We start from the raw sequence: 288,358 nt of genomic DNA, 5'->3' as shown, positions 1-288,358 counted from the left end.
TCAGGGGTGAGGTTTCTCGGCACCCATCTTGCCGACACGTTTCGATATCACAACAACTCGTAAATCATGTGGTGGGCTTCAGTACGTCCAACAGCCAATGTGGATACGACTTCAGACACAGTTACGCGCCTGTTGGCTAACACCATTTTCTGTACTCTGTCGACGTTTGTTGCAGTCATTCACACTCTGCCTTCCTTCATTGAACATTGAACACCAGCGCCCAACCATTTGACGTGACATGGCGTTGTCTCCATAGACGCTCTGTAGGCGTCGATGAATATCTGAAACACTGGTCCCACGCGCCCATTCATAGCGCATGACAGCACGCACTTCCATTTGTGACCACGTTTCCACCACGCGTCTTTCTGCCATACTGGTTTGCACTCGAATGATCTCGGGCACGTCGGTTTGCTGCTTATCTCTATTCTTCGGCACTCTGCGCATGCGCCACCGCTCCTCTGCTCTCACTCATCCCGTAGTGAATTCAGGAAAGATTGTATTTTGTTATGGTACTGTGTTTTCTCACTTTGTAATACAGCTTCCCTGTGGAAAAGAAATGACGAAACTTACTTTCGGAATGTCCCTCGTATATATATGGTGGCGCGCGGGAGTGGGAGATTCTGATAATGCCGTAATGCACAGTAATAATATATAGTTCTGGACATAGAAAGGTACATGTATGCCATTTGCAAAAAGCAAAACATAACTCACGGTTTGAAAAATAACGTATTCTAGATGGCGTACCTCCCTGAGGTAACATTCCTGCATTCGGGAATGAACGTTTCTCATAACTTTCTACAGTACGTCCGCAGTGATAGACCAAATCTCTTCACATCGCAGCCTTTAGTTCCTGCAGTGAATGAAGATGAGTAGTAAACACACGACCCTTTAAATATCCCGATAAAAAGAAATCACACACTGACAAATATGGCGATCTTGCAGGCCAGTTCATATCGTCGTTCCTGGACATGCTACGCCATTTAGAGGACGTTATTTTGAAACCGTGAGTTATGTTTTGTTCCTTGCAAATGGCATACATGTACCTTTTTATGTCCTGAATTAAGTAACAATATATATATTATTACTGTGCATTACGTCATTACCAAATCTCCCACTCCCGCGCGTCACCCTGTATATACAGTTGTGGTGTGGCCAATGTGAAGTGCTACGTAGCCGAAGGTGTCAGGTTTGAACTCTGGTCAAGCACAGTCATCTATATCATTATATCATCATTGACCCTCATTGTGGCATTTAATCCAAGAGGTAGAAGAACGAGTGATGTAATAACCATATCAGAAAAATGTGTGTTGTGTTACACCAATTGCGATTAATGCTGTGTTATCACGATTTTTGGTGATAACTGAGTAACATAATAGAGTGCATTGACAATGAATACTTTTGAGGAAACGCACAGGAAAACGAGGAAACCTCTTGCAATGTTATAAGCAAATAAACATGATTGTACACAATGTTTTTTTCTCACAATATCGTACAATCACGGAAATTATTTCATGCGATTGTCAGAGGCTTGTACAATTTCGTAAGATTAGAACACGTGCATTCGTGTTAAGAAAGAGAATCAACTACAAAGGGATTGATGATCTGGAGAAGAATATGTTTTCTTCTTTAGAAGTAAGTATTATATGTGGACCATAATATCATACATAACACTTTTTATTAAAAAAAGAAAAAGGAAAGCTGAGCAAATAAGTAGAGGAGGAAGGGGGCATATAGCCACATGAATCTCTTCCGGCCTATCACTGACTGAAATATGTTTTAACCCTTTACCAGTTGAGTTGCGAAATTAGAACGTGAACTTCCGGCGAAGATATCCTGGCAACGTCTGAATTACTGTGTAGTTGATTCTCTTTCTTAACACGAATGCACGTGTTCTAATCAACGAAGAGGTGCAACAGGCTGTGAAGAAATTCCTTAAATCGCTGGGCACCGATTTTTACCAGGAGGGTTTTTTGAAATAGATTTAACGGTACGACAATTGAAGACTAAAAATGGTAAACGCTGTAAGTGCCACAATAATTCAAACACCGTTTTCTACGTTAAACTGTGAAATATGGCATGCTTTATAATGTAGTAAACGTGAAATGTGGCTTGTAGCACTCTAAGTAGTTCAATTGTATCAATGTCGGTGGCGACTATGTGTAAAAATAGCCAAAAAATTGTATTTTGTTATCACATTGTATTCTCCTGTTTGTTGTAAAGCTTTCCTGTAAAAAAAATTACGAAACTTACTTTCAGAACGTCCCTCGTACATGAGAACGTCCTACAAAAAATGTCATGCCATACGCAACGCCTTGGAAAAAAATGATTTTTTAATTCTAAATTCTGCCAAAAAATAAATCGGTTTAGAATTCCTGCTACAACATTCGCTGTTGTCTAAAATAGAAATATATAGAAATACAGTGTAAGGAAAGTATCTCGAATATCAAGACAACGGTGAAGTTCCTCCTGAATTCTCTAGCAGAAATTCTTAATAGATTTAATTATTGTTGAATGTAGAATACCTCCGTGCTTGGGCCAAAATAAGAACTTACCAACCGATCCTTAACATAATAAATGCTACCAAATAACTAAGAAATATTCATGCATATTCTAAAGCGACAAAATATGTATTTTTTAAATTTTCCATTAAATGTACCCTGTCAGTTGTCTATACAGAACTATTAACTATATAATCTAAATTGTTTCCTTTTAGCTTAAAACCATTCACTCCATTTAAAGACCTCTCTACAAATTGGTTAATAAGAAATTGAAGAATCACTTTAACCACTAATCAGGTACTCAGTTCTATTTATCAGTTAAATTTTTCAATTAAAAAGTGAAAATAAACTACATGTTCTGAAAGAATACGAGTGATAATTTTAAATTTAATCTTACTGGTTTACAACGGACTCTGGCGTTTATTTTTCGAACTACAACTTTTTCCAGCAACACAGACTCGTTTCATGGAGCAGCCTCGTTTTGGGATCAAAAAGAAAGAACAACCTTTCACTCGCGTGATTTGTTTCATTCCTGATAAATTATTTTTATTTTGGCCACGGCAATGGTGCAGTGACTTTGAAGTAAAACAGTCTGGGGATTGGTTTTTCAGTGTTGGAACATTGCACAGTGTTTAGGATTCCACGATTTGCTTACCTGGCCTCTAAGCAAATGTTGCCATTGTTTGTCAATCCTGTTTTCTATCTTCGCTTCATAGTAACATAATTTTAATAGGGGATGGTATTAACAAAATTGGGATTACCGGTATCCATTTAAAACACTCTAAATGAGACCTAAAATATGCTTTCAAAACCATGCCTTAACCAAAATAAGACCTAAAGGAAAATTATAGTAAACACATGTAGTGTTACATCACCAATAAAAGCAGAATAATCGTATTCGCAAAAGTTACAAACTTGTCTAAATGAACTAAAGCATCGAGAAACAGGCGATAATGAAATATGACGTCACAATAAATGTCAGGAGCAATTTGTACTGATTGCTTGCAACAATATTTTATCTCAATAATGCTTATATGTTCCCATAGAACTTATCTTAGAAAAAAAGTCAATGTAAATGTGACATGTAAAACTAATAAGAGACAAGAATAGAATGAAAGAAGCGAAAAGGTAAGGAGTACATTTGTATAAGAACCAAAACATACATTTTTCGGTCACTCAGAACTTAAGAACTCGCAGTATCATTATAAATTTGTGTATGAGATCATGAAATGAATAACAATCACCAGGCATGTTAGGTTTTTGGAAGCTTATGACTTGCTACATAATCAGAAAGATTTACTGAACACGTTTTTATTTCAGATTTGCAAAAACGATTACTTGATGGGAAAATATTGTCCAGAATTTGAGATTTTCAGTTTTGGAAAATTTAGAACATTTGCCACACGAAATTTAAAAAAATTCCCGTACCGTCCAGTCCCTGCCAAAAACATTCGGTCCTGCACATCCTTAATAATCACACAAGAGAAGCAAATATTCCCGATTCAAGATTGCACATAAAATTGCTCATCATTAGTAGATATGAGAATGTCCTGCGTTGTTCGTGTATCAATGCTTTGACTTTATTGTGAAAATATGTATTCGTACAGTAACAGAAATGCCACACATTGTCATAAAAGTAATAATAGCATTTCTAGTAGGCTAACTTTACTTCTTCTGAATCACAATGTCGCTTATTGTTTTAACTGTTTTAACTTTGCTGTGTAGCTTGATTAGTGCTGTACAAAATCACAAAAGTTATTTTCTACGGATCTTGAAAAATAATTGGAAAGGTTTGATGGTCAAATCCTCTTCTTTAATGTAACATTCAAAGCTCACACAAGATAAATTCCTTACAAACAGCTGTGCTTATTGTTCCAATTGCATGAAACATTTACCTGAAACATACACTTTATTAGAATGGAAAGAATTTTAAACCATACGATATCGTCTAAATCATCATGCACAATTCCGTAGGTAAGATTAAACTGAGTTAATATTATTATTATTATAAGCCAGCAAATGTTGAAAGAGAATATCGAATCAAACGCAACGTTCACATTTTACAAAATTTAGAAACCGCGTAAATAACATTTAAGCTCGTTTCCCACGGAGGTAGAATTCTTATTAGAAGACCTTCTAGCCTCAGCGATTAGAAAGGCGATCCAGTAGGAAGTCTATCTATGTAGATTACAGGCTTCAAATGACAAATGTCGCAGAACATTACAATTATACTTTTCACACAATTTGTTCAGCGTTAGTTTTTATACGGAAAGTTGTAGTAATATTTTAATAGTACAAAAGAACGCATTTGTATTTCTCAGAAAAGTGTCTCAAGATCCTTTGGGAAGTGGAAAGACGCCACCAAACCCACATTGCCTGATGACAGCCAAGTTCAAGACAAACTGAACACCAAGGCCTTCGCGTCTTCCGAGAAGCATGGGCAGAGGGCGGTGATCACGATGATCCAGGCAACAGCATCTACCAAGAGGAGGACTGTAAAAGCAGCAGGTGAGAATTTTACATCCTGTATATAATTAATTTCGCTTATTATTCCAAACAAAAAAAAAAGTCTCTATGTGCCTCTGATCAATAGTTTGGGGTGCAAAGGGACTCTGTCCACAAAGCAAATGTGGCTCAAGCAAGAATTAAAAGTTCATATCATATGGGTTCAGAAGTAGCTACAGATTGTACCATGAAAACCTTTCAAATATCAAATTACTTAGCGGGCCTCTATTTGTAGGGGTTCCTTACTGTATGGTTATCAGTTTTGGAATGAAACAAATTTAAGTCAACAAAACCTTTCAAACTTGAAGAAAGCTTTAGACAAGATTGTTCCATTTTTCTGTCGTTCGAAATCTGTAAAATCTCACAAGTGTGTTGAGAAGCAAATGAAAAGATTCTTTAGGAGGGCACTTTTGACCGGTTCCATATTTTTATTATTACACAACTTGTAAAGTTCATACTGATTGCTTCATTCTTGGCAATCTTAATAACAAGGTTGGAACTTGTCTTTAGTTGATAAATGAATTGTGTTTATTCGTGTTTACCTTGTACCTTTCAGAGGCAACTCGCTTATCCAGGGACGACAAAATCAAACTGCTGCAAAGTAGAAGCGGAACAATCACAACTAATTGGTAAGTACCGTTGACTCCATACTCTGTACTTGCTGTTGACATAAATATATTTACAAATTTCTCAAAATGTTATTCTTGAAACTAGAGACATTCTGTTCACTTTAAATCGAAGATTACAACTCGTACATTTTCGCATTAGCTTTCAGCCAGTCCTAAAACACTATCGTCAATGTCAAAGTTAATTTTTGGCTGATTTTGCAGTAAAAACTAACGAAATTTCAACTCCCAAGTACCAAGCTTTCAATTGCTTCGAGAACATCAACGCAAATAATGTCATGTGATGAAAGTCGGCGGAAGACTTATTTCTCTTTTGCAATTTTTTTAAAGTTGTATTTAATGTTATTTTGTTCACGGAGGTAATAGTTTAATTGTATGATAATTTAAAATGGACAGTTTTTATATTAACGAAAGCAACATCATACGCCTCATGAATTATTTCACACTATTTCTACATTATGTAATCAACTTTATTATTTATGCGTGCAGTGGCGTGCCCATGGGGATAGAAGTTATAATCCCCCTATTGATAAAACTTTCCAAAAATAAATTAAATGAACACATGTCTTCCTTAAGAAGTCTGCGTATGCCACTGATTGATTTTGTGGAATGCTTTCTTTACTTGATATGTGAGCATATGTTCATCCCATATGATTGCAAAAGAACAGGACTTTTCATTCATACTGGTATTCGATTTAATTTGCTTCGCTTTTTTGAAGCTTTTGGCTAATCGCGAAGATGACGATGAATGATGATGAGGTAATTGATGAAGAGAGACTCACGAAGAACAACCATGGCCAGGCCGGGATTAGAACCCAGGTCGCCTGTCATCGTAACGCACTATGCTAACCACTCGACCACGGAGGTCGGAAGGAGTTCTCGCGTAAATGTTACAACATGAATGCGACAATATGATTCAACTTCTTTCTGCTTAAAAATTGAGTGAAATGGTTCAAATACAGTTTATATAGAAAAGAAAAATCATCACAACGAATCCTGTGAACAAAAAATGAAATAATTGGTTTCAGGCTAAATGTGGAATAAGCAACAATGAAGCAAACTGGTTGAACAGGTACACATAGAAATGCATAACACTTATGAAATATAACCCAAAACCACACACTACACCAGTCTGGGGTTGGGGGTTAGGCGGTCAGCCTGTGCGCCAAGAACTCAAATGCATTTGCCATTGAGGTGTCTATTCCTGCAAATAGTAGCAAATATTTTACAAAAGTTGTTCTACATGTGTAAGGTGTGGGTGGATGTTTCCTACACTGAGTTTGGAATAAGCTGTCACCATTTCTGAGCTCGCCGAACGTCTCCATAGCAAGAACCGCGCGATGTTGTCGCTACGTACTGTCAACTGCCTTCTGGTGGGAGAAGCCAGGCCGCCAATAAGCTAAAAGAGAATGCACAAATGTTTGTGCAGCACACTAAACACCACCACGCTAACTGTCCAAAATGAACTTCTTGAATGACATAAAAAAGCTAGTAATACAGTAGGAAGTGGCAACACCGTGTGCTCCCCATTCGCCCTTCGCAGAAACTGTCGACCAATCGCTAGCGCGGGAAAGGTGACGAGTTGGAACAAGCGCGGTATAGCTTCCGCCTAGTGGCGTGCAGAAGGGGTTTGGTTAGGGTCATATCACCCTTTTCTTTGGCCCAGTATTTCTAAGAAAAAAAAAAAGAACGTTTAAGAGAGGAAAATATGGGAAAATGAAGGCAGACTACTAAAAGAAAGTATACGACCCCGCCCCCCTTCCTTTTGAAAATCCACGCCACTTGCTTTCGCCATTTCTCTCTAGCCCCTTTTAACTCTCTTCGCACTCACGCCTATAGTTGGTTGCAAAATTCAACACTGAGAAGTCCACTTCGCTGATTTAGTGTCTTCATCGCTTGCACTGCATTCTGGAGCAGTCTACAGTGTGATTTATGGTCACGTGATGCGTGCGAACCATTCAAATGAACGCTTGAGCATAATGCAGGAGGCATTTGTTAAATTTTCTGAACTTCGACACCTCTGTTCTTGTGTACAACGTCTGCTTTGTTGAACACAATATCCTTGCAGCAGACTGAGACCGGGATGCAACTGAACTGCATTTGGTGTCAAAAAGTTCAGCAAATTAGAGAGGGGCTCTGAATCACAATGTGCTCTACTGATCATTGGAGTGCTCATTGTTTGTATTGTAATGTACCACTTTTATATTTCGTTTATACCAATAAGTTTCTCAAGTAAACTGATTAAAGGGGGGGGGGGCGGAAATTTTACGCAGCCTTTCCCACCACAGTTCTGTGACGTCAGAAAAAAATGACGTTGGAGACATCATCACATCCTTTTTTGCAAAAAAATGCATCGATATGATTTTGAAATTAAAATTCCAATTTGGAAGGTGTCCCCTATTTGAAAACTTTAGCAAACCGGTGCAAACGAAATTTCCGTTACACGGATTTTTTCTCCGCTTTCAAATAGGGAGCCAGATCCCTAACTTTGAATTTTATTTTCTTCATAACCGTAACGATAAAAAAAACATGAAATATTTCGATGATCGTTTCTGTGAGGAAAATGTCTCTCCTATACTGACATGTTGTTCTTGTGAATAAATTGTTAGTTAAGTGTTATTGTTTGTCATTATTTTCTAGATCACCGGTAAGTAGCACTAAAACAAATACTTTCTTTTACAGGTTCCAGTAAATTAATAATTTGATAAAAAAAAAGCAGATCTTTGCCTTAACCCTCCCCTCGAAAAAGAAGGCCAGTGGGCCAGTGGAAAAACTGGGGGTCCATTTTTGAGTGTTCCTTCAACTTTAGGGGGAAAGGGGTGGGGCAAGGGAGGGTACAGAGGGGGGAGAACCAGCGCTGCGGAGGGGTGAATGGTCCGTGGGGGATGTAACCCAGGCCAGGAGGGACGTAGGCACCAGCGGGTTGCTGAAAAGCAGTCGTTGGTGAAAACTCCATACTTCCACCCTTTGCCGAGCCCTGTCTGAATGGGCTCCTTGGGGCTCCTGGTCTCGGTATCGGGGTGGTGTGATGGCGTACAGGAGGCGTGGGTGACTACTCGCCTCTGTCGGTGTTCGTGAGAGGCGGGGGAGGCCGTCCCTTTTCCCTCCCTAGTTGTGTAGGGGAAGGGTTGCAGGGGATGTAGTGGTTGCATGGAAACTCGCACGACTCGCTCCTCTACACTCCACACCGCTCGGTCCTCTGTCGCCTGGAAGCAGTTCCATCTCCTTTACATTTTTATCCTGATTGTTTTCCAGTATTCCTCCAGTGACTCATGGTGCCACAATCAGAAGCTATCGAGAAATATGGAACATTCTCAGATTACATTCTCTATAGACTATTTTACGTCGTTTTGTACGTCTCTAGGTGCATCGCGACAATGGGGATGAATAATAAAACGTACCCCAGGCTACACAGATAGTTTCGCTAAGCATTTCAAACTGTGAGCTGTAAGGTCAGTTAGGGCTTTTAACTAGGGCATCGGTATCGGTATCGGAAAGTATCGGTTGGACTTTATTTACTGATACCAGCCGACAAAGTTAGGTCGTTCCGATCGTTCGGGGGTTAAAATTCGAAGTTTTCATTGATATTGTACCAATATTATGTGGAAAATACTGTATTTTGTGCTTACATAACAGAATATTGTATTCAAAAACTCTGGTAAATTATTGCTTATAATTCAAGTGGATTATTCACCCAGCAATATTAGTCAACATATTGAACAATTTTCAATTTTTACAATTTTCAAGCAACAGTATAGGTATCGGTATGGGGTAAGGGTATCCGTTTCAAAGCGGTATAGGTTCAAAGCTGTATGTTGCTTTAATGACACACAGAATTTTTCTCAGTTCTAGTATTCACTATTGTTTATTTCGGGTCAGCAACACCAATAACATCACTTTTCTAATATTCTCAGATGAGTTCAGAAAACATTAATTGTCACAAAAAAACATGAATTCTATGAACACGTATTCATGTTGCAGAAAAAAAAGACTTCTAACAGTTTGAATATTCCGTTGAAATACTTCTGTTAGCTACAAACATTATAATTGCAGCCACCAATCTTACACATTGAAAACAAACTAACATTTTCTGTCATTTTTATGTACATTTCTTGAACAGTATGATAGTTCAATACTCCTAATGTTCATCTCTAAGTTTTGATTTTGCGAACTTCACAAAAAATGTGTTAATATTCTAAACATTCCTTACCCATAAGTGTGTTTAACAAAGCTTCTGCAATCATTTTAAGCTATCGCTAAGTTCCATCTATGTAAATCCACACACAATGTGTTCAAATACACCTATGAAGAACTTTTCCAATACCACAGATATTTTGTGCCAGATAACACTGTTCGCTTGTCGCATTTACCTTTACACCTGTGGCGTACACTGCGTTCAAAACCTGAGATAATGTTTAAATGGACAGTAATTTGCTAATGGGGGGTCCTTCTCGTTCATTATTTTGAATTTGAAGTGATGTGACATTGTGATTACATATACCAAGTAATTACGAAAGAGTATAATTAAGAGAACAACAATAAGGAAAGGATTTCAAGTACTTCATGATTATTTATAACAACTAGTTCTCATAAAATATAACATAGGAATAAACTTCTTACCTTGAATACTTCATTTCAACAGGAACTTCAATTTCAGGGTCACGTATGCACAACAAGTTCTTTTTCACCACTATTTTTATCAAAGAACAATCCTTATCCTGGTAACAACGAAATTACTCAACCGGAATTGCCCAGATGCGGTTCTGAAATGATTTAATCTTCTTAAGAGCAGAGAAACTTGCCTCAATCGTCGAAATTGTAGATGGAAATGTTAATACTAATTCTTCAATAAACTTACGAGTAAATAGTGTCATTGTCAATAATAGTTCGTTAATCATGTAAACCATTTTTAGTTCACTGCTCACAAGACAGAACATAGTGTAATTCACAGAAATATAGTTATTTCACTCACAACACTACACTCAAGACCTTGCTACATGTATATAAATATTCCAGACACTGAACGCCGCCCGAGACCGATGAGATTTCGGCCTCTGGTTTTTCTGCTTTTTGTTATTTTTGAACTGCAGTCATAAACAATTGCCGGTCAGCCACCTTCTCGTCCTAGCTACGGATCCAAAAATTTCTCATCACCGGTATCACGCACCTATCCTGGTTGTTTGAAAAGGACAATACCCTCTTTTTCTAGTGTTCTACGAGTGTTCCTTGGAACAGTGATGTTCTTGTCCCAGAGGGAAATTTTTACGTCATATGCCATCCTTCCCCACTTTGCTGTAAATTTTTGTCTCCAAAATTGCCGTTTCTGGGAAAATTCTATGCTGGGTTGGCAACACCGTACAATGGGTGCGAGACGACTGACTGCGTTCAACGCACGTCCCTCTTGCAAACTCCTAAGAAATATGCTTGCCAACTCCTAGAAAATCAGGTTGGGAACTCCCAAAGCTGAATCATCTGAAGGATTTTATTCAGATTTTCTCTTCTCTTCTGGGTTTTAGTCCCTGGGGCTCGGACTTCCCAGCAAATCGCTACGATGAGGATGAATGGTGAATATATTATGATTAAACAATGATACAAACGCAACATCTATGCCTTTACCAGGATTCGAACCTAGAACGTAAGCATCTAGCAGTTCCTGCCTATTGAACGTGTCCCACCATGAGTCACTGGACCCCACACGTGTGTGTCCATTACCCCCCCCCCCCCCCCCGTATCCAGTAATGTAATTTTATTTGTTATCTACCAGTAGGACTTTAGGAATTCTCGAACTTTTTGTATTGGCTGTTTTACCCAGCTCGGCTATATGAACATCTTACATTAATAGTCTTTTGTTCATTCTTCATCTTATTTGGGTTCTTATATCTGCTTCTGCCCTCTTCCATTCTGGTGCTTACTATCATTTCTTCCCTACTTTCATCTTTGTGTTTGCCTTTGGCTAATTTCCGTCACTTTTTACTCCATGGGATTAGTTGCGACGACGAGGATAAAAGAGAATTGATGAAATTCCGTAAGCTCTGGTGATTTTGTGACACTTTTATTATTATTTTTTGTTTATCACAAGAAAGTATCAAACTGCAGCGTCTCGGTAAGAAACTACAATAGGAATTTCAAACTTGAACTTTTGAATGCTGATAATTATTTTGTAAGACATTTAGTGAGAATTGAAATAATGCAACAATAGTTGTCAGAATATCAACCCTTGGATTCGGGTGACTTTGTGGCAGTGCAATTTGCAATGTATAGCTACATAAGATGCGGCCACAGATACGATCTTTTCTTGTGGTTAGCTACTCATGATATGTTGCTGTACTTCACAAGCTGTAACATATTGGAACATTTTGACAAGGAAGAAGAGAACAATACCCACTGGGCCGCTGCAAGTGCTGGTATATGCCCATGTTATGCTCACGCTAAAACCTTTATTCAGTCCAACAAATAATTGATTGATTGTCGCCTTTCTGCCAATCTTGTCTAATCGCGACGGTAAGGATGAGTGATGATATGATGAAATTTATGAAGAGACACTTACAAACACCAAAGCTCAGGCCGGGAATCGAACTCGGGACCCTTGCCGTCGTATCGCGCTGTGCTAACCACTCGACCACGGAGGTCGGTAAATCCTACCATTAATTTGAGATTTCGGAAACCTTAAATATATTTCGACGTCCAATTTTCATAGGGTGATCTATTTTAGACAATATTTCATACCTTGAATAAAGATGTTAGCTTCTGTGGCAACTTCCAGTGTTGCCAGTTCTTTCTATTGCAATTACAACAAAGCCGCACCTTTGCACTTCCTTGATACGCTGAGGGTAAAGTTGTCCCTCGAAGTACTTTTCTTCCACAGCGCGAGGACTTATTGGTTTAGATCTCATTTCAGTTAGGGCATCATTTAATCTTCACAATAGTTTATGTATACGTATACGAGGTTCTATGCGCCTTTTGTACGTGTGTGACATTCTTCAGCCTCTGCAAGAACAGAAACTGACTTTAGAAACTGAAGTAGATTTATCGGAGCGCCCTTCGTGTTGGGCAGAACGTTCATCAAAGTACGAAATTTGTCAACATGACCTGTACTATCCACACACCACGTCCCACAAACTTCACATCAGCAGCGTATGATTCACTACTGTTCCGGTATCTACAAAACTCACAGTACCTTCCCCCTTCTTGCTTCAGAGGGCGTACACGAACAAAGATTTCCAGAGAATCTTCGCACGGTCACAGTGCAGACAACGAAATGCAACTGTCTGCTGTTTTCGGCAAATCATCTGGAAGAACAGATTGCTGCACAAGTCAGGCACGCAAACGACTTACTCATTGGGCAACAGAACAGAAGCCATTAGCGTGGGATACCAGAATCCGAATAACGCATCCTCTGTCACAAAGTCACCCCAGTTTACGGTAGAAGAAACGTCCATGCCTTACCGTTTATACCTCTCTAGAATGATCACGAAGACGATAATGGTGAATTGATGAAATGTCAGTGTTTTATCCAGAATTGGAACCTAGGACTACAGGCTAGGTGGCATACTACGCTAACCACTCGGCCACGGAGGATAGGGTCATCTTCTTTTTAAAACCCCTGAAAAGGAGATCGGACAGCCTCTATTTTCCTTCCTTGCCTCTTTCTCTGAACTTAGGGTCTTCATCTAGATGACACTCTCTGTGCATTGTTCCATACCCTACATTCATTGTTCTACTGAAGCCATGTTTAATTGTGGCGTGATCTTCTCCATCATCATTTCAATTTTTCAATATTTTGACTCTTTGTTATATATTTGTCAGACACCTTAACTTTCTTCTTCTAAAATACCTTATGGTATTTTAAGGTTCTAGTCAAATACTATTAGTACTTAGTCCTAAGAAACATGACGAATTAGTAGGTTTAGGCACCTTACAGGGAACCTCTCCTGATGTAACAAGAATTACCTACTATTTCTTTCATTATAGCTAATGTGTAAATAATAAAAACATGAATTATGGAATCTAGCACAGAAAAAGAAGATAGAAATGGTGTGTGAACCACATGGTAAAATGTACAAGCGTTGTAGACTTAGGGATATGCTTCATGGATCAACATGACATTTAAAAATAATAAAAGATAGAATGTAAGCCTCACATAAGTTAGGAAGATAGGAGTAAAGACAATGGTGTGTATGCCATACCATAAAATACATAGATGTCTTGGAGGATATGATTCAGCACGACAACGTTATAGAAAATTAGGATAGGGTGTATATATATAATTATTACTATATCATAAAATCAAACAAAGGAGACATCAAGATTATGCACGAATGACAACCTCAAATAAAATTAGAATAGGATTTATATATAATTATTACTATAAAATGAAATCAAACAAAGGAGACATCAAGATTAAGCACGACAACCTGAAAGACTATTAGAATAGAATTTATATATATAATTATTACTATATCGTAAAATCAAACAAAGGAGACATCAAGATTATGCACGAATGACAACCTTAAAGGAAATTAGAATAGGATTTATATATAATTATTACTATATAATGAAATCAAACAAAGGAGACATCAAGATTAAGCACGACAACCTGAATGAAAATTAGGATAGGGTTTATACATAATTATTACTATATAATGAAATCAAACAAAGGAGACATCAAGATTAAACACGACAACCTGAAAGAATATTAGAATAGAATTTATATATAATTATTACTATATCATAAAATCAAACAAAGGAGACATCAAGATTATGCACGAATGACAACCTGAAAGAAAATTAGAATAGGATTTATATATAATTATTACTATATCATAAAATCAAACAAAGGGACATCAAGATTATGCACGAATGACAACCTGAAAGAAAATTAGAATAGGATTTATATATAATTATTACTATATAATGAAATCAAACAAAGGAGACATCAAGATTAAGCACGACAACCTGAAAGAAAATTAGAGTAAGATTTATATATAATTATTACTATATAATGAAATAAAACAAAGGAGACATCAAGATTAAGCACGACAACCTGAAAGACTATTAGAATAGAATTTATATATATAATTATTACTATATCGTAAAATCAAACAAAGGAGACATCAAGATTAAACACGACAACCTGAAAGAATATTAGAATAGAATTTATATATAATTATTACTATATAATGAAATCAAACAAAGGAGACATCAAGATTAAACACGACAACCTGAAAGAATATTAGAATAGAATTTATATATAATTATTACTATATCATAAAATCAAACAAAGGAGACATCAAGATTATGCACGAATGACAACCTGAATGAAAATTAGGGTAGGGTTTATACATAATTATTACTATATCATGAAATCAAACGTAGGAGATATCAAGATTAAGCACGACAACCTGAAAGAAAATTATGATAGGATTTATACATAATTATTATTAAGATTTAGCAGGAAAAACACACAGCTAATGTTAGGTTTAGAATATACTTTTACAACTAATAAAGGAAAAAGTTTCAGATTGGAGTAGAAAGAGTTTTCTTGTCGCACATGTACAAGAATATATAGATGAAGTTTATATTAATTTACATAGGTTAAAAATTATGTTAGGACTAAAATCAATCAAGAAGTTTGTGATGTATCGTCCATTCTATCGGCATTTACGTCATCATCATTATTACCAGTTTATCAATTTCTCTTTTCTCGATTTGCTACTTTTCGATGTCATCGTGGGGCTCTGGGATGGACGCCTACAGGGTCTCCGCTTTTTGTTAACCGCGACAAGTGAAACAGAAGTGGAGCGATAAGATATAAATATAATGTTATGAAAATACACCGTGTTACAGCACAGAGCATTAGCATATCCTTGTCAGAATAAATAAGGTTACCAGATCACTCAAAGGGAAACGTAGGGCATGCTGTCCCAAATTCAAGGACTTTGTCATAATGTAGGACACATATCATTCGCATTAAATAATACAAATTACTAAAGCATGTTAGCAAATAATATAAACTTGACACATTTTAAACTTTAAGAAATATGATTTTCTAGCTATTTATTAAATACAAAATTCCCAACTTGTAATTAACACCAAACAATACACTTCTTACTACATGTGTTTTAAGTCGTACTCCTCAGAAGAGTCATTCTTTTTTCAACATTTCAAGTTTAGTCAAAATATGCGAACTTTGAACAGTCAACTTTTATCATTGGTCAAAATGTTTTTGCAATTATACTGAATCATTATCAGATCTTTTACAAACATTAGAGAAATGTAATTCTCGCATCAGTCCATTGTACTGACATTAGTGAAAATAATCTATCAACATTTGCACTATAACCTGGATTGTTAAACGAATATTCAGCAATTAGCATAACTTGAAATAATATGAAACATACGCTATTGATATAAATTGAAATGATTCAAGAAGTTTCATTTGGGGTGATTTTTAATTCCATAACTTTGTTCTGTATGTTTCCTGCTTTACAATGAAAACGTTGGAACGGAATGAGAAATACCTTCAAAGCTCTGTGATTGATTCCATCGGTACAAACCCCAAAATTGGGACATTTAAGTTTTTTATTCAAAATCTTGTTGGATGCCGGTCATAAAGATAAAAAATAGGACATGAACGGGAAAAATAAGTAACTCTAAGAATATGTAAAGAATAATAATTGTGTTATTTAACTAAATTGGAATGTCTTATATATCTTCCATTTCATGTTACAACAAAGTACAAAATAATTCTATATTCTGTGCAAATATTAACTTTATGTAAAAAGGGCAATCATGATTTAAAACATTGAGTATAATCAGAACTATTAAATTATAGTTTCTCACTAGTAAAAGAACCAGAAATGTGTTAAATAAGCTGATATGCTTGATACCGTGCTCTGCCATTAACTTAGTCAGCATAATGCTAACGTCAATCCAAAGTCTGCTTAGGGATTCCCAATCCTGAAGGCGTCCATGCCCTCAGCTTTGATCCTCTTCAGAACCTCATCTTGGTTAAAGATAAGCACCCGCAACAAGAGGCAAGTGGGAATGGCAAAGAGGCTGAGCCTAAACAGTATCTTACAATAAAACAATCGCCACACACCAGAGAGTTTCTGTGCTACCGCTATTTCTGAGGTAGCATGTGGGTATTTATTCATGTTTAGTGAGTAGGGGTGGTCTCCGGCCGTTCGAGCGGCTGGAGACCCAATAGTTAGTAAGGGTGACATCCGGCTGCTGTATGGCGGCTAGTGTCACCGTAGTGGTTAAGGGTGGTTTCCGGCCGTTCGAGCGGCTAGAGACCACAATAGATATTAAGGGTGACATCCGGCTGCTGTATGGCGGCTGGTGTCACCATAGTTACTAAGTGGTGGTCTCCGGCCGTTTGAGCGGCTGGAGACCCAATAGTTAGTAAGAGTGACATCCGGCTGCTGTATGGCGGCTGGTGTCACGGTAGTGACTTAGTGGTGGTCCCCGGCCGTTCGAGCAGCTGGAGACCCAATAGTTAGTAACGGTGACATCCGGCTGCTGTATGGCGGCTGGACTCACCATAAGGTAGTTCACCCTCCAATTCCCTCTTAGTTCTTAGTTACTACCTTATAGCTTTCTTTTTTCTTTGTGTGTGTGTGTGTTTGTATGTGTGTGAGTGTGTGTGTGTGCATGTGTGTGTGCGTGGGCCTCTCTCGTCCCTTTCGGCACTTACTACGGAGGGTTGATCCCTAGACCTTCTTCTGCTGCACCATCACTACGGCGTCCGGGAACGCTGGGGGGCTCATTCCCACGGGGAGGGGGGATTCGGTGGGAAGGAGGGCGGAAGGCATGGAGGTACCTCACGTCCCCCTCCGGCCTGGGCTCCCCCATTGTCCAGGATCTCCTCCGCAGTGTTGGTTTTCCCCCTAGAGGGAAAATGGGGTCTGAAGGGGGTTCCAGGGGGTCCTCAAAGGGACCCTAAGGAGCCCTGAAAGGGTTAAAGAGGGCCCAAAGAGCCAAGTTGGGCCTTAAAGGGTGCATGAAGCTCTCAGGGCCCAGGGAGGGAGGTGGGCCACTGGTGAGTGAAAAACTCACCGAAGCATCTAAAGTTGAGAACCTATCACAGAGTGGAACTCCAGTTCGAGGCAGCGTGAAAGGAAGAAAAGGGAAAGGCAAGAATCTGCAACAAATTATTTTGAAGTCCAGTTCAAGGATGCAGCATGTACAAGTAAGTGTTGATATTTTGTGTAGTAGAGTATGAAGTGCGTATAACTTGAAAAGGGTACAACATTTAGAAGGTAGAAAGATAAGACATTTCATTAAAATTACAAACGTACCAGCACACACAGAAACAAACACGCACACACACGCGCGCGTGAGAGAGAGGGAGAGAGAGAGAGAGAGAGAGAGAGAGAGAGAGAGAGAGAGAGAGAGAGAGAGAGAGAAATGCTACTATATGTATAGCATAAAACAATAAGTGCTTAAATGTTAATTTTCTAAATTTTCCTTTAAAAAATGTGAAGCCTCACGAAGATTCTTATAACTTTTGCGCCTTGTAGATCATAGGCCCTACACCGATTTCTCAAAATGTGGTGATATTTTCTCTCTTGACAAAGTTTAGTTAGTGGAAGATATTTCTTTGCGCAATAGTTCTTATCATAATTTTTGCCATCGACCACTAGAAGAGCGTTACTAATGTTCAGATTTTTAGGACATCACATTTCTAGCTTGTCCTGCTTCCCCATGTCTAAGTGATTATTTTGGTCCTTTGTATTAAATGCAATAGTTTTTGAAACCATATTTTAGCTTCAGTTCATATTTTGTCCAAAATGTGGCATAAGAAGCATAAGCATAAAAATAAATAAATAAATAAAATAAAGCTTGTACAGGCTTTAAATTGAAAATAAATGTAATCTTCGAGCACAACCTATAAAATGAAGTCTAAAGTTAAGGTATGACTTTTTGACATGTAATTATTTTTTTTTATAAATTAAATAACATATTTGCAGTTTCTCTTTTTCCACCCTTAAAATATTACAATTCTGATAATATTGATGTAAAGTCAACAAAGTATTTGTTGGACATTCTACTGCAAAAGAAAATAACGACTTTGGGAAATGCTTAATAAAATTAATATCTACCTTGTTATTATTTCTTAGCAGTATTGTTAGTTTATATTTTGAGATATTGGATCATGTTTCGTACGTTTTAGGGAATACATCATAAAGGTTTTAGGTCATAATTATTCGAAGTCGAACCATAGTGAACGTACTTCTTTTTGCTTGCATTCCTTACTAAGTTTTATATTTATTTATTTCAGGGTCAAGATAGAACCTCTGCAGGTGTAGAAAACAGCAGTGTACTACAGTCCAAGTGAACAATTGAAGCCTCGATAGATGCTGATGTATGCAGTCACAATAAACATTCTAAATCTAAAAACTTACAGCGTGTATCATTAATACTCGTGTTTAACTTCTAGGATAAGGAGTATGTACATATATAGATAGCATTTGTTTCGGTTGAGGTGTGTTGATTCTGACGCAAGTATGTCGTATTTTATCATATAAAATAAGCAATTTAATGTCTTATGATCATTATTACTTCGAATAAGATACAATAATAAAGAATAACAGAAACTTTCTACTTGCACAATTGATAAAATATCATAAAAGTTCTATAATAGAACATCACTTAGAAAGGTGGCACAACTCAAACTGTAGCTATTTTCAGTTAATGCTATGGTGAGATCACACCTTTTGGTGTGTTTGTACTTCGTTTAGTCCGCTTTTGTATAATTAAGATCAAGAGGATAATCATGATCAGATGAAACCAATAAAGGGATATTTTCGAAGAACGCCCATGCCTAGGCAGGACTCGAACCCAGGAACTTCAGTGGTGAGATCGATAGTTGTCCACTTCAACGCACCTGGCCACCGAATCGGCTAAAACTTTTGATTCAATCATGTGGAAAAGTGACATATATCTGTGCAGTTTGAATCGTTACCAAGGAGAAGTATGTCAGTTAAATGTATCAGTTCGCCCCTTTATATAGTACTTTTAAGCATCTTCCTTACTACTATCATCCTCTTCATTTTTGTGTGAATATGTGCGAACGAGCATTTTATTTTCCTTGTACACCATATGCCACTATGCATCCTAATAACTTATTTCCTGTGTAGAATTATTGAAGTGAATCAATACGTTATTATGTCCTGAGGGTATCGAAGCATCATCTGTATCCAAAATAACCGCCAGCGTAACATTAGTTCTAATTCATTAGATCATTCATTAGATTCAAAACTTCTAAACGTGATACAAGATACAATATCCTATTTTACAGTCTGTAAATGTTACTAAATAGAAGCCAAGGTGACCCTAACATTGTCTCCGAGATAGCTATTCTGTAAATTTTTCTCTAGTTTTTTCTTAATAATATTTGATGCTTTTCTACGGAATGAGCATCACCGCTATGCCAGGGGCGTGATCAAATGGGGCTTACGAGGGACAGAGCCTCTTCTTTTTGAGATACTATTGCCGAACAAAATGAGACTACAGAGTAAATTTGATCATTTAATTGTGCTCCTTTAAAAAAAAATCGCCCCCCCCCCCATATGGAAGGTGCTAAACTTTAACATTGAATTCTTTTCTTTCCAGATTGACAGATTGGGTACGTAAAAGTACCATGTAATCAATCGCTATTCTAATTCGCATTTCTCTCATTCCCTTCAAACAAATAAAAATATATTGATGTTGGTGTTGAAACCGAGGCGAGACGAGACGAGACCGATACATCCTCGTAAAAAAGTCGAGGCGAGAACAAAATTTTAGTTTCCTGGACTCTCGGTCTCGTTTCAGAATTGAAAAATTTACCTAAATCCAATTTACTTTACTATGTGAGTTAGTCAAACATACGAAGCCGATCTCTATTGTTCATTTAGAGATAATTCATATTTTGTTTATAGCAGTTACAAAGTCAATCCATTCGTGGCAATTGTCAGCCTGTAATACGTGGATCCTAATATTCAGCATAAAGTTTCGTTTTTCGAGGGTTCGTATCGTCAAAATGAAGGGTCAAACAGAACAAGGCTGGAGATGACAACGAGACAGTTGTTTATATTTCAAGACATAATCGAGAATGAGAGGCATACAACTGGAGACGAAACTTATAAAAGCAAGGCAGAGGCTTATCCACATATTTCCACCTGGACGAATATAAGTTTGTATTTTGGGGTGTAAGGGTAAACTTAGAGCCAAAATTCTTATGTGGTTCTACTGGTTAACTGTTAATTGGAGTCCAAACTTGAGTATCCGTAATTTTTAATCCGATAGTAGTTCTGTATAATTTGTTTACAACATTTAATACAATGCATTACAAAAGCGTAATATTTAGTTTTCTGACTGAATCGTTCCTTCTTATTCATTCAGAACGTTGCCATCACTTCCACGAACATTTCAAATTTTACATAACATCAGAAAGTACTTAAATAATACTGATAAACTTAAAATCCAATCTTTTGTCACAGTTGTAAAAAGTATTTGTTTCGTATTAAGAACTTTGCATACACACGCGTGCAGAAGACGAGCCAAAGTTAACAAGTACTAATTTAACTAACTTAACCTACTCGAAATACTTGATGGGTGCTATCAAACTTAAATGTCTTAACCTACTAATTCAAGCCTATAGAAATAGATTTACGATAACACGGAAAATGAAACGGTTTGAGAATATCGATAAAAATAGTTCTTAGTATAATTAAACAATAAAGGAGAAAAGTTACATGAACTTACAATGATTGACCGTGCAAGTGTACGAATCATTCATTATTCGTTAAAGGACTTGGTCCGCAGATTTCCATGTGCGTTTGAGTTGTATAACCAGAAAACCAAGGCTGATGTGCGACACACATTTGTACTTTTAGTAACTTGCATTGCACTAATCTTGCTCTTTTTGACAGAAACATACTGCAAAGAAATAATGTAGCATCCATTGGTTTATATTGAGTACAAGGGTACAAAATTATCCACAATGTATTTGTGAAATACCAAAATTGAACAGCAAAAATTTCATTGATGAGTGTAATATTCACTCATATAATGCTTACCTTCGTGTATACAACACTATGTAACAGAAATGTGTAGGATAAGCTTTCTACAGGAAATGGTAAGAACACTGGCCTTTGGCAAGAGGTGACGAGAGGCCAAGCGAGGGTTTAAATAGGTGCGCATGAGAGCGACACGAGGTCTTTTAATCTGGAATCATCGGAGAAGCAAGGAGCTGACAAGGTCTGCCAGGGTCAATATTTCTTAATCGAACAGGGTATGGTACGTAATAAGTGAGTTTCATTTCCAACAGCGTGAAAGTCAATACGCGATCTTTACACTTCGAAATGCACAGTTTCGACAAAGTTTTTCACAATAATGTGAACATACAAATCACAATTAACATCAGTTTGTGCTAAATAAATGAATTTGTTAATAATTACAAATCCGACATACATGAAATCTACATAACAAATCAGTTAGGTTCACTACGTACTTCGCCCTAGTTGAACACATTTTCAAGATATTGGTGACTTGTAGTACTGTCGGTAAGGTTACGTTCTAGATTTTGAACTTTCTTATTTGGTTAAAGCAGGTTGAAAGAGGTTGTTTGTAATTTTAAATGTATTTGCTTAATTATGCAGACGTGTGTTTCTCCTTTGTAAACGATCGAATATGTTTTCCAACAACAAAACATTGCTTGCAGTTTGTGTGTATACCTACGTCTATATATTTTTCTCTTTTTTGGCAGCATAGTCTTTAGCTTGTTTAGGGCACGATTCCATATTGCATGTCTTTCGTAGCGTATATCTCTGCAAACCTTATCACCACGTCCTACAAGCGAATCACATTGTGAAGATAAGTGTTTAGGAGAACTACACTATTTCCTCGATTATTTGGTACTAAAGTAATTGGGTTTAATTTTAGCGATGGCACTGCAGTTAACTTCAGCACGTTCTTTGGTGGAAAATACAGAAGTTCTGCTTTTGGATCTCGCACATAGTCTGCTTCACAATAATTGGCACTGCACACTTGCATCTTTTACATTTCGTCTACAAGCATGAATCCATTGTTTACTTACGCAATTATCGGCTGGAAATCTATGATATTTTATGTAAGTTCCTTTAGTTTTCTGGTTATAGTTTTCATAGCTTGCTATTGCACAATTAGACATGATTGCAGACTACAAGTACAAAAATACAATAAAAATAAATCGAACGCTACAAAATCAACAACTTGCTTGTTTCGATTTTCGTGACGCGTTAGCAGCTGAATGTGCCCCGCACAAACCCGATCCTCCCACATGACGTAATGCATCCACGGACGACTGCGCATACGTACTGCACATAGCAACGAGCACCGCCTGAAATAGAGCAAATTGCATTGCTGGCTGCAACAATATTTTAGCTCAATAATACTTATATGTTCCCATAGATTTATTTTAGAATGAAAGCCAATGCAAATGTGACATAAGAAACTAATAAGAGACCAAAATTCAATTAAAAGAACAAAAAGGTAAGGAAGATATATTTTTAATAATATAAATATACATTTTTCGGCCATTTAAATCTTAAGAACTCCTAGTATTCATCATAAATTTGTGTACAGGAACACAAAATGAATCTTATCTAGTAAGTGTATTCTGAATCCGGACAAATAAGTTCTGAAATACGGAAAGAATCGAGTTTCGAGCCCGACTTACAGAAATCACTTTCCCACTTTTCGGGATCCCGAGCATTCGGGAAATTCCAAATGATCGTGTTTATGTGTGGTTAATTGTGCTGCTCAACGAAAGCTAATTCTAGGTGGCGACACGATCGTTTTGTCCTTTCACTTCAGACGGACAACTGTTCTCCCATTTAAGTACACGGGGATAAATTGCAAGTTTAATTTGATCTTATCCTCAGAAATTATGCCAAAATACGATAGATGATTTTTCAGTGCTGTAATACTATGATTATAAAAACGATTGATCGTTAACAATAGAAAAAGATATCTGAACTAAAAAGAAACTTCAAATGTGCACAGTATTTGGTTATGTTACTTGTAGCTTTCACAATATTTTTTTTTTTTGCTAAAGAATAATACTGTACATAATAATTCCGCACGACTGCACATTTGTTTTCTTATTTGTTGTTATAATTGACACTTCTAGTAGTAAATATGATGCTCTACTTTATATGTAGCACATTTATCGAAAAGAGTAGTTATTACAAAACAATATTATCTTCTGTTTCACGTCTACCAGCCCCTAGGGCTTTTATATTTACAGGAATTATAATTTTGAAAGTATTGTAACAACAAAAAATAGAGAAAGGAAGTGCAAGGGGAAAATGTCTACTGTATGAAAGGAAAGCATACGTTAACATTAAAATATCGGATGGTGTAATTATATAATAATAAATATCATGCGCATACTCACATAATTTCTTTTCTGGATTTTTTGGTGAGTTTCTCCGATTCCTACACCCGCCGTTGAATTACACATACTCGCGACCAGAGAAAACATAAAGCCAAGTGTAAAATATAAATTTGTGTAATGTCGAACCCATGGCAGCTAGGAACGACCCAAAATTAGCCAAGTTTAGTGCTCTTTGTGCACAAACATACCATATTTGGTCTGTTCGGGCCACCCTGTCGTTGCACTTTAATATATTATTTCTTAGGTTCACGAAAATGTAATTTTCAGAAGCTTGTGACTTGCTACATGATCAGGAAGGTTTAGTAAACACATTTTTATTATCGATTTTTGCATTTTACTTTTACATTCGGTAAAAGTAATATTTGCATAGCCACTCCATCGTGCTCCAATGTAAAGTTTAGGACAAGAAAATGAACAAAATTCTCTAGGGTCACAACGATGATGGTGCCCCCACCAGTTTCCTTCGACGATATTTCTTAGTTTTTATTATGAACTGTTTTTCTTCTCTTGGGTTCTGTTGATTTTGAGTAGCTTCCAGTAGAAGTTGATGAAGACGCACTTCCAATCCCTTCTTCCTTTTTAGGAAGATATCAGTCGTTAGAATTGTGCCAAAACTATCGATAGCTTCCATCACCTTTTCGGACATGCAGTATGTAAATTTTATTTTTGTATATCACTGATATCTAAAATAACAAAACAACGCTGATCGCAGGTTCCTGATTTCATAAACAGAGCGTGGCGCTATTCCACCGGCTCACTTATTACACGTTCTATGTCCATTACGAGCTCGTTCTTGAACACATTCCCGATCACTTAGTACATAACGATAATACATTAAATATACTAGTAATACATGTGCAGTGTAATTGACAGAAATTTAAAATACAGTCTCGCATGCAACAGACTTACCTTGTTTGTTTTACAACAGGCAGGAAATCAACCGCCTTTTGCACAACATAGAGAAATACTGGTGCCACAGAGAATATTCCAGAACGGTTACTTGCTTTCTTGACTTCAGAACCTTTAATCAAGGTACTGCATATGTCATCTCTCTGATTTCTTCAAAAATACGCTCTTTACGAGAACTTGGCGTTATTACCCCAAGGGACCTTACATTTTGCACATTTGGTTCACCGTTAGTTATTGTACGGAAAGTTTCTGTTAGAATTGAATAGTACAAAGAATAGATTTTTCTTTCTCAGAAAAGTGTCTCAACATACAACTTTGGGAAGTGAAAGGACGCCACCAAGCCCAGATTGCCTGATGATAGTCAAGTTAAACCGACAGACTGAACACCAAGGCCTTCGCGTCTTCCGAAGAGCCAATGGGACAGAGGACGACTATTCAGGCAACAGCATCTGCCAAGAGGAAGACTGTAAAAGCAGTAGGTGAGAATCCCTTTTCATTATTTTACATACCTGTACAAAATTTCGCTTATTATTCCAAATGTGACACCAACGAAAAATGTTATGCCTCTGGTCAATATCTGTGAGTGCAAAGAAACACTGTTGACAAAACAAATGAAGAATTTAAAAGCTCATTTCAATATTGGTTCAGATAAATCTACAGATTGTATCAAGACGATCTTTAAAGTATCGAATTACTTAGCGGGCCTCTAGTTGTAGGCTTTAATTACTGCATGGTTATCAGTTTTGTAACGAAACAAAATTAAAGCAAGAAATAAAAGCCTTTCAAACTTGAAGAAATGTTTAGACAAGATTGTTCCATTTTGCTCTCGTTCAAAGTCAGTAAAATCTCACAAGTGTATTGAAAGGTATATTTATTTATTTATGCTGATATTATCCTACTGAAAAACAACTGACGAGCCTTAGTGAAGCAGCACACATATACATTTAAAAATATATAAGAGACAAATTTATTATACAAGATTTGATGACAAAAATGTAAATATAAAAGATAAATACTAAACACATTTAAAAGTACATTAAAATATACATTAAAATGTACCTGATGAAAACATTAAAATACAATTGATCTTTAGGATCGGTGAAAATCATTATATTTGCTGACTGTAGAATTTAGAAAATGATTGTTTTTATAATCTTTACATGTTGTTAATAACGACCCGTTTGTTCTTATACGAAGTTATGTACGTAGCTCGAATAGATATTCTGGATATGAAAAGACTTTCGGAGAGCACTTTTAATCGATTCTATATATTTTTTTATGCAACGTGTAGATTGACCCATGCCAGAAAAGTTCACAATGCTTGCTTGCTTCTTGACAGTCTGAGGTTTTTACTTCTATCACACTGTTAATGATTCCAGTTGCATTGCTTTTAAATTATTAATTAATAATATCTCAGCATTGGGTTTATTTGTGTTTACCTTGTAACTTTCAGAGGCAACTCAGTCATCCAGGGACGACAAAATCAAAATGCTGCAAAGTAGAAGCGGAACAATCACAACTAATTGGTAAGTACTATTGATTCCATACTCTGTACTTGCTGTTGACATAAATATCTTAACACATTTCTCACAATGTTATTCTTCAAAGAACATCCATTCTTTAAATGGAGGATTATATCTCGTACATTTTCGCAGTAGTTTTCAGTCATAAAACCCTATCGTCAGTTTCAAGGTTAATTTATTGCTGTTTTTCTGCTAAAGCAGACAAAGGTTCAACATCCGAATACCAAGCTTTCACTAGCTTGAAGAAAAACAAAATATCCAATGTCGTGTGGTGAAAGTCAGCTGAAAAAATATTTCTGTTTTACTTGTTTTTTTAAAGATGTATTTAATGTTATTTTATTCATCGAGGAAATAGTATAATTTTATGATAATTTCAAATGGGGTGTAATTTGGATAGTTTTGTCATTAACGAAAACAAAATTAATTACGCCTCATGAATCCTCTCACACTATTTCTACATTATGTAATCGACTCTATTATTTATGCGTGCAGTGACGTGCCAACGAGGATAGAAGTATAATCCCTATTTTGGTTTAACTTTCCCAAAATAAATTAAATAAACACATGAAGTCCTGTTCCAAAATATCACGTTCCCCTTACGAAGTCTGCGTGTACCACTGATTGATTTTGTGCATTGTTTTAGATAATTTCAAATTCCATCAATCAATGTTCTAGCTGATTTGTGAACATATGTTGAGCCCGTATGATTGCAAAGGAACAGGAGTTTTCATTGATATATTAATTAATTTGATACATTTTGCTTAGCTTTTCTGTCACTTGTGGCTAATCGCGAAGATGACGATGAATGATGATATGTTGAAATTGATGAAGAGATTGTCACGACGAACACCCACGCTCTGGCCGGAATTCAAAACCTGGAGTCGTAGCGCGCTATATGCTAACCACTCCATCACGGAGGCAAGCAGGAGTGCAGATGTTTTAAGCGGAATGCAAGAATATAGTTGGGGAACTTCTTTTTGCTTAAAAATTACGTGAAATGGTTACATCTCGTAATTGGTTTCAGCTTAAGGGTGGAATGAGCAACAATGAAGCAGATCACACTAGAAATTCATAACGCTTTTGAAATTTAACCCAAAACCACTAACCCAGTATGAAAAGGGGGGGGGGGGGTACGTGGTCGAACTTAGAAGCGAGGTATTTATTCCCGCAAATAGTATCAAATATTTTATATACGTATGGAAAATTAAGGGGTGGGTGGATGTCTCCTACACCGCATTGAATAAGCTGTCACCATTTCTGCGCTCGCCGAACGTTGAACTTTTGGCAGAAACTGCGCGGTGTTGTCGCTCTCGACTGTCAACTGCCCTCTGTTTGGAGAAGCCAGGCCGCATATAAGTTACACGAAAATGCATAGTTCAAGTCCTGATTCGAATGCCACTTTACTTTAGAAAGTTCAGTTTCTCCCTGACAACCATATGTCAAGTCCACGTGGAACCCAGTATATCCTCCCCTAAAACCTTTCCCCCCAATAGCGTTCATTTTAGAAGCTGGCAGTAATTGTAAAGTCCACGTGGAGTAAATGAGATGTTTCAAATTCAGTTTCTGTAGAGATTTCAAAAACGTAAAATTTCGGTTATCTTTGCTAGCTTGTGTTGTAGAGTTGTGCTATTCTTTTTTATATACGCAATGTAGAGACCTTGGGAGTTTAACGTCGTGTTGGATGTCTAACCACTGCAGGTAAACGTGACAACAGCACTTCTCAGAAAAATAGGTGCTGCTCGAATCCAGATACGCGTCCGATCGGCTTTCTCTCGAGCTGTCAAAGATACCGAACTGGCATTCGAATCAGGACTTCAACTTTACAAATGTTCATACAGTACACTTGCCAATACCACGATTATTGGGCAAAATGAACTTCTTGAATGACATAGTGAGGGAAAAAGTAGGAAGTGGCAACACCGCTTGCGTAAGCGCTGCTTCTCTGTTTCCCATTCGCCCTTTGCTCTCTAGCAGATGGCATTTACCTCGTCTGTGATTGGCAGAAACTGTCTAGTAATCCCTAGCGCGGAAAAGGTGACGAGTTGGAACAAGCGCGGTATAGCTTCCGCCTTGTGGCGTGCCCAAGGGGTTTGGTGGGGGACATAACACCCTTTTCTTTGGCCCAGTATTTCCAAGAAAAAAGAACGTGAAAGGAAAATGAAAGCAGACTACTAAAAAAAGTATACGAATCCCCCCCTCTTCCTTTCGAAAATCCACGCCACTGCTTTCCACTTTTCTCTCTAGCCTCTTTTAACTCGCTGTCTCTTTTGACTCTCTTCGCACTCACGCCTCCAGTTGGTTACGAGGTGCAACACCGAGCCTTCTTTGTCGTCGATTTAGTATCTACGCCGTTTGCACTACGTTCTGGTGCGGTGTACAGTATGATCAGTGATGCGTGCTAACCAATCAAATGAACGCACGAAGCAGCATGCAGGAGGCATTTGTTCAAATTTCTGAACTTCAACACGGCTGTTCTTGTGTACAGCGTCTGCTTGGTTGAACACAATATCCTTGCAGCAGCCTGAGACGGGGATGCGACTGAACTGCACCTGGTGTCGAAAAGTTCAGCAAACTAGACGAGGCCTCTGAATCACAATCCACTGATCATTGAATTGCTCATTGTTTGTATTTGAATGTACCACTTTTACATTTAGTTTATACCAATAAGTTTCTCAAGTAAACTAGTTAAAAAAAGGAGGGACAATTTCACACAGACTTTTCCACCAAAGTTCTGTGACGTCAGAAACACAATGACATTGGAGTGTCTGAAGTTTGCATCACATTCTTTTTCGTAAAAATAGTATCGATATGGTTTTGTTAACGAAATTTCCGTTACAAGTTTTATTTCCCTCCGCTTTCAAGTAGGGAGGGAACTTTAAATTTTATTTTCTTCATAACCGTAACGATAGAAAACATCAAATATTCCAATGGTCGTTTTTGTGAGGAAAATCTCTCTCCTATACTGACATGTTCTTGTGAATAAATTGTTAGTTAAGTGTTATTGTTTGTCATTATTTTCTAGATCACCGGTAAGTAACACTAAAACAAATACTTTCTTTTACAGGTTCCAGTAAATTAATAATTTGATAAAAGAAAAGCAGATCTTTGCCTTAACCCTCCCCTCGAAAAAGAAGGCCTATCTTCTTGGGCCAGTGAAAAAACTGGGGGTCCATTTTTCAGAGTTCCTTCAACTTCAGGGGGAAAGGGGGTGGGGCAAGGGAGGGTACAGAGGGGGGAGAACCAGCGCTGCGGAGGGGTGAATGGTCCGTGGGGGATGTAACCCAGGCCAGGAGGGACGTAGGCACCAGCGGGTTGCTGAAAAGCAGTCGTTGGTGAAAACTCCATACTTCCACCCTTTCACGCGCCCTGTCTGAATGGGCTCCTTGGGGCTCCTGGTCTCGGTATCGGGGTGGTGTGATGGCGTACAGGAGGCGTGGGTGAATACTCGCCTCTGTCGGTGTTCGTGAGAGGCGGGGGAGGCCGTCCCTTTTCCCTCCTTAGTTGTGTAGGGGAAGGGTTGCAGGGGATGTAGTGGTTGCATGGAAACTCGCACGACTCGCTCCTCTACACTCCACACCGCTCGGTCCTCTGTCGCCTGGAAGCAGTTCGATCTCCTTTACATTTTTTCCAGATTGTTTTCCCGTATTCCTCCAGTGACTCATGGTGCCACAGTCAGAACAGCTATCGAAAAGTATGGAGCATTCTCAGATTACATTCTCTTTGGACTATTTTACGTCGTTGTTTGTACGTCTCTAGGTGTAACGCGACAATGGGGATGAATAATAAAACGTACCCCAGGCTTCACAGTGCGTTCCACTAAGCATTTCAAACTGTGAGCTCCAAGGATAGTTTAGGGCTTTTAACTAGGGCATTGTTATATATTAGTTTAAGTTATGAAGCCATGGGCTGAAACAGCTATATATATTATTGTTGTTATAGTTACTGGTTGTTGATTTTTTTTATATACATGTGATATGGAGTTAATATAAAGATGTTCGAACCCAAGTGTTTCATTAAATAAGTTCTTTAAAACAATACACGATAAGTGGCGACGATGGATTGGATACATTTGTGAGTTGAACAATTATTTAATAAGATTATTGTAGTTGAATAGAAGATTCAAATCTACTGTAAGAAGTTTGAAAAATGAATACGTTGCCATTTTTCGAATCCTATGAGGTAGGAAGTAATATTAAAGCTTATGTGCGAAGATTTGATTCATTTTTAAAAGCACAAGAAGTTAAAGAAGATAAAAAGGTTCATTTATTGTTATCAGTGATTGGAAATAATGCGTATGAGGCATTGTATATTAAATTAGCTCCAAATGATCCTAGTAGTTTTCCTGTCGAGGTTTTGCTGACAGAACTTGTTGATATTTATGAACCTAAAACAAACAAGTTGCTTGAGATATATAAATTTAAAAATGCTAAAAAAGAGCATGGTGAATCAATGGATGACTATATATCACGAATTAAAAAGTTGTCATTAACATGTGGGTTTAAGCCAGAAGATTTTGATGAAGAATTAAAGCAGCAAACCATTTTTGGACTTGAGGAAGGTACATTAAAAAGGAAGTTAATTATGGAGACTCCAAAGACGTACAAAGATGTTTGTGACTACATTAGGAATCATGAAGTACTAGACAGATTTGGTAGCCGCATTCATCAAGACTCAAACATCCACAAAGTTAACACGTACACTCCAAGAAATATGTACAAGGGCAAATTAGAGGTAAAGAAATGTTATAAAGGACAATTGCAACAGGACAGTCCAAGGAATGTTAACTGGATTTGCTATAGATGTGGTTCGAAAACAAAACACGGAGCTGAAGGTTGTCCAGCTATGGGGAAAGCTTGTAGATTTTGTGGCAAGATAAATCATTTTTCTAATGTTTGTAGATACAAGAATGAAATAAAAGATGTAGATAAAATATCATCTGGGAAGAAGGCAGATTTCATGCATCAAAAACAACCTAACTACACCTCAAGGGCTGTACAATATTTAAATAAGACTACATCTAATGTAAGATCTTCTACACCCTCAGAGCAGGAAGATGCGATAAACAAAACCCGAGGTAATAATTTTGACTACAGTGGAAGCCAGCACAATATATTCAGTATAAATGTAATAAATACTGTACAGCATAAAAGTGAAGAAAGTAGCAAGGATGTTGAGGAGTTATTATGCAATGAGATTCAAACCCGAGGTAATAATTTTGACTACAGTGGAAGCCAGCACAATATATTCAGTATAAATGTAATAAATACTGTACAGCATAAAAGTGAAGAAAGTAGCAAGGATGTTGAGGAGTTATTATGCAATGAGATTCAACCCTTACATGTTCAGCTATATATCTGCAATGAACCAGTTAAATTCATAGTGGATACAGGAAGTTATGCTAATATTCTACCTAAGAGTAGTGTATGGAAAAGCAGCAACGTTTTACGATTGAATCCACTCAAAAATTGCTATGGTACTATCACAGGAGAAAAGTTGAAGTTTGAGGGTCAAATTTCCTTACCTGTAAAGTATAACTCACTGAGTTATGAAATGCCGTTTATAGTAGGAGATTTAAATGATTTAAAACCTATACTTGGTCGAGCAGGATTGCGTATTCTCTTTGGCGATTGGAGAAGAAGTTTGGTAATTGATACTGTACAAGGGCAAATGGACAAAATATTTTGGAATAGTATTACAAGGAGCTTGTACACAGACACATCGAATGGGGAATCAGCGAAGTTGAAATCTGATATTTTAGTAAAATTTAAAATTTTGTTCAATAATGACATTTCGGAACCTATAAGAAATATTAATGTTAGGATTCCATTGAAGCCTGGATTTGTACCTGTGAAAAGGAAAGGTTACAATCTACCTTACTTTATGCGTGATGAAGTAGGCAAGGCAATAAAAGATTTGTGCCAGCAAGGAATCTTAGAAGAAATAGAAAGTTCTGATTGGAGTAGTCCTGTAGTTCCTGTGCGAAAAGCAGATGGAAGTATTCGTGTATGTGCTGACTATAGCAAAACTGTAAATCCAAATGTAGATACTTTACAATATCCACTTCCAACTTTTGACGAACTTTATCATAAGTTAGGTTCACATAAGTGGTATACGAAGATTGATCTACGTTCAGCTTTTCATCAATTATTAGTCGAAGAAAAGTCTCAACGTGTTCTTACCATTGTAAATGAAGGTCATTTATATGTACATAAACGTTTACCATTTGGAACTAAAATAAGTTCTCAAGTATTTCAAAGAGCCATGGACACAATACTTGGTGGTATTGATGGAGTGGTATCATTTATTGATGACATTCTTTTAGGAGCAGATACATTGTATGACTGTTACAAACTAACTGTATTAGTTTTGGAAAGATTGATGCAGTACAATGTGAAGGTAAATTTGCAGAAGTCTGAATTTTTTGTTCATGAAGTAAATTTTCTAGGAAGGAAATTCACGGAACATGGAATTTTACCTACAAATGAACATGTTCAGGCAGTGTTAAAATGTAAGGTGCCTGAGAATAAAAAGGAATTGGCGACATTCATGGGTTTAGTGGCGTATCATGCACGATTTTTGCCTAATTTGAGTTCTAGGATACCTAATCTTTATTTATTGCAAAGGAAGAGCGTACAATGGTTTTGGAACGAAGAATGTGAGAGGGAGTTTCAGCTAGTTAAGCAGCTATTAGTTTCTGCACCTGTTTTAGTATCGTTTGACACTCGATTGCCATTAGTTTTAGTCACGGATGCAAGTGGATATGGGATAGGTTGTCAGTTGACACATGAAATAGAAGGAGTGCTGAAACCTATTGCTTGTTTTTCAGCCACTTTAACAGATAGTCAAAAAAGTTACTCTCAAGCTGACAAGGAAAGTTTGGCAGTAGTGGAAGGTATAAAACATTTTCATATATATTTGGCAGGAAACAAATTTAAAATTCTAACAGATTCTTCAACAGGTAAATCGATATTAGATCCGGACAAAGCAATTTCTCCTACAGTATCTATGAGATGGCAAAGATGGAGGTTACTTCTAGCAAATTATGATTATTCCATTCATTACACGAAGAATGTAGGGATAGCTGATGTCTTGTCCAGATTACCTGTGTCATGTTTAGTGAATGAAGAAGAGGATTTACCTATTTATTTTTTGGATAATGAGACATTGATGAGTGAAGATCCTTTAAGAGTTGAGGAAGTAATTGAAGCAATGAGACAGGATGAAACATTGTTACTAGCATATGAATACACAGAGAAGAATTGGAGGAATATAGCACGTATCGAAGCTGATGGAGAATTGAAAAAATATTCTCAGAATAAAAATGTCTTAAATTGCAATAATGGAATGTTATGCCATGGTGAGCGAATTGTAGTGCCAAAATTATTGAGAAATAAGGTTCTAAAAGACTTGCACAAATTTCATTCTGGAGTTGTGAAATCCAAACATGTTGCAAGAAAGTACTTTTGGTGGCCGAGCATGAACCAGGATATAGAGAATTATGTTCTGTCGTGCGATGTGTGCAGAAGACATTCAAGAGCACCAAACAAACAAGAGTATGTTTCATGGAAGCCTGAAGAAGAACCATTTCACAGAGTACACATAGATCATTTTTTCTTCCATGGATATAAATTTCTTATTTTAGTGGATGCATTTAGTAAATACGTAAATGTTTGGCAAGTTGTTCATTTAACGGCTGAAGAAACTGTTGAGAAGTTGACAAATCATTTTTCCATATTTGGAATACCAAATACCATATGTTCTGATGGTGGTCCACCATTTGCCAGCAGGGATTTCCAGAGATTTTGTATCAATCATGGAATAAAATTAATTCACAGTCCACCGTATAGACCATGTGCAAATGGAGAAGTTGAAAGGCACGTACAAATCATCAAAAGGTACATGACTTTAACAGGAGAGATAACAAAAGGCAACGTCAACAGACGCAATGCTTCTGTGGATAAATTCTTAAAGAGAATGTTGTTCTATCACAACAATACTGTAAATGTGATTATGGGGAAATCACCAAATGAAATTTTATTTTCATACAAAGTAAACGCCAATAAATTAATTCATAATGATAGAACAAGGGTTATTTATGAGGCAGAGCATTATAAGAAAGGATCTGGAGTATATTATTATTGTCCAGAAAAAAAGCAGTATGAAAAAGGCAAGATAGTGGGACAATTATCACACTCAATTTTCAAAGTTAAGAGGGACAATTACACAAGAAATGTTCATTTTTCATTTTTGAAGCCAGAGATTTCCAGAAGGAACGAGAGTGGAAGATATGGTAATGGTGAACGCTCGACACGATGTACTGAAGAGTTTGGTGGTGAGCAAAATCAATTTGCTAACTTAGACTATATGGAATTACCTTCTGTGGCTCACAATGAAGAAATGGAGCAGCAGAGACAAGGAGGTATGCAGGGTCTGGAGAAGGCAGGATGTTCGAAACAAGAGTCCACTACAGCAGCATCATTTCCACGAAGGTCTGCAAGGATACATAAACCACCTTGCAGATATGAACCAGATTAGAAATGTTATGATTGTTGTTATTATTATGTTTCATTTTGCAACCAAGGGGAATATTGTTATATATTAGTTTAAGTTATGAAGCCATGGGCTGAAACAGCTATATATATTATTGTTGTTATAGTTACTGGTTGTTGATTTTTTTTATATACATGTGATATGGAGTTAATATAAAGATGTTCGAACCCAAGTGTTTCATTAAATAAGTTCTTTAAAACAATACACGATAGGCATGTGTATCGGAAAGTATCGGTTGATTCACCGATACTGGTCGTTACTTTCCCGGTGCTTTGATTGGTCGCGGGGTCCTCAAGAATACCCCGCAACATTGTCGCAGAGTCTAATTATCCTCTACAGTATGCAAGATTCGAAATCTCCATTGATTTTATACCAATATTATGTGATAAGACTGTACATAACAGTTATAATCTGATACAAATTTTAAAACTATTGTAAAGCAAAACACTGGTAAATTAGTGGTTTTAATTGGAGTAGAATACTTACCCACTAATATTAGTCAAATATTTGAACAAGTTTTAATTGTTACAGTTTTCAAGCAGCAGAATCGTTAACGTTCAACCGTAGTTATAACACTATTTGATGGATATTGCTATAATGACCCACAGTACATATATCGCATTATACTATGCAGTTATGTTTATTTCGGAACAGCAACACATGCAACCTTGCATTTGCAATGTTCAGAAAGTATATTGTAAATGTCACAGTGAAACATGAAGTCTATAAAGACATATTCATGTAAAGCAGAACTTCTAACAGTTTGATCCTTTAAAACACATTGTAGGTATACTTGCAGCTACTAATCTTACACACCAAAGATGTATACATTTCTTGAACACTTCGATATTTTAATACTTTCAAAATCTATCTCTCAGTTTTCATTATGCAAACTTTCCAATAAGCTGTTTTTAATATTCTAAACGCTTCTTTTACCATAAAATGTGTTTAAAATATTCTGAATCCATCTGAGGTTGCCTCTAAGTTTCATCTAGATAAATTCTCATATGTTCAAGTGCACCTCGTAATAACTTTTTCAATAACACACATATTTTTGGCCACATTACACTGTTACGTTAGGACATACACCACTGGCGTATACTGGGTTGAAAACCTGGGCCATCTCACCATACAAAAATGTTAAAATGAACAATAATTTGCTAATGGAGTATTCCTTCTCGTGCTGTGGTGTGACATTACTTAAAAATAATCACGGAAGTGTATCATTGAAAGACTAACAGTGTTCAAGTAGAAATATTTCATGCTCGTACATAACTACTGGCGAACTATACTGCTGGACAAAAATAACCGGACACCTTAATATTTGACATCTGAATTGCAATTACTTATGAATTACGCTCTCAGTTAAGTATTGAACAATTGAACATTCATTATTGAACATTTTCCACAGTTTTCCGTTTATTATTTATCTATTTATTTATTTATTTACTCGTATTTACTTATTTGGAACACTTAGTAGGCTCAAAATTAATTTCATGCAATTTTGTTTTAATTTATTGATTTTCAATTCCTGTTGATATTATTTTGTTTAATGTCTAGAGAGGCATGAATTTTGGTTCATAGTAACCATAGTAACATATATTATTGACATTGTCATTGCTGGTATTTTTCTTGCAAGTGTATTGTAAGTTTGCTGCTCTTCGCGATGATGGTCGTAGTGTACACTATATTGCTAGGGTGCTAAATATAGCACGAAGTACTATCCATGAAGGTCTCAGACGGTATGACGCAACCGGTTCCTATGGTAGAAGACCGGGTTCTGGTCAGAAACGATGCACAACAGCACGGGAAGATCGTTTAATGCGTATCATAGTCTTAAGAGACCGTCGTACGACTTCAAATATTGTGGCACAGCATTTGAGAAATGTTCATAGAACTGTGGTTTCTTCACGAACAGTTCGTAGAAGACTGAATGAAAGTGGTTTATCATCTCGGAGACCGGCTGCAGGTCCCAGGTTGTTAAAACGTCACCGGAAGCGAAGACTGGAATTTTCTACAAAACACTTACGTTGGAATGTGGAGCAGTGGGAAAAGGTTTTATTCTCTGATGAGTCAGAATTCAACCTACGTTCATCAGACGGGCTTGAACATGTGTATAGAAGACCTAATGAGCGTTATGCACAATGTTGTTTCGTTGAAATAACACCCTTTGGAGGTGGTGGTGTCATGGTCTGGGGAGGTATCTCTTTACAAGGACGTACAGAGTTGGTTCTTGTAGATAATGAGGCAATGGCAGCTTGCAGGTATATTACAGAATGTGTGGCAGATCATGTAGTACCATATGCACCATTCATAGGCCCGGACTTTGTTTTTATGCATTACAATGTGCGTCCTCACGTTGCGAATATTGTCACGGAGTACTTGGACGAAGTTGCGATTACGCGATTAGAATGGCCACCACAAAGTCCGGACCTAAATCCGATAGAGCACGTCTGGGATCAACTGAAACGACATATCAGAAACCGCGCAATAGTTCCAGAAACAATTGAAGAGCTAAGACGTGCTATTCAAGAAGAATGGGAGCAATTGGACCAAGAAGTGATTGCCAACCTTATTCGAAGTATGCCACGGCGGTTACAAGCTGTAATTGATGGCAGGGGAGGTAACACCCGCTATTAGACCCCACCAGTACCAGTTAACAATATTAAAAAAAAAATATTGCTAAGATTTTTTTTGGTAGTTTTCTGTAACTTTCGTTTATGTTCTAATTTAACTTATTAACAATACATTTTAATTTGCTTTCTGTTGAATATATTCAGGATTTCTTATTTCCAATAATTTCTGCAACATTTACTTAGCCTTCGAATCAGAATTTATGCGTTCTCACAAAAAATGCAAGTGTCCGGGTTTTTTTGTCCAGCAGTATATATTGTGAAATATTTGTAGGCCTACATACGAACATAAAGTGGAACATATTTTTGTTAACTTTTAATCTTGAATACTTCATTTGAACAGGAACTTATTTCTTCTCTTGTTTTGGGCAAATTTTAGGTCAAGTATTGAAAAAATGTTCCTTGTCAGCTCTCTTTCATTTTCAGAACAATCCTTTACCCGATAGGTATAACAACCAACCGGACTTATTGTTATGCGACTCTCAGAAATTTCTTTCAGCCGTCTCAGTTGTAAACAATAATACTAATTCTTCGGTAAATGGCGTCTTTGCTAATAGCTCACAACACAGCACATAATATCATCCACATAAGTACAAACATCAAATTCAACACTACAAACACGAATCTGCTATAAATAAATTTTTAAAAAATCAGTGCACTCTGAATGTTGCCCGAGGCCCAACGAGATTTCGGAACATGGCCTTTGTTCCTTTTCTTATTTTCATCTGCAGTCATTAACCTTTGCAGGTCAATCAACATCATGCTAGAAAATACTGGTTGATTGAAGAGGTCAACGCTCTCTTTTTCTACTGATCTACAAGTGTTCCTTTGAACAGTGATGTTCATGGCCCAGAGGGTATTTTACCTGACGTGTGCCACCCTTTCTCCCTTTCCTGTACATTTTGGCTCCAAAATTCCCCGTTCCTGGGGAAATTCTATACGGGGAACAATGGATTTGCAACACTGCACAATAGGTGAGCGAAGACTGGCTGCATTCAATGCTCGGATTCTCTTCCATGTATTACCTCGCCATGTGAATTCATCGAAGCAAACGTACTTGGTTGCCAACTCCTAAAAAGTCAGGTTGCCAACTCCCGAAGCACAGTCATCTGAAGAATTTGATGCAGATTTTATAATCTTCGCATATGAATTCTAGTCCCTGGGCCTCTGACTTCCCAGATAACGTAGAATATACGCCCCTGATTTACACACAGATATAGAGATATAGTTAAGGGTTCTGTACTAAATACCTATGCTGGGGTAAATGACGTACTTGCTTGTTTTTACGTTGCTTTTTTAATCTGTCTACGTTAATCGCTACGTTGCAGATGAATGGTGAATGAATGATGATTAAACGATGAAACAAACTCAGCACCTGTGCCTTAACCAGGATTCGAACCTAGAACGTAGGCATCTAGCAGTTACTGACTAATGAATGTGCCCCACCATGAGTCACTGGATATCAAACACACTTTTTTCAATTCCGTTTCTTGTTTCGTTATTTGCTCAGATTATTTCATTTTAGCTCAGTTCCTATTTGGTCAGATTTTGTGTGCATGAATATTTGTGTGTGTGTTCATTACTACAGTGCATATACAGTGGGGTAATTTTATTTGTTGTCTACCAGTAGGTCTCTAGGAATTCTCGAACCTTTTGTATTTGTCTGTTTTACGCAGCTCGTCTAAATGAACATCTTACATTTGTTTGCTCATTCTTCATCTTATTTGGGTTCTTATTTCTGTTCCTGTCCTCTTCCATTCTCGTGCTTACCTGTCAGTTCCCTACTGCCAATTTCCGTCACTTTTTACCTCATTAGTTAGTCGCGACGTTGAGGATAGATGAGAATTGATGCAATACCGTATACTATGGTGACTTTGTGACATTTTTCATGATTTTGTTTACCACAAGAAAGTATCAAACTGCAGCATATCAGTAAGAAACTACAATAGGAATTTCAAACATGAAGTTTTGAATGCTGGTAATTATTTTGCAAGACATTTAGCGAGAATTGAAATAATGAATCAAACAGTTCTCAGAATATCATCCAATGCATTCGGGTGCAGTTTGCAATGTATAGCTAAATATGAGTGAAAGTACAGAACGGCCACAGATACGATATTTTGCAGTGATCAGCTACTCATGATATACTGTTGTCATTCACAAACTGAAAAATATTGGAATATTTTGACAAAGAAGAAGAAAACTGGGTCGCTGCTCCTACTCACTGGGTGTTGAAGAAATTGAACAGACGCTCATAAACACCAAAGCACAGGCCGTGATTCGAACTCGGGATCCCTGCCATCGCAGCACGCTGTGCTAATCACCCCGCCACGGAGGTTGACTAATCCTATCATCAATTTGAGATTTCAGAAACTATGAATATCTTTCTACGTCTAATTTTCCTAGGCTTAGACTATATTAGACAATATTTCATCTCTTAAGTAAAGAAGTTAGCCTTTTGTGGACACTTAAAATGTTTGCCAGTTCTTTTCTTCGACTTAGAATAAAACCGATCTCTTGCACTTCCTTGATACGCTAGGGCAAACTTGGTCCTCATTGTACTTTTCCTCCGCAGCGCGAAGAGTTTTTCGTTTAGGTCTCATTTCAGTTGGGGCATCTTCACAATCATTTCTAAATGAACGTTATCGTATTCGCTTTTTGTAGGCGCGTTACATTCTTGCGCGTCTGCAAGAACAGAAACTGAAGTAGATACATCGGAGTGCCATTCGTGTTGGACAGAACCACATAAGGTAGCGTAATTTGTCAACATCACCCGTACAATCCACACACACCACGTCCCATAAACTTCACATCAGCAGCGTATGATTCACTACTGTTCCGGTATCTACAAAACTTACCCTGTTTTCCTCCTCTTTGCTTCAGAGGGCGTACACGAACAAAGATTTGCAGACAATGTTCGCACGGTCACAGTGCAGACAACGAAAAGCAGCTGTCTGCTGTTTTCGGCAAAGCAGCTGAAAGAGCAGATTGCTGCACAAGTCAGGCACGCAAATGACTCACTCGTTCAACAGAATGAACACTATAAGCGTGGGACACCAGAAACCGCAAAACGTAACGTCTGTCACAAAGTCACCCCACAGTCACAAAGTCACCCCAGTTTACGGTAGAAGAAACGTCCATGGCTCACTCTTTATACCTCTCTTGAATAATCGCGAAGACGATAATGAATGGTGAATTGATGAAATGCCAGTACTTTATCCAGAATTGGAACCTAGGACCACAGACTAGGTGGCATGCTACGCTAACTACTCTGTCGCGGAGGGAAGGGTCACCTTCTATTTACAAACCCCTGAAAAGGAGATCGGACAGCCTCTACTTTCCTTCCTTGCCTCTTTCAGGGTCTTCGTCTAGATTACACTCTCTGTGCATTGTTCCATATCCTACCTTTATTGTTCTACTGAAGCCATGTTTAATTGTGGCGTGATCTTCTCCATCATCAGTTCAAATTATTTTGCAATATTTGGACTCTTTGTTATATATTTGTCAAATACCTTAAGTTTCTTCTCCTAAAATGCCATAAGGTTCTAGGCAAATACTATTAGTACTTAGCCCTAAGAAACATGACAAATTAGTATATAAGGTTTAGGGAGAATCGTCTACTATTTGTTTCATTATAGCTAATTTGGAAATAATGAAAACATGAATGATATAACCTAGCAAAGAATATGTGGGAAAACAATGGTATTCAAGTCACACCGTAAAATGTATAAGCGTCGTGGAGTTAGAGATAATTTTGATGGAACAACACGACACTAAAAAAAAATACAACATAGAATGTAAGCCTCAAGTAGGTTTAGCAAGACAGGAGAAAAACAATGTTGTGCATGCCACACCAATGTATTGGAAGATAGGTCACAGTGGATAGATAAATATTACTACATTGGTCTATGCAACAAAAGAGATATCAAAATTTAGCAGTATAATTTCATAGAGAAACTGCGATAGATAAGTAATACTATGTTAGACTATGCAACAAAAGAGAAATCAAAGTTAAGCAGGAAACTTTCATAGAGAAACTACGACAGATAAGTAATACTACGTTAGTCTATGCAACAAAAGAGAAATCAAAATTCAGCAGCACAGTTTAATAGAGAAACTTCGATAGATAAGTAATGCTATGTTAGTCTATGCAAGAAAAGAGATATCAGAATTCACCAGGACAGTTTCATAGAGAAACTGGAATAGATAAGTAATACTATGTTAGTCTATGCAGCAATAAAGAAATCAAAGTTATGCAGGACAATTTCATAGAGAAACTACGATAGATAAGTAATACTACTTTAGTCTATGCAACAAATGAGTTATCAAAATTAAGCAGAACAGTTTCATAGAGAAACTACGATAGATAAGTAATACTACATTAGTCTATTCAACAAATGAGATATCAAAATTTAGCAGAACAGTTTCATAGAGAAACTACGATAGATAAGTAATACTACATTATTCTATTCAACAAATGAGATATCAAAATTTAGCAGAACAGTTTCATAAAGAAAGTGCGATAGATAAGTAATACTATATTAGTCTATGGAACAAAAGAGAAATCAAAGTTAAGCAGAACAGTTTCATAGAGAAACTACGATAGATAAGTAATACTACTTTAGTCTATGCAACAAATAAGATATCAATATTAAGCATAACAGTTTCATAGAGAAACTGCGATATATAAATAATACTACATTAGTCTATGCGACAAATGAGATATCGAAATTTAGTGGGACAGTTTCATAGAGAAACTGCGATAGATAAGTAATACTATGTTAGTCTATGCAACAAAATATATATATATCAAAATTTAGCAGCACAGTTTCATAGAGAAACTGCGATAGATAAGTAATACTACTTTAGTCTATGCAACAAATGAGTTATCAAAATTAAGCAGAACAGTTTCATAGAGAAACTACGATAGATAATTAATACTACATTAGTCTATTCAACAAATGAGATATCAAAATTTAGCAGAACAGTTTCATAAAGAAAGTGCGATAGATAAGTAATGCTATGTTAGTCTATGCAAGAAAAGAGATATCAGAATTCACCAGGACAGTTTCATAGAGAAACTGGAATAGATAAGTAATACTATGTTAGTCTATGCAGCAATAGAGAAATCAAAGTTATGCAGGACAATTTCATAGAGAAACTACGATAGATAAGTAATACTACTTTAGTCTATGCAACAAATGAGTTATCAAAATTAAGCAGAACAGTTTCATAGAGAAACTACGATAGATAAGTAATACTACATTATTCTATTCAACAAATGAGATATCAAAATTTAGCAAGAAAAAGAACAAAAGAAATAGCAAGATTTGGCAGGGCAGGACAGCTTTGTAAGAAACCTGCAATAGGGAGGATAGATGTAGAATACGCAATGCAACACAGGATACTTAGAGATATGAGGTTTAGCAGAAACAATACATGGCCAGTGTTATGTTTAGAATACACTTTTACAACTACGAATGAAGAGAATTCCAAATCGGAGTAGAAAGATAGTTTTCCTATCATACAACAATAAGAATATTTAGATTAAGTTCAGATTAATGTACATAAGTTATAGATTACGTTAGGATTATGTTAATCAATCAAGAAGGTTGTGACGTGTCAGCTCTGCTATCGGTACATAGTACTTACCTCACGATCATGATTACCAGGCTACCAATTTCTCTTGTTTCAATTTGTCATTTTTCGATGCCATCGTGAGGCTCTGGCATGGGCGCCTGCAGGGTCTCCGATTTTTGGTTAAGTGCGACAAGTGAAACAAAAGTGGAAGGAAAAGATATCTATAAAATGTTGTGAAAATACACAGTGTTACAGCACAGAGAATTAGAATACACGTCCTTGCCCGAATAAGTAAGGTTACCAGATCACTATAACGAAAAAGTACGACATGCTGTCCCAAAATTTAGGACTGTAAGTCAAAATGTACAAATCGTTCGCATTAAATAATACACTTTAACACAATACATTAACAAGTAATGTAAAATTGACACAATTTTTGCTTTAAAAAAATATGTGATTTTGTAGTGATTTCTTAAATATAAAATTTCCAAATTTATAATCAATACCAAACATTACACTTCTCAGTACACATGCTTTCGGTCGCACTTCTTAGAGGAGACCCCGGTTGTCAAAATTTCCGTTTTTGTCAAAATATATATTCGTACTTATGCAACTCCGAACAGTCAAACTCTTTGAAGTTATATTGAACCAATATCAAACCATTTACAAACTCTACAATAAATGTAAATAAGCTCTCATTAGTCCATTGTGCTGATATTAATTAAAATAATCTATCAACATTTGCATTATGACCTGAATTGTCAAACAAATATTCGGTATTTGTCATAACTTGAAATAACATGAAACATGATGTCCTTCACAGAAATGTAAATGTTTCAAGAAGTATCATTTGGTGTAATTTTTTGTTCAATAACTTTCTTCTGTATATCCCCCGCTTTACAATTAACACATTGAATAAAAATGTTAAACACCTTGAAAGACCCATGATTGATTTCATCCCAAAACATCGAAAAGCGACATCAACAGAATGTGGCTCCATTGATTAAATATTCAGTCTTCGATCCAGAAGAAAATATTTGGATCAAAATAAATTTCGGTATTGAGTATGGGGGTGCAGTCCATAGACTTGCAACTTGCATGATGTTTCTTGTGATTTCTCCTTGTTTGAGTGGAACATGTATTCTTCTTAATTCGAATTATGTCACGCTAAAAATGTAGGACATTTATGTTCTTTTTTTAAAGGATCATCTCCGACACTGGGAATAAGGCTAATGTGTAGGACATGTCCACGTAAAAGAGGAAAGCAGAGTACGCAGTAGATATACATTCTGTGCAAAATATTAACTTTATGTACAAATGCTAATCATGATTTAAAACATTGCGTATATTCCGGACTATTAAATCCTAGCTTCTCACTCGTAAAACAACCAGAAATGTGTTAAATAAGCTGATATGCTTGACTGCCGTGCTGTGCTATTAACTTAGTCAAAATCACGCTAATGTCAATCCAAAGTCTGCTTAGGGATTCCCCTCCTGCAGGCGTCCATGGCCTCAGCTTTGATCCTCTTCAGAACCTCATCTTGGTTCAAGATAAGTACCGACAACAAGAGGCAAGTGGGAATGTCGAAGAGGCTGGGCCTAAACATTATCTTACACTAAAACTATCTCCACATACCATAGAGTTTCTGTGCTACCGCTATTTCTAAGATAGTATATGGGTGTTTATGCTTATTTAGTGACTAAGGGTGGTCTCCGGCCGTTCGAGCGGCTGGAGACCCAATAGTTAGTAAGAGTGACATCCGGCTGCTGTATGGCGGCTGGACTCACCATAAGGTAGTTCACCCTCCAATTCCCTCTTAGTTCTTAGTTACTAGCTTATAGCTTTCTTTTTTCTTTGTGTGTGTGTGTTTGTATGTGTGTGAGTGTGTGTGTGTGCATGTGTGTGTGCGTGGGCCTCTCTCGTCCCTTTCGGCACTCACTACGGAGGGTTGATCCCTAGACCTTCTTCTGCTGCACCATCACTACGGCGTCCGGGAACGCTGGGGGGCTCATTCCCACGGGGAGGGGGGATTCGGTGGGAAGGAGGGCGGAAGGCATGGAGGTACCTCACGTCCCCCTCCGGCCTGGGCTCCCCCATTGTCCAGGATCTCCTCCGCAGTGTTGGTTTTCCCCCTAGAGGGAAAATGGGGTCTGAAGGGGGTTCCAGGGGGTCCTCAAAGGGACCCTAAGGAGCCCTGAAAGGGTTAAAGAGGGCCCAAAGAGCCAAGTTGGGCCTTAAAGGTTGCATGAAGCTCTCAGGGCCCAGGGAGGGAGGTGGGCCACTTGTGAGTGAAAACTCACCAAAGTATCTAAACTTGAGGAACGTATCACAGAGTGGAACTCCAGTTCGATGCAGCGTGGAAAGGAAAGCAAAGGGAAAGGCAAGGATCTGCGCCAAATTATTTTGAAGTCAAGTTCAAGGATGCAGCATGTACAAGTAAGTGTTAATATTTTGTGTAGCAGAGTATAAAGTGGGTATAACTTGAAAAAGGGTACAACATTTAGAAGGTAGAAACATAAGTAAATCTCATTGAAGTTACAAGTGTTGCATCACTCACAGCCTCCCCAAAGAATAACCCGTAAAGCTCTTATAATTGGGCAAATAAGTTTAATGCTTGTCAACAAGTAACAATTATGAATCAGTAACGATGAATGAGCAGTGCGAAAGTTGCATTAAAAAAAAAAAAAAACTTTATATACCATATAGCGAGAAAACGGTTCGGAATACATTCTAAATACACGTTCCCGTGGTTCAGAAATTTTTGATATCACCTTAAAAAATACTAAGTGTTAATGAAAGAATAAGAATTTTCTTATCATCTGCAGGAGACTACCGCATACCAGAGTCTATAGACACGCACACACACATGCACATGCTAGGAATACAATTGTTACTGACTGTACAAGGTTAGACTGGTAGACAACTTTAGCCACCGTACACTAGAACAGATTTAATAATGTTCGGAATTTTATGACTTCACATTTATAGCTTTTCCTGTTTCCCCATGTCTAAGTGAATTTTTTGGTCCTGTGTAGTAAATGCATAACTTTTCAAAAGCATATTTTAGTTTCAGGTCATATTTTGAACAAAAAATGGTATATATTTTAAAAATTCAACAGATAATGATCATAATATAACGCATGTATCGGCTTGAAATTGAAAATACATGTTGTCATCCATCATAACGAAGAAAATAAAATTTAAGTTAAGATATACATTTTTCATATGTAATTTATTTTTATTAAAAACATATCTGCAGTTTGTTTTCACCCCCAAAATTGTATAATTCTGATAATGTTTTGTGGGACATTTCACTGCAAAAGAAAATAATGATTTTGTGAAATGCTTAATAAAATCAATATCTATTTTGTATATTTTTGCAGTATTTTTAGTATATGTTTATATATATATATATATATGCCGGACCCCATGGCCGAGTGGTTAGCACATCGCGCTGCGACGCTAGGGGTCCCGGGTTCGAATCCCGGTCGTGCATGGTTGTTTGTAAATGTCCATTTCATCCTCATCCCATGGAAGGCAATGGCAAACCACCATGGGTTCAACTTGCCCAGCGACCTTCCGGTCAAAAGACCTGCCTTCAGGCAGACAACTCATCATCATCATCATCATATATATTTGTGTGTGTGTGTGTACGTTTCAGATATCATAAATATTTTAGGTTATAATTATTCGAACCATAGTGAATGTACTTCTTTCTGCTTGCATTTCTTACTAAAGCATGTCTTGAAAATAATTAATTAAGATTTTTATTTTGTTCAGGGTCAAGATAGAACCTCTGTAGGTGCAGAAAACAGCAGTGAATGTTACAGTCTAATGGGACAATGGAATCCTCGTTGGATGCTGATGTATGAAGTCACATTAAACATTCTAAATCTAAAAACTTAAAGCGTCTATCATTTATCACCAATTTTCAACTTATACTACTTATAAGGAGTATGTATATAATATAATGTAAATTAAGAAATTTAATGCGTTACACTATTTCAGTTATATGAACACTTTTACTTGAAATAAGATGCAATAATCAAGAATAAAAGTCACCTGCTACTTGGAACAATTAATAAAATACGGGGTTATTCAGAAAGAAAGAGCAGATTTCAAATGTTTATTTCTCACGAACTATAAAAGATAGAAACACGTGTCATACATCAATAAATGAAGGAAGGTTCAAAGTTTTATAATCCTGCCTATTAGTTCCGTTCAATATCTGCAACGGCGTTTGTTTTCTTTACATTTAAAATGGCGACTCCAAAGGGGAAGTCGTTTTGTGTGCTGCAGTTTGCGAAGTGTGAATCCATTGTTAAAGTGCAACGTGAACTATCTGTGGGGATACATTAAACACAGTGTATGTACCACCTCTGGCTGCTACTCTTCAAGATCTGACACATCAAATTGTTGTAGCTATCAATTCAACAACTAGGGACCAGTTAATTCGTGGGTGGCAAGAAATAATGTTTGTAATGTGTAATATATACTAAAGTGCGCGTCAAATCTCCTGCATATGGCCTTGAACGGCTGAACAGCACCAGCGAATCACAGACGTGCGGCGTTGCCTAGTTCCGTGACAAAGCGTTTCGCTCAACCACGCTGTCTCTTTTCCGTGTGAGATTTCCACATGGCACCGCTGCAGTGCGCTGCTATTGGCTATCGCCATATGCAGGAGATTTGACGCGCACTCTAGAACCAGCTGCAGTGTCGGATCTGTAAACCGCAAAACCCCGCAGGGCCTTTAGGAGGCCCTTGCCATATCCTTATCATACTCAAATGGGTGTATGGAAAACAATAAACGCAGTCAGTAGCGTACGCAGGATTTCATCAAGGGGGGAGGGGGTTATATCTAAAACTTTCTCCAAATTCACATTACCATTGTTTTATTATACTTTAATTAAATAATAATACTCATAATTAATTAATTAGTTGAATTACTACTAAAAATACTACTAATACCACTACTACTATTAAGTAGTAGAGATCTACATAAATATAGTATTTATGAAAGCAATAAAACGAAATTAATTTCTAGTAATTCAATTTTTAACAAATTCTAGAGCATTTTTTCTTTCTTACGAAATAATTGTCTACTTAACGAGATGAGACATTTTAAGTGTGAAGAAAATCCATAAAAACAAGAAAATATATTAAAATAAATTGAAATAATCAAAGTACGGAACTCATCCAAGAAGCTGCGGGGGTCTGGTCAGTAGGGCATCTGACAACCATGCGGGAGATCCAGATTCGATTCCTGGAATTGGTTGGAATTTTTCCGGCTTTGTCGCCGCATAAATATCCCCGATAATTCACATCTGGATTGCCTCACTGTTATTACCAACAAAACATTTTACAATAATTAAGCTTATTGTCGTTTGAAGTCAGAAATTCAAACGTGCCGCGGGAAGGCGGACTGGTGACTGAGTTATTCTTGTCGGCCTATCCTTTGTCTATACATTAGCCGCTTTCAACGAACCAAGAACTTTCTTTAGTTAATGCTCATTGTTCACACAAAAAAATAAATGATTATTGAACATTGTTGCAGCAAAGATACAAAATAACTTTTTTGCTCTTTAAAATCATAGTTGCCCTTATATATTATTTTCAAGAATTCGTGTTTATTTTCAAGGCATTCACTCTTAAAGACGCGTGTTTTGGAATGCTGTGCTTTTCTCCGTGCTGCATGGGAATATTAATTCAAATTATATTATTATTATTATTATTAGTAGTAGTAGTAGTAGTAGTACTGTCGCAGGTCCTTGACAGTGATAAATTGGTCATTTTTATTTTTCCACAGCATTTTTCATAATATTTCAAAAGCTCAAGGGGGGGGGGGTTAAACCCCGTAACCCCCCCTTGCGTACGCCACTGAACGCAGTGATTGTTCCAGCACTGTAGAGCAAAGAAGAAATGACCACCTAAATATTATAAGGTGAAAGACTTTGTTATTCATACTGACATACATTAGTTCTTGGATAATGACTTCTATTTAACGATCAGTAAGAAAAACTAAACATCAATTTCTTTCTAACCGCGAGTATTTCTTCCCTAACTCTGTGATGTAAGAATGTTGTCTACGTACATGGACGAAGAGGTGAAACGGGTCTTACTACGAGAGTAGATGTCCAACATAGCGGAGCAAGGGACGAAAAACTCGTAGATTGAACGACATTACTACTCGTATTTACTTTGGGGACCAACAAATCTGATTTGCTTATCTAACCATCACTTTAGTATACCCAACCCAAAGCACGACGAACTGATAGCAAAAGCAGAACAATTACAGAAATGCTATTAGGAAACAGGTATTGGTCCATCATTCCCAGCTGCTCGATTGTTGCCTCAGTTTAAGATCAAAACTTTCATCTGTATTTGATATGGCAAAACATATGTTTGAGAAGTACAATACAATTCTACCTAGCTTTCCAGATGTATGCCTACCTTCATGACGGACTGGTTAGCACAATGCGCTGCTACGCCAGTGGTATCGGATTCGAATCCCGGCCTGTGCATGCGTGTTCTTACTGAGTGTTCCTTCATCAATTTCATACTATTATCACTCATCTTCATCGTCGCGATTAGCTAAACGTAGCAGAAAAGCAATGTTAAATAACAAAAATCAAATCAAATCTTTCCAGAAGTGTGTGTATATGTACTGAAGAGAAACTGAATAACAGCAAAAGTTTTGACATTTCCTTCCACAAGTACGTTTTATTTTATATAGAGGAAGCCGTTAGTAATATTTTGCGGGAGGGCCCAAAATTTGTAGATCCGGCACTGACCAGCTGTGAAGAGCTGGGACACGACTTGACATTATTGACTAGCCTTTAATCCATTTTGGTGTTAAGTTGTATAGATTGCAACTATTGAAGTATAATCCATGCATTTCTAGTTTCTGAAAATGCTTTCTGCTATGAATAATGTATGTTTGAATATTTTAATTTGATATTTGACCTAAATCACCCTTTTTAAATGCTAAAAATCTATTCTCTAATGATTTTCAAGCACTTCAGTGCATAGGACGAAAAAAAAAACTTGAGGTCTCACTTATCTCACAATTCTCAAACAACTTTTCTGGTCACGTCCCTCCCTTCGTGTTCTGACGTAAGCGCGGATAGCTTCACAAACGTGCATTGTTCCACCTGGTTTCAGGCTCAGACCCGAAATGTCTTCGCGCGGTTCATTGCGTCAGCCGCGTGGCATGTGAAGCAGTCATTGTGAAGCATCAGGTGCGTTTTATTATTTCAAGCACTGTTGGGGAGGGGGAGCTGATGGGGCAACATCCTATCTCGAAATTTTGACAAAGTCAAAACTTTAAAATGAAAGCAGAAAAAACTCTGGAAAAAAGTGGTAAAATCACACTCCGTTTAAAATGACCCCCGATTATTATTTTATCCTCGAACAGCTTAGCTTTTAATACCAAGAAGCTTATAAGAGGAGATTGCAAAAAAAATTATAGTTTATCCCACCGCTACGTAGAAAGCAGCTATGTGATACCCACTTTTACTGGTTCAAATTATTAGATTTTGATTATTACCTAACACTTGTTGGCCTCTAAGCATATATTTAGTTTTCTCTTTGTTAACTTCCAAACCTATCTCTTTAGCAGTTTTGAAAAATATTTTAGCATTATTCTTAATTGTATTTGTATCATCCCCTAATAAGTCTACATCATCTGCATATGCTAACAACTGAGTCACACCATTTAATTTTAGTCCTTCGTTAGTTTCTTTTACCTTCCTAACAGCATATTCTAAGACAAAATTAAAGAGCAATGGAGATAATGCATCTCCTTGTTTTAACCCTTCATGAATTGTAAATCTATCAGACACATTAATACCCACACGAATTTTACTTTCTGTTTCACTGGTGCATACTTTTGTCATACTAACAAGCTTCTTAGGTATTCCAAACTCGACTAATATATTATATAATTTATCTCTTTTGACCGAATCATATGCTTTTTTGAAATCAATGAATAGCTGATGGACATTTTGATTATATTCCCACTTTTTTCAAGTGTCTGTCTAATGTGAAAAATTTGATCTGTAGTTGAACTGTTACGTTCAAATCCACATTGATAATCACCTATAATTTCATTAGCATATGGGGTTAGTCTTGTTAAAAGAATGTTAGATAATATTGTATATGTTGTTGAGAGTAGAGAAATTCCATTGTAATCATTGCAGTTCATTTTATCGCCTTTTTTAAACACAGGAACAATTATGGATTCTTTCCACTGTTGAGGGATTTCTTCTTTATTCCATATTAAACAAATTAATTTATGAATTTGACATATTAACGAATTTCCACCATATTTAATTAACTCAGCTGGTATTAAATCAATGCCAGGTGCTTTGTTATTCTTTAGCCTTTTAATAGCATCTTTAACTTCAGTCAAGTTAGGTTCTGGAACTAAAGGTTCTGCTGTGTGGACTTCATTTACTTCTGATTTATCTCCTACATGGACATTTAAAAGGTCATTAAAGTAGTTCTTCCATCTATTTAGAATATCGCTTGGGTCAGCTAGAAAATCACCGTCCTTATCTTTTATCAAGTTTACTTTAGGTTGCCACCCCTTTCTAAACTCATTTACACCTTTATATAAATCTCTGATATTTTTATTTTTGCTGTTTGTTTCAATTTCGTTAATTTTGCTTTTCAAGTAATCTCTTTTTTTACTTCTAAATGTGCGGTTAACTTCTCGCTTTATTCTATTATAATTGTTTAGATTTGTATCATCAGAATTATTTAACCACCTAAGTCTAGCCTGATTTCTTATTTCTATTAGATTATGACATTCATTATCAAACCATGGCTTACTTTTTCTCGGTTTATGGTATCCTATACTTTCTTTAGCTGCTGATTCTATTGCATTACGTATGTGCTCCCAATTCTTATTTACGTCTGTTTCATTTATATTTTCATCATCATTTAAATCCTGCAAAACATCAAATCTATTTGACAGTTTTATTTGGTAATCTTTCTTAATTCTTTCATCAGTAAACTTTCCTGTATCAAATTTTATAACTTTTAGATTTTGTTGCTTATGATTTATCACTGAGAGTCTTTCTCTTAATTTAGCAATTACTAAATAATGGTCACTGGCACAGTCAGCACCTCTATGTGTACGAACGTCAATTATACTAGTATGCCTTCTCTTATCAATGAGAATATGATCTATCTGATTATGGATATCTTTATGTTTAAAAGTGGTACTTTTCACAATTAAATTCTTTGAGGTTGCAAAAGTAATCAATCTTATACCATTATCATTACTTAATTCATGAAGACTTTCTTTACCAATCGTGGGTTTAAATGTCTCTTCTTTGCCAATCTGTGCATTACAGTCACCTAACAGAATTTTCATATCATACTGAGAAAATTTATCAAAGACCTGTTCTAACTCTGTATAAAAATCATCTTTAGTATTATCATCTTTATCTTCCGTTGGAGCATGTATGTTTATTAAAATAATTTTACACCACCTACCCTGTAAAACTGCATATGATATCCTATCATTAATAAATTGTACTGTTTTAAGAGCCGAGATAATTCTATTATTTATGTAAAAGCCTGTTCCAAAATTATGATTTTCAGTACCACCATAGGAAAAAGTATAATTTTTAGTTTTACAATTCCCTTCTCCTGGCCACCTAACTTCCTGGACAGCTACTACATCTAATTTATACTTAACTATCTCATTAACTGTACACTGAAATGCCCCAGGCCGGTAAAGGCTCAGAACATTCCAGGTGCCTAATTTAATATTCTTATTCCTAATGTAGATCTTATCCTTAGTCCAGGGACCTCCCAAAGTAGTACCCACCCGGAGATCCGAATGGGGGACTATTTTACCTCCGGAATATTTTACCTTGGGAACATCCATGGCCTTATATTGCTGTTTTTTGACATTTTTTTTACAGTGCAGAGTTGTCAGCTCTACGCCTAACCCCCAATATGAATGGAGGACCGCACCTATAAGTATGATATATTCAATAATGTGGTTTCTATATCCAGTGGGTGGGAGATGATTATTCCTGGTTGGGGTGACTCAAGATCTTCCTCATGCCCTTTAAGCTCAATCTGCATTAAAATGAATAGATGTATCTTTGTTCGCAATTTTCACATTTCGAATTCCTGATTTTCGGTTCCGTTAAATCCAAATAAGCCGAGAACGAGGTCCAGAGCTTTATATGTTTCAGAATTGTTATCTGGTTTTAAAATCTGTTTCTTAAAAATAAAAAAAATAAAAATAAAAAACTAAGGAAAACAAAGCATAAAATATTTATGCAAATTTTGCATTAAATAACAGGACATTCGTGTGTGCTGTTCTAAAATAGAACATTTCTTATGGCTTCAGAATATACCTAGGTGTCAAGGACGTATTTAGGGGGAGTCCGGCCCCAACCGATGGTTATTTCCGCTTAACTTATTGGAAGGCAAGGAATTTGGCTCATACGGCTTTGAAGGGTTCCAAAGATTTATGCACACTATTAATGATAATATCCATAAAATATTAATCAGGAACTTTACTTCTTATTACGCGTAATTGGATCTAACTCTTTTTTTTATACAATAAATATTCAGTTATATTTCTATTTGACATTAAATTCCTTGTTAGGGCAGTTGTTTTTAAGCAAATCGTGGCGATCTTAACTATACACGTAAACTAAATAATGAATACGTTCTGTCATATCTCTATTATTTTACTATCTCTTACCTATTCATGTAATATAATAACAATAAAATATTAATTAATTTACATATTTAATTAATATTTTAATTTAATTAAATATAATTCTTCTTATTATTATTGTTATTATTGCGACACTTCGTTGGACCCCCCAGAAATGTATTTCTGGATACGTGCCTGCCAGGTATAGGTACTTGTGAAGTACTATGTGTGTGTGTGTATATATATATATATATATATATATATATATATATATATATATATATATATGGGAGGCTGAATTTTGTACTCCCCCCAAATGAAAAACGTTCCTGCGCCACTGTGTATATATATAACCAAGGTTTCGTGCTTGCCCCCCCCCCCTGAAAAAAATCCTGGGTACGAGCCTGATTTCAAGTGACTTTTCATTTAGCCCTGGAGATGAATGTCTGGGTTTTGACAAAGGAGATTGTGTATTCTTTTCTAGTTAGATTAACTAAGTTATTTATGAAAGTAGACCTGCTTTATATTTGAAATATTTTAAATTAATTATAATATTCAGTGATAAAGCATGTTACTAACAAAGGTGTACAAAAAAGGGTATTTTGCGCCGGCAAATGCGGTATGTTTTCCGTATTCTAACATACTCGTGACGTCATTTGTTCTCATGTAATAATCATATTACCGATTTTAATGAACCCACCATACAGATTCTGACAATGGAATTTATTGGATTCTCAATAGATGGTAGCACTTACATAACTATTATAATTCTACCAAATAAAGTTATATTTAAATTTTTATACATAATAAACTATATACCCTTTTAATTACATATATACATTATTTAAAACATATTTGCTAGAACGTAAAATTTCATTTTTTTTAGGTTTGTTAGCAAATTATTGTGCAACACCTGCAAACAGTTTTTCTACAATTCTTAATTAGTGTGTCTGAGGTTTTTGCCCAAACCTTTATTCATGGACCATTTATGGCCAAAATTTTTTGGAAAGGTAAGGGTTGCCGGCGGCCCTTGCCTAAAATTGACAAATTAACTACTAGTGCTAATCGATCACCCCGAAAAATAAATCTTGGAATTTATTTTCGAATTGTTGATAGCCTTTTCGCTAATGAGTCATTCCATGCCAAATCAACACAGATATGTGCAATTTCCAACCTGATCATCTCCGATTTTCATGAAATTTGGGGAGTTGAAACTATGAATGGAACTTAGTAACTATGAAATTTTTTAGTTTCGTGCGTCTTGTAATTGTTAAATTATTCAAGGTCAAAGTTAGCAGAAATTGCCCTTTTTGAGCCCGCTTAGTTATACTAAATCTGCTGTAACTCCGCCCCTATTTCGCCTAAAAAGCTCTAATAAAGCTTATTGTACAGAGAATTGAACAAGCTTTCCAGTGATATATAACAAGCCTACCTTTGGATAAAAATATAATTTTGTCACGTGACCTTGCCCTTTGACCTTGAATATCTCAAAACATGTCATCACCAAAAATGTTGAAAAAAATATATTTGGTCCCTCATACCATACTCTAAAACATATCAAGAAATCATTCTGGGACTGCAATGGGATCCGAAGATACAAAATAATATGTGTAACTGTGTGACTGATAAAAGCCCCATTATATGAACTATGACGAGTCAAATGTCCCTTAACACCCCCTACAAAATGTAAAGGAGTTATCCTGGGTATAATTGGTCATGAAAGAAATAGGTTAGGCACAGGGAGATCCCTAGCCGTGTGTGTCAAGCGTAGATCCGGCATATTGTTGACCGCCATATTGAATTTAACGCAAAAATTTCAAAGGAAAGAGGATGGTGTGATATATCAAATCAGGCTAGAATTTCACGAGACATGAAGTGACGAAAGGTTTATCCAACATATATTTAAATGTGTTGTCCGCATGGACGGCGACAGATTGCCCACCCAATCAAATTCAATAAGTACATATACTTGGGGATATGTGAATGACTCAATAATTAAATGTATTCTGGTGTTCATAAAATGTATATTTTACTTGTGAACATTAGAGGAAAAGGTCTAAATATAGCCCCCCTTTTTATTTTGTCATTTTCGGAGGGAAAAATTAATATATAAAGCACCTGCCTTTAAAATGCATATCTATGAAATATATACTTAAATGTAATAGCATGCTAAAGTATAGAAGGTCTCCATTTTTAAAAAAAACAAGCAATTTCCAAAAAAATGGGAAAATGATGTATTTCAAAATTGTGGTCTAAATATGGGTTACTAGTGGCAATATCACAAAAAGCAATTAAAATTTAAAAAAACAGTCATTTATCGCTAAAACATTATAAAATTCATATTTATGAATAATCTGTTGTTTTGAAAATCACGTGGAATGGGAAAAATCGAAATTAAGAAAAACATCCAAATATTTGTTGGAAATGTGATCTCAGCATTAGACCTCATGTCATAGCCCATATTTAGACCATCACGCTATTTTTCTTCTTCAATTTATTTTTACTCTCTGTGGTACATATTTCACAAACAAATCATGGCATTATAAAAAAGCCCACATTTGTTTTATGTACTGCTAATATCAAAACCTATACAAAGCAGATAAGAATTCAGAAAACGCTGAGTTAAAACATACTTGCAAAAAGTTTTTGGAGGTCGAAGTTCTATAACAGAGTCCAAGGCCGAACTAACCACCACTTTCTCTTGCGAATTGGCGCCGCAACCTTTGTCCTTGACAGATAACCAGTTCCCATAGCCTCTGCCAAGCTGCAGCACCCGGGAGCGCTGATAACTCCAAAACCCATAATTAAACCTTCGCCCATATTTAGACCTTCTCCTCTATCTATGCTAGAAATGTTCACATATTATCCACCCATAAAAAGCCAATTTTGTAATTAGAAAGTAATTACTACGGCTATTGAAACAAAAAAACGGTGATCAAATTAATACTTCTATGATTAAAAGCAGCTAGTAGGCTTAGGAGGCTCAAAATTATGCAGGGTATGATCAAGATTACATCAGAATTGAGGGTGAACTTGAGGACTGCAGCTCCAGGCCTTCACGGGGAAAGACTGCTTTGAAAAGTACTACTTAATTAAAAACTTAGGTAATTCGGATGTGGTAAAAATACGAGTATAATAACAAACCACACCATGTAACTTGGCGAGAAGTTTTAACTGAAACTGTGTAGAGGGGATTGGAGTGAGGTCTTGGTGCTGTAAGCTCCGGGCCTCCACATACGTATATAAATCGTGGCCTGAGTATGGTTAAAATAATCTCCAAATAAACAAATAAAAACATCATCTTAGCGTTACTTCCACCACCACACAATAAATTATTTCGACTTTTTAATTATTATTAGAATAATTTAATCAAGAAGACTTAGATGGGAAGGCCATGTGATACAAATGGCAGAGGAAAGAATAGTTTACAGGATTCTTGTTGGGAAACCTGATGGTAAGTGACCAGATGGAAGGCCAAGACGAAAATGAAGGAATAACGTTGAGATAAACCTAAAGGAAATCGGTAAGGATGGGAAAGATTTGATTGATCTTACCCGAGATAGGGACAGATGGAAGGTTTGTGTTGCTGCAGCGATAAACCTTCAGGTTTAAGTATGCTAGAGAGTGTAGTATAGTTTTAATTAGGTCTGCATTGAAATTCCCGAAGTGTCCCTTTCTATATTTCATTACAATTTTTATATACCTGTCATCTTCAAATACCAATATGGTATGTGAAATATCAACGTTATATTCGTTCTACTAATAAGAAGGAAACGCAATAATCACTACAATACCGAACTGAAAAAAAAATTGATAAACCACTTATGTATGGAAAAAGCTACAGAATTATTCAATTGCTAATGAGTGGCTTATCATAGGGGAAGTTGCATAAATCGCACCCCCTAACAGAAAAATCAATCTCTACATGATGTGGCAAGAGTTAATTTGAGTTTCACACGAATTCTAATAACTGTGAAGTATTTGCAACATATTGGGTAGTTTTCACAAATCCTAAGTGTAACACGCTGGCGATAAATGCGAGTAAAGCAAATGTCTGCAAAAGGTGCGATCTAAGCAACTGGTGCCCTATATTGCACCACATGGGTTCCTTAATCGCACCACTAAAACTAAGCTTATTGCCTACTATGATGGGAAAAGAAGAATGTCTTCTATAAAGGTTTAATATTGAAATTTATTCACCGCTACTAAGCATCAACTATTAAAATAAATACAGGATATAGGCTATACAGTCACCTTTCTCACTTTCAACTACTTGAATTTGACTTTGTAACTGAAAATACGGACATGTCCAAAGAAACTGTAGCTAGCTAATGGCTATGGTAAATTGTAGGCACAGCTTTAGACACAGTACTGAACTTCTGCATCATGCCAAGTGCAGAAATCACAAACATAGACACCTTTCATTGAAGGCTCGTAACCTGCACAGGACTCATGAGCCCATTGGTCACAAATCTGACACTGCACCATATTATCCACATGGGATTCTTTACATAGCACACAAAACCACTCATGTTCTCTTAATTCAATAATTGGTGTCGATGAACTTGTACCTGGAAGTGCCTCACGTTGTGCTGGAAGTTGGTGTCGCTTCCTCTTCACTCTTAGGCCTACTTTTGCGACAGTAAGCGCAGCTTTGTGAGGACTGCTTGTCAGAATCATGGCTTTCTGAGCAGCAGCTTTTCGTCGCTTTCCAACACGTTGAGTTATGCCTGGAGATGGAAGAGGGAATATTGACTGAATAGAAACACGAGATGTCGATGGAGTGTCAGGTTTTCTTGCAGGCCTATCAGTATCGCCTTCCTCATTTTCTTCATGCTCCATATATTGGAGCCCATTCTGTGTTGTAAGCCTAGTGTCATTCTTCGTTCCTGCATTTTCTTCCAGATCTAGGTCGACTTGGATGTCCAGGTTTACGCCAGCAGCAAAATCAGATTCAGTAAACACCCCTCTATCAACTCGCCATATTCCAGTTGCACGAAAACCCTGCTCTGCATTAGCAATAGTTGCAACCTTACTGTAAGCTTCTGACAGAAGTGCACACACCTGTAATTGGGCAATACACAAACCTGGATTCGTCCGCATCCATTTCTTAATTACTTGGTCGAAGTACACCTGCAATGGTTTGAAGATGGCCACGTCCAGGGGATGTAGGCGGTGCGTAGTATGGCCTGGTAGCGGAACCATGATTACTCCATTTTCTCTAGCAAGTTCCACTGCTTCCAAGTTTTTTGAATGCGTAGTATGTCCATCTAGTAACAGCGATACCTTATCTTCTTGTGATGGTTTTACATGCTTTATAAAGTGATGTAGCCACGTAACAAACAGCTGTGAATTAATGTAGCCACTGTCAGAGATTTCCACAATGCTTCCTGGAGAGGTTCAAACTGCAAGGGAAGGATGATGTCTCTGGCGTTTGAAAATTATCGTTGGTGACACGAACCTTCCAGAAGCGCCGGTACAACATACAAACGTTGTATTGACTCCTCTTTCTCCGCTCGACAACACACTAATCTGATGCTTTCCTTTTTTGCCGAGTACCTTTCGTGGTTGCTTCTGAACTGTCGAGAAGCCTGATTCATCCACATTAAACATATGTAAGGAATCAATTTTATTGTCATCCACTACGTTCTGCAACAAATTGAAGAAATCATCGACGTTTTCTTTATTGAACCCTCGTGCCCTTGCAATAGACGTACGCTCGGGTTGACGCAAACCTAAAGTAGGGTGTCTCTTCATAAAGCTGTAGTACCACTTCTTTCCAGCTATTTGTTTGTCCTTATTGAATCTGTGTGGCAAGCTGTTCTTCTCTGCTATTTGATAAGCTAGTTTCCTCACATCTGATATACTGAGGCCGAATAAATGTTCCTCAAACATCAAGATATGGTGAACAAGTTCATTCTTTCACTTTACCCTCCAAGTGTCTCTTGAATGTTTTCTTGTGGATTTTAAACTGCCTGCAGCACTCATTCACACCTATTTTACCTTCTTTAAAAATTTGCAACGCCTTTTTCATGTCGTCTGGTTGCCACACGCCGTATTTCCTTTTACTCATGATGAAATAATCTGCAAGAAACAAGGAGAAAAGAACTTTGGATGTAGCAGTAGCTTAAATCGCATCGGTGCGATTTCAGCAACTACTTTGTGGTGCGATATAGGATACTTGTCCACGATGGTGAAATGGAACTATCAGCGTTTCCACACAAGATGAACTGCAAACATTGAATCCGCAAATCATTTACCCTTGACAATTACGCAAGAAAGAATTCAGAACTCTTACCTTCCTGTTCACAATCCTTACATCAACAGCAGCTGAAAAATTGTTTACGTTGTACGAGTCTTCTTTAGTCTCCGACAACCACGAGGCAACTGAGGAATGATGGGTACCTTGTCTACTTGAGCCTACTCTTGTTAGGTGGCAGCAGCAACCGTACATTGCCAGATAGTACTGGGGGTGCGATTTATGCAACTTTCCCCTATTTAGAAATTCTCGTTCGACACATATTTTTTGCCACATGAATCAGCCGAAAATGTTGACAGAATCTGTAGATGCAGCTGAAGTGAAGAAAAAAGTTATGTCACGAAGTATCCACAAGACGTTTTTGGTTTTAAGCCCAATTTATATTCAGATAGGCTAATCGGGACTAACCCTACAGTTTAACGTGTAGTCCGAAGCAGTGTGCATTGTGCTTCCACCAGAGGAGGGGGAGTCGAACAAATGACTTCTTCATTAAAACGCGATAGCGTTATCCACCGGAGAAAAAATATACAGAAAGAATTCGCAACAAACGTGTCATTTCACCACCACAGAAGATGCTTCAATTTTAAGAGGGTGTATTGCCCGAGACAAATATTTGAGACTTTTGGGAAACAACGTCATTGTTCACGGAATTAGCTGCCTTGATCTACTAATGAACACTGTGCAATATGTTATGTTTCATTAGTAGAAACTACCACCTCAACTTTCGAAGTGGTTATGTACTAACGAAACTTCAATTTTTGGAAGAGTAAGTTGGATGATTTGTTTTTAAAGCCATTTTTCTGCTAATTTTGATAATGACGACGATAATGGTGATTAGATGAAAGTGACGAAGGGGCGAAAACAAACACACGCTGACACTCAAAATACAAACCCCCAATAAATTATTACTTCGACTGTGGCTCCAGGCGCCAGGGACTCGTTACCCTGCAAGGATAAAGTTTGAAGGGTATGCTGTACAGGACAGAGGTTGACATTCTAGTGTGTTCGAAATGGTCACGCCATACAACCCAAGTCATCTATGAAAAATAGATGAATTATTACTGGCACGGTGATCAACTTCCATGAATTCCTTGTGTCCTAAATAAGTTTGTTACCTCAAAAAATATGTTCATGTAACCATACGTGTATTGCTTCTCCCGCATGAGTAACATGACTTAGTTCAGAAAACGAATAGCAACTTAAGCCCCTATCACACGGAACTGAATTTCTAGTTGGAATGCCCTAGTTGGCGATGAACTGACTTTCTGGGTAGTAATCATGGTCGCCTGGCTGACTGCTTGACTGGTTTTGAGGAATAGGACATGTTCTAATTGCTACTAACTTCTTCGACTAGATTCTCTGGAACAGCCAATCAGAGCAAAGTTTGGCCATGTGAAGATATTCTGTGAGTTTGTGAAGTAGCTTTTTTTTGTCTGTGGCTTCCGAGTGCATACAACACGAAAGGCATGTTTACAATTGAAAAAGCTAAAATATTCTTCCATACGTGTATAGTAAACGTTGTAAAGTACGTATTTTATCAGCGCCGTTCTTCTCTACCTAAAATCATTTAATGCGATGCGATATTCCTCTCGGTTGGATAGTTATCGTATTTTAAAAGTGTGAAGTGATACGTTGTTTACATCTCGCGCGGCCGCCATTATGGGAACGAAAGACTATCGACAAGTACAGTATAACAAGTACCGTGTGAGGCGAAAACTAGCAAATGGGTAGCCAGTCCAGCGTCAACTAGAGCATTCCAAATAGAAATCCAGTTCCGTGTGATAGGGGCTTTAGCTAATAATCTCTTAAATTCTGAACAGATTTCTCAATCTTACTTGTTTATTACTTATGAGTGATATTTTGTCAAAATAGCCTTTCATTAGCCTAGGAATACTTCATGGACAATGAACAAAGAATTTATTTTCTGTGTGTGTTTTAAATCATTCCTAATAAGACGTTCATTTTAATTAGGGGGAGCGGGAGGGGGGGATGCAGTTCCCCCTGGTACATCTTGTCACTTTTTGCCCCCGCACTATGACCTCTTTATGCTAAGCCTTTTCTACCAAAATAAAGTATAGCTATTGCCCTTGCCCCTCCAATGTTGGCACCCAATCGCCCCTACTGCAAACATTCAGATAGATTTGTCAGTTGTACAAAAATTGTAAGCTAAGAAAAGCGACCCCCCAAGGAGTAAGATAACTCATACGATGAAAATACTATGCTCAGGAACATGCATTTAAATTACGAGAAACATCACGATTGTCTACCATCGCACTTTCTATCACTGTCGCCGAATACATAAAATCAAGTATGTGCCTTTTATTTTTTTTTTCTCGAATGGCAAAATGTGATGCAACACAAGCTTAAACCTAATTCACATTTACGGTATTTCATAATATTAACATGCATGAAAGAATGTGACAGTGAATGTATGGCTGCGCATCGCATGGATAAACACTTCGTTGAAATAATTCTGTCCATCACAGACAACGCGAAAGGAAATGGAACAAGTTGCGAGAATAGATTAGAAAGGAATAAAGAGGAAAACAAGAAAAGGAAAGGGAAAAGAAGCAAGAAGAAAATCGGAAGTGTAAGAGAAATGGGGATACATATACGTCTTACATGCACATATATATGGTCTTAAATTTATACTGCCCACCCTAATCTATCAATATGGAGCTTCTGCCCACCCAGCCGAAAATTTCTGGCGCCGCCCCTGGTTGTTCCTCAGCTTGAAGAGTAGACAAATAATCATTCTAAGGTGTTTGTCCTCTGTCGAGTAATAATATACGACAGCAAATCGAGGAAAGTTGTATTCACAAGTACTTCGCTGTTCCTTGTCGACAAATTCTGACAGATGGCTTGACAAGAAAGCCATTCAACTTTCAACGAGAAATTCAACTTTGTTATGGTGGATTTTTTCGTTTCACAGGAATTATGTTTCTCTTCCCTCTATTCGAATGCAATCTCGCTTGCACGCACAAGAAATACATGAATTACTGATTTATAAGCGCGAGACCCTGTGCGGTGGCACGCGTCGCACACCCCTAACGGTGGCCTGGGTGTGGAAATCTTGAACCGGTATTGGAGTGACGTGGGGTCAGCACATCGAACCCCAAGCCGTTGTAGGAGATTTCAGAGACCGGGTTGCGCTACTCAAGCCCCAATTTCCTCACGTTGGTGTGTTGCCACCGGTCCTATAGACAGGTCGAGAACCCAGGCGGACTCGAACCTATGCCATCCCGCAGCCAGAGTCCAAAGCACAGCGCCACGGAGGAGGACAAATTCAATATATTAGCCTACATTAATTTTTAAGGGCAAATTATGTGGCAGGTTCTGTTTATTTCAGAATGAATTGCCATTGCAATAACCTACTTCAACATTATTCGTATATTGTTTCAATTAGCCATTAACTTATATACAGGCTGCCAAAAACGGAGGATGAATGATGAATTTTTTTTCTTTTCTACCTCTAGGTTAATCGCATTAAAACTATTTTTTTTTTTAATAACCTGTTGAGAGGGTTATGCTTTCACTTCGGTAAGTGATTTCATTGTAAGTTATGTATCTTTCATCATTTTGGATGGTCTAAGTGCTTTTTTATATTGCGCAATATTTTTCTTATTAAGATTGGTGATTCGTATGTGTTAACTTACTTTTGGGCATGGTTGAGTAGATTGTAAATATGGATTTCGATATTTGGAGTCGGAGTATTGTTGGTACTGCTTAGGCTGTAGTGGTGGGATAAATATGGCGTGATAACTGCGATGGATGATATATATCGTACTCGTGTTTCTGTGGGTCTAGATCATCTAGATAACTAGAATACATGGTGAGCAGGTGTTGTAATGGCGTATAAATATGTGTAGGTGCTGCATCGTGTCGGATATCAAGATGAATGGTATTCCAGAATACCGGGTTTTCGGATATCATGGCTTTGTTTATGTACCCTTGGCGAAGGCTCTCTATGTGATACAAAATAGTCGGGAAGGAAATTCTGTCATACAGTAGTGCTGTGGGATAAGGTAATTTAATCCGGAAAGCCAATCTAAATACGTGCCGTTCAAAGATTTCCAGTTGGTCGTAGAAGGAGGCAGAAGCGTCAATCCAAGCAATATGCCCTTGAATGATGGCTGGGCGCAAGAACATTTTGTAGGTGGTTAGGACTGTTGTCGGGTGTAATCCCCAAGATGTACCCACCAGTTTCCATAATAGGTTTAGGCGGTTCTTTACCTTCTTCTTTATCCTTTCTAAGTGTGGACGCCAGGTCAGTTTTTCATCTATGGTAACCCCAAGGTATGTTACGTGATTTGAAGGTGAGATGCGTCTCCCCTCTATTTTAATCTCCAAGAGTTTGGGGTTTCGGTGTACTTTGGAGCGACAGTGGGGAGGTAGGAAAACTACTGCCTGAGTTTTTGAAGAGTTTATTGATAGTTTCCATTGGTTGCACCAGCGAATAAAGGAGTCTACAGCCTTTTGGAGTGTTTTATTAATGGATTGAATGGATTTCCCAAGAGTTAGGAAAGCAGTGTCATCTGCAAATTGGAATACGTGTGTGCTGTTATCCATGGTCGACATATCTGTTACATACATTAAATATAACAGCGGTGACAAAACAGACCCCTGCGGAACTCCTGTGTGCAAGAAGATTGGATAGGATGTTGCCGAGTTCAGAGAGATGTATGCCATGCTGCCTGCCAGGAACGAATGGATAAGGCGAATGTAGCATTGAGGAAGTTGGAATTTGTGGAGTTTATATATTAATCCCGAATGCCATACTTTGTCAAACGCCTTTTCGAGATCGAATAAAAGAAGACACGATGGCAAGGACTTGTTATAGTGGTTTGTTATAGTTGTTATCAATCTCAGAAGTTGGTCGTTGAGGCTGATGGATGGTCGGAAGCCTGCTTGATGTGCAGGTAGGAGCTTCTTGGATGAAAGGTGTTGGTGCAATCTGCGTACAAGTACTTTTTCAAAGATTTTGCTGAGGGTCGATGTGAGCTGTATTGGTCTGTATCCTCTTACATACTTCGCGAACAGGTTTCCAGGGTTTGGCGAAGAGCAGCATTTTGGAAACTTTCCATTCTGTCGGGAAGTAGCCTGTTCGTAGTATATAGGTATATGTGGTGGCTAGGATTAGCAGAAAGGTTCTTGGAGCCTCTTTGACGAGTCGGTAGGTTACCGAGTCGAAGCCTGGAGCAGTGTTTCTTTTCCGAGATATGGCGCATGCGATGTCTTCTGGTGTTATAGGGGAGGTTAGAGGTTCGTTTTCATCCATAATATGGTCATTGTTAGGTTTGAGAGCTCGGTTATATGGGTTTGAGACACGTTATACTGTACGTGATTGGGTTGTTTTGTGTAATGGTTCAGTTTGTGGTGTGAAGATTTCTTGAAAGTGGTGTGCAAAGGCGTTGGCTTTCTCTTGGTCGTCGTCTACGGATTTCCCATCGACTATAATGGGATATGTAGTTCTTGACCTTTTCCCTGTGAGTTTGTTAAATTGCTGCCAGTATTTGGATGTATGGGATGTTTCAGCCAATGTATTGCACGTTTTTATCCAATTCCTTCTTTTATATGCAATGATATAGTTTTGTACCGTGTGGAGGAGTTGTCTATGATGCCGTAACGCTTCAGGATTTCTTGCTACAACATACTCTCGGAAGGCACGCCTAGAGGCTGAAATCAGTTTTAGATAGTTCGACGGTAATTTTGGTTTATATAGATTGATGGTTTGAAGTGGGATGGTACTTTTCGCAGCTTCAGTTAAGGCAGAAGTGAGTAATGGGACTACATCATCCAGATCCCTATCGTTTGTTGGCGTATCTGCGTTTTCGATTGTATTACGATATTTTCCCAGTCTGCTTGATCGTAGGAGTACCTTGTTATGAGAAAAGGTTTGTGAGGAGTTGGTGCAGGTGCGTCAACTGTAAAGATAATAGGTGCGTGATCGCTACCAATGGGTTCAAGTACATCCACGTTGCTATTTGTAAGGAGGGAAGTCGATGTAAGTACAACATCTGGAGAAGTACTGCTGATTGGTCTAGTTGGTTTCGGAAGTTGGTGGAAATGGCAATTTTGGCAGCTGACTATAGTTTGGTGAAATTGTCGCTTTTCATTAAAACTACAGACCCATGTACCCTAGTCATATAACCTCCAGTATCTACATGTGGAAAGCTCAATTTCAATATCAATATCTATAGTTTCTGCAACGTATTTACCTTCTACTTTCATTAATATTAGAAAGTATAATAATATACAATAATGTACGTTTACATCTGTTAATTTATCTTTTACATTATAAATATTTTAGAGTTAAGAATAAATTTTTGTGCTCCTGCTATCTGTTGACAATTTTGTAATCACCGTCTCTTTTCGCCTTTAATATAATTTCCAGTATTCCTCATGAATTACATCGAATACTATACATTATTTATGAACCGCGATACGTAAGGCGAATGGGTTTAAAACAAATCCCATATTCAATAAAGCCTGTTGGCACAGACTAGAAATGAATACCTGGTGGTAAGTTCATTAGCCATGATAGTTCGAAATCAGCACAAATCTAAGGTTACAGTTCTCAATGAATTATACACTTAAAGTTGATTGTAATACATATATTAGATAATTCAAAATTAATATTTGCATAGACAATATACAGGTAATGGACAAAATAATATGAACACCTTGGTTTGCAAAGACCTATATACGCCGTCGTGGAAAAGGAACAACACTCAGCAGAGATTTCAACCATCTAGTGGCGATGAAAGCAAACATATCAGTCTATCAGAAGCTGGTGTGAGAGTTGCATGCGAGCAGTCAGCTATCCGTCAAATGCAGGTATGTCCGACCTTTCAGACTTCAAAAGAGGCATGATCATAGGAGCCCGCCTGGCTGGAGCATCTGTGACAAAAACAGCTACACTTGTTGGTGTAGCACGGAGCACAGTGTCAACTGTTCTGACAGCCTACAGATAACATGGAAAGACAACGTCTGCAAAAAGGAGAATAGTGGGCGAAAAACAAAGTTATCCAACAGGGATCGACGTGTGTTGAAGCGAATAGTGACTCGAAAGCACAAGACAACACTGTCTCAGATAACAGCAGAGATGAACAATCACCTCCAGGACCAGAGGCGAAGATATAGTACAAGCAATGCAAGCACTGCTTGCATAATTCGAATATCATTTAATGTACTTACTGTTCTAACCGTATTTAGTTTCCATCGCACTCGATTTCGCGAAAAAATGCGGCCGCAAACTCCCCCAGCAGCTCTGTAGCAAGCACCAGCCTCAATGCTTGCAGCCGTTCTGCGGGAAAATAAGGCCTCCGAAGGAGTCACATGGCGAAGCGTGAAATTCTGGTGGAACCCGTCCACAAAGCTTCTACAAAAAGCTGTGCTTTCCGAGCTTGCGTGATTCCCGAAAATAGCCGAGTTCAACCGAAAGCAGAAGGATTCATCTATGGGTACGTTGCCAGCAAAAACTAGTAACGAATATTTGTCTTCATGAACACGTAAACAAGATCGCAAATATAATAATAATTGTTAGTCATAAAATAACTAAAAGAAGTTATTATCACTGTTCTAAATTCCATATATATAATATTATATTACAAATTATTTTAGATTTCGCGAAATGTAAAACGCGTAAAAAAAGTTGACATTGGGAGTTGGGGCAGTGGAATTTCTGCACCCCCTTGAAGGGTTTTCTCAGGGAGAAGGAATACGATCTTCCACTTCGGACCACTGCTGCCTCGCTACTGGCGCCGGGTGGGATCTGTCCGCCTGGCATATGATTGATACGTCTTAGCTCTGCTGGGCATGCGCAATTTACAAGGCTCATTATGTTTACTTTCACGGGAAAAATATAGGGAAACTTACTTTCTGGATGCGCCTCGTATTTTCGCCGATTCGTTCTACCTTCGTTTTCTTTGTTACAAACAAGTATTCTTTGCACATTACATGAAGGAGGAGAGTTGCATCTACATTTCACGTTGGTCAGCTCCTTCTACCTGCTTTCAGGAGCGACAGCTTGTAGGGTAATGGTTAAAGTTCCTGAATGCACAAAGCATTGCGCCAATTGACATTCATCGTCAGCTCTGTGAGGTCTATGGGCCGAACATTATGAGTAAGCAGATGGTGCGTCGCTGGTGTCGGCAGTTTTCGGAAGGTCGTCAAAGTGTCCATGATGAAGAGCGCAGTGGGCGTCCGTCCCTCATCACTGATGATCTGGTTGAGCTGGTGCGGCAGCGCATCGTAGAGAACCGTCGCTTCACGATTACGGAGTTGAGTAGCCTTTTTCCGCAGATACCGCGATCCGCGTTGCATGAGATTGTCACGCAGCGCCTGCTGTTCAAAAAATTGTGTTCCATGTGGGTGCCGAAAAACCTGACAGCCGAACACAAAATGAAACGTTCAGGAGCAGCACTGACATTCCTGCAACGGTACCATGATGACGGCGATGATTTCCTCGACAGGATCGTCACGGGCGATGAGACGTGGATTTCGCACTTTACCCCGGAAACCAAGCAGCAGTCAATGCATTGGCGGCATAGCGGATCTCCGGTCAAGAAGAAATTCAAACAGACGCTGTCGGTACAGAAATTGATGTGCACCGTGTTTTGGGACAGGAAGGGCATTTTGCTCATTGACTTCCTCCCCAGAGGTGAAACGGTGAACGCTGACCATTACTGTGCAACACTAAGGAAATTACGACGTGCCATTCAAAACAAGAGGTGTTGTGCTCCTCCATGACAATGCTCGTCCACATACGGCTCGGCGCACAGCAGCTGTTTTGACGGAATTTAGCTGGGAGTTGTTTGATCATCCACCTTACAGTCCTGATCTGGCTCCCAGCGATTTTCACGTCTTCTTGTACCTCAACATCAAGAAATTCCTGTCCTCCGGTGAGCGTTTTAGCATCGACGAAGAGCTGAAGACGTGTGTCACACGCTGGTTCCATTCACATGCGGCAGAGTTCTACGACAGTGGGATCCAAAAGTTGATACCACGATACGACAAGTGTCTCAATTCTGGTGGTTGCTATGTTGAAAAATAGCTGAACCTTTGCTGTACCTGTTGCCAATAAATGGTTTCTTGAAACTGTGTTGGTTTTTTTTTTTTAAAAAAATAGGGAAACTTACTTTCTGGATGCGCCTCGCATTTAACGGAGAAAACTCTTCATTCGATATTTGCGGAGGTATCCTTGCATTGATCTCGAGTGGGAAAAGGGGTAAAATTAGTATATCCTGAATTGCCACAAATATAAAGAGTTATTTCATTAATCTTTGTCAATGTCTTTAAACGAGTACAGAATTATCGTTAGAGCATCATAATTGATGATCTTATACATAAAAATATCCCTTTGAAAGTGTGTCAATTCATTTATTTGTTTTTTTATATATACATTCCAGATGCAGAACAATGTAGTCACTATACACTGCTATTTCAAATAATGCCACCATGCCTAATAAAATGAGAATTGAAAAAAGAGAACACTTCGTAAGGAGGATCGATCCTAGTACCGCTAGTAGCCCAATAGAGAACACTAGCCACTACACCACGCTTTTACCTTCCGTTGAAGGATCAATTTTTAAGTATTCTCTCCTTCCAATATTGAAATATCGTTGGGTATACATGTAGTTAAACTTTTACTTTAATTTTGACTTGCTTTCTTGTAGTATAGCAGCTGTCAGCCTCCCCAAAGGCGCAGAATTTACAATACCGGACCCCTCCCCGATTTTTGTAATATTTCGCATACTCACTAATAGAGGCCTCCTAATCACGAATTTGAAGTTAAAATTTGGGGTCACGTGTAGAAATTGCCAAATAAGCTAAATTCGGAAAATTTTGTGTTTCCAATACTTAAAAAAAAGAAATATACATTCCTGATTTTAATTATGCTTGCGTTGCTTAACCTAACCTAATGTAACCACCGTGAATGGTTCGTGGGGCTATCCGTCAATGGTGTGTGGGTCTACCCGTGCATGGTTTTACGACCCCAAATTTTAACTATGTTTGCCTAACCTAACCTTACCGAGAATGGTCAGTGGGGCTATTCGTGAATGGTTTTGAGCTAATTGTGAAAACGAACCGATAAAAAATTTTATTTTCATAGCACTTTAACGGCAAACGTTCATCATCGAAGACGCCATTTTCGTATCCTGCAATTTTACGATCGATGCACTGTTGCCAAACTTACCTGTAATCAAATCAGTCCACATTCCACATGTTCTTCTACATGGTGGTTGTCACTGTCACTGTCGTCTTCTTCGTCATCCTCGACGCATTTCCATGCTCTCCAAGTATGAAATCAACAGTGTGGCAATGCTGTAGACAGCGTAACTAATTGCGAGCGTCAATTGTTCATACCAACAAATATGGCTCCCATACTTGAATACGGAGTATCATTGCGAGAATTGAAAAGCGTATTTTACAACTTCTTCACGTTAATTAACAATTTCTTTACCTCACCCAAACATGTTGACCTGAGATAAATCATCGCGACTAATTATTTCGTGAGTATAAGACGTAGCATAGAAATTACAGAAGGGCCCGGTATTGTAAATACTTTCCGCGTTGCCTTGTAATCAAGGGGTCTCGGGTTCGATTCCCGGTGGAGTCACATAGTGGTTCGGACCCCACTTTAAACTGTAGGTCCAGTCCCGATTAGCCTTACTGTGCATAAAGTGGACTTAAAACACTAAATCAATCAATCAATAGCAGCTATCTTCGAGAAATAATTTGATGTGATGATGAAAAACTAGAATATTAGTAGTTGTGAAAATACGAGTTAGTTCTTCTAACTTATTATTGTGATTAGATATTATGAATGGGAATGCAAAATATCTAGAGGCTTGAACATTGCAGAACGATGCTTTCTTCCTGTGATACTATAACAGACGAAATCCTTTTTTACTGACGCAAGTCTCTTGTCCAGAACAGTCTTATGAAATGTATATGCTGTTGCGCAAGGTAACACGAAATAATTACACCGTTTGCAAAAATGTTTGCGAACTGCCAAATGTGAGAACCGTTATACGTAGACAGGGGAAAAGTTTTATTCATGAAATCACATCACATTTGACAGTGTTTGTCAAGAGATACTCGTGGGACACTGTGTTAAGGTGCTGGACTAAATGCTTCTTATTTTTCTTCATCGAAGAACAACAATTTTTAAGGTAGAGCAACAGAGTTCCACTCTTTCTAATTTATTTTAAATTCTTACACATTCCTTTAATTGGGTTAAAAATAAATAAAAATATTGCTTGCATTTCTGTCATTGACGTATACCAGGCACGTATCGAGGATTTCTTTGAGGAAGGGGCCAGACCCAAAATTTTATATAGATATATATATATATATATATATATATATATATGAGAGAGAGATGGGGGAGGGAGGGAGTGAGAGATTACAAAACAGTTCAAATTGTCCGAGCGCCATTGAAAATTCATTTAATTCTATGTTTAGAAAACGACGGGAGAACATTGGTCGAATTTTCTTTCTTGCTCTTTTGAGAGAATATATACTTCTACAATAGCAATCGCGTTCGGAAAGGGTGAAAAAAAATGACTTTGTTTTCAAAGGCAGGCAAGCTTGGTAACGTAGCTTGCTCGCGTTCAAAGTGACTCACGCTATATTCAAGGCCACTTCTTATCGCAAAACACTGTGCGGCGTCGATGCACAACCTCTGCACACAGCAAGTTACAAGTGACCAGAGTCGAATTTTAAAAAGAATCTGAAGAATGATAGCTTTCATCAGAGGCGGCTAGGTGGGCACTAGCTCAACATGCATAAGTTTAAGTCATAATTCCTGACAAACAAAAAGCTTATTAAATAAGTATTCGAATAGTAACACGTGCTTTATCCTGTAACATGTAATATACTTATCGGGATTACAGCGTAGTAGTGGTGATAGATCCATGAAAAACAAATTAAAACTGAATGGTTTCTTTATTATAGATAAATATTTAAAAAATCTATTTTTCTTCATTCCCTTGTATTTTCTTATTTTTATAATAATAATAATAATAATAACACATGGCTCGATAATCCTCCCAGTCCTACCTAGAGGTGTGGAGATCTTCAACCGCCAATGGGGTGACGTGGGATCGGCCCGTCGAAGCCCAGCCATTATAGATTTCCCAGACCCGATTACGCTACTCACTCGTAGCTCCCCAATTTCCTCACGATGGTGGGTTGCTACCAGTCCTATACCCAGGCCGAGAACCCTAAGACTGAACACAGGCGGACTCGAACCCATGACCCCATGACGTCCCGCAGTCGGAGTCCAAAGCACAGCGCCTTAGACAGCACAGTCAAGGAGGAGGACTTTTCTTATTTTACTTTTGGCTAATCGCCACGATGAGATGAATAATGAATAGAGAAAGAAATAAAAAAGGTCACGCACAAAGAAGAGGACGTATCTTCGAACCTCTTAGTTTAAGAGTTCAATCCCTAAATATGAGGATTCTAACCTTAGACCTCAATTTCAAAATTATAAACAAAATGCCTATTTATATTAAACTTCTCATCGAGGACAAAAGAGTTTGTAACTGTGAAACTAGCCCTGAATGCAAATTGACATTTTTTCATGTGAGTAAGAATGAAATGTGAGGCACACAGAGATACTTTTTGCGAAAACAATTAATTGTGTCCTGTCCCAGCATCTCTGGAGCAAAGCCGAGCATAGCAAAAAAGAAGGGGAGAGGGAAGAAGGGGGGGATCGACTGGACAGAGCGAAACAGTGCACGCTGCTGGGAAGGCTGGTAACTGCAGTGGCTTTCCTCCCTCCACGCAATCCCGTTCCTCTCACGTGTTCATCGCTGCTCACATACTTGTTTTTCTTCACCTGCTCCAGAGATAAGTGGGACAGAGTGTAGTTCGCATACATGTAGCAAGTAAAGAAACTTATCTCAGAATGAAAATTCCACAGAGTTTTAAAACGTTTGCTTCAGCAATGAATGACTGGAAACGGATCACATATACAATTCCCTTGCAAAAATCTAGTAGTCTAAAATTAATTTGAAGACTTGAAAGTATCTATTTACTAGATTCCAAGTTGTAAGGAACTATTTCGTAAATGTTCATGTAATCGTTATGAAATTAAAAATAAATTATTCACAAGCTTAGATATACTAATACGCAGAAATAAATTCAGAGTTAAATGCATGTGTATAAAGTAATTCTAGAAGTACAGAGCTATATCAGGGTATTGAACTTTTCTTTTGTAGGATAACGTTTACAATATTGAGGCGAGGGAATGATTAAGAATTGTTGCTCCAAGGGAAACGAAGGGCGTAGTGTATTGGTTAGAGTTCTTGAAAGCATTGATTGCGGTCCCAGGTTCGATCCTCCATACTAGAAAACATTTTTCCCTTTCATTAAACAAGAACATGATAACATTATTTTTAATAGCAGTGTATAGTGACTACATTGTTCTGCATCTGGAATGTATATATAAAAAAACAAATAAATGAATTGACACACTTTCAAAGGGATATTTTCATATATAAGATCATCAATTATGATACTCTAACGATAATTCTGTACTCGTTTAAAGACATTGACAAATATTAATGAAATAACTCTTTATATTTGTGGCAATTCAGGATATACTAATTTTACCCCTTTTCCCACTCGAGATCAATGCAAGGATACCTCCGCAAATATCGAATGAAGAGTTTTCTCCGTTAAATATTTTCGCCGATTCGTTCTACTTTCGTTTTCTTTGTTACAAACAAGTATTCTTTGCACATTACATGAAGGAGGAGAGTTGCATCTACATTTCACGTTGGTCAGCTCCTTCTACCTGCTTTCAGGAGCGACAGCTTGTAGGGTAATGGTTACCGTTAAGGATTGTCAACCTGGTGGTCGTAGGTTCAAACCCCTCCGGTGGCAGAAACTTTTCGTAGGTTTTAGACATATCCCTTTGTGTTCATTGTCCACGCTGTGTGATTCAGTTTGGAATTAACGATGGGGGAGGGGAAATATTAAATTACAACATCTTCATTTCAACGAGTCGAGAAAAATTGGATAATTCTTATAAATGTTAAAATTACATTCATGTTTTTAGTGGTATAATCGCAGGTAAAATCAATGATCTTACGTGAAAGATTTCATCTTGCTCTAAACTCAGCCAAAAGGCATATGGCACCGATCTAATACATTTTGCAATATGTTTCAAAACATTATTGAGTGTTTTGTTTCATGTCGAATTCAATTCTTGACGCCGAGACGATATTTTCTCCAACTACCTCTTCTCTCCTTTCGTTTCCATTGTCTTCTATTTTCTCTTCCCCTTCTTATTCTTCTCTCCCCTCCTTCTCCTCTGCTTTTATCTCATATCACCATCTCTATTTTTCTCGCATCTTGTCTCCATCCCACTCTTCTCCACTCCTCTTATCTCCTCTCCTGTCTTAGATTTCCGACTCCAATGCACTCTTCTCCTCTTCTTTTCATTCTTTCCTTTTACTTTCTTTTACCCTACTCTCCACTCCCCTCTTCTCGTCTCCTCCTCTCCTCTCCTCTCGTCTCGGTTTCCTCCTCCCTTCTTTGCCAAGGGTCCCGGGTTCGAATCCCGGTCGGGCTTGGTTGTTTGTGAATGTCCATTCATCAATTTCATCATTTTCATCACTCATCCCCATCTTCGCAAATTAGCCAAGAGGCACAAAACGCGAAGTAAAATAAACTAAATCAAATCAAATCAAATCAAATCTCTTCTTTGCTCCATTTTCCTCATCCCTCCTCGATTTTTCCTTTCTTCTCAGTACTTATCCTCTACTCGTTTATCCTCTCTTTCTTTTCTCCTCTACTTTTCCTCTTCTCCTTTCGCTTTCTCTTTATCCTTTCCTTTGTCGTCTTTCGTTTCCTCTAACCTCTTATCCTTTCCTTAGGCTCATGAGCGATGAAATACAAGAAAACCTAACTTCTTGCTTTTAGATAGAAATTCGTCATTTGCGATATAATATTGATATTTTTAATAATTGTATACAAAAATACTTCTTTTCATTTCTTTCGCGTATTTCACAAATATCTATTATGCATGTGGCAACCCTGAAATTGAGCCTAACTCTACACGCAACCCACCAACGCCTTGTGTAAATTGAGTTGCCTAGTTTAAAATGTCGTTGTCCTAAAACTTTTGAGAGGCACTGTACCTACTCAGCCATTATACATTATAGAAGTTGAATTCAAATAACGTATACTCGTATAATTACAATAGATAACTGCGATCGACCAAAAAACGTCCCGCGATCGACCGGTCGATCGCGATCGACGCGTTGGGCATGCCTGCTCTATAGCATACTTAAACCCGAAGGTTTATGTCTGCAGCAACACAAGCCTTCCATCTGTCCCTATCCTGGGCAAGATCAATCCAATCTTTCCCATCCTTACCGATTTATTTTAGGTCCATCTCAACGTTATCCCTCCATCCTCGTCTTAGCCTTCCTACTGGTCCCTTACCATCAGGTTTCCCAACAAGAATCCTGTAAACTATTATTTCCTCTGCCATTCGTGTCACATGGCCTTCCCATCTAACTAAGTCTTCTTAATTAAATTATTCTAATATTCATTAAAAAGTCGAAATAATTTATTGTGTTGCTGGTGGAAGTAACGCTAAGATGATGTTTAGATTTGTTTATTTGGAGATTATTTTAACCATAGCCAGGTCGGAATATATATACGTAGTGGAGGCCCAGAGCTGCAGTCCTCAAGTTCACCCTAAATTCTGATGTAATCTTGATCATACCCTGCATAATTTTGAACCTCCTAAGCCTACTAGCTGCTTTTAAACATGGAAGTATTAATTTGATCACAGTTTTGTTTCCACAATGACAAAAGTGGCATTTTATGGGTTGATAATGTGTGAACATTTCCAGCATAGATAATATTCACAAGTAAAATATACATGTTATGAACACCAGGTTACACTTAAATATTTAATCATTCATATATCCCCGAGTATATATACTTATTGAATTTGATTGGGTGGGCAATCGGGTGGGCACAGAAATTTTTGGGTGGGCGCTTGCCCACCCGTGCCCACCCCTGTCGCCGTCCCTGGTGGGAGAATCAACGCAGAGAAGTACTGCACCATCCTGGGTGACCACCTCCATCCCATGGTTCAGACTTTGTTTCCCGATGCATGCCCCATCTTCCAAGATGATAACGCCCCTATTCACACTGCTAGGTGCGTTGATGCATGGTTTGATGAGCACAGTGATGAGGTAGAACATCTCATCTGGTGTCCACAGTCCCCCGATCTTAACATCATTGAGCCTTTGTGGGGTATTTTGGAGGCCAAAGTGCGTAATCGGTTTCCACCTCCAATGACACTTTCGGAACTTGAGACTGTTTTGTGCGAGGAGTGGCTACGTATTCCAGTTCACACTGTACAGGACCTTTATTTGTCTATCCACGTAGGATACAAGCTGTCATTCAGGCAAGGGGGGCCCAACCCCCTACTAATACAAGTTTTCTGCAATTGCATTGGTGTTCATATTATTTTGTCCATTACCTGTATTTACTCAAGGTAACTTAATATACTATAAGGTAGCGCCATCCGAAAATTGCCGATCATGCACGAACGCGTGACGTCATGTGGGAGGATCGGTTATGTTCGGTGCCCCTTCGGTTATGTTCGTTCGGGGCTTGGCAGAAGCAAACGGCCGCTATCATTTCTATGCGAGTTTCAGAGAGGGAAAGTGTTTCATTACTTTGAGGGGTAAATATTAATTATCATACTTCGGGATGGTATTGAGGTATTCCTTTAATGATTAGTAACATAATTAAAACATGCTACTTTTAAAAGAGGGGAAAATTGCACATGCAAAAGTATTGTAAAAATTCATTTTTCTGAAACATGATCGATATATTACAAAGAAGGTTGTCCGTGTTCTAATTAGAATTTCAGATTTCATCATTTCATAAATCGTATTATGATTTTAATAAGAAACGTTGCATGCTAAAGAAGAATTGCATAGTGAAAGAGTTACAAAGAAAGAATTGATTGACAGATTTGGTTTATTTTTGCTTTTCTGTATTTTTTAAATATGAAAGGAAAACCCATAAGAGGTAGTCCCCCCCCCCCCTTCGATCTCTTTCTTTGTTTCCACAAACCGGCCTCCTTGGCGTAGTGGTTAGCACATCGCACTTCAACGCCAGAGGTTTGGGTTCGAATCCTGGCTTGGGCATGGATGTTTGTGAGTGTTCATTCATAATTTCATCACTCATCCCTATCTTCGCAAATTAGCCAAAAGTGGCACAAGAAGCGAAGTAAAATGAAGCAAATCAATCAATCAATATTTGTTTTCACATATACTATCACATTTACTAAATTCTCAATTTTCCCATTAAGGACAAATCAATATCTTGCCCGATTGGATTCGAATCCGGGACCCCTGGCGTCGAAGCGCGATGTGCTAAGCACTACGCCAAGGAGATCGACAGAGGCCTCCGAGGTACTACGGGCTCACAGAAAATCACAGGAGTACTATCGGATTATAAATTATGGATATTAGAGTTTGGATAATAAATAAATAAATTATATAATATATAATCTATAAATAAAAAAACACCCGTTCTTTATTTATAGAATCTCAAAGAGAGCGATAGTTTGCCAAACTAAAAAATAATCCTATCTTGTTCTCACGATAATAAAAATAGAAGGCATAATAAAAAATAAATTGGTAACTATAGATTGACACAGAATTGAATAAGCTGAATTTTGATGTAACTCGTTTTTATGTGGTTCTACTGATTAACTTTTAGTTGGAGTCCAAACTTGAATAACCGTAATTTCTAATTCGATAGTAGTCCGGTATAATCTATTTACAACATTTAACACAACGCAGTACAAATGCCTAATATTTAGTTTTCTGACTAAATAGTTCCTTCTTATTCATTCAGAACGTTGCAATCATTTCCAGGAACATTTCAAATTTTACATAACATCAGAAAGTATTAAAATTATACTGATATACTTAAAATCCAATCTTTACCATTCACCATAATGTAACTTTATTTTTGAAGTTATCAAGTGAAAGAAGCAATATACAATCTAGATAAATTTTTACTCTGCATTTGATACTTACTCTAAATTCGAAAGAATTCCCAACCTTCTTCATATATTTATTTACTGTATAATAATTTACGTACGGATCAAAGTTCCACATGCAAAATTTTTTTGAAAAGTTTTATGTGGAGGAAGAATGATGAAATAGTTTGTAAGATAGTAGTTTCAGACTTTGAAAACGCAATTCCAGTTTGTAATTTGCAGATATTTTATTATTTCTCTGGTTCAAATTTGGCCGCAAGTTATCGTTGTCATAGTTCTAAAAAGTATTTTTTCGTATTAAGAACTTTACATACAAACGCGTGCAGAAGATGAGTCAAAGTGTACAAGTACTAATTTAACTAAGTTAACCTACTCGAAATACTTGATGAGTACTAGGAACATCAAACTTAAATGTCTTAACCTACTCATTCAAGCCTATAGAAATAGATTTTTGATCACACGGTAAATGAAACGCTTTGAGAATATCGATGAAAATATCTTAGTTTAATTAAACAATAAAGGAGAAAAGTTACATGAACTCACAATGATTGACCGTGCAAGTGTACGAATTAGTATTCGTTAAGGGACTTTGTCCGCAGATTTTCCATTTCCATTCCCATGTGTGTCTGAGTTGTATAACCCGAAAATATACTCCAAGGCTGATATGCGACACACATTTGTACATTAACGAAGTAACTTGCATTACACTAATCTTAGATCTTGCTCTTTTTGACAGAAATGTACTACAAAGAAATAATGTAACATCCATTGGTTTATATTGAGTGCAAGGGTACAAAATTAATCACAATATATTTGTGATATACCAAAATTTAACAAAGTTGCAAACATTTTAATGATGGGTGCAATATTCACTTATGCAATATTTACCATCGTGCATACAACGCTATGTAACTCGAATTGAAGATGTACTAAGTGAATTTCATTTCGAATAGCGTGAAAGTTAGTACACGATCTTCGAAATGCCCATTTCCGACAACGTTTTTCACAATAATGTGAACATACAAATCACAATCAACATCGGTCTGTGTTAAATGAAATTGTTAATAATTATAAATCCGACTTACATAAAATGTACTTAACAAATCAGTTAGGCTCACTACGTACTTCGCACTAGTTGAACACATTTTCAAGATATTGATGACTTCTCTTGTAGTACTGTCGGTTAGGTTACGTTCTAGATTTTGAACTTTTTTATTTGGTTAAAGCGGTTGAAAGAGGTTGTTTGTAATCTTTAATTTATTTGCTTCATTATGCAGATGTGTATTTCTCCTTTGTAATAGATCGAATATGTTTTCCAACAACGAAACATTGCTTGCAGTTTGTGTATATACCTACGTCTATATATTTTTCACTTTTTTGGCAGCATAGTCTTTAGCCTGTTTAGGGCACGTTTCCTTATTGCGTGTCTTTCGTAGCGTACAGCTCTGCAAACCTTATCAGCACGTCCTACAAGCGAATCATATTGTGAAGATAAGTGTTTAGGAGAACTACACAATTTCCTCGATTATTTGCTACTAAAGTAATTAGGTGTAATTTTAGCGATGGCACTGCAGTTGGCTTCAGCACGTTCTTTGGTGGAAAATACAGAAATTCTGCTTTTAGATCTCGCACATAGTCTTCTTCACAATAATTGGCACTGCACACTTGCATTTTTTACATTTCGTCTACAAGCATGAATCCACTATTTACTTACGCAATTATCGACTGGAAATTATGATATTTTATGTCAGTTCCTTTAGTTTTCTGGTTATAGTTTTCATAGCTTGCTACAGCACAATTAGACATGATTGCAGTCTAGAAGTACAAAAATACAATAAAAATAAATCGAACGCTACAAAATCAACAACCTGCTTGTTCCGATTTTTGCGACGTGTTAGTAGCTAAATGTACCCCGCACAAAACTTACTGCACATAGCAATGAGCACCGTCAAACCCGATCCTCCCAGATGACGTAATGCATACGTACTTCACATAGCAACGAGCACCCCCTGGTATTTACTATTATTGAAATATTGATTCTACATTCACGCCGTATGAAGTATACAGTCCTGATGACAGGGCTAGCCTAGGTTTCACAGTTAGTCCAATACTGGATCAACATATAAAATTACATACATATAATTTTCTGCAAGTTTGGTTATACTGTGTTATTTAGTATGTTTAGATTATATTATTTTAAATGTTATGCAACTATGTAAAAATTCAGTCTATTAAGCGTAATGAATATTTTATGTATATTACTTTGATACAGGACAATTGGCATGCCGATAATCAATCCAGAACTAGACAAACGTGTTCCGTACTGTACCTGAAAAAGCTTCTGCATTGTATTGTGTATATCCTGACAAGATAGCCTTATCTTTATATGTTGGACCTCTTTTTTCGTGCTGGATTATACTTTTTGAAGGTACTAAAATTAACTGCTTTCTAAAGGGTATAACCTAATGATATGACAAGGGATTTTTTGTGTCTTTATAGAAGCTTGAAACCAGGAAGAAGTAAAAGTTCAAAAGGAAATCTCTACGTAAGGATTGCAGAAAATGTGCATGTTTCTAATTTTGTGTAGGGATAAAAAAAAAAGTTGTGAAGTCTACGTGGGCCCCTTGGATTAGAACTAGATGATTTTTTATTTTTTTAAAACTTTTTTAGTTTCTCCATATTCTTAAAGTGTTTGTACTTTATGGTATGTGATAAAGTGTGTTTAAAAAACCAGAAATGCTATGATATTTATTTTAAAAATAAGGAAACAGTTCATTCAACAAGAATTGAAGCTTACCCTTTAGACACTTTCCAGACTTTAACTCATACACTGTATACCCTGCACGACAGAAGGGAGGGTACTGGCTCTTAGGACAAAGGGATAATTGCCCCCATCCCCCCTTGGCCGACCTCTTACCGAATTTTTTGGCCCCTCCGCAAGTGTTTAACGGCTTGGGGCCCATTTGAAAATATTTGGTGGGAAGTTACATTTTGAATATCACACGGAAAACTAATATTCGTTGTAAAAGTTGGCTAGGCTCTACTTTACGTCTTTATTGCCTTTTGGTGGTAACTGATGGGAGTTAACAACACTGAAGGCTCGTCTTTGTGTCCGCGTTGTGAATGCTTGTGCTTTCCTCGTTTGCGTTCTACGTGGTGATTGCTTCTTTGCGTTCGCGGTGCATTGTGCGTGTGTATGATGCATGAAAAAGAACAGGTTCCAAAAACTTGTAGATAGTGTAAAATACGTTTATCCCCAGTAATAATTTAGTGCATCTTTCAAAACCGTTCTTGCAGACAGCCGGCATCTCTTCGGGTAAGTTCCTTTTCGTTTTTTACACTTTCTGTTCACGATAGTCCCACTAACCATTCACGGGTAGCCCCACAAACCATTCACGATAGCCACACAAACCATTCACGTTAGCTCCAAAAACCATGCATGGGTAGCCCCACAAACCATTCACGTTAGCTCCAAAAACCATGCACGGATAGCCCCACAAGCCATTCACGGGGACGAGGTATGCCTACGAGGTTAGGTTAGGCCTGTTAGATTAGGTTCCATTAGCACTCATTTCACCCCTAAATATGTGCTTCATCATCGAAAAATTTCCTCAGTACGTTCAATTATGCATATCCGTACAACATCGGTTAATATCGATTTCCTCCTCCAGGTAATTTTTCCTCACTTTGGGATTTATGTTGTTGAATTCCTTATACAATAACCTTTCCAACGATATATGACACGTATTCCTTAGGAAAAGGACGTAAAGTAAAGTCTTACCTAAAAGTTCATAAACTACCAATAAGTTTGATTGTTTATTGTGTAGCAATAAGAGATCGACTATTTGAGCAACTGAATCCTCCTACTGAATTCATAACTTTAGACAAATAACACTCTAAGAGTTTAAGACAAACAGTATAGCTATAAAGAAAGTTATGAGATGAGGATTTTTTTCCTATTCATGGCCATTTGAGCCCAAGTTCCTTTTGTTTTATTGCGATGTTATCATGCTACAAATACAATTGGTAGGCCTATGACTGGAGATGACCGGACCCCTCTCAGATTTTCTTCATATTTGGCAAACTTACTAATTGAGGCCTGCTAATGACGAATCTGAAGTTAAAATTTGTCGGAAACGTCTAGAAATTGCAAAATAATTGCGAACCATTGACGTGTGGTTAGGTTAGTTTCGGTTAGGTTAGGCAAACACAGTTAAAATTTCATGTCGTGTTAGTATCAGGATCTAGAATTTGCAAAATAATTGTGATCCATTGCACTAGCCCCACGAACCATTGGTGCTAGCCCCACGAACCATTGACGTGTGGTTAGGTTAGTTTTGTTTAGGTTAGGCAAACATAGTTAAAATTTGGTGTCGTGGTAGTATCAGGAATATATATATATTTGCTTGTGAAACAAAAATAATCGTAAAAATCGACGGTTTCCATTCCGAAAACTAACACCTTATTTTTGCTTATTTTGCAATTTCTAGATGTTTGCGACAACTTTTAACTTCAGATTCCTGATTAGGAGGCCTCAATTAGTTAGTATGCCAAATATGAAGAAAATCAGAGAGGGGTCCAGTCATCTTCAGTCGTTCCATACAATTTTAACATGGTTTGATTTCGATTTACTTCTGTTAACGCATGCATTTGTTTGAAATTCGGCATACTCACTAATTTTTGCCTCCTAATCACAAATCTGCAGTTAAAATTTGGCGCTCACGTGTAGAAATTTCAAAATAAGCGAAATTGAGTGGTCCGCGATCAGCACAATTGCTCATTATTTACCTGAAAATTTCCTTTCTAAATACAGTAGAGCGTCGATTATCCGAACGACCGCTTAACCGAACTGTGTACTCGCTCACTTTCAGATATCTGTAATGAAAAAAGTACTGACTTAGCTGCTCGTAAGCGTGTAGGCTTGCTTAGACAGACCAAAATAAAGGATTTTTTTAAACGTTAATTTTGTGTACTGTGTGTATTGTTCATCCAAAATGCGTATGTAATATGTACATATTTTTGTTTAATAAACTGTACCACATACTATATATTCCTACTAAAGTTGCCTTTGTACGTTACTTTGTAATACATACTTAAAGAGATGCCTGTTTTTATGAATAAATTTACTGTACAGTACTTCTTTTTGGCAAATAAACATGTACAGTTCGATTATCCGAACAAACCAGTTTTCCGAACACCCATGTCCCCCAATTACTTCGGATAATCGACGCTCTACTGTACTTAAAAAATTATATATACACCCCTGATATTGCTACGACCCCAAATTTTAACTATGCTTGCCTAACCTAACCTAACTTAACCTTACCGTGAATGATTCTTGGGCTATCCGTCAATGGTATGTGCACCCGTGCATGGTCTCAAATTTTAACTATGTTTGCCTAACCTAACTTTACCGGAATGGTCAGTGGGGCTATCCGTCAATGGTTTTCTGGTAATTACGACAAGGAACCAATAAGAAATCTTATTTTCTTAGCACTTTCAGGGCCAATGTTGCTCATCGAAGATGCCATTTTCGTATCCTGCAATTTTACGATCCATGCACTGTTGCTAAACTTACCTCTAATGAAATCAGTTCACATTCCACATCCTCTTCTACATTGTGATTGTCACTTTCACTTCCGTCGTTTCTGTCCTCGACGTATTTCTCTGTGGGATCGTTTTGGGCAAAACACCGAAATCCATAAGTTTCTTAATTAGCCCACAGCCATCCTCCTCCACACTGCACCTAACGATCTGTCCAACATTCACAACTTTTTTACTGCTCCCTTCCGCCATTCTAACATGATCTGTGCTCTCCAAGTATGAAATCAACACTGTGGCAATGCTGTAGACACGGTAACTGATTGCGAACGTCAATTGTCCATATCAACAAATATGGTTTCCATACTTCTATACAGAGAATGATTGCGAGATTTGAAGCTGTTTTCTTGCAATTTCTACACATGAGCGCCAAATTTTAACTGCACATTTGTGATTAGGAGGCCAAAATTAGTAAGTATACTGAATTTCAAACAAATCGGAGATACTTCCGGTATTGTAAATATATATACCCAAAAAACATTGACGGATAGTCCCAAAAACCATTTACGGATAGCCCCACAAACCATTTCCGGCAAGGTTAGGTTAGGCAAGCATAGTTAAAATTTTGTTCGTAAAACAATGCGATACAGTTTTGAAAGAAAAAAAAAATCACCTTCACTTCTTGCAAAACAACGCCGTGGTTGGAAACACTCGCAGGGGGTTACGTCATGAAACGTACGGAACGTCCAGCTCACGTAGAGGAAGCAACGGTCATTGTGCATCGGAGACATATTTTTCTTCAAAAATACATGAATTCCCAGTCGAATAGATTCCACGATGGAAGAAAATACCTCCACGAACTTTCAGAATGCTACAGAAACTCATTTACGTAAGTAGTTTCTTCTGTAAAAATGAAGAAATCTGTTCGGCGGAGGTCGCACTGTTACCAAAATAAAATAATAAAACACTACGTCGTAAACTTATTTGTGGTGCTTGTTGACTCGTACAATACAACTGAAATGTGTTAATACGTATGGTACACTAAGTTCACCGTCAAGGAAGAAAAACACTATCTTTCAGTTCATTGATCACATAAAATAATTTCGAGTTCGGATTGTGTTCTTGTTGACCAACATCTTTCGTAAATGGGATTTTTTCCATAAGCGAAACCATCTGTTGAATTTCTTGGATCATATAACATTTCAGGAGAAAAGAGAGAACATTGCGGGCCCTCCCTGCACTGTGGGGGTTGCAGATGCGGCCGCTACACCACTGAGTCACAGTGGGGATATCTGACCGTGCAAACTTGTATTTAATAAATTGGCACTGGCATCTGGAGTGCTTCACTCTCATTCTATATTATGTAAACAATGCTAAGTGGTTGTTCTGCCTTTTTCTTATGTCCAGCAGCCATGTACTTACATGCTTTCAGTCATCATAAATGATTGTGTGGTGTAACTTAGGCTAGTGTGTTTGCAACGACGACTGTTAAGAATGGTGCAGCATGGTCTTTGAGAGAAGGCAAGCATTATGTCAGTGCAGTGTACATGGGTATAACTTCTCTCCCCCTTCAACACATACATTTAGTTGGCAAGAAAAGCTGGCAATACGAAATATTTATTTAAATTTTGAAATAACTCCTGCTTCCATGGCAGCCAAGGATGAAGAGAATCACTAAGTAGTAAAGACCAGTTTTGGCATGTACTTACTTTGTTCTCAAGCTTTCACCACATCATATGGCTTCCTCAGGAGGTAGGACAAGAATAGTCAAGATTTAAGACATGGGAAGGTAAGTTAAACGTAGGCCACTCCCATCTTCGGAGATTGAAGTACAGGGATGTGTCTGAAACCAGTTTTATGTATTTGGTGTGGGAGGAGTCTGGTATAGGTGACAGGCCAATTGGGTTGTTGTCCCTCTTATGTTGACTATTGCCAGCCAGGCTGAGTCAAGTTTTAGTCTGTGTCCCTGTTGAGGTTTTGCTGTTACTATGCCAGTAATAAAATTACTTTTTGAATGATCTTAGTTGATGTTTGGTCAATTTTATGGCATTCTGCTAACCCTGAATTTTCTGGATGAAAATTCGTGATGTGGTTGGCATGATCTTTACAATGTTGTTTGCATGCCCTCCCTCAATAAGTCATCCAATTACTGGGACCCCTGGCTGGGGAGAACCGGAATATTTTCCACCTGTTCAAGCTGCTCCGGCACCCACACAACTTCATATAAAGTGGGTACCTGGAGGAAACTGGGGGGTAAACGTAGCCAGTGGCATGGTGCCTCGGCCTTGATCAAGAAAGTGTGGGGCTAACTCCACACCCCCTGTATGCCTTCATGGAATGCTGAAAAGCACATGGGAGCACTTTACTTTTATTACTTTACATCATCAAAGAAGCAATAGTCACTCATAAAAATACTTAGGCCTACATGAGTACGTTGGGTGAGTTTGGGTTGATGACTTTAGTATTTCTGCACGTGTTTTCTCTTATATAACATTATTTTAACCCCCAAAAATATTTAGCAGTCATAATGTTTGAGAATAACTAGCACAACCTTCATCAGAATGAATTGATGCACATTTCTTTCCATGATGCCGGGCCCCATGGCAGAGTGGTTAGCACATCGTGCTATGATACCAGGGTTCCCGGCTGGTTCAAATCTCAGTCTGGGCATGGATGTTTGTGAGTGTCCATTCATCAATTTCATCATATCATCACTCATCCCCATCTTCAGAGCCAAAAGTGGCTACACATATTCTAGAACTCTCAGTCGTTTGGAAACTTTGAAGCGTTTTCCTCATCCTTGTACAAACCTTACAATAATCATCCAGCATACAGAAGTCATGCCATGATTTCAATGTACAGAGCGATCCATTGAAGTGTACACCGCCACATTGGTGTTTGTGTTATCGGCAAGCTAGGTGCTCGTGGCCGTATGTCGGCACTGCAGACTGTCCGTGAATCAAGCATGCAAGTTTCCGTAACTAATTTAGAAAGTTATTTATTTACTTATCAATTTATGAAAGAAGGTGCTGAAACTGGGTACTTTCATTGTCCACACATTTTTGACATCTCTTGGAGAAGTTACCCATAACTCAGTGCAGTTCCCGTTAATTAATGTTAGTAATTTCTTGGCAGTTGTTACGTTTCAGTTCTTCCAGTGTGTGTGTGTGTGTTTGACTTGCATCAACATTTTTTAATCTACCCCAGATATAAAAAAATGCATGGAAATTTTACCTGTGAATATTTGTTTCAAGTCGCCTTTGAACTTCAAATGCTGATTGAGTTAACACATATGAATCATAAATAAATATGCTGTGCATGTAGAAAACATTTACTGAGCCATAACACACTTTGCGGTTGAATGCACTAGAATAAATAGTACATAACAATCACCCTATCACTTAACAGTTGTCAGACTAATAAACAGGTACACAATACAAAACAAGGACCCTTATCACTTCACAATCTCCTGTCTAAAAACCAGTTTCTAGCCCCCTCGTGGGTGTCTTAGATTGTCGAAGGTGACTAGTTTGAACACCACCTTTTATAAATCTGGTAAGTAAATCACTTTCTAAAATAATTACGGAAACTGTTGTGTGCTTGCTTCATCGACACACTACGATGTTGACAAATGGCCACGAGCACCTCGTTTTCCACAATTCGGCAATCTACACTTCAATGGATCGCTTTGTACAAACTATGATTCAAATAGCATTTCCAATACCACAGCAGTATGTGCATTGTGTGTAATCTAGTTTCGCTGCCATAATTTGTTTTAATGTTTTACAAATTATTTTTAATTCAGTGAATTTGTTTTCAGATTAACAATGTGTAATGTAGTAAGAAGTAATTTTGCTGAGAAGTTCCCAGAGATAGAAGCTAATCTCCGACGGGCAGTGTTCATAGCTATAGACACGGAACTCACAGGATTGCTGTCAAGCCCAGAGTACAAATACAGGTAAAAGAATGGTTGACTGTCCCAGTGCCTGAAGTGGGAATTCTTAGATGGTGGGATGTTTGGTGGAGTTTGGGATGGGAGGGAGATGTTTGCGTGGATCAATATGGAAACAATGCAGTAGGTTTGAACCCCGGGTAAGGATGTCTCATTGTGTTTGTCCCATTTCATCAAATTATCATTCTTCCTTGTCACGATCAGGGTTGACCCAAGGTGGGTACAGGGTGTGGGGCGTACAATATGCCCAGTATCGACAACAAAAAAATTTCAGTGATCTGACAAAATCAGGTTTGCTATGTGTGTGGAAAACTGGGAAATGTCAGGGAATTTAGCTTGTCAGGGAAATGGCAGAAAATTTTGCAGATCATCTAGAATTTACGCTCATTTGGAGTCTGCAAGAGAAAACGTTGCAAAATGAACAAGTGGGTCTTTTGAACTTCTGGATTTGGTTCTTGTGATTTCACTCCCAAAAAAGATCCAGTTCAGAAACTTGTTCCTCACATGCTTATAATTCTCAGTCTGGTACAAATTATAGTTCCTTCAAATTCGGTTCTACATAGACTTATAGAAATTGAATACAGTGTCATAGAAAATGCTGCTTTTTTGTCTACATTAAAAAACACACAGCATCTGGAGAAATTTTCGCTGCATATAGGAATTGTGTGGCAATCTGCTAGGAAGTGAAAAATTGTGCATGGTTTATGAAGATTGTGCTGTTTGTGAACTTTTCCTGTTGTTTTTATATCTTGGAGATGTATTATGGTCTAAGAATATACCTTAGTTACCTTAGCCTGAAGGTTAGATGCAAGTGATTATAGTACCTGACACATTTGATGCTGATAATAATTTTACATTATTCTTCTAATTTTCACATGTTTGTGTGTGTGTAAAGTGAAATTTGCTATAAAAAAAAGTGGTGAAAATGAATGTTCATAATAATTAACGGACCTATATATTTAATTGAAAACACGAGGTTCAAAAGCAAAAATCATGATGGTAATCATGCCTGGAAAAATTCATTTTTGGACTGGAGAACCTGGAAAAAATTGTAGCACCCCTGAAATTCAGATTGTTACCTGATTGTTACCTGAAGTACAGGTATCATAAACATTTTTACAATTGAATTATATTTCATATTATTATCTAATAGCAATAAGCAGAACATGTTGATGGTTAAAACCAAGAATTATGGCAGGCTAATAAAAGTTCCTAAACTATTGTTTCCTTTCATTTCCGATGTGTCACTGGTGTGACATTCATAATATTGAATTACAAAACAAGGTGCATTTAATATGAAACTAATATTGTACATATCAAAGTGGCAATTTATAATCTATGCAATAACATTTACTATCATGATTAGGGCTGAGCCGATACTGATGCTGATGTATCGTTATCGGAAAGTATCGGTTGGAATTCATCTAAAGGATACCAGCCGATACGTTTCCTGCATTTTGGTCTTTCACGGAGTCTAATTTTCCTGGAAATTATGCAAAATTCAAACATTCATTTTATTTTGCACAAATTTTGTACAAAAACTATATTATTTTTATTACATAACATATTCTGATGTAATTCTTGAATATTCTAAAGCAAATATTGTGGTAAACTGATTCATATAATTAGAGAAAAATATTTTTTCACACCAATATTGATCAATATTTTGAACAAATTTTGATTATTGCAATTCTCAAAGTATCGGTATCAGTGGTAATCGGTAAGAGTATCGGCATTGGCTCAGCCCTAATCATGATTCATCTCTTTTCTATACCTTTCATTGAATTTTGATGCTGTAGTGAATTAACATTTGTTTCACATAATATTTTTACATAATTTCATTCCACAGGGTGGCTCAAAAAGTCACTTAACACCCGCGGTACAAGGCCACTGCAGCGTGCAACGTGGAAATGGTGATGACAAATTGTTATTAGGCCAAGGGGGAACCACATTGACGCCACCCGCATCTGAATTCAACTTCAGAATTTTAAATGGGAACGGGATGATATGATATATAAAATCAAGCTAGAAGTTCACGAGAAATGCAATGTTGAAGGTTTTTTCGACGTGTCTTTAACCAGTAAAAAGTTATGACTGAATTCTTGTACCAATTTGCTCCTTTTCGAGGTGTTACAAAAATGCCTTAAAATTTGTTGTAATGCATCGAGATCAAAGTGATGTCTAGGGAGAGAAGTTCGCATGCCATTGCACACGACTTTAATCGGATACATCCACGAAGAGCTGCGCATTATGAATGGTTGTCGCGAACAATTTACAGTGTGACGCTTCCATTAAATGAAAAGTCCTTAACAGTGAGAAGGCTAATGTTTATGCTCATAAGGAAGTTCATAAACAGAATATGCAACCCTTGTCATCTGATAACTAACTTTGGACAGAAACTGCTTCACAACGTTCCCATAGTGTTCTGGTGTTCCTCCCTATTGAAAAAAGTCTGTAAAAAGTACCTTCTTCCATAAGCAAGGATGACAAAACCTGTTTATTTAACAAATCCAAGTGGCCCTGAGCATTTAAGGTTCCGTTGATGGAAAATTGACTAACCAATCGTGTTCCACACAGCACGCCACACCATTAACTTACCAGCACTAACCATTCAGCTTTGATCTGTCGAAAATGGGTTATCAGATAAAAAGCATCGAATATTCTGTTTATGAACTTCCTTATGAACATAAACATTAGCCTTGTCACTGTGAAGGACTTTTCATTTAATGGAAGCGTCACACTGTAATTGTTCGCGACAACCATTCATAATGCACATCTCTTCATGGATGTATCCGATTAAAGTCTTGTGCAATGGCATGCTTTACCAATGCGCTAAACAAATTTTAAGGCATTTTTCTAACACCTCGAAAAGGAGCAAATTGGTACAAGAATTCAGTCATAACTTTTTACTGGTTAAAGACACGTCGAAAAAACCTTCACCATTGCATTTCTCGTGAAATTCTAGCCTGATTTGATATATCATATCACCCCCTTCCCATTTAAAATTCTGAAGTTGAATTCAAGATGGCGGACATCAAGATGGCCGCCGACCGTGCGGGTGGTGTCAATGTGGTTCCCCCTTGGCCTGGCAACGATTGGTCATCACAATTTCCATGTTGCGCGCTGCAGTGGCCTTGTGAGCCACCCTGTATAATGACACAAATAGTGTATATTAACCAAGACGGTTAGAGCTGTGGTAATTTTTTTTTCAATCACGAATTAAGTCACTTTGAAGAAATAATTTATAGAATAATGTACATAATGAATTTGTAGTTATCAGAATCACTTTTGGTGAAAGTGCATTATTCTCATAATCATCTAATAGTGTTTTTAGGCTCTAAGAAAGGAAACTCATACAAAAGGAAATGTAATATGCAAACTGTAAACACACTTAAATTTCTCTTGATTTAAAATTCACTAATTTTATAGGCAAAAATAGGAAAAAAAGGTGTTAAATAATATACAAAATACTATTCATGTTAAACTGTAAGTATTGTCCTTATCATTAAGGTGTAAATAAACATGGCAGCTGATATTTTGCAGACTGTCATTAAAAAATCACCAAAATTCAGCTACAAAGACTGTAAAAAATATTTTAAGTTACAATTATATAGTACATCCAGAATGTTTTATTTTCACTGGAGGAAAATTTACTGAAATTATTATAGTTTAATTAACACACTCACCAAACATCTACATAATAGGTTCATATATACAGTATCAGAAAAAGAAAAGTGTATGTAAACATATATTTTTTTATTTCCTTTAATCGAACTGTTCAAATACTTTACAGGGCCATTCACTAGAAAAGCATTTCTATAAGAAAGATATATCTGTCTATTCTATGTGATCAAAAGTATCCGGACACACCGCAAAATGTGTGTTTATCATAGAGGGCGACTCAGTACTGCCATCTACTGCATCAAACACATGGTCAGCGATCTCAGTAGTCAGCAGACAGTGCGAGACAGCAGTTTGGGATGGTCTGATGAACTGATAACTTTCAACGTGGTAAGGTGGTTGGGGGAAACTGTGTATGAAGTCTGTGCACGAGATTTTCACCCTCCTAAACATCCCTAGGTCGTCTGTTTCCGTTGTTATAGTGAAGTGGAAACGTGAAGGGACGTGTACAACCTAAAAGCATGCAGGCTTACCTCCCATCTTAACCTACAGAGACCATCGAGTCTTGAAGAGGGTCGTACAGCATAATTGTCAATCACCCATCCCCATCATCACACAGGAATTCTGAACTGTCTGGATCTACTCCAAGCACCATAACTGTTTGGCACAAGGGGCGGCAACTTGGCTTCCATGGCCGAGCAGTTGCTCATAAGCCAAACATGACACAGGCAAATGCCAAACGCCACCTCGCGTGGTGCAAGGAGTGTTGAAACTGGACAATTGAACAGTGTTAAACTGTTGTGTGGAGTGAAAAATCACCATACAATGTGGTGCTCCGATGCTAGGGTGTGGGTGTGGCGAATGCCTGGTGATCAACATCTACCAGCCTGTATAGTGCCGCCAGTGAAATTCGGGGGTTACGGGGTTACAGTATGGTCATGTTTCTCCTGGAAGGGGCTTATCCCCCTTGTTGCTTTACATGGCAATGTCACGACACAAGCTTACATTGACATTTTTAACTGTTTTCATGCTGCCTAATGTCGAAGACCAGTTCGGGGATGAACATTTGTGTCTTTCAACATGACCAAGCACCCATCCATACTGCAGGGCTTGTGGGGGAGTGGTTTGACGACAACATCCTACTAATGGACTGGCCTTTGCAGAGTCCTGATTTGAATCCCATAGAATCTCGGGGATGTTTTGGAATGCCGATTTCATGCTAGACCACACCGACCCACATCGATACCTCTTCTCACTTTGGCGCTCTGAAAGGAATGGGCTGCAATTCCCCAGAAAACCTTCCGCCACCTAATTGAAAATATGTCTTTGTGAGAGTGGGCCAACACTGTATTGACTGCCAGTGTTCGCGATGGAGGGTGACCCAAACTTATACTTCATTTTCAGGTGGGTGTCCGGATACTTGTGATCACATGGAGTATACATATATATCTCATTCACTCACTCACTCACTCACACTCATGTTTGGCTCTTCATGTTTTGTGATGGAAACTACCCCTTCATGTAATACTCGATTCTTTTTTTCCCCAGTTTGTTCGACAGTGGCAAGCAGAGGTATGCGAAGCTTAGGCAAGGGATTAGTCCATTCATCATTATCCAGTTTGGATTATCGGCTTTTCATTTCCAGCGGGACAAGAACACATACAGGGCCTACACTTACAATTTTTACTTGTTTCCGAAGTCATTTTCATCCATAGATTTGAAATTTTTATGGCAGACTTCTTCAGTTGAGTTCCTCTGCCAGTACAACTTTGATTTTAACAAGGTAAGTGCTTTGTGAAATACATAAATTGTTCTGTAACTTACTGAATAGTTCTGTGAAAATTGCCAACGTTTGCATGACTACTGGGCAATTACCGCAACTGAAATCTAGTTTATAATTCTCATTGCCATGAGATATGTAAACATTAACACCATCTGTCTGCAACAAGTTCCATTTTTTACTTTGAACTATCTTGTATTATGCTTTTTTATTTCTTATTTTGTTCATTTATTTTGTACAATGTTGAATAAACTTTATTCACTTGAGCAGCAAGTATAGTTTAGTACATAAATCTTGCATGTTAAAGCATTACGGAATGTTCAAAAATTGGGGATTTATTTTGCTAAAATTAGTGGATACAATGTTATGGAACACATAGGATATACATTCTGTCAAATAAATACTGGGAAGTGTTAATTTAAATAGCCCATGTAAAAGGTTTGAAAATATTTTGTTTGCTGTAATTTGGTACCAATGTACTTAATTTGTAATGCTATAGTGGGGTCAAGTTGCGGTTGCATGCGGTATTTAATTTGGAAGCGGCTGCGTGGCAACTGCAACTAAAAAATTAAGACCCGTACCATGCATTGCAAATTCCAAATTTGTGTCGCACTTCTCGCACGATAATGCGGGAGTTTACAGGCAGAATCTACGAGAAGTGCGATACAAAGGCCCTGTAAGAGAATACACGTATTATATATATATAAACGCCAAAAGGGTCCGGCAATGAATGGCACGCTATTCCTTCTCCATTGCAATAGTTTGTTTTCGTAATTAAACAAGGTTATTCCCTCTCTCGTTTTATAATTGCTATTCCCCAATGATCTCTTGGATTTCAAATTGCTATTTGACTCGTAACGTATGCTTCGTACATTAGCTTACAGACTAGAGTTCAAGGTAACGGAAATATACTGTTTAAATTTCTCAATTATCAACAACATAAATACATTGTGCACATTATTGTATATTTCTTGAACAAAAACAAGATGACTCGTGAAAGAGTGCCAACATTAACAACAACACTACATGCAAAGCTACAATTCTCAAAAGCATGCGGCCACGCTGTAAATTCCTGGCACGTCCTGCGTGCTCTAATTCAATCATGAACATTTAATCAAGCACCAATTATTAATACGTAGTACGTACACGTGTATGCATTTAACAACAGATACAATTAGACAATAGACAACCCAAAAATTAGGCAATACATTTCCTCTCTCTCACACATGCGTGAAATACACTACAAGTTTTCCTTTTATTAGACTAATGTACTTTTAATATAGCCATATCCCACTTATCATTATTATTATAATTCTTCCAGCATTTTAATGCTACTGTTAAAAGGGAGTGGATAAATAGGAACGAATAGTCCCGAGTAAACTAGTGGTGCAATGAAGGATCGTAGTTTTTCTACGCAATTCAAGTTCAATTAGATGCACTTTGTGTCATTGGACCAAAACGTTAAATTAAGGGGCAAAAGATTGCACTACAAGATCAACGAAACGCGACTTGTCTGTTCATCAAATTGGGGTGCGCCAGTTCATAGATTATTTATATGTGCACTATGCATTTATAGTCAGAATAAGCATTTTTGAGCACAAGGACCAGTAAACATAACTTAATCCAGTTCGCACTAGTTTGCGCACAGTTTTCCTTCTTTTTCCCTTTTAGCGTAAAACAGTATAGGCACACTTAGTCTGTTCAATACGCCCAAAAAGGGGGAAAGGGGGGGAATGAAAAACAACAGTTTTTTTTTTGTCGTCTTAATGTCTGATAAAAAGGGAACGTGAAATTACGATAAACGCACGGCACAGTGTTATTGCGTTCCTAAAGCACAGCGAAGAGTTTTTACGTACCTAACCAATAATGTTCAGCCTCTATAACCATACGACACCGCACTCCATTTGTAGTCCTTATACTCTTTGCCGTGGCCCATCTCACGAGTGGCACAAATGGTAGGCTTCTATTCAGCAGGCAGCATGGTAGGTACGTCTCTCGCCGACGAGGAAAAGATGTAAGACAGGCAACTGGTTGATGCCGTTTCGTTCCAGGCGATCGAGCGTAACTGGGGACTGAGCGCCGAGATTTACGGCAAGCCCGCATGTACCGAGTTTGCCACTAGAGGCAGCACCGGTAGAGCTATCAAGGGCGACGCCCTCTGATAGCCGAAAATTGAACCATGAGCGTATTTACGTCAATTTTCAGTTTATGTAAGGTTTACAAATATCAAAGTATTGAAAACGTTACAAATTGTCACATAGAGTTTTGATGCTATCTGTCAACCAGTTTGTTTACAGCTGTTGGTTAAGCTAGTCAGCCTCAAGTGTTCTCTGTTATTTTGTAGGATAAAAATATAGAACAAAGAGTTTGCCTCAAATTTTGTGTTGCCAACGAAATTTCTTGTGCTGAATCAGTGAAAATGTTGGGGAAAGCCTTCGGTGAGTCAACTTTATTGAAAACATGAGCATACAAGTGATACAAAGCATTTAAAGAAAGACTAGAAGTGGTTGAAGACTTGCCTTGTTTCGCTCGATCTTCAACATCTTTGACTGACGAAAAAATTGACAAAGTGAAGGAAATGGTGTTGGAAAATCGTCATTCAAGCTTAAGGGAGATGGCTCAGGATTTGGACATGTCTCACAAATCCGTCCGCACCATTTTAGTTGATGTTTTGGCCATGAGACGCATTGCGGCATGGCTTGTTTGGAAGGAGCTCAATTTTCTTCAAAAAGAGCAATGCAAAAAAGGTTGCTGAAGACATGCTTGAATGAGTCAATTTGGACCCTACATTCATGAAACGCATCATAACGGGTGACGAGATGTGGGTGTGTGAGTTTGACATGCAAAACAACCAACAAGCTTCAGAATGGCGCTTCAATAATGAGCCGGAAAAAAAAAGCATCAAAGTCATGTTGACTGTTTTCTTTGAATATCGTAGTTGTTATCCACTCGGAATTCCTTCCAGAGGGGCAAACACTCAAGAAACACTATTATCTAGGCATTATGAGGTGTTTGAGAGAGAATGTTCGCCGGAAAAGGTCAAATGTGTGGAAGAATAATTCTTGGATTGTGCACCACGATAATGTGCCTTCCCATACATTAATCCTTGTATGCGAATTTTTGCCCAAAAAGTCAACAAATATCATTGATCAAGCACCATGTTCGCCAGATATGGCCCCGTATGACTTTTTTTTGTTCCCCAAACTCAAATTATCCGTTCGTGGAAGATGTTTTGAGTCCATAGAAGCCAAAAAACAAAATTCGTAGAAGGAGCTGAAGACCATACTGGAAAGTGCCTAGAAGTGTTTCGACGACTGGATTATTCGTTGGCATAAGTGTTTCGCATCAAATGGGGCCTAATTTGAAGGCGACAAAATAAATTTGGATGATTAATACAATATTTTGAGTTTTATTGAACAATTCCCGGTATTTATTTGACAGAATGTATATAATATGTACATAACAATAACCAGGAATTGAACCTTTATATTCTTTACCAGTGTTCTACCACCAAGGCAGCCTAATAATTAAATTAGAACATTGAAATATTTGAGCCATTTTGTCACATGATACATTTGCAAAATAAACGAAAATTTCAAATTTATCACAATTCCCAGGATAATTAGACTCCATTCAAGTGTTTCATTGTATTTTTGCATATCCCATAAAATACTCAATTTCCGACTGGCACCAATACCATTTGTATCCACTGATACCGATACAGTGGCATAGCTGTTAGCTCAGCCATTTTTTTTTTTTTTTAAATGGGATTCATTCACAATTGTAAGACCAAAATGTGCTCAGTTTTTGTTCAAACAATATAATTTTTATTTATTCACCAAAAAATATATTTTATTGGGCATAGTTTCAGCCGTAGTTATTTTGTGAATGATTCCTTCCAACAGGTTGCGTACGAAGGGATCTCCTACTTGAACTCAGTGCAGGAGGAGATGCTAAGACAGGAACTGAAGGAGAGGTCTCTGTTCAAGAGCCTCGAGAGGCCCATTTCCCAAGATGCGGAGAGTGTCCTGCAGGCATTGTGCTGCCGCGTGTCCGACTGGACCACAACAGCAGCGGATGGTCAAAGTTTGGTGTTGGAATTGCCAGAGGAAGTTGAGTCGTACATTGTGCATCATGAGTTGAGGAAGCGGATCCCCATAATATGGACATTCCAGAATGATGGGCATGTAAGTAACAAGAAAAAAAATCCTTGTATTCGTTGAACCCAGTCTGTACAACCTGATTGCATGGGGCATCTATGTGAAAACACTCATACCTGGTCAAAACAATTAGGGGAGCAAGCAAGAAATCCCAAAACCAAAGTTGGAAAGTCAAAAGTAGCAATGTATGTTGATGAAGTGAGTGTGTCCTCAACCAGTACAATTCATCTGTGATGAATCATCAGCATGAAGAGCTCTCTAGTGACACCATAAGACACGTGGCAGAATTTGTGATATGAGGAGCAATCACGAGGTCACTTGGGAACACCGGTTGTTTGGTGCTGGCAGACCGTAAGTGCAGGTGGGATTCAGTTGAGTAGTGTTGAATAGGAACTATGGCAGAACAACACGATCTAGGGGAATCTAGCGCATGGACAACATGAGGTGGCTGCAGCCCTTGGTGTGTCACACAGTGTCATTTCCAGGTTGTGGACATGATTTCAACAGACAGGTACAGTACGAAGGAGGCCTGGGCAAGGTCGCCCACGGTCAACAACAGTTAGGGAAGACCGGTACTTAGCATTGTCGGCTCACAGGAATAGGCAGCAAACTGCAACTGACTTGCAATGCGGCCTTGTTTTGGCAACAGGACGAAGAGTCTCGGGCCAAACTGTACGAAATAGCCTGCGGGAAAGGGGTCTTTATGCAAGAAGACCAATGGTGTGTGTCCCTCTGAATGCCCAACACCGTAGGGCCCGCAGACAGTGGGCTGTGGAACATCGTGAGTGGGGACATGGAGAGTGGAGTTCAGTTCTCTTCTCGGATGAGTCGCGTTTCAGTCTCCAGTCAGATAATCGACGCATTCTCATCTGGAGGGAACGTGGGACTCGAAATTATCCCGCACATGTGCGCGAAGTGTCTCAGTATGGTGGCGGTGGCTTAATGGTATGGGCAGGGATCAGTGTTGGTCGACGTACCCCCCTGCACATTATCCGGAACGGTACTTTGACAGCCTTACGGTACCGGGATGAGATCCTCAGGCCTCATGTTGTCCCAATGGCTGCAGATATCGGTGATAGTTTCATTTTTGTGGACGATAATGCCCGACCTCACCGAGCACGTCTGGTTGACGCCATGCTACGGGATGAGGGTATCGAACGAATGGTATGGCCAGCATCCTCCCCAGACTTGAATCCCATTGAACATGTGTGGGACACACTCGGAAGACGCATTGCTGCTCGGCCAGCGCTGCCTACAACTTTGCAACAGTTGGAAATGGCCCTTCTGGAGGAATGAGTGAATATCCCGCAGGCTGTCGTTGATAACCTTATTGGTTCCATGCAAAACAGATGTGCAGCTGTCATATCAGTTCATGGCGACCACATGCCTTATTAGAGGTATGGATCTGTTGTCTTATCACCGTGCTGTTCTCCTGATTTTGTGCAGTACCTTGCAGAAATCACCCCTAGAATTCTGTTGTGCTAATGACTCAATAGACATGTATTGTACAGGTTGAGGACACACTCGCCTAATCAAAGTACATTGCTGCTTTTGACTTACCAACTTTGGTTTTGGGATTTCTTGCTTGCTCCCCTAATTTGTTTGACCAGTGTATTTTAATTTATTACTACTGGAAAACTGGAAATTAGGAATTGATGAGTAAGAAAATTTTATAAGATGTAAGCAAGTTACTAAAGATATATCCGCGAAACTTACTTGTAAATGTTTTATTAATTTTGGTGGCCTCGAGTTCCCAAGTGGATGGTGGCAGAGGCCACTGATATTAATAGAACATTTACAAGTAAGTTTCGCGGATATACCATATTTACTCATGTATAATGCACACTTTTTTTCCAAAGTTTTTGCCCTGAAAATGTGTGGTGCGTATTATGCACGGAATAATTTTTTAATATTTATGGAACCCTATCATGTTATATCATTGTAAAGCTTGAATTCTGCAGTTTCTGAATTTGGCAACAGTATTCCATTCAAGATGGCAATACTTATTTGCAATGCGGTTGAAATAAGCTCATTACAAAAGGAAGGAACGTTCTGATTTTTATGGTACTTTGTATAAAAAAAAGATAAGGAGAAATAAAATAATTAAATAGTATTACTGGCAAAATAATATGACAAATATGGAGTGCGTAAATGCCTGAATGGAAGAAATCTTGTGCTGCTAACTCCTAGTTTGAGGGTCCTGAATATGCCTCTTATAAATGTTTCGTTAGTCATAGAAAAAGTACATATTTTGAAGTTTTAAAGAGGAAATTAGCAAAACCACTTATAAATGTTTCAAGGCCATGTGCTACAATTTTTCACTTTGTAATGTAATGTTCTCCTCTTGGTCCACAGCAACAGGTGACTCATTGAATAGGAATGATGTCATTCACTATTGATCGGCATAGCAACAGCTTTACGACCTACAACTAAGAAAGCCATTTATGGAACCTGGATTGTACTGTGCATTATATACGAGATATAATTGTTTGTCACTTTTCCCTATCAAAAACCAGGGTGCGCATTATACACGAATGCGCATTATACACGAATGCGCATTATACACGCGTAAATACGGTATCTTCAGAAACTTGCTTACGTCTTATCAGCCGCGTTGTTTATTCCCCTTAACATGGAAGAAAATTTTGGGTGTGTGCCAATAAAGTACCGTTAAAAATATTATAACCTGTGACGCAACAGTACGTGAGGGCCTACATACTGACTGCCAGCCTCACTCTCGCATGCCTCAGACGAGGGGTGGCGATCATCCAATAAGTTACAAGGTGGCTTCTAGTCAGCACGATGAATCCCCAGTTGTTGTAGCTTTGCATGACCAGGTTGCTCTAGTCATTCGTAGCTCCGTAATTTCCTCACGATGGTGGGTGGCCCCTGGTCCTGAAATCTCAGCAGAAAATTTGTTGTCCTTTCCCTCAGGAGTCTTGAACCAGTGCTCATCCTGTAGCCCAAGCCGAAAGCCTGATGCCGTAGACTGCACAGCCACAGTGCAGAACAAAGTACCATTATAGAATTTACCAATACCAATAACTGATATTCTGCTAATACCAAAAAATTACAAGTGTCCCTTGAAGAATCAGTATCAGTATTCCTAAGGGAGGGTTGCTGGGGGTCATAACCCCCATTTGGCCTAGTATTCTTAAAGAAAGAACATCAAATGCAGGAAAAGATGGCAAGATGAGGACTGACTACTAAGAAAATAATACATTACCTTCCTCCTCCGTTTTGAAAATTCTGGTCACACTATTGTCCCTAATTAACGTTTGTATCCAAGTGGCTGTAATGAGTTTTACTTGTGGGAAAAAAACCCTGTGTATTTAGACTTCCACTTTACAAATTGCATGTTTGTATTATCAAAATAAAGTTCCAGTACTCATTGCATCATATCATGCAAGCACATAGCAGAAAGTGGAGACTATCTTAAACAGAAGATTAAAAATCTTAGAGTAGCTGCTTTTTTTGTGCTATCAGGAACAGATATCAAAGTATACTTTACTAATGAATATATGTGGTGAGTTGCTTTTACTCCAGAAACATTAGTTTTCCAGGAGTGGGCCATTCCACATCAAATGAACACAAATTTGAAACACATTGTACTTCACTCATTGTAGGTTAGTGACAATTGATTTTGAAGTTACACACCCTTTAAATTGCCAAAAATAGCCCAAAATTCAGCAAATTACTTTTTTTTTTTAAATGATGCGAGTGTGAATATATTTTTTCTTACTTTATTTGTAATTTAGCATGATGCTCAAATGCTTTTTTTGTGTTAACTTTTTTTTTGTTTTTTTGTATTTCGCAGTTACTTGTAAAGAAAATGAGTGTAACGTTACGAGAGCAGTATGATATGCAGGTTGACGACCAGCTGGAAGAAGAACTCATCCAGTCTCTTCTTGGCTTTACCAGAGTCTTTCGGCTTCTCGTGGAGCTGAGGAAACCCATCGTGGGCCACAACTGCCTCCTGGACTTCATGCACATGTACCAGCAGTTCCACGCTCCCTTGCCTAGTAAGTAGGTGAGGACAAGATTTCTTACATTGTTTCTTCGCTTCAAGTTGCATGACTACATAAACCAACTCTTTTGCATGGGAAACTTCCCCTGGATATTTTTGTGAGAACCACAATGGAAATTCTTAAAGCAACAAATTTCCGCAATGCATCTAGCTGTTTGAGTGAAGTAAATTTTAATTTATTTTAATTAATCCTCTTGTGGCACCATCACTGATTGTTGGCGACATTTTGAATAAGAGATAGAAACGTCAGCACAAAATGTGAACACATTTGAGGATCAAAAGTGATATATGAATATAGCCTTTCAGTATGATGATGCATAAATTCTCAAATTTGATTTAAAAAAAATATATACCATATTTCATTGTATAATTGTTGCCACTGTATAATCGTTGTACACTGTTTTTTTTTCAGTCCAAAATTTGGTTTCATCATGTAAAAGTTGTGTCACGCTTCAGATAACATAACCAATGATAGTGGTGCAGAATCTTCGGACACAGAAGATTAATTTTTTTTAAGTCCATACTTTGCAACACTGTAGTAAATTTTCTCAAGTGTGATATTTTAACTATAATGCAAAAATCAATAACAATTATAATGTGTTAACTTTTTCCAGACCAGAAAAATGTTTACTGAACTGTCATAATGTGTGTCAATTTCGACTATTCAGTTTTCACATACGTTCACGAGTATTCTGTGCATCTTCAGCTTGCACGAAATACAGTTTCCTAGAAATACATGATTTTAGTACCAGTAATAATGGCCAATTTTTTTGTCTTAACATAATGGTTACACCCCACTTTTTTGCAAAGCAAAATTGGCAAAAATCTGCAAGGATTATGTGGTGAAATATGGTATTACACAAAATAAAATTAATTTTGTGTAAATAAAATAGTTTTCACTATTTTTGTAACAACATAGCAGGGAAAAATTTATTTTCTATTTAAACGATTCTCTCATTTGAAAGTATGAATATTTTAAATCAAAACTCTGTAGATTGCTATGATATACAGAGTGATGCAAAATTCCGTTACAACGCGGAGGAGGGGAATCGCCAAGTGAAATGAAGATGAAAATGTAAATGGAATTTTGTCGAATGACGCACCGTGTCAGATCTAGAGGATGCCGAAATCGTGTGAAAATGGACTTCACACCTGCATATGCTGACAAATAGTACTCATAAAGAAGATGCGGCACGATATCCCCAAAGAAAACACACCTGTTCTAGCAAATGATACACAAATCGCATGTCGAAAATGATTGCGGCAGGAATTCCCCACGAGAAGTGAGGGATTCCCGGGAATATGTTCGACATGGAACGCAGGTATTGAATGGGGGTACAAAGGGAAATGATGGAGGTCACAGCACATGAAGAACATTTCGCCAGGAAGTGTCCGAAAAGCAGAGGGGACACAGACAACATAGGTGTACTATGATGACACACACCTACACAAGTAGTATTCTTTATTAGTTTTTCTTGTATGTACGCATTGCTTGCATTATAGAATTATTTTCTTGTAGTTTACGGTTATTACAAGCATAAGAAAATGAAAATAAATGTCTGATGAAAGGAGCGTGTGTTCTCCTGAAACGTCACAAAGAAAAACTGTTTTCTTATGCTTGTAATAACCGTAAACTACAAGAAAATAAGTATTCTTTATTGCCTGTGGAAATAACATACGATACATATCACAGACGTTGTTGAAAATGTCCGCCAGCCACATCTACACACTGATGGCATCGGCGTAGCAGGGACACTCTGGTATGCTCAAATATGTTGGGTATGTCAGTGATCATCCCAGCAGCGACGGTAACTCGAGCAACGAGGTCCTCCACACTTTCCACCAGGGTTTCGTAGACCAGCTTCTTCATTTCGCCGCACAAGAAGAAATCTAGCATTGTGAGGTCGGCTGACCGAGGTGGCCACATAACAGGTCCACGCCTACCAATCCATCTATCACCGTATGTATTGTTGAGTACAGCTCTGGCTCGGCGGTCAAAATGTGCAGGGTCACCGTCATGTTGATACCATACATCTTGCCTAATTGCAAGGTGTACATTTTCCAACAGTTCAGGTAGAACTTCCCGTAGGAACACACAATAGTTCCCACCGGACAAAGTATTGGTCAACACTTATGGACCTATCAGGTTGTCCCCGACAATGCCACACCACACATTCACTGCGAACCGTCGCTGAAAATGACGCTCAATGATTGCATGCGGGTTTTGCACATCCCACACGTGACTATTATGGGTATTGAAGATGCCTTCTCTAGTGAATAGTGCCTTGTCAGTCCACAACACTGCATTTGGAAAATTGGGGTTTGCAAGGGTTTGTTGCAAATACCACTGAAAAAAATCAAGGCGTAGGGGAAAGTCCGTCGGCTGTAGGTGTTGCACCCTCTGCACTTTGTATGGGTGCATACCTTCATCGTGCAGCACGCGTAACACATTGGTATGGTGCGTGTGTCGCCCATGGGCAATGGCACGGGTGCTGGTTCCTGGCATCTCCCGTATCCTGTCCAACACTTCCTCCTCAAATTGGACACTGCGCACACTGCGCGGTCTGCCACGATCCCACACCCTAGGTCGTACAGATCCAGTTTCTCGTAAAGGAGCATCCACCTGTTGAAACAGGACATGTGATGGTAGGCGCCGATTTGGAAATCGTTTGCGATACACACGCCTTGCCTGATGGCTGTTTTGGTGTGTCTTACCGTAAACAAGATGCATATCGGCTAGCTAGTTGGTGGTGTATGTCGCCATTGTCAGGCTCACAAAGGAGCACACGAATACGTACGATACTAACTTGTGAGGTACCGTTCACGACTACAGCACTGAACACTCCACACAGGTGTCCACCCCGTACAGACAACACAGATGGTACACACTACGTACTTCCTAACGGTCACTTTAGCAATGTGCTCAATTTCACCACATGCCTCAGGATGAACACCTTGCGACAACACGCGTATTTGACAGACAGATCGCTAGTTGCATACACTGACGCGTTGTTTGTACGTACGTATACCAGCGATAGCAGGGCGCGACAGGTAGCATCCTGCTGAGCGCCTCTAGCGGAGCTTTATGTACTACTACATCTTCCGTCGTAGTATTTGGAGCCGATATCAGTACGTGCTGGTTGTTCTCTCACATGTACGCACGTATTTCATTTCTATGTACAGCCTTGGATACTACTTGTGTACGTGTGTATCATAGTACACCTCTTGCACATGTTGTCTGTGTCCCCTCTTCTCTGGGGAATCCCCTTCTGCAGCCTGCTTTTCGGACACTTCCTGGCAAAATGTTCTTCATGTGCTGTGACCTCTGTCATTTCCCTTTGTACCCCCATTCAATACCTGCATTCCATGTCGGACATATTCCCGGGAATCCCTCACTTCTTGTGGGGAATCCCTGCCTCATTCATTTTCGACACGCGATTTGTGCATCATTCGCTAGCACAGGTGTGTTTTCTTTGAGGATATCGTGCCGCATCATCTTTATGAGTACTATTTGTCAGCATATGGAGGTGTGAAGTCCATTTTCACACGATTTCAGCATCCTCTACCTCTGACATGGTGCGTCATTCGACAAAATTCCATTTACATTTTCGTCTTCATTTCACTTGGCGATTCACCTCCTCCGCGTTGTAAACTGAATTTTACACCATCCTGTAGTTGCAATAGAAAATTTAATACTACTTTGAATTGTTATAATTTTCAAGTATCCACATCTCAGTGATATTGCAGGTGGCTATTCACTGGAAATTCCTTGAATTCTGGGAATTGAGCATGACTTATTGATTCCTGGACTTATGCATGCATTCTGTTTGAATTTTTCCCCGTAAATGTGAAAAATTGAAAATTTAAAAAAAAAATCCAAATCCCATTGAATTTATACCTATTTATAAATGGCTTGAGGCAAGTTTTTACAGTTTACCTTTTATTTGTATCAGGTTAGGAATAGAAAGCTGCATGGAAAATAAAACAGAATTCACTCTGTTTACTTTGTTATTATCCTTTGCAGTACAATCTATTAAGCAGACAGAAGATTTCTTGAAGTTGATTTGGTAACTTTGAGTTTGATATCGTTGTACAATTAACAATTTTTTTCCTAGAATCGCATAACATTTGTGACTTGTGTTTGAAGTTGTGTATTTCGAGCCTGAATATGTGAAATGACAAACCTAAACTCCACACATTAAAATAAATATTTTAAATATGTCCTGTACATACCGTTCAGTTGAATTGAATTAGAATTTTTGGATAGGATTGGAATCTTACAGATCCTTTATATTGTTAATATATTTATGGGTGGGGAGGTGGTAATATGTAAGTTTAAAAGAGAGAGAACATCTGCTTGTACCCTTGAAGTTTTGGAAAGTTCTCCGTGGAAACTGGGAATTATACAGAGTGTCCGAAAAGTCACGCAACCCGGTGTTTACGACCGTATAACGGAATAGCGAAACGGAATGAGAAGAAACGCTTTCTGCCAAGAGAATGCCCTGTATATTGGGAAAATTTAGGGAGACAAACATATGTAAGAACATGCACGTTTTAATAACAAATAAGCAAAGTGTTGCCAAAGGCGGAAAAAAAATATTTGCAAATCGTGTATATTGATGCACAGAACTCACTCAGGTAAATTATTGCAACATTTCACAATTCCAACGAACAATTTGGATGGCCATCTAATGAATTTGTCACAAAAAGAACTTTGACGAAGTTTCAAAAACATTGCAGCAGGGAATAAATGGGCTATTCCAAAAATCGATGTTTTCACAATATTACGAGGGACACTGGCAACACTGTTGGTGTCACGTGTCACTAACAGACGTGTTTCACCTCAGGCTATCACACTAAGGCACTTTTAACGACAAAGGAGAAAGTTGGTTATTCTCGAACATATGCAATAAATTACATACACCTTGCAACCCTGAAATGTGGTTTCAATTGGATAGGTATGTCAACAGCCAAAATTCCAGGCATTGGTCGACAGAAAACCCATATCAGTTGCATGAACTACCCTTGCACTCTCCGAAAATCGGTGTATGGTGTGGAATATCGTGACGTCATATTGTGGGACCGTTATTCTTTGAGACAACAGTGGATTCTGCTGTGTACGGGGATCTCATAATGCAATTTGTTGCTCTCCTGGAAGAAGACGAACGTGATGCTTGTCTACAACAAGATGGAGCAACTTGCCATACATCTGATGAATCTCTTCGTATGCTGAGAGAATTTTTGGTGATCGTCTAATATCCAAGGATTTATGCCCCATTCGCTCGCCCGATTTTTTTTCTGTGGGGTTACTTAAAGGGGAAAGTATACCAAACGGGACCCAGAACATTGGAGCTGAAACGAAACATTACACAGGAAATTAATAATATCGGTGCTGCAACCCTCAGGAAGGTATCTGAGAACATGATCAAGCGAACCAAATTATGTATCCAAGAAAATGGTGGACACTTCGAACATTTGCTTTAATTTGTAGTGATACCCACATTTCAGGGTTGCAAGGTGTATGTAATTTATTGCATATGTTCGAAAATAACCAACTTTCTCCATTGTCGTTAAAAGTGCCTTAGTGTGATAGCCTGAGGTGAAACACGTCTGTTAGTGACTCGTGACACCAACAGTGTTGCCAGTGTCCCTCGTAATATTGTGAAAACATCGATTTTTGGAACAGCCCATTTATTCCCTTCTGCAATGTTTTTGAAACTTCGTCAAAGTTCTTTTTGTGTCAAATTCATTAGATGGCCATCCAAATTGTTCGTTGGTATTGTGAAATGTTGCAATAATTTACCTGAGTGAGTTCTGTGCATCAATATACACGATTTGCAAATATTTTTTTTCCGCCTTTGGCAACACTTTGCTTATTTGTTATTAAAACGTGCATGTTCTTACATATGTTTGTCTCTCTAAATTTTCCCAATATACAGGGCATTCTCTTGGCAGAAAGCGTTTCTTCTCATTCCGTTTCGCTATTCCGTTATACGGTCGTAAACACCGGGTTGCGTGACTTTTCGGACACTCTGTACTTTAATTTTATCATGTTCCTAGAGTGGCCACCCTGTATCGACATTACTTCAAAGTGGTATCAGCTCAGTCACAGTAACAACAGGGTGTTCAACATTGTAGTACTGTATGTACAGAAAATCAAGGATAGAATACTCCAAAAAAAGGTCCTGTAACACCTTTTGCATCCCGATCGTCTCAATCGAGATCCTACATGTAACCCCTTGTATCCCGAGCATCTCGATCGAGATCCTCTATCATGCTCATAGTTTTTACGTTATAATGTTGCTATTTTAGGCTGGATTTGCGATTTTCTTCTTTTACATTTTTGTTAATTAAACAGTTAATTAGACAATTATAACTCTTGCACTTCTTGGTGTCGAACAAAAAAGGCAGGAAAATGGCAGCTTTTTTTGTGCGGCTTCCTCACAAAAGGAAAAATAATTCCGACAAACAAAGGCCGGATTTGTTAGCAATTCTTTTCTTCCACCACTGGAAACTAGACGGGTAAAAAGTTTGTTTCTCGGTACCCAAGGTCACAAGGAATTTTCCCCGTGTCGCCACAAGGGGGGAGGGGGGGAAGAGGGTTTGAGGAAAACTGTGCTATTACAAAGAAAAGTTCGAAAGCAAGACGAAAACAGTTCTTTGTTGCCAAGCACATGTTTTTCAAATTGCTGCAATGTGACCGCATTGTCAAAAAATAGAAAGGTGCCGCAGATGCAAGAAAGGGGAAGATTTAGCACGCTTTCGTCGCCCCTTTCCTGGCGATCGTTCTAGCAACATGGTAACTATGCCGTTTGTTGAAATTTGAGACTTGAGTCAGAGCCGCACAGACATGTCGTTTTGGGGGTACAAGTCTTGTTATATTGATCATATGATAATAGTGCAATTATTTTCTTGTTCGTAACACTCCAGCGATTATTTCCATGTATATTGTTACAATGTCTTGTACTTTTTGTCAGGTGGGGGGGGGGGGGGGGGGGCGAAACCCCCATTATTTCTTCAAACATTTTGGAATTTTCAGTTTCCTCCCCTCGCCCCCCTACCTCCATATATACGCCAAATGTGCATAAATTTTATATAGTCCGAATCTATGGTTCATTCCGAGTAAAACAATATTTCATTTGTCTGTCTACGGCAATTAGCATCCGATCTACAATCATTTTTATAAAACTCTGCATTTTGCTGAAAATTGGCTCAGGCAGCAAGACGGTTACATGCGAAAGAGGCTAGGGTGGCTAAAGGTTATAGAACACCTCTAGGCAATCCTCTTGTTACAGGAGAAGAAAATCTTGCCTTTTTAATGAGAAAATGAATCAGGATGCTGCTAAACTGATACCAATGCCTACCTTCTTACATTGATTCTTTCAACCATGTTTAGTTTGGTATTTCTTTAGTTGTACAGGGTGATTCAGCGAAACTATGCAAAAATTGAACAGGAAATTGGTGCTGAACCGCTGAATTTTTTGAGATAGGGGACCTAGGGTCGGAGAAGCCAGCATACCAAGATACAAAACACCACTTCACTTCAGTGTGATTGTCTGCAAGCATCTGGATGTAATCTTTCCTGTTCACTCGATTGGATGCAGAAACTCTATTCCCTGCCTGTAAGGTCACCTGACCTGAACCTAGTTCATTTCTTGTCTTGGGATATCACAAATTGCTTGTTTATAAGACTCCAGTGAAATGGAATTAGTTGTTAGGATTATTCCTGCTTGTGATGTGATTCGTAACAACCCAGGAATATGTAATGGATGTGGCAGAGTCTTGTACACTGCTGGGGTGTAAGGGGTGCTCCTTCCACGTAGTGCACCCAATTGTCAACCTCACTTCCACGTGGTACACCCTGCACTGCAGACTAACGAGGCTCTGGCGACTGACCCCATAGCCAGTATAATTTTGTTTGTGTTGTCCTGTGTTTTGTCCTTATTTGTGCTGAGTGCTCCTTTACAGCCTCAGCTTTTAGCGAAAGTCAGAAGATTTTAATATTTTATGATTTTAGTTATGCAATGTTAGTTGTTATGTGTAACGATAAGGGGCTGGACCCCGTATAATGTGACAAGTGCAAAATAGCGTTAGTGCTGACGCACCCAAAATTTTAAATTCAAATCAAATCAAATCTTGTACACTGCTCTCATGCTTGCATTCTGGTTTTCTGTTGTAATTTTGAACAACTCTTGGGAGGTATAAAATAGTACATTGTTGTTATCACCTGTTTGTCAAAGCTATGAAACTAGTTTTCAAATGACAAGCATCTAACTCATATGCATAAATCAATGTCAATAAAGTCACTATACATTGTACATCAGCAATGTCCATACATATGACCGATTTGTCATTCCTATGGACCATAATACATGTTAGAGTTCTACATGTTTCAGCCCATATTTCATTACAGTGGCTTGTCTGACCGTAGGTTCCCCATTTCAAATTGATCAGTGGTGCATCACCTATTTTGTGCTTCATATTTGCATGCTTTTACTGAATCACCCTGTATATGTTGGAACTGCATGGTAACCTACTTATTGCACCAATGTAGAATAATTTTGTTACATGTTTTGTTTGCAAGATTTGGCCACAAATAGCAAAGCAACATAATTAAAGTATTGGCAATATGACAGATAAACCGATACACTGGTGTATAGAACATCAACCAATTTGTCCCATCTATTTATATTTATGCTAAGATCATAAATTTAGAAGCACTGAATTTCTAACAAACGTGTATTTTCAGTATCCTGGAAGAACTCCAAAAGCGTGACATTACTCCATATTGTGCATTCAAATTGTACTGAAGCACATATGCAGGATAAATGCTTAGGCATCGGAATTTGTCTAATTTTGTTAAACCTTTTTTGTTTTGTTTTGTTTTTGTAAAGCTTGACAATACAGTGCAATTCAGTGAATACTGTACATATTTCTGTTTGTTGTGGTGATAATAATCTATTATATTTTCAGAGGACTACAAGACCTTCAAGAAAAATCTGATGGAATTGTTCCCGCACATTTATGACACAAAGTTCATCAGTTTTGAAGTTAAGAAGCAGCTAACTGTGGAAGGTAGGAGAGTATTTTTGTTTTGTATTATGTACTTGTTTGAATTTATGTATGGTACTGGTTGATTGTTTGCTATTGATTACAAACTGAAATATTGGTTTGGAAATTCACGGGTCATTTTACAACTTCCTTTTTATTTATAAGTAGAAAGGCAAACTTCTAATCAGAAATGTTATTTTCCTAACACTAGAATCATGAGTAACATCTTGTTACACACATTTACTCAAATACCATGGAACCTAGATTATATACAGTAGAACCACAATTTTATGTTCTTAGATTTTACACTTTCCTGTATTTTAATTTTTTTTTCATCATGGTCCCCTGAAAATCAAAATTACACTTTACTTCTTTTCAGTATTTTTTATGAAGACTTTATAATGTAGGAAACGTAAAATCAAAAAAAAAAATATATATATATACAATATATTGGTAAACTCAGTGCATTCACTACAAAAAATCCAGGTAAAGTTGAAAAAGTCAGGAAAATCAACCGGTGAGTGAAAATGGCAGATAATTTGGAGAATGCATACATCACAAAACTTGCGAAGTGATTAAAAATCAACTGATCTGTATTTGCCAAAGTTTTGGAAAATTAATTTCCACTTCTTTTCTTGAACCAGCTACTCAATAAGATATAATCTATGTAAAAGGGTTTTATTGGTTATTTTTCTTCATTTATTTTAATAGTTGAATAAAATTAATTTTCTTCAACATAAAGTGCAGTTTAATGCTCATAATTGGGCTGCTAGCATGTTAACCACAGAATAATCTGAAAATTCATTAAAAAATTTCCTGGAAAAGTTAAGGAATTTTTGTTGCCAAAATGGGCAGAAATCATGTTAGGTAGTGTATATATATTGACCAATGTAGGTATATCAGTCTATCATTATATTGGTGAAATTACAGATAATTAAATTTTACTGATCTGATATGTATAGAAGCCTATAACTTTTATGAAATTATCTATAGCCTTGTTTTGTACAGTAAGTACTAAATGCACAGCTCCTTTCTCTAAGGCAAAGTCGTGACCTCTGTGGCAGAGTGGTTAGCACAGCATGCTACAATGCCAGGAATTCTGGATTAAAATCCCAACTTGGGCATGGGTGTTCTTTGTAAGTGTTCCTTCCTCAGTTCCATCATATTATCACTCATCATCATGGTTATATGAAGGCAACACTAAATAACCTAAAATGAAAATTCATAAAAAAAACCTAAAACAAAGCACATTCCGTGGGTTCTCAGTCCCTTTTCCCCTGATTTGAGTCCCTGTGACTTTTTCTTGTTCCTGATAAAGCTGTAACCACTCAACTAAAGGTGATTCCAATTACCTACTTCCAGCACAGCTATGATGAGTGGAGCAACGTTTCCGGTGGTGTGTGGCCTCCCAAGGGAACTATTTTGAAGGAGATAAAGTTGATTTATAGTTTGAACATACAAACAGAGGTTAAAGTAATTAAAATATAAAAATAGATAGTGCATACATTCAGAGGTATACACTATCGTCCTTGTGCCTTAAATTATGCCGGAACACCAGTTACGCAAAATATCTTTGTTCTTTATCCTTTATTTGTTATCTCCATTTTTTTTACATGATGGTGTGATTTAATATCATACCAGAAAAAGAACCAATGATTATTTGGAGACCAGAATAATCATTGGTTATAAAAGTGTTAGTAGGTTTAAAATGTTAGTGTGTTAGATCTACAATTATTAATTTTCAGATCTTGACGTTAGTGAGAACATTTTAGCATGTTAGCAATCAGAAGGTAAATACTAGTGTAAAGTGTATGAAATGGGATAAAAGAGTTAATAGTTTAGGGATTTAAGGTTGACAAATTTATTAATTGGGAGTGGTAGGAAGTTTAAAAGCATCTATTTGTTGTTAATTTTTATTTGTTAAAAGTACGTCATCACCATGAATTAGTAAGGTCTAGTAAGAAGTGTCAAGATTAATAAATTTGAGACAATTAAGGGGGTGGGGGAGAGGGTGTCTTTGCAGTAGGATAATTGGGAACTGGGGAACATCAGTACAAGAAGGACCTCATGGATGCCAGAGGAGTGAGAAATCCTGGATACGTTAGGAGGGTGTCTCGTAAGAAGTATTACATGGTATTACGGTGTGTTATCTGTTAGTGGTAGTGATATTATCCTATGCTCTGGGTCAAATCCTTGCTGTGATAACTTGATGGCTTGTACCAGAGAGCCTGGCTAGTCTCATTGCCATCTATTTCCTCTTCTTTCCCACCGAATGTAGTGAATAATCTTCTGCGGGCTGCTCCCTCTGGTGCTTCTAGGTCTTCCTCGATTGGATCTCACTGGAGTTATGGAGGGTTTGGTTCTGCTTCTCTCTGTGTTGTTAATTGTTTGGATCTTCTCAAATGTTGGTTGGGTATGATGGATAGGTGGTGGGGGGTTAGGGATTTGGATTCTGAAACGTAAGAGTTCCTCTTTTGAGATTAATTCCACTAGTTGGTTAAGTTGGTAGAAATTCTCGTATCTTATGAGCTGATAGGTGTCAAAGGTATGTCTCATTACTTTATTGACAGATCTTGTATTTGCATTGGTAATGTTGTTATTAAATCAAAGCAATGTTGTTTCAGCCATAGTACTAGATTCTTATCTAATGCGCAGATTTGTTGGGAAACAGCAGTTTAGTGACCATTGTTGTAGCATTATACAGTGGAAGCTAGTTTTACATTTTTTCATGGAACCCAGAGGAAAAAAATAAAATGTGGGCAAATGTAATATCCAAGAAAAAAATTTTATGTAATTTTGCTCAGTTTGGATCATGTACAATGCAGACGTAAAATCAGCATTCCACTGTACGTACCTGTCAAGATATCTGGACTTCTTGGCTAATATTCATTGTTAAAATATCCATTTTTAGGTATTAATTGTAAAAATGAACAATAGCAATAAACTATGCATACTCATTCCATTATTAGATCTGTGAAAAATAGTTAATTACTGTATTTTATATTCTGTTGTTTCAGAATTGTGGGAGTCCAACTCGTTGAGCAAACTGTACCATTTTATGAAAGAAGGAAAAGGCTCGCAGATAATATTATACTCTCCAATCATAAAGCATACAGAAGGATTTGACAGATACTGTAAGTGTGTAGTATTTTACATATATTGTAATGTGCGAACTAGAGGGATGTAACTCCAGTTTATGAAATTTACAGGAGAAAGGAAATACGTCTGGCCTAAAGAGAGTCGGTAAATTGGAGATACATGACTCCACCTCACTGCTAAGGATTAGAAATGTAGATATGTCAATCTAACTCCAAATAGAGCTCTCGCAGAGGTAATATGTTACACGAAATCGAAAACCGCATTTTTGGGATTATGCACCTCTGGTTCTCATACAACAATATGTAAGAAGACTTAATTTTTCTTTTGGAAAAGGTAGTAAATTATCCAGTGGTGATGCAAATATGGTTATTAGGGCGTACAGGTAACAATGTGTTTATTCTGATGAAACAAAACCAGGTTTCAGCATTTTTTTATTTTTTACATTTATTTAGCTGAAAATTTCAATTTAGCCTTTTTAGGATCTTAACTTCTTTTAGCCATTTTTAGGACCTATAGGATTCATGTATTTCATTAAGAAATGGCTAAAACGAAAATACAACCTCTGACAATAAAGTTCGGTGAATGATCCTGAATATCGAATTATTAATGAAACCTACCTTACTGTCCTTTGAAGTAATCCCCTCTCATGGCTATGCACCGTTGAGAACAGCTGTACATGTCCTGGAAACTTTTAGAAAAGTCTTCTTTCGGGATGGTGTTCAAGACACTCGTCACGTTCCGTTGGATGTCCGGAATATCCTCAAATCTCTGACCTTTCAAAGCGATTTTGAGGCGTGGGAAGAGAAAGAAATCTGGAGGATTCAGATCCAAATTTCTTGCAATGCATTGCTACAGAGAATGAGAGCTGGTGTGTGAGGTACGACCCTGAAACGAAACGCCAAAGCATGGAATGGCGTTCTCCTGCATCACCCCGTCGGAAGAAGGCCAAGGTGGAAAAATTGTTGTTCCCTCCGGCAGGAATTCCTTGTGGATCATGCCATCACTGGAAAAGCAAGTGATAAGCATCGTCTTGATGCGTGATTTTTACGCCTTGACCTTCTTCCGACGGGGTGATGCAGGTTTCATTAAGAATTCGTCTACTTTCGATATTCAGGATCATTCACCGAACTTTATTGTCAAAGGTTGTATATGTTAGAATAGTGACGTTACAAAGTAAGGAATAAAATAGGTTAAAACCTGAGAATCCGGGTCCTAGTTATTACGAACAAAATGCATGTACACAGGTGAATATCTTTCTTCTTCTTAACCCCTTAAGTGCGGAGTACTGAATTTGACGAAAATACCTACATTTTCCAGTAGCGACTTGTTCAACAAATTCAACACTTAAGGGGTTAAAGAATGTTATTTTGACTTTCAGCAGATTGCTGCTTCTGGTGGTAGCTAGATTCGAAAACTAAGCTCCCCCCCCCCCCCCCCGAATGACTGAACTCTTAGCGGTACTAAAATTTAAGCATTTTATCGCCCAATAATGAAAATTAACCTGGAGAGGAATAAAAAGCCATACAATTTTACAAGAAAATCTTATTTGGAAGACTGCTATGGTCATAGTAATATACCAAAGTGACTCGTAAAATCTCAGATGTTGCTGTTATGTTCCAAGTCTCATTGAAAATAGTTAAATACTTTTGGAGAAGGAGGAGGAGAGGATTTTAAAAATTAATAATGCACCTATGGAAAAGCGTTGTATCAAATTTTCTGGGAAATTTGGTTCTTGCATCGGCCCTATGGATGCTAATCGCTTGAGATTTGCAGAGGCTCATCACGAAAAGCATCCCTTCGAGGTCATAACGGAGTAAACATGTACGTGGAACGTAGCAACATCACAAGCATTGACTCGCAGCGCCAGCCTGCAGTTTCCACAGTTCAACGAACATTGCTGTGTGCAGTGTTGCCACATTCCACATACAGCAATGTGAATTGACAATGATATAATGCATTTTAAAAACGGATTCAAAGAGCTTGAAAACAGACCAATGTTGGATTTGTAGGACTACCCAATACTAATAAAAAAGTTGTTCCGGAAAATTGAAAAGAACAGTTTTCTGACAAATTTTGAAAACCTGAAAATTAATAACTGTGTTTAAAACATTTCTGCCTGCACCCTACTAAAATTTCATACGGATCAGACAATCCATTTTTGATTTGCAGAATTTCAAAGAGTGCGATCGTTTGAAAAAAAAAAAAACATTTTTTGTTCTCGCGGCGATAAAAAATAGAAAACATACTCGAAAAATAACGTGGTTGAATAAGCTAAATTTTGATGGAACTTTTTTTTATTTAGGTATGATGGTTACTTTTTAATATTGGAGTCCAAACTCGAGTATCTATAATTTTTAATCTGATAGTAGGGTTAACAGATTTATTAAAAAAAAAAAAAAAAGTGCTCCCCTGGGCTTAGCACCACGCCATGAAGGCGTATAGGGGATGTGGGGGTAACGCCACACACTTTCTTGATCCGGTCATGAGTGGGGTGATGTGATCAGCATCATGCCCCTGACTGCCTTTACCCCCCGGGGTTTCCCCCAGGTACCCATGTCATTCGACGCTGGGTGGGCACCGGGGCCGCTTCCAACATTAGAAAAGTTCCCGGATTTGAATTTATTTATTTTATTTATTTATTTTTACCTATAACAGAGCTTTCACTCCAATTACAATAGGCTTACATATATTGTAAACAATTAAAAATTACCATTTCAATAATACAAAACAAAAGAAGAAGAAATAGAGCAAAAATCATTGATTAAGGAATACTAGCACAAATTTTATAGAAAACATAAATCTAAAAATGACATTTACAGAAGTGGAACACAATACATATCTATATGCAGACATTGATATATACATATATAAACAAATGTACACACACACACATGGGGATAATTATATTTACAAACATACCTACGTATACAGAAAACATCTATAATTATTTGATTTGTTCATTACATTCTTTGAAGGACAGACAGGAATTGCTTGAATGACATAGCGAAATCCAAGTCTCAACCGTATCTGACTAATTCATTGTGTTTAATATATAATCTTAGAATGGGCGAATTCTGGTGCACTGTTGAGGGATTTGCTGTAATAAAAAGGCTTCTGAACCGTAACATGTCCTTCTTAGCATTAACGTTTAATGTTTGGAGGAGACTTGGACTGTCGACTAGCCCATTGACTAACTTATATAAGAATAATTGATCTGACACCACTCTCCTATTGTACAAAGGTGTAACATTGAATTCACTGAGTAGTTGTTTATACGATACCTGATCCTGAAAAGATGATCTTTTGTATTTTTTGTAATACAAGTAACGAACAAATTTCTTCTGAATTCTTTCTATTCTTTCTCTTCATTCTTTTTACTATTACATTGTGTGTAAGGTGACCAGACTACACTTGCATATTCTAATTTGGTTCAAACAAGGTAATTAACCTTTTGGGACCCAAGCATCTCGATCGAGATACCCAAATGTAACCCTCCCGGTACCAAGCATCTCGATCGAGACGCTGTACTAAGGTCGTAGTTTTTACGTTATATCTTTTCTATTTTTGGCTAGAATTTCGATTTTTTTTATATTGTTCCTAACACATGTATTTCACAGAAATATTTTTTTGCATTTCTTTTTGTCTTCATGAAAATGGAGGGGAAAAGGGACTTCTCTTTTGTTGTTCTAAAGCAATGCTTTTCACTCCCTCATGTTAACTGCATTCGAAGGAAGCTTGTTTATCAGTATCCGATGTCAAAATGAAAGTTTTCCGTGGGGGCGCAAGCAGGTGGTGGGGGAAGACTGGTTGTTGAATCTGCGTTGTGAATATGGAATTTCGAAGCACGCTGAAGGAAACCTTTGTATTGTCTAAAAATAGAATTTCAAGCAGCTGCAAGAATCAGCGCACATTTTTCACTGTGTTCTAATTTTTCGTCCGTGAATGTTGTGTGTAGGTGTCGTTTTGTGCCCAAGTGCAAGGACATTTTTTGGGTGAAGTGACAATTTTTTAAAATAATTTTTGGATGTTTTCTCCCTTCCCCCTCCATATATACGCCAAATTTGCATAAATTTTGCATTTTGTGCATTTTGACATTTTTTTTCGGGGGGCAGGGGGAAACACCATTTTTTTTTAAGAAAAGTATTTTTGAGGGGATTTTCCCCTTTCCCCCTCCATATGTACGCCGAATGTGCATAAATTATATATCGTCTGAATCTGTGATTCATTCTGCGTTCAATGGTATATCTTTCATATCTCTAGGGCATTTAGTTTCTGAGCTGTAGTCAATTCAATGTTACTCTGCATTTCGCTCAATTCCGAAGCTTGAGACAGTGGCGTACAAGCGTTTCGTTTCAGGGGTACAACTCGTGTTACATTGGTCATACGGCAATAATGCAAATATTTTTCTGTTTCTTACATGCCAGCCATAATTTCTATGTGCATTTTGAACTTCATATCCTTTTTTTCAGGGGGAGGGGGGGAGAGACAAATTTTACTGATTTTCCGAAGATCAGGAAAAAATTGCATTTTTAGAAAAATATTGTAAATATACCACAAAGGGGTACATAATAATTTGGCACAACCTTTGAATATGTATGCTGGCAATTGGTCGGGACCACTAAATTTTGATGATGTCAGTCTCTTTATGGCTTCTTTGCATTCTGCGTTGGTGATAGAGTCTACCACCAACGTCTGAGATACTATCATGTCAGAGGATTGAAAGATGTTATATGTTGAAGGATTCGAAGCATACACAGCAAAACCTTATTACCCTTATACATTATATGAGCTAGTTCCCTGTTTGTTTTTTTCTTGTTTCTTATAAAATTTCAAAAAGTTTTGGTGTTGCTTATTAAATTGTTCTCGATTTCTGATACATATGTTTTATATGCTATATTTATCATGCTTTTTAGTAGGACTGAACAGATACCACAATTTGCCTATACCGATTCCAACCGATACCGATACTTGTATAATTCCAGTAAAATAACAAAGGCTAGTTACTGAGTCACAAAACTCATCACATCACATCACATTAGCATTAATGATATCAAATACTCCAAATTATTATAATATAACATTATATCACATAAAATGTCCTGTGACATTTTATGTGAACTTCTTTCTACCCCCAGTGGATGCAAAAAAAGAAGAAGAAGTTTTTGAAATGTTGCAAGCATTGTTAAAATGTTGCAGATACACCGAAAAAATCGGTGTCCCTGCCAGAGAAAATTATAGTGTGTAATAAAATGTATGTAGTGCGTATAGCGTACAACTTGCACAAGGAATGCAAGATAAATACAAATGTAAACAACATTCTTATCGTTTGGATTAAACTGGGGAGGGAGGAAAAAGGCATAAAAATATACACAAATACAGATATATATTTAATGCTTATTTGGCAGCTCTGTATATGACCTGCTGTCCATTATTCTCTGGCATTTGCAACGTCGGCAATGCAGTGTCGGCATTGGGCAGTAGTCACACAGAAGGGTAGAGCAGAAGAAGAAAATACACAACCCTCCCTCCCACAGCGACATTCACCCCTTTCCCAGGAACTCCGGAATGACCCTAGCATTATAACAATGCTGGTTTTGAAAATGTCACGTTTTTAACCCACGAGTTTACGAGCAAGAATTAGCAATGAATTGTTTCTTTTATTTCACATAGTGTTGACCACCAGGCAGTTACATGCCTTTGATGTCACTTTTGGGCTCAGTGCTTTCGCTTTAGTCCTGCCTTTGATCTTGTCATCTGCTTCCCAGGAGGGTGCATCATTTTCGGAAATGTACCTGGAATTCTTGTGCGGGATCCCAACCTGTCACAAGGAAGGGTGAACGAACTTTTGAAAAGGACAAATCTTGACAAATGAGTTGTTTCTCTTGGCCTCAATAGCCACTCAAAATCTTTGGTATCATCGCCAGCCCTACTTTTTAGTTTTTTACGTAATTCAACAAATTTAGTTTGATAATAATCTGAGTATTTCATCTCCTTCTGTATGTTTCTTTTTAAGTCCTTATTATGTTTGATGTGAACCAACATAGATAAGAATGTTTTTACATATTGATCTTTTCGCTACATATATTTCTACAATACCATTAATTACCTCGTAAAAACAGTCTAAAGCTTCATTGGGATTCTTGTAAGTAGCTAAGTTGTCCCATTTTTCATTTTCCAAGTGTTTGTACATATTATAGAAATCTGCCCTTGCATAATTGTATACAGTAACTGGATTTGATTTACCACAAGTAACCTTTTTGTTTACAAAGACCTGGATAAATAGTGATGGAAGGTGATGATGGTCTGCCTCAAGCAATGGGTGTAAATTTCTAATAAGGGTCATGCTATCCCTTATAATTGTCAACAATAAATCAAGGGTTTTTCCATTTTTATTTTTTACGTGAATAACTGATTTAAGATTGCCCACTGATAAAAAGTTGGCAAGGGAGGTACTTAAAGGTCCACCTCCATTAAATCAAATTGATCATCTATTATTTTGGTAATATTAAAATCATCAACAATAATTATTTTGAAGCTACGCCGGTTAGCAATCTCCTCGACAAATTCAAAAAATTCCTGATACTTCTTAATTGGTGATTTTGGTGGGAAATATACTGATAAAAAATTAACTTGTATATTCAAATATAAATTTGATACATGCTATTTCTACATGTTCTATACTGATTTTAAATTCCTCATCAGAATATTTCTTTACTACAGCAACCAAGACACCTCCCCCTCCCTATGGACCCGATCTTGACGATAAACATTGCACCGTTTATCTATGAACTCTCCATCATATACACCTACATTTAGCCAAGTTTCCGTTAGTATAACAACATCATAATTTTCGAGGCATATACTAGAGTATAATTTATGTAGTTTTGTATTTAACCCTCTAACATTCTGAACCATTAATTGATTCTATGCATATTAGAAAACTTATATTTACTGTTTAAGCTTTGCAAGAGCAGTGATATATATTTTAATGCCTTTTGCTCTCTTTTTTTCAGTGTCTGAGGAAATGTTTCATGAAGCAGGCTGTGATGCTTATTCGACTGGATTTGTATTTATACGGTTAGCACACATACTAGCTGGACAAAATTACAGGTACAGTTTTGCATTTGTTTAAAAAATAATCTAAAATTTGTTACAGTGATAATGCAAATACTAGAGCTAGAGGTATACAAAAATACATTAAATTTTAGCATCTGTAAAGTTTATTAACTTTCTTGTCCCGGTTTTGTACAAAGTAACTCAGAAAGTTTTTATGTACGCTGGTACACCTCGATGTGGCACCATTTGTAGCTCAACAAATATCCAAACGATACACTGTCTCGGATCTCCCATATTGTGAACTTTTGTACACATCTTTAATAAAGCCCCATGCAAAGGAGACTAATGGAACCAAATCTGGGTATCTTGGTGGCCAGGCAGTTGGGCCCCCTCTTCCGATCCAATGTTCAGGAAACATTTCATTCAGAAATGTGATAATATCTCTATGAAAGTGTGCTGGGGCACCAGCCTGCTGAAATGTGAAACGGGTGGGAATTTGGGGAATGGCAAAGTTCTCCAACATATCAAGGTCGTTTGGTGTGTCCGTTTCATGTTCGAATACTTGGTAAGGATTTTCACTACCCCAAATTGTGCCTGTTAACCTTCCCAGAAATTTGAAAATTTGATTCATCAGTAAATAACACCGTATCAAGATAATTGTGATTTGCATCAATACGCAGAGAATCTCAGCAGCGAAACTAGCTCTTAAGCGGCAATCATCTGGTTTAAGGTACTGAAGGAGTTGCAGTTAGTAAGCATGCAAATGTACGACGTTTGTGAACAATGTCATGAACCTTTGAATGAGGAACGTGAAGTTCATTACTAGCCTGTCTAATGCGTGGACTCCTAGAGAATGCCTCACACACCTGCTCCACAGTCTCTTCGATCACATGCTTTTTATGATGTTTTCAGCCAAACTTCCGGACTCCTTTAGTGTCTTATCCCTCTGATAAGTGGATTTGCATGATGGAGAATTCACGGTCCATTCCATTCGTGAATGCTGCTGAACAAAATAAAGGAGGGAACCCCTGAAAAAATGCCCTCCTCCACCTGCATACATTCGGACGTATACGCTATCGTCCCGGTGCCTTAAATTATACTGGAATGTCAGCTACGCAAAATATTTACCAGATTCCCATATTTATCTTTGTTCTTTATCCTTTATTGGTTGTTTCCATTTTTTTGTTACAAGATGTTACCAGGAAAAGGACCAATGATTATACGGAGACCAGAATAATCATTGGTTTACATATAATAGCGTTAGTAGGGTTAAAATGTTATTGTGTTAGATCTACAATTATTTATTTTTAGATCTTAAAGTTAGAGAAAACAGGTTAGTAATACTAGTGGAAAGTGTATGAAATGGGATAAAAGAGTTAATAGGTTAGGGATTTGAAGTTAACAAAGTTACTAATTGGGGGTGGTAGGAAGTTTAAAAGCCTCTATATTTGTTGTTAATTTTTATTTGTTAAAAGTACTTCATCACCATGAATTAGTAAAAGTCTAGTGTGAATAATAATTCGAGACGATTCAGGGTTGGGAGAGAGGGTGTCTTACTGGAATCGCAGTAGGAAAAGTGGGTGCTGGGGAACATCAGTACGAGAAGGACCTCCTGGAGGCCAGAGGAATGATAAATCCTGAATACGTCAGGAGGGTGTCTCATAAAAAGTATTACATTGTGTTATGGGGTGTTATCTGTTAGACTTGACTTACTTTGACTTAATTCCTTTAGTTCCTATTGGAACATACGGCATCCACGAAGTGTCTCCTTCTCACTCTGTTGCATGCGATCTTCTTCATTTCTTTCCAACTTTTTCCCTGTTGTTTTCCTTCTTCTTCAACAGTACGTCTCCATGAACTTTTGGGTCTTCCCCTTTTTCTAGCACCTTGAGGGTTCCAGTAAAGTGCTTGTTTTTCAATTGTGTTGTCTGCTTTCCTGAGTGTGTGTCCTATCCAGTTCCATTTTCTTCTTTTAATTTGGTTTTTAATCTGGTCTTCTGATGCTCGTATCCAAAGTTCTTGATTTGTGATTACTTCTGGCCAATGTACATTTAATATTCTCCTGAGACATCTGTTAATAAAAATTTGTAGTCTATTTGTGATTTCAGTTGTGACTTTCCAGGATTCTGCTCCATACAGCAATACTGATTTAACATTACTTCTAAAAATCTTTAACTTTGTTTCTGTAGTTATAATCCTACTTTTCCATATTGGGTAAAGTTGTACAAAGGCTTTCTTGATGCGTTGTTTTACATCATGTTCTGCTCCTCCATTTGTTGCAACTACACTTCCTAAGTGAGTAAAATCTGTTAGAGGTACACATCATTTGCCATTTGTGTGTTACACCAAAACATTCCTTTTTTTTTTCTGGATGACCCATGTAATATGTATTCTTTTGTAATTGCGAAGGACTATATTATTACTCCTCCTCCATGGCCATGCGGTCTAAGGCACTGTGCTTTGGACTCCAACTGCGGGACGGCATGTGTTTGAGTCCTTCTGGGTTCAGTCTGGGTTTTCAGCCTGTGTATAGAACCAGTAGCAACCCACCACCGTGAGGAAATTGGGGAGCTATGAGTGAGTAGCGTAACTCAGTCTGGGAATCACCTATAACGACTGTGGTCTTCGGCATGCTGACCCCACGTCACCCCATTACCGGTTGAAGATCTCCACACCTCTAGGTAGGATTGTGGGAGGGAGACTGGCAGTCGGAAGATAGGCCAAGGCCCTTCAAGGGCTGTCAGGCCATGGGCTATGTTATGTTATTATTATTATTATGTTATTACATTTTATATGTAAATTGCGGAACTGAGAACCTGAGGAAAGCACTCCTTAGCAATGCAGAAATGAAGTCTCACAGAAAACAGGAAACCACTGTTTAACGACATTGTTATTCCCGCCATATACATCAAATGTGTTTGAATAATCAGTAAGAACATTGAGTATGTCATAATGCATTGCACTGTACCTATAATGGTGCAATTTTGTCAAGTATCAACATCTCGCAAACTAATAAAGTTGGTAAGAAATTTCCGGCTGTACTTGATAGCCGTATAACTTCCAGTTTTGTGAATTGAATATTCTCATTTAGGACATTCATACATAAATTGTTTTTCATTTATACCTATGTATTTACTGGCTAATACAAGAACCTAAAACAACCTTTCTTCTTGTTTTTCAGTAAAGACAGACCTCTTACTTCAACAGAGCACATAACTGCTGTTACCCCCATGCGGAATTGTCTTAATGTTATCAGAGGCAGCATATCTCATATGGTAAGCTACTAGTTGCTTTGTTTATCTTTTAGCTTAGTTTAGTGTAGGAAAATTGTATTTGAATTAGAGTACGGTGCCATGTTCATGTTAAAACCAGGATAAAAACATACCGCAATAAAATACCAAAAAGGGGCATAGAAAATTTTTGATGTGCAAAAATACAAAATGTGCAAAACTAATGTAATTTTAATGATCGTACACCTACGGGCTTGTTAAGGTGAGTTTGCTACACTGAAAATATGACATATCAGGCCAGCATGGAATATGTGCAATGCAGGGGTGAGGTGGGTGCGGTATGCGATGATGTATCTCTCAGATTTTCACCTGGTGCGGCAATGTACAAAAATGTCACATACTTTTGTGGAGTGTAAATATCATGGAAATTATGCATAAATGAATAATATTCATTATTTTGCTAACGATATTGTAAGGAGAAACAGTAGGGATGTGCCGAAGCCGATTACAGATGTATAAAAATCGGCATCGGCAAAAATCCGATATTTAAACCGGTACAGATTATACTAGAGTTTTACCTTCTAATAAGTTTTATATTTTAGTTTTGTAAGATTTATTGAAAATTGGGTTATGATCCATCATTATTGTAGAGTTTTTGTAATAAAATTATTGCAAACTCTCATTGAGAGGATCAACCTAACTCAAAATCGGAAATAAAACAGTACATTGCTGAACCAGGATCTGCTGTTGTATTGGAAATTCAAAAATGAATATTCAAACCTGAAGCAAGTGCTGAGAAAATACTTGGGCATACCTGCTGCATCAGTATTCAGTGATTGAGTGTTCAGTGTTGCTGAACAGATTTGCGATAAGAGAAAAAGTAGGTTACTTCCTGAAGTGCTTCCAAAACTCGTGTTTCTGAAGTTGAATCTGGCAGCAGTAAATTGCCAACATTAAGAACAGGAATTCATTTTGCATTTCAAATAACTGCTTGTGTACTAATGTTTAATCTCTTGAGAATCCATGTTCTTCTTAAAGGTTCACATAACCACCTTTTGTAGATGCAAATGTACATTCGCATCTCTTGAGAATATATATGTATGCATATGATATGCAATACAAATGTACATAGCAAATTTATTTTTGTCATGCTGAAAATAACATCCCATTTCTGTTTCATAATCTTATGTATCGGAATCGGTTAAATATCGGCATCAGTTCCAAAAATTATCGGTGAGTACATCAGCATCGGTAAATTTTCAGCTTCGTCACATCCCTAAGAAATAGTATTCTGATTGATGAATATTTTAAGGCAAAACTGATAAATTGATATACTATAGCTCTAATTAAAAACTGTATATTAAAATTTATATATTTTGAAATACTTTAAATTGTTTGAGCCACGGTAGCTCAGTCTTACGGGCATCTGACTACCATGCAATAGACCTGGGTTCGATCCCCGGGGAAAACCAAGATTTTTTTTCACCTATTCAAGTGGCCAGCGTCAAAAAAGTGGGTACCTGGAGGAAACTCCGTGGGGCAGTGGCGGCTGGTAGCTAGTATGATGGGTAGTGCAAACATGATCCAGAAATCAAAAAATTTTCGCTAGCATATGTCATAGAAATCAAATGAAAGAGTTAATTTTAATGAAACTTTGTTTACTAAAATTGCAGACAAAAATTCAGAGTTCCTAGGATTGGTTTATTTTACTTCATATTTCTACTACTTTTGGCTAATCGCGAAAGTCCCAAAGAACACCAATGCCCAGGCCGAGATTCGAACCTTCAATCCGTGGCATCGTAGCATGCTGTGCGGAGGTCGGCCAGAGTTTCTAGGAAATAAATGGGGCTATTAAAATTTCGACGCCTGTTACTTTACCACTTTTTTGTTAATAGAATTGATGTTTAAATCTGGCGTGGGATGGCCAAGTTGTTTAACTTTTGATTTAGTATTGTATAGTAGCCTGGAAAACATTCATCTTCACTAACTACCCTTCCTTTCACACACCATTGGACACTTTCACTTCACTAAAAAGAAAACTGAACAATTAGAGACACTGAGTCGATCACGGTATTCTCCCCTTGCTTTGTTTATAATTTGCAACCCCATCATGGCAGATGGTACATCAGCAATCAGTGTTACTAACAACTAAAATATGATTCTCTGCTAAATGAACTGTGGATCTACAAGTTTTAAGATTCAACACAAGTAATTGAATTATGTTTCCAAGTGAAATTCTTATACTGATAGATTTTCCATGTGATGTTTTACAAATATTAAAGTAAAAAATCTCCTGGCGATTCAAATTCCCTTTGATATTTAGACAATTCTTTTTTACAGAAAATTTCTTTAATATTGTCAACGTCACTTGCAACACGTGAGTGTCTGTGTGCTTGAGAGCAAGGGATATGTTTTTCCTTAAGGAAGAAATCAATAACAAAAAAGTGTGGATGTCTCTTTAGATGCATCTATCTAATTGGTTATATAAATTTTGGAAGATATTAACTTTGTTGTTCCCAAGTAGGCAGGAAAATTTCTTTCTTGCGAATTACTTCTCCAACGAGTATTTAAATCGGTCAGGATTAGTCACTTCTCTATGAAGTTTGCAACTATGTCAACACAATGCGAAAGCTCTCGCGTCGTGCCAGCCGAAAATGAGCACAGTTGGTTGTCTTATGGCTACCACCTCCTTGCTAATTCCCTGCGGAGACTTCTTCATGCCTCCGCACATGCCTCTGCGCACAGGCCACACTATGCTGGCCCAGATCAAGTGAGAGAACAGAGCTGTATCCCCAGCTCTGGGGATGCGGCGCAGGAATTGAGGTGGCCGTGTCAAATCGAACGCTTACGAGATTCGAATCTCCTTGTTCGTAAATGTATTAATTTAACTATATTTCGTCAAAGCAAGTGCTTTTTCTGAGGGCAGAGCCATAGCACGGCGGCTCCCCCCTTAGAGCCACCGCTGCCGTGGGGTAAAGGGCCAGGGGTGTGGTTCTGATCACATTACCCCCATCTTCGGCCTAGATCAAGAAAGTTTGGGGCACGAGGGGGTGCTTGCATGCCCCTTAATTTTCTTCTTCACCCTCTTCAGCACTCCCTAAATTCAACTGAAAACACTAACATTAATATGTAATATTATGTCACCTCATATTGAGCGCCGAATGATAGGTACTGAAGTAAGACCATTATTATTGTATGCAACAGGCAAGCGTTGAAAGAGGTGCCGATCATTTTCTGTACTGGTGGCAGCCTCTGTAAAGATCAGCAGCCATTTTTTTTCGTCAGCATTGTTGTTATGAAATTTTTCTTCTTTTGTTTCTTAAAGTGGTCTGTTCGTGGTTTTTTTGATAATTGCCTATAGCTTAATGTGAGTTATGTTTTTTCTTTTTTGCATTGTTGATAAACGGTTTGTTTTCCGCCTACTTGTTCTTCCTTACACTGGAGCAAATATTTCAGCTGCTTTTAAGGTATCACCAGTACGTGCTCTGGAAATTATTTAATGAAGGGTAGTTTCCTTCTTAATATGTTCTATGTATTTGTTTCACGTAACATGTTTAGTAAACGTACCATTTCAAGCTTTTTCAAAAACTGTTAGGAGGAGGCCCAATGTTCACGAAGATGTTTTACAGTTCGTTGTTGAGGATAGTGTGGCAGGAGGGATTTTAATTTGACACAGTTGCTGTGGTCTTTGCATTTTGTCTTGTGGCAGATGGAAGGTATAATGTACTATGTATTTCATGCCTTCATTGGTTACATTGAAAAGGTTCAAAAATTGTTTTTAAGGGCACGATGATTTTACTTTGTATTTCACTACATAGTTCAATAAGACTGCAACGTGTATCTGAATGTTTACACTGTATGGCCACTTTCATGGAGTAGAAGACTTGATACATATCACCATAGATGTCCAGGGAGAGGGCAAAGAGGTGGGGGGGAATCCCTGGAAAATGAATGTCAATTGTCAATCTAAAGTTATATATTTCACACATATATTTTAATTTCACAGTTAGTAATTTATGTTAATCAGTGGCGGTGATTAGGGATGCAGTTGCCCCCCCCGCTTTTTGCTATTTTTGCCCCCGCACTATGCTAAACCTTATCTACCAAGGGAAAGTAAACTGTCCTTGCCCCCTCCCCCCCATTTTGCAAGGTTGCATGTGTGTTTCATATTTTCCTTATTTGCAGAATCACACCCCCTAAATTTCTTTCTGCATCCCCTCAGCACCCCTAGATGAATAATCCTGGCGGCGCCACTGTTTGGGGCTTTAACTCCACACCCCCTATACACCTTCACGGTGTGGTGCAAAGCACAGGGGAGCATGCTTTAAATTGTTTAAATTTCAAATTATTGTCATCTTTTATTGGTGGGAATCGATAGAAGTATTGGGACTGGTATTGAGTCAGCTCAGTCCTAAATAGCACTAAAATAACTATCCTTTTTCTTTGTAGTGACTAAACTTTTTATTACTCAATATTTTCACAGTTTTACACAATTTTGAAATTATGAGGGCTGGGGCGATGGCAACTCTTTATTTCCTCGAGGTTATAATGGTGGTACCCAGGGGCGATTCCTCCATGTAGGAAGTGAGGAACTTCCTACAGTTCATTTGTACTTATTTCGAGTTCTCTACTTCTTGGGAGTTTAATGCGTTATAAAATTATGAGCACAATGTACATACAATTGACTAGATTAGCAACTGTCAAGAGTTGACTGCTTTCGCACGCACAGCAGCAGCCGAAAGACAATGGCCACAGGCTTTCTGCCGCTCGCTGAGGAACCACGGCGGTCATCCTAAAACCAGATGGGTGAGGGGTGGAAGGGGCAGTGAAGGGAGCGGCGTCGAGGTTGCGAAGATCGGCGAGGACTGAGAAACCCGCAAGTTAATCCTCAATCAGCGTTGCCAATCCCAGCTAAATGGTACTAAACCAAGCACAGTTTGATATTAGTTGGTACTTAGCACCCTGCTTTTGACATAATGGTAAAATCTGCAAATGCCAGTCCCTGGGAGACGAAAAATCGAATTCAATGGAATATGTTTTCAGGAAATAGAAATAATATTATGTCCAAATCTTATTTCTACTTCACCAGCGGACATGTTTCAAACAAAAGGGAGTATGCCGATCCAGCGGCAAGCTTTTTTACAAATATGCCACGATCCATCTTCTATATTTTCTTCATCTTGCCCGATTTAGTTTGTCACGAGATTTTGTGGTAGGAAATCTGTGGAAATTTGGAGGTAAACAATTTTCCCAAACCTTTGTAAGTTCTATGTTGAACCCATGTTCTTTGTTGCACAATTTTAAACAATTTTGGGGGGAAATTTATACTATTACATAACGGTTAAGAATAAGTAACGCAAGTTCAAAATTCTAGAAAAGTAGAGGCAGAATTACAATTATCCTAAAGAAAGTAATTAATAATAAATCCTAGCACAATTTAGAGACATTTTGTAGCATAATTTCGAAGTTTAAGCAGCACTTTTTGTTATCGTGAATCCACTCCACGACAGGGAGGGAGAAGAAAATCGAAATTCTTGAAAAATCTGAAATATCGTTAATGTTATTTTTGTCTGTTTTTATAGGTTCTCATTTAAATATTTCATTGGCCTGCAGCTAAGATTCTAAATGCAAAAGATAGTACAAGCGATACGTGTGAATGTAATTGAACACATTTTTCAAATCTTCCTCGGTTTACCATAAATTCTTCCTACACTCCGAAAAAGTCACGAGTTGCTACTGGTGGTACCACAATGTGATCATATGTCCCAGGGAACATGATACCTGTAGTAGATGGACACATCACTAGATGGCAGTGTGATGAATGGTTATTGTACAAAGGGTAGTGGAAATTTATTGTTGAGTCAACTGTTGTGCCACAGCGTGAACAGCATTTGCTTACTAAAATAGCTTTCTTCGAGGGAGAAATAACTGAGAATTCCACAGGAAGTTGGTGGAATCTGTGGGTAACAAAATGCCAAACAATTAAATACTAACAGTTACATTTAGTCACTACAGGGAGAAGTATAGCTTCTGCATGCAATTATGTTAATCTAATGTTGTGCATTATCACATTTTTCTTTTTCTTACAGAGACTTGATGGAGCAGACCCTGCATCACAAAGACCACAATGGCTTCACATTCAGTCAAGAGGAAGGAAATCAATAGATGTTTCGCAGGTAAGGAAGAAACTTTTGTATTCATTCTTTTGTAAAATAATAATAAGCTCTGTGTTGCTAGTCTGAAATTATGAGGGCAAGTCATTAAGTAGGTCACAAAGAAAATACTAGTGAGTAGTTTCCAAAGGTGTCATTAGTTGGCAGCAGCACCCAGCACTCGAGAAGTGTACATTAGAAGAGCAGTGTGCTGTTGTGTATTTTTTTATGGTCAAAAGGACTTATCCTGTAAAGGATATTTATGAGGAAATGTTTCCTCTTTACGGTGAGAAATGTTCGTCACGTAAAGCTGTTCACAACTGGGCTGATAAATTCTCGCAAGGATGGTCAGATGTTATTGATGAAGACCAACCTGGTCATCCTGTTCATATTCCGACGGGATCAACAGTGTGGCGGGTGGAGGAGATGTTTTGAGCTGACAAAAGAGAATTGATGAATTATGGTGTCTACTTCTTGAATATCCCTCTCCCAGCCCTGACTAACCTCCAAGAGAATTTCACCTGTTTGGGTGACTAAGAGCTCACCTTGGCAATAAACGTTTTGCAGATGGTGAAGATGTTAAACGTAAGGTGGGACTGTGGCTGAGACAGCTGCCCAAAGACTTTTATGCAACAGGTTTTGGGTAGGGTGACCAGACGTCCTCTTTTTAGGTGTCTGTCCGGCATCCGGGTGGATTTTTCAGAAATTGGTAAATGTCCTTTTTGGAAAGAGTACCTATAGCAAAGCCTATAGTCAATATGCTGCCTAGAGAATGCTTCTACATATAACAATCATCGTTTAAGGCATTTCACTTGGGGTGCATTAAGTATTCGAGCAATGCTCACCTAGCATCTGGGAGCTCAACACAATCACTTTCCCGACTGAGTCATTAATAGGGTGCAGATTTATTGGCACTAAAACAGGGGTGTAGTGGTGCCAGGGTGCCACCCCGGTACTTTTTTTAACCCCTGGGACTGCCCTGGTTCTTTATTTTTGTAACAACTATTTTTTCCTTTAAAAGTCTTCCTTAAAATATATGTAGGCCTATATCGAAAACATATTAACTGATATACCAGGTGTATAAGCTTAAATCTGCTGTTTGCTCATAGATTGTGTTAGTGAGTGTATGAAGCTACCATGGGCACGCCATACCTGGTGTTTGTATGAGTTGGACATCTGCCAACACAAATCAGTGCACATCGCCACCATGTGCAGACAACAACAGACAGTGTTCCTGTGGTAAGCATGTCTAGTTTTGTGCCAGAAAAAGAGCATATGCGGGAAGCTCTGCTTTTCTGCTTCCATTTGAAGAAATTGGCTGCCGAATCGCATCAAATGCTTGTGGAGGCCTATGGTGACAGTGCTGTATCGGAAACAACGTGCAGGGATTGGTTTCGTGGGTTCAAAGATGGCAATTTTGACCTGAGGGACAAGAAGTGTGAAAATCGGCCCAGGAAGTTTGAGGACCATCAATTGCAGCCTCTTTTGGACGAGGACGATACCCAAACACAAAAGATGCTTGCCGAGCAATTGGGTCTTACTCAAGCAGCCATTTCCATGCGTCTACGTGCCATGGGAAAGGTTCAAAAGATCGGAAAATGGGTGCTGCATGAATTGACCGATCGGCAGCTGGAGAGACGCCAAAACACATGCGAAATCTTGCTTGCCAGACAAAAAAGAAAGTCTTTCCTGCATCGGATTGTGACTGGCGATGAAAAGTGGATATATTTTGAGAATCCTAAACACAAGAAATCGTGGGTTGATCCCGGCCAACCATCAACATCTTCCTCGAGACCAAATCGCTTCAGCCGGAAGACGATGCTGTGTGTTTGGTGGGATCAACAGGGTATCGTCTACTTTGAGCTGCTGAAATCTGGTGAAACTGTCCCTGCCCACGGCTACCACCAACAACTGATGAAATTGCACTGTGCTCTGTGTGACAAAAGGCCGGATTATCAACAAAGACATGGCAAGCTGATTTTCCTCCACGACAACGCCCCACAGCACACGTCAAGACTGGTCCAAAACTACTTGGAGACACGCAACTGGGAGGTGCTACCCCATCCCGCCTATTCACAAGACCTGGGCCCTTCCGACTACCATCTGTTTTCGTCGATGGGCCACGTCGTCGCTGAGCAGCACTTCGATTCATATGCAGATGTCCGAAAATGGCTTGATGAGTGGTTTGCCTCGAAAGAGAATTACTTTTTTCGGCGTGGTATCCATAAATTGCCCGAGAGGTGAGCAAAATGTGTAGCTCGCGAGGGCAAGTACTTTGAATAAATTTCTTGCTGCTTTCTATGAACAAACCATGTGTTTTTCTGACTACAAAACAGCAGATTTAAGCTTATACACCTGGTAATAAAATACATCTACTCTGTTATAAATAGCCAGTAAAGCAACCGTTATTTAGGCGAAAGAATCAATCAGCTGGCTGCATTGTGTCGACAACATTCGCTCGCAACAATGGATTTTAGTTGCGATAAGACAGTGAAGCATAAAAAAGGGAGAATTTGTGGCTGACTCTCACTTGCGTCTGTTCTTTTGTTTTTAGCTGTGAGTTTCGAGGTGATTAGAACAAAACATCTTTTTGGTTGCTCTCTGATTTTCTATTTGAAATGAAAAGAAGGTGTGAGAACAAGGTTACAAATTACTTAATTATTATTTCCAAATGATTTACAATTATTACTTTAACATTTGACTTATCCTCTGTTTCGTAGTTTTTAATTATTAGTATGCAAGTTGCATATCAAAATGTTCTTGTATTTTTATAAACCAAATTGGAATCCGGCATTTGCTGCATTATGGGAGAAATTGGAAGGTTACGATAATATTTATTCAATTTATGAAATACTGTGCAGTGAATATGTCTCGAAACGGGCATGTTAGTGACACGAAGATGTCTATTATGAGAAAACACCGAAGGGAAGGGATCGCACTGGTACTACCGGGTGGCCAAACTAAAAGAGGCCCCATGTCTTATAAACATCATACAGACAATTCGCTCATTTATTGTATATACAGAATACAGAGTAGAAAAGTATTTATGAAAAACAACGTACTGAACATTCAATAGGTCAATAGTTCACAGGAGGTGCTGAAAATGTTCACCATGAACCTCGATACACAACTCAGCATGTCTCAACATGTTTCTGGAAACTTTTGCCAATTCATTTGGTGTGATTTCTGCAATCGCATTGCAAATGTTTGTTTTCAACTCTTCAATTGTATGCGGGTTGTTACTATAGACCTTACCCTTTAAATTACCCCACAAATAAAAATCACAGGTCGACAGATCGGCCGATCTGGGAGGCCATAAACCTGCGGAAACTGTACGTTCTTCTCCAAAAGCTTCATGGACGTATGACATTGAAAACCGTGAAGTATGCACCGTAGTGCCATCTTGCTGGAAAAATGCATACTCTCGTTCTTCATTCGTTAGCTGCGCTATGAATGGTTGCAACAATTCCGTTACATACACTTGCGAGTTCACAGTGTTGTGAAAGAAAATGGGGCCTACAATCCGTTGGCCTGAAACAGCACACCAAACGCCTACTTTCAAATCATGCAGAGGCACCTCAAAGCGTTCCCTGGGATTGTCTGTTGACCTATAGCGTGTGTTTTGAGAGTTCACGTACCCACTAAGGTGAAACCATGCTTCGTCTGAGTGGAAGTAAAGATGAGGATCCAGATAACCATCAGCAACATTCGTGAGTAACCATTCGCAATAGTGTTGTCGTTGTCCGTAATCCGTAGGTTTTAATGCTTGCATCACTCTTACTTTGTATGGTCGCATATGTAACTGCTGCAACATGTTCTGGCATGACGTTCGTTTGATGTTTAGTTTGGGAGGAGAGATGTCTAGTTGATTTCCGTGGACTCCTTACCATAGCCTCGTGAACACGTTCAGTATTGTCTGGCGAACAAACTGTCTTTACACGGTTACGTTTGGCATTAGCAACTGAACCTGTTGCTCTAAATTTCATGATCAATTTCTGCACAACACTTTTTGCAGGACCAGCTGTCTCTGGATATTTTATCGTGAACCTTTCATTTACAGTTTTAAACGATTTACATCCAAATTACGTTTCAACAATGAACACTCTTTGTTCGATTGACAAAGGCATTCTGCAGCACTTCACAACATGCTTCAAACAGACTGTTGACAACGCAGCACTGATCACTCAATTGCTGCTCGACATCACGTGACCCCACTCAAGCTCCACCCTAGCGGTAAGAAACAACAACACGTCATCACACAACGTGCGAAAAAAATTCTTGTAACAAATGCAGCTCTTACTTGCTTAATGTTCTTTTTATATCACGTATAACACGGGGCCTCTTTTATCTTGGCCACTCTGTATTTATTTTACCACTACACCGCTGACTAAAAACCTCTGAAATAGGCACTTAAAAATACACTATAAACTAAGAAAAGACATTAAAATAGGCAATCAATGTGAACTTATTTCAATTTTCTTCTTACAATGCACAGACTGTATTAACTAGGGGTGTGCTGGATCCCGAGCAGCCCTGGAAATAAAATACTGAATGTTCACTTTAAAAAGGTGTTAATTTTCGACGTTTCCTGCATTATAAGTGTCTGGAACTTATCGGAAATTGTTAGTTTTTATTCCAGAAATGCAAAAATAACAACTTAAAGTGAAAATGGCATGTAGAATTCGAGATTTCCAGTCCTTCGGGAAATGAAAAAATTTTTCCTGTCCTTAATGTTGGGATTTAAAAAAATTCCCGTCCCGACCAAAAAAAATTCTGTCTCGCACACCCCTAGTATTAACACTTCAGTTTATCCATAAAAGTACGATAACAAACTATTAATATTAATTAACACTTTTTTGATCGAAATTCACATTTGTGGGGAAAAGTAATTCTCACAAAAAACAGCTTGTGCTAACTATTGTGCGAATTGAACAAATGCTGAAAAAACAATTTGCACCACTGTAACAAAAATAATATTTTGAAATAATGTTCCAATCAATGGAGAGCCTCAAATCTGGTAAATACCAGATTTCAGTCAGTACAACATCAAGAAAGCTTTACATTCTTCAATCTAGGAAAAGCCAAAGGCACATAAAAAATGCTGAAGTATGCAAAAATTTCAGAACAGCGATTTTTGGGCATGATTAATCAAAATAGGCATTTATAGGCACTATAAAAATGCATTTTAGGACTAGAAACACAATGAAACGAACTTTCAACATTGAAGCCTATATTTTACTACAAAGGAATGTAAATGGCAATTAGGCAAAATTCGGCACCCCAGTCATTACTATTATTCTAAGTTCTAACTCGTTGTTTCGCCCTCTGAGACTGCTGGAACGCATGTAGTCTGTTAAGTTCCCTTTTGATTTATTGATTTTACTTCGCTTTTCTGTCACTTTTGGCTAATTGCGAAGATTGATATGAGCGATGGTATGATGATTTTGATGAAGGGGAATTCACAAAGAAAACTCGTGCCTGGGCTGGGATTCGTATCGGTGACCGCTGGCATTGTGAAGCGGTGTGCCAAACACTCTGCCACGGGGATCGGCCAGTTCCTTTTCGAGTTATACATACACGATAAAGAAACGCGTAGTGAGAATTTTGATTAAGTAATACTTACTTTCATGAAATAACGAAGCGAAAGTGTAAATTCAACAATTATCTTGCAAGAAAATATCCAGCTCTTAAAGGATGGAAGAAACGAATATGAGGTAAACTGTAAAGTGGCTGTCACTTTCCCCTGGTGTTGAAAGAGTGATAGAAATGTTCATGGCATTAAAATCATATTTCTCTACCCAATGTAAACAACTTAAAAATTGTAATTCTGTGTTTGGAAATAAGTTAAAGCTAATCTTACTTGTTACATTTGTATTCACTTGTGGGGATATTTCATTCTAATATCCAAGAATTAGAATAGGAATAAAAATATGTGCTTCAAATTCTAGATATTATTTGTCATTTGTTAAATGACAGATTTGGAGATTGCTTTCTTTGCTTAAAGATAAGAGGAAGTTATTGAAAGAGATCACCTGAAAAGTCTCTGTAAGAGTTATTAAGATTTTTATATACTGATTAAATTATGAGTAATGTCAAATGTGTTGCCATTTTTGCGGCATCTTCTTTTTTATGACTTTGTCCTTTTTTGCCTGCTCTGTCCTCTTTTTTGAATGTTTGTGTCTGGTCACCCTAGTTTTGGGGGACTGGTAAAGTGATGGGCTAAGTATGTCAATGTTAGTGGGGATTAAGTTGAAAAATAAAATTGATTTTCAAGTCACTATCTCACTTAGTAGTTTTTTAATGAGCGTTTCTGACCTGTTTACTGACTTACCCTCATAAATCAACTATTTGCACATAAAACAGTGTAGATAAATTGTGTATCCTATGCTCAAGTTAAAGAGTTGAACTTCCATATCTGATGATCAGCAGAAATATGAATCTTTTAAAGTATTTGAAATCAGCTTTACTCCGTCTCTTTAATATTTGAACTCTTCAGTATGCCATCATGTATCCGCTGACTGATATCTGTCCTGCCATCAGACCAAAGAAGAAAAATACTTTCCCGTCATTGTTCCAGATGTAAAAATCTGTTCTCTAGTCTCTATATTTGAGAATATTACCAGTCACAAGAAATATGAGTTACATTGGATAAAATGATCCACTGAACCAATACAAATACATGTGTGCATTTTGCAAACAGCTTCGGGAAGAGCGGTCATGCAGATTGCAAAAGTGGCTAAAATCATATATGTTAATATCAAAATGGACAATCCCCGTTGCATGTCCTCAGTTGTTTTCTTCCACTTAGCAATCATTCACATTTGATGATGGCAGGATGCAATGGAAACATGCAAGGGGGAAATTAGTAACAAACCAAATATAGAGTGATTTTACAGAACCATTACTTATGCACTTTAGCCACATGACTTTCCTGCAGTTAAACAGCTGGAACTAACATCAGAACTTATGCTATATTTCTCTTACACTCTGCTTCGAGTGTCCAAGTCACCCACAGTATAATGTTTTCTGATATATGTAGCTATTTTTCATAAATAATGGAATATAGTTACCAGCTGATACCAATTTGAATCTACACCCATACACTTACCAATTTTCACTGATGCTTGTAAATTGTAACAATTAAAAATTGTTCACAGTATTGAATAATATATAAATATTTCACTGCAATTACATGCATCAATTTATCAAGAGTTTTACTATAAATTATTCATGAATTACATTGGAATATTAAATTAATTTGTCAATGATTGTCATTTTTTTTCCACATAGCACTGATGCAAAATAAATGAAAAATTAGGATTTTCAGGATACTTACCATGCTTTCCAGAATTCACCAGCATGCATCAGACTGGAGAACCAAAAGTGATGTCAAATTTGGTGAAATCTGGAAAGCTTCATACTGAAACAAATGGAAACTAGATTTGGATAGTGCAAGTATATTCACGTTTATTAGGATAAAATCATGACTAAATCACAGAAGATATTTTGTGAATATCATTTATTTTCACATAACGATATCTCATTATGCATGTGCACTACGAATTTAACCTTTTCGGCATGGAGAATGTATATATACACGTTTTCCTCTTTTGCGCTCAAATCGCGGATAACGTATATATACGTTCTTAGTTTTTGAGTGCTTATGAAAATTCTTGCTTGTTTCTATGTGGTTTGGCGATTGTTTCGCTGCAAAGGCTGGATATTTTACTACATAACTTGACCGGTAGGTGCAGCACAAGTGTGGTTTCTTTGTTTTTCTTACATGTTTACGAGTGACACCTGTTCTGTGCTTTTGTTGAGTTCGCACAATGGCCGACAATGCTGTCCCAGGTTGTCTCCGGCGGATATATGTGTAAAAAATGTGATTTGAACGTTAGAAAGCAAATGTGTTTTTTCCTCTAATTTATCCCTCACCGAGGAAAACCGTGAATATCCAAATGTATTCTGCAAAAGAGACATCTAGCATGATTTTCATTTAAAAAGAAAGTGGCTAGAACTGTATGGCACCCAACAAGGGCTGAACCCATTCACATGTACACCACCTTTCACAAAATACATCAAACATCTAGACACTTACATTAGACATCACAAACTTTATGCACTATGGTACCACTATTTACAAACATAATATTTTGACAATTTACATTATTTTCATCTCTCCTCATGAAATTTCACAAAACATTTACCTAGGTATTACTTCCTTTGTGACTCATAGGATGATTTGAAGACTATCACACGAAAGTGAACTTCTGTTGATTTTACGTTATCAAGAATCCAAAAACTATAATGTAGCATATGTTTGGATGGCATAGTAAACTGACCTTCTAATTTTTTCATACCACGTATTTGTTTTTATGATGAGCTGATTTTTACATTTCTTACTCATATTGTAATTGTTTTTGTTTTGCAACACTGACGAAATTATAAAATTGTACCACATAAAAATATTAAAAAAATACCTTATTTGGATGAATATGTATCATTCGTTGAATATTTTTTAAAAAATAAATGATAATAATTTTTTTAGAAATTTTTAATATTTTGAGATGGCAACACTGATGCTTGAAGAAAATTTCATAAATTTTTGTAAATTATTTTGTAAACTTTAGTATTTTGTATTCAAACAATATGTTTGTATGGCAATCTCAACTTTATTTCTTGTATGCTTTATGTCATCATTCTTTTCCCAGATGAATGATAAATTTACTATTTCTCGTCATGTTGAAACCTCTTAAAGTGTCTGATGTCAATGTAATCCTACTTAATAATAAATAGTAATTGATAAATAATAAATAAAAATGTTACCTTACTGTAATTAATATCCATAATCCACTGAATACTTGGAAAAGTAAATATATATATAAGAACAGAATTTTTTATTTTTTGAGATTTTGAAATATATTTTGGGATGGCAACACTGACGTTTGAGGAAATGTACATAACGTTTCTGTACAATAACTTCTATCCCTTAGTATTTTGAATCAGTGTGCAAAATTTCATGTCTATATAGCAAATAGTAACACAAATTAATTTTCACAAAAGGGTCAAAAATCATACGTTTGCTGTGAACTTTCCAATTATATCCATACACGCCGAAAGGGTTAAGTGGCATTCTTTCTAAAAATATTGAATATTGAGAATGGAGGCTTTCCTGCATGTTGCAGAAGAACACGAATGCATGTTTTGATGAATCAGCATACTTTATTTCACTTTGCAAGCAAGTGAAAGAGCGGTATTATGTGAAATGTCGACAGTATATGCCTGCATGCACTTTATTTGCCATCAGTGCAACAAAATCGGTGTGACATTTCGTACTATAGCTTACAAAATGGATATTGTGAATCGAAAGAAGACAATGCCATTTTTATTCACCAGCTCTGCATGCTAGTTCAAAACGTCTTGATTTAACCTAGTGAAAGCTTTGGTGGAAACCAGTGAAATGCCAAAGCATGCATCAATGGTACACCAGCCCATTCACTGGTGGAACATGGAAAGCACCCTTAAACTCCGTGGAAGTGTTGCACAGCACTTTTGCAAACCTTGCAAAATATTCAAACTCCCAAAAAGTATTGGCCAGTATCAGTGAATAAATTCTAATGGATACTTTCCAATACTCATACCACTGAGTAGTAGTAAATACAATATTATAAACTCAGGAAAGGAAGAGCCCCTCTCATGCAGATTTGCTACACTTAAAACTTGCTCAACATGCCCATATGAGTTTTTTGCTCTAGTGTGGAACCCCGTCTAATCCAAGATTTTTGTAAAAATGCCCTCAAGAATTTTTTGGAAAGGAAGAGCTTTTTCGGAAAGGAAGAGCCCCCTCTCAGATTGATTTGTCTATACTTACAAAAGGCACTTCTGTGAGACTTAAAACTAGGCCACCCACACCCATACATACCCACCTATACACACCTACACCCACCCACACCCACCCACACATATTTACTTCCGGTCCACTTCCGGTCCACTTCCGGTTTGCCTACTTCCGGTCCACTTGTGGCCAAGTTGTGGTCTATTTCTGATATTTTTATCCAGTATAGAGTTTTGATTTGAATCCCAAGAAATTGTATATAAATACCAAAGCCAAAAATATCAACATACATACACATACACATACACACATACACACACACACACATATACATATACATACACACATACACACACACACACACACACAAAGCACAGTGTTGAACCCAACTGATATTTTTATCCAGCATAGAGTTTTGATTTGAATCCCAAGAAATTGTATATAAATACCAAAGCCAAAAATATTAAGTGTATACACACATACACACATACACACACACACAAAGCACAGTGTTGAACTCAACTGATATTTTTATCCAGCATAGAGTTTTGATTTGAATCCCAAGAAATTGTATATAAATACCAAAGCCAAAAATATTAAGTGTATACACACATACACACATACACACACACACAAAGCACAGTGTTGAACCCAGTTGATATTTTTATCCAGCATAGAATTTTGAATTGAAACCCAAGAAATTGTATATAATAAACAACAACAAAAATGCCGAATCAAAAACATTGTAATCAATGCAATAAAAATATATTTAGCTCTAATTGGGCCAGACACCAAAAGATTTGTAACCCAGACAAATACAGAACTCCCACAAAAATTTGCCCCAAATGCAATAGAAAATACAGCATGCAATACTTCACATATACACATAAAGATACTTGCTCTGCACAGTCATCAACACAACCATCTACATCTGGTCTGAAAAGAAGGCATGAAGCACCTGTTAATGCTTCACCAGCAAAGCAGCCACGCTATGCACCACCTATCCATAGCAGTTTTAATGGCCAATTAAGAGATTATCGGTTTGTATCAGAGCCAAGATGTGGCATTAAGAATTTTTTGAACAGTGTAAATCCTGATCTGCAGGCAATTCTTAATGCACAAAATGGCTCTTATAAGCTCTCCCTCAAATTGTTTACACAATATAAGAAGCCAAATGGCACAAAATTTACACAGCCCCACATAACAGAAACTGTACCGGTATATTCAAATGCAAATTCGGACAAAATAATAGGCAATTTGATAGATCAATTAAATATCAAACACTCTGAATTTGCGGCAAAAGAGTCCGGATGGAGCCTATGCGGCTCTCCGCACAAGTTATATGTTAATATTTCTGAATTCAGTCCATTACAAGGATCTACATATTTGCCATTACCTGACAATATTAAAAACAGAAGAGCCGTGGTCAATATTGAAAATACCGACCAGAAATGTTTTCTGTGGTGTATTTTAGCTGCTTTGTATCCAGTTTCAAGAAATCCTGAGAGAATAACTTATTATAAACAACATGAACATGATTTTGATGATGCAATGGAGGGTTTAGAATATCCAATGTCTGTTCAGAATATTGATAAATTTGAAAAAAGGGCCAAGCATATCAATGGCAAACAATTATCTATTAATGTATTTACTTGTTCCACTGGCAATTGCCCGATAGCACCTCTCAGAATCAGTACAATTGATGATGATTCTGCTGTTCCGATTGATCTGCTCTTAATTGAAGGGGATGATACATACCATTATACTCTGATACACAATCTTGAAGCTTTAGTCAGAAAACAACTAGACAAATCCAATACAATATTCAAGTTGTGCAGAAGATGTTTAACTGTATTTGATGGTCAAAAAATAATAAAAGGGGTTCGGGAAGTGAATGCAGAAATTGCTAAAAACAAGTTAATTGAGCATCTGAAATACTGTGGGAATCATAAACCTGTTCATATGGTGATGCCCAATCCAAGTGAAAATTGCAAATTCAAAAAGTTTGAAGCCTTGTTGGAACACCCAGCATATATTGTCTGTGATTTCGAATCGAATCTCAAACCTCTTGCATTCTGCAATCCAGATCCTGAAGAATCTTCAACTACACCATACCAGCTACATGAACCTTCCAGCTTTTGTTATATAGTTATACGGGATGGTGTAGCTAGTGAGCCACACTTATACTTGGGACCAAATGCCATCAAAGAATTTGCACATAGAATAGAAAATGTGTGCCGTGACATAGCATCTAACATCTTATTAAAATCAAAGCCTATGTTGCCTTTAACAGAGGAACAGATTGAGGATTTCAACAATGCAGAAAAATGCCCGGTATGTGATTCTGAATTTTCAGATACAAATATCAAGGTGAAACACCATTCTCATACAGATGGTAAATTCTTAATGGCCCTGTGTAATAGCTGTAATATTAAGATCAAGAGACCAAGATTTGTCCCCATATTTTGCCATGGAGCATCCAATTATGATTTCCATCATCTGATCAGGTACGAGGGGTTTGACAAGCAGAATTTAAATATTTTAGCTGAAAATAATGAGAAATATATATCTATTAGCAAGATAATTAAAGTTGATGGTGTTCCTATTCACATAAGATTTCTTGATTCTTACAGATTTTTATCTGCTAGCCTGGCTACACTGGCCTCTCAATTATCTGATGATCACTTGAAAATCACACGTGCTTCGTTTCCAAATCAGGACCTGAAATTAATTAGGCGGAAGGGTGTATATCCATATGATTATGTTACAGATTTTTCTAAATTTGATGAGTGTTCCCTGCCACCACAAGAAGAGTTTTACAGCAAAATCAGAGGATCTGGAATCACTGATGAAGATTATCACCATGCCCAGTTGATGTGGAACAATTTAAAATGCAAGACATTTCGTGATTATCACATGGCATATTTGAAACTTGATACGACCCTCTTAGCTGATGTAATGCAGGTATTCAGAAAATCTTCTATGCAAAATTATAGACTGGATCCAATATATTTTTTCAGTGCCCCGAGCCTAGCATGGGCCGCAACGTTTTTGAACACTAACATGCAATTGGATCTGATCCACGATCAAGATAAGTATCTGTTTATGGAGAAAGGTATAAGAGGAGGGATGGTGCAATGTTCCCAGAGATATGCCAGAGCAAATAACAAATATATGCCTGATTATGATCCAGCACGGCCATCAAATTATATAACGTATTTAGATGCAAACAGCCTCTATGGTCATGCCATGATGAAAAAACTGCCATATGCAGGGCTTGAGTGGGTTGAAAATTTCAATATTAAAGATCTTAAGAATTTTGATGACAGTGACTATGGCCTCTTCTTAGAGGTTGATCTGACAATTCCAGATGATTTACACAATAAATTTTCTGATCTGCCCCCAATTCCCGAGGTTCAGTGCTCACCTGGCTCTAAACAGAAGAAGCTCATGATGACTCTGGAGCCGAAACAAGGATATGTCATATATTACAAAAACCTCCAGTTCCTGATGAAACATGGTGTTCAAGTGACCAAAGTTGGCAAAGTTTTGAGGTTCAGGCACTCAAGATGGTTGAAACCATATATTGATACAAATACAGAGCTTCGAACATCTGCAAAGAGCCAATTTGATAAGGGCTTGTTTAAATTGATGGTGAATTCAGTGTATGGCAAAACTATTGAAAATGTCAGGAAACATACCGATGTTAAAATAATTACTGACCCCAGCCTGAGCAAAAAATTGGTTGCAAAGCCCAACTTCAAATATAGAAGAATTTATGATGAGCACATGGCACTTTTCAACATGAAGAAAACAAAGATTAAGTTTGATAAACCTATTTATGAAGGGGCTGCAATATTGGAATTGTCCAAATTACATATGTTAACATTGTATTATGATGTGCTGAAACCTTTTTATGGTGATCGTGTAAAATTATTGTACATGGACACGGATAGTTTTATTCTTGATATTCAAACAGAAGATGTTTATCAAGATATGTCACAGCCTGAATTGTTTCAATACTTTGATACCAGTGAACATACAATAATTCAACCCCACAACAAAAAGGTGCCTGGCAAGTTAAAAGATGAGACACTTGGTGATGTTATTGTGAAATTTGCTGGGTTAAGTGCCAAGGTGTATACTTTTAAAACATGTAGTGGTGTTGCTGCCAAAAAGGCCAAGGGCATTGGCAAAGTGACTGTGGACAAAGATCTTGAATTTGAAGATTATAAAGATTGTCTCAAATCACAGAGTTCAATCAGAACATCAGAATCCAGAATCCAGAGTGTGGATCACTTATTGACTTCAAATATTGTAAGAAAAGTGGCCCTGGACCCACATGATGATAAGAGATGCATTTTATCATGTGGCATACATACTCTACCATGGGGTCATTGTGATTTGAAAAATGGAAATCAATGCCCAATTACAGAGCATGATTTGAAATAAATAAACATGCCTATGAACTTATTTGGGTTCAAAAAACAGGCTATTATGGACCTGCCAACACCACAACCCTCTTCTGATATGCTGTCTAAACTGAGTGGCTTGTTAATTATTCATCTGAACAGCATACTTACAGATAATGATGATGAAACAGGCAAAATATTGTACATATTTAACAATAATTTAAATCATTACCAATTACCTGTAGGTGGGCAATTGCAATTTATTACAACCCCTGAGGGTGATGTCAAGATTTCAGTAGGGAGAAATATTTATAGAATTAAGCACTCAAACATGATTTCTGGCACTGTTTATACTGTTTCTGCTGGTGACTGCTTATATATTGAGGTCCCTGGATCATATGACAAGCTTATACCCTTTTTTATAGAATTAAGAATCAGATACTCTATAATAAATAACCATTAAAACAAAAATGCCTAATGATATATTTGGCCACACAAGACATGAAGATCACAGTGATGAGATTCTGATGCTTGATGTCAGAGTCAAGAAATTAAGAAGTGATTTACAAGCTTTACAAACCACACTCAATGCCAGTCTTCAATTAGAAATTACAAATTTGCAATCACAATGCATGGACCCTCTTCTTAAAATTGATTCTGAACTCAAAGTGCTGCTTCAGAAATATACTGACCTGGCCACATTAGATAATTTTCAAAGCTTAGAAGAAGCTGTAGCAGCTCTTCAAGCCAAATTTAAGACCCAGGCTAACAACTCTGTGCAATTGAAACAACAATTGGAAGAGCAAATAAATAATGTCCAGGCACAGCTCCAAACAATTGTCAAAAGCATAAAATCACAAGAAGATTTTGATCTAGTGATTTCCACTCTAAAGGAACAGATTCAATCACTCCAAATACCTAATTTGGATCCCTTGCACAATGCCATAGCCGAGGTTAAAGAAAAAATTGAGACACTTGAAAATTTTATGAATAATTTGCCATCTTCTGATGCTTTGAATGCAATAACTCGGAGTGTTGCCAACATTAAGCTGCAACTTGAAACATATGAAGATTTTGGAAAAATTCAAAGTACCATAACCCATCTTGAAGGTACAATAGCAGCAGTGCAAAGTGATTTGGCAAATGTACAAGAATCTCGCCTGCCCGGTATTGTAGACACTCTTGTCAGTGTCCAGCAACAAATCACAAAGCTTGAAAACCTCAACACTGAATCTGAACTATCTCATTTTCATCACTTGATAGATGATATCCAAACAAAACTTGAAATTTTACAACAATCCACACCCTCTCAGGCAGATATAGCCCTGCTCCAAAATGCCATGCAAAATGTGGCTGATGCTTCTGAATTAAACAATGTAAAATTGGCACTTGAATCTTTGCAAAATACAGTCTCAAATCTTCCTACATCACAGGAACTTAAAAATATTAAGAGGGCAGTGAATCGCATATTGAAATCAGAAGATATCAAGAATATCCAGACAGAGATCAAACAACTCACTCAGACAGTGGCCACTCTACCAACCAATCAACATATTAATGAACTGCATGCCCTGTTTGAGGATATCAGAAGACAAGTTCATGATCTTACTGCTCAAAATTCAAAATTGGCAGTTGTTGAAAATTTGCAACAAATTGTAGCTAATATCAAGCAACAGCTAGGAACCATGGAATCCAATCAAGCAAATGCTCTGTCTGTTTTTGCCACCCAGCTACAAGAAATTGTGCAACAATACAAGAAACTTGTTGTGGACATAAAAATCAAACCAGGTCATGATGATGTTGTTAGGACTATCAATGAGCACCTTGAATCTGTAACAAGTAGATTGCTTACACCAGAAAAAGAAATAACTGGCATAATCGAGAATCCTAAACATACAGTAATTCTTGAATTGTACAGTATCCCCAACAAAGAATATGAATCACCATTTACACCAGGTGGCAAAATATATATGCTGTCCCCTGCACAATTTTATTATCAATTTTTTGTTGGGGGCACATTGAGACCAATCAAGATCAAATATTGGCATCAGCCACAGGCACACCACTACCCCACCTTATCAATAACAAATGCTGAGAACAAAGTGAAAATCACCAGTGTAGAGTTAGAGGATTTTACAGACCCCAATACATTAGAAACAGCCTATACTGAAGATGATGGCACTTTGGAATTTAAAATACATATTGGAGACAAATTATATTTAGAAAATCCTGCAGTATCAGCTGCTGAACACCCCATAGTTGCAATATTCTTGTTTACATATTATGTCTAGACAAATTATTGTTGATGAATTACACAGACAAGCCCGACATCATTTTAAGAGACTCCCAGTAGTCACAAAGGGCATAGATGATTTATGGCAGAGCGACTTGATTGAATTGGCAAGTGGGCAGTTGAAAAACTTAGACAAAATCAACAAGGGCTACAAGTATCTACTCACTGTAATAGATACATTTTCAAAATTTGCCTGGGCTGTGCCACTTAAATCCAAGACTGGAAAATGTGTTACAGAAGCCATCAGGACAATCATCAATCAGAGTGGAAGATCACCGCGCTATTTGCAAACAGATAATGGCAAAGAATTTTATAATTCTGTGTTCCAACAATTTATTAAAAGCCAGTCAATAAAACATTACTCGAGTTACAGTGATCTCAAGGCCTCAATTGTAGAGAGATTCAACAGAACCTTAAAAAATCTTATGTATAAACAATTTACACTTCAAGGTAATTATAGATGGATTAATATTCTTCCAGAACTTCTACATAAATATAACAACTCGGTCCATTCCACAATCAACATGAAACCCTCTGAAGTAACTTCATCTGATGAGCAAAAATTGATCAGCACTGTTTATTATCCTAGATACCAGGCAACAACAAGAAAGGCCAAATACAGGGTGGGTGATCAAGTAAGAATCAGCAAATATAAGCACTTATTCAAAAGAGGCTTTACAAGAAACTGGAGCACTGAATTATTTACAGTGGTTCAAGTTAAACCCGGGACCCTTAACACATATATAATAAAAGATCACCGAGGAGAAATTCTCAAAGGCAGGTTCTATGAACAAGAGCTCAGCAAAACTAAACAGCCTGACACATATCTCATAGAAAAAATCATCCGCAGAAAAGGCAACAAGTTATTTGTCAAATGGCTGGGTCATCTGGAAAACAGCTGGATCGATGCAGACAAAGTGATAATATGAGCACCTGGGATGTTATAAAAAGGCTGCCAGAACCTGAACAACAAAATAAGAGAAATGGCAACTTGCTGCCTGATAATATTAGGTGTCTTATTGTCGGGCCATCAGCTTGTGGTAAAACTACACTAATGGTTGATAATTTTTTATTGGCACCCAACTGGTTAGACTGGAAAAACAGGCACTTGTATGTCTTCTCTAAGAGCTTGGAACAATTAAAATATCAGCAGCTGATGAAGCTATATGATGGATTGGATATAGCCACTTTTGAATCAGATGTTAAGCCACTTCATGAATGTCTCGATAATTCTGTTGTTGTGTTTGATGACGTTATACTGGATAATCAAAACAAGGTTAGAAATTTCTTTACACAGGGCCGACACAAAAACATTGATTGCTTCTACCTAGCACAGACTTTTTCTAAAATTCCGAAGCAACTGATCCGAGACAACAGCAATTTTATATGTGTGTTTCATCAAGATCATACCAACCTCAAACACATACATGATGAATATGTAGGTGGGGACTTGAGCTACAATGATTTTTCTAAATTTTGCAGCAGGTGCTGGAACCAGGACAGTTATGGGTTTGTCACAATTGATATGACAAGAACACCCAATAGTGGCAAATACAGAAATAAAATCAACGATTTTCTAGACGTTGAAACATATAAATAACCATGAAAAGGCCAATCATTGACGATCTTAAGTTAAGAGATTATCTTGTAAAAAGATTTAAGGGATGGAAATCAGAGAACCGGGGAATTTATGAAAAACACAAACAAACAGAACAGCCTGTAATTGATGCTATTAGTGAATTAGGTAAGAATATCAAAACTGTTACAGAGCAAAATCAAAATTTGATCACAGAGCTTGTACCTGTAGCTGCTAGGAACATATTAGATTATCCATTCACCCCACTTTCCAGTATTCATACACCTAGTCCTATTGCTCCTAGAAGAATTGAAGCTACTCAGGATCCTATTGAATTGGGTCTTCTTGCTCAAAAATATTTAACCACACCTAAAGACAATAAAGATGAGGTGTTTGGCTTATATGCTGACACAGAGCTTGATGGTAGCATCATACATAGAATTGGCAATTTCAGAGTAACATTTATGGGAGATGATCTGATTGTTTATTCAGAATCTCGTCTCGGAGAAAAAGGTGCTTTTGTTAAGTACCCCGGAACACCTGGGTTGTGGGAACTGATGACTAGGAAAAGGCCTGGCAGCTATACAGATCAAGATTATGATTATTACAAAGAAATATTAATAAAATCAGATGCTCTATACCAGAACAATGATCCCACACAAAAAAGAGTCAAGTCGAGCAGTGGGGCAAAATACAAGAATTTAATCAAGCCCATATGGTCACAGATCAAGACTGGCAGTGGAATCAAACAATACAACACCCTGCCCAAAGAATTTGTCTGGGTTGATGATGTCAGGAAACTTGTAGATAGGTTATTGGTGATAGCTGGGGAGGAAAATGCTGGCAACCACAATTTTTACAATGAAAAGGTTGGAATTATGGACATGATAAGCACAAAATTGTCTAATTTTATAGTGAATGACACTAAGGGGATTGGATATCTCATAAAAATTATTAATACTCTACCCCCCAAATTTTGGAATATTTCTGAGGGTCGGGGGTTGGTTAATGACATTATAAACAAGCTGCCATTTGAACTACATATTCCAGGCTATCAGTATTGTGGTCCAGGCACAAAATTGGATCATAGATTAAACAGGGGGGATCCTGGTGTTAATCCCCTAGATGCTGCTTGCAGAGACCATGACATAGCATACAACACACATTCTGATCTTGACAAGAGACATGTTGCAGACAAGAAATTAGAAGAGGCTGCATTTGGTAGATTTGTAAGCAAAGATGCTTCTTTGAGTGAAAAAATAGCAGCATTGGGAACCACCATAGCTATGAGCACCAAACAAAAACTGGGGTGGGGGTTGTGAATATGTATATAATAAACCTACAATGAAGCGCAAGCGTGTTATGTATCAGATACCTTATGCAGGTCTCAAATCTCTTAAAACTATTGATAGTCTCTTGACCAAAAAGCAGCGGAAGAAAAAAAGCTCTTGTCTTGCAAAGGGACATGGTATGAAATTGTTGCTTAGTACCCCCCAATTAAAAAAAATTACAGCAATCAAGAAAAAAATCACATGTGGGGGGTTTACATTTACTATCCCTGCCATCTTAGCTGCTCTCGGGGCTGTGGGGAGCTTGGCCGGGGGATCAGCTGCCATAGCAAAAACAGTAATAGATGCCAAGAAAAATAGGGCAGAATTAGATGAGCAGAGGCGCCATAACCTGGCCATGGAGAAAAAAGGCAAAGGTGTTAAGAGAGCCATGAATAAGTTTAAAAAAAACAAGAACCGCTTACAAACCAAGATATTGAAGCTTTAATCAAGCCTCTGGGCATCAAACATTTTAGAGGTGTGTACATGTCTGATTCTTTACCAGAACAACCACTCAACAAAGAGTGTGGCATTGTTAATTTGGATAAGTACAAAAATCAGGGCACTCACTGGATCTGTTATCTTAAATATTTAAACAATGAGGCATTTGTGTTTGATTCATTTGGAGGTGTTCCACCTGAAAATTTAGTAAAATATCTAAAATCAGCTAATCTTTATTACAATAATGCCCGTGTTCAAAACTTCAAAGATGTTAATTGTGGACATTTGTGTTTATCTGTTCTCAGATATATGTCTCAAATAAATAAACCATCAATTGAAAATTTTCAAAAAGCCTTGTGGTATTTAAAACATCATGGGGGTATTCCATCTCACCAGCCAAAATTCAATATTGAAACTCAAATTACATGATGACATAGTGTATCCCAAAACAATAGCTCTCAGAGCATTTTACGGCATGTACCTAATCCCCAATATTACACACCACAACAACAAAATTGCAGTTGGTGATCAAAAAATTGTCATCACTCCAGGGCAATATAATCTGTCCACTCTAAATGCTCAATTACCCAGAGGTGTAGTGTTAAGTCAAAATTCTGTCACTCACAGAGTAGAGATTGTATCTGCTACAGAAACAGTGGATCTGGGTACTATAGGAGAGCTGTTAGGCTTTGAGAACAACACAAAACTTGAAGCAGGCATCAAACACACTGCTATGAATATACCCAAATTCTTAGCCATAGAGACTCTGAATATTCACTGTAATGTGGCCGAGGGTATGATCACCAAATCAAATGGCATAGGCACTCACAAACAAACTGGCATCATTGCAACATTCAAACCTAATTCCGAATTTATGGAGCCAATCATCTACAATCCATCCCCAACATTATATTTTCCTGTGTGCCATAATAGAATAGATTATATTGAATTGATGGTCACTAATGAAAAAGAAGAATTAGTTGATTTTGCTGGAGCCACAACAACTGCTATCATAGAGATTAACATTTAAATAAAAATACATACAATGGAAAATATTGAGAGTTATGAGCTACAATCATTCCCTCCAAACAGGAGGACATTTGCAAATTTAAATCAACCCAACACAGAGATTGAGGTTGATCTTGATGTAGGGGATGGCTTTATACACCCCCACAGAGCAGATCTATACATCAAATTTGATGTTGTAAAGCTCGATGGAACAGATTATCCGGCAAATTCAAATATAAGATTGGTGGACAATTTTGTGCCGCATATGTTCTCTGAAATTGAGATCAGAAAGCATGGTGTTGTTATAAACAGAATAGATTATCCCGGCATTACCTCCACAGCTTTGGCAACACTAAAATTATCCAAAACCGAAGCTTCTTACTACAAAATCGGTGGATTTGAGGCTGGTGATAAGATATTATCTAAAAATCATACAGTGCTGTTCCCCATGCGCCTGTTGCCAGGATTCTTCTCAGATTACAATGATATTATGTGGAAGGGTGGTTTAAGAATTACATTTAGAAGAGCTGCCAATGATAATAATGCTTTGATGAGGTACAGCACATTAAACTCTACAGGGGAAGCTCTGCCTAATACCTTACCAGATGCAGGCAAATGCATTATTCAGACTATGGAGCTAAGAATCCCAGTTGTTGAATATGAAGCCAGTTATGCTCTTAAATACAAAGCTGATATAATAAAAAATCCACAGATTCCTCTGCAATTTTATACATATCAATGCGTACAGAAGCCTGCCGCTGGTACTTATTATGAGTTTGATGCTACAAATTCATTCTCCAGTATTCAATATGACATGCCGGATTTTGTGGTGGTACTGTTTCAGACTGGAAGACACAATAATCAGGAAAAAAATTCAAGTAGATTTGATAACTGCAACATCAAGAACATATATCTTAAAAATGGCAGAAATGAGGTCTTTCCCAGAGAAAATTACAATTTAGACATTTCCAAGGATGATTTCCTCAAATTATATGAGGCATTTTCATCATACAAAAGAGTCACTACTGGCAGTACTGACATGTATTACACACCAGATGAATTCAAAACACAGAGACCCATGTTTGTAATCAACACTTCAAAAAGAAAACAAGTTGTGGTGAATGACAGGACAAACATTAAAATTATCTGTGAATTCCATGAGGCATTACCTGATGACACCATATGTAGTGTTATTCTCATAGGGGAAAAATCATATGTTTATGACGTAAGAAATGAGAGAGTCACGGAGCAATTCTAGAGGGTCTCTGCATATTGCATTGTCTTAGTACTAGATATGCAAGATGGGCCTGGTGTCCAATTGAACTTAAACCGGAAGTGGACCGGAAGTGGACCGGAAGTGGACTGGAAGTAGACCGGAAGTGGACCGGAAGTAAATATGTGTGGGTGGGTGTGGGTGTGTATAGGTGTGGGTGGCCTAGTTTTAAGTCTCACAGAAGTGCCTTTTGTAAGTGTAGACAAATCAATCTGAGAGGGGAGCTCTTCCTTTCCGAAAAAGCTCTTCCTTTCCGAAAAATTCTTGAGGGCATTTTTACAAAAATCTTGGATTAGACAGGGTTCCACACTAGAGCAAAAAACTCATATGGGCATGTTGAGCAAGTTTTAAGTGTAGCAAATCTGCATGAGAGGGGCTCTTCCTTTCCTGAGTTTATAATATTGTATTTACTACTACTCCACTGTTATCAACTCATACTAATAAATTGGAATCAGTGTCATCTCAGTTAGCACCAGTTTCCTGCTGCCCTGACCCACAAAGACTCCAAGTTCAAATCTGCCCGGGTATCATTATCCCTTCATGAGCCCTTGATCAGTTTTGTTTTATTATTCATCATCATGTGACATTGAAACATTGCCAGCAACATTCTTGTTAAAAACCATACAAAGCACATAAACAACATGACATGAAACACGTTAAAAGTTTGTCCAAGCTTTCGACTCAATCTCGGTCATCATCAGGGCTGGTCGAGAGATGGAGAAGATGATACAGTCAAGGTTCCGATGACGCTACTTGCTGTGTCTGCCAGAAGGTGATGTTGAGGTCTTGCAGTTTTGGTAAGTTCTTGGTTGTTACAATTGATTGCTGAGTAGGATAGGTCTTTCAACTTGACTGTGTTATACCATGATAAATAAAGATTCCTTCATAAATTGAAAAATACAAATAATCTCAACGACAAGGCTTGCCAGGAAGAATGCTAGGATCTCTACAGCACATGCGAAAGGCTGCCTTGTATGCCACTGTATGGAGCAATCTGATTGGCTCTATACAACTTTTCCGGAATGTCTGGAGTAGCGATGCGCAGAGGGTAAAGCTTGTGGGCGGGGACAGACTAGGTGGGGAAGGATGTGGGATGAAAGCAACTTAAGGCTGCACGGTATAGTGGCTGTAAAGCAAAACGCTTTCTGCTGCCAATTTCTTCTTTTATTCTCAACAATGGCCAGTGTATTGTTTTTTACACAAATAACAAATAATATTGTGTGTTTATTGTCTTTTAAGAAAACAATGCAATGCAATGCAAGAACGCCAGTAGTTGGCCTGTAAATGGTACATAACTTATTTGTTTACACGTGTATTTTCTTTGCACAACTGCCACTCTAAATACCCCAAATTTCCTGTGAATGAGCCTTCGTAATGTCTGTAGCGCAAACTCATCGAAGACTGCAAATCGTTGTGCTCTTTTTGGATGCTTCTTGCCCGGTGTTTCCAACAGGGATGTTCCATCCTTTTCTCGCGATTTTTCGCTTCCTTCCGGATATTATAAACGGTGGATTTCCCAATTCCCATTAGGGCAGCTGTCTCCAAAACACATTCATTTACCGTTTTACCTCATGCAAATAGGTTCTCAAACACAGTCAACACTATGCGGCGCTCTCCTGATGCGAGCTGACATGTTTACTACAGAACTACTGGACCGCGAATGAGCAGTCGAGTCGCCCCCTCCTGCGAATGCCCCTCCCCTCTTCAACGTGCGCCATGAACACGTTTGCGTTCTCTTACTCCAGACATTATAGAAAAGGAATATAGGGTTCATGTTACCCTTCCTGCCTTCTGATGCAGATGATCTACCAGTTTCTTCATTCTCATGCTGTGTGATGCTACAATATGCAATATTGGCTGACATAAGTTTACCAAACGCAAATATACCACTTCTTAATGACAACTGCTTTGTGTAATGTATCTCAAGAACATTTATGTGCATTAAAAACTAAAAGAACAACACAGTATTTGTCAAACACCCTGTGTCGGAGTGTTTTACACAGCTTGCTAAGATGCCAGAGGTCCCTGATTTGAATCCCAGCCTGGCCATGGATGTTCTTTGTGAGTGTCCCTTCATTAACTTCATCAATATCATCACTCATATCCATATTCACGATTAGCCAATAGTGGTAGAAAAACGATGTAAAATAAACCAAATGAATCAGTATTTGGATCATCCACAACAATGACGTCTACTGTTGTGCTAGAAGTGATTCAGGTAGGTTTTTCAGTGACTTGCATCATGCCGAAAGGTTTCCTTGATTAGCTGGTCGTGCTGAAAGAAACAAAATATTGTTTTGCTATACATGTGTTATGTGGGGAGCAAAAGACTACAAACAGTGTACGGTATTTCTTGACTTGAGCAACCTAATTAAAAAGAAGTGTGAAACACCAGTTTTCCAAACATTCATTGCATACTCATGAGGTGCCATAAAATATATCAGGACATCAGTTACATCTATTGGATTCCCCTGTTTTTCTTTGTTCTTTTCTCTTCATGATTTTAATTTTACTACGTAATGATATGACATTGTGAATATAGCAAACTTCCAGAATAACAATTGGTAAGTGTGCAGACAAGAATCCAGTTGAGAATTTGTGAGAATACTTGAATAATAATAAAAAAAATGCTGACATTGATAGCCAACAGATCTCACCGAATTTCAGAAGCAGCTGTAGCCAAGTGGCTTTACATTAATAACAACTTACATCTGTACCCTTGTAGAGTCCGTACTAAAGAGTGGATTTGAACAACTCGCTTGCATTTGGAGAGGGCAGTGAGCATTTCTGTGCAGTGTACGTTTTATGCCAGCTCGCTCTCTCCCTTTCATTCCTCTTACAATGCTACAGTATCTCTGCTCACTCTGCAGTTGACTCATGTATACAAGAGCACTTTCAGATCTGCTAAGCGGACATAGGGACCTGTATGCAAGGTGTGAATTAATGAACAGATACCAGTATTGGTATGTATTTGCTATTATTGACTAAAGCAAGAAGTTTATAAGTTAAGAAAATCTAGACCATTGCAAAGATTCTCAGTATGTCATTATCATTTAAATTCATGTCGAGGATGGAGTTTGTGAACTCAGTTTTAAGTTTGGTAACTCAAATATGAAGGTACAATAACTGTTAATCTGAACATGGGTTCTTTGAGAACAGTTAAATTTTTCTAGAAAAAAAAAACAATGGCTAAAAAGTAACAATTTGTGTAAAATAATAGATTCCACATAGACCATGAATGCCCTTGATATAACAGAAATGGTTTATACATCAATGAATACAGCATATCTTCAATTTTATTACCATTTTATAGGTTTGTCGCGTGTTACTTACAAATCCAGAATATAAAAAAGGAAAGTTAAAAATTGTACTTACGTATGTGAGTATAGTGCTCTTATTGTAGAACGACGTTTCAGAGATTGACTATCTCTTTCCTCAGGTTCGTATAAAAACTGAGTACTTGGCATAGTACTGCGTCAAAAATGTAATATGAGGATTGTGGTTAAGGGTTGGTTAGGGTACATTTAAAATATTAAGTTTTTGCTATTAGAAGTACGTAAAAACCAAGCCGTTCCCTAAAAAAAACTTGTACAGTAGACCTATTCACAGGTAAAAAAGTTAAAAATCTAAAAAACCTGCATAAATCACAATGCAACCTGCAGGTTTGGCCTTTCCTACCCAACTGTGCTTATCTATCCACATGAAGGTCAATTCTCAACGAATATTTCCCCTCCCCTTAATTTTCTCGTTTCCCCTTATTACGTCACAAATCCAACGTGAATTCACGTTCCTCTCTTGCAGCTTGCATAACTTCCGGAGTGACGTGGAAACCGATATTGGGTTCAATCTTCCAGGTTTTATCCCATTTTTTGAGGAAATTGATCCACCCTTCTTCCAAATTTCCTTCGTCCCTATTAAGATTATTCTTCCCCCCCCTACAAATACTCGCTGTTTCATACACGTTTCTTCCTAATTTCCTCCCCTCTTTTCAGATTATCTTTTTTTTGCGATTCTATGCCCACTTTCCAAAATGTGTTCTGAGAGACCCGTTTTGGGAACTTTTTCCCTTATGTCCTTTTCATGCTCGCTCCATCTTTTACCCATAATTCGGCCCGTCTGTCCTATGTACTCCTTCCCGCATTGGCATTCTATTCGATAAACCCCCTTCTGTTTTTCCGGTATTTCCCTAGTTGTCTTTCCTTTCTTATAATCGGTGAAGTATTTTTCTACATTCTTTGGTGCTTTCATCCCGCAAACGATTCCAAAATCTCTCGTTATTTTTCCGATTTTTTCCGATACGGATTGATGGTAAGGGATGCCAACGTACTTTACCCTCCTATTTTCGATTTTTTTCCCCTTCTTTTTGATCCCCTTCTTTCCTAATAATTTTCCGTGCTCTCTCCGCTATCTTATCCATTTCTCTATTTGTGTATCTGTTTTTTAATCCTGTTTTTCTTATCCACCGAATTTCGTTGTCTTTTTCTTTTCCATTATTGCATAGTCTACCGGCCCTAATAAAAAAGTTAAGGAATACGTTTTTCTTTGTTATTTCGGGGTGCGCCGATTCCTTGTTAATATATAAGTTCCCCGATAGGGGTTTATGATGTACTCCTGTTCTAATCCTATTCCCTTCTTTCAAGATACTAAGATCCAGGAAATTGATTTTTCCATCGCTTAAGTTTTCCCTAGTGAAGTTTATTCTTTCATCTTGTTTTTCTAATTCTTCAAAAACCTTGTTCAGTGCTACCCCCTTTCCTATAATCAAGATATCATCAACGTATCTCCCATAATATTTAATACCCATTCCTGTTTTTTCCAAAGCTGCCTTCTCAATGAAGTGCATAAAAATGCTCGCTACTATACCCGAAATGGGGTATATCTCTCTTCTAATCTTATTAATAGGGTCTTTCTCTATTTTCTCAAAATCGTTACCTTTAAAGCTATCTTCTAATTTTTGGTGATATTCCTCTCTGTCCATGATAACCATCTTGTTTTCTTTATCAGACCTAATTAGAAATACGTTATTCGCCTTCACCCATTTTCTTATATTTTTTAAATCGCGTCTTAGGTTTTCGTTTACTTTCTCTTTCCGTGTTCTATCTCCCCCTTTCATGTTCGTTTCCTTTTTAATTTCTTTTTACAAGTGTTGTTCTACAATATTACGTATCCTTTGTCTAACCTCAGTTTTATCCTCCCTTTCGTCAAGACAAAGGTTAGACAAGACCCCAAGACCTGTTGCCATGACATAGGCGATAATCCTATACCATATCGCTCAGCCAATTGTCAACATGTCTCACGAGGATGGAGACAGCATGCAGAGTGGCCAGTTTCTACCCCCACTTGATTCCTATTGAGAATGCCAGTGATGTAGTTGTAACATTCAGTGAAGTTAGGTTAACTTGCCGTGAACTGCAGACTACCCTCATTGAGAGGATCCATATACTCCAAAGATTTCCTGGCTAATCCCATCAATTCCATGTCAGACAGGTGTGCAGAAGTCTTAGGTGTTTGAAGGAACCACACACTTTACATGTAAAACAGTTGATACATTCAACTGAGCTATTTTGGTTTGTGTATTGCCAGAAAAAAAATCATCATTGATATGGACTTCCTGCAAATCTCACTGAATTCCTACACTTTATACATCCCACCTTCGAATCAACTTTGTATCGGTGTATTGGCTTTGGTTCTTTTTAATGATATCATAACTAGGGTAATGTTATTCCGACTCTACTCATACTGGTATGTATGTTTTTGTTTATCATGTCACGTCCTGTCCATTAAGTGTGTTGAATATTGTAGAATATCCTTTCATGTTCTTACCCACCCACCCTCCATTTCCTATTGTAACTCCTACAAGAAACATATTCTGTGTTGAGTTGGGAGAAGTCCCGACCTGGGTACGGGTATTCTTTGTAAGTGTCCCTTGATGAAGCTCATCTGATCACCAGACCTCGGAATTTTAGGTTAAAAAAATGAAAAGATAGGTCGTAAACTCAAGCTACAATAAAGTTTTATTCTTACACGAGTGACCAGTAAAAACACCTTAACTCTTTCGCTGCGGTCGTCGCATTTATGCACAGCACACCAGGTGCCTTGCTGCGTGGAAGTCGCATTATTGCGACTTCATACTTCCACTCGCTTCGGGTGTCGCATTTCCGCAGTACGTTGCTTTTAGTGGCCTTCTGACATCTGTTGATAGTATTTGGAACTATTTGAACTTGTAGTTTTGTTTTTATCCGTATGATGTCGCTAATTACGCCTCCGTTTAGAATTATTTGACATACGAGCGTTGAGTGCTCTGACATGTCAGTTTCAAATGCATGTTCGAATGTAAACGACATGCCTTCGTCAAGTCATCAACACTTGTCTGATAATGATGTTACTCAACTGTTATTTGCTGACTCAGAATCAGAAGGTGAATTAAGTTGTGACAATAATAGCGACAGTTTCTATCAGACTTCAAGTGGTGACTGTGATTGTGTACTGTCTGATGAAGAATTTGTACCGCCGGCCGTAACATCATGGAGCAGATTTTTTTTTTTTTCAAAATTTCAATTTTTTTTAAAATATCATACCACCAGGGACTACAGAATGGTTTTCCAGTGCAAGGAATGACTTTTATAAGTTCTCTATAACATATTTGGCAATGTAATTGTGTAAAATTATTTTTTCTAAAAAAAATGTTTGTAAAATTGTTGTTTCTAAAAAAAATTGTTTTTTTTTTTTTCAAAATTTCAAAATTTTTCAAAATATCATACCACCAGGGACTACAGAATGGTTTTCAAGTGCAAGGAATGACTTTTGGAAGTTCTCTCTCATATATAATGCAATGTAATTGTGAAAACTATTTGTTTATAAAAAAAATATAATTTCAAATTTAATTACGCAGCCAAGGGATATTGAGTGACAGAGAATTCCGCAGTGAAAGAGTTAATAAAAAAAATGTTACAGCATTTTGGCTACACTTAATTTTATTTATACTACTTGGTGTTCGTAATTATCAGCACAGTAAATTATTACATTGTTTTTTAATTTTCCATAGTGAAACTGGGCCTCCCCGATGGCACAGTGGTAGCGTCGTCGTCTTGTAATCGGGTGGTTTGTATCCCACTTTAAGCTTTAGGTCCAGTCCCGATTAGCCTTACTGTGCATAAAGCGGGCTTAAAACACCAAATCAATCAATCAAACCATAGTGAAACTGCACCGTTTACCCATTAGTATCCGTTAGTCATTAATGTCTTTACAAAGACATGTTAATTTAATGTTGCCCAAAGAATAAATGAATTGCTTAATTTTACTTCCCTCCCACTTTTGATTAATCACAATGATGAGGATGAATAGTGATAAGCAGAGATGGATGAAGAGACGACACAACACGAGCCACACAGAGGATTATACTTGCCATGAGTCCAGACGACAGAGCCTCGCTAGCCTACAAAATTCAGTGCAAGGTGTACTACATGGAATGGAGGTTGGCATTTCATTTTGATGTCTTCATAAAGGGTCACCCCTTGCACCCCAAAATTACCTAACTAACAAACTCTCTAACCTTCTTAAACCCGAAGGTTTATAGCTGCAGCAATACAAGCCTTGCCCTATCCTGGGCAAGATCAATCCAATCTCAACATTATCCCTCCATCTTCGCTTGGCCTTCCTACACGTCTCTTACCATCAGGTTTCCCAAGGGTTCCCAAACTTGTTTGTTTCACGGCACCCTTTGTGTTTCAAGATATTTCCGCGGCACTCAAGTTAGAATGTAGGCCTATCTAACACTTGCAATGCTCATTTAGTGTGGTTAGGTTGCTTGCCTGAAGTTAAAAAATTACCCCTTATTTCAATTTCAGAAACATTTTATATGTAAAAAAGTACTAAATGAGCACATATTTGGAACAATCATATCATTGATTGAATATATTGGAACATTTCACGGCGCCCCTGTAAGCCAGCGCCGCACACTTTGGGAACCACTGCTGTAAACTCTTCCTTCCTCCCCCATTCGTGCCACATGCCCTGCCCACCAAACTCTTCTTGATTTTAATTAACTAAAGAAACTAAAGGCTAAGACGAAGCGTCCACAAACCTTTTGTGCAGATCGTAAATCATAGGAGGTTTCAGAGATTGAATTTATGATAACTACATTGTTTATGGAAGACGAGGGGATGAACCTCTATAGATTATTGTAGCGTCTACACGGAAAATAAGAGACCATTAAAAATGTTAAAGTAAGTCGTTAGAGGCTATTTTTGCCGTTTGGAGTAAAATTAATCATTTTAGCCCAAAATGGTACAAATTGGCGCTATCGACTATTTTAAGGTACTTTAGGTGACTATAACCCTCCGAATAGGGCTGATTTTGTATGAATCATGAACATCTAAAACCATTTTCACTTTCTCCTCCAGCAGAGCATGCTACGAAGCCAGGGATCCCGGATTCGAATCCCAGCCTGGGCAGGAGTGTTCTTTGTGAGTGTCCCTTCATCAGTTTCATGATATCAAAACTCTTCTTCGTCTTCGCGATTAGACAATGTGGTAGAAAAGCGAAGTAAAATAAACCAAATCAATCAATCCATCATTCTAAAGGAACAAAATGTGCATTTGCCCAAAATTGCGAGGCCTACTGAGCACTCATCCTCATCGTCGCGATTAGTCAAAAGTAGAAGGAAACTATGGTAAATTATTATAATACAATACATTCTACGTTTACCATTGCCAGTCTTATACTCTTCTACCTCTACCACCACTAATTATTTTGAGCAGTGTAATAATTAGAGCCCGGTTCTTTAAGTATACGCGTATCAACACTTCTTCGTCTTCGCGATTAGACAATGTTGTAGAAAAGCGAAGTAAAATAAACCAAATCAATCAATCCATCATTGTAAAGGAACAAAATTTGCATTTGCCCAAATTTGGGAGACCTACTGAGCACTCATCCTCATCGTCGCGATTAGTCAAAAGTAGAAGAAAACGACGCTAAATTATTAAAATACAATACAATCTACGTTTACCATTGCCAGTCTTATACTCTTCTCCCCCTACCACCACTAATTATTTTGAGCAGTGTAATAATTAAAGGCCGGGTCTTTAAGTATATGCACTCACCAGTAGAGATACTGGTCACGCAACAACAGCGCACAATGTATCGTATGGGATGTGAAATTTTCGAGTGTTAAATGCACATTATTACAACCACATTGCTGAAGTCTGTAAATCTGCACTCACTCAAAACTTACATCCTTTCTGCATATATTACGTACAACAAACTGCTCAGAGATACGTACATTAACCTATTGTACACAAAGGTTTACTTTTCTGACATCTCAAACGGATCACCCGGTATAATTATTACAAGGGTGTTGAAGGAACATGGTAATTTCAGATTGAAGCAGTGGTTTTTTGAGGGATCATCAATATTATGGGGAAAATATGCCTCCTTTGCCCCCCTGGAAAAAATTACCTTGCCCCTCCCTGGAAAAAAAATCTATGGACGTCCATGCTTACAACTCGTAATATGTCTGGATTTTTGGCCAAACACTGTTCCAGTTTGTGAAGAGCAAATCCTTGAAGACTCTCCTTGGTTTCTGTGAAGATCCGCCACTGTCTCTCCTTCCTCCAGTTGCTTTATGGATGCACAAATTAGTTTGAAGGAGTGAACACAAAATTCCATCGATTTACAGAATGTCACATATAATAGTACATTTTTACTTGAATTCGCTCCTGCGATCATGTTTTAAGGGCAGAATAGGTGCAAAATGCATGTTTAGGTGTAAATTAGGGGGAATAATATATCACGAAATGGGTTTATATGGCGACAAGATGCGAGACTCCATATGTGGAAGCGCCCACCATTATTTTTTTTTTGTAGGTGCAGCGCCTTAAGGTCCGGGATCTAGTAATAATACATAGCCGTGGCTGTCATTCAAGCAACCTACATGGTCTTGTCACTGACCTTACGTAATATCGGTCGACTGCTATTCGAGGTACGTACGCAAATGTCATTTCCTTCGGAAAGCCGCAATTTATCATTCGTCATCCGAACATGGACCAATTTATCATGGCTGTGCATCTCGGGAATAAAGGCCTGCACAAGACCTGGAGCAGACTCGTTCGCGAGACATCGCTCCTGAAATGCCATGCAACCTGCGCAACACCCTCGCTTGAGCAGCTTGTATGCCCACCTGCACAGATCGTTCCTGGCAGGCATTGTAGACCCGCCGGGTACCCGCAGTCTTACGATACCTAGTAGGTCTCTGTTCGTTCTTTCCATCAACTGCAGACCCCTCCCTCTGCATGACGTAGTTGCTTCGAGTAGAAACTGCACCTGGCCCACACCGTTCTGCAGTGTTGCCAACTGCAATAGATTTTCACTACTTAAAAAAGGGAACTCGAAGCTTCGTAAGCCACATCACCAATGAAATGAGATTTACGAATGTTGCTACCCCCCCCCCCCCACACACACACATTGAAATAGGTTTTCCGTGGCACAGGATCCATAAGTATATGTCGTAAACAACCAATATACGTATATATAGTGATATAGGACAGGACTGAAACATGTCACTTTCGACGCTGAGGTCGCGAGTCGAACAACACACTGTTCTACTGCGAACACCAGGGCCGTAGCCAGCCAGGGCCATTGCCGTTACCCTCGTTTGGGGGGGTAGGGCCAAGTACTTGGATAAACGTGCCAACAAGAACAATCACAATAATAGTAATAAAGTAGCATGAAAGGCATTATAATCCTCATAAATCACGCAAAAAGGGGGTAGAAGTCGGTTCTCACGCGCATTTGTTTTGAAACAGAGGATTAGAATTTTTTTTTCAACACGTCAATTTCACATTAGCTAATAATGGAAAACAAGCACACAAACTGTTTTTGAAAGAAAGAAAGTGCATGATAAATGCATTCCGAATGTACAGACATATGGCATGTAAAATTTCCATCTACAATATTTTCTTTTCACATGGAGCGACGTATTACATAATCAATTCATCCAACTCGTAACAAACCAACATTAATAGCAAATAATATCACGGGCCGCCATAGCATTCTCTGTTTTAAAACTTTTCTCACTTAGATCGTTCGGCGCTCAGGGCCGACTCCCGCTACCCCTTTGCTACGGCATTGAACTTGATGAGACTGGATAATATTTTATAATATATTTCTACTTTCATAAAATTTGAAATCAAGGGGTTGCAATTACCCCTCCATTCCCCCTCTGCAGGTGCCCTTGGCCGTCTGGAAGGAAAATGCAAGAAAAATATGAAAATTAATTCCATCTTGAGTACCCTTTAGCCCTGCTACTCTTAAATTCTGCTAGTCTGTTTTTTCTTGTACTTTAATGTTTGACCCCCACCCTGACCCTTCCGCTAGACTTAATTTCCGTCCAAGCTTGTGAGCAATGCACCCTACCCCCTCTGGTTGCGCCACTGCGTGCCTGGTTAAGGCACCATGCAATGAAAAGCAATTAGTTTTTAGTGAGGAGATTTTTGTTTGCTCGATCATTCATTTAAATAAATGAAGCTGTAATACTGCGTGCATTTCCGGGCAATAAGATAGAAACTGCTTACGCTGAACTGAAATCGCTAAGTATATAAATTCTCCTTGGAGGAGAGAGCTCCTCCTAGGACCTCGTAGGATTTACGAGCTACGTAAGTAGGCAACACTGGCTGAAGCTGTCCACGTGGTGATGAAACACCTGGAGCGACACGCTGCCGGAGGGCTGTTTCCTTCCAGCAGGTTTTGCAGGCGCCCGGGTCTTGTTGAATGCCCAGTTACCTTGTAAGCGCAGAGCGCCTGGAAGACGAAGAACCCGGGTAAAGACGCAAGTCGACTCGTTGCCGTGGGCAGGCTAGCAGGTATACCTGTCCTCACGGGCAAGCGGGCAGTGGGTAGGTAAAATGCAGACTATGCTGGCCTCTACTCGGGAACGAGAAATATGAAAATAGAAGACGTGACGTTTTAAAATAGACCGGATTGTGTTCCATGCGTTGGTTGCGTGGCTTCGAGAAACTTGATGTTGCAAGTAGGCGATGAGAAATGATTGTCACTCTAGAGTATTTATAATTCGAGTTCGTTACGTCACAAGGACGCTTATTTGGGTGTTTTTTTTCATCCGCCGCTTTTAACTTCATACTCGTTTTTTTTCAGTTCCTGTACGATTCGTTTCATCAACTACCTTCTACGTGCCTTTTCATATGTCTCCTTTCGCGAATAAAGGCGGCTTTTCACCAAGGCAATTCGAAGCAACCAGTCAAGCATATCTACTGTGACGTCGACACAAAATTATATTCGCGTAGACTTGGCAACATGTGGACTTTGGATTTTGCTTTTGTCTCCCTCTTTTCTTTTTCTTCTTCTTTCTCCCTTTCGTCAAGTGTTTCTCTAGATCTCTATCTATTTTTACCACTCTCGATCTCTTTTGCTGTATCTTTTCTCGCCTTTCTTCCTCTGTTCCTTTATTACCTTTACCTTCTCTCTCTTTTTCTATTCACTTTTTTATCTCTCCAACTGTTCTCTACCTTTCTTTCTGTTTAATGTATCTCTTTCTACCTTCCTCTGTTTCTCAATCGCTTACTTGATTTTTCTCTCCTTTTTCGCCCCTTTTTTCTTTCTTCTTCCACTGTTTCTCTACTTTATTCTCTCTCTCCTTTTGTCCACTGTTTTCCTACTTCATTCTCTTTCCCCTTTTTCCCCACTGTTTCTCTACTATCTCTTTCTTTCCATATTATCTCTCTTTTGCTCTATCTCTCTTGCTGTCTCTCTCCTTCTCCTGCTTCTCAGAACTGAGTTTCTTCACTCTTATGTGTATTATCACGGTATTTGATTTTTCACGTAAAAAATGTAACGAGAATTTAAGGAACAAACCGTGACCGTTAATATGCAAGAGCAATAGAATAAATTGAATATTAATAATAACAATATTGCTGCATATCTGTTTTTTTCTATTTCGGTCGTTTTATATCGATTTTCTACTTCTTGGGTTCATCATGACGATGAGTTGAACTGTCCATCCATTTTTTACGGTTCGGATCTCTGGCGTCTTAGCATGTTACGCTAACCACACTGCCACAGGGTGCGGCTTTGCTCATCTCATATTCTGTGATGATTACTACAGAAATGGTGAATTAGAAATGTTTGACACTCGGGATACAAATTGGAAACGCTTGATTAATAAAAGCTCTTTTCGAATAGAGTTCCAGTGATGTTTCACATTAATTTTTAATTCCATCATTTGAAAAATTCGTTGCGTCTTAAATATGCAGAATTATCCAATTGGTTCATTAAAATGATTGTAGAGGGGGAGGGGTTCATGTCGCCGCCAGTGGATAAAGAAAGCATGCTTGTTATTCAAGGATTATATGGCATGTTTTCCCCTGAAATTCGGATGAGCTATCTAGCGAGTTGCATGAAAGAGCAAATGAACGTGGAAGATGGGATTATTCCGACTGGTCGCCAAGGACACGCCCTCCGTAGCTCCGCCCAATATCGCTTCTAAAACCGTGCGTCGTATAGTAATATGTAATAAAAATCCCTTTTCATTGAAAGTCAACAATGGGCATGCGTAGAACGGCAGGGCTGGTGTAATGCCATATTCTATTGTTGTAACGAATTTCAACTTCAACAGTTTCCTTATGTAATCTTATCGAATTTTACGCTTCATTTCAGAGGAAAGAAAATTTAAAAAAATATTATGCTTTTATTAGTATTATAATTCGATGCCTTTGACGTCCGTCCCCACGAAAAGTTTGATACTCCCTCCGGAGGAAAGTGGCTGGATACAACAATGTCCTTAGTTGTATTTTCGGCATACATTATTAAAATACATCTTTTATGCCCACTTGTGCTTTGGGCTCGGCCCCGATTCCACTTGTTTTAGTTACCTTTAGTGCATAAGCAGGACAAAGTTCGTCCTCTCCTGCAGATTTTTATACTCCTTTACACCCGGTAGCGTCTTGGAAACGCACATATTCCCTCGTTGCGTGTCCTTTAAGTCCCATTACCTCGCGAAGAAGCCTCGCCAAAGTAAGCAGACTATGTTTTCCCACCAGTGCACCATGGTTAATTAACGACTCTCTTCGTCCCTGCTTTATTGCAAGCTCTATTCTCCTGAAAGGATCTTCGTGTTTACATGTGTTCGAACGAGACCGACAATGGCCCTGGAGGCATCTGGGTAAAGGCCGTTGTCTTCGACGCATCCGTGACTTTTACTGTGACTATGGAAGTGCGATGGTCCAGGCGCTTTCGAGCCTCTGGGGGACTCGATTTCTTTCTTTCTTCTTTCGCGTGCCTGCTTACACTCTAGCGAACTAAATGCATCATATCGATTGATGCACCATAATGCATCGATTGATGCATTAGTGTGTGTTTTATGGCTTCTTCAAAGAATCAGATTCACATTTGATGCGTTTGGCTGCATTTTTGTATGTCGTGAAAAACACCAAAGTGCATAATTTGATTCAAGTGAGGACTTATTACGGTCGAGATGCACTTCAATGCATCAGTTGATGCGTTTTGATGCGCCTTGATGCACCAGAATGCATCTCTTTCGATGATGCAGGAAGGTGCATCAAGGAGCATCAACTGATTCATTGAAGTGCATCTCGACTGAAATGAATCCTCACTTGAATCAAATGATGCACTTTGGTGTTTCTTTCACGACATACAAAAATGCACCTAAATGCATCAAATGTGAATCGTATTCTTTGAAGATGCCATAAAATACGCTTTAGTGCATTAATCGATGCATTTAGTTTTCTGTGTGTACACTCCCCTTACATAGGCACTGAAGTGTCAACTTCGCTCCATCGTAGTGCAGCTGCACTCTTGCAGGGTAACGATGCTCTGGCACCTGGACCTGCAGAGGGGGCCACAAAATCCGGATAACGGATATTTGGATTTCAAATTATCCGACATCCGTTTCGGATGCAACAGATAATCCGGATAATTTGTATATAATTCTGGTATCCGGATGGAAGAGGCTTGATGAAAGATTTGTGGAAAATACGTACAGTGAAATATGAAAATGACGAGACAGATAAACGATAAAACTGTCCGGATAATGCACACATTCGGATAATCCGGATATCAGAATATGATATCTGGATATTTGAAATCCAGATAGAAAATTTTATCCTAATTTGACCATCCCTTTGCAGTCTCAGCTTTTAGTATACAAGATATTCATGCCTCCGTTCCATGTCGCAAGGTAATACAGGGTGGCCCAAAAGTCAGTTCCCCTGAGAGAAACTGTATATGTAATTCTAAGAATTAAATTTAATGTGTTGTTAAGAGTTCCACCGGGCAAACGATGTTAAGCATGCCATCTATGCTGCAAAACCACAAACTGTGAATGATTTGCGACAAGAAATTGAAAATGCTTTCAATGAACTTAATGCAATTAAGGGTTTGTTGTCAAACATGCGTGAATCGTTGCCTAGAATGTATTGCAAATTATGGGAAACATGTTGAGCATATACGGCAGATTGTGTTCCCTTACCTTTCTCCAGCAATAAATACACATTTCCTTACTACAAGTATCATAATATTGTTCTCTCCTAGGGGAACCTGACTACTCCTGTAGAACTGAACGGATAATTTGTAGAAGAGTGACACGTGTATCTGAAACATGTACCTTTGCTGTCTATGAATTTCATATATATAGAATAAAGAGTTCTCAGTAAAAAATATGGGGCATTACTTTCTTGAACAATGCTTGTAGTATGGAGATATTAGATCTGATACATGTTTTCGTTTGAGATGATTATAAATCTTCGCGGGACGAATTTTAATTCACATTTTCCTTAATCTCACAAGACTTCTGCTACATTTGTTGTTAAGAAACACGTTCTCGTTTTAAAAAAGATCGCGGCTCTCCATATATTATTATTACCATACATATCATTTTACGAATCACCTCGCATCTTAATTGAAAATGAAAGTTTGAGGAGAAAATTGCATGCAGATTTGTAAGTAAGTCTTCCTGTCGAAATCTCCGATAAAAGTTTTTCGAAACTTTTTTAATTGCCAGAATCTTAGGAGGTCCTGTGCGCATTTGCATGCATATTGAGGCTACAAGAAGTCGAGATCCGCGTAATGTCATAGGTCGCGATCGATGTCCGTCGCATGCACTTCGGTTTCAAGTTAGCACTCCGCGCCTCATTAGCTCTCCCAGCCGCGACTGTGCTTATCGGTGGCAAGAGCGATTCAATGTGATGCAACGGGGGGATTAATAATCGTGTAGATCGATAGTAATGGTAATGTCTCCCGGGATAATCGCATCGCTACACGCTCCCGTGACATGTTATCGGAAATCGCTGCAAATGTAGTGATATTTGTTTCGTCAGGCTCCTGGTTTGGTGATGGTGTGAGTTTGTACATGGAGGGTAGTAAGCAATTTAATGTTGGGGAAGGCAATAATTTCAAGCTCAGCTCATCCATACAGCCTATGAACAATTCACTTTGCATGCTTAAATCACAGATTTTATGGTCATTTTAATTACCTAATGCAGTTTACTAATATAAAACTACGTCGGTCTTTTTATCTTTTTAGACTAATCGCAACGATAAGGGTTAAGCTCATGATTAGATGGAATTGGTGAAATGGCGAACACGCTTATCAAGGAATCCCCCTCCCTTTTCCCATGGCGAAGTTACGCTGTAGCCTTGTAATAAAAGGGGACCTGTGTTCGATCCCCGGTGGAGGCGCATCGCGCAGTGGTTCGAATATCGCTTTATACTGTAGGCCCAGTCCCGATTAGCGTATCTGACAAAGTACGTAGACGATCCCCTCAACGGGAATCAAAGTCAAAATGTTAAATTATGTGTTTTGAATGATTGACTGATTAATTTGGTTTATTTTACTTCACTTTTTGCCACTTTTGGCTAATCGCGAAGTGTGATGACATGATGAAATGCATGAAGGAACACTCACAAAGATCACACATGCCCAGGCTGGGATTCGAACCCGAGAATCCTGCCGTCGTAGCGTACTGTGCTAACCACCCTGCCACGAGGGTCGGCTAACTGCCACAGCACATATAAGTGGTTCGGATTTCTCCTATAATCCTATAGGCTGCGAAGACTTCTATTGGTTCGATAGTAGCACAAAAGTTGCGATCCCAAAGTAGCCATTGCTACCATTATTACCATTTATATAGTGCAACCATCTACTAATTGCACCTTCCTTTCGTTTTAGGTTGCTGAGACGTTCTCAAGGTTTGGGTCTGTCGATGTCAAGTCCTGGACTAGGAGAAAGGCATTGGTTGCTGTTGGAAACTTTTATAGGTAAGAAAGCTTATTTCTGTTTTGGGATGGAGCGAATTTTTTTAAGTTCTGTGCAAACCAATCCATTAAGGCCAAAACTGTATAATTTGAATGCACTTGTAATTTACAAATGTGGACTAGCGACAATGGACCATAATCCTCCTTGCCTTCTTGGTCTATATGCGTGAACTAGTCGACACAGGCATGGAGGTCCCAACATAATAGCGTTATCCCCTCAAATAGCATTCCTCCTCCAGTTTGAAGTTAACATGTTCCTGCAAGATCGTTGAAATAATTAACGGAAATTACTATAATTGAAATTAAGTTATATGGGTGAAATATATATATTTTTGGTTGACATTCATTTTCCATGTAGGGGGCATGGACTACCCTTTTCTCCCTTCCGAACGTCCATGCTGGCAAAGTAAGACGTGTAGATAGTTCAGGGATGGCCTCTTAAAACTCGAGACGGATTTGTGTAAAATCGAAACGAGATCAAGACCTTCTCGTTTGAGATGTGTGTGTGTGGGGTATTTTAAATGTTTATCTAAGCCAATATCCTGATACCGACGTGATTTTTTATTGATTGGTCATATATGTTGTGTATCGTTATTTTACTCCCCCGTCATTTCTGGCATCGTCAGTGAAAAAATCAGTCCTCGAACTTTCTGATCGCACCACGCACCTCAAATTTACCTTTCCACCAAATCGGCTGTCCGGTAAACGAACTTGGTAAGATTAGACGCCTATCACCGAGGGATCGGAAACTTTTGCTCTCGGCCGTACAAACAAAGGACAATCAATTTCGGAGAATCGATCAGGCAGGCACCGCAGCTTTCCTTGTCTGTTTGATCAATCATCTCATTCCGGGGGGAAAAAGCCTTTGATCCACCTTCTTCGGGAGACGGATTACGACGTTACCGGGCTACATCACTTCCGGCGTGATTTTTCTTTCCGCTGCGTTGTCATGGAACAACAAAACGTGACTTGGGGGGAGGGGGTGGCTCCCTCTCTTTGCCCGGCACGGCTGGGAACCAGGCCGTAACTCAATTTGACTTCGCGAGGAATTAAATTCTCCTCTCCCCCCGGACTGGATTTTGTCCGGGGCACAAACTAATATGGCATTAAATCGCAGGAGCGTCGAATATTCAGAAATTGCATTTGCTTTTTCCTTGTGCGGTTTGGAGCAAGGGTGTCTCTCCGCTATTGTGGACACAGGGTGTTTCAAAAGTCGCGCAACCTTAAGACTCGGTCAACGCCAGTGGAACTGGTTTTTCGAAATTTCCAGTTCTTCATTCACTGTTTATTATTGTTGTTGTATTACATAAAATATGAGTGTTGTAATAAATTGTATCACTTTGAAGTAAGCATTTGAATCACAAATATTGAGTCAAATCCTAGGGTCCGCATCAGCATCAAGATATTTAAAGGAGTCCGTGGCAAATAAAATATTAAGAACCGCAGTTCTAAATCTTGACGGCATCTCAGTGCCGGAAGCGCGGCAACAGAACGAAACTGTTTCGCTTCCGGCGTCTCAGTGGGTGATAACTAGGACTCGAATAGTTATGCACTAAAAAAACGCAAAATATGCACTAAAAATGTGTAAAATGTGCACTTTAAAAACCCGTTTAATTTATAAATGCGGTAGAAAAACTATGACAGATTACATTCCAGGCAATGAATATGCATTATTCTGAATGCTCATTCGCTACACAGATTTTTTTACAATTAATATGGTTCTCCGTTAAATGAAAAACAATACATTTCATACAATCCAGGAAAAAGGAAAGAAGAAAGACAGAGAAAAGATAAAAACGAGAGAAGAGAAGCGAGGAGAAGAAAAATAAATATTTACAGTATATGCTCGGTGTTGGTTGTGGGTACAAAAATATGCATAACATCAACCAAATTTCATACAAGTATGCATTTTTAGTTAAAATCCTTAAATTATGCAATATGCAAAATGCATAATTATTCTAGCCCTAGTGATAACCTGCAGACTTCTAGCCGGAAATTCCACGCGTTTCCCTGTAGTGGGCGTCAGTAGACGCAGACAACAGAAGTTCTGTTGCCGGATATTTCCGTGTTTCGCCGCGTCTCAGTGGGCGTCAGGCTTAAGGGATCTATCAGAGGAAAGCTCTTGATAGTTACAGGACGTCTTGAAATCTTAATGCCTATTACCAAAAGAACTTCACAAAATTTGTCAGTTCATGATAGGAGTGTCGATATAATTTTGCTTCCTGGTGGCCTATTTGACACCTCGTTTGACAGAACCTCCCCGATTTCGCAGTGGTGCGTCGTCGCCTTGTAATGAAGGGGTCCAGGGTTCGGTACCTGATTACTTTAGTTATTTGCAACTGGCCAGTCGATCTCGCCACCGAAGAACCCGGGTTCCAATCCCGACCTGGACATGGGTGTTCTTGACGAGTGCCCGCCCCTTCATCAATTTCTTCTAATCTAACCCCGACGTCGCGGTCAACCAAATGTGGCAGAAACCAGACGTCAAATAACAAGAGAAAGTACAAGAAAGTAACTTAGGAACAAGCACTTCGTGAATTCGTAACAGTATAGATCTAAATCCTTAGCAATTAGAAGTTTTTTATAGAAACCGAAATTTTATTTGTTCTCTTATATCCGCTTTAGTTATAATAATCCCGAACGAAAAAAAAGTACACATTGAAATCGGCAGTTTGGCAGATCGAGTTTTTCGGAGCACTTTATTGTTGCAGAGCTTCCAACGTAATTTCGAGAGACGCCGAACTTTGCCAAAATGCATGCGACATTTTTATTGAACGGGACTGTACCTCCCCCACGTCCCATTTATGCACTTCACTAGCCAAAGAAAGCACCACCAAATATCGAAGTAACACTTGCAGGCTACTAGCCTACACTTTCTTGAACTAACGTTGCTTTTTTCATTATGTTTTCGGTTTCGATATTAACAGGGTGTTCCTAAGTTGCAGGCCCACCCTGTATAAGGAATAGACTTGTGTAGGAAAACGATGGATAGCCGTCCTGTGTATTTCTTTACTTCCTCACACCTGTGGTCTATATTGCTTGGTGGCTAAAGAATTGGTTGAACGGCTGCTTTGACGCGAGAATTCCCCACGGCCTCTCAGATCTCATCCGTTTCCATGGCCACCAAAAGTAGCTACCCCCACCCAACTCCTTTCCTCCCATCAGGTTTCAACACTCTCCCCTCTCTCCCCCTGCGACCTTTTGCCGTTTCTAGCTTTTTAGCTTTCTGAATCCGACATGTTGTTCTGTTTTAGGCGGATTTATAAAAGCAAGGCTGGCTTTACTTTCGCTTACGGGCGCGCTCGTTCTATTTTAAAAGGTGATTTGTACTCTACAAAGTTTACTCTCTCTCTCTCTCTCTCTCTCTCTCTCTCTCTCTCTCTCTCTCTCTCTCTCTCGTGTTTAATGGTACACACAAAAAGGCAGAGAGAAGACGAATTGCTTGGGGTGTAATGTTCGAATCTTTACAAAGCCTTGTAATTTTTCTTCCCCCCCCCCCCCTCTGTTTGCTCTCACTGACTCCCCGATGGCGTAGTGGTAATCTCGCCGTCTAGAATTCAAGGGGCACATAGAGGTTCGGATCCTACTTGAGCATAATGTAAACTTAAAACAAAAACCCTAACTCGACTTATTTTTAGACCTATTTAAGTTAATAACAATGTTGCTCCTCTATTTAGGTTGATAGATATGTTGTTTCCTCTTCCTCATTAGGCTATTACAAACCTGACGATAATATTAAATTGATAAAGGTATAAACACAAAGGAATATCCATAAAAAGATCGAGAGAGAGAGTAAGAGATAAAGTATCTTTTTAAAGCCTTGTAATATCTCTCTTTCTCCCCCCCCCCCCTTCCCCGATGTCGACTTTTTTTTGTGCCCAGTTAAAGTTTGTAGTTAATCCATCTGTGAAGCATATAGGTTACAGATGCTAATAATTTTTGATGGTGAAATATGCAAATTATTGTCATTCACAAACATTTAAACCTTAATGCAATTAAAGAGCAATAATAGTTTCCAAATTGATTCCTTTTGTTATTAATATGGAGTAACCTCTCGTGGAATGCCCCATACGTAATACATGTGCAAGAAATATTGTAGCAAATAAGAGATGAAATTGATCGCACAAAATCTGGAAAAGAAGTTGACTCATAAAGTTACTAAAGTGCTCTTCCCCTTGCATTAGTGTGTGGTGTATATGGCCTGTCAAGGTCATTCGTTTCCTGTCTAGGGAGAACTCAGCATTTAGTAAAGGTGCCTTTGCCCGGACTTCCACTTCCAGGATATTATAACACCATTAAGCCTTTTTCCATTATATAAAAATTCAATATGCTGACCAAGGCAGTAATTTAATTTTATTATAAAACATAAACTAAACGTAACGTTTCAACCTTATAGCAAGGTCTTCTTCAGACTCTGCACCAAGCACAAATCAAGTATAAAAGTACATGTACATTTGTACTTGGTGCAGAGTCTGAAGAAGACCTTGCTATAAGGTTGAAACGTTACGTTTAGTTTGTGTTTTATAATAAAATTAAATTACTGCCTTGGTCAGCATATTAAATTTTTTTCCACAGGATATTGGCAAATAATATATAGCAGTGGTTCTCAACCTTATTCTGTCCGGGACCACATTGAAGGATATTAGTCTTCATGGAACCCATAAGCATGGGCGCCGGCAGAAATACTTGTAGCGGTGTGCACCCAGTTTATAATCATAGTTTTGTACTTTAAGAAGCCCTCTTTTACGCTTGCTTAAACAAATTACACATACTTTATTCTAGAAAAGTAAATATGTAATATAAAAGACTAATTTACTCTAGTCTAACATCTAATTAAACACATGCTGAAATTGGAAACTCCTTTTTTGTTACTCACCGAACTAATGTGATTAGTGTGCAATGATAGCTAATAACAGAAATGCAGAGTTTGGACTACGTACAACACGGGTTGAATTTAAATGGTTAAAACTATATCTTAGTAATTTAAATACAATAGGTTTTTAAGATACGGTAAATAAATTTTCGAGCCCGACTTCGCCCCCTCGGGACACAGCGTTGGGTCGCGCCCCATAGGTTGAGAAACGATGATATATAGTGATGTCGGGGGAGATGTCAGTTGTGTGATGGACATACTTCAGATACACAAGTGAAAAACAGGTAGACTTGAGTGAAGACGTGTGTGTTGTGTGTGTGTAAGAGCCCTAGGCTGGACATCACACACGTAAATAGGTGTGTGTTTCCAGGGGTCATGCATGCTATAATGAACCAGTTAAAAGGGTTTCCGTCTAGTGTTCTATGGGCGTGTCAATTGGGACGGTCATTCAGCCAAAGCTGTCCTAATGTCCAGCGTATATGTGGACATACGAGAAGGTCGACTTTAAGGGGTGAGATTACACGTAGGCGAGTTCCTGTGCGATACGAATGGCATCTGTAAATTGCCCCACATTCTTCCTTCGGGTCTCTTCAAGTGGGATGCCTATGACGCCCGTTTAATCAAGACTGCATCGATTGACTCCCCCTTCCCCCTTTCCGTTCTACTTTCCCTGGAATATTTGAAAAGGGTTATGCCGTGGCGTTCCTCTTCATGTTTAGTCGCCGGAATGAACCTAGGCTTCATTTGCGGTAGAGGGGAACTGCACCTCATCTGCTCTAATCTATTGCGGGAATCTGTGGAGCAAGCCAGCGCATAACGGTAGAGAAGTGGAGCAAACGAGTGGACGGAGCGAAGCTGTACACGCTCCTGCAAGCGGCTGGTAGCTGCACTCACTTCTCTTGAACCCTCTCGAGTTACTACTTGCGCAGAGACTTGCTTTCGTTTTCTTGCTCCAAGTGATGCTCACGGATGCCTCTTGGACCTAAAAGTCAAATAACAGTGAGGTCAAGGTGGTTTGATTTAAATCAGGTTTAAATCAAGATTTAAATAAATAATTTATAGAATAATGTACATAGGGATTTTGTAGATATCAGAGTCACTTTTGGTGAAAGTACATTAATCTCGTAATCATTTAATGGTGTTTATTTCCTGAGATAGGAAAATAATAAAAATAAAATATATTTACTGATGGTGTGAAGCTGATACGAAAGTAAATGTAAACCCACATTTCTCTTGATTTAAAATTCAGTAATTTGATATACAAAACTAGCAAACATTTTGTGTGGAAAAATATACAAAATACTAATCATATTAAACCATAAATAGTATCATTATCATTAAACTGTAAATAAACATGTCAGCTGATATTTTTCAAACTATCATTAAAAAATCTCCCAAATTTCAGCTACAAAGACCATAAGAATATTTAAGTTCATATTTTAAGTTACAATTGTAGAGTACATCCAGAATGTTTTATTTTTACTGGAAGACAAATTACTGAAATTATTATAGTTTCATTAACACACCCAACAAATTGATTGATTGATTTGTTGTTTTAAGTCCACTTTATGCACAGTAAGGCTAAACGGGACTAGACCTACAATTTAAAGTGGGATCCGAACCACTTGTGCCTCCACGGGTATCGAACCCGGGACCCCTTACACCCAACAAACATTGCCATAGTAGGCACAGTATCAGAAACAGAAAAATGTATATTTACGTACGTTTATTATTTGGTTTGATCAAATTGTTCAATTATTTTACAGGGCCGTTTACTAGAAAAAGCCTTTCTATAGAAAACATATATCTATATGTATGGTGCCAAAAATCATACAAGCAATTTTAAGCTTTTTTTAAAAGAAAAAAATGAAAAAAGTCTATTTAAATAAAAAATCTGATTTAAATTTTAAAAATCAACAAAAATGATTTTTTTTAAAATAAATGGCGTCTTGTAGATTTTAATTGCTTTTGCTTGAATGAACACTACTTGGTTGTGGTTCTAGAGCAGCCTAGGCCATGTCCGAAAGGTGCAAGACCGCACTTGAAGCGAACATTCTCCGAGAGCGGTCTTGCAGTTCGGTAGTGAATTTGTGGACTTGAAGTGGAAATCTTTCGTATTGCACTTCGACTGCAGCGCCAAATACGATTAGTATATAAACTAAGGACAGGTTGTTTTCCCCGCGTTTTAAACACTTGTTTTTACCATAGAAATCACATAGCATTCAAAACTGTTCTTGTACATACATTTCCACTCATTAGAAGAACTTCAAAACCTTGCTGACTTTCTACCTCCGTGATTTCAAACAAATGAACAACGAGTTCTCGAGTCAAGTACTTAAGCCTGCAACGATGCGTGCCCGCGCTGTGGTCTCGATTGCTCGTTTAATTGGCGCTTTCGAACTGCACTAGGTGACGTCACTTCTACAAGACCGTACTTGAAGCCTGCCTTTAGGACCTTTCGGACAGACCCATAGCATGTCAGTACTCTACACATTTTTTTCTAGCATTGATTGATTGATTTGCTTAATTTTACTTCGCATCTTGTGCCACTTTTGGCTAATTTGCGAAGATGGGGATGAGTGATGATATGATTGATAAATGGACACTCGCAAACATCCGTGCCCAGGCGAGGATTCGACCGCGGAACCGCTGGCGTCATAGCGCGATGTGCTAACCACTCCGCCGCGGGGCCGGCCTTTTCTAGCGTTGAACGTGTCGCCTTGGTAACCGAATGAGTTGAGTGCTGGACTCATGGTCTCGTGACCAGCGATCCAAGGTTCGAGTCATGGCGATGACAATAGCGTCCATTCATCCATTTCCTATCATCATTCATCCTCATCATTGCGATTAGCCTAAAGAGGTCGAAAGATTACGTGAAATAAGAACAATTCAAAAAAGTACAAATAGCGATGAGCCGTAAAGCATATTCTCTGTGCGATATTATTTCCCTCTGCCGCAATCCACAAACAATAAATTGAAATATAATAGGTTGAATTGATTGGTTCGGAGCACAAGTGGCGTAACTCCACTTTTCAAGAAAATTTAGTTACATGCAAGGTGGATCGATTTAAATCAGGTTGATTTAAAACGCGATTTAAATAACTTGAAATAAATAATTTATAGAATAATGTACATAAGGATTTTGTAGATATCAGAGCCACTTTTGGTGAAAGTACATTCACCTTGTAATCATTTAATGGCGTTTATTAGCCTCTAAGAAATAAAAGGAAAGGAAACAAAATATATGTTATGTTCGTGTGAAGCTCATACGAAAGGAAATGCAACATGTAAACATACTTAAATTTATCTTGATTTAGAATTCAATAATTTTTGTAGGCAAAAATAGCAAACATTTTGTGTAGAAAAATATACAAAATACCAATCATGTTATACTGTAAATATACATGGCAGCTGATATTTTGTAAACTATCATTTAAAAATTGCCAAAATTCAGCTACAAAGACTTAAAAAATATTTTAAGTTACAATTATATAATACATCCAGAATGTTTTATTTTCACTGGATCTAGCTGGGAGGATCCCATTGTAGTCCACCAACCATACCCCACTTCTGCCGATTGTGGGACGCTCATAGAGCCATGACAGGACAGCTCTGTAAATCCCAACAGAGCAAAATGTTGACCATTTCACTCTGTTGGTTGACTAACTGCAGTGAACAAGTCACTGGGCGATGAGGTCGTCGCATCCCTAGCGTGTATAAACTGGTTACCTGAAGGTAACTGGGGGGTAAAGTAACTTGATGTATATGTAAGGGGTAAAGGCGGCCAGGGGCGTGGTGCTGATCACATCACCCAAAACTTCGGCCGTGATCAAGAAAATGTGGGGCCCAAACTCCACCTCTCCCCTTGACGCCTTCATGGCGTGGTGCAAAGCGAAAACCGCTATGACGTCAAAATCTGAAAAATTACATCAGTTTAGAATTTATTCCGGAGCAATGAAGTGAATTCTCGTGTGGTTTGCTTTCGCTAGTGTTATCTAGATATTTTCAATAGTTTCGTGATTACGTAAGTCTATTAAGCAGCCCAAATGTACTGAGATGGAACTTAAAGTACATTTCATGTTAAAAGACAGATAATTAAAAATTAACTGTTCAAATATCTCGCTAAAAATATTACAGATTGAGATTGATCTAAAATTACTAATACCGTATCACGCTGAAGGCGTGATTCGAACCCGGGACACCTGGCATCATAACTCGATAGACTAATCTCTTCACCGAGGGATTCGGTTGAAGCGTTGGAAATAGCTTCTTACAAATATATTACACCGGCGGCCTTCAGTGGATCTGTATACTCCGCTGACACGGGAATCAACCGGAAATCATACGAAAATAAGTAAACTTAGCTTTATGCAAAAAGCATGGTTAACAACAGGACGGAATTCGCCCAATGGCTTTAACGATTGGAAATTTGAATCTCCTTTAAATAGATCACGAGAACATTTCTGAACCCCAGTTTTAATCAGAAAGTTATGGAGTGAACAGTTGTTGCCTCCAATTTATAGTCGGATATATATCGATACACAAGGAGTTATGCAACGAGTAATGCGCTATCAAAGTTACATTTCGGGGACAGTGCCTTATCACTCAAACCACATCTAAATCTACAGGTAAACGAACATCCTTTTCTATTAAATCTTGACCCTGCCAGACCAGTCAAAAGAATTGTTTTAAAGAGTAAATGTGGTATGTGTTCCCTTCATTGCAGGAGTATTACCTCAAGCTATAAATGTAAGTAAGTAAGCCATGGTTTGATAATGAATGTCATAATCTAATAGAAATAAGGAATCAGGCTAGACTTAGGTGGTTAAATAACTCTGATGATACAAATCTAAGCAATTATAATAGAATAAAGCGAGAAGTTAACCGCACGTTTAGAAGTAAAAAATGAGATTACTTGAAAAGCAAAATTAACGAAATTGAAACAAACAGCAAAAACAAAAATATCAGAGATTTATATAAAGATGTAAATGAACTTAGAAAGGGGTGGCAACCTAAAGTAAACTTGATAAAAGATAAAGACGGAGATTTTCTAGCTGACCCAAGCGATATTCTAAATAGATGGAAAAACTACTTTAATGACCTTTTAAATGTTCATGTAGGAGATAAATCAGAAGTAAATGAAGTGCACACAGCAGAACCTTTAATTCCAGAACCTAACTTGACTGAAGTTAAAGATGCTATTAAAAGGCTAAAGAATAACAAAGCACCTGGCATTGATTTAATACCAGCTGAGTTAATTAACAAACTAACTAACTAACTCTCTAGCCTTCTTAAACCCGAAGGTTCATGGCTGCAGCAACACAGGCCTTCCATCTGTCCCTATCTTGAGCAAGTTCTATATACTCTTTTTCCATCCCTACCAATATCCCTTAGGTCCATCTAAACGTTGTCCCTCCATCTTCGTCTTGGCCTTCCTACAGGTCTCTTACCATCAGGTTTCCCAACAAGAATCCTGTAAACTCCTCTTTCCTCTCCCATTCGTGCCACATGGCCTGCCCACCTAAGTCTTCTTGATTTAATTATTCTAATAATATCTGGACATGAATACAAATTATGTAGTTCTAAATTATGTAACCTTCTCCACTCACCTGTCTCCTCATCCCTTTTAGGTACAAATATTTTCCTAAGGATCTTATTTTCAAATACTCTCAATTTATGTTCCTCTTTCAATGTAAGGGACCAAGTTTCGCATCCATGTAATACTACAGGCAAAATTACTGTTTTGTATATTTTAACTTTTAGTTTCTTAGATATTAAACGAGAAGACAACAGTTTATGAAGAGAGAAGTAACATGCATATCCTGAATTAAGCCTACTTTTTATTTCCTCTTTAATATGATTTTCATTTGTTAATATTACTCCTAAGTATTTGAATTTGGAAACTGGTTCAAACGAGTTGTTATCAATAATTAGATTTTGATTATTACCTAACACTTGGTTTCAGCGTGTAAGCATATATTTAGTTTTCTCTTTGTTAACTTCCAAACCTATCTCTTTAGCAGTTTTGAAAAATATTTTAGCATTATTCTTAATTGTATTTACATCATCCCCCAGTAAGTCTACATCATCTGCATATGCTAACAACTGAGTCACACCATTTAATTTTAGTCCTTCTTTAGTTTCTTTTACCTCCCTAACAGCATATTCTAAGGCAAAATTAAAGAGCAATGGAGATAATGCATCTCCTTGTTTTAACCCATCATGAATTGTAAATTTGTCAGACATCTTGATACCCACACGAATTTTACTTTCTGTTTCACTGGTGCATATTTTTATCATACTAACAAGCTTCTTAGGTATTCCAAACTCTACTAATATATTATATAATTTATCTCTTTTGACCGAATCATATGCTTTTTTGAAATCAATGAATAGCTGATGGACATTTTGACTATATTCCCACTTTTTTTCAAGTGTCTGTCTGATGTGAAAAATTTGATCTGTAGTTGATCTGTTACGTTTAAATCCACATTGATAATCACCTATAATTTGATTAGCATATGGGGTTAGTCTTGTTAAAAGAATGTTAGATAATATTTTATATGTTGTTGAGAGTAGAGAAATTCCACGGTAATTATTGCAGTTCATTTTATCACCTTTTTTAAACACAGGAACAATTATGGATTCTTTCCACTGTTGAGGGATTTCTTCTTTATTCCATATTAAACAAATTAATTTATGAATTTGACATATTAATGAATTTCCACCATATTTAATTAACTCAGCTGGTATTAAATCAATGCCAGGTGCTTTGTTATTCTTTAGCCTTTTAATAGCATCCTTAACTTCAATCAAGTTAGGTTCTGGAACTAAAGGTTCTGCTGTGTGGACTTCATTTACTTCTGATTTATCTCCTATATGGACATTTAAAAGGTCATTAAAGTAGTTCTTCCATCTATTTAGAATATCGCTTGGGTCAGCTAGAAAATCACCGTCTTTATCTTTAATCAAGTTTACTTTAGGTTGCCACCCCTTTCTAAACTCATTTACACCTTTATATAAATCTCTGATATTTTTATTTTTGCTGTTTGTTTCAATTTCGTTAATTTTGCTTTTCAAGTAATCTCTTTTTTTACTTCTAAACGTGCGGTTAACTTCTCGCTTTATTCTATTATAATTGTTTAGATTTGTATCATCAGAGTTATTTAACCACCTAAGTCTAGCCTGATTTCTTATTTCTATTAGATTATGACATTCATTATCAAACCATGGCTTACTTTTTCTCGGTTTATGGTATCCTATACTTTCTTTAGCTGCTGATTCTATTGCATTACGTATGTGCTCCCAATTCTTATTTACGTCTGTTTCATTTACATTTTCATCATCATTTAAATCCTGCAAAACATCAAATCTATTTGACAGTTAATTAATATGATTAATTAATTAAATATGATGGAAATTCGTTAGTATGTCAAATTCATAAATTAATTTGTTTAATATGGAATAAAGAAGAAATCCTTCAACAGTGGAAAGAATCCATAATTGTTCCTGTGTTTAAAAAAGGTGATTAAATGAACTGCAATAATTACCGTGGAATTTCTCTACTCTCAACAACATATAAAATATTATCTAACATTATTTTAACAAGACTAACCCCATATGCTAATGAAATTATAGGTGATTATCAATGTATATTTAAACGTAACAGATCAACTACAGATCAAATTTTTCATATCAGACAGACACTTGAAAAAAGTGGGAATATAATCAAAATGTCCATCAGCTATTCATTGATTTCCAAAAAGCATATGATTCGGTCAAAAGAGATAAATTATATAATATTTTAGTCGAGTTTGGAATACCTAAGAAGCTTGTTAGTATGATAAAAGTATGAACCAGTGAAACAGAAATTAAAATTCGTGTGGGTATTAATGTGTGTGACAAATTTACAATTCATGATGGGTTAAAACAAGGAGATGCATTATCTCCATTGCTCTTTAATTTTGCCTTAGAATATGCTGTTAGGAAGGTAAAAGAAACTAACGAAGGACTAAAATTAAATGGTATGACTCAGTTGTTAGCATATGCAGATGATGTAGACTTATTAGGGGATGATATAAATACAATTAAGAATAATGCTAAAATATTTTTCAAAACTGCTAAAGAGTTAACAAAGAGAAAACTAAATATATACTTACAGGCCGAAACCTAGTGTTAAATAAAAATGAAAATCTAATTATTGATAACAACTCGTTTGAACCAGTTTCCAAATTCAAATACTTAGGAGTAATATTAACAAATGAAAATCATATTAAAGAGGAAATAAAAAGTAGGCTTAATTCAGGAAATGCATGTTACTTCTCTCTTCATAAACTTTTGTCTTCTCGTTTAATATCTAAGAAACTAAAAGTTAAAATATACAAAACAGTAATTTTGCCTGTAGTATTATATGGTTGTGAAACTTGGTCCCTTACATTGAAAGAGGAACACAAATTGAGAGTATTTGAAAATAAGATCCTTAGGAAAATATTTGGACCTAAAAGGGATGAGGAGACAGGTGAGTGGAGAAGGTTACATAATTTAGAACTACATAATTTATATTCATGTCCAGATATTATTAGAATAATTAAATCAAGAAGACTTAGGTGGGCAGGTCATGTGGCACGAATGGGAGAAAAAAGAGGAGTTCACAGGATTCTTGTTGGGAAACCTGATGGTAAGAGACCTGTAGGAAGGCCAAGACGAAGATAGAGGGACAACATTGAGATGGACCTAAGAGAAATCGGTAGGGATGGAAAAGAGTATATAGAGCTTGCTCAAGATAGGGACAGATGGAAGGCCTGTGTTGCTACAGCTATGAACCTTCGTGTTTAAGCAGGCTAGAGAGTTAGTTAGTTTATTTTCACTGGAAGGAAAGTTACTGAAATTATGAATTATAGTTTCATTAACACACTCAACAAACATTACCATAGCAAGTTTACATATACAGTATCAGAAACAGAAAAATGTATTTCGTAGAAATTTTCAGGGAAAAATGCAGGAATCAAAAAAATCTGATGTAAATAAAAAAAAGCAATGTAACACTTGCAACGCTCAGCTACTGTGGTTAGGTTGCTTAAGTTAAAAAAAATGAACACATATTTCAAATTCAGAAATATTTTGTGTAAAAGGTACTAAATGAGCACATATTTGGAATAAGTGTAATTTCAGTAAAAATGTTCGAACATTTCGCGGCGCTCCTGTAAGCCACCCACGGCGCTCACTTTGGTAATCACTGCCATAGGCTTTTACGTCTTGTAAGAAACGCTCTCCTATTAGCTGTTGCCACTAGCCACGCCGAGTTCTTATTTCCACATAGCGTTTGTACAGTAGGATGCACAAGTATTGCTCGGCAATGTGTCAAGGGCTGTTTTCCTTAATTTTTCCTTGCATCCTACGATTTTTAAGCAATGGGCTCTTGCGTCCTCTGATGAAGAGGTTGTCATCAGCTTCTTTGTCGTTTTGGTCCAATTCTTCAAGCTCCCATTGGCTAAAGCAAAGAGAATAAACATGGTGATGGACAATTTCCTTGGTAATACTTATGCTTCACATTGTACATGCTAGGGATGGCTATATCCGGATATTTTTATCTGAAATTCAGGGATCCGGATAATTGATATTTATCGGACATTCGGATAAAACTGATATCTAGATTTTCCGTATAATTTGAATGATCCGAACGGTTTTCGCTCACTGCCTAAATCTATGCTAATGCTGTACGGATTATCAGTTATTAAGGATATGCAGATAATTTGGATATACGTCTAATCCTGTCCTCCGGATTTCATAGCCATCTAAATACACTTCCCAGTTTTGCACCCTCTAAGGATTGGTTGTTCGAGGCAGGCAGATTCCATTTGACAGTCCATCCCTGTGTATCGTTTGACAGGCTGAAACCGCAACCTACTTTTGCCGGCGTGTCTACACGTAGATGAACCCGTTGATTACTCTCGAGGCTCAAGGATCAATACGCTGTCTTTGGTCTTTGGAGTTATTAGGCCGCGAAGAGTGCTGCGGCCATCGTTAAAGCTATTGGAAATCCATTTTCTGTCCATCAGCCGGGGATGAATTTTCCATAAACGCTTCGGAGTATTTGCAGTTTCTCCATCAACGGCTTAATTTTCCCACAAATTCCATCGTCAATGCCGTCTAGAACAGGTAATGGGTGAGCGGCAGGATTTTTTTACAGTCCTTGCCAGTTGTGCACCTTCCTGTTGTAAAACTTCCCATAAGCACCCAAATATCAACCGCCGATCTCCGTGGCGGAGTGGTTAGCACAGCGCGCTATGACACCAGGAGTCCCAGGTTCAAATCCCGGCATGGGTGTTCTTTTCGAGTGTCCCTTCATCATGTCATCACTCATCCTAATCTTCTCGATTAGTCTTTTGTCTATATGTACCCTTACACCCCTCTAAATATGAATTTACTTCCCGTTCCCCAAATGGAAATGCCCGATAAGCTTCTGGATTATAGTGTGCCTTGTTGACAAACGTTTTTAGCTCTCGTAGGAAAATATAGTAACTGTTTGTTTATTTATCTGCACATGAGATTACAGCAGTTGGTGCAAGTGATTGGGCGGAATATTTGGGCAAAATACTAAAACTAGCAGATAGGTCACATGTGTTTCATCTAAAATTCATTTAAAGACAATTACATTTTTATGTCTAAATATATTTTTTTAATTCAACAAAATTGTATATGGTTATACCGGGCGGTCCATTTATAATGATAGTATGGAATATCGCATGCAGAATGCATCCAATCGAAAAATTGCACAGAATAAAAGTTTGATACTATTGAAGGGGTAAGTTAATGCCGCAAAAATTTCGTCGCCGCCACCCACCCCTTAGGGGTGGGGGGTAAATTTGAAATTTCAAATGGAACACCCGCATTCGTTTCACATATTTGGATTCCGTGTTGAAGAATTTTTTGTTTGAAAAAATTTGTAAAAAATTGCAAACTTCGAACATTTATAAACATTTGGTAGTCTCAGATTCATTTTGTTCCCTTTATGTAATAACGGTTTTGGTTTCCGTTGAGAACATTGCATAAACGAATTTTATTCAAAAAATGTGTGCAAAGAATTCGGCAAAAGAAAATTGTTTGCAATTTATGTTTTTGTGTAACAATAAATAATATTAATTTGTTCCAACTCTTTGGTTTCAAGGAACAATTTCATATGCACAACAATACTTACTACTCCATTCAGGAGGCTCGAGCCATGTTGGACACAAAGTTTCCCTGTCAATGGATAGGACGTGGAGGACCCGTTTCTTGGCCAGCTCGTTCACCCGATCTCACGTCGCCTGATTTCTGCCTTTAGGGACTACTTAAAGAAAAGTGTTACCACGAAGTTCCAACAAGGCTAGAAAACATGCGGCCGAATTATTAATGCTTGTGCCTCTATCACTCCTGACATTTTGGGACGAACAGTGTGGAGCTTCAGACACCGTGTTTTGAAATGCATTGAAGAGAATGGTCATCATTTTGAACATTTGCTCCTTTAAACATTTATTTGTGTACCTCAAATTATAACTAATTTGTAGTAACATACTTAATTTTGTTGTTCATATGAAATTGTTCCTTGAAACCAATGAGTTGGAACAAATTAATATTATTTATTGTTACACAAAAACATAAATTGCAAACAATTTTCTTTTGCCAAATTCTTTGCACACATTTTTTGAATAAAATTCGTTTATGCAATGTTCTCAACGGAAACCAAAACCGTTATTACATAAAGGGAACAAAATGAATCTGAAACTACCAAATGTTTATAAATGTTCGAAGTTTGCAATTTTTTTACAAAATTTTTCAAACAAAAAATTCTTCTTTTTCAACACAGAATCCAAATATATAAAACGAATGGGGGTGTTCCATTTGAAATTTCAAATTTACCCCCCACCCCTAAGGGGTGGCTGGCGGCGACGAAATTTTTGCTGCATTGACTTACCCCCTTAATAGTATCAAACTTTTATTCTGTGCAATTTTTCGATTGGATGCATTCTGCATGCGATATTCCATACTATCATTATAAATAGACCACTCTGTATTTTCAAGGTGTGAGTAAAACATTAATTTTCAGCGCCAGTGCACTTTGGTCAGAAATTGTTTAAAATTAATAATATTTTGTGTACGAGTAGGCGCAACTGTTTTAGTCCTGCACGTTTTTAGATTTCGAAAATATGGCTCTTATTTTCTACCCTCCGTGTTATGAATTTCCATTTTCTTGAGCTAGCTACACTGGCAAAATTTTTCATGGTCTCCAGACAACTTGAGTTCTCAGATTTCACGCTGTCATCGATTTCACACCTGAACGTAATTTTCTCGCTGATGCAACTATATCCGAAAGTGTCGATCATCATATATGTTCCAGCCATACACACTCACCCATGCTTGTTTCGTAACGCACGCTGTTCATATTTTCTGCCAGTCTTGTGACATCTCAAGGACGTCTTCAATCTTACCTAGACTGGAAAGATTTTCCACGCGTCTTTTTCTCTCCTCTCCTGTGGTTGGAAGAAGCTGTGATGTACGGGACGGAATTTATCATGGAGATTCCTCTGTAGATGGCGTTGGAAATCCCGTGAAAGTGGCTCTCATTCTTTGTCTCGAAACGCTCGTGTTCTTCCAGAGGCTAGATAAGGTTGTGTGGAGTGATCATTTATATTACAACCTTAGTGTGTTTTTTGGTGAACCAATGCTGCACGTGCACCATCTTTTTACGCACCAAAGCTTTCGTTAGAACACGATTCATAAAAATGACAATATACAGGGTAATTCAAAATGATTCATCCGGTTTTAATGGTCATATATTTTGATTTTTCAACGTCACGGAGTTAAATGTTTCATCAATGTAAAGGAAAACCCATAACATGTTATATCATACTTACTACTGGTTGAGTTTGGGACGGAACTTCGTGTAGTGATGTGGTATCCTTACGAGAAAAGGCGATTTAAAGTTTCGAAATTTTTCAAGCGCGCCTCATTAAAAAAGAAAAAGTAATGGCAATCGAGCGGGACTAGAACCAAAAACCTTCTGAACGTGAAACTGATTCGTTACCACCAAGCCACCGGTAACTTGGTAGTCGTACAGTATCTTCACCTCATGAAACGTGCTTCTAAACTTATGCGATATCCTCAATGACCGATTTCCAGGTCGATAAATGAAACCACAAAAGTAAAAATCTAGGGGTGTCAGATCAGGTGAACAAGGTGGCCTATCAATCGACCTGGAAATCGGTTGATGAGGATATTCCGGACTTCGGTGAGGTTGTGCGCCATGTGGCTGGAAGTGGATGCGGCCTTCAAACAAAACACAGCGAACTTGCTCTTGACATATGAAATCAGCAATTTTTAATGGAAGTGCCGCTGGCGGTGACGGAACTATTACGGAATGCTAGTAAAACTTGATATATTTCCTTACAAAATGACATTACAACCAGTCCTGTAATGTTTCCGAATAAATTCTTATACGCTTACAAAGTTGTAAAGTCCATTTTGGACCACCCTGTATTACAGTATCACGTATAGGGAACTCATTTTTATAATTTTCAAAGTTACATCCGTTAAAATGAAGATTTTAAAGGAATACGTAGAAGTCGCTTGTGCGAGAATTATGATATATTGGAAATAGAACGAAGCAGCAAGCTTTTTGCTATGGTTTGAATTACACGGTACCGAACATCGACTCACACTGTGACCCTACGTTCTACGGCTTAATGCTTTGCTCAGCTCTCAATTTCTTGACTCGCACTAGACTCAGAGCCTTTTTGTGCTTCCCATCTTCTTGAGGAGGATCCAGTTTCCATGACGACATTTTCGAAAAAGCTACCCTCTTGCGCATGTGAGTCGGAGGGTTCATTTCAGAATGCCGTTTGCAAGTCTGTTCTTTTTCTCAGATTGCTAATCCCTTTTTTCTTGAAAAGGAGAATGGGGTTGGGTTGGAACGTCAAAAGTATTTCGTTACCCACATCACAAGGCTTTCCAGTTTTCTTTCCTGGCTGGGTGATCAACTTAAAAACTTGCGTTGATACCTACGGGGTAGCGATTCTCGAGGCTTTGGTATGGCATGGTATTAATTTACCATCAGACTTCTTGACACCAAGTGGGCATATACCTGATCAATTACAGTTAAGTTACATATTTCATATGTGGCGGGAGGTGCATAAAATAAGATATTTGATCAATAACTGGCTCCATTTCGGATTCATATTCGGTGTATAAAAATGACTTTTCGTTGTGTTAAGGCACATGAAATCTCAGCTGTGATATGAAACCTTTCCGTGCGATTTATAAATCATCTCCTTACTTGGCGCTAAACTCCTTATCAGTTTTGGCCTGCTCAACAATTTTCTTCCATTTAATTCTATCCTTCATCCAATTTGAGATCTTTATTATTCTAACATCATCTTCCCATCTAACTTTAGGTCTACCTACTGGCCTCTTGACAAATTGTTTCCATTTATATATCTTTTTGACTGTTCTCTCATTAGACAATCGTTCGATATGACCTAACCAGCTTAATCTTTGCGCTTTTATGAATCAAATTATATTCTTATGCTTAATCAAATTGTCTAGCTCGTCATTTGTTTTTTTTTTTCTCCAAGAGCCATCGCTCATTTTGGAGGGGCCAAATATTTTTCTTAATATTCTCCTTTCAAATATTAGTAGTTTTTGTATTAGGCTATCTTTCAGGACCCACGTTTCACAGACATATGTTGTTACAGGTCTAATAATTGTCCAATATAACTTTAGTTTTGATTTTTTTGAGAGGAGATTATTTTGTAATATTTTTTTATTTGCATATAATGCTTTGTTTCCAGCTATAATTATTTCTCTTATTTCTTGAATTATTACCAGTATTGAATTATTGGTATTCACAATTGAACCTAGGTATTTAAAAGATTCAACATTATCAAGGCTCATTGTGTCTGTTATTAGTTTATTTTCTTTATTTGGTTTCCTCCCACATTTCATATATTTTATTTTACTTTCATTTACTATTAGACCATATTTTATTGCCTCATTTTTCAACATCATGAATGTTTCTAACATGGCCTGCTTTGTTCTTGCCATTATCAATATATCATCAGCATAGGCAGATAGCTGTTTTAATCTGGTAGAGATATTACTTCTTATTTCAAGTTTGGATATTATCATATCCATTACGATGCCGAATGGATGTGCTGAAAAAAGGTCACCTTGTTTCGCTCCGGATTTTACTTCAAACTGATCAGTAAGATCATTATTAATTTTCATTTTGGCTCTAGTATTCTGCAATGTAGTCTGGATCACGTTTACTAGTTTTACTGGAACGTTAAAGTGTAATAAGTAGGGCTCGAAAGTTGAAGACCTATAAATATCAAAAAAAGGACCTACGAACGGAAAAAAGAACGTATAAGTGTGATCCAAATTAATTAATAACTTCAGTTTTAACCTCCCCACCCCCTCCCTCTGCGCGGCACCTTGAGATCTTTGCAGGCGCGTGCTGTCTGGTCGTACACACCGTGCTGAAAGCTTCAAAACAAGAGAAAGTTGCCACTTACGGCGCGACCTTCCAGACAAGTTACGGTTAAGGGATCTTTTACCGTACGTGCTTCAGTCGTCCAAAAATGTTTTTCTCTCGTTTCAGGGATGGTTCAAATATATTGATTTATTTCTCTTTTTTTTTTCTTTACAACAGAAATGATGTTTAAGAGGTGATGAACTGATGATGATTCGAATTGAGAATGGGCAGTAAAAACGTAGTCGAAAGAAGGTGAAGTTGCAAGAAAATGCCGTTAAAACCTAAAAAAGGCTACAAAAGGACTAATAAGCCAAAAAGGCAAAAAAGTACAAATAAAACCCACCTTTTTCTGGCCTACAATGACCCAAAACGAGCGTATATTATGTTGGGCCTCGTCTTCGGACACTAGGAAAAAAAAGGATTTTTCCTCAACTTACGAACGCTAGTAATAAGCATTCAGGAATTAAATTATCTTTTAATGGATTCAAATGCATGGGTATAATCTATGAACACATTATGTAGCTCGATATTAAATTCGTGATATGCGATTTATAAATGCTGTATGTTATTATCTCCATGCTTTATTACGTGTACGAATGAAACTCTTCATGTCGTGACACCGGCCGACTTTCAGTCTCAACACCGAAGGTACCAGCCTGGACATTCGGTGTTCTTTATAAGTGCCTTGTCATCAGTGTTATTTTATCACTCTTTCTCGCCATCACGGTTAACTAAAAGTAACAGAAAAGCTGCGTAAAATCAAAGGAAATGTCTGGAGGCGGACAGATCAGTATTCTGTAGCTTTACAGGTCTTCTTTTCTGTCCGACAAGAGAGTACTCATATGCAGTCAATCTATTCTTAAAATCATGATTAGACTCACGAATCCAGGCTCGTAAATAGAATTGACCTGAGAGAAAATTTCAAAAAATGCCTGTTTTGATTTGAGCTAAGTCCACTTTTATGAACTAAGTGGAACTTGACCTACAGATTAAAGTGGGATCCGAACCACTGTGTGCCTCCACCGGGTATCGAACCAGGGTCCCTTTGATTACAAGGTGTCGACGCTACAACTACGCCATAGGGAAGGACCGCAAGTTTTGAAGACGTTTTATAATAGAAGACCAACAAGACTTTTTCAATTTATCTTTCCATCCGTACCAGTCGTGTGAACGTGGATTCCACTAAAAGTCAACGCATACGGTATACGCCTATCTTTCAAATTGGGAACATCATTTATGCTAACCCTGTATATAGTATATAATGAATATGAATAAAATTCCTTTTTATAAACTATATTTCCATAACTTCGACATGTTGTAAACAATGCATACACGTGTAGAAGGTTAATGGTTGCAACTAAATATTTAGAAATGAATTCAATATATTCATTCTGCTTTCGGAATATTAACTCTGATGTAAAATATACATACGCATGCATGCATACGCTCTTGACAAATGAGGCTTGATTTATTTCCTGTTTTATTACATTGGATCGCTCGTTAACTGTCATATTGAATCACTGCACATTCAATTGTAACTTTCCCGTCCGCATTGAGTCGGTGCAAGTGTTCCACTCCGGGCCTTTCACATGGAAACGTCGTCGCACAAAACAGCTGCGGGATGATCATTGAATGGCTGGATGATGCTATCGCCTGTCGCCATTCCCTTTGTGAACGAGGGAGGAATGTTGGAAACAACGGATCCTTCTGCTCTTGTGAATGGCTGCAATTGCCTCTTCTGCCGCGCTCTAAGCAATTAGGGGGAGGGGATCCGAGTCTGCGAAAGGAGAATGAGCTAATTGCAGGCAGAAAGTGATGCAAAATGTTTTCGCTGCTTTTAGACTCGCTCCTGGTTTTTACGACCTGTTACAAATCATCTTTACGAAGTTGCTGGAGAGGCTCAGAGCTGGGTTTTTCGTGCGCTTATATTTCATTTTCAATCTGTTTCTCTTCATTTCTCATTTGTTCCCTTCTCTTTGTTTGGGTGTGTGTCTTCCTCTCTGTCTCTTCCCCCTCTTTTCCCTTTCTCTACCGATCTTCCCGTCTCAGTCTCTCTCTCTCTTCTCCCGTGTCTTTCCCTTTCTCTTTTTCTGTTCCTCCCCGTCTCCCTTTTCCTATGTGTCTTTGTCTCTCCCCACACCTGTTTCTCTTCCTGTCCCCTCCCTATCTGTTTCCCTGTCCCTTTCCCCCTCTCACTAGTCCAGCTGTATCTTTCCTCTCTATCTCGTCCTCCCCTCTCTATTCCTTCATCTATATCTCTCCCTCTTTCCCTATCTGCCCCTCTACTCCACTCTCACTATATAGCCGAGTTGTCTCTTTCCTCTATCTCGTTCTCCCTCTTTCTCCCTTCTGTTTTTGTCTCAGTCTCTCCCTCTTCCCCTATCTGTGTGTGTGTCCCTTTTCCTTCTTACTGTCCCAGCTGTCTCTTTTCTTCTGTATGTATTTTGTCATCCCCCTTCTCTCCTATTTGTGCATCCCTCCGTCTCTCCCCTTCCCCTATCTGTGTGTGTCCATTCCCCCTCTCTCGCAAGTCTCTCTGTCTCCTTCCCTCCATCTATATCGTCCTGTCCCTTGCATATGTATCTTCTCTTCTTCCTCTCACAAACCTAGCTGTCTCTTTCCCCTCTATCTCGTCTGTGTTTTTCCCTGTCTTTCAACCCCAAAGGTTGAAAATTACAAGGGGCCCAGTCGTCATGGCACCTGAAAATTTTCACCTGGCCCCCGAATTTTCAAATTCAGTTCCAAAAAAATATATATATTTTTAAATATTTCGAGTTCACTTATAGAAATTTCCATTACCTTCTTTTAAAATAACGAGTATGTGTTTTTTAATGTTTTTGTGTATTCTGTATAACATGTATCATTAAATTAAAATAATAAGCATGCCATTATAATTTTTTGCACTGTTGCAAGCCGAATTTTAAAATCTGTTGCGATATGGTACAGTCGGCCATATATTAGAATGTATAGCATCGTTATTCATTCTGTTACCGGTAGAGGCCACTCCGACGCAAGAATTAATTACTTTTAACCCAATCTTGTAGTAATTAATACATTACATGTTTTAAAATCATATTTCAAAAGGTGTGGCTTTATGTTATACGACGCAAGGTTTTAGAAGCGATATGGGGCGGAGCTACGGAGAGCGTGTCCTTGGCGACCAGCCAATGGCAGGAGTGCAACGTTGTACAGTTAGAAAACTGCGGCGCGCAAGATAAACGCCGTGTTCTGTATTTTTATTGCGCGCAAGAAGTTTTCGCAAAACTCGCTACTTTAAGGTTCATAAGATGAGGCACGACATTTTGAACCCGACTATCCAAGTCCCATAAATTTCCGTCGCCTACAGCCGGAGTTATCGTTTCTTGAAAAAACACGGGTTAACAGCACTTCTCAACACACACACATAATAACCCTTTCATTTTCCTTCCGTCTGTTTTTTTCGTTGCCACTGTGTTGACCCCGCTGAGTTGTTGTGTCTTGGTAAAGCTATGGGTAGAGAGATGCACAATGACTCTTCATTTTCGTTCACGAACATTGCGAGTCAGTTAAGTCGGTTTGAGTTCAGCGTTTTCGTAAGAAGGGCATTGTAAAATAATTTTACTCGTCCGCCACGAAGAACAGTTGTGAGAGGATTGAATACAACCCTTATTGATTGATTTGATATATTTCGTTGTGTATGTGTGCATACTGTGTTGCGTATTATAAAACAGGGTAAAGTATCTACCACAGAAATCGGTGATCTCCTATTCAAATCTCCTGGGAAACATGCCAGAAAACAGAAACGAGAGTGATGATGATGGCCTTGCAGTTCCTCTATAATAAATACACTTCTTTCAGGTACGAGTTTATCTTATATGCTGCAGTGATATGATATAATCCTGTGTACAATACTAGCTGTACTAGTACTCAAATATCACGTGCATGCATTATATATAAAAAGTTGAATATTGGGCACAGGGAATTCTCTGCGTTTCCCTTCCGCTAGCAGTTGGTTTGGTAACAGCGTGACAGCAATGGCTGCGTATTGGCTCAACCATGTTCCTTCTAAAAGCGTACGCCGTATAGTTGAATTCATGGCGTTTTTTTAGGTCGTATTTGAAAAACAAAACAAAAAAAAACACTGGCTCCTGAGAAAAGGAGGCGGCGCCTGAATTATTTCAAGTTTTTTCTCTCTGTGCCTGCCTTTCTCCATCTCACTGTCTTGTCTCTTTCCCTCTCTATCTATTTCGTCCTTCCCCACTCTTCCTCTTCATTCTCCTATTTGTTCCTCCCTCCAACTGCCCATTCCCCTGTCTCTTTGCTTCTCCTATTTATGTAGCCCTTCTCTACCTTCCCTTATGTCTTTGTCCCCTTGCCCTGTCCTTGTACCTTTCCATTGTGTCTACCAGTCAAGAAAAGTTCAAGAAATCAACAGGTAGGCCAAGAAAGTCAAGAAATTATGCTTGTGGTCAAGAATTTTTGCTATATGTTTTGTGAAAATATTAAATAAAGTAATGTGGCCATTTCCCATCCAGGATGAAGTCTGAAGCATTAATTTTTACATGCATTTTAAGTGCATAATTAATGCAGTCTAAATCTTTTGTTAAAGTACAGCTTCAGTTTTCATCTTAACCAGACTTGTGGTAGGGGTTTTTCATTTAATAAAAATGTCTCTCTTCTTAATTTCCAACTGTACCTAGGTAGGGGGCGATTAAATAAATGTTAAGAAAACGGGCGGAAAGTTCAATAAAAAGGAAAGAAAAGTCATGAAAAAGTTAACAATTTTAAATTTGTTATTTCGGTAGCCACTCTTTCCTCCTCCCTCATGGCTGAGTATGCAAATACTTCATACGTAGCCTTTCAAGCGTGTATTTGCACGAAATTTGCCAAATATTCCCCAAGATCAGTCAAAAGAGAGCTTGTAAAATTCATTTAAGAGGAGAGATTTTTATGCGTGAAGTGAGGAAAATGGCATTGTTTGGCATAAAATCTTCGTTATCAACGCTAGAAGTTCACACTTTTTTCCTCTTCGTACAGCCCAATGTAATATTCCTAAATGCTGCATTTGGAATTTTTTGTCAAATAAATATATAACGTTGATTCGTTTAAATTTCTCTCCTGTCTCTCTCTTTTTATATCTCTCTCTTTCTCTTCAGCTCTGTCTTTTTCATCTTTCTATCGTGCATGAATGTAAAAAAAAATGATACATGTTAATGCAGGTTTTCTGTGGTTCGGTAGGTCCTTTTGCTAGCTTGCTGGTACGAACCTGATTTTTAAAAATAAATCTCACTCAGCAACTGCGGAAGAGAAGGAGAAATGGAAAATTCAAGTGAAGCACTTTTGACATAGTTTCAGAATGATATTGTTGTAAATTGTATATATTGTTGTTGCGCGTTGAAATAAAGGTCAAGAAGTCTGTGTGTGAAAAGAGAAAGAAAAGAAAAAGTTATGTTATATTGGTAACACACACGGTGCGCTAAACCGCATGTGTGAGGGAAGTGTGGTGAAATTAAATATATTTTTTATGTTTTTCTTTACGGATATTGAAGCAAGACCTGCGTGTGTAGAGCGAGTATCCTTAGTAATTATCTGATTGTTGTTGACAATGCAATGCAATACATATTCAGTGTCTCTCAAAAGTCTTAGGCCAACGACATTTTAAACTAGGCAACCCAGTTTACACAAGAGTTAGGATCAATTTCAGGGTAGCCACATGCACAATAGATATTTATGAAATACGCGAAATAAATAAAAACAAGTATTATTGTATAAAATTATTAGAAATATCACTATTATAACGCAAATGACAAAATTCTTTCTGGAAGGAAAAAATAGGTTTTCAAATATTTCATTGCTGATGAGTATACACAAATTAAAAGAAGAGAGGGGAAACGAACCGGGACAAAAGAGAGGAGAAGAGGAAAAGTAGAGGACGTAATAAAAGAATGAGGATGTGAGAAGAGAAGTAGTGAGAAGAAAGGAAAAAGATGCGAGGAGAGATGAGGAAAATGGAGCAAAGAAAAGAGAGGAGAGGAGAAGAAGAGTTTGGAGTGGAGAGAGGAGACCAGAAGAGGGGAGTTATGACAATAAAAATAATACATTGTCATAACAACATTTGAAAAGGGTCATAATCTAAGTTTAACCATGTTAGTCAGTATAATTCAAACTCAGTTACAGCACAATAGGTAGCTATGGTGCTATATTGAAAAGGAAATTTAAATTTACATATACTGATAAATAGTGTTTATGTTCAAACAATTATAAATACCTTTATAATTATTAAATTGATAAAAAAAACTAGAAACAACAAAAATTGCACGAGCATCAAATTATGCATTTGTTTACAAGAACATTTATAACATATCAATGCTATACATAAGAAGAAAATATCTCTTTGTTATCTCCTTCCGGGATAAAGCAAGTCTTTGTATCCACAATTCTGAGCTTCAGTTTTCAAAATTCATCATCTGACCAAACCACATCCAAACGTAGAACATATAAGTGTCACTCTATGCAACCTTCCTCCAAGCACTCATTTGAGGAACTGTAACATTTACAAGCCTGCCCGTTAAGGAAGATGAAAACAGATACCTATTCACTGCTTCAAAATCAACATGGCATCTTTTATACATATCAGTGTCATTCCACAACTTTCGAATCTTTATCAGATTATATCATGATCAAAGTGTGGAGAGTAGAGTAAAAGAGAAGAACGAAGAGAAGAGGAGAAGAGTGCAGTGGAGTCGAAAATCGAAGACAGGCGAGGAGATAGAGGAGTGGAGAAGAGTGGGATGGAAACAAGATGCGAGAAAAGTAGGGAAGGCGATATGAGATAAAAGCAGAGGAGAAGCAGGTGAGAGAAGAACAGAAGGGACTAGAGACGAGAGGAGAGAAGAGGTGTTTGCAAAAAATATGGACTCAGGGTCAAGAATTGATTCATTGATCAAATTATCGACATGAAACTTTCAATAACATTTTAAAATGTATTAGAGAATGTATTTGATTGGTGCAAAATGCCTTTCGGCTGAATTCATATCAAGATAAGATTTTCGATTTTACGTGAGATTATACCACTAAAAACATCAATGTAATTTTCAAATTTAGAAGAATTATCCAATTTTTCTCCACTTCTCAGTTCGTTGAAATGGAGATTTTATTCTTTCATGTTTCCACCATCGTTAATTCCAACAGAATCATCAATTCCATTTCACACGGCGTGGGCAACGAACACAATGGGATATGTCTAAAAACTTGAATTGTTGAATTACCACAAATATAAATAGTTATGGTATTATTTTTTGTCAATGTCTTTGAATCCGTGATATTTTCACATAGAAAATAAAGGTTACAAGATCGTGAATTATGATACTCGGACGATAATTGTACACGAATTCAAAGATATTGACAAAAAATAATAACATATATATTTATATTTGTGGTAATTCAACACATCCTTTTTCCCACTCGAGTTAAATGCAAGACTACCTGCTCAAATATCGAATGAAAAGTTTCATCATGTGCAAATTCCAATTAAATGTATACGTCCTTCGTTTTTGTTACAATCAAGTATTTTTTGCACATTACATGCAGGAGGCGAGTTGCATCTACATTTCACACTGATCAGATCCTTCGACATACGTTCGGAAAGGAAAGCTTGTAGGGTAGTGGTTACCGTTAAGGATCATCAACCTGATGGTCTTAGGTTCAAATCCCTGCGGTCGCAGAAACTTCTCGTAAGTTTTTAGACATATCCCATTGTGTTCGTTGCCCACGCCGTGTGAAATTGAATTGATGATTCTGTTGGAATTAACGATGGTGGAAACATGAAAGAATAAAATCTGCATTTCAACGGACTGAGAAGTGGAGAAAAATTGGATAATTCTTCTAAATTTGAAAATTACATTGATGTTTTTAGTGGTATAATCTCACGTAAAATCGAAAATCTTATCTTGATATGAACTCTGCCGAAAGGCATTTTGCACCAATCAAATACATTCTCTAATACATTTTAAAATGTTATTGAAAGTTTCATGTCGATAATTTGATCAATGCATCAATTCTTGACGCTGAGACCATATTTTCTGCAACTACCTCTTCTCTCCTCTCGTCTCCAGTCCCTTCTGTTCTTCTCTTCTCCTTCTTCTCTCCCCTGCTTCTCCTCTGCTTTTATCTCATATCGCCTTCCCTACTTTTTTCGCATCTTGTTTATATCCCACTCTTCTCCACTCCTCTTATCTCCTCGCCTGTCTTCGATTTTCGACTCCACTGCACTCTTCTCCTCTTCTCTTTTACTCTCTTTTACTCTACTCTCCACTCCCCTCTTCTGGTTTCCTCCTCTCCACTCCAAACTCTTCTTCTCCTCCTCTCCTCTCCTTTTCCTCCTCTCTTCTCTTTGATCCATTTTCCTCATCTCTCCTCGCATCTTTTTCCTTTCTTCTCACTACTTCTCTTCTCACATCCTCATTCTTTTATTACGTCCTCTACTTTTCCTCTTCTCCTTTCGCTTTCTCCCTTCTCCTCTCTTTTGTCCCGGTTCGTTTCCCCTCTCTTCTTTTAATTTGTGTATACTCATCAGCAATGAAATATTAGAAAACCAATTTTTTCCTTCGAGAAAGAATTTTGTCTTTTTCGTTATAATAGTGATATTTCTAATAATTTTATACAATAATACTTCTTGTTTATTTATTTCGCGTATTTCATAAATATCTATTGTGCATGTGGCAACCCTGAAATTGAGCCTAACTCTACACGCAACCCTCCAACACCTTGTGTAAACTGGGTTGCCTAGTTTAAAATGTTGTTGTCCTAAGACTTTTGAGAGACACTGTACATGTTAATTGGATATTATCCATTGGCTAGTGCTTTTAACTATAGTTATTCTAACACTACGGTTCGAGACAGCTCCTCTTCTTTCGTTTTCCGTGGTTTGAGTGAGGTTTGTCTTTGGAGTGTTCACTTATATTTTCCTAATTAGTGGTGCGAACCCATTGCCATGCCCTCTTTTTGTTAGTATTTTTTGGACATTCCGTGGATCATTATTTAGTAATTTTTGTATATATTTAGACACACTGTGGATCATTTGTGGATATATTTTGGACATTCCGTGCATCAATTTTTGAATGTTTTTTTTTTATTTTGTTTGGACATTCCGTGGATTATTTTTTAATATGCTTTGGATATTGCGTGGATTATTTGTGGATATTCCGTTGATCATATTTGCGTATTTTTGGACGCTGTGTACATTTTTGGACATGCTTTGGACATTCTATGGATCATATCGAGGACTAGATATCCCTTTGACGTCTAATGGATATCCTATCCATGGATCCGATGTGGAAATTATGGATACCCCCTGTAGATTTTTGCTGCATGAGATCCCGTCTGTACAGTAATCACAAGTGTCGCCGCCAGAACAGAGAGAGAGAGAGAAAAAACAACAACGGCCTTCCCGTGCAACCGCGAAAGGAAGGCCGAGGTGATGGAGCAATTTCCGTGTTGTTCGCCGCTTCCTGTTTGAGCGAGAGCCTCCTTATTTTCGTTGCGCTGCCTTTGATTCGGTTTCAGCGTTTATCCCATGCGATCCGCCGCAGCTGCGGAGGGCTTTATTTTGACAGGAGACGGGTTACGACCAGCGACGACTTAAAAACCCACGACGCGAGAGGGAGGAAGTGGAGTGCGGCGGTTTCCCTGCAAGCAGTTTACCTAACACTCACTACACTCTGGTAAATGTTTGTCAGTATTCGAGGTCCTGTCGCTGGAAGCAGCGGGGTATTGTGGTCGTTCGTGTTTTTTTGAAAGCATCTCCTGTACGATGATGATACGAACTACGAACCATGAAGATGGAAATGTAGCGCTTTGGGAGATGCTCCAGTGGTTTCCACAATCTATTAGGCCAGAGGTTCCCAAACTTCTTCGTTTCACGGCGCCCTAAGTGTTTCAAGATCTTTCCGCGGCCTCCAAGTCAGAATGTAGGCCTATCTAACACCCGCAACGCTCAGTTAGTGTGGATAAATTGCTTGCCTTGAGTTAAAAGATAAGCACATACAGTAGGCGTATTATACGTAGGCGCCCTCTGGTTCGACCACCTCGGGACCTAACCGTAGGCCGAACGAACCTAAGTAATGCAAAAAAAGACCAATAAATCCTATAAACGGTACGGCCATACATTAAAATTAGTTTATGGCAGTTTAAATCATGTTTAAGTGTATTTTACTGTACAAGAAACAAAGTACATCTGGCCTGCGTATACTAAACGCAACTTCAAGTGGCTGCTGGGAAACAGCGAATCAGCAATCAGTTGAATTTTCTTCGACTAAGATCGGGCATTTTCGAGTCACAAGGTACCGAGGGTTGTTCGCGGGACGAAACAAATGAGCGTTGGGTTCACCGCATGTTGCCAATGTACTGTAAAGGGAGAAGGAGTTTTCTCGGTCAACACCAGAAATAAGCGGGTTGAAGTTCACACGTGGTTCTGCACGTTGAAGTTTCCGAAAGGACCACCCACAGGTCGGAATGCATGCGGACACACCGTCATATAAAGGCAACTGGCAAAAACAGAAGTACGCTTGGCAACGTTGCTTCGGGAGAGCGATGTGATCCCTTCAGGTTTTACTTCGCAACTGAGTTTGTTGACGCCCATCGGGCCACAAGCCGCCGAAAGTGATTGGGGGACAGAAATAGCCTTCAAGGTCAGCCGCCAGATGGAGTTGCGTTCAGTTTTTTATAGTACTTACCGACAACGTGATGTTTTTCTCGTTGTCAGATGTAGCACAATACTTTCCAGTGCTAGACAAACAAGTGGTGACTTGTCGCCGGCGGGGGCGGGCCGAACCAACTGTATTTCAAATTCAGAATCATTTTATGTGTAAAAAGTACTAAATAAGCATGCATTTGAAACAATCATATCATTGAATAACAAGTAAGTGTCATTTCAGAGTAAATATTGGAACATTTCGCGGCGCCAAGGGGTTGTTAGCACGGCGCGGTACGACGCCAGGTGTGTCATGTTCTTTGTGGTAGTCCCTTCATCAATTTCATCATATCGTCACTCATTCTAGTTGCGATTAGCCTAAATGGCAGAAATGTAAAATAGACCAAATCAATAAAATGCAACCTGCGTCCCATAAATTCATCAGGTGTGTAATACATATCGTTGCTGCCGGTTGCAACCCTCTTGTATGCAGTGTATGTTCAAGGTGCGATTCCCCGGAGTACACCCCGGTAACGCTTCCAGGAGGCCTGCGAGGCTCTGGCGCCAGAACCCACGACTAGTATAATCCTCTGTACGGTCGTGTTGTCCTGTGTTTATCCTTGTGTGTGCTGAGTCCTCCTTTACAGCCTCAGTGTTTTAACTAGGATATGGAGACAGTATATCTTTAGTTGTTGATAGTAATATCTACTACATTTTATAACATATAGCTCAATAATAAAAATACATATTTTGTCATTAGCTAACTAACTAACTAACTCTCTAGCCTTCTTAAACCCGAAGGTTCATGGCTGCAGCAACACAGGCCTTCCATCTGTCCCTATCTTGAGCAAGATCTATATACTCTTTTCCATCCCTACCGATTTCCTTTAGGTCCATCTCAACGTTGTCCCTCCATCTTCGTCTTGGTCTTCCTACACGTCTATTACCATCAGGTTTCCCAACAAGAATCCTGTGAACTCCTCTTTCCTCTCCCATTCGTGCCACATGGCCATGTGCCCACCTAAGTCTTCTTGATTTAATCATTCTAATAATATCTGGACATGAATACAAATTATGTAGTTCTAAATTACGTAACCTTCTCTGCTCACCTGTCTCCTCGTCCCTTTTAGGTCCAAATATTTTCCTAAGGATCTTATTTTCAAATACTCTCAATTTGTGTTCCTCTTTCAATGTAAGCGACCAAGTTTCACAACCATATAATACTACAGGCAAAATTACTGTTTTGTATATTTTAACTTTTAGTTTCTTAGATATTAAACGAGAAGACAAAAGTTTATGAAGAGAGAAGTAACATGCATTTCCTGAATTAAGCCTACTTTTTATTTCCTCTTTAATATCATTTTCACATGTTAATATTACTCCTAAGTATTTGAATTTGGAAACTGTTTCAAACGAGTTGTTATCAATAATTAGATTTTGATTATTACCTAACACTTGGTTTCAGCCTGTAAGCATATATTTAGTTTTCTCTTTGTTAACTTCCAAACCTATCTCTTTAGCAGTTTTGAAAAATATTTTAGCATTATTCTTGATTGTATTTATATCATCCCCTAATAAGTCTACATCATCTGCATATGCTAACAACTGAGTCACACCGTTTTATTCTAGTCTTTCGTTAGTTTCTTTTTTGTTTTGTCATTGCCTAATCATTTTAATTGACAGTAAATTTGATTGAAGCTGTGTTTGTATTATATTATTTTTATCGATACTATGTATTTAAAGTCATGCCTTACTTACTCTCATGTGGATTTGATACCAGTACAAATTGTGTAATTAATCTTAGTGTTCATCGTCTATTGCGCGATGTATAATATGTTTGTATCTGAAAGTATTTAGCAGTACTCTGTTGTGATATTGTACTATATTGTGTTTGTATTTTGTTCTGTTACGTTGTGTAACATACCTACTGCAATTTTTATCTTTTTTATCTCTTGCTTTGTATTTTGTAATATTGTAATTCAGTAGTTTTGTAATATTGTAATTCAGTAGTTTTGTAATTTTTAAAATGTATATTTAATCTTTATTATAAATGTTTTTAATATGATCCTTTGTAATTGGTTCTGTTAAGGATCTTTTGCTAAATAAATAAATAAATTATTAATGAGAAAATGAATGATGAAGTTTTTAGCAGACATTTTTTTTCCTTCTTGGGGTCCTGTCTCCCATTTTGCTTTAGTTAAAAGTAGTGTAATTGATGATACTACTGGGGCGATAAATGATGAGCCCTTCTCAGGCAGATTTGGCTACACTTAAAACAGGCTCAACATGCCCATATGAGCTTTTTGCTCAAGTGTGGAACCCTGCCTAATCCAAGATTTTTGTAAAAATGCCCTCGGGAAGTTCCCGTGAAATGATGACCCCTCTCAGATTGATTTGCCTACACTTATAAAAGGCACTTCTGTGAGATTGTTGTCCATAAATTTGTTAAAAATATGCCCCTCTTGATATTTTTTTTGGCTACACTTAAAACTAGGCCAAACGTATTAACACACACCCACCCACACACACACACACACACTGACCTTGACCTTACCTTGACCTTGACTATTTTTTCGATTATATTTTCGATTATTTTTTTCGATTATTTTTTTCGATTATTTTTTCGATTATTTTAACCTTGACCTTGACCACACCCACCCACATACACACCCACACCCACCCACATACACACCCACACCCACCCACATACACACCCACACCCACCCACACCCACCCATATACACACCCACACACACCCACATACACACCCACACCCACCCACATACACACCTACACCCACCCACACCCACACACACCCACCCACATACACACCTACACCCACCCACACCCACCCACATACACACCCACACACACCCACACATATTTACTTCCGGTCCACTTGTGGCCTATTTCTGGTTTATTTATATTGCATCATGTTTTGCAGCAAATTATTACCCAATATTATGCATTAGACATGTGTTGTTTTCTGATTGGTTGGTTATGACATAATGTGATGATGTGTTATATTCTGATTGGCTTATTGTTTCAGATATTTTCAATGCGGTCCGTGCTTAGGGTATATAAAGAGATTTTGCATTGCATATCAGCCAGTATTGTGAGAGTTGTTAAAGAGTGAGGGTGTGTTGTTGCAGTGCTGCTCATATTTTTTAAACACAAAAATATTGCAGATTTGTATAAATTGAATTACAAATCTATTTGATTTAATATATAGAATTTTTAACAACCTGTCATAGGTTTATTAAGTATAAAGTTTTGATTTGGACCCCAAGAAATTTTATATAAATACCAAAGCTAAAAATATTAACACACATACACACATACACACACACACAAAATATACAAAGCACACTGCTGAACCCAATTGATATTTTTTATTAAGCATAGAATTTTGATTTGAATCCCAAGAAATTGTATATAATAAACAACAACAAAAATGCCAAATCAAAAATATTGTAATCAATGCAAAAAGAATATATCCAGCCCCAATTGGGCCAGGCATCAAAGGAATTGTAATCCAGACAAATGCAGGACTCCCACAAAAATATGCCCTAAATACCATAGAAAATATAGTATGGAATATTTCACATATAAACATAAAGGTACTTGCTCTGCACAGTCATCAACATTGCCCCCACAACCATCTACATCTGGTCTGAAAAGGAAGCATGAAGCACCTGTTAAGCCTCGGCTGGATGTTTCTCTCAACAGCTGAAAACTGCTTCTCCTTCTGTTGACAAAATCTCCTAACATATGCCTCCAATTTCGGTGATACTCTGCAAGGCTTTTCTAGAAGGATACACGAAGTAATGTACCGAATACAAAATCGATTTGGGATTCTAGTTTGGCGTACAAAAAATTGGAAATGCAGCATTAATTGGATGTGAAAGCAGCTTTAAATGGGGCGTTTGAAGAGTTTTAAACCAATTTACCATTTAGGTTCAATATTGTGCATCTTAGTGTCGTGAATTTATATAGATAATTCCAAGCGTTTGCACAATATCTTCAACAGAAATTACATAATTTTATTACAAAAAAGACAAGTATTTAGTTAATACGCCTTCTGAAAGTTCGAGGATTTTCCGCTTATGGCGCTGCTGTCGCTTCTGGGCAAGCAACCCTCTGAATGTGTATTCTCCCATCTGCGGCACCGGTCATGTGCCGCTCGGAGCGGTGGAAGGGGGAGGGTTTAACACCGCAATTTGTAAACTTATCTTGCTTTGACATCTGGTTTATGTTTTGTCCGTGCAAAGACCTTGGAAACTCAGGGAAGTGCATTCATTCCTTCAGTGCGTGGCTACTTTCAAAATACAAGACAGACAGTCTTGGAAGTCGAGGAAGTGAATCGCCATCACTTAGTTTACACAAATTACGTCGGTTCGTACAAGTCTGATCCGAAACAAGAAAGCCAGTTACTTCGTTGACTTACTCTGTGATGCTCTCCGATTTTTTTTTTACATATCTAGGTTATGCATCATAATGGGAATTGAAGAAAATGTAGGATGGAAGAGGGTTGTTCAGAGATTCCCATTTTCGCATCTTGACTTTTTTTTTACCTAATACAATTATATTACTTATACTAAATCTTTTGCAGCGCGGTGAAACCCAAGAACTGATTTATTTTAATTTATTGAGGCTCAAAGTAAATAATAAAATAAATATTTAAATTAACGTTCATCATATTATTATTATTATGATCATCATGCGTATTATTATTATTATTATTATGAAACGTATAAAGCGCAAAATTTAATAGGACGACAATGCTCTGTGTGAGTTTGGTGTGGAGTAACAACATTTTAATAAATTTATTCCAAACCATGAATTTCATCTGAAATTAATTATCTCCCCGATCGCATGGTGGTAACGTCATCACCTTGTAATCAAGGGTTCCCGGGTTAGGGTCCCACTTTAAACTGTAGGTCCAATCCCAATTAGCATATCTGTGCATATCATAGGACTTAATACAAAAATTAATGTAAGTTTATGTAAAAATTGACAATTTTGACTGACGTGTCGGCGTTAAATGAACCTAAAAATTAAAAGACAAATTATACAAAAATAACAGAAAATTTATGTTACTGGTTGGAAGATGTAGAGGCTGGGGAAAATGAGACAGAAAACACTCTCCTGGAATCCCCTTAAATTTGAAGAGACTTATTAGTAACATTATCTAAGGAAGCATTCATTCATTAACTGACTTTCGAGACTATAGGACTTATGACTTTGCGGTGCATCACAGTCAGAAATCTGGTGAAATCTTAATATTTAGTTTCAAGTGGGATCCAAACCACTCCTTCGGGAGCGGAGTGCCTTCACCGGTTATTGAACCCGGGACCTTCTGATTACAAGGTGTTACCAATAAGCCATCTGGTAGCTCCTTGGTAATGGTGCATAATATTTGAATACAATTGAATTGTATTCCTTTTCCAGCAGTTTAGCGAGTAAAATTTTAAAATTTCGTTTACACTCGAAACTAGGGCGACTTTTTTTTCACCTCATTTGAGCTGGAATGAGACTTGGCAGAGTCTAGAACTTGTAATACAGAAAACTCCCTTTTATTTATAACTATTTTATCTCTCTCTGTGTGTAAAACAATAGCATATTTTTCACGATTAGGTCTTGTTCCATTTTCCCTCCTGCGTTCTTTGCTCTCTCTCCCTGGTTCTTCAGATATAGAGCTTCCTTCATTTCTTGTTCTTCTCTTTCTCTCTCTCCCTCCACTTGCTCGTTCTCTTTTTCGCTTTCTACCTTTTGCTTCTGTTTCTCATTCTCTCTTTCTATAGTTTTTTCTGTATGCCTATCTTTTTGTTTCTCGTCCTTCCTTTATCTCTTTATTGTTCTGTACTGTTTCTATTCTTTGTTCCTTTTCTCACTCCATCTTGAGAAATGTTTATCTTCATTTCTCTCAATCCACCCCTCCCTCTGTTATTATACTCTGTTTTGGTTGGTTTTCCTCTCTTTCAGTCTGTTTTGCCTCTTTATTTTCACTGGAGGCACATGGCACAGTGGTTCGGATCCCACTTTAAATTGTAGGCCCACTCCCGATTAGCCTTTCTGTGCATAAAGTGGACTTAAAACCACAAATCAATCAATCAATCTTCATTTTCACTTTCATTCTCTATCCTTTGGTTTTTAAGCATCACGCTCCAGCCTCCTTTAGACTCCCCCCGCCCCCTAGGGGTGTCGTCCTCCACTAGTACCTATATATTTGAGAATGGGTGAACCCCAGAGCCGCTTTATGCAGAGACAAAGCCGCAAAAATCCGACCTTACAAAACACGCCAAGGAATCTAATCTTAGTTTCCTGCAGGTCAGTGAGACGCCCAGCCGACTTTACAAAGGGAAAACTTCCCTGTTATTGTCCTTCAATACTTTTTTTCCAAATCAACTTTAATCTCTATTTTCTCATTCCAAAAAGAATAGTTTCGGAGAATTAGAGATTATAAAAAGGAAATCACCTTGGCTTTTCAGTCACTTTTGAGCCGAGGACTATTTAGGGGAGGTAGATCCAGAGGACACTGGCATACGCAGAGGGGGTTGCTGAAGGAGCTACAGCCCCCCCCAAGAAATTTTTAGAAAATAAAATATTCAAATGAAGGTAGTAATAAAGTCGAAAAACTCAAAATGACCCCCAATAACCATTTTTGTGTTTGAATTACTTTAAAACGAAGGTTTATAATGGTAATTTGAGCTCATACCAAATGAAAATAAAACACCAACACTGAAATTGATTTACGGCAATGTATTCTATGATTCAACCAAATATTTAATCTCACTCTGTTCAGTAAAGGTTAGATTCATGGCACGAAACCCACATTCACATTCAGTTGTAAATATTGGTACAACTTCAATTGAATTCACATAATCCTTGAGTGAGGTGAAAATGTTTCTTGGCTGACATGACATGTTTCCAATTTTCCATAAAACACACGTTGTTAATCATCTAAATGCCATGTGTGTGCATTTAATAGGACTATATGCATACTGCATACTCTGCAATTAAGATTGAAAACAATGCTTTGAAACGTATGGTTTTCCTCGATCGGGGGGACCACCTCGACTTATTTTTATAAAACACAACAAAATACTACAGATCTCAACAAGCTCTCGAAGAAGATTAAATGACCAAGCGACTCAACATACGTCAGAAACACCGTCCAGTTTTAGTGTTCGACACAAGAGTACTTGTGAATCGCCAGAAGTCTGAAAAAATACCGAATACATGGCATTTAAAAGGGGTGCCAATTTTTCAAAAACATTGGGTGGGCTCAAAAATTTGAATTCACAAATCACATGAATTATTGGGTGGGCTCGGGCCCCACAGACCCGTATAAATTGGTGTCACTGTACACAGTCACCATAAATTGCATAACGAGCTTTTTTTTGTATGTAGCTATGGTGTGGTAAACTTAATTGAATTCAAATGGAACACCATAAGTACGATATAGTTTACAAGTAGGTTGGAAATAATGATCCCCGGTTGAGGTGTGTCACTCATAACTAGAAACCTGATGTTTCAAAACAAGACGGGGGGAAAATTCCTGATATTGTCCCTTCAAATGACACCATACATTAAAATTAATAGATATTCGCTACTTTCAAATGACAAAATTCTGATTTTCAGTTTCATCCTCTTCCAAATGAGCACAAAACGATCTTTATATGTTTCGAAATTATCTGTTTTTAAAATAACCATAAAAAAATATATATATTTAAAAAAACAGGAAATCTGTGTGTGATCTTCTAAAATGGAATTTTCAATGCCCCAACTTTATGCGTGTGTGTATAACTACACACACACACACACACACACACACACACACACATATATATATATATATATATATATATATATATATATATATATATATATAATATGGAGGACGAATTTTGTACCTTACAGATGAAAAATATTCCTGCGCCACTGTTTATGCACCATCCAAGTTCACAAGTTCAGCCCCCCAAAAGAAAATATATAGGAAAATATAATTATAATATCTAATTCATCGTACACCAGTGCCAGAGGGTAACAAGTACTGAAATTAAATAATAAAAATATACGTTTTTAATATTTGTTGTATAATCGAAGGTTATTTATTTCTGCCGAACTTATTGGAAGGCAACGATTATATTTGGAACATACGGTTGTGAAGGCCACTGTCAAAGATGATTTATGCACACTGGAACTAACCAAGAAATTTACTTTTCGTCTACTGGATCCAACCTTCGATCCCTGATATATTTGACATTCATTTCCCATTTCATTTTTTTGCGATATTAACTACACCTAGATGAAGAATACGTGTTGTTATATCCCTGTTCTTACACCGTCATTTTGCCTATTCAAGTAATAATAATAATACATTATTAATTAACTTACATATTTAATTAATGTCATTAATCTAATGTGAATACTTTAATTTCATCATTTATATTATAATTATTATTTATTATTTCCGAGACTTTGTTCGGACTCTCCCCCCGAAATATATTTCTTGATACGTGCCTGCTTTTGACTAATCTTGAATGATTGATTGATTGATTGATTTGTTGTTTTAAGTCCACTTTATGCACAGTAAGGCTAATCGGGACTTGACCTACAGTTGAAAGTGGGATCCCAACCACTGTGCCATGTGCCTCCACCGGGTATCGAACAGACTAATATTGAGTAATAGAGGTCCCGAGTTCGGCGGTTATGTACAGAATGGTATTTGAAAGGGAAGGGGAAGTCCTCCATCTGCTTGCTAATATTTGGTTATTGTGGGGAGACTATATATGTACAATTTATAATATATCGATGCTTCAAGAGTAGTTGCCGGAAATTTAGCAAAGACCTCACTCTTTACGTGCATCTATCCATTTTGGACACTTATCAATATCTCCAACTATTAGAGCACAGCCAATTATGATTGTGAACTGATAGCAAAACGTTTGTTTGTTAAACTTGTTTTAAGACCAATTTAAGCACAGAAAGGCAAATCGGGACTGGACGTATATTTTAAAGTGGGATCCGAGCCACTCAGTGGGGTAGCGCAGATCTTGGCCCCTCCCCCCTGCAAGTAAAATATTGAGGGGTCCCCTTAGTGTAAAAAAAATATAATGCCAGAGTGGGACGGAGGTACAATAGTTAGCTAGTTAGCTGCCCTCCCCCCTTCGTTGTACAAGAAATTAACTTTTACCTCAAATATTATGCCTTCCCATTTTTTTGTTATCGACTTATATCACTGTAGTACCTTCTTGAAACTAAATCAGAATGGTCTGAATCTCTGAAAAATAACTGGAAGAAGAATCTGGAAATATTTTCTCTACTTCAACGCAGCGACACAGCCAGGAATCACTTTTTGGGGAGGGGGAAGCTTCCCGCTGCCAAATATTTTGTTCGTGATGCTTTGTATTTTTGCTTGAAATATTTTTTTTAATGAAGTTGCATATATTACACAGATATTAAAAGATACTGTTTTGGTGGAATTGTAAAAAGATAGTAAACACTCCTCTTTTGGACTTTGAGGTGGATGTGCCTTCAGCCCCTAAGCCATCACCTGGTTCCTCCAGGCCAAGATTCAACGTAAGAGTCGCTCATATTAGCCTTCTAATACTGAGTGAGTAATATACTCAAGCAACAAACTTATCCTTCAGTATAGGGGGTTGAACCGGACATCTAGATTGTTTGTAGTAACCTATCACAAGGTAAATTTCAATCTGCTACGAAGAAATAACTGCGGACGCTAGTTTTTGAGTGATAGATAATAAAGCTGCGAAGGAACTCTATTCACTGAAAATTTGTCACTCAATGAAATGCAGCTTGGAAGGACTGAACCCCCCCCCCCCCCATCCCTCCCAACAAAATGAAAGAAGGTTGCCACAGGTTAGTAGACCTCAACATCATTATTCATAATTTTAACGCTGCCATTCTTTCTTCGATAGACCAGTGATCATACTTTCTTAAAGACTTTTTCATGAAACAAGAACCTTTTTAATAATAGACCATCAGTGCTCGAATTTGCATAATCATTCTCCTTCACCTACTGCATCATCTTCAAGTTGTTCCACACAAGGATCCTTCCTTCTATCTTCAACGCAAACAAGGAAATTTGCAGCTAGGAATTTTCCCTTCGAACACTGCAGATCAAAAAATCGTATCACATTGGAAAATAAGAACTAGTTCGACAGAAATGTCCACAAAATGCCAAATTGTAGGAAAAATGAACTTACAAAATTACACAAAATAATGGTCACATTTAACTCATGCGTTGCATACCGTGGCAGAGGCGATGATGGTCTTTATAGCAAAGGGATAATTTACTATGGGTCCCATCTTTAACTGAGGTTTTCGGCCCCTTTGAAGTAAAACGTAACAAGTGTAGCTCTTATTTCAATATGAAAAGAATTGCGGCTCCCCTTGAAAATACTTGGTGGGAAGTTACATTTTAAATATCACGTGTAAAACTAAAAGGTTACGAATTAACAATTTTAATGTTTATTGTAAAATAAGGATCGACTGGTTGAGCAACTGAATATTTCTACTGGATTCATAACTAGACAATTGACACGCTACACTACGTTTTCGACAACTGTGTAGATACAAAGGTATGAGATGAGGGATATTTTCCTATCGATGGACATCTGCGAGCAAGTAAGTTAATTCTGCATTTCGGAGGGGGGCCCAAGTTACTGGGGCCCCTCTGGCTGAGATAATATGTCACTGCTTGTTATCGCAGACATCGTATGTGATGTTACTGGGAACTAGATTTCTGTTTCATAAATCGATTTTTTTATAAGCGACACTATCTGTAGAATTTCTGCGATTATATAAGAAATTCAAGAGCACATTGTGGGGCCCTTACACCTCCCCCCCACCGAATTGCGGGGTTGCGGGAGCGGCTGCTACGCCACTAGAGCCACTAGGTGCCTCCACCGGGTATTGAATCCGTGGTCCCTTGATTACAAGGCGACGACGTCACCACTACGCCATCGGAAAGGCCCTGATAACACAAAGTGTGTAGCTTCTTGCACGAGAACAGTAACAACAGAATCCTGATTCCAAAGCAGAGAATTTATATTTTAGGTATTTTACTACATAATCTATGTTAGTTGGCCATTTTACTGTAACTTAATGAATGTATCGACGGAAACAAGAAGAAACATGCAGCTTCACAGTGCATAGGCTGGTGATCTCAAAGGACGATGTGTAAGCTTTCTTTCAACTAAGGAAAGGAAAACAGTTATTCTTCAGGGTTCCGGCACATCTGTCAATGGCCAGTGGACACGACCATTCCCTTCTCCCCCTCCCTGCAAGATCATAAAAGCAGCGAGGTCGGGTTGCTGAAACTGGGTAACGATGGTAAGAATATGGGAGATTTCTCGCTGGGAAAAAGGAGAATTTCTTGAAAGCAACGTCAGCGCCTCCCTCGTGTTCCCTTGGTACTGTTGTTAGAACGGAACCAACGACACCCTCGAATTTTGGTTTTCTTTCAACATCCAGCCGAGGCTTAATGCTAGAGCAGCAAAGCAGCCACGCTATGCACTACCTATCCGTAGCAGTTTTAATGGCCAATTAAGGGATCACTGTTTTAAATCAGAGCCAAGATGTGACATTAAGAATTTTTTGAACAGTATAAATCCTGATGTGCTGGCAATTCTAAATGCACAAAATGGCTCTTATAAGCTGTCCCTCAAATTGTTTACACAATATAAGAAACCAAACGGCACAAAATTTACACAGCCCCACATAACAGAAACTGTACCGGTATATTCAAATGCAAATTCAGACAAAATAATAAGCAGTTTGATAGATCAATTGAATATTATACACACTGAATTTGCAGCAAAAGAGTCTGGATGGAGCCTATGCGGTTCTCCACACAAGTTATATGTTAATATTTCTGAATTCAACCCATTACAAGGTTCTACATATCTGCCATTACCTGCCAATATCAAAAACAAAAAAGCCGTGGTCAATATTGAAAATAATGATGAGAAATGCTTTTTGTGGTGTATTTTAGCTGCTTTGTATCCAGTTTCAAGCAATCCTGAGAGAATAACTTATTATAAACAACATGAAAATGATTTTGATGAGGCAATGGAGGGTTTAGAATATCCAATGTCTGTTCAGAATATTGATAAATTTGAAAAAAAGGCCAGGGATATTAATGGTAAACAATTATCTATTAATGTATTTATTTGTTCCACTGGCCGTGACAATTGCTTGATAGATCCTCTCAGAATCAGTACACTTGATGATGAATCTGCAATTCCGATTGATCTGCTCTTAATTAAAGGGGATGGCACAAATCATTACACTCTGATACATAATCTTGAAGCTTTAGTTAGAACACAACTAGACAAAACTCATAGAATATTCAAGTTGTGCAGAAGATGTTTGTCTGTATTTGATGGTCAAAAAATGGTGAAAGCGGTTCGGGAAGAGAATGCAGAAATTGCTAAAAACAAGTTAATTGAGCATCTGAAATACTGTGGCAACCATAAACCTGTTCATATGGAGATGCCAATGCCAAGTGAAAATGCAAAATTCAAAAAGTTTGAAGCCTTGTTGGAACACCCAGCATATATAGTCTGTGATTTTGAATCAAATCTCAAACCTCTTGCATTCTGCAGCCCAGATCCTGAGGAATCTTCAATTACACCATACCAGTTACATGAACCTTCCAGTTTTTATTATGTGGTTGTACAGGATGGTGTGGTTAGTAAAGAATATTTATACATGGGAGCAGATGCCATCAAAGAATTTGCACAAAGAATAGAAAATGAGTGCCATGACATAGCATCTAATGTCTTATTAAAATCAAAACCCATGTTGCCTTTAACAGAGAAACAGATTGAAGATTTCAACAATGCAGAAAAATGCCCGGTATGTGATTCTGAATTTTCAGATGCAAATATCAAGGTTCATCACCATTCTCATACAGATGGTAAATTCTTAATGGCCCTGTGTAATAGCTGCAATATTCAGATCCAGAGACCAAAATTTGTCCCCATATTTTGCCATGGTGAATCCAATTATGATTTTCATCATTTGATCAGGTACGAGGGGTTTAACAAGCAGAATTTAAATATTTTAGCTGAAAATGATGAGAAATATATTGCCATTAACAAAATAATTAAAGTTAATGGTGTTTCTATTCACTTAAGATTTCTTGATTCCTACAGAATTTTATCGGCTAGCCTGACTACACTGGCCACTCAATTATCTGATGATCAATTCAAAATCACATGTGCTTTGTTTCCAAATCAGGACCTGAAATTAATTAGGCGGAAGGGTGTATATCCATATGATTATGTTACAGATTTTTCTAAATTTGATGAGTGTTCAACATGAAAAAAACAAATATTAAATTTGATAAGCCTATTTATGTAGGGGCTGTGATATTGGAATTGGCCAAATTACACATGTTAAAATTGTATTATGATGTGTTGAAACCTTTTTATGGTGATTGTGTAAAACTGATGTACATGGACACAGATAGTTTTGTTCTTGATATTCAAACAGAAGATGTTTATCAAGATATGGCACAGCCAGAATTGTTTAAATATTTTGATACCAGTGAACATTCAAAAATTCACCCCCACAACAAAAAGGTGCCTGGCAAGTTAAAAGATGAGACACTTGGTGATGTTATTGTGGCATTTGCTGGGTTAAGAGCCATGATGTACAGTTTTGAAACATGTAGTGGTGCTGTTGCCAAAAAGGCCAAGGGCATTGGCAGAGTAACTGTGGACAAAGAGCTTGAATTTGAGGATTACAAAAATTGTCTCAAATCATGTAGCACAATCAGAACATCAGAAAATAGAATTCAGAGTGTGGATCACTTATTGACTACAAATATTGTAAGAAAAGTGGCTCTGGACCCACATGATGATAAGAGATGCATTTTATCATGTGGCATACATACTTTACCTTGGGGGCATTGTGATTTGAAAAATGGCAATCAATGCCCAATTACAGAGCATGATTTGAAATAAACAAACATGCCTATGAACTTATTTGGGTTCAAAAAACAGGCTATTATGGAGCTGCCAACACCACAAGCCTCTTCTGATATAATATCTAAACTAAGTGCTTTGTTAATTATTCATCTGAACAGCATACTTACAGATGTTGGTGATGAAACAGGTAAAATATTGTACATATTTAACAATAATTTAAATCATTACCAATTACCTGTAGGTGGTCAATTGCAATTTATTACAACCCCTGAGCGTAATGTCAAGATTTCAGTAGGGAGAAATATTTATAGAATTAAGCACTCAAACATGATTTCTGGCACTGTATATACTGTTTCTGCTGGTGACTGCTTATATATTGAGGTCCCTGGATCATATGACAAGCTTATACCTTTTTTTATAGAATTAAGAATCAGATATTCAATAATAAATAACCACTAAAACAAAAATGCCTAATGATATATTTGGCCATACAAGACATGAAGATCACAGTGATGAGATTCTGATGCTTGATGTCAGAGTCAAGAAATTAAGAAGTGATTTACAAGCTTTACAAACCACACTCAATGCCAGTCTTCAATTAGAAATTACAAATTTACAATCACAATGCATGGACCCTCTTCTTAAAATTGACTCGGAACTTAAATTATTGCTTCAGAAATATACTGATTTGGCCACATTGGATAATTTTCAAAGTTTAGAAGAAGCTGTAGCAGCTCTTCAAGCCAAATTTAAGACCCAGGCCACCAACTCTGAGCAATTGAAACAACAATTAGAAGAACAGATTAATAATGTCCAGGCACAGCTCCAAACAATTGTCAACAGCATAAAATCACAAGAAGATTTTGATCTAGTGATTTCCACTCTAAAGGAACAGATTCAATCATTACAGATACCTAATCTAGACCCTCTGAACAATCCCATAGCCGAGGTTAAAGAAAAAATTGAGACACTTGAAAATTTTATGAACAACTTGCCATCTTCTGATGCTTTGAGTGCAATAACTCGGAGTGTTGCAAATATTAAGCTGCCACTTGAAACATATGAAGATTTTGGAAAAATTCAAAGTACCATAACCCATCTTGAGGGTACAATAGCAGCAGTGCAAAGTGATTTGACAAATGTACAAGAATCTCTAGAATCTCGCCTGCCTGGTATTGTAGACACACTTGTCAGTGTCCAGCAACAGATCACAAAGCTTGAAAACCTCAACACTGAATCTGAACTATCACATTTTCATCACTTGATCGATGATATCCAAACAAAGCTTGAAATTTTACAGCATACAACACCCACTCAGGCAGATATAGCCCTGCTCCAAAATGCTATGCAAAATGTGGCTGATGCATCTGAATTAAATAATGTTTAATTGGCACTTGAATCTTTGCAAAATACTGTATCAAATCTGCCTACATCCCAGGAACTTAAAAATATAAAGAGGGCAGTGAATCGCATATTGAAATCAGAAGATATCAAGAATATCCAGACAGAGATCAAACAACTCACTCAAACAGTGGCCACTCTACCAACTAATCAACATATTAATGAACTGCATGCCCTGTTTGAGGATATCAGAAGACAGGTCCATGATCTTACTGCTCAAAATTCAAAATTGGCAGTTATTGAAAATTTGCAACAAATTGTAGCTAATATCAAGCAACAGCTAGGGACCATGGAATCCAATCAAGCAAATGCTCTGTCTGTTTTTGCCACCCAGCTACAAGAAATTGTGCAACAATACAAGAAACTTGTTGTGGACATAAAAATCAAGCCAGGCCATGATGATGTTGTTAGGACCATCAATGAGCACCTTGAATCTGTAACAAGCAGATTGCTTACAGCAGAAAAAGAAATAACAGGCATAATCGAGAATCCAAAACATACAGTAATTCTTGAATTGTACAGCATCCCCAACAAAGAATATGATTCACCATTTACACCAGGTGGCAAAATATATATGCTGTCCCCTGCACAATTTTATTACCAGTTTTTTGTTGGGGGCACACTGAGACCAATCAAGATCAAATATTGGCTTCAACCACAGGCACACCACTACCCCACCTTATCAATAACAAATGCTGACAACAAAGCAAAAATCACCAGTGTAGAGTTAGAGGATTTTACAGATCCCAATACATTAGAAACAGCCTATGTTGAAGATGATGGCTCTCTGGAATTTAAAATACAAATAGGGGACAAATTATATTTAGAAAATCCTGCAGTATCAGCTGCTGAACACCCCATAGTTGCAATATTCTTGTTTTCATATTATGTCTAGACAAATTATTGTTGATGAATTACACAGACAAGCCAGACATAATTATAAGAGACTGCCAGTAGTCACAAAAGGCATAGATGATTTATGGCAAGGGGACTTGATTGAGATGGCAAGTAGACAGCTGAAAAACTTAAACAAAATCAACAAGGGCTACAAGTATCTACTCACTGTCATAGACACATTTTCAAAATTTGCCTGGGCTGTGCCACTCAAATCCAAAACTGGAAAATGTGTTACAGAAGCCATCAGGACAATCATCAATCAGAGTGGAAGATCACCGCGCTATTTGCAAACAGATAATGGCAAAGAATTTTATAATTCTGTGTTCCAACAATTTATTAAAAGCCAGTCAATACAACATTACTCGAGTTACAGTGATCTCAAAGCCTCAATTGTAGAGAGATTCAACAAAACCCTAAAAAATCTTATGTATAAACAATTTACACTTCAAGGTAATTATAAATGGCTTAATATTCTTCCAGAACTTCTACATAAATATAACAACTCGGTCCATTCCACAATCAACATGAAACCCTCTGAAGTAACTTCATCTGATGAGCAAAAATTGATCAGGACTGTTTATTATCCTAGATACCAGCCAACAACAAGAAAGGCCAAATACAGGGTGGGTGATCAAGTAAGGATCAGCAAATATAAGCACTTATTCAAAAGAGGCTTTACAAGAAACTGGAGCACTGAATTATTTACAGTGGTTCAAGTTAAACCTGGGACCCTTAACACATATATAATAAAAGACCACCGAGGAGAAATTCTCAAAGGCAGATTCTATGAAGAAGAACTCAGCAAAACTAAACAGCCTGACACATATCTCATAGAAAAAATCATCCGCAGAAAAGGCAACAAGTTATTTGTCAAATGGCTAGGACTTCCAGAACACAGCTGGATCGATGCAGACAAGGTGATAATATGAGCACCTGGGATGTTATAAAGAGGCTGCCAGAACCTGAACAGCAGATTAAGAGAAATGGCAAGTTGCTGCCTGATAATATTAGATGTCTTATTGTTTGGCCATCGGCTTGTGGTAAAACTACACTAATGATTGATAATTTTTTATTGGCACCCAACTGGTTAGATTGGAAAAACAGGCACTTGTATGTTTTCTCTAAGAGCTTGGAACAATTAAAATATCAGCAGCTGATGAAGCTATATGATGGATTGGATATAGCCACTTTTGAACCAGATGTTAAGCCACTTCATGAATGTCTCGATAATTCTGTTGTTGTGTTTGATGACATTATACTGGATAATCAAAACAAGGTTAGAAATTTCTTTACACAGGGCCGACACAAAAACATTGATTGCTAAAATACCGAAGCAGCTGATCCGAGACAACAGCAATTTTATATGTGTGTTTCATCAAGATCATACCAACCTCAAACACGTACATGATGAATATGTAGGTGGGGACTTGAGCTACAATAATTTTGCCAAGTTTTGCAGTAGGTGCTGGAACCAGGACAGTTATGGGTTTGTCACAATTGATATGACAAGAAAACCCAATAGTGGCAAATACAGAAATAAAATCAACAATTTTCTAGACATTGAAACATATATAAATAACCATGAAAAGGCCAATCATTGATGATCTTAAATTAAGAGATTATCTTGTAAAAAGATTTAAGGGATGGAAATCACAGAACCGAGGAATTTATGAACAACACAAACAAACAGAACAGCCTATCATTGATGCTATTAGTGAATTAGGTAAAAATATCAAAACTGTTACAGAGCAAAATCAAAATTTGATCACAGAACTTGTACCTGTAGCTGCAAGGAACATATTAGATTATCCAATCACCCCACTTTCCAGTATTCATACACCTAGTCCTGTTGCTCCTCGAAGAATTGAAGCTACTCTGGATCCTATTGAATTGGGTCGTCTTGCTCAAAAATATTTAAGCACACCTAAAGACAACAAAGATGAGGTCTTTGGCTTATATGCTGACACAGAGCTTGATGGTAGCATCATACATAGAATTGGCAATTTCAGAGTAACATTTATGGGAGATGATATAATTGTATATTCAGAATCTCATCTTGGACAAAGAGGTGGTTTTGTTAAATATCCCGGCACACCTGGATTGTGGGAACTAATAACTAGGAAGAGGCCTGGCAGCTATACAGATCAAGATTATGAGCACTACAAAGAAATATTAATAAAATCAGATGCTCTATACCAGAACAATGATCCCACACAAAAAAGAGTCAAGTCTAGCAGTGGAGCAAAATACAACAATTTAATCAAGCCCATATGGTCACAAATTAAGACAGGCAGTGGAATCAAACAATACAACACCCTGCCTAAAGAATTTGTGTGGGTTGATGATGTCAGGAAACTTGTAGATAGGTTATTGGTGATAGCTGGGGAGGAAAATGCTGGCAACCACAATTTTTACAATGAAACGGTTGGAATTATGGACATGATAAGCACCAAATTATCTAATTTTATAGTGAATGACACTAAGGGGATTGGATATCTTATAAAAATTATTAATACTCTACCACCTAAATTTTGGAATATTTCTGAGGGCCGGGGGTTGGTTAATGACATTATAAACAGCTGCCATTTGAACTACATATTCCAGGCTATCAGTATTGTGGTCCAGGCACAAAATTGGACCATAGATTAAACAGAGGTGATCCTGGTGTTAATCCCCTAGATGCTGCTTGTAGAGACCATGACATAGCATACAACACACATTCTGATCTTGACAAGAGACATGTTGCAGACAAGAAATTAGAAGAGGCTGCATTTGGTAGATTTGTAAGCAAAGATGCTTCTTTGAGTGAAAAAATAGCAGCATTGGGAACCACCATAGCTATGAACACCAAACAAAAACTGGGGTGGGGGCTGTGAATATGTATATAATAAACCTAGAATGAAGGCCAAGGGTGTTATGTATCAAATACCTTATGCAGGTCTTAAATCTCTTAAAACTATTGATAGTCTTTTAACCAAAAAGCAGCGCAAGAAAAAAAGCTCTTGTATTGCCAAGGGCCATGGTATGAAATTGTTGCTTAGTACCCCCCAATTAAAAAAATGACAACAATCTAGAAAAAAATCACATGTGGGGGGTTTCATATTTACTATCCCGGCCATCTTAGCAGCACTTGGGGCTGTTGGGAGCTTGGCTGGGGGATCAGCTGCCATAGCAAAAACAGTAATAGATGCCAAGAAAAATAGGGCAGAATTAGATGAATTGAAGCGCCATAACCTGGCCATGGAGAAACAAGGCAAAGGTGTTAAGAGAGCCATGAATAAGTTTAAAAAAAACAAGAGCCGCTTACAAACCAAGATATTGAAGCTTTAATCAAGCCACTGGGCATCAAAAATTTTAGAGGTGTGTACATGTCTGATTCTTTGCCAGAACAACCACTCAACAAAGAGTGTGGCATTGTTAATTTGGATAAGTACAAAAATCAGGGAACTCACTGGATTTGTTATCTTAAATATTTAAAAGATGAGGCATTTGTGTTTGATTCATTTGGAGGTGTTCCACCTGAAAATTTAATAAAATATCTAAAATCAGTTAATCTTCATTACAATAATGCCCGTGTACAAAATTTCAACGATGTTAATTGTGGACATTTGTGTTTATCTGTTCTCAGATATATGTCTCAAATAAATAAACCATCAATTGAAAATTTTCAAAAGGCCTTGTGGTATTTAAAACATCATGGGGGTATTCCATCTCACCAGCCAAAATTCAATATTGAAACTCAAATTACATGATGATATAGTGTATCCCAAAACAATAGCTCTCAGAGCATTTTATGGCATGTACTTGATCCCTAATATTACACACCACAACAACAAAATTGCAGTAGGGGATCAAAAAATTGTCATCACTCCAGGGCAGTATAATCTGTCCACTCTAAATGCTCAATTACCCAGAGGTATAGTATTAACTCAAAATTCTGTCACTCACAGAGTAAAGATTGTATCTGCTACAGAAACAGTGGATCTGGGTACTATAGGAGAGCTGTTAGGCTTTGAGAACAACACAAAACTTGAACCAGCCATCAAACACACTGCTATTAATATACCTAAATTCTTAGCCATAGAGACTCTGAATATTCACTGTAATGTGGCCGAGGGTATGATCACCAAATCAAATGGCATAGGCACTCACAAACAAACTGGCATCATTGCAACATTTAAACCTAATTCTGAATTTATGGAGCCAATCATCTACACTCCATCCCCAACAATATATTTTCCTGTGTGTCATAACAGAATAGATAATATTGAATTGATGGTCACTAATGAAAAAGAAGAATTAGTTGATTTTGCTGGAGCCACAACAACTGCAATCATAGAGATTAATATTTAAATAAAAATACATACAAAAAAAATGGAAAATATTGAGAGTTGTGAGCTACAATCATTCCCTCCAAACAGGAGGACATTTGCAAATTTAAATCAACCCAACACAGAGATTGAGGTTGATCTTGATGTAGGGGATGGCTTTATACACCCTCACAGAGCAGATCTATACATCAAATTTGATGTTGTAAAGCTGGATGGAACAGATTATCCGGCAAATTCAAATATAAGATTGGTAGACAATTTTGTGCCGCATCTGTTCTCTGAAATTGAAATCAGAAAGCATGGTGTTGTTATAAACAGAGTGGATTATCCCGGCATTACCTCCACAGCTTTGGCCACACTAAAATTATCCAAAACCGAGGCTTCTTACTACAAAATAGGTGGATTTGAGACTGGTGATAAAATATTATCCAAGAGCCACACAGTGCTGTTCCCTATGCGCCTGTTGCCAGGATTCTTCTCAGATTACAAAGATATTATGTGGAAGGGTGGTTTAAGAATCACATTTAGAAGAGCTGCCAATGATAATAATGCTTTGATGAGGTACAGCACATTAAACTCTACAGGGGAAGCTCTGCCCAATACCCTACCTGATGAAGGCAAATGCATTATTCAGACTATGGAGCTAAGAATCCCAGTTGTTGAATATGAAGCCAGTTATGCTCTTAAATACAAAGCAGATATAATAAAAAATCCACAGGTTCCTTTACAATTTTATACATATCAATGTGTACAGAAGCCTGCAACTGGTACTTATTATGAGTTTGATGCTACAAATTCATTCTCCAGTATACAATATGACATGCCGGATTTTGTGGTGGTTCTGTTTCAGAATGGAAGACACAATAATCAGGAAAAAAATTCAAGTAAATTTGATAACTGCAACATCAAGAACATATATCTTAAAAATGGCAGAAATGAGGTTTTCCCTAGAGAAAATTATAATTTAGACATGTCCAAGGATGATTTCCTTAAATTATATGAAGCATTTACAGCATACAAAAGGGTCACTACTGGCAATACTGACATGTATTACACACCAGATGAATTCAAAGCACAGAGACCCATGTTTGTAATCAACACTTCAAAAAGGAAACAAGTTGTGGTTAATGACAGGACAAACATTAAAATTATCTGTGAATTCCACGATACACTCCCTGATGACACCATATGTAGTGTTATTCTCATAGGTGAAAAATCATATGTTTATGATGTAAGAAATGAGAGAGTCACAGAGCAATTCTAGAAAGTCTCTGCATATTACATTGCTTTAATATTAGATAAACAAATTGAGGCTGGTGTCCAATTGAACTTAAACCGGAAGTAAATATGTGTGTGTGTGTGTGTGTGTGTGTGTGTGTGTGGGTGTGTGTGTGTGTGTGTGTGTGTGTTAATACGTTTGGCGTAGTTTTAGGTGTAGCCAAAAAAAATATCAAGAGGTGCATATTTTTAACAAATTTATGGACAACAATCTCACAGAAGTGCCTTTTATAAGTGTAGGCAAATCAATCTGAGAGGGGTCATCATTTCACGGGAACTTCCCGAGGGCATTTTTACAAAAATCTTGGATTAGGCAGGGTTCCACACTTGAGCAAAAAGCTCATATGGGCATGTTGAGCCTGTTTTAAGTGTAGCCAAATCTGCCTGAGAGGGGCTCATCATTTATCGCCCCAGTAGTATCATCAATTACACTACTGTTAAAGGGTTTATCCCCTTATTGCGTGACGAGAACAAATAGCCTGTGTGCTGACGTGCCCATAATTTAAGAATAAATCAATCGAAAATTCATACTTTGTGCCCAAATCTCTCGCCTTGTTCGACGCCCGTATCGTATGGGTAAAAATTACCCAGCCGATTTCGATATATAATTTTTGACCACTTCCGATGAGCGTTTGAGGTCGCCAGCCTTCTCAGTACCTTTCTAGTGAACCCTTTCGAGTGTTGGGACCTTGAATCGGCTGTTACTTAGTTCGTTTGTTCAGCTCGCAGGGCCGTAGAAACACTACCTGGGTAAATTTCACCCAACGCGCGCTCATACGTTTGAGGTTGGTATTTCAACGTGTTCTTTCAGAATTAATATAAATAGATTAATCAATTGCTATTTACATGTTTTAAAACAATTAAAACAAGTAACTTTTCTTCTCGGTAATTTTACCCAGCGCACGTCCTAGCGGGGAGCGCTCGTCTTGCCGGTTAGGCCTTCGTGAAGCCACTATGATTTGTATTTCATCGGTCTCAGCATAAGGTTTCAGTCAAGAAATAATCAACATAAGCTGGAAAACAAAGAAGGTTCTGAGACTAGGAAGGCGAAAATCTAGAGTGAAAAAATGAAGCAAAAAAAACAAAGGAACTAAATGTAGGAAGGAAATCCATATGCCAGGGAGAGGTCGAGTGGCTTTTTGATCCGTTCTGTTGGCGCCCCGTACCATCGATGGCCGTAAGAGCAGAATCTCGTGGAAACAATGAGGAGCTCTGCGGCAGGCACTTCTCTCGGATATTTATTGATCTCCACGAATTTATTTCTCATCTGGAATTAATCGCAGATTCGTGCAGTGAATTTATTTCTTCAACGTAAAAATTAACTTTACGGAGGCGTCAGTTCCAGACAAAGCAAACTAAACAGTGTGACGCAAGATACTTTTCCGCAGGTAAGGCCTGCCATCGTCGATGTTTTCTGTCTTGTGTGGAGTGTCTGACTGTCACACAAGAGATGCGAGTGCGTCTCCCGCGGTAGATGAACCATGTATGAAGACACACTGCGGTACAGTCAGCCTCTAATAAATGGTTACCTCGGAGGAATCCACTAGGGTAAAGGCAGCCGGAGCGCGATGCTGATCACATCTCCTCCACAATGGAGTGATGTATTACCTCCACACTCCCTTTGTCCCTCCATGGCACGGTGCAGTGAGCAGGGGCTCCCCTATGGCATAGTAGTGGTATCATCGTCGCCTTGTAATCAAGGGCTCCCGGGTTCGATCACCGGTGGAGGCACTGGGTTTAAGGCATGTTGAAAAAGGTTATAATATGTGCTTGCATGGTGTAAAGTTTCGTGTACACAGATCTAATTAATTTATTTATTAAGAATATAGCTAACTGAAATCACAAGTTAGTGATCCAACAGGTGTCCATAGACTTCATCTTCCATTTTCTTTTCATATTAAGGATGCTGATACAAATTTCCCTCATTTGAAAATTTTCTTAAATTGAAAATTAGGGGAAAAGGAAACCCCATTTCGCCTAAAATGACGGTTTGGTGATAGGTCATGTTCTGATAAGCCATTAGGCGAAAGAACAATACAAGGTTTGTTCCTGTTGTACTGCGAAGGTGATCAGATTTTCAAAACAACAAAACGGGGCATTTTTCATATCTTCCTGAAGGAAAACGAAACGGCAAAATGTGTAAATTTTAATACAAAAATTGTTTCGTCACAAATACTTACGTTTGAAAAGTAAATAAATAAATACTGTGTAAATAACTTACATAAAATGATGATATGCACTGAACTAAACCAAACAGTCCGTTACAATTGAAAAGTCATCCATTGATATTTTGCCGATGAATGGATGGATCTTTTTTAGTACAGCCTTCTTTTCAAATAACAATTTGTAAGAATTTTGCAGTGATTCTACACCAATAATTCATTGACACAAAGATTGGACATTTTGGCGTCCCGTTTTACATTACAAAAAAATCGGGACAGAAACTCAAAGAAAGGACTATCCCCGGCCAATACGGCACTTCACCTTATGTACGGCGACATCATGTATATTCACAACCAGTAGCACCAACTTCAATAAATATTGAGGAGAGGTAAGTTTGGCATAAACATTATTTTATGTATACGTGTGTGTGTGTGTGTGTCTGCTCTTTTTGAGAGAATATAGGGGGCAGAATGTGCCTTTGCCCCACCCCCCAAATTCGTCACCTCTTTCCACAACGTTTAGAGTGTAATTTATTAATAATCCTCTTATTTATTTTCAGTGCAAGGGACATTCTGAAGCACTACAAGGAACATAAGGACTTCCACGTTTGCTACTACAGCCCTCTGCAACATTCACCAGCCATTAGGACAGTGATGTGGTATGTAGGCTTTCTTTTGTTATTAATTATAAATTATATCATGCAATTAGTGCAATCACTTTTATTTTTTGCTTCCTGCTCGATTGTGTAAAATTAACAATGTTTTGTTTGTTTTCCATCCATTTTTCCAATCAACATTTAAAGTTGAATAAGCAGTTGCCGACATTAGAAAAATAAGTGCCAAACATGACTATAGTCCGCGTCAAATCTCCTGCATATGGCAATAGCCAATAGCAGCGCACTGCAGCGGTGCCATGTCGAAATCTCCAACGGAGAAGAGACAGCGTGGTTGAGCGAAACGCCTTGTCACGGAACTAGGCAACGTCGCACGTCTGTGATTCGCTGGTGCTGTTCAGCCGTTCAAGGTCATATGCAGGAGATTTGACGCGCACTCTAGTCTTTCATTTGTTCTGCATCTTTGTTTTGAATATGGTTCTTTATTTCAAGAGAGTCGCGTATAGCTTTAGTTTGTCGTGGCAAATATAGATTTTTCATGCATTTGTTCGGAGTACAAAGGGAATAAGAAATGTTTGCAATTGCTTGGGGCCATATGGCAAAAACAAATGCAGAATATTTGCTTTCGTGTTCTGAAATACAGTAGCGTGCGCAGTGATCTCGTGACGAGAAGAAAATGGCTTGTTTTCGACAGCATACTACTTACTATAGTGCAGGAGGCCTTAGAAAGATCGCTTCGCGGGCTTACAGCAGACGACAATATGGGTGTGTGTGTGTGTGTGTGCGAGAACCAATCAGGTCCGCGAATGAGCGAGCCCGGTTGCCACAGCTAGCTCGCTACACCCTCCTGGAAGGGTGAGTGACCTCTGCCTCTTGCTATCTCGGCCTGTTTGTTCGACTGAGGAGCAGACGACACGAGAGTATCGGCAATAGTGTGCGAGTGACGTCTGCTGTTAGCCCGCGAAACGCTCTTTCTAAGGCCTCCTGCACTTATATCTGCAGAAACGTACGAAGTTGTCATGCATTATGGCTCGTCAGGAGAGAATAGTAACATTTTGAATGCACGATGTAAATGTTTAATCAGGGCTGAGCCGATACCACTTTGAACCTATACCGATACTCTCACCTATCGATACCTATGCTTGAAAATTGTAATGATTAAAATTGTTCAAAATATTAATATTAGTGTGTAATTATTCCACTCTAATTATATGCATCAAAATACCAAAATTTTTGTTTTTGAAATATTCAATAATTGCATCGGAATATTAAATTTAATGTTATCACACAATTCAGGTTTTCACACAAAACTGGTGCAAAAAAAAAACGGGTTTTGCATAATTTCTAGGATAATTATATTCCTTGAAAGTGTCAAATTTTGTGGTATTTTACGTTTTTGATGTTTTTGCGATGTCATCACCAGTCAAGAACAAGTATGAATACTTCGTGTAGGATTCATAACACGAAACCAAAACAGCATTGTGTCTTTTTGTACCGGGTGTTTCATAAATTATCGAGGGGTTACAAAACTTTATTGCAAGTCAAGTATTGAACTTTCGTTAATGAAACCTGCCCAGAACGAACGAGGAACGCAGTTCTTTTTAACACCGACAAATGTTCAATGTATGCACCACGGGTGACACGGCAATCATCAACACGATAGGAACGCGAGCAGTTTGTGCGTGAATGTTTCGTTGAGCCAGGAGTTCATATCTCTGCCGCTAGGCGACACTCAAATCACCCACATCACTCGCAGTGCTTTGTGCAATGTTTTGATCTCCAAGACCTTACATCGTGTGGCTTCTTTTTTGTGGGGTTTCATCATAGACAGGGTATTCGTCTCACCGATGCCGCGTGATATCGCAGCCCTAAGGGAGCATATCATCGCAGCGATAGACACAGGCACATGTTGATGCAAGTGTTGCAAGAAGTAGACTATCGTGTTGATGCGTGCCGTGTCACTCGTGGTGCATACATTGAACATTCGTAGGTGTTAAAAAAAACAAAAAAAACAGTTTGAGTTCTTCGTTTGTTCTGGACTGGTTTCATTAACGTAAATTCAATACTTCACTTGCAATAAATATTTGTAACCCCTCAAGTATTTATAAAACACCCGGTATAAGAAAACGGCCCTGAGACGTACTATACAATAAAGAACTGTTATTTGTCAAGACTATTGTCTATTTCTAATTGTCAGTAGTCAAGACTGTATATATTTATTTGTCTCAAGTATGAGATTTACAAGTGGCGTGAGTTGTGAAAGGGCACGGAATTTTGATGATGATTTTTTTTGGGGCGGGTTGGAATAGTCTTTGACATGAAAATACTGGAATATACCTTGTAATGTGTGCGCACGGTCTTTCCTAATTGATTTGAAATTACAAACAAATATATGGTAAGGTATCTGTAACAGTTTTAACAGGAAAATGTCAAACTGCTACTCCCGACCATTTTTTACTGAAGTAATGTGTCATAATTAAACGACAATTTGTGTATGTATCTGTAGGTTTTGTGTAATATGAAGTCCACACTGACCAACATCTGTCCACGTAGTCACTTGTATGAAAGCTGTGTAAAAACTATTTAGTGTATGTACTCTGACGCGCACATGGTTTACACCTATGTGTCCAATTTGCATCTGTAAGCCATGTCCGTGTTTATACTGGTGGTTTTAGTATTCACCCCCCTCTCCCCGTAATCTGTTGGATATATGGAAGTTCAGAAATCAAAATGGGCAATTTATTTTCAAATACTTGTTCAAATGTTTTCAAAAACACAAGGGGGGAGACAATGCTAAGCGAACCCTTCCTTGAGACAATGTAGAGTTTAGACAGAATTTCCAAACATTTGGAATTCTTGAAACTTGTGCAAAACTGGTTTTATTCTTGCATCACAGCCCACCCGCGACCCCCTCCAATTTCACATCTGGCTCTCCTCTTTTTAGTGTAAATTCCCTTATAATTGTCCCAAAACTCCCTTTCCTTTTTGAGTTAGAACCTGGAGTCTCTGGGTTCGTAGTTCATTATCCTCACTACACTCACTTCCCCTGAGCGGTTGGCATAGTATATGCGTAAGCAGATTTAGAAGTGCATGATCAAATATGGGTGAACCCCATCCCCCTCCCCAAGAATTTTTGTTTTTTACTGTGTACAAACATGCCACAAGCATAGCAGCAAAATGCACGGGACAAATGCTTGCAAACATTGTACGAGTACAGTGTTTGTCAGTGTGGACATCCAGTTGTCGTTCCTACACCAAACCATCCTCAAGTCCCTCAGCCAACGCATTTTCATCAGCAAACCTGGTCGTTCATTTTCACAGCCTTGCATTTCTTTCTTTCCTAGGCAATTGTCATCCTTCTTCATTATCATTTGCCTCGAACTCTTATTTGCCCCACCTTGTTCACATCTTCACTGTCTTCCCAATTTGTTCCTTCGGCTGACGTCAGTGGATGAACTTTGTTTTTGAAGTATGGGGGTCAGGATTTACATACTTGTCAAATGAAAAATCCACTTTCGGAGATTTCTTCTTCACATACGCGCGCCAGTAAATGCATAATTACGGAATTAAAGTACAAACGTGTACACAGTGATTTGTCCACACACCCCAACACCGCCTATTTTTTTTTCATAAAGGTTCAACTTATGATAAGTCATTTTGGCTCTAAATTTACCCTTACCTCCCCCTAAATACGACCTTACACGCACCCCTTCCAGATGGAAGCTTTTGGACGAATCCCTGCATGCACAATAATTTTGTACATTGGCGTCAAGTTTAGAGACCGCCTTGCAATCAAGGGGTTTCCGGTTCGATACCCGCTAGAGTCACACAGTGGTTCTAATCGCACTTTAAAATTTAGGTCCAGTCCAGAAAAGTCTATCTCAGCATAAAGTGGACCTAAAAATTAACTTATTCCAAAATTATTTTATGTGTAGGGTGTATTGATAACATAACATATGGTGACCGAAGTTTAAGTAGTTAAAATCACAAAAAAAAAGTGTTACTGAGCTGCCGTGCCGCCTTGTATGTGCGTGTTCTTCCCAACGCCCTACAGCTTCCCCTTTCCATTGGCCACCGACAGACTGAAAGTGTAATACCATATTTCTCTAAATCAAACAACTACTGAAGTTCAAAACACACTTGCTTATCGTTGTTTGAACAGTGCAAAATCAGATGTTCAGTTATTTTCAGCAAGCTTACTGAAAATATGCACTTGCTTTCAAATCCTGGCCCCTATCAAGGATTAGACTGTAGGAAGGATATAACGAGAGGTAATGATGATATGTGTCTTTTGCAGGAGCGGTGTGGTTGTGTCAGGTGGTCTGTGTGCTTGGATTGCGTATTCCTTGTGGAAAGGGGACTACAGCTCCTAGATCGTCAGATTAGGTTGTTACAGTGATCCTGAAGTAGTGGTTTAAGGCAGTGACTTAGATGGTTTATTAAAGGTACTTTGTATAAGAAATAAGTTTTATTGTAGGTTGTTCGACCTAAGTAAGCAGTGATTTGGGGCATATCTTAAGACTGCCTGTAAGAATAATTTATATATCTAGTTCAAATGACCCGCCGCACTGGGAAAGCATCACGTGATCCGATTTCTTTCTGCTGCGCGCGCAGTTCAGTGCGATGTGCGCCTTAACACACGACAACCAGATTGACCTCCATGTACAGCAAGGTTGCGTATGTCTCAGGATGAAACCTGGTTATTTCACGTCAGTGGATGCGTAGTAGTACAGAAAATTAAAGTGGCTGTCTATGTTCTTTTTCAGTAAGGAGGTTATCTCGATATTGCGTTTTGATAACAAGTGTTGCCGCCTCAGGATATTTTATGATTTTTCGGTTAAGAAAACTTGTTTAAATAGAAAAAGAGATATTCATATTTTTTTTTTAGTTATTCGTTAATTGATTGAATTAGTTTAACGAGTTAGGCATACTGGCGCATATAATTTTCTTTTTCGTAAAAAATAACAATCTTATATTAAATTGGGTTTATTCTCGTATGATGTGACCATATGCTTGCCACTGCACTCACCGTAACGATGAGAGTACAGGAATTAATTATAATGAGTTAGTTGATGGAACCGTCCAAAAGATTTTCGCGAACTGAGGCTAATTTAATTTAAACACTCTTCCATTTATTAAAAAATATAAATATCCGAAAACTTTTCAGATGGTTTTCTGTTTATCGTGTTCGATCAGTTTACTTGTTTTAGATATCACTTCATTGAGTTGGCAACACTTGAACAATGGTTTATAATCTACACAAGAACGAATTTACCTATTTACTGTACTTATCGTTGAGTTAATATGAAAGTTTACGCGCCACTCTGCTTTTTTTAATTAATTTCTTCGACCATGCTCTGTTTTTACGTAAGGCCACCTCGAATGTCGGTGTAGGCCATGTTCGTTGCTTAGAGGCCCTTGTAAAATATGCTTATTTGAATTCTCAAGAATGTATGTGCGTGTGAGAGTGCGTGTATGCGTATGTGTGCATGGTGCCTCCCAGCATTGAGGCACCCAAATCTTCTGGCTGTGCTCTAATGGAAAATTGCACTTTCTGTACGTTATTTTTATGTAAAACCATAATAAAAAAAAAGACAATGGCACGAAGTTTCATAGCTAGTTGTGTCAAATAAATTGTCTAATTTGAAGTTTGAGTTTTTTATTATTATTATGTTTGTATCTGCTTGTGTTGTTACTAGGAGGGCACATGTTGCATTAATGCATTTACCCATTTCTCATGACACCTCGAACAGTAAAATGCATTTCGTTTATTACTTATAAATAGAACTAGTGCAGTATCCAGTAGGTCCAGCTGTATTTATTTATTTATGCTTTGCACTTCTACAGAGGATTGAACCACCAATTACAGAAGGCTAGTACAGTATCCAGTAGGTCCAACTGTATTTATTTATTTATGCTTTGCACTTCTACAGAGGATTGAACCTCCAATTACAGAAGGCGCACACTTTGTTTGATTAATACAATAGAAATTACATGGAAATATACAAACACATATTCATTCATTCACGTACAATACATATAACATACGTAACACATGAGATATATATGAGGGGGTATCAAAAAGTTCGTGCAATCTCCTGGAAGGAAACAAACTAGAAACCCCCTCGGATATGTGTATTGTACAATGGTCCATCTAGGTTAAGCACACAAATTTTTGTCTGTTTTGGATGTTTATTGCTATCCTTTTTTTACACGTGAATAAAGGAAGGTGTCATGATTGACAAAATTGAGGCACGGAGCGTCATCAATTTCCTGCATCTCCAGGGGAAAGCAGCGAAGCAAATTCACGATGAGATGAAAGCAGTGTACGGGAGGAAAACCCATCCTATGAGATGGTTTCGAACAGGAAACGGAAGTTCCAAACCTGTCACATGCTAATTTCCGATGCCCCTAGGACAGGGAGACCGTCCTTCACAAATGATGCCACATTGATGGAGAAAGTGGAGAAGATGATAATGGAAGACAGGAAGATCACCATTAAAAGTGTGATGGCTGTAATCGGTGTTAGTTATGGGTCCATCTGGAATATCATCCATCACCAGCTGCACCTTCATAAAGTATCGGCACGGTGGGTGCCACGATTGCTCACCCCTTTCCAGAAGAGGACTAGAGAGGAAGCAGCACTAAAGATGTTAGGCCGCTGTGAGCTGGATGAAGAGGATTTTTTCAGCAGACTGGTTGCAATGGACGAAAGCTGGATCTACCTTTATGACCTAGAAACAAAGGAGATGAGCAAGCAGTGGAAACTCAGCTCCTCACCGGCCCCCAAAAGGCAAGAGTGCAAAGGTCAGCCGCTAAGGTGATGCTGTCCGTTTTCTGATACTGTGAGGGAGTCTTCCTGACGGACTACCTGCCACAGGGTCACACAATCACAAGTGACTATTATTGTGATTTCCTAGCTCGGTTACGTGAAGAATTGAAGGTGAAAAGGCGAGGAAAGCTAACAAAAGGACAACACACCAGCCCATTTTGCCCATGCATCCATTTCGAAAACATTTCAATTAGGATACGAAATTTTGCCCCACCCTCCATATTCCCCAGACCTGGCACCGAGTGATTTCTTCCTCTGTTCGGAAATGAAGCGTCCACTCAAAGGACACCACTTTAACACGAGGGACGATGTCATTCAGGCCCAAAATGCAGTGTTCTATAAAAACGGCTTACGCAAGGTGAAAGGCCGCTGGCAGAAATGTATCACCGAGCATGGCGACTATGTGGAGTAGTCGTAATACCTCCATGATTTCGTACTTGTCCAAAGTTGTTTCCTTCCAGCTGATTGCACGAACTTTTTGATACCCCCACGTATATACTTATATACACTATACATTTAGGCAAGAGGTTTATACGTAATTCACAAGTATTGCACAGTGTAAATGGTAACATTTATATTAAACAATCTATATTCTATCAGAGTTTCTATAGCACCGAATCTATTATTCTTTTATATCTGTCAAATGGAAGTGAAAAATCTGTATGTTATAATACCTCATTTGCTGAATACTTAAACGGGTTCCCACTGATGAAAAACCTGGAAACCTCATGGAATTTTGTAGAAACGTTCAAAAACTTGGAAATTAGTTTGATTTCTTTTTTCTGTTCATGATTATTAGGGAACGGATTTTAAGGTGCATAAATATGGTCGGGAAAGGGAAAAAATAGTTCTGAAAATGTTTTCAATAAGGTGCAAGAAAGGTGCTGATAAAATGCCTTTATTCAGATCTAAACCAGTTATATTAACATTCTTTATTCAACACTGTAGCAAATAATATAATTTATGGTAAACATGGTATAATTTATAGGTATTTTAGTATTATACGGACTACCTCCAATTAGTACGTAACCTAACCTTCATATCTAATTAGTACGCCATAGGAAAATAGCCTAACTAATTAGATATGAAAGTTAGGTTAGGTTGAGTTAGCTCTCGTCCTGCTCCATAAAATGAGACTGTAGGATTTTATGTAGGGGAACCCGGGGCAGAACGGAACCCTTAATATTCAAACGACAGTAAAATAGTATATATGAGGCAAAAAAGGCTACAAATTTAGGTACATATCCTTTGAACATTGACAGACAATAAAATAGATATTACACAGAAAGAAACATTACACACATAAAAAAAACTGGAAAACATGTAAAGTGGTCCATTCTGCCCCAGCACTGGGGCACAATGGACCCCCTGGTCTCAGAATGTGAAATGTAATATAATTGGTTAACATTCGTCTACAAATGATAGTATGTGGTAACTATATAACTTGTTGGTGTGGAAGGACGTACGATTTGTGTTCTTTGTTCTGCGTACCCGGCCTAGCTGTGCAAGCTTAATGACAATAAAATATTATTATTATTATTATTAACCGGGATGTCAGTCGGGCTTGAAGGCAAGAAATCAACATCTGAGAAAATATCCACGTTAACAGGCCAAATACCAGTTGCTTCGAAACCTTTGAGTATTATTTACACACACATCCTATTACACATGCACACAAAAGACAACAGTAGCTATAAACGGAATAATGCAATAACATACCAACATGGGGCAGAATGGAACCCTACTTCGTTCTGCCCCATCCTACATTGTTAAGCTACATGAGCTTCTGGCGGAAAATGCCGGTGAAATATGCAACTGTTAATATACAACACTGTAGTACCCACCACGTCTTAACATGCAAACCAGGGAAACCATGTGTTACATGTGGAAATGTATCTTACCTTCAGAGTTCAGACGTCCAAAAGTTACAAGACAACCTCAAAAATCCACCAAAACATCGTCAACATGACATTGATCATTCAACATGGCGTGAACTACCTACCATCACCTCGCTATGGATAGTTGATTCGTTCCATAGACTTCCGTTAGCTTCCGCCACCTTACGGAGAAATTAAGGGGGGATTCCGTTCTGCCCCGTGGTTCCATTCTGCCCCGGGTTCCCCTACTGCTTAAGAATAGTGAAAATTATTTATTTTTCTGTCCAATTTTTTAACAAAACGTGAGAGAAAAATAAGGGAAACGGTGCTGAGGCATCAAAGAGTGGGTAAAAAGGGGATAAATGTGCTAATTTCACGAAAAATTGCAAAAATTTGCAACAAAATTTGTTCATTTTACTTGATTTCATGTCCTAAAATACATATCTCAAACGACCGGTATGAAAACAGCTATAATTTAGATAAGGTGCTGCATCTTAAAATCATAATGATTATAAACTGAAAACAAATTTCATTCTTTCCTCCCAGATAGTTCTGTTTCTTTAGAATATTTTAGTTAGTTTTTGTTATTTATTTTTGAACAATTTCGAATGAACTTTGATTGACAAACAAAGCTGAAAACATATAATTTATTTATTCATATTAGTATGCTAAATCACTATATAACGGCCTCAAAAGTTATTTTCGAGTATTCGAAAAAGTCAGGAGGTTTGGTTTTGGAAAATCAGTGGGAACCATGATTATGACTGTATGCACTAGAGTACGTAGAGGGGTTGATGGGGCTACAACCCTCTCCGAAATTTTGAAGATATCAACGTTCTTAAATATAAATAGAAAAGAACTCGGGGAAATGCAACCATTGAGCATTTCATGGCAAAAAATCGGTAGAAAGTTGTGTGGCACAATTAAAATGTTCCGCATTTTAGTCGACGAATGATATCTCAAACTATCGTAGTTCAATGTTGAACTAATCTCGGAAAGTAGATGCATAACTTAAAATTACAGTCATTCAAAACATAAAAATAAATTACTAATTATCAATAACAATAATCATTGTTATTATTATTGTATATTATAGATCCTAGCACAATTTATCAACAGTGCAGTTTAATTTCACAATTTTCACAATTAAACACCACTGTTCTGTTGTCACTGTCCCTTCATCCATTTCATCGTATTACAATTCAATCTCATCTTCGCGATTATCAAAACGTGGCAGAAAAGCGAAGTCAAAGAAAACAAATGAAGCAATAAATATACTCAATAATAATTTGAAAGAATTGTTTACATTTACACCGTAGTGGTTAATAATAATAAATAATTTATTTGGTTTATTTTACTTTGCTTTTCTGCCACTTTTGTCTACAAGGGTTGGATAAAAAGTAATGGCAACACTGCTGTCCCGTGAAAGGGGCGAGTCACAGCGCCACAACCGTTTCGTGGTTGATAAAGGAATGTCAGACGAGGAAGTATAGTGAGTGGGGTGCGATTGTATGTTATTCAGTCAAAAACAGCAGTGCTCTGAAGCAGAGGACGAGAGTGCAAGCGCCCTAACAATATGTTTAGGCAAGAAGAACAACGTCTCTTAGGCAGACGGTCAACGCAGCCTACTACTGCACCTTCTTGCAACACCACCTTCGTCTCGCATTAAGAAGGAAGCGACGGCACGTTCTGGCACGGTGTCCCATCATCCTGCTTGACAATGCAAAGTGTCACACTGCGAACACTGTGACGGCGCTCCTGCATAACTGGTAGTGGGAGGTACTGGAACATCCGCCGTATTCACCGGTATGAGACCGTGTGATTACGACCTGTTTGCCAAAATGAAGGAACCACTGGGCGGGAAGCACTACGACACGCGCGAAGCCATCATACGTGCTATAGGGCGGTGACTGCGGGACATCGACAGAGATGGACGCGCTGACGGTGTACGACGCCTTCCATACGTGTGGCAGAAGGTCGTAGAGGTGGGGGGGGGGGGCGATTACATTGAAGGAATATAACACGTGCTCCTCTGCCAATACAGTCAAGTAGCAATTATACCAGTGTTGCCATTACTTTTTATCCAACCCTTGTAATTGCGAAGATGAGGATGAGTGATGATACGATTAAAGTGACGAAGGGGACACCACGAAAAAACTTCCATGTCCAGGCCGGGATTCGAACCCAGAACCCCTGGCGTCGTAGCGCGCTGTGCTAACCATTCCGTCACGAAGACTGGCTGAAATTGTACTTCAATTTCTCCAACCGTTTTTATGTTTTTAACACCAGGAAAATATTCAAGGCAAAAAAAAATCTGATTTATTCACACACACACACCCTTTCCCTTATCCGAAAAAAAAACTTCCAATTTTCGTACCTTTAAAATCTGTTCATGACGAATTTCCAGCCAAAACCCAGCTGATCAATGGCTGGACGAAGTGTTCGGTGCCATTCTCCAACACCGGAGCCCGGAATCGATTACCGGTCCCTCCGGGTAAAAAACTGTGTGAACGTTGCCGGAGATTATATTGGGGACGTCAGGTGCATTCTCCCGCTTGAATGACCCGAGCTATTAGTCTTTTTCGCTCTCTCTCTCTCTCTCAACTCCCAGAGGAACGTCCAATAGGAACCTTGCGAAACGACCTAAAAATAGGACTCTGCCGTGCGGCGTTTGGAAAACGAGGCAGGGAGACTGTGACTGGTGGTGCCATCTAGTAGGAAGAAGCATGACAAGGTCAGCGCGATTATTATCTACCGTTTGAATCATTGAGAGAGTAAAGGTGTCCTAATTGTGAAGACTTGCTCACGGATAACACTGTATTGCCTGTAAAGGTTGTGTCCTAATTCCGAAAACCTTTTTCTTCCTTGGGACTAGGGACGACCAAATTCGGACAAAATTCTATCCGGATATCGGATAATTTATATTCAGATTTCGGATATTCTGATATCCGGATTATCCTGACATCCGATATTAGGATTATCCGGATATTCGGATTATCTGAAATATCCGAATGTGTGTATTATCCGGACAGTTTTATCGTTTATCTGTTTTTCGGGCTATCCACATATTCTTTTATTCGTCAATTTCGTATTTTACAGGAGGTATTTTCCACATATTCTTCATCAAATCTGTTCTAGCCGAATTATCTGGATATTCGGATATCTGGATTATCCGTTGCATCCGAAACGGATATCGGATCATTTGAAATCCGTACAGTATATCCGCTATCCGCATTTTGTGGCCATACCTACTAACTCTCTCACCTCCTGAGTCTTTTAAAGGAAATTTTAAAAGAACTCAGTTTCAGATTGAAACTGGACAGAGTAATTTATGGATAACTGTTAGTTTAAAAACTAGCAGTTCAGATTGAAGAATATCAGAACATGTAGAAACTCCGACATGATTAAATTTGTATCATAAAACTGGGACCTGACTTTTTGTATGACTACATACGAACCTGCCACTCCCAATGGGTGATGTAGCAAATCATCATTCATCCTCATAAATGATGAAAGCACTTGTCATAAAGACAAGTTAAATGCTTGGCAGCAAGAGGCATAACTGAAATAAAATACCTTTAACAACTAGAAAAGGCAAATAGTCACTCGTTGGATTTTAGAACCTCCGAACCCGAATCATACATGGTAAGGATTAGGATAAATACCTATTTAGACTTAGTAGAATGATGATGAATTTAGTAACGTAGAGTAAAATAAAACTGAGCTCTCTCTATGCTTCGTCGCTTCTTGACCTAAGTCAGGATAACTCCTCCTTCCAATCTCTCCCCAAAGGTGCTCTTCTCCGTTCTCAATCTAATCGCAAAGTGAGTCCCTTGCCAGTCTGTCCTGTTACGTACCCAATAGGACCAAATAATGTAAATAGTTTGCAAAAGGAATAGATATGGCAGCACCAGGCATGCAAGATTAAGACATAATATATATGAATGACTATATAAATAAGAATAAAACGAATGGGAAAGATGAAAAACAATAAAATCTACTATAAGAAGATAAATAATAAATATAAAAGAAATTAATTAATATATATATTAAGTCCGGATCCAGAACGTCCGTTAAGAATGAAGTCCATATCCAGACCATCCAATAAGAAGGAAGCCCAAATAGAAGAATATACAAATTGAAGAAAGTAAATAATAAAAAACAGATTGAGATGAAAATTACCTGTAAATAAGAATTATAGAAGAACGTAGCTTATCATGTAAATATTCTATTTCCATGTATCCTTGTTTATATAATATATTCTTTTAAACGTCTCCATTGGAAGGCATCCTGTCTGGTTTCGTTGTCTACAAAGAACCCTACCCTGTAGATATTCTAGCTGAGGTTTAAGATTAAGATTTATGCACCTTGTACCAAATAGAAGTAGCAGTCCGCTCCTCTCAACACCTCTCACTCAAGACTTCCTATACGCTGATCAGTGAGTTTTTACCTTCCTATTATTGTCTGCTGCTTACTCCTTGTTTACCTGTTGTAAACCTTTCAACCTCAATGTATCAGGAAGTGGAAGTCTGCTAACACTCGACTGTGCACAATTCAAATACCTGAGAGAAATGGACAGCTGGTGGAAACAAGTGAATGAACTTAGGTGAAATGAAGCTTACAGAAAGTTAAAATAAATAATAATCCAATGGATTGATACGATACTGCACAATTCTTAACTGAAAAGAGCTTCGTCAATTAATAATACAGTGGACTTCCGTGCCCGAGCTGGTAACATAGCCGGCTAGGACGTAGAAGAGGGTGTAAGGACTGATCCTTTCCAAAGACACCGAAATGTGAACCTCCCTTCCCGTAGTACAGCCTAGACTGCATTTTGCAGACAGCGAACTCTGGCTTGTAGACTCCCAGCCAGTATAATCCTCCCCATCAATTTAATCAATCATCACTCATCCTCATGGTGGCGATTAGCCAAAGGTGGCGGAAGAGCGACGTTAAAGAAAAATACAAATTAATAATACAATTATGAACTTAAAAATTTCAAGACACTGTTCTAAAAATTTAGAATTATCACCACTCTCCACAAATTTAAGTGTAATATATAGGTTTTGGAATCAGCCATCCTACTTACTCCACATTATACTTTGTCAATCCATCTGTATGGAATTATAATTTTCTCAAAAATAGATCTAATTTCAGATAAAATTGTCACAGAGTCCTTTAAATTTATGAAAAATATACGTATTTTCCTATCAATCTAAGCGAAATTAATCAAATTTGGGTATGTAAGCCAAAAGTGCCCTTAACAACTGTTGAAAGTACCACTTTTCTTTGTTTTTACTTTTTTAATTACTACTCCCTCTGTCCCATAATTATTGTCCGGTACAATTTTGTTTGTTGTCCCATAATAATTGTCCGATAGGCAAACTGTGACATTGGTGTATACAGAAGACGAAAATTAAACACGGGAATGAGTCATACAACGTTATTATTCAAGGATCAGTACAAATTGGCCGATCACGTATCCAAAATAACATAAATTAAAAGTCACCATTTTGGCATACCGGACTATAATTATGGGACAGAGGGAGTATTTTTTCCGTCACTGAAGTGCAGAAATGGCAAGATCAATCACATGGAACTTGGTAAAATATAATACGTTAAAACTGTGTTCATCGTGACTATTTATCTGGTATGTAAACCGAGGGACAGTCAGGTGTCGTTTTAGGACAAAATGTTGTGAGTGTGTGGTTCACAATTTGTGTTATTGTCTAATATTTCACGCATTCTCCCTCTCGCCGAGAAGAAGTTCTATTCGCTCGACTACGTATTGGACACAGCCGTCTAACACATGGTCACTTGCTGCAAGGGCTGGACCCTCCAATATGTCGTGTTTGTAATGTCATTTTAGATATTCGGCGTATTCTTGTTGAATGTACCGAATATGCTTTCCTCAGGCAGACTTTTGATCTTCCTAACTGTTTGTCATCGCTGTTGGGAGATGACGACCAAGTTTTATTAAATGTTTTTAGCTTTTTTGCGACGAGCCGGACTCTTCCACTGTCTATGAGTGAGCTTTTAGTTGATTCTTACTTTTTAATGTGTTGTGTTTGTCTTGTGCAGGTCGCTTTACAACCTTGCACTTTTAATTTTTCCCAAGGGGCTTTTTACACCCCTTGTTCTAAATTTTTCAGTAAGAATGGGAATTTCCCCATTTAGCTACAGTGAAGGGTGCAAAATGGCCTAAAGTGCCTACACACCCAAAAAATTTAATTCAATAATCACTTGCACTCTCCAGACGTCAGCGCCCCTTGCGGTTGTTTCTAGATCACTGTACAACAAATTTGAGGTCATGTTCTGTCCTTTAGTTGAAAACATGGTGATTTGGACTAAATTGGAGGTGCTGAATCGATGTGTAAAATCCGTTTTCTCCTAACACGTACCATTTTTATTGTACAGTCACATGACATTTTGTTACACAGACATTAGACAGGTAAATCAACGTATACAAACAAAAGACTAAAAAAATGTTTACGAAAATGTCCTTTGGTTGAAAACATGTGAGTTTAAATAAGTTAAAGGTACTAAATCGATATGTGAAGTCAGTTTTCTCCCAAGACATACCATTTGTATTGTACAGCCACATGACATTTTGTTGCACAGACATTAGACAGGCATTTTACGTATACAAACCAAAGACAGTACAAACTTCTACGGAAATGATAATTGTGATCTTCTTCTCTTGTATCTATCTGAAGGAGTCTCTGGTGATAGACCAGCAATATTCAGCAAGCATACTGCTGTTCCATCGTCCACTGAACCGCTTTTCAAATGTTGCAATGTCTTGGTGGAACCGTTCCCCATGTTCATCCCCTAAATTTTGTGGAAATAAGTCAAAATGAGAATCCAAAAAATGTAATTTCAGGGACATGTGGCATCCCATGATTTGGAAGCAGTGCACCTAGTTTGATGTGTAATGGGGGAAGAAAAACATCATTAGGGTTCACGAGTTGTTGTGATACGTTCTTCATTCCTGGTACATATTCCTGTCGTGGTGGCCATATTTTCCGCATGTAATGGTTAACTCGGTCCCGGCTGTCCCATTCCCACAGAAAACAACAAAATTTGGTATACCCTTGTTTCATGCCAGTAAGAATTCCAATTACTTTCAGGTCTCCACAGATTCGCCCCTTGAATGTATTATATTCAATGTACTGCGATATGTCACGCATTACCCCATATGTTTCCTTTTTGTGAACAGTATACGCCACTGGCACTACTGGATAAGTAGTGTAATTTACGGTAGGACTGGTGCGATAAATGAGGAGGTGTTTTGACTGAATAGAAATACTTAAAACTAAGGCAAAATGTCTATAAAATTTTATTGTTACTGTGTAAAACCTACGATTTTTTTTAAAAAAAAAGCTTCCGAGAAAAGAGGATCCCCTCAAATTGATGTGACAAAACCTGAATTTGCTAAAATTGCTGTTTATAAATTTGTTAAAAATATGGCTTCTCTCGATATTCTTTTTGGCCTAAGCTATGAGCAACAACAACAGAGCCATCTATGTGCAAATTTCTGAACTCTGTGAACAGACTCGGGTTAATACCCAAGTCGACAAGTCAACTTTTTTCAATACATCATCATTTTGAACTCTCTCTGCCAGCAATAGGGAATGGTAGTAAGCGTTAGACAAAGTACTTTGGAGCTGAATATACTTTTCTTAAGACGTCGTATATTGCTAAAATATCTTGAAATTCACATATTTCGCATACCGCCGTATCTTGTTCTATTAGACCTCTTCAAGAAAATCGCCAATTAGTGAAAACTAATTGAGCAAAAGAGGCTAATAGGCAGATATGGGGATATGTGAATTGTCGGTTTCTTCGATCCAGATAAATGGATTGAATTGAAACTGGGATATTTTGCATTTTCTTTTTTAATATGATAGCTAAAATAACAGAGATTTTGATTGGCTAATATTGGTTTAAGTAAGCAAGATTTCTATTGGCAGATATTTGTTCCAGCTTGTTAAACAAAAATCAATACGCTTTAGGTCATTGCTTTTCTACGCACGTCACGGCATAGTTGAGTAGGTTAGTGATTCTCTAGGTTAGATCAATACTTATTCTATCTTTGCGCATGCTTTACAACTTGTCATAGTTTTATTAAGTACAGAATTTTGATTTCAATCCCGAGAAATCTGATATATAAAACCAACTTCAAAAATTAAATATATTAATACATTAAATATATACAATATATATAAAAAGTACACTGCTAAACCCAATTAATATTTTATATCAAATATAGAGGTTTAATTTAAACCCCACGAAATCTTATAAAATAAACCAATAATAAAAATATATTAACATATTAAATATATAAAGCATATTATTAAACCCAATTAATATTTTACATTAAATATAAAATTATTCAGTTTGGAATTAACAATGGGGGATGGGAAATATTAAATTACAAAATCTGCATTTCAACGAACCGAGAAGTGGACGAAAATTGCATAATTCTTATAAATATTCATGTTTTTAGTGGTATAATCGCAGGTAAAATCAAAAATCTTACATGGAAGATTTTACCTTGCTCTGAACTAGGCCAAAAGGCATTTCGAACCGATCTAATACATTGTCCAATACATTTCAAAATGTTATTGAATGTTTCATGTCGATAATTTGACCAATGCATCAATTCTTGACGCCGAGATGATATTTTCTGCAAATACCTCTTCTCTTCAGTCCCTTCTGTTCTTCTCTTCTCCTTCTTCTATCCCATCCTTCTGCTCGCTCTGCTTTTATCTCATGTCGCCTTCCCTACTTTTCTCGCATCTTATCTCCATCCCACTCATCTCCACTCCTCGTATCTCCTCTCCTGTGTTAGATTTCCGACTCCACTGCACTCTTCTCCTCTTCTTTTCGTTCTTTTCTTTTTCTCTCCTTTACTCTACTCTCCACTCCCCTCTTCTCGTCTCCTCTTCTCTCATCTCGTTTTCCTTATTTTTTCTCTTCTTTGCTCCATTTTCCTAATCTCTCCTAGAATCTTCTTCCATTCTCCTCACTACATCTCCTCTCCTCGTCTATCCTCTCTTTCTTCTCTCCTCTACTTTTCCTCTTCTCTTTTCGCTTTCTCTTTCTCCTTCCCTTGTCACCTTTCGTTTTCTCTCACCTCTTTTCCTTTCTGACGAAATTTCTGGGTGGACCATATCTCGAGAACGGTTAGAGATAATTAAAAATAGTAATACCCTAAAGGGTACAGTGTCTCTCAAAAGTTTTAGGACAACAATATTTTAAACTAGACATCTCAATTTACGCAAGGCGTTGGTGGGTTGCGTATAGAGTTAGGCTCAATTTCAGGGTTGTCACATGCACAATAGATATTTATAAAATACGCAAAAGAAATAGAAAACAAGTAATATTGTATAAAAGTATTAATATTTATCATTATTATATCGCAAGTGACAAAATTTTTTCTGAAAGAAAAAAAATAGGTTTTCTAGTATTCCATTGCTGATGAGTGTACAGAAAGGAAAAGAGGTGAGAGAAAACGAAAGGTGGCAAGGGAAGGAGAAAGAGAAAGCGAATAGAGAAGAGGAAAAGTAGAGGAGAGAAGAAAGATAGGATAGACGAGGAGAGGAGATGTAGTGAGGAGAATGGAAGAAGATTCTAGGAGAGATTAGGAAAATGGAGCAAAGAAGAGAAAAAAAAGGAAAACGAGATGAGAGAAGAGGAGACGAGAAGAGGGGAGTGGAGAGTAGAGTAAAGGAGAGAAAAAGAAAAGAACGAAAAGAAGAGGAGAAGAGTGCAGTGGAGTCGGAAATCTAACACAGGAGAGGAGATACGAGGAGTGGAGATGAGTGGGATGGAGATAAGATGCGAGAAAAGTAGGGAAGGCGACATGAGATAAAAGCAGAGCGAGCAGAAGGATGGGAGAGAAGAAGGAGAAAAGAAGAACAGAAGGAACTGAAGAGAAGAGGTATTTGCAGAAAATATCATCTCAGCGTCAAGAATTGATGCATTGGTCAAATTATCGACATGAAACATTCAATAACATTTTGAAATGTATTGGACAATGTATTAGATCGGTTCGAAATGCCTTTTGGCCTAGTTCAGAGCAAGGTAAAATCTTCCATGTAAGATTTTTGATTTTACCTGCGATTATACCACTAAAAACATGAATATTTATGAGAATTATGCAATTTTCGTCCACTTCTCGGTTCGTTGAAATGCAGATTTTGTAATTTAATATTTCCCATCCCCCATTGTTAATTCCAAACTGAATAATTTTATACTTAATGTAAAATATTAATTGGGTTTAATAATATGCTTTATATATTTAATATGTTAATATATTTTTATTATTGGTTTATTTTATAAGATTTCGTGGGGTTTAAATTAAACCTCTATATTTGATATAAAATATTAATTGGGTTTAGCAGTGTACTTTTTATATGTATTGTATATATTTAATGTATTAATATATTTAATTTTTGAAGTTGGTTTTATATATCAGATTTCTCGGGATTGAAATCAAAATTCTGTACTTAATAAAACTATGACAAGTTGTAAAGCATGCGCAAAGATAGAATAAGTATTGATCTAACCTAGAAGTAGTGGGGTTGGCCCTACAACCAGGACCGGAAAGGAAGAGTTCTTCTCAAGCAGATTTGCTACACTTAAAACAGGCTCAACATGGCCATATGAGCTTTTTGCTCAAGTGTGGAACCCTGTCTAATCCAAGATTTTTGTAAAAATTCCCTCGGGAATTTTTCAGAAAGGAAGAGCTCCCTCAGATTGATTTGTCTATACTTAAAACTATGGCAAGTTCTCTTATCATCTTATTGTTTCTGTCAAAATCTTGAATTGATATTTATTGGGTTCTGAGACCCAGTAGAGTGTGGTGCATGCCTTGTAATCAGGAGGTTTTTGGGTTTGAATCCTGGTGAAGCCTCCCCTGATGGCAAAATGTCTTGTAAACAAGGGGCTCTGGGTTCGAGTCCTGATAGATTGAAATATATGTGGCATTCCATATGTGAGATTTTGAGAATAATTATTCGTAGTTGATATACAACTCCCAGATCTTAAACCTAGTAAAAAATGTTGTACAACAGAGCAAAATTATTCTCTATTAAGAATCACCAGAGTTTTGTTATTGCTGTTATCTGGGTAAGATATCAACTCAGCTATGGAGGCAAAAATTGCCTGATCAATACAATGGGAGAGAGGCAAACAAACATAATTAATTGCTTCCATGTTTTTATAATCTTTTGATCAGTCCCATGTTTCGGCCAGCAATAAATTATTGCATGCCAGCAGATATTGTGTCTTTTCAGAGAGTTATCCATCATCAAAGAGTAATTGCCTTCTTTCTGTATGCCTGGGAGATTATATCTGTTGATATTACCTGCACTGTGCTTTTTCCGAGGGAAATTACATGTCATTTGTCATGGAACTCAAAGAGAAATTCTTATCTACACTGTGCTTTTTTCAGGACCATCTATCATATTGAGGAAATTCCTAGTATTGGCTTCTCGGATATTGTCATGCAAACTGGTTTGGTCTTGTCGCAACAGAATAATTGCAATGGCAGATGTGCTGTTAAATTTGGGTAGGTAAAAGCTTTTCTGCCACGAGCAGAGGTGCTATAACATGGGTAGGTAATATATTTTCTGACGGTAAAGTGTTGTTTTATATCCAAAGGGCCTCTGTGTTTGAATCGGGCCTCTAGAATTGCTCTGTGACCCTCTCATTTCTTACATCATAAACATATGATTTTTCCCCTATGAGAATAACACTACATATGGTGTCATCAGGGAGTGTATCGTGAAATTCACAGATAATTTTAATGTTTGTTCTGTCATTCACCACAACTTGTTTTCTTTTTGAAGTGTTGATTACAAACATGGGTCTCTGTGCTTTGAATTCATCTGGTGTGTAATACATGTCAGTATTGCCTGTAGTGACACGTTTGAAAGCCGAAAATGCCTCATATAATTTGAGGAAATCATTCTTGGACATGTCTAAATTGTAATTTTCTCTAGGAAATACCTCATTTCTGCCATTTTTAAGATATATGTTCTTGATGTTGCAGTTATCAAATCTACTTGAATTTTTTTCCTGATTGTTGTGTCTCCCAGTCTGAAACAGTACCACCACAAAATCAGGCATGTCATATTGTATGCTGGAGAATGAGTTTGTAGCATCAAACTCATAATAAGTACCAGTTGCGGGCTTCTGTACACATTGATATGTATAAAATTGCAGAGGAACCTGTGGATTTTTTATTATATCAGCTTTGTATTTAAGAGCATAACTGGCTTCATATTCAACAACCGGGATTCTTAGCTCCATAGTCTGAATAATGCATTTGCCTGCATCTGGTAAGGTATTAGGCAGAGCTTCCCCTGTAGGGTTTAATGTGCTGTACCTCATCAATGCATTGTTATCATTTGCAGCTCTTCTAAATGTGATTCTTAACCCACCTTTCCACATAATATTTTTGTAATCTGAGAAGAATCCTGGCAACAGGCGCATGGGGAACAGTACTGTGTGGTTCTTAGATAATATCTTATCCCCAGCCTCAAATCCACCAATTTTGTAGTAAGAAGCCTCGGTTTTGGATAATTTTAATGTGGCCAAAGCTGTGGAGGTAATGCCGGGATAATCTATTCTGTTTATAACAACACCATGCTTTCTGATCTCAATTTCAGAGAACAGATGCGGCACAAAATTATCCACCAATCTTATATTTGAATTTGCCGGATAATCTGTTCCATCGAGCTTTACAACATCAAATTTGATGTATAGATCTGCTCTGTGGGGGTGTATAAAGCCATCCCCTACATCAAGATCAACCTCAATTTCTGTGTTGGGTTGATTTAAATTTGCAAATGTCCTCCTGTTTGGGGGGAATGATTGTAGCTCATAACTCTCAATATTTTCCATTTTTTTGTATGTATTTTTATTTAAATATTAATCTCTATGATTGCAGTTGTTGTGGCTCCAGCAAAATCAACTAATTCTTCTTTTTCATTAGTAACCATCAATTCAATATAATCTATTCTGTTATGACACACAGGGAAATATAATGTTGGGGATGGATTGTAGATGATTGGCTCCATGAATTCGGAATTAGGTTTGAATGTTGCAATGATGCCAGTTTGTTTGTGAGTGCCTATGCCATTTGATTTGGTGATCATACCCTCGGCCACATTACAGTGAATATTCAGAGTCTCTATGGCTAAGAATTTAGGTATATTAATAGCAGTGTGTTTGATGGCCGGTTCAAGTTTTGTGTTGTTCTCAAAGCCTAACAGCTCTCCTATAGTACCCAGATCCACTGTTTCTGTAGCAGATACAATCTCTACTCTGTGAGTGACAGAATTTTGACTTAACACTATACCTCTGGGTAATTGAGCATTTAGAGTGGACAGATTATACTGCCCTGGAGTGATGACAATTTTTTGATCCCCTACTGCAATTGTATTGTTGTGGTGTGTAATATTAGGGATCAAGTACATGCCGTAAAATGCTCTGAGAGCTATTGTTTTGGGATACACTATGTCATCATGCAATTTGAGTTTCAATATTGAATTTTGGCTGGTGAGATGGAATACCCCCATGATGTTTCAGATACAACAGGGCTTTTTGAAAATTTTCAATTGATGGTTTATTTATTTGAGACATATATCTAAGAACAGATAAACACAAATGTCCGCAATTAACATCTTTGAAGTTTTGAATACGGGCATTATTGTAATAAAGATTAGGTGATTTTAAATATTTTATTAAATTTTCAGGTGGAACACCTCCAAATGAATCAAACACAAATGCATTATTGTTTAAATATTTAAGATAACAGATCCAGTGAGTGCCCTGATTTTTGTACTTATCCAAATTAACAATGCCACACTCTTTGTTGAGTGGTTGCTCTGGCAAAGAATCAGACATGTACACACCCCTAAAATGTTTGATGCCCAGTGGCTTGATTAAAGCTTCAATATCTTGGTTTGTAAGCGGCTCTTGTTTTTTTTAAACTTATTCATGGCTCTCTTAACACCTTTGCCTTGTTTCTCCATGGCCAGGTTATGGCGCCTCTGCTCATCTAATTCTGCCCTATTTTTCTTGGCATCTATTACTGTTTTTGCTATGGCAGCTGATCCCCCGGCCAAGCTCCCAACAGCCCCGAGAGCTGCTAAGATGGCAGGGATAGTAAATATGAAACCCCCCACATGTGATTTTTTTCTTGATTGCTGTAATTTTTTTAATTGGGGGTACTAAGCAACAATTTCATACCATGGCCTTTTGCAAGACAAGAGCTTTTTTTCTTGCGCTGCTTTTTGGTTAAAAGGCTATCAATAGTTTTAAGAGATTTAAGACCTGCATAAGGTATTTGATACATAACACCCTTGGCCTTCATCGTAGGTTTATTATATACATATTCACAACCCCCACCCCAGTTTTTGTTTGGTGCTCATAGCTATGGTGGTTCCCAATGCTGCTATTTTTTCACTTAAAGAAGCATCTTTGCTTACAAATCTACCAAATGCAACCTCTTCTAATTTTTTGTCTGCAACATGTCTCTTGTCAAGATCAGTATGTGTGTTGTATGCTATGTCATGGTCTCTACAAGCAGCATCTAGGGGATTAACACCAGGATCACCTCTGTTTAATCTATGGTCCAATTTTGTACCGGGACCACAATACTGATAGCCTGGAATGTGTACCTCAAATGGCAGCTTGTTTATAATGTCATTAACAAGCCCCCGACCCTCAGAAATATTCCAAAATTTAGGTGGTAGAGTATTAATAATTTTTATGAGATATCCAATCCCCTTAGAGTCATTCACTATAAAATTAGATAATCTGGTGCTTATCATGTCCATAATTCCAACCTTTTCATTGTAAAAATTGTGGTTCCCAGCATTTTCCTCCCCAGCTATTACCAATAACCTATCTACAAGTTTCCTGACATCATCAACCCACACAAATTCTTTGGGCAGGGTGTTGTATTGTTTGATTCCACTGCCAGTCTTAATCTGTGACCATATGGGCTTGATTAAGTTGTTATATTTTGCTCCACTGCTAGACTTGACTCTTTTTTGTGTGGGATCATTGTTCTGGTATAGAGCATCTGATTTTATTAATATTTCTTTGTAGTGCTCATAGTCTTGATCTGTATAGCTGCCAGGCCTTTTCCTAGTCATCAGTTCCCACAATCCAGGTGTGCCGGGGTACTTAACAAAACCACCTTTTTCTCCGAGACGAGATTCTGAATATACAATCAGATCATCTCCCATAAATGTTACTCTGAAATTGCCAATTCTATGTATGATGCTACCATCAAGCTCTGTGTCAGCATATAAGCCAAAAACCTCATCTTTGTTGTCTTTAGGTGTGCTTAAATATTTTTGAGCAAGAAGACCCAATTCAATAGGATCCTGAGTAGCTTCAATTCTTCGAGGAGCAATAGGACTAGGTGTATGAATACTGGAAAGTGGGGTGAATGGATAATCTAATATGTTCCTTGCAGCTACAGGTACAAGCTCCGTGATCAAATTTTGATTTTGCTCTGTAACAGTTTTGATATTTTTACCTAATTCACCAATAGCATCAATTATAGGCTGTTCTGTTTGTTTGTGTTTTTCATAAATTCCTCGGTTCTCTGATTTCCATCCCTTAAATCTTTTTACAAGATAATCTCTTAACTTAAGATCATCAATAATTGGCCTTTTCATGTTTATTTATTTATGTTTCAATGTCTAGAAAATTGTTGATTTTATTTCTGTATTTTCCAGTATTAGGTGTTCTTGTCATATCAATTGTGACAAACCCATAACTGTCCTGGTTCCAGCACCTGCTGCAAAACTTGGAAAAATCATTGTAGCTCAAGTCCCCACCTACATATTCATCGTGTATGTGTTTGAGGTTGGTATGATCTTGATGAAACACACATATAAAATTGCTGTTGTCTCGGATCAGCTGCTTCGGTATTTTAGAAAAAGTCTGTGCCAGGTAGAAGCAATCAATGTTTTTGTGCCGCCCCTGTGTAAAGAAATTTCTAACCTTGTTTTGATTATCCAGTATAATGTCATCAAACACAACAACAGAATTATCGAGACATTCATGAAGTGGCTTAACATCTGATTCAAAAGTGGCAATATCCAATCCATCATATAGCTTCATCAGCTGCTGATATTTTAATTGTTCCAAGCTCTTAGAGAAAACATACAAGTGCCTGTTTTTCCAGTCTAACCAGTTGGGTGCCAATAAAAAATTATCAATTAATAGTGTAGTTTTACCACAAGCAGATGGCCCAACAATAAGACACCTAATATTATCAGGCAGCAAGTTGCCATTTCTCTTATTCTGTTGTTCAGGTTCTGGCAGCCTTTTTATAACATCCCAGGTGCTCATATTATTATTTTGTTTGCATCGATCCAGCTGTTTTCCGGATGACCCAGCCATTTGACAAATAACTTGTTGCCTTTTCTGCGGATGATTTTTTCTATGAGATATGTGTCAGGCTGTTTAGTTTTGCTGAGTTCTTCTTCATAGAACCTGCCTTTGAGAATTTCTCCTCGGTGATCTTTTATTATATATGTGTTAAGGGTCCCGGGTTTAACTTGAACCACTGTAAATAATTCAGTGCTCCAGTTTCTTGTAAAGCCTCTTTTGAATAAGTGCTTATATTTGCTGATTCTTACTTGATCACCCACCCTGTATTTGGCCTTTCTTGTTGTTGGCTGGTATCTAGGATAATAAACAGTCCTGATCAATTTTTGCTCATCAGATGAAGTTACTTCAGAGGGTTTCATGTTGATTGTGGAATGGACCGAGTTGTTATATTTATGTAGAAGTTCTGGAAGAATATTAATCCATTTATAATTACCTTGGAGGGTAAATTGTTTATACATAAGATTTTTTAAGGTTCTGTTGAATCTCTCTACAATTGAGGCCTTGAGGTCACTGTAACTCGAGTAATGTTTTATTGCCTGGCTTTTAATAAATTGTTGAAACACAGAATTATAAAATTCTTTGCCATTATCTGTTTGCAAATAGCGCGGTGATCTTCCACTCTGATTGATGATTGTCCTGATGGCTTCTGTAACACATTTTCCAGTCTTGGATTTGAGTGGCATAGCCCAGGCAAATTTTGAAAATGTGTCTATCACAGTGAGTAGATACTTGTAGCCCTTGTTGATTTTGTCTAAGTTTTTCAACTGCCCACTTGACAACTCAATCAAGTCGCTCTGCCATAAATCATCTATGCCCTTTGTGACTACTGGCAGTCTCTTATAATTATGTCTGGCTTGTCTGTGTAATTCATCAACAATAATTTGTCTAGACATAATATGTAAACAAGAATATTGCAACTATGGGGTGTTCAGCAGCTGAGACTGCAGGATTTTCTAAATATAATTTATCCCCTATTTGTATTTTAAATTCCAGAGAGCCATCATCTTCAGTATAGGCTGTTTCTAATGTATTGGGATCTGTAAAATCCTCTAACTCTACACTGGTGATTTTTGGTTTGTTGTCAGCATTTGTTATTGATAAGGTAGGGTAGTGGTGTGCCTGTGGTTGAAGCCAATATTTGATTTTGATTGGTCTCAATGTGCCCCCAACAAAAAACTGGTAATAAAATTGTGCAGGAGACAGCATATATATTTTGCCACCTGGTGTAAATGGTGAATCATATTCTTTGTTGGGGATGCTGTACAATTCAAGAATTACTGTATGTTTTGGATTCTCGATTATGCCTGTTATTTCTTTTTCTGCTGTAAGCAATCTGCTTGTTACAGATTCAAGGTGCTCATTGATGGTCCTAACAACATCATCATGGCCTGGCTTGATTTTTATGTCCACAATAAGTTTCTTGTATTGTTGCACAATTTCTTGAAGCTGGGTGGCAAAAACAGACAAAGCATTTGCTTGATTGGATTCCATGGTTCCTAGCTGTTGCTTGATATTAGCTACAATTTGTTGCAAATTTTCAACAACTGCCAATTTTGAATTTTGAGCAGTAAGATCATAGACTTGTTTTCTGATATCTTCAAACAGGGCATGTAATTCATTAATATGTTGATTGGTTGGTAGAGTCGCCATTGTTTGAGTGAGTTGTTTGATCTCTGTTTGGATATTTTTGATATCTTCTGATTTCAATATCCTATTCACTGCCCTCTTAATATTTTTAAGTTCCTGCGATGTGGGAAGATTTGATACTGTATTTTGCAAAAATTCAAGTGCCAATTTTACATTGTTTAATTCAGATGCATCAGCCACATTTTGCATAGCATTTTGGAGCAGGGCTATATCTGCCTGAGTGGGTGTGGATTGTTGTAAAATTTCAAGTTTTGTTTGGATATCATCGATCAAGTGATGAAAATGAGATAGCTCAGATTCAGTGTTGAGGTTTTCAAGCTTTGTGATCTGTTGCTGGACACTGACAAGTGTGTCTACAATCCCAGGCAGGCGGGATTCTACTACATTTGCCAGATCACTTTGCACTGCTGCTATTGTACCTTCAAGATGGGTTATGGTACTTTGAATTTTTCCAAAATCTTCATATGTTTCAAGTTGCAGCTTAATGTTTGCTACACTCCGAGTTATTGCATTCAAAGCATCAGAAGATGGCAAATTGTTCATAAAATTTTCAAGTGTCTCAATTTTTTCTTTAACCTCGGCTATGGCATTGTGCAGAGGATCCAGGTTAGGTATTTGGAGTGATTGAATCTGTTCCTTTAGAGTGGAAATCACTAGATCAAAATCTTCTTGTGATTTTATGCTTTTGACAATTGTTTGGAGCTGTGTCTGGACATTATTTATCTGCTCTTCCAATTGTTGTTTCAATTGCTCGGAGTTGTTAGCCTGGGTCTTAAATTTGGCTTGAAGAGCTGCAACAGCCTCTTCTAAACTTTGAAAATTATCCAATGTTGCCAGATCAGTATATTTCTGAAGCAGCACTTTGAGTTCAGAATCAATTTTAAGAAGAGGGTCCATGCATTGTGATTGTAAATTTGTAATTTCTAATTGAAGACTGGCATTGAGTGTGGTTTGTAAAGCTTGTAAATCACTTCTTAATTTCTTGACTCTGACATCAAGCATAAGAATCTCATCACTGTGATCTTCATGCCTTGTATGGCCAAATATATCATTAGGCATTTTTGTTTTAGCGGTTATTTATTATAGAGTATCTGATTCTTAATTCTATAAAAAAGGGTATAAGCTTGTCATATGATCCAGGGACCTCAATATATAAGCAGTCACCAGCAGAAACAGTATATACAGTGCCAGAAACCATGTTTGAGTGCTTAATTCTATAAATATTTCTCCCTACTGAAATTTTAACATCACCCTCAGGGGTTGTAATAAATTGCAATTGCCCACCTACAGGTAATTGGTAATGATTTAAATTATTGTTAAATATGTACAATGTTTTACCTGTTTCATCATCAACATCTGTAAGTATGCTGTTCAGATGAATAATTAACAAGCCACTCAGTTTAGATATCATATCAGAAGAGGGTTGTGGTGTTGGCAGGTCCATAATAGCCTGTTTCTTGAACCCAAATAAGTTCATAGGCATGTTTATTTATTTCAAATCATGCTCTGTAATTGGGCATTGATTCCCATTTTTCAAATCACAATGCCCCCATGGAAGAGTATGTATGCCACATGATAAAATGCATCTCTTATCATCATGTGGGTCCAGAGCCACTTTTCTTACAATATTGCTAGTCAACAAGTGATCCTCACTCTGAATTCTATTTTCTGATGTTTTGATTAAATTCTGGGATTTGAGGCAATTTTTATAATCTTCAAATACAAGCTCTTTGTCAACAGTCACTCTGCCAATACCCTTGGCTTTTTTGACAACAGCACTACATGTTTTAAAAGTGTACATCTTGGCACTTAACCCAGCAAATTCCACAATAACATCACCAAGTGTCTCATCTTTTAACTTGCCAGGCACCTTTTTGTTGTGGGGTTGAATTATTGTATGTTCACTGGTATCAAAATATTGAAACAATTCAGGCTGGGACATATCTTGATAAACATCTTCTGTTTGAATATTAAGAATAAAACTATCCGTGTCCATGTACATCAATTTTACACGATCACCATAAAAAGGTTTCAACACATCATAATACAATATTAACATATGTAATTTAGCCAATTCCAATATCACAGCCCCTACATAAATAGGTTTATCAAACTTAATCTTTGTTTTTTTCATGTTGAAAAGTGCCATATTCTCATCATAAATTCTTCTGTAATTGAAGTTGGGCTTTGCAACCAATTTTTTGCTCCGGCTGGGGTCAGTAATTATTTTAACATCGGTATGTTTTCTGACATTTTCAATAGTTTTGCCATACACAGAATTGACCATCAATTTAAACAAGCCCTTATCAAATTGGCTCTTTGCAGATGTTCGAAGCTCTGTGTTTGTATCAATGTATGGTTTCAACCATTTTGAGTGCCTGAACCTCAAAACGTTGCCAACTTTGGTGACTTGAACACCATGTTTCATCAGGAACTGGAGGTTTTTGTAATATATGACATAATCCTGTTTCGGCTCCAGAGTCATCATGAGCTTCTTCTGTTTAGAGCCAGGTGAGCACTGAACCTCGGGAATTGGGGGCAGATCAGAAAATTTATTGTGCAAATCATCAGGAATTGTCAGATCAACCTCTAAGAACAGGCCATAGTCACTGTCATCAAAGTTCTGAAGATCCTCAATATTGAAATCTTCAACCCACTCAAGCCCTGCATATGGCAGTTTTTGCATCATGGCATGACCATAGAGGCTGTTTGCATCTACATACAGTATAAAATTTGATGGCCGTGCTGGATCATAATCAGGCATATATTTGTTATTTGCTCTGGCATATCTCTGGGAACATTGCACCATCCCTCCTCTTATACATTCCTCCATAAACAGATATATATCTTGATCGTGGATCAGATCCAATAGCTTTTTGGTGTTCAAAAACTTTGCGGCCCGTGCTAGGCCCGGGGCACTGAAAAAATATATTGGGTCCAGTTTATAATTTTGCATGGAAGATTTTCTGAATGCTTGAAGTGTATCAGCTAAGAGGGTGACATCAAGTTTTAAATATGCCTTGTGATAATCACCAAATGTCTTGCATTTTAAATTGTTCCACATCAACTTGGCATGGTGATAATCATCATCAGTGATTCCAGATCCTCTGATTTTGCTGTAAAACTCTTCTTGGGGTGGCAGGGAACACTCATCAAATTTAGAAAAATCTGTAACATAGTCATATGGATATACACCCTTCCGCCTAATTAATTTCAGGTCCTGATTTGGAAACAAGGCACGTGTGATTTTGAATTGTTCATCAGATAATTGAGTAGCCAGTGTAGCCAGGCTAGCCGATAAAAATCTGTAAGAATCAAGAAATCTTATGTGAATAGGAACACCATTAACTTTAATTATCTTGCTAATAGATATATATTTCTCATCATTTTCAGCTAAAATATTTAAATTCTGCTTGTCAAAACCCTCGTACCTGATCAAATGTTGGAAATCATAATTGGATGCTCCATGGCAAAATACGGGGACCAATTTTGATCTCTTGATCTGAATATTGCAGCTATTACACAGAGCCTGTTTATATCGACCATCTGTATGGGAATAGTGATGAACCTTGATATTTATATCTGAAAATTCAGAATCACATACCGGGCATTTTTCCGCATTGTTGAAATCTTCAATCTGTTCCTCTGTTAAAGGCAACATAGGCTTTGATTTTAATAAGATGTTAGATGCTATGTCACGGCTCTCATTTTCTATTCTATCTTTAAATTCTTTGATGACATTTGGTCCCATGTATAAATGTGGCTCACTAGCTACACCATCCCGTATAACTATATAACAAAAACTGGAAGGTTCATGTAGCTGGTATGGTGTAGTTGAAGATTCTTCAGGATCTGGATTGCAGAATGCAAGAGGTTTGAGGTTCGATTCAAAATCATAGACAATATATGCAGGGTGTTCCAACAAGGCTTCAAACTTTTTGAATTTGCAATTTTCACTTGGATTGGGCATCACCATATGAACAGGTTTATGGTTGCCACAGTATTTCAGATGCTCAAGTAACTTGTTTTTGGCAATTTCTGCATTTTTTTCCCGAACCCCATTCACCATTTTTCTACCATCAAATACAGACAAACATCTTCTGCACAACTTAAATATTGTATTGGATTTGTCTAGTTGTGTTCTCACCAAAGCTTCAAGATTATGTATCAGAGTGTAATGATTTGTACCATCCCCTTCAATTAAGAGCAGATCAATCGGAACAGCAGAATCATCATCAAATGTACTGATTCTGAGAGGATCTATCAAGCAATTGCCACGGCCAGTGGAACAAGTAAATACATTAATAGATAATTGTTTGCCATTGATATTCCTGGCTCTTTTTTCAAATTTATCAATATTCTGAACAGACATTGGATATTCCAAACCCTCCATTGCATCGTCAAAATCATGTTCATGTTGTTTGTAATAACTTATTCTCTCAGGATGTCTTGAAACTGGATACAAAGCAGCTAAAATACACCACAAAAAGCATTTCTGGTCATTATTTTTTATATTCACCACGGCTGTTTTGTTTTTGATATTGGCAGGTAATAGCAAATATGTAGATCCTTGTAATGGGCTGAATTCAGAAATATTAACATATAACTTGTGCGGAGAGCCGCATAGGCTCCATCCGGACTCTTTTGCCGCAAATTCAGAGTGTTTGATATTCAGTTGATCCATCAAACTGCTTATTATTTTGTCCGAATTTGTATTTGAATAAACCGGTACAGTTTCTGTTATGTGGGGCTGTGTAAATTTTGTGCCATTTGGCTTCTTATATTGTGTAAACAATTTGAGGGAGAGCTTATAAGAGCCATTTTGTGCATTAAGAATTGCCTGCAGATCAGGATTTACACTGTTCAAAAAATTCTCAATGCCACATCTTGGCTCTGATACAAACCGATAATCCCTAAGTTGGGCATTAAAACTGCTGTGGATAGGTTCATAGCGTGGCTGCTTTGCTGCTCTGGCATTAAGAGGTGCTTCGTGCCTTCTTTTCAGACCAGATGTGGATGGTTGTGTTGATGATTGTGCAGAGCAAGTATTTTTATGTGTATATGTGAAGTATTGCATGTTGTATTTTTTATTGCATTTGGGGCAAATTTTTGTGGGAGTTCTGTATTTGTCTGGGTTACAAATCTTTTGGTGTCTGGCCCAATTAGAGCTAAATATATTTTTATTGCATTGGTCACAATATTTTTGATTCGGCATTTTTGTTGTTGTTTATTATATACAATTTCCTGGGTTTCAATTCAAAACTTTATACTGAATCAGTTGGGTTCAGCTGTGTGTGTGTGTGTGTGTGTGTGTGTGTAGGTGTGTGTGTGTGTATGTGTGTATGTGTGTTAATATTTTTGGCTTTGGTATTTATATAAAATTTCCTGGGTTTTAAATCTAATCTCTATGGGACAAATATAAGCTTGACTCTAAATATGAGTAGATTACAACAAATATCAGATTTTATATTGTTCAATTTAAACCAAACAGGCCTGTAAGTATGAGAAGCACTGTATCAACACATCTGCTCCCCTCAGCCACTCTCACAATACTGGCTGATGCAATACTCGGGAATTTCTGTAAGTACTGGCGCTGAGGAGAAACATGCAAAGCAAAAATCAATACTACCGTCTCGGGAATTGCACACACTGACACAGAGGAGAAACATGCAAACACGGAGCAATTCTAGAGGGGCTCTGCATATTGCATCCAATTAAACTTAAACCAGTGTGTATATGTATGAGTTTTTGCTTAATTTGTGGTGTGGCCAAAAATTGACAAATTTATGGACAAAAATCCGGCTGATGCAACTTTTGTAAGTATGCACAAATCAATCTGAGGGAGCTCTTCCTTTCTGAAAAATTCCCGAGGGCATTTTTACAAAAATCTTGGATTATACGGGGTTCCACACTAGAGCAAAAAGCTCATATGGCCATGTTGAGCAAGTTTTAAGTGTAGCAAATCTGCATGAGAAGAACTCTTCCTTTCCGGTCCTGGTTGTAGGGCAAACCCCACTACTCCTAGAGAATCACTAACCTACTCAACTATGCCGTGACGTGCGTAGAAAAGCAATGACCTAAAGCGTATTGATTTTTGTTTAACAAGCTGGAACAAATATCTGCCAATAGAAATCTTGCTTACTTAAACCAATATTAGCCAATCAAAATCTCTGTTATTTTAGCTATCATATTAAAAAAGAAAATGCAAAATATCCCAGTTTCAATTCAATCCATTTATCTGGATCGAAGAAACCGACAATTCACATATCCCCATATCACTGTATGCTTGCCTATTAGCCTCTTTTGCTCAATTAGTTTTCACTAATTGGCGATTTTCTTGAAGAGGTCTAATAGAACAAGATACGGCGGTATGAGAAATATGTGAATTTCAAGATATTTTAGCAATATACGACGTCTTAAGAAAAGTATATTCAGCTCCAAAGTACTTTGTCTAACGCTTACTACCATTCCCTATTGCTGGCAGAGAGAGTTCAAAATGATGATGTATTGAAAAAAGTTGACTTGTCGACTTGGGTATTAACCCGAGTCTGTTCACCGAGTTCAGAAATTTGCACATAGATGGCTCTGTTGTTGTTGCTCATAGCTTAGGCCAAAAAGAATATCGAGAGAAGCCATATTTTTAACAAATTTATAAACAGCAATTTTAGCAAATTCAGGTTTTGTCACATCAATTTGAGGGGATCCTCTTTTCTCGGAAGCTTTTTTTTAAAAAAAATCGTAGGTTTTACACAGTAACAATAAAATTTTATAGACATTTTGCCTTAGTTTTAAGTATTTCTATTCAGTCAAAACACCTCCTCATTTATCGCACCAGTCCTACCGTAAATTACACTACTTGGATAAGCATTACAAATATGGAGCAAACCTGCCTTCAGCCTTATCTTACACGAATCAATGAACAATCGCCATTCTGCTGGATTGTGTTCATAGCCCAACTCCTGAAATAAAGCATTAATATTGTTACAAAACGCAATTCCTCCAGTCTCTGAAAAGCAAGATGAAAAGTTACTCTGTCGCGTTCGGAACGTGCTGATTTTGACATTTTTATCCAATAGATTCCATTCTTGAAGTCGAGAGCCCAAGATTTCTGCTTTTGTTTTCGATAGATTTAAGTCCCGTACCAGATCGTTTAACTCTTGTGTGATGAGATATGGTGCACTTGAGAGGGTTGGTGGCGCGAAGTCGACGTTCTCGTTGCCTGAACTTCCTTCTTCAATTGATGTATCAAATGTACAATTTTCGGGACATTTCGGCACTATGAGCCACTGGGCGCCTTGCTGATTCCAAATTAGGATATCGGATGTGATGTTTTGATTTCGAAGAGAAGACCATTACATCTGTCAAACAAAAGTAACAGTCACTTACGTGGTCTTTGGGCTCTCTCCAAACCATTGGTACGGAAAATTTTAGCCCACTTCGCTTTCCTTGCATCCAGTTTCGCAAGTTCCTGGAACAAGAATTGCAGCAGATATGTGATGCCCGTCGCTCATCTTGATCGCCTACTCGGCATCCAAAATACAGTTCATATGCTTTTTTGACAACAGGGGTAAGGCTACGTCTTTGACTTTTCAACGTCAGTTCACCACATATATAACAAAATGAATCAAGGTTATTCTTACACTGACGGGACATTATGATCCACTGAACGAAGTCTCCTTTTCATACACACCTCACTAACAGAAACCCGCCACAAACGTTAAAACTTTACACAAACACCTGCAATTGCAAAGCACAACCTTCACGTTGGATAGGACAACGCAGATGGCAGCCCTTGTTCTTCAGTGGTGCCAGTACGGTTATTGTTAAGTAACAAATTTATCACTAGAGGATCCAGCAAAACGTTTCTTTATGTAACAATGCGAACTGACAGCGATATCATTTTTATCAAGCGCTGGAAAAAAAACAGTTAAAGGAATTTATATTTGTTTAAGCGTAGTTAATACACATAATGTATAAAGATGGCGTTTTTAAAAAAACCTGTACGTGATACGAAGAAATTAATTGCAGATTCGTGTTTTGCATGCAAAAATACATTAGAAAAACATATTTTTAAGCAAAGGACAAATTTCGTGTTGTACAGTGTTACATACGAGGGACGTTCATTAAAGATTTCCCCTGACCCAGTTCTAGTTAATGTAGAATACTGAAATTTTATATGTGTAATGATACATACGAGGTTTGGCTAGAAAAAACCGGACTGATGCTATGAAATCTTTTATTCGGCATTTTGTACAACAGGAACTTTATCTCCTTCAAAGTACTCCCCTGCACGATCAGTACACCGCTCCATACGAATTTTCAATTGCTGGAAGCAGTGTTGCCAGTCATTTTCGGAGATCATGTTCATTACATCCGTCGCTTTTTTTTTGCACAGCTTCTACTGTCTCAAATCTGGTTCCTTTTAGGGCGGACTTCACTCTGGGGAATAAAAAGAAGTCACAGGGAGCAAGGTCCGGCGAATACGACGGATGTTCTAACACTGGGATGCCATATTTAGCCAAAAATGTCTTCACTGACAGGGCCGTATGGACAGGAGCATTGTCTTGGTGCAGAATCCATGACTTCCGTTGCCACAAATCAGGTCGTCGTCTTCTTACTCGCTCACGAAGGGTTTTCAGCACATTAATGTAATGATGTTGGTTTACAGTTTGACCCTCGGGTACCCAATGAACGTACACAATGCCTCGAATGTCGAAAAAGACAATCATCATGGCTTTGAATTTGGACTTGCTCATGCGAGCTTTCTTGTGACGTGGCGAACTCGGGGTCTTCCAATGCATTCATTGGCGCTTTGTGGCAGGGTCGTACGTGAAAAACCACGATTCATCACAGGTTATCACTCTCTCTCTCTAAGAATGTAGGGTCTGTTTCAATGTTCTTCAAAGTGTCCGTACAAATGTTCACTCGAGCTTCCTTCTGTTCCAATGTCAGGTTCCTTGGCACGAGTTTTGAACACACTTTACTCATGTTCAAATTCTCGTGTAAAATTTGTCGAACACTTTCTTTGTCTATTCCTGTGATTTCAGCAACTGCTCTAATGGTCAATCGACGATCTTTTCGAATCACATCACTCACTTTTTGAATGTTTGTTTCCGTTTTCGACGTGCATGGTCGTCCTGAACGTGGGTTGTCTTGGATCATTTCCTGTCCTTCTTTAAACCGTGTAAACCACTCAAACACTTGTGTGCATGATAAACACTCATCCCCGTACACAGATTTTAACATGTCGTACGCTTCTGTTGCAGATTTCCCCAGTTTGTAAAGGAAATTCATATTGACACGCTGTTCCATTTTAATACTCAGCATTTTTCCGACGGAGCACAGACGCACGTTCCGCTTTGTCCAAGTGCCACAGCGAAACTGAGAGGCCTGCACCCAGGGCAATTAGTCATTCTGTAGGCAGGGTATGGTAGTATAGAATCATGCATTCTCAACCTTCGCGCATTCGTTGTTTGCCAATAGCAACATCAATCCGGTTTTTTTCTAGCCAAACCTCGTATGTGCATAGGTCATGAGGTAATTTGAAATTCTGAACTACTCTTAGTTTTTGTCTTACAAGTACTAAATTGAGACAAGGTGTAGTGATGGGTCCAGTGGGATACCAAGGAGTCATCAAGTTTCTTTACTTGGGTGGCCGCACACCAAAGGTAACTTTTGATGAGATGAAAGTGACCTATGGAGAGGATGCCCCATCGTATGGCGTAGTGAGGCACTGGCATCAACAGTTCAAGTGTGGTCGGACTTCAGTAGAAACTGCCCCCATTTTCGGGCGACCGCAGTCAGCCATTGACGAAGACACCATTGGGCAAGTGAATGCCGCCATCTTGGAGGATCGCCGCATAACCGTTCGCCAACTAGCTGAAGATGTCAAGATCAGTGTGGGGTCTGTCGAAAAAATCATCCATGACCATTTTCACATGCGGAAGGTGTCTGCCCGATGGGTTCCTCGGCTACTCACACCTTTCCAAATGCAGGAATGAGTCACGTGCTCCCAGGCTAATTTGACCATGTGCCAGGAAAACCAGGACTAATCACCCAGGGTTAAACGTAGGTCCATCACTATGACCCAGAGACCAAGGTCCACTCAAAGTAATGGAAGCATCCTGACTCACCACCACCAAAGAAGTCTCGTGTCCAACCCTCAGTGGGCAAAGTGATGCTCATGGTTTTTTGGGACCAGCATGGAGAAGTTATGATGGATTTCCTGGCGAAGGGTACCACAATTACCAGGACGTACTACACTTCACTGCTGCAGAAATTGCGGAAGGCCATCAAAACCAAGAGGCGTGGCATGCTGACCAAAGGCGTCCGCATCCTGCAAGACAACGCTCCAGTTCACAACTCGCATGTTGCCCAGACAGAAGCACGGTCCTGCAGATATGAAATCCTTCCTTATCCCCCGTACTCGCCAGACCTCGCACCATCAGACTTCCACTCTTCCCAGCCCTGAAGGAAACGCATTTCCACGACGATGAAACGTTGATTTCTGAGGTCAAGCCATGGCTTCTGGAGCAACCTGCAGACTTCTACAAACAAGGTCTCCACGGGTACATAGAACGATGGGAAAAGTGTGTGGCCATTGGTGGTTCCTATGTAGAGAAGGACTAATGTCTGTACCAATTTTCGTTTATCTCCGTCCATGGGAACTGGTTCAGGGGAAATCTTTAATGAACGTCCCTCGTAAATCCAAAAAGTAGATGTGTTTAAAATTCCCCATAGGCCAGCCACTCATGTAGTTTCCTACGCTCTTGTTTACATATATAACTTACCTCCATGCTGATAAATAATGTCTACTTTCTCTGTAAATTACTGCTGCAAGAGGTCGGCCGATTGTTTCAAGAAGTGGGGTCAAACTGAGAGAAAGGAGAATAAATACTTTCGGATTATAATATCAAATCAGATTCCTGAATTTGATTACCGGCAAAACAGGCCTGATTTAAGAATTCTCTTTTAAATTTACATGGGTTACGCAAATTGCAATGCTAAAATCATTATTATGATGCCAACAGATGTCGCAAACGCTCTTTTTGAATTTATTTACACTGTAATTTTAACTGTATTGTCCATTTCGTGCCGAACCTTCGCTTACTTTTGTCAAATTTTATACTTTTTCAGAAAAATAACGAAAGTCACATTTTAGAATGAAATTTAGAGGGTCAAGGCTTCCTTTTCAAAAATGCCACACTTATTAATAGTGCGTATTTCAACAAGTTGTAATGAGAAAAAATATATTCGAGCATTTTTTTTTTATTTCCTTGAAGCTAGTTAGTCATTGACTAATGTTTTACCGTCTGAAAAATGAACTAACCGATAATAATTTGTAAACCAATCATTAATTTGGTCAACGGAAACAATTATTGGTCAACATATTGTACAATAGCTTACTATGTATTAATCTTACTAACATTACTCACCCTTTATCTCTAACAATTTACAATGTGTAAACTTTGATTGTTTTGGAAACCAGAAAAACCAGGCTACTTATAGCTATAAATCAGAATTAGTGTAATCTTAAATACCAACGTAAACGATAAGAAAAATGTAAATTTTAAAAGAAAAATTAGCACACAATAAACGAGGGAACCGAAATATTGTTTATGGCTTATTGTTTAAAGGCGCCAGAACATAAGCGCGTACCCTCTGAATGTGTGTTGGTGAGACGGGTTTCTTCAGAGGGTTCCTCCTTTATTTTTCTTCATCTCTTCTGTGCGAAAGTTCTTCATTGGTAATTTGGCAATATTTTGCAATTAGTATGATACATTGTCAACACCGTACCAATCAGAATGAATTATAATTAGCCACACAATGGAATAAAATAGAATGGGTCTTTATTTAAGCAGGCGTATTTCGACCTCGTAGACCGTTCTTAAGCAACCATTGTCACAGACAATGAATCAGTAAGAATCAAAAGATAATGATCATACAAAGATTACACAACGATAGAATAATACCTTGAATTGAATAGTATTTAAACTGTGGAGTAATGGTGTGTAATAAGTCATTAGTAATACAGGGTGGCGCATATTGTATCTACCAATTTGAGTTGGCAACCGTGGATAGTTGGGAGTCAGCCAGTTAGTATACCGTGGAGCGTTGGCCAGTACGGACGCGGATTGCTTTCACAGGGTGGCGACAGACCTGGAAAACCGGGAAAAGTCAGGGAATTTGAGGTGTCAAAAAAAGTCAGGGAAATGTCAGGGAATTTTGTCTTGATTTTTTTTTTTTTAATGGGAGTAGTAAGGGGGCAGAACTGTCAACGGATGGAGGGGATGGGAGCGGGTGGCGCTGTCCGATAGTTGGCGGACGTCGTAGTAAGGCATTTTGTTGGATAAACTGAAGGAACATGGAAACAAATTGGCTCCATTGATACATACGATTTTTGTCGAATATCGCCACCCGACAAAGTATCTCACTACAACGTGCGACAGAAATTGCATGCATGGCACTCGTATGGAATTGATTTTTGTTGGATCTCTTCGGACTGCAACATCCAACAAAAATCGCATGCATAAACAAGAATAGCTTTAGACTGCAAATATGCTGCTGGAATTTTATTACTCTTCTGGCTCACTTCTCCTTATTTAATGTAGCAGTGCTTAGGAAGGTTTTCTTTCATCATCCTGACGTATTACTAGTTTCGCACAAGTTAACATTCGTTTACAATGACATTGCACTATTCTTCGATATCAAGAAGAATCCAAGAAAACGGGATATATATTGAATCACGAAAAATTGAAACATAAATCTGCATTGATGAACGTTATAAACTCCCAACCTCAAAGTTATTGCAACAATGAAATTAACGCCACTCTCCTGCCCTCTCTGTTTAAACTCGTGAGAGATGGTCATTAATCTCTCACTGAGTGAGGTTAATGTCCAATATTATGAAATAAAATACTAATAATAAAAATATAATATCATATTTACTCGAATCATTCAATCATAAAACAAATCACTTTCTTCAAGAATTGACTTTTCTCTGCCAGCCTTGCTAAATTTTCACTTTCCATCTACTGATTTATAGGAGGGGTGGCCAGAAAGTAATTTCCAATTAGTAGGGATGATTTTTCGCAAACGCGAAAACCGTGAAAAATAGTAATTGCTGCGAAGTTGTGTTTATGAATGTGCAGTGATGCCTGGACACATTTTTCGCCCGTTCGAAATATCGAAATAATGCGAATTTGGCATAAAATGCGAATTGTTGGAGTTTTTAGCGATTTTTTTTAAAAAATGTCCTAAAACAACGAAAACTTCCATGAAATCCAACATTCTTGTCTTTTCTACGCCATGTTTGTGTACATAGAACGTGCAAGTTTTCCAACATTTTATTCAAGAGTAAACTATAATGCTTGTTATACATGGAATAATTCCGATAGCCACATAAATCATGTATTTCACACGATTTTTTCAACTTCTATCAAAACCATTTGCATCACAGAGCAAAGTGGCAGGGTTCGAACAGGATATCGAGTGCGTATCTACCATCACACGGGAGCCACATCTTCAGTATTTGTCGCGCGAGATGTGTTTTGAATTACCAAGTTAACTGTGAATCATCGGCATTTGTCGAGCGAGAAATAATGGAGCTCAGTCGTTAGGGCGTCTGACTACCATGCGAGAGACCCGGGGTCGATCCCCTGTGGGGGAGAACCGGCCTCTTTTTCCACCTATTCAAACTGCTCCGACGCTCACCCAGCGTCATATCAAGCGGGTGCCTGGAGGAAACTTTGAGGGATAAAGGTAGCCACGAGCGTGGTGCTGATCACATCACCCCCACCTTCAGTCGATCAAGAAAGTGTGGGGCCCTAACTCTACACCTCTATACACCTTCATGGCAAAGTGCAGGGGAGCACTTTAAATAATAGTTTAAAAGCACAATGGAGTATTAATTTTTGGTATATTTGGCAGAAAAATGTTGTAAAAGAAAAACGCGAATTTTGGGAAACGTAACACTAACAAATCAAAAAAAGATAATGCCAATTTTTGGTTCCATAATACGAGGGCAATTTTTTTTTTAACCTCCGATAGGACATGAAATCATAATCACAGTGAATAGCAAAATGGGTTTATTGACAAAAGTTACGTACACGTATAATCTACTTTTCAACGTAATCACCAAGAAGATTCAGACATTAATCGTACCGATGCACCAGCTTTCCAATACTCTCTGCAAAGACAAGTGCTGCCTGTCTGTTGAGCCAGGTCTGCCGAAGCTCCGCATTGGTGTGGAAGCACCGTCCTCCCAATCACTTCTTCATCGCCTGGAAAAGATGGGAAGTCACGGCACAAGGTCTGGGTTGTAGGGAGGGTGATCAAACACTTCCCAGTGGATTCGATGAAGAAGGTCTTGGGTTGATGCAGCAACATGGGGTCGGGCATTGTCATGAAGCAAGACAATGCCCGAAGACAGCATGCCTCTCCTGCACACAGCTCATTCGATGGTGAATTTTCGCTGCATTGTGCCCCTTTGCCTGTAGAAATCGTATCACACTACGCACCTTGCACTTGGCGGGATAGTGGATTGTAGCAGACATCTCTACGTGCGCTTCGCTCAGCTTCAACTGAAGCGTTGGCCTTGGCAGTGGTGGTGGTAGTGGCACGGGGGTGGTAATCACGCTGGTAGACGCCCCGCTTCCTAGCGCTTCACGGGCCTTCTGGCGGCACCATTGGATGTTGAAAAAAAAAATAGCCCTCATATATCGGTATCTGTCACGTGAGATTGATTGATTTAATTTTTTTGGATGCGTCGCCACTTATGGTCATTATGCACCCTTCAGTATATACGGGGAAAACTTCTTTATCTATAACCCTTACCTTAAAATTAAAAAGGGGGTATGGAAAATAACTTTCAAGATATCAAACTCTCACGAAGAGGCGTAGGCTATGTTACTTACAATTTAAAACAATAGTTTAAAAACACCATGAAGGTATAATTTCTGATATTTGCCAGAAAATGAGCTAAAATGAAAATGTGAATGTTTGTGTAAAATAACACTGAATAGTAAAAAGTAAAAAAAGACACAAATTTGAAAATAAAATTTAAAAATCAAGGTCCCGACCGATTATGCATAAATGAAACAAGAATATCAGTTGTAATTTATTGCATTAGTAACAGTTGAGTCCTAACCTAATTTTCGGCATAATCACCACCGTTGTTCTGGCATTTGTCGTAGCATGGTACAAAATTTTGTATGCCCGCCCATGGCATATGTGTCTGATAGCAAAGACTGGAACTATCTCTACCGCAGTGTAGCTGTCAAATCCTTGTCCTGCCAGAAACTTCTTCAGTTAAACAAAGAGATGAAAGTCGGTACATGCAAGGCCAGGGCTGTACAGGGAGTTGTCCAAGATCTCTCACCTGAAGTGATGCAAAGGGCCCGCGTGTACTCAGCTGTGTGGGGTTGTGCACATTCGATTGGCCTCCCGTGAATTGTCTGCACCATCAGTTTGAATCAGTTTCCAAATTCAAGCCTTAGAAGTACCTAATACTAACAAATGAAAATAACGTCCGGTCTGCACACCTCACACGATTGCTGGTGGCTCTGTGCCAAATTCTGAGCGTGCTAAAATCTGATTACTGCACGTAGGCTACATCGCAGTTGGTGGGAGACTGTATGAGAGCTGCAACCTTTAACCTAGAACTGTCCTCAAACGGCTGCATTGCAACTGTACCAGATTACAGCTACATGCCACTTCTTCCTGTCACACTACGACCACTAGTGCTGCGTATCATTGAAGCTTTTTTCAGGACGCCCCTCGTATATGAACTTTCAGAAGCTGTTATTAACAGTGTGTTCCTGTTTTAATGTGTGGTTAGCTAAATCAGGTACCTATACAATGCAATTCTACAAATTCCTTGCGTCAAATTTCTAATACCTACATATCCTTTTCGTCAGCAATAATGGTATAACTGCATGTTGTCAGTTTCACAGTACTTCACTTGGATATACTGTACTGAAGCAGAAATCCCATTGATAATGTAAGGAAATATGACACTTTATTTTGTTTAATTCAATGTATCAACATATAATACCGCGAATGTATAAGGAGACTGATAAATTACAAATTGTATAGGGTGATCCATAAAGAACGCCGGATTTGAAAAGGACGCCATATTTTTTTTGTTTGGTTGGCAGCATTGTTGGTGCGATTGTTGTTATCAGTTATCATTGAGGTTTTGTGCTGAGAAGCGTTTCAGTTGTTCTACTGTTTGTGTGTGTTGCTAACGCGATGGAAAGGTACAGCAAGAAACAGCGAGTTTTGATTGTCAAAACGCACTACAAGAATGGTGAAAGTTTCGCGGTGACTGTTCGGAAACTCCGTACGATACTTGGTCATCTTCATGCACCGAACGAATCAACTGTTCGTAGATTGATCAAGAAATTTGAAGAAACTGGATCAACAGAAGACATCAAAAGCCCTGGACGCCCTCGAAGTCGCCGGAGTGAAGCAAACGTTGCTGTTGTGCGTGATTCTGTTGCTGTGAGTCCTGCAAAATCGTATCGCCGTCGTGCTGAAGAACTGCATATGGCGCCAACAACAATGCAAAGCATCTTGACGAAAGATCTGCACTTGCACGCGTACAAAGTGCAGTTAACGCAGGAACTGAAACCAGCGGATCATGGAAAACGACAGCAATTTGTTGACTCGATCCTTGAAAGGGAACGAGAGAACGAGGGTTTTGCAAAGCGCATCATTTTCAGCGATGAAGCTCATTTTCATTTAAACGGGTTCGTAAACAAGCAGAATTGCCGAATATGGGGATCTGAGAACCCAAGAGTGATTCAGGTAAAGGAAATGCATCATCAGAGAGTTTCGGTTTGGTGTGGGATTTGGAGTGGGGGTTTGGTCGGTCCTTACTTATTTGAAGACGAAGAAGGAAATGCTCTGACAGTGAATGGAATTCCTTACCGTGCAATGCTTACTGATTTTCCTTAGCCTCGTTTGGATCAAATGAACATCGAAAATGTATGGTTCCAACAAGACGGCGCAACTTGTCACATTTCAGAAGAAACAATCAATCTGCTGCGTGAGAAGTTCCCGGACAGAATAATGTCATTGCGAGGAGACCAAACCTTCCCACCTCGATCTTGTGACTTGACACCATGTGACTTTTTCTTGTGGGGGTACACCAAGTCACAAGTTTACCAGAACAAACCCCGAAATTTGTTGGAACTTAAGCAAGAAATTCGACGTGTCCTCAACACACTTGATGGGGAAATGTGTGATCGCCTCATGGTGAATTTCATGGACCGAGTGATTGCGTGTAGGGCTAGTAGGGGGGGGGGGTCATATGCCTGATATTGTTATCCATGTTTAAACCTTAATATCTCCTGAAGAGAATGGTATGTGTTTTGTGCTTTTTTTCCAAAAATAAATTTCATTTATAACAACTTCAAATCCGGCGTTCTTTATGGATCACCGTTTATTTCTTAGTCAATCAGTCTTCATTCTTATCTCATTTAGTCGTAACTTTAAAAATAATCAAGTATTTTATTTTAAACTTACTGCGTATGATAAAATTCCGTAATCCTTCCCTAGCTTGTGAATTGTAATAATTTTCCAAATTCTCTATTTTGCTGTTTGAATTCAAATAATAGAGAATAGAGAAATTAAGTCAATTTCATAGAAGATAATATTGGTACTTAACAAATCCATACCTGGATCTGTATGAGTTTATTATTTCCATTTGCAAAAACATCGATTTAGTTTAGTTTGTAATTGTCAGGGAAAAATGTAAATTTTGTCCTGGAAAACCTGGAAAAGTCAGGGAATTTCATTTCTGCTTGTTTGTAGCCACCCTGTTTCATCAGGCACCGGGCACTGTGGCGGAAGAATTAAGTCCGCCATGCACCTGTTCCAGAGAGAGACAGCATTCTGAACTGGATTAGACACTGGAGAGCCACGAGTAATATTGTGAACCGTCAGTTGCCGTGAAATACACACTATTCCCCAGGCCATGTTGAGACGCGCGTCATGAAAGCCTTTCCGCATCGCCTCGAACAGTGCATCCAAGCAGAAGGAGGACATTTAAAGGATATTTTCAAGGCGCAATGATGCCTGTATTGTTCATTTCATACACTGTATGAAATGCCTATGTGTATATTTTTATTTTACAATCATAAAAAGTTACTACAAGTACTCATATTCTTTCGTTTGTCATTACAAATTGGGAGATATAATATGCGCCGCCCTGTATATTATGGGGGTCATTGGTATGCCTTATATGATATAAGTGCAAGTCCAATTATAAAGATTGATGTAAGGATAATGTTTTTAGTGGGACAATAGCAAGTTCTTTAATTTTTCTTAAAACTATGATGGCAAATAATGTTAGTCAATGGTGCTGAAAATTACTTATGACTCCCTGCCAAGAACATGGCACAGATTTCTGCAGCCTGAAAAGGAAAACTTTGTATTAACTACGCTAATCGCAGAATTCCTATGATCTCACTTGTCCCAACGACTGAGCACAGATACGTCGATCCATAAATCGTAATTGCTGTAAGTGCCTCTGCTCTTGGTCGTCACAATGTCAACGTAATTTCTCGACTAATTACTGCCGATGGCGTGTTTTGCTTGGCAAACTCTCTGATCTTCAATCTAATTGCAAAGGGTGAAAGCAAACATTATTTTCAACTATGATGTTTCAGCTATTCTAAGGATACATGTTATGCTCTAGCTTGATTTCTGGCACATAGCAGGTCCATGAGCAGTGGCGTGGGAACGGAGGGTACAGGGGTACATTGAACACCCAAAAAAATTTGATCCGAATTGTACACCTTCTATCCCCTTCAAATAGTTCGATAGTTGCTGCCGTTCGAAGTATCTCGTTTTTAGTAACAAAACGCATGAAGTTTCTTTTGTTAACATTATCTCCCTATCCAAAAAAGTTAAAACCCCCGTGTACCTATTACTGCATTGTCGTACTTCTTATCTCACTTGATCTGTGCTCTTGGAAAATTTTTATAAGCAAGTAAAAACTGTTTAAAATTAGTGAAAAACAATGGAAATGAGGCCTGGAGCTTATATGTTCCTGAATTGTACATGCTTCCAAAACCTGTTAAAATCTCTTTAAGATAGCCATAGGATTTGTAAAGAAGAGAAAATCAAAACTATATTGTGAGTGAATATTGTTTTTATTGACAGCACAAGGTTATGTGAATTTTATTTTAAAGATTGAGAGCTATTTGAGTTGTTCTAAAGTGTAGTGGTCCATATACACAACATGTCTTTACTCATCCTCATAATTTTGATGGTCTTTCTGAAAGTAGTCCCCATTGGCGATGCACTTGTCCCAGCGTTTTTGCCAGTCTTCAAAGACACGCTGGAAGCCGTTTTTTTTATAGGTCCTTCAGAATCGCCTTCTCATCATTCACTACTCATGAAATTGGGGAAAAGAAAAAAGTCGCATGCGGCTAGATCTGGACTATAGGGAGGATGAGGAACACACTTCACATCGTTTTTCGCGAGATATTCAGAAACAATATTTTTGTTGTGCGGCAGAGCATTATCGTGGTCTTGGAACCCACAGCACACAAACATATCTCGTGTGTATTTTTTCCGTTACCAACATGTGGGTGGTACCCAATGAAAGTTACCAACATGTGGGTGGTACCCAATGAAATTTTTAGTCTCTCACAATGAAAGCAGGAGTGTTGATGTTTTCTTCCGTAAGAGCATTGGCCGGAGCTCCGGGTTCACCTTTCTTTAAAATTGATTCTCTCCCTCCCTTAAACATTATATACCACCTTCGACAGAGCTATAGGGAAGAACAGACTCTCCAGTCTCCATAGGCCTCAGCTGACGATTTGTTCACACGAAGTCTACAAAATTTCAACTCTGCGTATTGTTTGTCTCGTGTTACCTCCATTATTACCATTGGCGGAACTGAACATGTCTCAACCTCCACGGCTGTCACAGTCATACAACTGTAGTCAAAACAATAGTATCGCGCATACGTTACATATTAAGCTAACAATATAACATAAATAAAATTAAATTTTAGAGCGAGAAATTATGTGAGTAAAAAAATTATGGTAACTCTTTATTGAACACTGATTGATTGATTGATTGAATTTTAAAAAAAATATGGGTGCGTCAGCACTTAGACTATTTTGCACCCGTCACACTATACGGGTCCCAGCCCCTTAACGTAACTAAAATCGATATCTGTCTCTGAGCAATACAATAAATTATTCTTAACCAATTAAAAGCTGAGGCTGTAAAGGAAAACTCAGCACATAAAGACAAGACACAGGACGGACAACCCACAGCCCTACAGATGATTATACTGGCCGTAGGTCCAGGCGCCAGAGCCTCGTTTGTCTGCTACATTGCAGTTACCAAGGTGCAGGGGCGTAAATAAAATCCCGCAACTTCCGCGGCGTGGGGGGGGGGTGGGCACACGAGCTTCGGGGTTGCAGTAAAAATGATAAATTAAGATCGATAGTTCACAAAAGTTACCTTTCAACCAAACAGATTATATTTTTATGCCCCTGCAACCGCAAAGAGAAAATGTTAATTGATAAATCGGTCCCGACAAAACGTACCACTTGGGTTTTCGCGACGAAACGTACCACTCAGATAAACAGATCCTGTGAAGGATCCACCAATAACTTCAAAATATTTACTTCGCGACAGAACGTACCACTTCAATTAAAACGCTTGAACTTGCCTTTGACATGTCAAACATTCCAATACGGTGCGTTATCTGCCACCCGAATCAGCACCCAGCTAACTTGACCTTGAGTTAGGTTAGGTTAGATTAGGTTATAGGTTCACGCTCCCAAATTGGCAGCCATATCTGCGATTCGCCAAGGGTTTCCTTCGACAGAAATCAGTGGGTGCTTCTTCCATTTTAAGAAATGCCTTTGGCGTAAAGTTGAAGATATAGGACTTTCGGTCGAGTATCGAGAGAATGAGGAAATCCGTTTGCATATACGCATGTGTACCGCTCTGGCCTTCTTAAAAACGGAGGAAGTTTATGATGGATGGCTGAAGGCCCAGAATCAGCGAAGCTAACTCTTTTCTTTGATTACTTTGTGAATAATTGGTTGCAAAACGCGGAAATTCGAATAACAGTGTGGAACTGTAATAACAAACGACACGATTTTTGATGCCGCCCCATCAAGTGGTACGTTTTGTCGCATCGCAAAATAGTTTATGACTCATTAGAAGACCCTTCGCAGGTAACCGCCCAGGTGGTAGGTACGTTTTGTCGATGGTACGTTTTATCGCGTATTCGATAATTCAAGTCAATTTCCATTTAATCTTAAACTGCTTGTCAAAGAACATAGTAACGTCAAAGTCAAATGCAGAAATAGCCGAAGCATCTACATTGCGAAAGAATATATCTTCATTCTATCATTCTTCATCTCTTCGTCTTATTGCTTGTATTCCAGATCAAAATCTTGTTTCCAAAACTTTACAAAATCCCAGCATATTTCTTGATGAGGCATTCAGCCTTCTAGAAAAGTCTGTACGTGGTCTTAATTAGCTTCGGAATAATTTTGAGGTGTTAGAAAATGAAGTTAAAGAAATGGCCAGAGGGTGGCAAATGGAAACGCCAATATCTACCAGTAAAAAAACCTCTTCGACGAACTGACAGAAGATGTTAGCTTTCTCGACTCGTTGGATTGTTTTAAAGTAAAGATTTTCGACCGTGCTTTAGATATGCTAGTAAATCAAGTAAAGAATAGATTTTAGAGTATGAAACAAGTCAAGAAAGCTTCACTTTTTTAAGCCCCAGCGCCCTAACGGAACACACCGACAGACAGTTCGTGGAATACGCTACTAATTTCTGGGAGAAACATGCAGATGTATCTTGCACTATAGCTACATAAATTGTTTGTTTTCGGAATGTAGTGTCAACTGAAATGAAATGAAGAAACCTGTCGAGCATCCGCGATATCGAACATCAACCTCTCGTACCAGTTTTTACATTGATTCAAATTACATGTATGTATTTTCATATTTTTTATATACCTAATATAAATGTAGGCGTGAATTAATATTTTAGAAACGAAAGTTTTTGTTTTAAAAAAACGAGTAGGGGCGCACAAGTGAAGGTTGAAAGGGGGAAGAGGGTGTACTACGTGGAAGTGAGGTCACCCTCTTACACGCCCTTTATTGAACAGCCCACGTGTGTATATTTATATATAATATACACACACAGTATTATTACATATAGAATTTGTATAGCATTCTGATACTGCTAAAAGTTTGATAAGGGCTTCGCTTGGCAGGAACATTAACCAAAACGTATCCCGGTAGTGTTTGCAATAAAAGAGCAAATTCTTCATATGAGACGGATTTGCACGAAACAGGAAGACAAACTTAGAACAGGCGGCCGTTACAATCTACACCATCTTTACATCGGAACATGCCCCACGAGGTCCCTCCGAGGCAGGTGCAGAGCAACAGACCGTCTGGTACGACTTTGAAACTCGAGAAAAAGAAAAGCCAAGCCGAGTGAAACAAGGCACAAGTGGTCGGGAAAACTTGCGACAGATAAGAATGACGAGACGCGGAGGAAAAACCGCCCCGGGAGTGTTATTTCCGACCACTTTCTGAAGGCCGGCGCTGACATAAATAGACCCTCCAAACCGGACATTCCTTCTCATTACATAAGCCAGCGACTCATCTCATCACACGCTTCTGGGCATTGGGATGGTTGGATGAAAGACCCACGGGAATTGAAAACAAGCAAATCATTCAAAACTTTCAATAGTTTACGCCGTGGGAAGTTTTAAATTTCTCCCGCATTTCTTTTGGGATGGATTAACCTCAAAACGGCTCATCTTCTCCAGAGGATTGGATCTTTGCATTCTTCAGTGACGGGTGTCTTGTTTGGAGATCTACTTGAGTGAATGCAATCGGTTTCTCGTGTTCTATGTATGTTATCTCCAGCGCCATCAATTATCCCAGGCACCGGAGCACCTATAACCGAGACCATAATTGCCTTTTTTAAACAACGAAAAAAGATCCATGATGTTGCCGCGAGCGTATAGCACTCTAGAACAGTTACTGTAACTCAGTTACTGTTTAAAACGTGTAATTGTAACTGACTTATTATTTAAAATGTGTAACTAATTATTAAAATTCGTAACTGCCACTCAGTTACTGTTTCAAATGTGTAACTGTAACTCAGTTACTCTTTAAAATGTGTAACTATAACTCAGTTGCTGTTTAAAATATGTAACTGTAACTCAGTTGCTGTTTAAAATATGTAACTGTAACTCAATTGATGTTCAAAATATGTAACTGTAACTCAGTTGCTGTTTAAAATATGTAACTGTAGCTCAGTTACTCTTTAAAATGTGTAACTATAACTCAGTTGCTGTTTAAAATATGTAACTGTAACTCAGTTGCTGTTTAAAATATGTAACTGTAACTCAATTGATGTTCAAAATATGTAACTGTAACTCAGTTGCTGTTTAAAATATGTAACTGTAGCTCAGTTGCTGTTTAAAATATGTAGCTCTAACTCAGTTACTGTTTAAAATGTGTAACTGTAACTCAGTTGCTGTTTAAAATGTGTAACTGTAACTCAATTGTTGTTTAAAATGTGTAACTCAGTTACTTTTGAAAATATGTAGCTGTAACTCAGTTACTGATTAAAATATGTAACTGTAACTCAGCTTTTAAAATGCGTAACTACCACTCAGTTACTTGATTTTTAAAAATTTGGAACTGTAACTCAGAGTCTACGGTTTAAACAGTTCATTGTTTGAAATAACTGCAACTGTGAGTTAATTACTGAAAAGTGACTAACTGATTGTTTGAATTAACGGCAATTGTGGGTTAATTTTGGCAACTAAGTAACTGGCAGTTTGAAGTAACAGTAACTGTGAGTTAATTTTGGCAACTAAGTAATTGACAGTTTTAAGTAAGGGCAACCATGAGTTACTTTTGAAAAATGAGTAACTGAATTACCGAGTGTTTCGTCTTTACAGTTACAACATATAGAACTACGCTGACGGAGCTATTTAATGCCATCGAAAACAGCGAATCGATAAAATTTGACTCATCAGGTTTTTCTCCAGTACTCTTCAATATAAATGAAAGTGTGTGGAGAGAAAAAGCTCCGAGACTAATAAAACAGAACCCCATTTCATTACTTGCGTAGAATTAGCGAACAGAGCATATAAAATCATCAAGAACTTCCCCTTCAAACGTGCTGTTTAGATGCCCGATGCCATCATCATTTGTTACGTCCAACGTGAGAATTAAATTTTCTCACAAGGTAGTCTTTGCTGTAATTACAAAATATAAACTTCGCAAATCGCTCCGAGGAGCACTTATTGCAGGGAAACGACGTGGCTAGGCCATTAACATGCAATCTCAGTGATAAATGAGCTTCGGTCCGGCCAAGTTGCATGCGTGTGTGTTCATGTGTGAATATACAGTATGTGTGTGCGAGAGAGAGAGAGGGAGAAGGGAATTAGCTGATCGATTTTATAGAGCATATCCTCTAACATCCTTCAACAATGAGAAAAACCGTTGAAAACACTTCTTTAACACCCTGTAGCATGAACATGAATAAGGTTTTGCAAACATGAATGCTGCCATCGTGTTTGTGAGCTTTTTCCAGTGTAATTTCATATGTCACATGCCTAGGTTCCCATTCAAAAAAAAGTGATCTCGATCCAAGATGGCGACCATATTTCAAAAGCGGTTCGGTAGGTTTTCCCCAATCCCCAAACTACATGTACACATAAAATTTCAAAAACCGCATGCATTTCGGTTTTATTCGGCCCGTTCCGCACTTTTGGACCTCCCTGTATATTATTGACGTCTTCTTTCTTTTTTTTTAGTAGCATAGCAACGAAAACAACTGGCCAAACTTTTGAGCATAGTACGCTGTGAAAGAATGATTTCAGGTTCGAATCCTCGTTGCGTTGCTTTATTATGCTGTTTTCTAAACTCTTTCATAAATATTTATTTATTTATTTATTCCTTGTTTTGGATGGCGAAGTTAAGGCACAAGCCTTTTCTTCCACTTAACCATCTCTACTTTACATTTTATAAATTGATTTTTATAGCTAACTGTATGTTAAATATATAAAAACTAAAAACATTAAGATACCAAGAAATGAAATATACATAAAAACTAAAAACATTTAGATACCAAAAAAAAGAAAAACACAAGAAAAAATAAAAGAGAAAGACGCAAAAACATAAAAAATAAAGACAAAAATACATACACACTAAGTAAAAAAAATACACGTAAAACATGAACACACACGCAACAAACATAGTCAAATTTCAGAAAAAGTCGGTGGGTGTTGGTCCTACAAGTTTACACGAATTTTATTTCCCTGTTTTCAGTACTGGTAAGTTGTCTCCAGAAGATGATTTGTTAATTTTGATTTGAATTGGCCGAGAGAAGACGAATTTCTTATGTCGTTGGGGAGGTCATTCCACGCTCTGGTAGCAGTGGCCGTTAAGGAACGTTGTCTTGTGGGAGGGGATGGCCAGCAGAGAGTTGTCTCTCGAACGGGTGGCAAAGGTGTGTGGTGAACTTAGGGGTTGAAATCGAGAAAGTAGGAAGGAGGGCTCTCGTGAGTTTACTATTTTGTAGAGCGCTGTAAAAGCGTGGAAGCGGCGGCGGGTGGAAAGGTCGAACCAGCCTAGGTCCTTGAAAGCCGGGGTCAGGTGGTCAAAATATTTGATATTATAAATGTAGCGCACACATGCATTTTGTATTCGCTGTAGACGTCTTGCTAGTTCACCGTTGAGGTCAATATATGTTAAGTCACAGTAGTCTATTTGAGACAGAACTAACGACTCCACGAGTGTTTTTTTTTTACTTCTTGTGGTAAAATATTTTTAAGGCGGTACAGCGATAGGATTTTTTGCATATGGCCTTCACATGGTCACTCCAAGTGAGGTTTTCGTCCACAACGACTCCCAGGTCTTTGACCGAAATCGACTAGGGGTTTCCTAGTTCTGGAAATTACAATAAATGAACGAATACGTCTAATTGACAACTATATGAACAACTGATTGATTGATTTGGTTTATTTTACTCGGCGAGCGAACACAAAAAACGAAGAAAAGTTTCCACAAAACACAAATTGTCATTCTTTCACCACTTGAACAAGTTTACAAAGACCGAACAAGAAATAAGATATTTAATGGTGATATTACCATTTGGGCACATTAAAGTTTCTCATTTGCTCACATTATGGCTCTTTTCATACTCAGTTCTCAGTTTTCTTAATCGGTAGAAAGGCTTTTCGCAGATACAATTCAGGGGCTTAAGTCCCTCCCCCATATACCCAGATCTGGTTGCCTAGGGGGGGGGGGGAGAAGAGAGACGTAGAGCGTAGTAAAAGTACAGCAGGAATACAGAAAATATTTCTTATGTTTTCTTTCGTGTGCGTGTGCTCACGTTGACATATTGATCGTTTCAGGGAACTGCTTTACAATAGAACCAAATCGGCTTAGTGAAACTTGCCGTTGTTCTTTCGGGGGGAAAATCATCTAAATTCCAGCAGAAAATTATGAAATAATGCCCATTGTATACTTTTGAATTAATTCTATAAAGTTCCCCAAATGGTGGAAAATTTTCATGAATGTGTGAATTAGTACCCATAAAGCATTCCAGGTGGCATCACAAAAGCAAAATTGCGTAATATCTGTCAGAAATGTGTAATCCCAGCGTATTTGGTTGGTTTTTTATTTATTCAATTCAGATCTTTTTCCCTCCAAAACAATATATTGATATTTTCATGTTTGACTTGCTACACTGATCCGTCTTTTGGTCGACTTTTCGCTGCAGCATATCTATTTTTTTGTGTTTGTATATGGAACGCAGGACATGCCAAGTGGAACATGGGAAACGATCGTCAGCAGAGTTTCCCCATGTCCGTTTTCTTCACGACTTGCTCTTCAAACCGTCTTCTTCTTCTTCTTTTTTATCTTCCCCTTTGTAGTCCGTGACCTCGTTCTTCGTGGGCCGGCATTTGTCGCAAGGTTTGGTTTCGATACGATGTTGTCAGAACGATGTAAAAAAAGAAAGAATATGAGTTGTTTGCCAAGTTCTTCGTCTGCTAAGATGAATTCACTTGTGAAGAATTACCCAAGGATTGTTCGAGGAAAGAAGAAAAAGAGTAGAAAGTCTGTGAGGGTATGGCAACCTTATCAGATATAAAAATTGAGGAAAATGTAAACCGGGGTGGTTACAGGGCTTACTCTTTTTCACGCGTCCAGATTTTTTTTAAACTAGTATGATTTAGCTTGCATTAATACCGGGTGTCCCAGAAGTCTTTCCCTGATTACAAACTTTATTCATATCCGCTATATGCAATGTAGAGATGTGAAAGTGGTGCCAAAATGTTGGAAAACTAACCAAGTTTATTTGTTGCAGGTTTCAGTAACGTGGCTGTAGTGTAGCAGTGTCAGTGCCAAGGAATCCGGAATTAATGCTATTGACATAGGGTGGCATCTTTCCATACAATGTTTCTTGGACCTGACAGGATTTGGGAATGAAGATAAATTCAATTTTTTAAATACCAACTTATTGATGGCAGATATTCTAGACGAAAGAATTCTGTACATTTGAAAGTTCCTCTGCACTGTTATTGGTGACCGGGTCTCTTGATACCAGAGGACATGCTGAGCTTTTTCCTGATTTGTGGACATTTCTGATTTTCTGGGCACTGACACTGCTACAATACAGCCACGTTACTCAAACCTGCAACAAAAAAAACTTGCTTAGTTTTCCAACATTTTGGCACCACTTTCACATCTCTACCTTGCATATAGCGGATATGAATAAAGTTTGTAACAAGGGAAAGTCTTCTGGGACACTCGGTACTTCAAAAGCGAATTAATATAGTTTTATTACAATAACATTCGTAGCAGTAGCGCATACGCACACACATACACACACATGTATACATACATATATATGTACTGATACACCATTGGGGCCTCCTCGATGGCGCAGAGGTAGCGTCGTCCCCTTGTAATCAAGTGGTCCCGGGTTCGATACCCGGTGGAGGCACATAGTGGTTCGGATCCCACTTTAAACTGTAGGTCCAGATCCTATTAGCCTTACTGTGCATAAAGTGGACTTGAAAGACCAAATCAAATTGACATATCAAAACTTTTAATTCTTCCAAAGCTACGGGTAAAGGAATCCGCACGGTAATTACATACGTTTTAGGGAAGCGGGACTAAACACTAACGGGGATATAACTCCTTGCATTCGTCTAAGTTCGGCAGAAATATGTAACCCTCTTTGTACAAGAAATGCCAAAGAATTATAGGTGATTATTCAATTATTGTACAGGGTTTCTATAAATTAGTTATACAAAAGTAACCGTTAATTGTGAAGAAAGTGTATGTGTAACAGAAATGGTTTATACATCAATGAATACAGCATATCTTTAAGTTTCTTGTCGCACGTTGTTAGTTTCAGACGCCGCCACTGGAGCGTTTGTTTATCTTACACAAGTACCGACTTGGATTGGTCGTGGTGGAACTTTTCGTGGCCACCTCGTCGACGTTGCTGGGAAGAGGGGGAACAAACATACGTTCTTTAATGTAACCCCAGATAGAGAAATCCATGGTGTGCAATCAGGCGAACGAGGTGGCCACGGAATCGTTCCTCCGCGACCTATCCAAGTCGGCACTTGTGAAAGATAAACAAACGCCCACGCCTCCAGTGGCGGCGTCTGCAACTAACAACGTGCGACATGAAACTTGAAGATATGCTGTATTCATTGATGTATAAACCATTTCTGTTAGACATACACTTTCTTCACAATTAACGATTACTTTTGTATAACTAATTTATAGAAACCCTGTACTTTGTGACTGTCTTCTACACACAAAATTAAAAGATGTCTTCACTTTCTTTCTATCGACATTCAGTTAAGAACGCTGTATGAATGTCAATATTTGTAAAGTTGTTAATTTCGATTCGTTTCTGTTATATGGGAAAATTGATTTGAAATGTGTTAATAAGTTGCAAATGAGTTTGAATCGGATTCTTTAAAATGAAATAATACTTTAAGAAATTAAATTGTGCTCTTTTAAATCTTGCAACATAAGTTATATAACATTATGGAAATCCAGTTGAGCGCTGAGGACTTGAAATTCAATTTTATAATTGTGTAAAGGTCTGCTCATCCTTCGCATACCGTATGATCTATATATTCAGTGTAAGGTATACTTGCAACTTGGGTGCGTCCGAACCACTTAGACTTCTCCCCTTTAAATACGTCACTGGTCGTGACTTTGTGGTACGAGGAAGACAGTTTGATGCCGTTGCAAGCCTAGCCGCCATTTCTTCTATGCAGTTGGCCAAAACATCGCCGCCATCTTGTGACAGACATTTCCACCTCCTGTCATTAAATTCGACGCCAAAGAACCATAAAGCCTTCGCTACAGCTGCTTTCCCAACACTCTTCTGTCTCTTTTTTTGCCTTGGGAACCTCGCCGAGAAACACAAAACAGGCCTTGGTAGAGTTTTAATCTCCCTCCTGCCAGTAAAAATAGGCCTTATTCCCATTGAGTGTGCCATGAGGTCGGCGCTTTGTCCGAAATGACAAAAGAATATTTCTTCCCGGTCACAAGGAAGAAGGACATCTGGTGGCTATTCTCGGAAGCTCCGAAGCGAACCTTCCACAAGTACATGAATGTTGCCACATGACTTTTGACCTTGCTTACGATCGTGTTTTGTCCATCCTCTTGCGTATTCATTTTAAAGACCTTCTGTCTTCAACAGAAGCCTCAGACTGTTCCTCATCCTGCGATTAGAAAAAAAAATACAGTAGAAACTAGACTATCGTTCAGTCAGCCAGTATATTTTGTAGTTTTGTTAATTTACGTCGCTTTTATACCACTTTTGAGCAATCGTGGCGATGAGGATGATTAGATGAAATTGATGAAGGGACTCGAAACTGGGAACTTTGACGATGAAATCGACAGTTGACCACTTAACGCGCTCTGCCATAGAACCGGGTGTCCCTACTGTAACCAATCTCCTTGACGGAGTGGTTTGCGTAGAGCGCTACGCAGTGGCGGCGATTGGGTTCCAAATCCGTGGGGGCAAGTGGTAGATAAAGTTTAGCTTAGTGCGGGCGTAAAAGTGACAAAATTGGGGGTTGCAACCACCCTCGCCGCCACGAATCCAGGACTGCTACATTCGCTCACATACATGTTTCATTATGATTGTAGGTAAAAAAGGTAAAGTGTTCCCCTGTGCATAGCACCACGCCATGAAGGCGTATAGGGGGTGTGGGGGTAACGCCCCACACTTTCTTGATCCGGTCGTAAGTGGGGGTGATGTGATCAGCATCACGCCCCTGACCGCCTTTACCCCCCAGGGTTTCCCCCAGGTACCCATGTTATTCGACGCTGGGTGGGCGCCGGGGCCGCTTTCACCGTTAGAAAAGTTCCCGGATTTGAACCGGCCGGGGATCGAACCCGGGACCTTGAGCATGGTAGTCAGACGCGTTACCGACTGAGCCACCGCGGCTTGTAGGAACGTTACGAATCCCATTTACAATGTGACGTCCTCCGTTGCGGAGTGGTTAACACAGCACACTACGAACGCCAAGAGTCCCGAGTTCGAATCCCGGCATGGGGATGGATGTTCTTTCGGAGTGTCCTTTCATCAATTTCATCGTATCATCCCTCATCATCGTCGTCGCGATTAGCCAAAAGTGGCAGAATAGCGACCTAAAATAACCTAATTCAATCAACTACCCTAAATCTCCAAGATGGCGTAGTGGTAACGTCGTCGCGTTGTCATCAAGGAGTCCCGGGTTCGATACCCTGTGGAGAGACATTCGTATGCAACTTCAAACTGTAGGTCCAGTCGTAAATAGCCTTTCTGTGCTTAAAGTGGACTTAAAACTACAATTCAAACAATAAAAAACCAATTTACTGTGTTGATATCAGTCGAAAATGGCATATCGGAGCCGGTAGTGTATTTAGAACCTATGTGAAAATCATAACTGTGAGCGTGGTTAATGGTAATACATGACGTAACAGCCTAGCTGCTACGTTGACTACGTAATACAATCAACATGAAGAAGGTTAAGCCGTGAAACAAAGGAGACCTTAATCTTTACTTCCAAATATCTAATTATTTGTTACTAACTAACTCACTAACCCTAAGGTTTATGGCTGCGGCAACACCAACCTTACGTCTGTCTCTATTCTGGGCAAAATCAATCCATTTTTTACCATCTTTTCCGATTTTCTTTAGATCCATCTCAAAGTAATCCCTCCAACTTCGTCTTGATCTTCCTACAGGTCGCTTACCATCAGGTTTCCCAACAAGCATCCTGTACCTACTAAAGGTAAAATTAGTGTTTTGCTACACTTCCGCCTAATTCAGTAATACATTTAAAATATTGAATTAAGACAATACGTTTATAATGTTATAACGTCAATTCTATTATGACACAATTACAAATTATTATTGACTAACCTGTAGGCTTTTCGGTTGAGAGTTGAGTTGGTTTTAAGTCCACTTTATGCACAGAAAGGCTAATCGGGACTGGACCTACAGTTTAAAGTGGGATCCGAACCACTATGTGCCTCCACCGGGTATCGAACCCGGGACCCCTTGATTACAAGGCGACAACGCTACCACTGCGCCATCGAAGAGGCCATTTTCGGTTGATAGGAAATGGTAGTTGCTGATTCAAATATGTATAGTTTCCGTTTTGTGGAATTTGGTCAAATGCAATTGCAGAAATTGTTATTAACAGATTCAGTGTTTTCCTTATCAAGTAGACAAGTATTGCGTGCAAACTGAGTTTAGTGGTGATTTACAGGTAATATGTTTGATTTGATTTGATTTGTTGTTTTAAGTCCACTTTATGCACAGTAAGGCTAATCGAGACTGGGCCTACAGTTTAAAGTGGGATCCGAACCACTTGTGCCTCCACCGGGTATCGAACCCGGGACCCACAGGTAATATGTGTGTGGCAGTGTATTTGCTTATGGTATTTCATCCAATGCCTTAAGGTTTATCTCAAGTCTGAGGTGGTCTCAACCCTTTTTAGATATCGGCTAAATTACACTCTTACCCCGGGAAATTTACTCTGATTCTGGCAGAACGAAATATATATATATAAAGTGAAACATTTCATTTTCACGTTGTGGACCATTCGTCACTGCAACCTCGTCCACTCGTTTTTCACCGGCTCTTCAGGGATGCATATTTGCAGTTCCTGGTGGTGCATCCATTCAGTTACGCACAGGGTTACTGGCGAGCTATTAATTGGTCGTCGACCGAATTGCCCCATAGATTGTGCAATTGCTCCCGTCTCCACCAGATGCCCTGGGCGCTCGTGATGCATATGGAACGCATCTGTTCTCGTTTACAATTGTCGCGAGCTGTATTTGTGAGATCCAGGTACCTGTTCTGGCCCCATTTGCTCCTCTCATCGTGATGTAACTTTAATGTTCTCGCGATACCGGTGGCCCAATTTTAACTCTTTTTATACCTACTGCTTCCTTGTAGTGTATTTGCAACAGGAAAGAGACGCTCTGAGTCCTGGGCAATGTTACGTGATTTGATTTCGTCGGGCTTTATAGCATGAATTATATACGTATGTACAGGGTGAATCAGAATTCCTATTACACACTTCTAGGGGTTGTAGAGGGGACTTAGTAGATCACGTCCGGAAACGTGCCGTTTTGGTACTGCACAGATGACAAGATCACATAATTTCACGGTATGCAACCCACATTGACGAAGGGGGACGTCTTCAGTCACCTGATGTCATGTGTGCTGCTTCCAACGTCCTCTGTTTACAATCTGTTTACACAGCACATGTGGTTCCAACATGATGTCGCACCAGCACACTTTTCCCATGACGTCCGACAACATCTGGATCAAACATACGGCGACAGGTGGATAGCTCGCGATGCATCAACTCCTTGGCCGCTACGATCGCCGGATCTAACTCCTCTTGACTTTTTCGTATGGGGCCACATGAAGAATCTTGTTTATGAGACTCCTGTAGTGTCGGAGGGAGACCTGGTTGCACGAGTTCTGGCTGCAGCAGACACCAGGTATTTTTGAGCGTGTGTATGCAAACATCCTTCGGAGGTACACTGTTTGCAACGAACTTCAGGGTCGCCACATCGAGCAGCTCTTGTAGTGACGCAGGTAGAGCGGAAGATGTGAAATTATGTGATCTTGTCATCTGTGTAGTATTAAAACGGTACGACAACGATACTATCCGAGAGGCCCAATTTTATTTTAAAATTATTTTGTAAGTTTATGATCCTTTAAAGTATACCTCGTACATGGCAGATAGACCGTCCAACAATTAAAAGTTGTTCCAAATTTTGATTAATATTAGCGTGTCTTCCACGTCAAGGGCCCGAGACTTTATGTTATAACATTTTTTTTCAATTGGCTTCGGATCTATTACTGGGGTGAGATCTTTAACAGTTACATATCTGATGAAAATCAGCCAAAATAGACAAACTTGACAAAGCATATTTTGACATATTTCACCAATTTCGCGTTTTTACAACATATTTCTTCAATTTTGTTGTAATAAGACATATTTCTTATAATTTCGTAATCTTCTCGCACATAATCGGTTATTTCATATTTTTTTATTCGTAGCTTTAGCACAACGGATATTACACATTGTCGATGGCAGGATATGGAAATTACGGAGGAAAAAAGGTGCCGTCTTTTCTTAGTACAGAACAATAATACCCCACTTTTTTATCCCGCCGACAATTGATAGCCATGCAAACATCATTAAGGAAAAATGTTCTGTATCATTGTGGCACGAGAAGTAATGAAGTTTCGTTCTCATTTGTTTGCCTTTTTCGCTTTTCACAAATATCAGTCAAAAGTAAAAATAACATTCGGTACATTACAGCCCCTACTCTACTCTATCGGGTATGGGAAAAAATTCGAGAGTACTGTTGTGCATATTTTTGGCTTTACTGACATATTTGTAATTTTTCATGACATATTTTCCAATGTATGTGACATAATTACATACATATTTTACAGTTTTATAGGACATAAAGTCCCGGGCCTATCAATTTACAAGAGACATTTCTTTAAAATATTCCAAAAAAATCATCAGAATATAAAAAATATCTGACAATTTATCACATAATATATACTAATGTCCAAAATTAAAGCAACAAACAGAAATTCTTTCCCGTGTGTCCATTTGACCACATAATACGATCAGGTGATAGTAATATTTATGATGTCATAGACAACTGGTTTAAGATAGAAAATAAACTAACCTTAATGTGCCAGGATTTATCAACAAAGAAATCACACGAGGAAAGGATTTCTGTTTGTTGCTTTAATTTTGGACACTAGTGTAGTTACAATTCAATGGAAACTTCTAATTTTGCATAACTTCAGATTCAGAATAATTAGACTCAGTCAAAATGTCGCGCGGTATATTTTTCGATCCTGTGAACGATGAAAGTGACGGAAAATTATCGGCCAGTATCGATATATAAAATTTAACCGGTACTTTTCGATACCACTAGTATCGGTCGATATAGATACATCAAGATCGATATCGACTCAGACTTATTTTTTCTTGTATCGAAAAGGGAGGTTCCACCCGCTCCGAACTTAGGTAAAATCAACAATGGTCTCGCTGCCATTGTTGACGTTCATAACCCTTAGATATTTTGCGAAAACATGGCTTTCGGATGAAGCCTCATTCACAGTCTCGCATATTTTCGGATAATGATGCTAAAGTGCACGTGTCAAAGCTGACTGAACGGTTGCGAGATAAAGCAGGCCATCTGCAATTCTCTCTTCCAGATGGCCTCCTGCGTTTGACGTCATCGACCACACCGGAAGTCAGCCAAGGAATCTCGTTCGCAGCATCCGAAAAGGAGCCTTGCACGGCACCCAAGGAGATGCAGGTACTATGTGTGGGATCTTCAAATAAACAAAAAAAAATCAGCTCCTAGTTTATTGCTGGAAGGAGAGAATTGTTCTTTTAAGAAAACGTTGGAAGAATGAGCCATTTGCATTCTTCCAGTATATTTTTTTGAGCAATTTGAGACCAAGGCAATTAAACGTACAAATAGGAGCTTTGTTTACTGCCGTTACGTCACTTTAAAATGGCCCTTGCTCCAATAGCGGAGAACCACTAGATGTAAATTGCTTACTATTAGACTGTCTCAGAAGCGGAGGAAACAATAGAACAATTGAAAGACTACTGACTACTGACCCCCACCCCCTTGCTAAGGGCCTGATCAGTTTTTCGAATCTTCGTGAAACCACGGCCTGGCAAATTCTTTTTTTAAAAGTCAATATCCTGATGTCAACAATTTTACTCCTAAATGCCTTTCTAATATATACATTAGTATGTGATGTAAATAAATTATGGCATAACCGTAAAGAGTAACATTTAGATTATTTGAATTGTTGTTTTAAGTTCACTTTGTGCACAAATAGGCTGAACAGAGACTGAGTCTACTGTTTGAAGTGGGATCCGAACCACTATGTGCCTCCACCGGGTATCGAACCCGGGACAAACAGTTCGATTATATCTGAGCTTGTTGACAAATATAGAATTAGGTTTAAATTAGTTGTCATTCACTGGATCTAATGAAATCTTGCGCTGTTCTCATGACAATTTCATTACACTAATTTGGTGCTGTCATTGGCATCCTTCATTTTGAAGACCGGGAAAAAAATTCAATTTATCAGAATATTTCCACTACAAAATATATATTAATGAAAATTGCTGCACAAAATAATATGATAAATTTCAGGAGAACCTTTCGCGTCTCGGCGGTTGAGAAACACTTGTGTAGATAATCCAGACTACATTCTGGATTCATCTGGTGACTAAGCAACAGCGTCAGGGTTTGATATTCTATCGTTTTTGCAATTAAGTAAGGTTCGTGAGTTAATACATTTTCCCTTCAGAGATAGTGTGACAATATAAAGACACTGTGTTTGTGTGTTAAAAGTTATCCTAAATTAGTAGTTGTGACATTATTGCCATGATGAGCACTTGCTTGCGAAATTGTTACGATTTTACCCCTTTGCTTTATATACACGATAAGTATGAACATAATATCGAACGTATAGGTATAACTCTTTCGTCGTGAAAATTTGAGTTGGCCATTCGAAAAAAAACATTCCAGCTTGTACTTAGATGTCTTCTGTGTGGTAATAGATGCCCATACTGGTGCGCTTTAAAAAAAAGTTCGATAGTTTCCCCTACATAGTATCTCCAGCGCACTACGCGTTGAATTTTTCAAAATTTCGACATTCTTCCTGAATCGCCCAGTGTATATTATTGAAATATGTACCCCTTCAACAACTCCATGCAGCACACAGACACTGACACATCTCCATAATATGTGTGTGTGTGTGTGTGTGTGTGTGTGTGTGTTGTGTGTGTGTGTGTGTGTGTGTGTGTGTGTGTGTGTGTGTGTGTGTGTGTGTGTGTGTGTGTGTGTGTGTGTGTGTGTGTGTGGTGCAA

The 288,358-nt window shown here is 38.1% G+C and overlaps 2 protein-coding genes and 2 long non-coding RNA genes across 4 annotated transcripts; all 4 read left to right on the top strand.

Moving 5' to 3' along the window:
- Window positions 1–17,633: 17,633 nt before the first annotated feature.
- On the top strand, window positions 17,634–19,010 carry LOC145992470 (uncharacterized). The gene is made up of 2 exons (XR_014442165.1): window positions 17,634–17,822; window positions 18,915–19,010. It is a non-coding gene; the product is annotated as an uncharacterized LOC145992470 (long non-coding RNA).
- A 4,075-nt stretch (window positions 19,011–23,085) lies between these two features.
- Window positions 23,086–26,483, top strand: LOC145992730 (uncharacterized). The gene is made up of 3 exons (XR_014442202.1): window positions 23,086–23,149; window positions 25,259–25,444; window positions 26,419–26,483. It is a non-coding gene; the product is annotated as an uncharacterized LOC145992730 (long non-coding RNA).
- Window positions 26,484–80,603: 54,120 nt separating this feature from the next.
- On the top strand, window positions 80,604–230,713 carry LOC145992139 (pre-piRNA 3'-exonuclease trimmer-like). The gene is made up of 13 exons (XM_083128404.1): window positions 80,604–80,684; window positions 87,618–87,755; window positions 92,919–93,153; window positions 97,056–97,337; window positions 101,128–101,332; window positions 110,311–110,412; window positions 113,406–113,522; window positions 120,501–120,597; window positions 123,725–123,818; window positions 129,863–129,949; window positions 169,289–169,377; window positions 225,018–225,116; window positions 229,369–230,713. Exons 2-13 carry the CDS (start codon window positions 87,625–87,627, stop codon window positions 229,442–229,444), a joined length of 1,614 nt encoding a protein of 537 aa, XP_082984530.1. The 5' UTR covers window positions 80,604–80,684; window positions 87,618–87,624; the 3' UTR covers window positions 229,445–230,713.
- A 30,747-nt stretch (window positions 230,714–261,460) lies between these two features.
- LOC145992469 (protein GVQW3-like) lies at window positions 261,461–261,856 on the top strand. Its single transcript, XM_083128852.1, has one exon. The coding sequence runs from the start codon at window positions 261,461–261,463 to the stop codon at window positions 261,854–261,856; it is 396 nt and encodes a 131-aa protein (XP_082984978.1).
- Window positions 261,857–288,358: the final 26,502 nt, after the last annotated feature.

Source organism: Lepisma saccharinum, chromosome 9 (genome assembly GCF_977018435.1).
Source record: "Lepisma saccharinum chromosome 9, izLepSacc3.1, whole genome shotgun sequence".
Lineage (NCBI taxonomy): Eukaryota > Metazoa > Arthropoda > Insecta > Zygentoma > Lepismatidae > Lepisma > Lepisma saccharinum.
Note: the sequence above shows the minus strand (reverse complement) of the source record. Positions and strands in the feature narration are given on the sequence as shown.

Excerpts from the sequence above, each read along its gene's own strand:
- LOC145992139 (XM_083128404.1), top strand. The coding sequence starts at position 87,625 with ATGTGTAATGTAGTAAGAAGTAATTTTGCTGAGAAGTTCCCAGAGATA. Across the intron at positions 120,598-123,724 it reads CTAGCTGGACAAAATTACAG|TAAAGACAGACCTCTTACTT; the intron begins GTACAGTTTTGC and ends CTTGTTTTTCAG. Across the intron at positions 169,378-225,017 it reads GCTGTTGGAAACTTTTATAG|TGCAAGGGACATTCTGAAGC; the intron begins GTAAGAAAGCTT and ends ATTTATTTTCAG.
- LOC145992469 (XM_083128852.1), top strand. The coding sequence starts at position 261,461 with ATGGGTCCAGTGGGATACCAAGGAGTCATCAAGTTTCTTTACTTGGGT.